We start from the raw sequence: 288,358 nt of genomic DNA on the forward strand, positions 1-288,358 counted from the left end.
TTCCTTCCAACTGGCAAAGATTTTTGTGGTGCTCACCATAAATGGAGAGACAGGTAACCTGGGGTAAGAATAGACTCTTGGTTGCGGACAGGTGACAAATGGCTGGTTGAAGTTCTCAATGTAAGAAGGTCTCAATGTGCAAATATATTTTTAAAACATATTAATGACAAGAACTTTTATTCTAAAAAAGGTACTACATGACCAAATACACAAAGTAGTTACTTGATATCCGCTATGTTTGGTCATTGGCCATCCTAATGCATCTGGAACTTAAGGAGAATCAGAGCTAGACATAATGAATGATGATTTATCAGTCCTTTCAATCTATCTGTTATATATCAATGCATTATATCTTAATTTCATCACTTTCCTTAGATCAACATTTCTTTGGATTCAACAAAATTGTCTGTACTTTGATTCCATCTCCTCAATAATTCATTACCACTCTAGTCCTTACAACAATTATTATAAAAATCCAGGCAAGATCTACCCAAGATTGGAAGGATGGAGAAGTTACAATGGATAAGGAATTTGATAAAGTTCTTATAATTATGTTTCCCAACTCTCTTACTGGGATCACTGTATATGCTCTTGCAACCATTGCCATACTTTGGGAGAATACAGTGCCCTGAACACTTACTTTGCTCTCCAGAATGTAGGACTGAAGAACTAATTATGGCACAGGCAATAGATCCAGAAACTAAGAACACAGGATTTAGGGTCAAAAAATATTTTTGAAATTAGTTACATTCTATATTAGCTGTGAATATGAACAAATTAGTTAGTCTTCTTGAATCTAAGTTTACTCATTTGTAAAATGGTTTAAATAAGGTAATTTAAAGAAATGTTAATACAGGGTCCTGAACATTTACATTCAATAAATGCTACTTAATAATATTAACATTTTCTATTTAAAATAGAATGTGGTCAGGATTAAATGAGATAAATATACTATTTTGGATTTAATGCACTAAATATTGTTATTTTTTAAAACTATCCCCTGGTTAGGTTATTAAAAGATGAATCTCACATTGTGATCACACTTTGTATTTTCTCAGTATTTACTTACACACATTTCTTTTTGTCTCTGCACAAAAAAAGTAACATTTTTAACTATACAAATGTAGAGTATTGTGAAACATATTAATTCAATCTCAGACTGACTGGGATTTTGTGATAACTCAGACAATGGCATGTTGAAATATACTTCATCATAGAACAAAAGTGTTTGAGAAAATGGATAATGTAAATACTACTGAAAAAAAGAAAGTTTAAGATGCTTAAGAGAACAAATCTTTGCAGTTCTTTAATTATTCCTACCAATAGAAATAGTATTGAGAAATTATGATGTATAGGCACTGTACTTTTTATTTAGTTTTTATTTTATCAAGGTTATGCATGCTTCTAGGTTTTGTTTTTTAATTATGATAAACATGAAGAGTTGTATCAAATTCATTATAAAAATTAGTTTCCTGATCTCACCTGTATCCTCACCTTTCTTGTTACCCAGAGAAAACTTTCTTTGGATCTTTTAATGGATTCATTTGCTACTTTTTTATACATTTCTAAATATATACTGAAATCCTTACTTTGCAGTTCTTTAGAAAGAGTTTTTCTTAATCTATCACATCCTTAAATACATCCACTCTTTGTATCTTCCCATTGTTCAAAAATGGTTATATCATAATTTAGGTTACATCTACACACATACATAACTTTTTCATTGTTTTCTCTGGTTAATAATTACCAAGTTGGGGGCTATCCAAGACGGCTGAGTAGAAGCAGCTCCCAGTGAGAGCACGGCGGGTGAGTGGTTGCCACATTTCCAGACAGATTTTTATTGCCCACAGACCAGGAGATTCCCGGGTGGAGGAGCACCATGGGCGCAGCTGTTTCAGCCTGTGTGGCAGGTCTCCATGCATCTACACACAAAAAACTCACAGGGTCCGGGCGCCATTTCAGCTGGTGACTGGAGTGCCTGGGAAACAGAGTCGCCCATTCAATTGATAAAAAGGGGACTGAAATAGGGAGCCAGGCCAGGAGATTCCCAGGTGAAAAAGCACCACGAGTCTCCAGCATGGCTATTTCAGCTGGCACAGTGGGTCTCCACACAAAATCTCACACAAATCCAGGTACCTTTTCAACAGGTGACTGGAATGCCTGGGAGACAGAGTCGCCCATTCAACTGATAAAAGGAGGACTGAAATAGGGAGCCAGGCCAGAAAATTCTGAGGCAGAAAAGTGTCTCCAGCATAGCTGTTTCAGCCAGTGCAGCTGGTCGCTGCACAAATCCGGGTGCCTTTTCAACTGGCGACTGGAACACCTGGGAGACGGCATCCCCCATTCAGCTGAAAAAATGGGGACTGAAACAGGGAGCCAGGCCAGGAGATTCCTGGGCAAAAAAGCACCATGAGTCCCCAGCATGGGTGTTTCAGCCAGCACAGAGGGTTTCTGCACAAGAACTCACACAAATCCGGGTGTCAACTGATGACTGAATGCCCGGGAGACAGAGTCGCCTGTTCGACTAAAAAAAAAGGGGTCTGAGGCAGGGAGACAGGTGAACAGGCATAGCAGGCCCTACCCCAACAAAGACCAGCAATCTGAAACACTCTGGATTGAGAGTTTCACAGCAAGCACAGCTGATCCTAGGATGATCCAGCTCTGTGGGGGAGAGGCGTCCACCATTACCACGCAGTCCACCACTACGGAGGCAGTCCACGGTTGCTGAGGTGTTTGAACAGAAGATAAAAACATTGCATATTCTCACTCATAGGTGGGTGTTGAACAATGAGAACACATGGACACAGGAAGGGGAGCATCACACACTGGGGTCTTTGGGGGGTGGAACTAAGGGAGGGACAGCAGGGTGTGGGGAGTTGGGGAGGGATAACATGGGGAGAAATGTCAGATATAGGTGATGGGGAGGAAGGCAGCAAACCACATTGCCATGTATGTACCTATGCAACAATCTTGCATGTTCTTCACATGTACCCCAAAACCTAAAACACAATAAAATATGTATTTTAAAAATTCCCAAGTTTCTTTTCTCTTTGTTAGTTTCTCGTTAGTTCTGATTTATTTTATGCCTTCCTTTTTGCTGAAATTTATTTCAATACATTAAAGTACTTCAAGTATTCTCTCTGTGTCATCTTGAAGCAGTCTTTCCAGGTGTGTTCTAGGATGTTTTAATCTGGGTTGAGTGATCTCTAGAGCTGCTGTCCAGCTGCCCTTTGGAATTTTTCTTTATCCAGGAAACTCCCTTTGGGTTAGAATCTACATTTCTATGATGCCATATTTTCTTTCTTTGCTTTACATGATTGTTTCAGCAAGGCATAGGAACTAGGCTGAGTAATTTATTGTTTAAAAAAGAGGCTTGGCCTGGAGTGGTGGCTCAGGCTTGCAATCCCAACACTTTGGAAGGCCAAGGTGAGTGGATCATGAGGTCAGGAGATCAAGACCATCCTGATGAAACCCCGTCTCTACTAAAGTTAAAAAGAAAAAATAGCCAGGACTAGGGGTGCGTGCCTGTAGTCCCAGCTGCATCAAAGGCTGAGACATGGAAGTCACTTGGACCCAGAAGGTGCAGGTTGCAGTGAGTCGAGATTGTGCCACTGCACTCCAGCCTGGCGACAGAGCAAGAGACTCCATCTCCCCCCCGGCAAAAAAAGACTTAATTAGCTTATGGTTCTCCAGTTCTGCAGGCCATACAGAAAGTATAGCATAGGCTTTTGCATATGGGATGAACTCAATAAGCTTACAATCATGACAGAAGGCAAATGGAGAGCAGGCATCTCACATAGTGGAAGCAGGAGCAAAAGAGAGAGACAGTTAGGATGGGGCAGTGACACACTTTACAACAAGCAGTTCCCCCAAGAACACACTCAATATCACAAGGACAGCATCAAGCCATTAGGGATCTACCCCAATGACCCAAATACTTCCCAACAAGCCCCATCTCCAACATTCAAAATAACAATTCAAACAGATTTGAGGGGAACATATTTTCAGTCCATATCAACATAGTATGCTGGCAATTTGTAAGAAATAAGATACAGGAATGAAAGTTTTGCTGTCTTACACATCTGAAATACCTTTGTGTTGTCTTCACTTTTGATGGTAGTGACTTGATACAGTATCACCAGTTGGAAATAATTTCGTTTTAGAATCTTGTAATTTTTTCTTCTTTGTTGTTTTTAAATTTTCAGCTTTTTTGTTTTTTTTTATATTAAAAAATGATGACATTTTGATTTTTCAATCCTTAGTATCCAGCCACTTTTTTTTTCTCTGGAAGCATGTAGTTAATCTGTTTGTCCACATTGCTTTCGAGTTCAAGATGTTGTGTTTTTGTATAGATGTAATTTCATACATTTTCTTGGCCTCTTTATTGGCTCTTTCATCCTGGTAACTCAACTTCTTCAGTTCTAGAATTGTCCTTGAGTTAGTTTTTACTCACTTCCTTTATGTTTTCTCAGGGTATTCTATTTTGAACTCTATCATTCATATGTTGGATTTTCTGTCCTGGTCCTTTAATCTGTATGTTGTTTCTGTATTCTTTCTCAGCCATTTCTTATCTCAGTCTTGCTGCTCCCCTTTCTGAGAGCTCTTTTTTAAAATTTATCTTTTAATCTTTATATTAAAATTTTCAATTGTCCTATTATAATTTTCATTTTCTTTATTTTATTGCATATTAGGTTTTGGGGTACATGTGAAGAACATGCAAGATTGTTGCATAGCTACACACCTGACAGTGTGATTTGCTGCCTTCCTCCCCTTCACCTATATCTGGCATTTCTCCCCATGCTATCTCTCCCCAACTCCCCACACCCTGCTGTCCCTCCCCTAGTTCCCCTCAACAGACCCCAGTGTGTAGTGCTCCCCTTCCTGTGTCCATGTGTTCTCATTGTTCAACACCCGCCTATGAGTGAGAACATGCGGTGTTTGATTTTCTGCTCTTGTGTCAGTTTGCTGAGAATGATGGTTTCCAGGTTTATCCATGTCCCTACAAAGGACTCGAGCTCATTGTTTTTGATGGCTGCATAATATTCCATGGTGTATATGTGCCACATTTTCCCTGTCCAGTCCATCAGCATTTGAGTTGGTTCCAGGTTTTTGCTATTGTAAACTGTGCTGCAATGAACATTCACGTGCATGTGTCCTTATAGTAGAATGATTTATAATTTTTATTTTCTATGTCTCACACTTGTTATATTAGTATTGATTTTTATTATCCTACTCTTACTTCACAGATTCTTTATCTCTCCAAGGGTGCTTGGTTACTGATTTTATTTTTCCTCTCTAAGGATATTTTCTCTCTCTCTCAAATATATATGTATTTGAAATTTTATTTTCCTACATAGTCTCTTCTTTCCCCCTATTTGTTCTTTGTTCTTTTTATTTATTTGTGCTGGTTTCTTTCCTGGTTATCATTTGTTGACCGCTTACATTTATGAGTGTGCACTAAGACACTTACTGGAGCCTCTGAATGCACCAGTGGGAAATCAACTGCAGTGTTCACTGAGGGTGATCTAGTGTGGCCATTCACTGATGAATCATTTATGTAAGCATATTTAGAAATTTTCCAAGGAACTGGTCATATTTTCCAGAGAAAGTGATTTCTCCTTCCTGCAGGGCAGCATCTTCGCTGGAAATCCGGTGGTTAGGTTGGAAAAGGTTAATAGCGTTAATGGTCACTGACCCCACTGTCTGCAATACAGAATGCTGTCCCACAACTGTACCTGACACTGTCCTCTTCCGAGACCACTGTTTAGCCTCTACAGAACATAAAATTATCATCTTCTGATGTGGTGAGAGGTGGTCATCACTACACAAAGTAGGAGAACAAATCAGAAAAGAGTATAATCAATGTATCTCGTTGAGAGAAAACGGGGCATTTTGGGTTGAACAATTATTTTTGTGTGTGTGAGAAATATAGCATCCCGGGTTCCAGCCAGCAAAATGCCAGAAGTACTCTGTAGTCACTCTGATACCCAACAATGTACCCCCATATTTCCAGCAGGTCTTGGAAAAGAGACTGCCTAGCTTGAGAAATGATTTCTAAGCACACTTTCATCCACTTTTCTTACCTTAAACCTTTTATAAACCGTTTCCCAGAGATATTACCAATTCTTGAGATTTGTGAGTTTTGAGCTAGAGTATCACTGATTCTTCAGGTATTTAGGGTTTCTGCAGTGGAAATTGAATTGCTTCTTCCATTTATTCATTCCAGTTATGAATGCAGCTTTTGGAGTTTCAATGAATGATTTAACATCCAACAACCTTCCAGTTACCAAATGTTATTACCATTGTTTCCATTTCTCTTTTCTCTTTGTGAGTTTGTACCTTTTTTAAAAAAAAAATTCATTTATTGTCATTTTAGTGGGGTTTCATCAGAGAATGGAGATTCATGAGCTCATTCAACCTTCTATCTTTTTCAGCTATAGTAAGTTCTTTGTGTGTAGTTTTTAATTTATGCCTACAAGGATCATCTGGGGAAAGAACTCACATTATCTCAATTTTTTAGCCCAGGAAACAGGCTTTATTCTCGATCTAAGTGGCCCAGATATTAATACATATAACATTATATTTTCAACCAATGTTCTGATATTCTGCTGCCTTCTCTGAAATATTGAGGCATTCTTTCTGTTTGCCTGTGGGTGCAAGTGAGGATAGTGGTAAAAAGAGTAACATGAGCATGAAGCAGTTTCAAGAATTACAGTACGGATTCTCTCCTGAGGCCTAACAAGGCCACAAATAGCTAGAGGCTTCATTTTATTTTGCTCCTTAAACCCTTCTAGCAGATACAGGCAGGGTTTCAGATCACCTCAAAAATCAAACCTGTTTTAGAAAATTTCTTCATTTTGTTCCATGTGAGTTACCCTATGATGTTGTTATACCCTGCTCAGATTTCTTAATCTCTATTTCTCATCATTGTATGTCAGATTTTAAGTATTATTCTTAAAGGGACCAAAAACTAGAAAATCTGATGAAAGTAATAAACCATCTCCTTTAAAAAAATCCTCTCATGCAAGAATTCCTGCTTATATTTTTTAGGGAATTCATAGACCCTTTGAGTCCAATCTAAGAGTCCCAGAAGATTATAAACTCTTCTACTTTAATAACGGTAGAAAAATATTCTGTAAAGCTCCCCCTCCAAATTTTTACTTTTTTGTGTATAAGAACTAGAAAGACTAACATTTTTTCCCAGGACTTTTAAAATATGCTTTTGAAAAAGATCCTTTGAAGCTACTGTAGGCAAAAGTTATTTTAAGTCACTGTTACCATGTTTTTTCCTTCTGTTCTAATGAACAAGTGAACTTCTAAAAATTTCAGCTTATAATAGAGTCTATGAGAAGAAACACAGATGTATAGCTGTGTGAAGGCTTACCCTTTTTCTCTGAACATTCCAGGGCATTCTCCATTGATTAAGTAGAATGAGTTCAACATTTACTGATTTTCCTCCTGATGCCTTCATAAGTATATCCTGATGGTTAATTTTATGCATCAACTTGGTGGGTCACTGGGTGACCCGAGTATTTGATCCAAAATTTTTCTGGATGTTTCTTTAAAGGAGCTTTTGGATGAAATTAATATTTAAATCTGTAGAATAAGTAAAGCAGATTTTCCTTCTCAATGGGAATAAACCTCATTCATCCATGGAATTGAATGACTCAAATGGACTCAAATGGAACAAAAGTTCTATACCCTCCCCTAAGTATGAGAAAATTATTCTCGTCTGGCTCCCTTTGACCTGGGACATTGGCTTTTTCTGAGTCTTCAGATACAAACAGAAACATTGGTTTACCCTGGTCTTGGGCCTGCTGGTCTTCATACTAGCTGCTTTCCTTGGTTCTCAGGCCTTCAGACTTAGACCGAAACTACACCTTGAGCTCTCCTAGGTCTCCAATTTGCCATCTTACCCTACAGATCTTGGGACTTCTCAGACTCCCCAACTGTATGAGCCGATTACTTGTATTTCTATTTATTGTATCTGTCTCCCATTGTTACTGCTTCTCTGGAGGACCCAAATAAATACATATAGATTAGAGAAGACTTTTAAAGAAAGAGATTTTTTAAATGGTTTAAAATATAAGTGATTTTTCTTTTTACGATAAAGATGTCTGGTGCCATGATACAAACTTCAGAGGAAAGCCCAGAAGAATGGTCTTCAAAGCAGAGTTCTGTAGATCCTCGTTATATATTTATTGTCTCCAGAATCAACCATTTCATTGGAATTTAACAAGCAAAATATTTAATCTATCTACATGTCAAATCAGTGTCCTGGCTTTTCTTGTCATTTGAAGGCTTTTTTTATTTTAAACTTGAATAAGAAGAAATAATATTTATTTTTCCCATATTATCAAAGTGATTTTGTAAGTTTATGGAAACAAAGGAGATGCTCTTCTAGTATATAATTGTTTAATTTTTCTGTTTTATTTTCTGCAGTATGATCAATTAGTATACAAGTTGATTGAAACTGCCCACTTTTTTTCTTTGAGCTATGCTCAAATGCTTTCAGCATGAAGAGAATACTAACTAATTTCCCAAACCTCTTGTAAGACTAAACAGCAATGGGATTATCTTAGAAAGTCTGAAAAAGATACAGTAAGATCATAAACCATTAGAGCTAGAAGAGATTATCCAGTAACAATCCTTCCATATTCCCATTTTGCAAACTCCCCAAATACACAGATAAATTTTGAATAATCTGCCCCAACTCATTTGGGTAGTCTGTGGGAGAACAAGTATTCCAACTCCTGTCTCACTTCCTATTCTTCCCTCGCAATCACTCTATACTACACTAATACTGGTTTTCATGTTTTTTAGGGGAGGCTTCAAGAATTTCTGCCTTTCGTATCCTTGAATTCCTTTCAACACAGCCAGCTTTGCACATGAAGGATTTGTTTGGTCTGAAGTTTATTTAACAACTATGTAGAGAGAAAGCACCTAAATTATTTGGTCCCTAAAGAGATATGATGACCAAACTGTTTTGGCTCCTTGAGAGAAGTGATGGTTTCAAGTTGGGGGATGATGTGCAGAGCTATAAATTACTTCTATTTTTGGAGAAGAGTCATATTCTTGGGAAAGTCACTTTCCAGGTCCCTTGTTAGGGTATTAAAGAAATGTTCTTTTATAAATAGGTATCTGGTTCCTCTTTTCACAAGGGGAGAGTCACTCTCTCTAAGGGTCAAAGCATCTAATTGTAAACAGAGTTTTTATGTGTGGTGTGGAAAGTGAGTGTCCCCAAGTGTCACTGAATCACACAGTAGCAACCTTAAGAAAAGTACTTCCCTGACTCTAATTTAACTTTTAGACACCCTCTGAAGGCTTATAAAACAGCAGTTATAAAATGAACATACATACGTCTTCATCAAGCATTTTTGAGAGGAAGACCATTGAAACTAGTCCTGGGTAAAAGTGGGGAGTTTATTTCCAGTGTCCTACTATTTCCTCTTTCTATTCTATTTTCCCCAATTTAACTATTTCTCTAAAACCTTGGGGTTGCTATGCTTCCTTAGGCGTTCTTTAAAGTGCAGGAAAAGGCTACTTCACTTCCCAAACTGTTTAGACACTCACACTATTTCTCTTTTAGGACTCTTTCCACTTTCAGCATGTTCCAGAAAGATAACATTGTTTCCTTTACAGAAATACCTCTTTACTGATGGTGTTTCCAATGGCTCTATCTGCACCTGTGGGAGTTGTACTGTTGTAAGGGTTTAAATTCTGATAAAGGAACAAGAAAATATTTTATTAACCCGGAGTCCTATATCACTCTTTTGCCATACTGTCACATTTAAAGGCTCATAGTGCACAGGAAAGTAGTACATTCCCTGGATAGCTTACAATTTTCTAAAACTTTGACTATCAGTTGAGTCTTGCCAGACTTTTTTGAATACTGCTGCATTCAAACCTACAATAACCATGATCAGCACCAGTAATAACGCACACGTATGAAGAATTTGGAACATTTGTAAAGGAAAGTCTAAGAAATTGCCCATTTTTCTTTATCTTCATAATTATTGGATTAATGTCCTAAATGGTGGGTTCAGGGGCTCAAATTTCTTCTGGATATGTCCTAGTTGTTATTACTCTTCTTTGGGTTGATTCCTGGGCCTGTGCTATATTTTGGATTTTTCCTTCAATGAGAAACATCTGAGATCTGAGTTTTTAATCCCCCATTCTGCAATTCCAACACCCTCTTCTATTTATTTTGAACTACTCAACATCCTAGTTAGTATCAGCTGGCAGGCAGTTCGGGATTGCCCTGGAAATTTATTTACCCAATCAAGTATTCTGGTGTCCTGAGATTAATTTGGCTTGCTGAGTGGAAAATATTAAATCTTACCTATATATCATACTTGGAGATTTTGTTTCCACAGTCTTCACATATTCTTTCACCTACCTTTTACATGCCTGTCACCAAAATAAAAATGTTGCTCCCTTGTTCATTTACCCTCTGGTAACATTTCCTATACTAGAAGCCTCTCAATAGATATTAGACAAGAATTATGGATTCATTCCTGATTTTGTAGTCATCTTCAAACAATTACTCCTAAATTGTTGTGCATTACAGGACTAAGATAAAAGCTTAGAAGAAAAATTGCAAATAAGAACAGCCTTGCTTCCCATTGCAGTATGTAAACCCTCCCCACAAAAAGAGACACCAAGCTATCTTTTACTAGAGCCAAATGTATTTCCTGCTCACATCTTGGAGGGATATTCGAAAACTAGAGCAGTGTACTTAATTGTTTTGTGTTGTGAAAGTCCTCTTATTTCTTCTTTCTTAATATGATCATATCTAACAGTTTCATTCTACTTCCTTTGAAGCTATCTTAACTTACTGCCTCATGACCTCAGACTTCATAAAGTCCCTCAATACTTACTTTTCTGTGTCAAATCCCTCCAGTTTTAGCTACAGGCTTTCCTTCTATCATGCTTACTATCCTAAAGCACAGATGGTTTATCTAGGTTCTCAGGACCCTGAAATGGCTTCTAATTGCCTAGAAAAGGATCTATGCATTTTTTAGTTCAGTGCCACTCATAAGTGCTTTTGTCTCTTCCTTTTCTCATGCTGCCCCACAATGTGAATCCTCTGTACCAGGCAGGCTGAGCAGTTCACTTTTCCCAAAAAAAAAAAAAAATTCTGATGGATTTTAAATTCTGTATGTAACTCATATCCACGCCAATTCTGTCTGCCTAGAACATTCTACTTTTTTTTCTACTTAGATCAAATGCATCATCCATGTCTTAACTTAAATTTTCAATGTTTAGTTTTTCGGTGAAGCCTTCCTTAGCAGTCTCAAAGAATGTCCCTCCTCTTATCTTCAGCCACATTTATTACTTGCATTAATCATGTTGGCACAACTTAATCATTAGTGATTCTAGTTATTTTTTCATATGCATCTCTTGTTTACTCAGCTGCATAGTAAGTCCCACAAAGCAGTCAGAGTAGGCTCCCTGTAAGACATATCCGATTATATTTTTCTCTTGTCTAAAACTCTCCAACAGCTCTTTGTCGTGGGTAGGAAAAAGCCTGAGTGCAGGCTTTTCACAACCTGACTACCTCTCTAGCTTAATCTATTCTCATGTTTACATTTTCTCTTCCTCCAAATGTTAAGTCAGCATAACTACTTTACTGCTTTTACATGCTTTTCTTCACTTCCACAAACAGCCATCAAATCGTGACATTTCTACCTGCTAAATATATTAAGAATCTACCTATTTGTTCCCTTTCTTATTGCCAGTAATCTAGTACATAGCAAAAGTCACTATCTTCTGAAATAGTGACTTATCCTTCTTTCATGCTGATTAATTTTCTAAAAGGGAGTGCTGAGTTTGAAGTGATTCTGAGTTATCCAAATAGATATTCAGAGTATTAATTCTGATGTGCATATTCTGGATGAAAAGATATAAAATTGGAATATTTGTCAAATTGTTACTCATAGGAATCATGATAGAAACAAGGACGAGAGCATAGAGGGAGTCAAAAAGAGGGTATAAGTCAGTATACCAAAGATACCTGACATTTAATAAATGGAATCTAAAAAGAAGCAGCCAGAGAAAGAAAGACAGAAACAACCCAGTGTGGTAGCATGAGAATCAAGAAAAGAAAGTAATATAGAAGTAGGCTTTACAGTGCCAAACCATGAAAACAGATCCAGAATAGATAAGGACTGAGATGAAATGTATTACAACATTGATGGAAAGGAACGGGCCACCCTTACGGTACATTGACTATGTGCCAAATGCTTAACTTGTAGTAATTTCTTTAAATATGTTAATTTAGTGAGATGATAGGTTTTTGCCTATAAAGAGTTATGGAATAAAGTGAGAAGCTTTGGACTTAAGCACACTTTAATGCTGACTGGTAGGTGCTAAGGTTTAAAGGTTTGTATCTTTCTAAAAGTTATATGTTGAAACTTAATTATCAATGAGATAATATTAAAAGGTGAGGCCATTGGTAGGTGACTAGCTCATCAGGGCAGAGCCCACATGAATGGGAACAATGCCATATAATAGAGGACCCAGAGAGTTGCCTTGCTCTTTCTACCATGTGAGGATACAGCAAGAAGATACCATCCTATGAACCAAAAACTTTGCCCTTAAAAAACCCCAAATCTGTCAGCACCTTGATCTTGGACTTCCCAGCTATGAGAACTGTGAGGAATACATTTCTGTTGCGTTTAGACTCCCCAGTTTATAATATTTTGTTACGTCATCTCAAGCAGATTAAGAAAATATTGATATCAAAGATTCGGTTGCAATAAGCAAATATCTAAAATGTAGAAGTGTCTTTGCAACTCTAATAGATCTTGGAAGAGTTGCTAGAAAAGTTCTAAATTTTCATGAATTTGACCATAAAGGATGAATATGTGAGGGCTCAGAAGAAGGAAAGAACTGTAGGGAATGCCTCTGTTTTCTTAGAGAATATTTATTAGTCATAAACAATGTTTGCAGCAATATGGATAGTGAAAGTCAGTCTGATGATGTTTCAGATGAAACAAACATGTTAATGAAAAGTAGAGGAAAGCTGATTATTGTTATAAAGTGGCAAATAATTTGACAGAATTTTATTTGTGTCCTAGTATTGTGTGGAAAGTAGAAATTGTGAGCAATATAATAGATATTTGTCTAAAGACATTTCTAAGTAAAGTAGTGAAGGTACAGCATGCCTTCTTTTGAATGTTTATATTAAGATGCACAAAGCTAGAAACACTTTTAAAATGGAATTCTGTTATCAAAAGGGAAGGAGACATTAAAGATGTAGAAATATCCAGCCTGTTCCTACTGTAAAAAGTGAGAATGTATGTTTGGGAGAGTGCACCAAGGATGTGGCCAAGTGACCATTGAATAAAAAAATTCATAGAGATTAGCCACATGTTATTCATCAAGACCAATGAAAGAGTAATATAGAAAGCACTTTTGAGGTCATCAGTGATGATCTTCCCATCACAGGCCCAGACTGAAAAGGGCTTGGTGTAAAACAATTTTAAAGGGAGGCACCTGTAGGACCTCAGTGCTCATCACCCAGTGACACCTCAAGGCTCTGCTTCCCGCATTCCAGTGCAATGTTCCTTAGCTGCCCTGAGTTAACTCCAGCATGCCCAAGTAAAGCATAAATTATGATGGTGGCCCTTCTACAGAACACAGGTAAGAAACAGTGGCAGCATCCCTGTGTCTTACAGCATGCATAAGGCTTGGGGACATGGCTATCTCTACTAGGATAGAATTTGAGTGATGGAGCCACCCAGATCCTGTGTATGAGACCCAGACAGAGAGTTGTTACAAAGACATGCCCATTGGACGAAGCCTCTACTAGAGCAAAGCCTAATGGAGTCATGGCGTGGGGCCATTTCCTCTTACTTTCCAATCTTAGATTGTTAGAGCCATCAGCTTGCAATTTCAGCTTGTGCAAACTGCAAGCACCTGACTACAACTCGTGTGGTGTGGGCTGTGTCTGCCAAAACTGTAGGGCCAGGGTCATCTGGAGTCTAGGGTGGCCAACCCCTATTTAGAAAAGTGGCAGAGGAGGCCCAACCTCTGCCCCAATGGGCTTGTGGGGCAGAGCCTCAAGTCAAGGATTATTCTCAAGCTGTACATTTTGGACCTACTCAAGACCTGTTACTCTCTTTATGTTTCCTCTTGCTCTCTCTTGGAATGGGAAAGTATATTATATGCCTGTCCTATCCTTGTACTTTTGAAGCTCATAATATGTCTAATTTTACTGGCTCACAGTTGGAAAGTAATTTGGAGGCCGAGGAGGGTGGATCACAAGGACAAGAGAATGAGACCATCCTGGTCATCATGGTGAAACCCTGTCTCTACTAAAAATACAAAAAATTAGCTGGGCCTGGTGGCACGTTTCTGTAATCCCAGCTACTCAGGAGGCTGAGGCAGGAGAATTGCCTGAACCCAGGAGGCAGAGGTTGTGGTGAGCCGAGATCGTGCCATTGCACTCCAGCCTGGGTAACAAGAGCGAAACTTTGCCTCGGAAAAAAAAAAAAATTATTCTTTAAATATCACCTTTTTTTTTTTTATCTGTATCTGATTTTGATTATACTTAGAGAAGACTCTGGACTTAAACTTTAAAGTTGATGCTGAAATAAGTAAAAACTTTGGGGCTATCAGGAGAGAATGAGTGTATTTTGCTTATGAGAGTGACTTTGTTTTGAGAGGACAGTAGTGGACTATTATGATCTGAAGGTGATGTTCCCTCAGAATGTGGTGCATGTTGAAACCTATTCATCAATGTGATCCTATTAAGAGGTGGGGTCTTTGAGAGGTAAGGTTGATCAGGCTGAGTTCTCATGAATAGGACTAGTGCCCTTATAAAAGACGTCCAAGAGAGCTGTCTTGTTCTTTCTACCATGTGAGAACACAGTGAGAAGTCACCATCTGTGAACTGGAAAATGGGTCTATACCAGATATGCTGATGCCTTGATTTTGGACTTCCCAACCTCCAGAACTAGGAGAAATACAGCCACCCTGTGGATAGTATTTTTTTATAGACATCCCAATAAACTAAGACTTGGGTCTTATAGAGAATCAGGGATTGCAGGGTAGACAGATGACACAGAGAGTTATTTTAGCTAAGAAGACAAAAGACAATGGATGCACAGCCCAAGTGGACCAATGAGGCTTAGAAAATAGAAAAAGGACCAAAATACCTTCCATTTTTACCTGACTTGTGACTGAATCAATGTATGGGGCTGAGTGGAAATTGAAAAATAGAGGGAAAAAAGTCATTTCTTTCTAATGGCTTCATTGAAATGTAGGGGGAAAGCTCATTTGTTGAAAGTCAAATAGAAGCTGATAAACTCAGGTGTGAGAGGTAGTGAAGAGATCACCAAATTTGGAATCTGACAATCTGAGTTCAATTTTTTTTTATCTCTGATGACTGTCTGACAATATCTGAGCTGTCCTCTATTATTTACTAAACCAGGTTCATATCTCCCAATTTTGGTGTCATCGTGGCAATGCCTAATGCAGAGCCTGCCACATGGTAGGCATTCCAAAAAATTATAGTTAAATCTGAATCTGCATTGCCCTGCACCTCACCCCTTTAGCTTATTGAATTAAAAGTCAGTAATGAGCTGTTTCAAAGCTTTATGCCAACAGTCATTGTAAGGATAAAAAGAAAAAGAAAAGAAAAGAAAAAGAAAAACCTTCAGTAACTAGACAGTGCTATTCTCTGTAGAGAGAAAGGGCGCTCTGACTTAGCACCCACCATGCCTGGGGCCATTAATGAATCCTGGCTTCTTTTTCTTATCATTGCAGCAATTCAAAAGGAGAAAGTTCTTCTTGGCAAGGAAGTGCTATTTTCAGAGACAAGATTAGGCTCATTTTGGGCAGGAGCCGTGCTTCTTCTGTCCCCGCACCTCTGAAGATTAGGTTAAAAGGTAAGAAGGAATGACTCAGAATAATTGCATTGCTTTACTGTGAACTTTAAGATCTTTTAGTGGAGGAGTTTTACAAGCAGTGATAGATAGTCATGGAGAGAGGAAAAGCACAAACCCAGGGGAAAAGAACTGTGATGCCCGACTGAATTTCTACAAAAAGAAGCTTGGCCAGCTTTGTTATTTTTTTCTACCTCCCCCAATTCCACAGGAATATTTTGAAGATATCCTCATATCTCAGTTTCTGAAAACAGATTTTTCTCCATCCACTTTCACTTTGTGATTGTGTATTTTCTATTAAGCAGATTTTAGAAATTTTATTTTGAGATCAGGTACATGAAGGTAAAGCTATCTATAGAGATGTTATATTCGATTGTTATTTTATAATTGGGGAAAATACACTCCATGGTGATATCTCTGAGCCAAACCTAAGTGTCTCACCTCTCAGCACTAATCATGCAGACTATTGAAAAACATGTATGAATCTATTGAGTTTTTAGCTCACTGCTTATCTGTTAAAAGAATACAGAAGAAATAAAATTAGTCCGTTCCTGGACTTATGAGTTTACAATCCACTTGAGGAGAAAAGATAGGGTTTAATTGTGCACTTTGTGATAAGAAGTAATATAAAATTGTAGATATTTAAGCACTATTTGTATGTATTATTCCCTTACTATTATGTCCCTGCTGCATCCATTCTCCTAGGTTCCATAGTCAGACAACTGACTTTTTCTGACTTCCCATGTCTGATCAATTGCCAGGTCACATGACTTCTACACCCAAGTATCTCTAGAATACGTTCATTTACCTCTAGTCCTTACTGCCGTCATCCTATTGAGCCATTATCCACTCTTACCTGGACTATGGGAACATTTTCATAACTGGTTTCCTGATTTCTAGCCACACCCTTTGCTAATCCATTCTCCATAATGAGCCAGAGTAACTTTTCAAAATACCAAGAATAGCAATGCCTTTAACTTATACATACATCCACCCTTTTATCTCTTTTTTAATGCCTTTTTTATGCCTCTTTTTAAAGTAATTCAGTGGTTCATTCTCACTCTTATAAAAGTCTGAGCTCTTCATCATGGTTTTAAGTCACGTGCTGCTCTAGCCCTGGCTTGAATACCAGCATTTTTCTTCAGCCACTCTCTAAAAAAATGTACAGTCTGAGGTACTGACTTCCTTTCTGCTTCTCCGTTACGTCCTTAACACCCTCTTCCATCACCATGGTTCATTTGTTATCCCTGCCTTTGGAAAGCTCTGCATTATTAATTTGTATTTCTATTGTGTTTTGTTCTCAGCCATAAAAATCACCAGTTTATGATAATTGCTTATTGTGCCCATTCTTTGTACTTCGATAGGGTTAGGGCTCAGTTTGGCATTCTTTATTTTGTTATCTGAGTATATAGATCAGTACTCAACATTAAGTAAATGGGTAACTAACAGTTAAGTGAATAAATGTGAAACTGGGCAAAACAAAAATAAAGTTTTGTAAGAGAATGGTAACTCTGATCTATAAAACAGCAGGAAAGAATTGAGATTGACTGGGATTTGAGAGATTCACAGAGAGTATTTCATTCTGGGAAATGATATGAGGAAAAAGAGTTATCAGTATAATAATGGAGAGACTATCTGCTTGATAGTAGCAGTAGGTGAATGTTGGATACAGTAGGAAACTGGGACTCTTACCTACATGTGGGGAGTTACAGTTATAAGAAAGTAGAAGGCCTTGATGATAGGGAAGCAATTTATATTTGACATGGTAATAAACATCAGATATATAAAATATTTGACCCAGTATCTGGAACCTGTCAGAGGAAGGTTTGTGAAAGAAGCTAAATATTGCTCTTTTCCTTATTCAGATACAAAAGCAGCAAGAGCCCGTCTTTGCACAATCTTCGAATTGGAAGATGACTTTTTAAAACTGTGATCAGCAGGTAGGATGCCAGAAAACATAAGCTGACAGGCTCTGTAGTTTGATGGCTAAATCTAAAGCAATGTGCTTCTATGCCCCAGCTGTACAATACTAATACAGTTATTTAACCTACTTAAACCTCAGTATTCTTCTCTGAAAATGGGGATAAAATAACTTACCCCATAAGGCTGTCATAAGGAAGAAATAATGTCATTTAGGTAAAGTGCTTGCCTCCTAGTAAACATTCAATGAAAGTACCTATTATTTTGATGACATATTGTGCTTATTTTATTACTTTGTATTCACAGTTTCTATTCTAAGGTAGAAAGGTTCAGCATGAGTTATGTATCCTTGTTAAATTAGTTTTCTGATTGTGGTTTTTGATTAAATGTCATGTAAGAGTCAAAGTAGAAATAAATAATCATACACCCAAGATGTTATACCACAAAACAACCATGGAACATAAAAGGGGGGGAGGATTTTACCACTTTTGACACTGTTTAATTCACTTGAAAAACCATGAAACGTTTAGAATAACTCGGTATTTTGTAAATTAGCGAGTTGACTCATTCGATCAAATATTCAAAAATGATAAATCAACAAATGTTATATATTCATTTATGACAACTATGATTTGCACAGTGAACAATAGCATTGATAATGGCATTCTTACATACAGACTCTGTTTAGACCTCAAAGTAGAGCCACATATGGGGCAGCATACAGATGAATTAACGCAACTATGCTCTGGGACAAGACACTGTAAAACTGGAGGTCTTCTCATGAGGAAGAGAAGGCTAGGACCTGAAAGGTGAAGGAAATTGAGTTGGCAGAAGATACTGGCTCTAACAAAGATGATATTTTTCCCAAGTAAAATTTCCAAAAGATGTATCTAGCTTGACCACAGGTCAGTGCAAATCAGGATAAGAAAGCCCAATGGTTATACAGAGCAGAATCCCTGAAACCAATATTTATTGTAATTAGGCACAATGGAATCTTGTTGTGGAAGAGCAATTCATTCACAGGAGATTCCCAGTCAATGGCAAAAGGTAGAGATAAGGACTTCAACACTTTGGAAATTAATCTTGCAGGATCTAGATAGGGAAATAATATGTCATTCAGGTTGACTGAGCTCGAGGGCCACAGGATAAGAAAGAGCTTAGTTTTCACTAAATTAGATAAAATAGAAGAGAAAGGTGTAAGGATTAAATATGAGTTGATGAAGGGCTATAACATAGTTCAGTAGAATGCCCTCATGGAAGCTAAAGCACATTCTATATCATCAGACATTCCAAATATTTGGTAGTAACAATAACAAGGGCCATGATACGTTACGTAGGAATGGCTAACCTCACAATTCCTAATTGATAAACTTCCTCCCATCTCTATCAAAATTGACTCAGAAGGTAGGGCCATGGACCTATGGTTCTACCCATAAGAAAGCTCTATTTGGGGAAGCTGAAAAATGGCACAACTAATAGAAACCAAAAAGCAACTAAAAACCTCCATTGCCTAAGTCAGTATCATCAGACCTATGCTCCATAAGACAATAGCATGTTATTCATTAAGAAAGAAATGATGGAAACGACCATATCTACCCTGTAGTGTCTTGGGTACCAGGAATATTTTTGGTAAACTGGCTATTTTGCTACAACAATATATGATTGTACATCAGCTTGAAAATGCAATGAGAGCTTCAACTGCTTCTGGTCGAACTACTGTAACTCAGGCACAGGTAGTTCATGAAAATATTATTTTAGTTATTTTGTAATTATATATAAGGTTTTAAAAAAGAAATAATGACCAGAAAAAAAAGTCCCCTGTTTTTTTGTTTGTTTCACTGCAAATCAATGAATATATTATTGGGATGGTAAATGTGTATTAAAAATCTAAGCTGGGCACAGTGGCTCACACCTATAATACTAGCACTTTGGGAGGCCGGCAAAACTCTGTCTCAAAAAAAAAAAAATCTAAGTATTATCTTTCCCTCATTTGTTTACAAACTTCTTTGGAGTGTCAATACTGCTTTTGATTTCTTTTCCTTTATTATTACACTTCTTGCAGCATTTTTGTATATGTGAGTTATCCAAATATGTTCCTAAATAGTAGATGACTGCTCTATATTTTCTACCATTTATGGGAAGATGTGTAACTAGAATATTTCCTGAATTTATTGGCTTAACATAGAACTGGAAATTAAAATAAAATGCTGTTGAATATTTGAAAGAAGCTAATAGGTGAAGCATCGTGCTTCTATAACAACAAAGACAAATTTTAATATGATCATTAGAAATTATCTTTAAAGGTCATCTGTTTTCCTTAAAGTCAAGGATAATGGACTAAAAGCCAAATTTAATATACATTTTTATCCTCTTAATATATGTTAACTTTTAAGATGGTTTGCAAGCTAAGATTGCACTTCGGTTTATGCTAAATGCTTTAACCACTTAAACACATAGCCGTATAAACTATAAAAACAAAGACATCTCTGAGAAAATTATCTGGATGCCATGTTCTTCGGACCAAATGTGTCCTTGTTAACCTATAGGAAGATCTTTTCCTCTATTAACTAGAGACTCTGTGTTACAGAAAAGAAAATGGACAGCTGAAAATCTTTTCTGTTGTTTTAAAGAACACAGTCTGAAACTCTATTTTTTTAAGCTGTTTTCAATAATCTCTACATTCAAAGTATAGGAGCTGAGACTGGCTTAAAGGAGGGAAAAGGGGATTATAAAAGCTCCACACAATTTGCCTTCTTTGGCACACCTACAGTTGAATGCTTTAGCTTCCTGCCAGGATGGTTAAGTTAACACTTAATTAGTATGTCTACCAAACAAAACGCACTTCTGGGCAGCACCCTTTTTTTTTTTTTTAATTTCCCCCACTTCCCCACAAATAAATAGACTGGTTTTCTGTCCAAAATAGTCAAGAAAAAGACTGTGCTTGCCTGGGGCAGAGGCCAGATGCCTTGACTTCCAGCTTTCTTCCATCAAAGCCGTGCAGTTTGGAAATTAAAATCTACAGCAATAATGAAACATATTAAAATGCATGCAAAGTCTTGAGGGCTTATAATATGCTAAAAACTGGCAATGCATGTTTACATCCATATATCAACTTGGATGTGCTGAAAAGATTTAAAGTGGAAAATATGCAAATATGTGTCATATTGTCACACTTGGTCTCTCTAATGGAACTCCCTTTCATCTCGAGTCGTCTTAATTTCATGAATATTACATGGCCCTCACACCTTTTACTCCTGCTGTTGCTAGGCTGAGAAGATTATGAAAATATGGTAATAGTAACTTTCATCAAATAAAAGTTGCAATATTCCAAATAAAGCATTTTTCCCTCCTCTTAAAATACAAATAGTGAAGGGTTTCAAGCTATTTTGTTTCCCTGTGGGAGACTAGATAACTATAGGCCAATTAAATTAATGAGAAAAGACCATGTGAATGGCAATATTTGTGCATAATCCTGGCTGGCTGCACATATACAGGTAAACAGTTGTATTTAAAACACCCTTGAAGGATGAAAATATTCCTATTTCCGTGGTATTGAGGATGTACAAAAATAATTTCTAAATTAGACTGAGCCGCACAAAAACCCGTGAATTTATATTTAATTGTCAAAACTATAGGAAGTAAAAGGACGAGGGAAAAGTTGAGAAAGTCATCTTCATTTGTGAAGGTGAAAAAACAATGATAACATTGGGATCTCAGATGACCACTATAAAGAAAAGGATAGATTCTGTCCATCTTGGACACACTGTCTCGGCATTTTCAGAACAACAGCTTTGTTTCTGTATGCTGATAACTAATCACGGGCTCATTCTGTCTTGCCTTATTGGCTACTTTAATAAAAAGTAGATGGCAAAAGCAATGAAAAGCATTCAATTCTGTATCCAATGTGCACAAATGGGGAAAAACTGTTGTCTGTGTAGAAATAATAACAAAGTGCCACGCTGGATTCAATAAAAAGAAAAAAAGGGAAGTGGAGGTTCAGTTAAAACTTTATTTCAGAGAGCCGCTAAAGATTATTGTGAACCCATGAACGCATATTCTATAAATGGGTAAAGGATGGTAAACTTAAAAAGTGACATTCTAACAAGTCTCTGCCAGCAATTAAAATAAAGGAATTAAATAAATAACACTTAGGCCGGGCGCGGTGGCTCAAGCCTGTAATTCCAGCACTTTGGGAGGCCGAGGCGGGTGGATCACGAGGTCAACAGATCGAGACCATCCTGGTCAACATGGTGAAACCCCGTCTCTACTAAAAAAATTACAAAAAATTAGCTGGGCACGGTGGCGCGTGCCTGTAATCCCAGCTACTCAGGAGGCTGAGGCAGGAGAATTGCCTGAACCCAGGGGGCGGAGGTTGCGGTGAGCCGAGATTGCGACCTTGCACTCCAGCCTGGGTAACAAGAGCGAAACTCCGTCTCAAAAAAAAAAAAAAAAAAAAATTAAATAACACTTAATAGGCGGCAGCTTTATGAACCAGGTAACTTTCTTTAGGCTCTGATTCCCAAAAGTATTTGCAAAGATGATGAGAGGAAGGGCACTCAACCAAGATTAGTAACAACAAGTTGCCTACACAACCGAAAGTCCTGGTGAGGAGGCTGCAGCACAAAGTGTGCTTGGTTCCCAAGATGGGCAAGATAGAAGGAGTATTTGAAACTAATTCTAAAAAGAAGACTGAAGGGGAGAATAAGCCATGGCTAAAGGCAAATGACAGAATGTTGGTAGATGACGAAGAGAAGACAGAACTTTATAACTGTTTTTTTTTTCCTGAATTGTTGCTGTTATTGCTACTTTTCTTCTTTTTTTTCTGTTTGTATTATTGCCATTTCCCCCCCCAAAATAATCTTAAGATTAGAATTATTAGACATGAAAGTCAAAAAAGAAAGTGCTGCCATTGCTATGTAAAGCCAGTGTAAATAAACACGCATGTATTTTCACTTGGTTTTACTTTGTTTACCAGGGATTCCTCTTTTTTCTTTTTCATGAGTAATTTACAGTTTAAATAGAAATTTTGGAAAATTTCCCAATTTAAAGAGAAAACAACATTCACTCTCTCTTTTACTCTGTTCCTCAAAGACAACTTATATGTATTGTTACACATCACTTAAATGATACTACTTAAATAATTTTACATGCTTCATTATTAAACTAAATATTATATCATGAATAACTCTGTATATCAGTAAGAATGCTCTATAAATGACAAACTACTATATGTTTTATATTATGTTTTCATCAATATTAGATACTCATTTTAAATTTTGTCAAATAATATAGATGAAATACAAAATAGTGTTGATAAGGTTTTGTCCATACTTAACATAAGTAAAATTAAAGATAAATTCCTTTAAGGTAATAGGGACATTGTTCAGCACAGTTTTTATCATAACCATTTTCACTAAGCTTAAGGGAACATAATAAAAGGAGATAAGAGAAATCATACTCTAAAATGCAGTATTTTCCTTTGTATAAATTATTTTTCCTTATTGGCTGAAATGCATACTCTAAAATACAGTACTTCCTTTTGTATAAATTATTTTTCCTTATTGGCTGAAATGTATCAACTAAATTTTAAAAGAAGAGAACATGCATGGAAGTATCCATACTGGCAATGATGAATTAATTTATTTCAAATAAACCATTGAAAAATAACAAAACAGACTGAAAACCAATAATGTGAATGACACCAAAACTTTTGAAATGGGTGTCCAGTATTTAGTTGAAAATAAAACTCACCCAAAAAGAGGAGCAACCTGAACAAGGAGTGAAAAATACAAATAGCAGAAAAAGAACAACTCATACTTTAAATACTGAAAATGTCTAATATGAATTACAAAATGACCACACTTACTATGTTTGAAGAAATAAACAGCTGATGCTAGCTGCAGAACCAATGATAGTATCTGAACACAGATGTGATGAGAACAAAATAAGACAACATAAGTATAAAATAGAATAAAGCAAATTATAAGCTCGGTGAAATATTTAACAGTAAAATTGACATAGCTGAAGTTTGAGTGAATATACCCATAGAAGATAAATAAGAAGATATTATTCATAATAAGCACATGAAAACCAAACATAACGTACAAAAGAGAGAATATAGTTTCAGAGAATAGAATGAATCAAAGTAAAATAGTGGAGAAAGAACTCGATAGAGGTAACATGCATAAAGATAAAGACTGTGAATTCTTCAGACTTGCTAATAAACCATTCCACAGATTCAGCCCAAAGCAAGATAATTATATAGAAATTCATCCTAGGACATCGCAGATAATTTTTTGAAAATGAAAGTCACTGCAAAATGAAAGTTCATCAGCAAGTGAAACCCAGATTTCCTTTAGAGAGTGACAGGTAGATGAACAACTGTCTTCAAAAGTGCAACAATGAATGTGAAGAAAAAGGTGAATGGATATCTCAAAGAACCAAAGAGAATTACTTGTGGATTTGTTCTATACCTATGAAAATATCTATAAATCTGCAAAAAGTGAAGCAAACAAAATGGCATTTTAAGACAAAAGCTTAGAGAATTATTCCATAGACATCCTAATTTAAGGACCATTAAAGGATGAATTACAGACAGAGATAATATGAATATTAATAAAGTTTCTCTGATATTTTACCTGTGATGTAAAAAGTATTGAAAGTAACAGACATGTGGACAATTAAATAGATACTGACTACATAAAACAATAGTAATAATGCCTAGTTTCATTTTAAAATAGAATTATACTACCAGAAAATAAAGAGACATAAATCTCATGTGGGCATAGAGGGTTAACCGTAATCCAGGCAGAAAACAAAAATTTTAATTAATTTTATACTTTTGCTAGTTAAGTATATATGTCATTTTTTCTGACAGTTAGAAAAAAAGGATGCATAAATGCAGGTGAAATAGATAAAAATTACAGAACAAGAGAATACATATAAGCCTACATTGCATTAAATATAAAAACTCAATTATTCAGGCAAACGAAAATCACAATCATGTTCAGATCAGAATAAAAAAATGATATTTACAGGAGCTATATATATAGCATAAAATTAAAAAGGTTACATTTTAAATACTACACGTAACATAAAATCAATTTTAAAGAGATGAACACACATTATTTTATAATGATACAAGTTTCAAATTGCCAAGAAGATGTAAATTTTAATATATATGCTATTAAAAATATAACCCCAAATATATAGAATAAATGTATCCATTTATAAAAATAGAAAGTTTACAATCACTGTAAAATATATATCCCAGAAATTGATATAACTATATAATTTGATATAACAAAATTTGCTAAGGAAGTAGAATTATCCAATGAACATATATAGAATGACCCCAGCTGATGCAGATCAGACTTCACTTATAAAAATTGATAAGAAATTTTGTTGTAAAACGTGCCTTAACAAATTTCAAGTGATTTCTATCATATGGAATACTTTTCCTGACTTCTGTGTAAATAAGATAGATAGATAGATAGATAGATAGATAGATAGATAGATAGATAGAGATAGATGACAGATATTCACATATATTTGGAAGTTAAGAAATATTTCTCAACAAGTCCTGGGTGAGAGAGATGGAAACAGGGTTAGAAAACTCTTTAAGCTAAATGATAATAAAAATAGAAAATTTTGAGTCACTGCCAATGTAGCACTCAGATGGACATTTATATAGCCTTGAAAAGAATATATATCTCTACCTATCTGTCTGTCTGAGAAGGATATATTTGTATTTATATTTGAGAAAAAGAAAAGCCAAAAATTAATGAGCTTTATAGCTTCTAAGAATCTTGAAACCCAGGAGCAGAAATAAGGCCAGAGATTATGAGAAAAAGGTAAATATAAAATAATGGTAGTCAATTTCAAAATAAAAAAATTATATATATTATATAAAAACATACATACCATAAATGCACTTAATAATGCTAAAAGTAATTTTTTAAACATCGGATACAGTTGATACATTTCTATCGCGATTATTCCAGGACAAAACACAAAGATGAGAAGAGATTTGTGGCACAGTAAGCAATAACAGGAATGTAAAAGGGCATCACAACAGATTTTCCAGATACTAATAAGGGAATATATTAAACAATTATATTCCTATTTATTTGAAAATAAATGAAATAGATAGAAAAATATAACTTACCAAAGCAAAGTAAAAAATATGTTCAAGACTTTCACAGGCTTATAACCAAAGAAATTAATTGAATCTATGATAAAAAACATTTCTACAAATGTTACAAGGCCAACATGGATTTGTAAAAAAGATTTACAAACTCAAAGTAGAAATATACTAATTTTTCAATTAATCTGCCAGAATTAGGAAATAGTCCACCAAATAACTCCTTGTAGCTAGCAGAACTTTCATACCAAACTATGACTAGAAAAGTCTGGAAAGGGGAATAGAGAAATTTAATTCCAGAATAGAGAAAAAAATGATCAACAAAATTATGCTGAACAAAAATTTGGCAATATATAAAAATGATAATTTATCATGATAATTTTGGATTGATTACAAGGATGCAAGATTGATTTACACTAAAAACAAAATGATTCAATGTAATTCACCACATTAAGAAATTAAGGAAGTTGTATTCTATACTGCAATCAAACAAGAAAATATTTTTGGAAAACATTCTACAACTACACATAATTAAAAATCAAATTTGTAAAAGTAAATTTTGTAGATATTTATAGATGATTATACCATCTAAAACAAATCCCATATTTAGTGATGAAACTTGAATGTTTTCCCTTTGACATTACAACTAATACAAAGGTATCTGCTATTACTACAACTCTCAAAATTGTACTCGTGGTCTCATGCAGTTCAATAAAGCGACATGTAAAAGAAAGCTATAACTATTGGGAACATTTTTGTATTATTCTCAAATAGTATGATTATGAATTTGAATATAGAACACCTGAAAAAAGTATTCGGACAATATTTTAGAATAATAAATAAATTGAGTTGGGGTGCTGAACACAATGCTGGCATAGAAACATCAACTACCTTTATATTATAATAATAGAAAATTAAAATGTGAAAGGTGACATTCACAGTACTATCAATAATGCTAGGTATATATGAATAAACCTAACCAAAGATGTGTAATTTATCTATGAAAATTTTTCTCTAGGAAAAATTAAAAAATTTTAATGAGAATATTACAAATAACACCAAATAAATAGAGATTTATCATAGGCATGAATTGGAAGAGCCAATGCAAAATGTCAGTACTTCAATCTTATTCCATTCTACCTTTCATTTTTCTTTAACCAGTAAGTTGATTATAAAATTTCTATGGAAAGGCAAAAGCCAAGTATAGTCAAGTCACTCTTAACAAAAAGGACAAAATTAAAGAACATGTCTATCAAATTTGAAGATTTTATATATATATCATTACTAATAAGCCACCGTGTAACTGGAAAATAAAACAAAGAAACCAGTGAAACAAAGTAGTTTAGAAACAGCCCCAGGAATATGAATATTTGATAAATTTGACTATTCAAATATCTAAGTTTCTTCAGCAAAAGACATTGCAGTAGTAAGAAACACAGCAGAGTCTGAAAAGTCTAACAAAGGATTATAATCTGTATGTAGAATACTGCTAATCAGTAAGAAGGGAGACACCAATTAGGGAAAAAAAAAAAAAAAAATTCATGCCGGGTGCGGTGGCTCACTCCTGTAATCCCATCACTTTGGGAGGCCGAGGCGGGTGGATCACAAGGTCAAGAGATCAAGACTATCCTGGTCAACATGATGAAACCCCGTCTCTACTTAAAAAGATACAAAAAATTAGCTGGGCATGGTGGCGCATGCCTGTAATCCCAGCTACTCAGGAGGCTGAGGCAGGAGAATTGCCTGAACCCAGGAGGCAGAGGTGGCGGTGAGCCGAGATCATGCCATTGCACTCCAGCCTGGGTAACAAGAGCAAAACTCCGTCTCAAAAAAAAAAAAAAATATATATAGATATTTTTGGAAAGAAAAATTTAAATAGCCAATCCCACATAAAAATGTGTTTAATCTGGAATAAGATAAGGATGCTCACCTTTATTACTTTTATTCAACATAATACCAAAAGTCCTAACCAGAGCAATTAGTCAAGAGAACAAAATAAAGGGCATCCAATTGGAAAAGAGAAAATCAAGTTATCCTTGTTTGAAGGCAAAATGATTTTATGTATAAAATACCTTATATATGCCACCAAAAAAAGTTAAAACTAAACAAATAAATTTAGTAAAGTTGCAAGATTCAAAATAAATATACAAAAATCAGTACCAGTACATATCAATAGCAATTTCTCTGAAAAAGAAATCAAGAAAACAATCCCATTTGCAAAAGCTCCAAAGAAAGATTCCTAGAAATAAGTTTAACTAAAGAGATAAAAGATCTCTACAATGAAAACTACAGGGCCAGACACCGTGGCTCACGCCTGTAATCCCGACACTTTAAGAGGCCGAGGTGGACGAATCAACTGAGGTCAGGGGTTCAGGACCAGCCTGGTCTACATGTTGAAACCCCCTCTCTACTAAAAATACACAAATTAGCTGAGTGTGGTGGTGCATGCCTGTAGTCCCAGCTACTAGGGAGTCTGAGGCAGGAGAATCAATTGAACCCAGGAGTTGGAGGTTGCAGGGAGCCAAGATTGCACCACTGCACTCCAGCCTGGATGACAGAGAGACAGAGTGAGACTACATCACAAACAAACAAAACCCAGAAAACTATAAAACACTGATTTTTAAAAAATTGAAGAGGACACAGATAAGTGAGATGTCTCATGGCTATGTATTGGAAGAATTAATATTGTTAACATATCCCTCACCCAAAGTGATCTATAGACTTAATGTAATCCCTTTTAAAATGCCAATAACATTGTTCCCAGAAAAGAAAATTCCTAAAATATGTGTGGAATCACAAACGGCCCTGAATAGCTAAAGCAATATTGAACAAAAAGAAAAGTGCTGAGGGCATCACACTACTTGATTTTGAAATATACTACAAAGCTATTGGTAACCAAAACAGCAGGGTACCAGTATGAAAATAGACACATAGACCAATGGGACAGAATAGAGACACAGAAATAAGTCCACACACTTACAGGCAACTGATTTTCAACAAAAGTTCCAAGAACACTTACTGGGAAAAGAGCAGCTTCTTAAATAAGTGGTTTTGGGAAAATTAGATATACAAACACAGAAGAAAAATACTAGGCCTCTATCTCTCACCACATAAAAATTAAGTCAAAGGGATTAAAGACTTAAATGTAATATCTAAAACTTTAAAATACTAGAAGCAAGCATGAGTAATGTTTTATGACATCGGCTTGAACAAGGTTTTCTGGTTAAAAACTCAAAACACAGGCAGCAGAAGCAAAACATAGACAAGTGAGATCACATCAAACAAGAAACTTCTGCATAACAATAAACAGTGAAAAGACAACCTACAGAATGGGACAAAATGTTTGCAAACTATGCATTTGACATGGGATTAATATCCATAATTTATAAGGAACTCAACCCAATAGCAAAAACAAAACAAAACAAAAAGCAACTCTAATATTCCAAATAAAAAATGGGCAAAAGACCTGAAAAGACATTCCTCAAAAAATTAATACAGTCAGATGTTCAATAGATATGTGAGAAAATATTCAACATCACTAATCATCATGAAAATACAAATAAAACACACAATGAGGTAACACCTCACCCCAATTAGAATAATTAGAATAGCTATTATCAAAAACAAATGCTGTTGTGGCTGTGAAGAAAGAGCAACGTTAATACACAGTTGGAGGGAATGTAAATTAGTATAGCCATTATGGAAAACAGAATGGAGACTTTTTCAGAAAAATTAAAAATAGAGCTACAATATGGTACAACAATTCTACTACTGAGTATATCTCCAAAGGAAGTGACATCAGTATGCTGAAGAGATAGCTAAACTCCCATGTTCATTGCAGCACTATGAAATCAACATAGTGCTTGGTATTCATCAATGGAAGATAGATACAGAAAATATTGTGTATATAAACAATGAAATATTACTTAGCTATAAAAAATAAAATGCTGTAATTTGTGTCAACATGGATGAACCTGGAAAGCATTATGTTATGTGAAGTAAGCCAGGCAGAGAAAGACAACACATGATCTCACTCATATGTGGAATCTTAAAAAGTTGATATAGAAATAGAAAGTAGAACAGTGGTTACCAGAGGCTAGAGAGATAAGAGAGGAAGTGATAAAGAGAGATTGTTCAATGGGTACAAAGTTAGATAAGAATAAGTTCTGGTATTCTATTGCACAGTCGAGTGACTGGTTAACAACATTGTATTGTAGATGTGAAAATAGCTAGGAGAGAGAATTTTGGATGTTCTTACCACAAAGAAATGATGAATTAACCACGTGATAAATTTGCTAAATGGCCTTACTTGATCATTACATAATGCTCTATGTGTTTTAAAATTGCACCTTGTACCTTCTAAATATAAAAATTCTAAATATAAACATTAAAATTAAAAACAAATTTGTTGTTTCATTTGGAATTTACCAAGTGGCCTGAAAACCTGCTAGTTTTGAGTGGGGCTCAAAATGGGTGAAGGCTTTGCAACAGGTTCAGGCTGCTATGGAAGTTGCTCTGGCAGGTAGACCGTATGATTCAGCAGATCCAATAGTGCTTTTAGTGTCAGTGGCAGATAAGGATGCTATTGTCAAAGCAATTCCTATAGGGAAATTGCTCTTATGGTTTTAGAGCAAAGCCCTACCATCCTTCAAAGACAACTGCTCTTCTTTTGATAAATAGTTATTGGGCTGCTATAGAGTTTTGGTAGATACTGAATATTTAATCATGAACCACCAAGCTGTCATGTACCTTGAACTGTCCATTCAAAACTAATGCTTTCTGTAATAGCTTTATGTTCTTATGACTTTATGCTCTGCTGACATAAAAATCTTAGTTGCAGAGATAAAAAGTTTTCACCACAAGATACAAACAATTATTCTATTGAACTGGAAGTTCAACATAAGTAAGGTAACTTTAGACTTCTCATGCATCTGGATCAACTGGTAAAGAAAGTAGTCACTGTGTTGACTGGGGTGATTGATCCTGACTACCAAGAGGAAATCGAACCACTATTCTACAATAGAAGTAAAAGAGAGTATGTTTGGAATACAAGAGATCCTTCAGTGTGTCTCTAAGTATTTCTGTACCCTATGATTAAGGTCAATGAAAGACTACAATAACCCAATCCAGGCAGAACTACTTATGGCCCAGACCTTTCAGGAATAAAAATTTGGATCACTTTGCCAGGTAAAGAACTACAATCAATTGAGGTGCTTTCTGAAAACGAAAGTAAACTAGAGGATAGAAGATGGTAGTTATAAATACTAACTATGACCAAGTGACTAGTTACAAAAGCAAGGATTATAGCTGTCTTGAGTGTTTTTCCTTAATTTGTTATGAATACATTTACGTGTGTATATATATCTTTGTTTTCTTTAGTCTATTTCCTTATCATATAACATAATATGTATTGACTTAATTTTACAGTATATATTATTAACTTTATATCATAGCATTTGTATTAGTCCTTTTTTGCATTGCTATAGAGAACTACCTGAGACTGGATAACATAAAGACAAGATATTTAGTTGGCTCAGTTTCACAGGCTGTACAGTGGGGGTACCACAGGAAACCTACAATCATGCTGGAAGGCCAAGAGGAAGAAGACACATCTTACAAGGCTGGAGAAGGAGGAAGAGAGTGAAAACGGAGGTGCTACACACTTTTAAACAACCAGATCTCATGAGAACTCATTGACTATCATGAGAATGGCAAGAATATGGGGGAATATCCACCCCCATGATCCAGTCACCTCCCACCTGGCCCTTCGCCCAACATTGGGAATTACAATTTGACATGAGATTTGGGTAGGGACACAAATCCAAATCATATAAGTACTTACGTTATAAAATATCAATGAAAAGAGTAAACATCATTCACAAACAGTGCATTTTAGGTGGTGAGCAGAATAGTTGTACCGTATTAGGCAGAATTATGACCTTGCTACTGTCTTTATTTGGAGATTAAATATGGTTTAAGGAAATGTTTATGAATGCCAAGTTGACAAAGGGTAGATTTGTGATGACAAATTTTACATGTCAGCTTAACTGGGCCAGGGGATGCCTAGATATCTGTAAGTTAAATGTTATTTCTGGATGTTGCCGAGAGGATATTTCTGGGAGAAACTAGTATTTGAATTTGTGGACTGAGTAAAGCAAATGGCCCATCTCCATATATATGGGCACCATCTAATCAATTGAGGGCCTGAATAGGATAAAAGGATGGGGAAAGGTTGACTAAACTCAGCCTGCCTGGTTGAGCTGAACATGGATCTTCTGCCCTTGGAAGTCCTAGTTCTTAGGCTTTCATACCTGTACTGAAATCTACGCCCTTGATTCTCTGGCTTTTAGGCCTTTGAACTAGCACCAGCTTTCCTGGGTCTCCAGCTTGCAAACAGCAGATTGTGGCTCTTCTCAGCCTCCATAATTTTGTGAGAAAATAGTTTATAATGAATCTCTTAGTAAATATATCTACATATATATGTAGATCTATTATGTTTCTCTGGAGAACCATGACTAATATGTGTGTGTGTGTGTATGTGTGTGTGTATATATATGTATATATGTGTATGTATATACACACACACATACACACAAATACACACACACATACATATATTTGTTCTTAAATGCTAATAAACATTATTTAAATATGAATAAAATTTCCATAATTTTAAATGTGAGATTTTGCTTATGTCGTTTTCATATGTTTGTGAAATTTTGATTTTGTTTTCTACTCCAAGGAATAAAACATGCCTGCTCAGCAACAGATCTTCCCCATGGCAGACACTCTTATCTCCTTTGAGTTATGGAACATGGGATTTCTTTCCTTCATAATGTCCCTGCATCTAGGCAGATATGGATTAGGGCCCAAGGTTGTTCTGATTTCTTGCTTATCCTCCTAGAGAGTCATTGAGAGAACAAAGTATTATTACATCAAAAAGCCTCAGCCAAATTCCCAGCTCTAATATTTCCTAAATATTTCTTCAGCCACTTATCATCTTGATAAATTTTCTCTTTCATTTTAAAAACAAAAGACTCTATTATCTGTTTATTCCATCTCAAGAGTCTATATGACAATCCAATAAGAAAATGTATGGAAATTAATTATAATATTATATGATAAGTACAAACTTTATTATGATGATGTTGATGATATGGTGATGCTGATAACCTTTACCCTAAGCACCACGGTTTTATTTTGCCCATATAAGAGCATTTCCTTATAAATCCTCAGATTATACTTGCTGGTGTTAGCAGAAAGACTCTATGCCTCAACACACAAAACTGGGTCAACCTTCAGAACATGATTTTAGCACCCTCTACCCTCCATATGTAACTGATGCTCCCATATGCAAAAGCACTCTAACACTCAAACAAACAGTTCAAACCCAAATCCCATATTCCACCAAGTTCCTGCAGCTGCATGTGGCTTAGTTATTATTCTCTGGTCAGCTCTTACTCCAGATTTCTTCTTCCTTCCCTTTTGGTGTGTGTGTGTGTCTACCACTGTCTAATGGCTGTCATAGTTTCATCCTAATTTATCCCAAGGATCAATACTAAGTCTGACATGTAAGATAGATATTTACAAAGCTTTTGTGAGTAGTGGGTATAATTATATCTTTTTGTAAAAAATAAAAAATAATTTCACATTCAGTGTCTGGCATCACTGTCCCCAGAAATGGATGATTTATTATTCACCATAGGAACTTTGTCATTGTTTCAGGTTCTCAGGTCCTCCTTAGTTCTTAGTGAGCAACTTGTGCTGGTCTCCTATTATCTTCTTATCACTGTCTTCTATATTCTCTCCTCTGCATTCGGGATTCCTCATCCTCTGACCTCCTCTGTCTTAGCCTTCACCCGAAAAGTCAAAACTTTTGTTTCTTTTTACTGGCATTACTTTTATCATCTACCTCAAACTAACCAGGTCTACTTTTGGAACTACTAAATACCCTTAATTCCCTTTCCATGAAAATGCTCTGTCAACCTCTTAATTTTCCCTTAAATATACAATAAACAAGCAGACTGAACTCTTTCTCTGGATAAACTGCATGTTGACACATAGCAAAAACCCCAACTCTGAGTTCTTATGCAACAAAGATTTATTTCTTTCTCATGCTACATACCTAGCTCGGATAAATCTTGATTATGGAATTCAGGCTGAAGAAGCAGCCATTATCCGGAACATTGCTAGCCTTCAGGTAAAGAGAAAAAGAAGATGGTAGAAGAACATGGAGCTCTTTAAACATTTTTCTCAAAGTATCATAGTCACTTCTCTCACATTTAACTTGCCGAAATAAGTTCCATGCCACTCTTAACGTTGATGGGGCAGGGAAATACAATAGACGTATGAGAACATGCAGCACATGTTTATTACATTTTTCCTTAATTGGTACAAACCAACTTCACTCCTCTCTGATACAGACAAACTCCCTCCTTTCTCTCCTGCTAAACTTTGTTTAAAGAGAAGGAGGCAACTAGACCATGTATTGTTTCTGTTTCCCAAGCAAGAACTTAGAGAAACTGTTTCTCTTCCCCTCAGGAATTAAGGTTGATATAATTTCTTAAAATGCATAGCTTTAAATGACCTGATAATTTCTCTATAATGATGGATGACATCTATATTTCTGCTCTAAATCTAGATATGTTACTTCGTACTTATAGAAGGACTCGGTTCCTACCACAATAGTGACCATTGACCAGGAGCCAAAAGCTGCTAAGTTGGGCCTCTCTGCATCCCCAGCATTTAGAGCCAACATTAAAAAACAAAATGAAAACAAAGGCAATTCTACTCCTTAACATGACCAAAGCACCTACTGAACCAATAAGCCCACAGGCCTAATTATTTAGCAGGGTTGTCCAGTGATGGTAGGGCAGACCTTTCATTATAATCATGCACTTTTTCAAAGTGTTCCATTTATTATCTGTCTTAAACCTCCGCTATTTTTAACTTCCTAGATTTATTATAAATGGAGTAGCAAAGCTTATCAGGTCATGCAACCTTTGATTACGACTGTAGTAAATCAACCTAGATTCATTTTAATGAGACTCATAATTTCTTGTTGGATTTACTTTTTTGTTCTTCTTTTAGTCTCTCTCTCTTTCTCTCTCATTTTGGTGAGGGTTCATATCAGGCCAAGCTTTACAAAACCCAAAGTTTTGTTTTTGGTTGGAAGATTTTTTTTTTTTTTTTTTGGTCTCCTGACTCAGCTCCTTCTAATTGCTACATGTAACCAAGTGAGAGCCATTCTAAGAAACTTGAACCATCAGATGTATAGTAAAAACCTAGAATTGAAAATGCACAAAGTGTCAGTAGAAAAAGCAGGTCATAGGTTCTCAACTTTCTTTTCCTCTTGAATCTCCCATCAACATAATGTACAAGCAAGAGTGTGGCTCCCAGTCAAGAGGTTTGCCACTCCTATGGAGAGGAACAATAACTTTGGATTAGGTAAGGGAGATGGCGCCACTGCCAGCAAAAAAGTGGAAATTTCGTTGATTATTTGTTTGTGTTTTACCAGTCTGCATGGTACCCAACAATTTTAAAACATTTTAAATCATGAAAGAGTTCTAAATAAACGAGTTATTTTCTATTGTATTAAGTCGAACAATTCATTTGACTGCTTTGTAGCACAGGCAATGTGAAAGACAAGATAAAAATTATTTACTTATTTACTGCATGTAATTTTCACATCCTCCAAATGCCAGGTAGATGTCTGAGTGAATGCACATGTAATCTTCAAAGCAGATTATATTAATTGATGTCTGAAACTCTTTTTACCACAACTGTATATGCATATGATTCCAAAGAATATTTGAACAAATAAATATGTGTTAATATATACAAATTAGCCATTGATGAAGGATTAGATTGTCCATATCTTTCTGATCACCATATCTCATGAAAAATATGTCAAGACACACTGGGGCTTACATCTTCATGAGGGCTTCCCAGGCATAGCTTTGCTGACAAGCCCTCATTTTAACACTATGCTATTTGTCACAAAGCCCATGTCTAAAGAATTTTTTGTCTTACAGAAAACTAAAGCAATTTAAAATAAAAAATAAATGCCTAGTCTTTCTTTTAAATACTATTTAACATATGCCATTAAAGCAAAGTTTGAATTTGTCTTTTATAATCTAAATAAATACCATCTTTTATAATATCATCTTTTATGTCTATTAAAACAGCAAGAAAATCCTATGTTCAATTTTACATTGATTACCACATTTTCTAAAATTGTTTTACATATTATTCACGTATTTGTAATTAGAAAACAATAGAATTTGAAATAATCTTAGAAATTAACAAGTGAAAACATTTTAAGATAGAGATAAAGAATCTAAGTCCCCAAGCAGTGACACTGATGGCAAGTTGAAAACTGAGACCCAAAATTGGAGTATGATTGTGGGATACACCTAGTAAGGGATAACATGTTTAAAATACACCAAAAGTGTGTATATGAAGGCAAAAACGAATGGGATCAGATAAAAATTGAAAATATACAGGTAGCACAGACAGGAATTTTTATTTTTCTACTCCATAATAAAATTATGTGCATGAAATTACTTTTAAAATATAAAATTACTCAATTAGAGGCAAACATTACCTAGAGACTAGTACACCTACGACTTCAATGAGTAGTAAAGGACATTCATATATAAGAATCTGTGAATCAGCGATAGAGGTTTGAGAATACAATGCACTTAGCACTATCATTACTTGTGTAATGAATATATGTTCACAGACTTACAGATTTGTGAAGCTAAACTAAAAATAAGATAAAATAAAACCAAGCAAAATTAATTAAACAAAAATTGTAAAACGTGAAAAAGTTCTAAATAATTGTCAATTCCCAGGACATAATTTTTTCAGAGCTACTGTAATTCTGAAATGCTTATTCATACAGCTAACATCAGCCTAACCAAAAGATAGAAGCAGAGCAGTTTTGATTGAGGATTGGGTAAAAAGATGCATGAAAGGAGCGAGGAGGATGCCCCAAGGAGGGAAAGAAAATGGGCAAAATTGTGGATGTAGAAATGCCTTGAGCAGCAGGAAATCTCAATGAAGGGACAGTTAAGTTCACAGCAGAAAATACTTGCTAAAGACATTCAGAGTGAGTAATAGAAAGATAGCTGGGCAGGCCATGGAATCTAGCTGGAGGTATTTGTATTTAACACATAAGATAAATAATATACTATTAATAGGGAGAAGTCAAATTTTTATAAAATATGAGTTAGTGAGCTCAAACTGTTGCTTGATGACTCTGTCAAAATCCTTAGCCACGTGGATTTTAACATTAAGTTTAATCTCAAAGACTCTGTGAGCACCTTTTATATCATACTATGAAATTACAGAATCTAATAGCTACTAGAGTTTTTCAATTATTAGACTATTTAAATATCTTGGAGGTACTCACTTTAAGTTGGTTAATACTATTATTGGTCTATATATCAATAATTAAGTGCATATATTTAATATACGCCAGAAGAAACCATGTTAATATCAGTGCAGACATTACAATAAAGTGAGGTAGTCATACTGACTGTCCAAAACTCAGAAAACTCAGATAATACTTTCCCATAGACTGTTTCATAGGATAAACGAGATTTTTAATTTACTTTAAAATCTCTAACTTATGTATTTGCCCAGTAATTTTATTTAAATATTTATTTAATGTAAATTAAAACATAAGTTATAATAATCATTGTATAACAAAATTCATAGCAGCTTCATTCACAAAAAACAAAAATAAAAAACAAATGAATGTCTATCAGTAGACATGAAAAATTCTTGGCATATTGATATAATGGAATACTACTCAGTAGTAAAAAGGGAAAGACTACTGGTACATTCAACAACATACATTCAAACATGTTATGTTCAGTAACTGGACACAAAATAATCAATACTGTACAATTCCATTTGAGCAATATTGTAGAATACGAAAACTAATCTAGGCTGTATAAAGCAGGTCAATGGCTGCTTCTAGGGTGAGGAGGTTGACTTAGAAGGATTATGGGATTCAGAAATGTGCTATGTCCATATATGTATTTGTTAGACATTAAACTTAACATCTGACAGTTCACCATATATAAATTATACCCTAATAAAAATTAATATTCATAGTAGTTTTTCTACCTGCAGTTGGCTTATATTAGAACCTATACTGGAAGACTTATTAGAGTTTCTGCCATCTACATTTTTTCTTCACTCTTTGGTTAATTGATGGTTTGAAAGAGTTCTCCCTTTTTTCTATGTATGTGTAATACTTTTTATTTCTAGAGTTTAAGGGGTCATAAAATACTGCTGTGGCTTTTCTATTGTAGAGAATGTGAAATTTTATCAGGTGTATTTTACAAAAGTTTTTAATTGCAACATGAGTTCGGTTTACTCCAAAACACAAGAGTAATATTAATGTTTTAATCATGAAGTGGAATAGAAACCGTGAAACTGTTACCTAGCAAGAGAGGCTTGTTGCCCAATGCACTGGAAGCCAATACTATGACACTAGGTTTTTGAGGCACAAAAAAACTCCAGCTCTTTGTTGCAAGTTCACTCACAAAGGGATAGGAATCAAGCTCAAATCTGTCTCCCTGTGTTGGCTTCAAGGCAATATTTTTTATTAGAAAAGTTTCTGGAGGTGGATTATGAGATTAGTAGGTGATTTGCGAAAGCAAAGTAGCGGTCTGGAAAGTCCACAGTTATCTCTTTATGCTACCTCATGGATTACATATGCAAATTCAGGAGGAGTTAGCATAACACATGCTGTGGCAATTCAGACTGTGATGTTAGTAAGCTCACTTTGCACAGGCTCCAGTCAGCCATATTGGTTTAACCTATTTCACCCAGTTTTATCTTGATCTCCTAAGTGGAGAGGATTTCAGTGTTTCCTCAAGTTGTTTCTTTTATCTATTATCCTGCAAACTCAAAATTATGTGTTAGTCAATTTTTCAGCAAGTTGTTTCAAGTATTATTTGGTATCTTTTTTTTAATGGATTTTAGGTTTTGGGGTACACGTGCAGAACATTCAAGATAGTTACATAGGTACACACCTGGCAGTGTGACTTGCTGTCTTCCACCCCTTCACCCACATCTGGCATTTCTCCCCAGGCTATCCCTCCCCAGCTCCCCCTGATGCTGCCCCTCCCCTATTCCCCACAATATACCCCAGTGTGTAGTGCTCCCCTCCCTGTGTCCATGTGTTCTCATTGTTCATCACCTGCCTATGAGTGAGAATATGTGGTATTTCATTTTCTGTTCTTGTGTCAGTTTGCTGAGAATGATGCTCTCCAGATTCATCCATGTCCCTACAAAGGACACAAACTCATCGTTTTTGATTGCTGCATAATATTCCATGGGGTATATGTGCCACATTTTCCCAGTCCAGTCAATCATACGTGGGCATTTGCGTTGGTTCCAGGTCTTTGCTATTGTAAACGGTGCTGCAATGAACATTCGTGTGCATGTGTCCTTATAGTAGAATGATTTATAGTCCTTTGGCTATATACCCAGTGATGGGATTGCTGGGTCAAATGGAATTTCTATTTCTAGGTCCTTGAGGAATTGCCACACTGTCTTCCACAATGGTTGAACTAATTTACACTCCCACCAACAGTGTAAAAGTGTTCCTATTACTCCACATCCTCTCCACCATCTGTTGTCTCCAGATTTTTTAATGATCACCATTCTAACTGGCATGAGATGGTATCTCAATGTAGTTTTGATTTGCATTTCTCTGATGACCAGTGATGATGAGCATTTTTTCATATGTTTGTTGGTCTCATGTATGTCTTCTTTGGTAAAGTTCATGTCCTTTGCCCATTTTTGAATGGGCTTGTTTGTTTTTTTTCTTGTAAATCTGTTTAAATTCTTTGTTAATTCTGGATATCAGCCCTTTGTCAGATGGGTAAACTGAAAAAATTTTTTCCCATTCTGTCGGTTGCCGATTCACTCTAATGACTGTTTCTTTTGCCGTGCAGAAGCTGTGGAGTTTGATTAGGTCCCATTTGTCTATTTTGGCTTTTGCTGCCAATGCTTTTGGTGTTTTGGTCATGAAGTCCTTGCCTACTCCTATGTCCTGAATGGTTTTGCCTAGATTTTCTTCCAGGGTTTTTATGGTGCCAGGTCTTACGTTTAAGTCTTTAATCCATCTGGAGTTAATTTTAGTGTAAGGTGTCAGAAAGGGGTCCAGTTTCTCCTTTTTGAACATGGCTAGCCAGTTTTCCCAACACCATTTATTAAACAGGGAATCCTTTCCCCATTGCTTGTTTTTGTCAGGTTTATCAAAGATTGCATGGTTGTAGATATGTTGTGTTGCCTCCGATGCCTCTGTTCTGTTCCATTGGTCTATATCTCTGTTTTGGTACCAGTACCTTGCTGCTTTGATTACTGTAGACTTGTAGTATAGTTTGAAGTCTGATAGTGTGATGCCTCCTGCTGTGTTCCTTCGGCTTAGAATTGACTTGGCTATGAGGGCTCTCTTTTGGTTCCATATGAAGTTCAAGGTGTTTTTTTCTAGTTCTGTGAAGAAAGTCAATGGTAGCTTGATGGAGATAGCATTGAGTCTGTAAATTACTTTGAGCAATATGGCCATTTTCACATTATTGATTCTTCCTAACCATGAACATGGAATGTTTCTCCATCTGTTTGTGTCCACTCTTATTTCATTGAGCAGTGGTTTGTAGTTCTTCTTGAAGAGGTCCCTTATGTTCCTTGTTAGTTGTATTCCTAAGTATTTTATTCCCTTTGCAGCAATTGCGAATGGCAGTTCGTTCTTGATTTGGCTCTCTTTCAGTCTGTTATTGGTGTATAGGAATGCTTGTGATTTTTGCACATTGATTTTATATCCTGAGACTTTGCTGAAGTTGCTTATCAGTTTCAGGAGTTTTTGGGCTGAGATGATGGGGTCTTTAGATATACTATCATGTCGTCTGCAAATAGAGACAATTTGGCTTCCTCTTTTCCTATTTGAGTACCCTTTATTTCTTTTTCTTGCCTGATTGCTCTGGCTAGAACTTCCAGTACTATATTGAATAGGAGTGGTGAGAGAGGGCATTCTTGTCTAGTGCCAGATTTCAAAGGGAATGCTTCCAGTTTTTGCCCATTCAGTATGATATTGGCTGTTGGTTTGTCGTAAATTGCTTTTATTATTTTGATATACATTCTATCAATACCGAGTTTATTGAGGGTTTTTAGCATAAAGGGCTGTTGAATTTTGTCAAATGCTTTCTCTGTATCAATTGAGATAATCATGTGTTTTTTGTTTTTGGTTCTGTTTATGTGGTGAATTACATTTATAGACTTGCATATGTTGAACCAGACTTGCATCCCCGGGATGAATCCTACTTGATCATGGTGGATAAGCTTTTTGATGTGCTGTTGCAATTGGCTTGCCAGTATTTTATTGAAGATTTTTGTGTCTATGTTCATCATGGATATTGGCCTGAAGTTTTCTTTTCTTGTTGAGTCGCTTCCAGGTTTTGGTATCAGGATGATGTTGGTCTCATAAAATGATTTGGGAAGGATTCCCTCTTTTTAGATTATTTGGAATAGTTTCAGAAGGAATGGTAACAGTTCCTCTTTGTGTGTCTGGTGGAATTCAGCCGTGAACTCATCTGGACCAGGGCTTTTTTTGTGTGTCGTAGGCTCTTAATTGCTGCCTCAACTTCAGACCTTGTTATTGGTCTATTCATATTGGGCAAACCTCCTGGTTTAGGCTTGGGAGGACACAAATGTCCAGGAATTTGTCCATTTCTTCCAGGTTTACTAGTTAATGTGCATAGAGTTGTTTGTAATATTCTCTGATGATGGTTTTAATTTCTGTGGAATCTGTGGTGATTTCCCATTTATCATTTTTTAATGCATCTATTTGGTTATTCTCTCTTTTCTTTTTTATCAATCTGGCTAGTGGTCTGTCTATTTTGTTGATCTTTTCAAAAAACCAGCTCTTGGATTTATTGATTTTTTGAATGGTTTTTTGTGTCTCTATCTCCTTCGGTTCTGCTCTGATCTTAGTTATTTCTGGTCTTCTCTTAGGTTTTGAGTTTTTTTGATCTTGCTCCTCCAGCTCTTTCAATTTTGACTATTGGGTGTCAAGTTTGGATCTCTCCACTCTTCTCATATGGGCACTTATTACTATATATTTTCCTCTAGAGACTGCTTTAAATTTGTCTCAGAGATTCTGGTATGTTGTGCCTTCATTCTCGTTGGTTTTGAAGAACTTCTTTATTTCTGCCTTCATTTCATTGTTTATCCAGTCAACATTCAAGAGTCAGTTGTTCAGTTTCCATGAAGCTGTGTGGTTCTGAGTTAGTTTCTAAATTCTGAGTTCTAACGTGATTGCACTATGGTCTGAGAGACTGTTGGTTGTGATATCAGTTGTTTTGCATTTGCTGAGGAGTGATTTACTTCCAATTATGTGGTCAATTTTCGAGTAGGTGTGATGTGGTGCTGAGAAGAATGTATATTCTGTGGATTTGGCGTGGAGAGTTCTGTAAATGTCTATCAGGTTTGCTTGTTCCAGGTCTGAGTTCAAGTCCTGGATATCCTTGTTAATTTTCTGTCTGGTTGATCTGTCTAATATTGACAGTGGAGTGTTAAAGTCTCCCATTATTATTGTGTGGGAGTCTAAGTCTCTTTGTAAGTCATTAAGAACTTGCCTTATATATCTGGGTGCTCCTGTATTAGGTCCATATATATTTAGAATTATTAGCTCTTCTTGTTGTATCGATCCTTTTACCATTATTTACTGTCCTTCTTTGTCTCTTGATCTTTGTTGCTTTAAAGCCTACTTCATCAGAGATGAGAATTGCAACTCCTGCTTTTTTTTGCTCTCCATTTGCTTGGTTAATCTTCCTCCATCCCTTTATTTTGAGCCTTTGTATATCCTTGCATGTGAGATGGGTTTCCTGGATACAGCACACCGATGGGTTTTGGCTTTTTATGCACTTTGCCAGTCTGTGCCTTTTTATTGGTGCATTTAGCCCGTTTACATTTAGGGTCAGTATTTCTATGTGTAAATTTGATACTGCCATTTTGATGCTAGCTTACTCGTTTGCCTGTTAGTTGATGCAGATTCTTTATTTTGTTGATGATCTTTAGCGTTTGGTATGTTTTTGGAATGGCTGTTACTGGTTGTTCCTTTCTATGTGTAGTGCCTCTTTCAGGAGTTCTTGTAAAGCAGGCTTGGTGGTGACAAAATCTCTGAGTACTTGCTTGTTTGCAAAGGATTTTATTTTTCCTTCACTTATGAAGCTCAGTTTGGCTGGATATGAAATTCTGGGTTGAAAGTTCTTTTCTTTAAGAATGTTGAATATTGGCCCCCACTCTCTTCTGGCTTGTAGAGTTTCTGCAGAGAGATCTGCTGTGAGTTTGATGGGCTTCCCTTTGTGGGTGATGCGACCTTTCTCTATGGCTGCCCTTAGCATTTTCTCCTTCATTTCAACCCTGGTGAATCTCACGATTATGTGCCTTGGGGTTGTTCTTCTTGAGGAATATCTTTGTGGTGTTCTCTGTATTTCCTGGATTTGAATATTGGCCTGCCTTGCTAGGTTGGGGAAATTTTCCTGGATAATATCCTGAAGAGTATTTTCCAGCTTGAATTCATTCTCTTCATCATATTCAGGTACACCTATCAAACGTAGATTAAGTCTCTTCACATAGTCCCACATTTTTGGAGATTTTGTTCATTTCTTTTTGTGTTTTTTTCTCTAATCTTGGCGTATCGTTTTATTTCATTGATTTGATCTTCGACTTCTGATATCCTTTCTTCTGCTTGGTCAATTCAGCTTTTGAAATTTGTTCATGCTTTGCAAAATTCTCGTGTTGTGTTTTTCAGCTCCTTCAATTCACTCATATTCCTCTCTAAGTTGACCATTCTTGTTATCATTTCCTCAAATATTTTTTCAAGGTTCTTAGTTTCTTTGCATTGAGTTAGAACATGTTCTTTTAGCTCACAGAAGTTTCTCATTAGCCACCTTCTGAAGTCTGATTCTGTCATTTCATCACATTCATTTCCCTGTCCAGCTTTGTTCCCTTGCTGGGAGGAGTTGTGGTCCCTTGTAGGAGGCAAGGTGTTCTGGTTTCAGGTGTTTTCCTCCTTTTTGTGCTGGTTTCTTTCCATCTTTGTGGATTTATCCACAAAGCAACTGTCATCTGAGTAGTTGCTGATTTTTCGATTGGGTCTCTGAGTGGACGTCCAGTTTGTTGATGATGAAGTATTTCTATTTCTTAGTTTTCCTTCTAACATTCTGGCCCCTCTGCTGTAGGACTGCTGAGGTCCATTCCAGGCCCTGCTTGACTGGGGTACACCTGTAGCAGCTGTGGAACTGTGAGGGTTGCTACCAATTTCTTCTTCTGCTCTCTTTGTTCCTGAATGATGCCTGCCAAATGTCAGTCTGATGAGTACTTTGTGAGGTGACTCTTTGGATATATGGGGGTCAGGGAGCTGCTTGAGGAGACTGTCTGTACTTTATACTTGAGGAGATAGTCTGTACTTTATACGAGCTCAAGTGCTGAGCTGTGAGCTCTGTTGTTCTTTCAGGGCTGCTAGACACGTACATTTAAGTCTGCTGCAGCAGAACTCATAAAGCCCCTTTTTTCCTCAGGTGCTCTGTCCCGGGGAATTAGGGCTTTATTTATGTGTATCCGTTGCACTGTCCTGCCCAGCAAGGAGGAAGTCTAATCACTGCCTGCCTGTAGTGGCTATGCTGAGCTGCCGTGGGCTCTGCCCTGCTGCCGTGGGCTCTGCCCTACTATCATGGGCCCTGCCCTGCTGCCGTGTGTAATTCCCTGTAGTCCTGTTTATATGGGTGGGGTTAGAGCTGCCGTGGTGATGGTGGCCTGCCTCTGTAGTGGCGAACACTCTCTGTCATGGTGGGTTGCCTTGGCAATGGCAGGCTGTGTCAGCAATGGCAGAGTACCTCTGTAGGGGTCGAATGCCTTGATAATGGCAGATGCCCCTCACCCACCGAGCTGCACCATCCTGGGTTCAGCTGTGCTTGCCATAAAACTCTCAACCCTGAGCGTTTCCAACTGCTGTTTTGTTTGTTTTTGTGGAGGTGGGACCTGCCGAGCCCAATCACCTGGCTTCCTGCCTCAGAGCCCTTTTTTTTTTGTTAAGTTGAACAGTTCACTTTCTCCCAGGTGTTCCAGTCGCCTGCTGAAAGGGTACCGGGATCTGTGTGATTTCTGGTGCAGTGACCCACTGTGCCGGCTGGAACAACGTTGCTGCCTGGGAATCTCCTGGCCTGGCTTTCTGTTTAAGTCCCATTTAATCAGATGAATGTGCTAGTCTGCCTTCCGAAATCTCCAATTGCCAGTTTAACAGGGCAACCAAACCAGTATATTTTGTATGGAGTGCTGCTGTGCTGCGGCCCCAGCCCAAACAGCCGTGCTGGCGGCCCATGGGGCTCCTACACCTTGGAATCTCCTGGTCTGTGGGCAATAAAGATTCGTCTGGAAATGCGGCATCCACTCACCCTCTGCGTTTTCACTGGGAGCTGCAATCCTGAGTTGGTCCTACAGTGCCATCTTCTCCCCTCTCTCACTATGACTCTCTATTTGCTATCTTTTAAGCCCCAAAATTTAGTCATTGATTGTTTTAACTCTTTAGGACACAGGTTCAAAACCTCCAAACTATCCTAAAACTATTCAGATGTATCCAAGGTTCTCATGAATATTAAGTGTAGCTTGCATGCTTTTCATTTATATCTCCTTCCATCTTCACCAAGATGTTTCTCCTGATGTTATCTGTAATTACATTTTCTCATCTTAATATTTTCATCAACTGCTTCAGTGTTTTAATCTATTCTTCCCTTGAAACTCTGTGAGTTTAGCTCAGAAGACACAACAGTTTGTAACTATTACTCAACTATCTATATTTGGAATATAAGTCCTACTATATATTTTTAACTTTCAGACATTCTAGATGTTCATGATATACTCTACAGAAGATTTCTTCTTCATTCAAAAATTCTGGTTATTAGGGAGAATGCAATGAAATGGTCTTTAGTGTATTCTCTAGAAGCTCAGGGAGAACAATGTCCTAGAAGTTAGGACATCATATAGTTCCTATTTATGTCACAAATTCACTAGTAGCCTCACAAATTTTAGTTATGTTACAAATTTTCTACCTAGTTACATCACAAATTCCCTATCCAGAAGTTCATTTGATCCATTTGTTCCTAGGAAGGAAAAATATTCTTCCTAGTTACATCACAAATTCCCTACCTAGAAGTTCATTCAATCCACCTAGAATATGGTTTGTTCATGTATGGAGAGAGGACTATTTTTAAAATGAATCTAGGGTCTTTTCCAGCTATAATTATAAGTGTGTGCTTACTATGGTTGGATTTCAGTATGAGATAAAGTAATCCGAACTTAAACCACCAAAAGTGTGCACTGTATATGAACACTTTGTGATTAAAAGTAAAACATATATTAACTAATAACTTTAATAAATTAGCCTTTTTTTAGTGATTCTACTACTGTCTGATAGAAAGCTTGTCAATCATTAAATATAAAGGCCTAAAACATAGTCACTAAAATTATCATTTTTCAAGAATCTTACAACTTGAAATGCCATAGATCAAGTACATTAGAAACACAAAACTGCTAATATTTTTTTTAACATCAACAAATCTGTCAGTATTAAATAAATACTGAGCAAGAGTAAGTGGAAGTAGTTAATTTTTTAGGTGATTTCAGAAAGGAGCAGGGAGCAAAGAAAGAATAGAAGTCAGTCATATATGCACAATTAGGCCAGTTATAACCATGACAAGTGGAGCTCTATTCTGTTGGGGAACTCAGTGACCCAGTGTAGAATGTGACTCTGAAATATCCCAACCAAGGTGCAAGGTAGCAGTGTATTTCTCCTTCTGCTTGCTTAAGTCATTGTTTGAGAGCAGATATCCAAGGCACTTACTCTTCATTAATTCCAGCTTCCCCTGTGCTTAGTCTGATCATGCTCTTGTGGCCAGAAAGCAGCCCCACAGACAGAGTTTGTCAGGGCTACCAAGTGCTTTGCCTTCTGTGGGTAGAGGTGACTGCTAAGATATGGGTGTACACCAACAGCTACATCAGTATAGGTTGAGTCTGTGGCAAAAATCTTGGATCAACAGAGATTTCAAACACATAAATTGATTTAAAAATAAAAGGTATAAGTTGACTTTTAGCAAAGAATTTATATCTAGTCATGGGTTAAGCTTGAAGTGTCTTAATTACCTAGTTACTACAAAATGCCAACTTCAGTACATTAGACTGTACTCCATTTAAATTTCTCCCCTCTCAGTTGAAAACATACTGATCAGAAAATCCAGTTCATTTTCTTGAAGCCACATGGCAAGATATTATCTGAGCTAAACCTAGAATCCAATTTTTTGACTCCTGGGTTAGAATTTTATATTTTATATCATAAACACAAGTAGTGTTCAAAGTGTGATATTCAAAGGGTAGCATTAGCATCACCACGAAACTTGTTAGAATAAGAATTCTGATCCCACTCCAGAACTACCAAATCAAAAACTCTTAGAATTTGTCCCACTTAGTGTTTTAATAAGTTTTCAAGGTAATTCTAATTCATGGTGAAGATTTAGAACCACAGATACCTGATATTAAGATTTTATCTATACCTAAATAGGATTTACCCCACTTTTTATTACAATGTCATAAAAATATGCTAAGTATGTTGAAGAATATTATATACTCTTTCCAGCTAAATATTAGTTGATTTATCTGTTTTTTTTAAGTATTAAATAAGTTACTTAAGTTGAACAATTGGCTTGACTACTTTTTGAAGCAATGGACATATGCATAATATATATTTTAACAATATATTTTTTATCCGAGTGTTTTCATTTTCAGGTCAAAATATTAAAGAAGTTCTTTTTTTTTTTTTTTTGAGACGGAGTTTCACTCTTGTTACCCAGGCTGGAGTGCAATGGCACGATCTCGGCTCACCGCAACCTCCGCCTCCTGGGCTCAGGCAATTCTCCTGACTCAGCCTCCTGAGTAGCTGGCATTACAGGCACGCGCCACCATGCCCAGCTAATTTTTTGTAATTTTTAGTAGAGATGGGGTTTCACCATATTGACCTGGATGGTCTCAATCACTTGACCTTGTGATCCACCCACCTTGGCCTCCCAAAGTGCTGGGATTACAGGCATGAGCCACCGCGCCCAGCCCTAAAGAAGTTCTTTTGTAAAATAATCTAATTTGGAAGCAACCCATCAAACTGTATTAAAAGATAGAGAAACTACATCAAAGTTTGTGTGACTTTCTAAAAGCTAATATTCCTCTCCAGGCCTTAGTTTCCTCAACTAAAAAAAAAAGAACTAGATTTTTAGGAATTTGGATCAGTTCCATATTTCTGTGCTGTAATGCCAAGTTATTGCTGAATGATGAAGCAGTTCTATGTAGATACAGCCCTCCATATCATATTTCTGGCTCTATGTTTTTAAAGAAAAATCCCCAGCAATTTATATAATCTGGAGTTTAAACAATAGAAAAATTTATCCTTCATAGAGAAACATGTGCAAAAGTCTTTCGTTGCAGCTGATCTTTTCTTTTTTTTTTAATGTTACTGTCCTCTGGTTCTGAGAAGGTAAAACATGTGACACTGGCACTCTCCAAGAATTTTTAGGGCCGAATTATCTTCTCAGAGCCAGGGCTTTCTGGCAGGCCAGGTGTAAGCATCAGGAAGCTGAAACGATAGAGGATTCTCTCAACCTACTATTTGTTAACTCTCTTCATTGCTGGCCTTAACAACTCCTTTTCTGGCCTATCAGAGCTTATCTTTGCATAGAAGTTTCTAATATTTTCCATGATGCATCTTCAGTACATTACACAATGTTCTCTTCCTAATAGTGTGAGTCACCCATACTGGCTTTAGGAGGTCCATTGCTTATAAATAAGCCATAATCAGCATAATTTCCAACTGATGCACTACAGCTCATTTCTCCCCCACAGTGAAGAAACATTGAAAAGGACAGAATCGCTCTTCTTCCCCTAATGTGTCATGCCTGCACAACTGCAGGGTAAGCCAGTAGTCAGTTCTGAGGCTTTGTATCAGCAATCAAACTCATTTGGTGACACATTAAGTATCGTCAGGACACTCGGAGATAAGAATGCATGGACGAACAAAAGAGAGGATGCACTGTGGCAACCTACCAATGTATCTAATTCCATATTTCAAGTAATTACTGTTTTGTGGACAAAACATGCTTACCAAATTGTAAGAATGCAATTCCAATAAGTGATCACCCTGATCAAAGCCTGAGTCTTTAATCTTGCTGAATGTCTGAGACACTTCCAAGAGTACCATCAGGATTTCACTGGAGAGAAGAACCTGTGAGGCCAGAGATGTTCTATCTCAGGTGGCAGGGCCATTTCAAGCCCACTCAGATCTTCTCTGACATATTTTAAGAGGCCACATAGAGTTGACAGGTAAAATATTTATTTTATTTTTACTTGCAAAATGTGATAACACTGATACAAGTCATTGTCTCCTTACTTGAACTGAGAGAAGAGAGATGGAGAAAGAAAGCAGCCACATCTTATCCAGAAAAAGTAATTGGTGTGAAAATAGAAATTTTATTTTCAAAAAGTTTCCAGATTATGTATTTTGCCCCCATATGAGGTAAACATTACCTCCATTTGACAGATGAAGAGAAAGAAGCACTGACTGATTTCACACAGGCTCATGTGCAGACACAGCAGAAATGGTGCTCCTGGTTCCTCATGCCAAGAAAGAGCACTGCATGCAGCATGACTCTCCAAAATCAGTTTAGAAGAGGTGGATGGGGCTCTAATCTGTCCAGAATCCAGTGTTTCTTCACCCAGAAAATAGGACCCCATATTATGGAAAGCCATCTTTATCTTACCATCGTGCTAAAAGTTTAAATGGGACTTACTTAACTACCAACTCCACAGTTGGTTGTTACCGGATTAATGTATCAACATATCCCATCACAGTGGTCACAATAAGTGAGGCAGAGGGTGCTCATGATAAAGCTGCTCCATACAGAGTAAACTTCACAAATTTTCCTGAACTAGAAACAAGAAAACATCTATCCCTGGAAGCTGTTGATAGTCATATTGAAACAACACAGAGAAAGCCCACAGAAGATAGAAGAGGAATTGGAGATGAGTAATGTGAAGAGGGAAACTAAGTACCGTTCTCACTGCTTGAGGACTCAGTTAGTCTTGGAAATGTTTGCCTTCCTTTTCTCTGGTCTACATTCTCACTTTCATCACAGTTTCCATCTATTGCATTCTTTTACTGTAAGCCTTTTAAAAATGTAATTTGCTATTCAGTCTCAGTTTACTTCCTTGTTTTCCATTTTTGTGATGATAACCCCAGAATACCTGAATACAAAAATCTAAAAGAAGCACAGAAAACAGTCTTGTTTAAAGAACACAGAAATGCAGGTTTTGTTTTAAGGGAAAGACAGCCACAGAGAGGCCAGCTCATTGACAATTCAAGATTACCTTACCATCTAGCACCATCTCCGTTTCAAAGTCCTTCTCCAGATTACTGTTTGTTCCTCTTCAAGGACTGATTCACGGTTGATGCCAGTTTCAGTGACCTCTTAGTCATACAGCCCCTATTATTGTGTGACCTAATATAGGAGGAGTTGACTTAAGGTCAAACTGATGATGTTTAACTGAAGAGGTTTCAGTCAGACACAGGAGGCTACTGCTGTTTTCCAAAATAACTGAATATGCAGCCATGACTGCTCCCACATTTCTGGCTAGTTGCAGTCAAATGTCCTTCTCTTTGACCAGATAAATGCCACGGCCAAAAACAAAAATTAGGCTAATCTTGATAGCAGAGTAAGATGGCATGCATATGAAAACATTGTGTTTATCTTCGTTTCTACTATGAAAGTAAATTTATTAAATAAATCAAAGACTTTTTATCCTGAATTATAGTGCTTAGATAAAAGGTACATTTGGATTTTAAGTGATCACACCTCTCTCCGAGCTCTTAAACATTGTCATTGGATACACATATTTTCTCTTGCAAGTTTGTATGACTGGCATTATTTAAACTTGCAAAGTTTATCAGTCCAGAGTTTTACCTATTTTACATTTTCCACAGGGTGTAGTATAGGCTATGCCTAGTACAGAGGGACAAAGACCATCAATCATTGTGGTTGAAAACCTGAATGTAAATTGTCTCCTTGAGCTCTTACCTTATTTACTCTGCTATCCATAAAATGGGGATAACAGTGATATTCTTATACCACACCTAGTAGCTGAGTGAGTTTTATACAATGATACATATGAGCTGCCAATCAGGGCCTATAGCACACGTTCATACACTCTCTGGTTGTGGCCCTGTTAATTTTCTTTGAGCTATTTTGTACCCCTTTGTAAAGTGTGGGTAACTGATAAATTGGAAAACTGTCTTTTCCAATACAGTTTTCATTGACTTCTTTCCTACTCCAGAAAAAAAAAAAACAGTTTTGCATCCATATGTAATTTAATATGCACCTATGCTTTCTTTGAATTTTTCTTTGAACAAGTTGTAGCATCTTCCTGATTTTCTCACATGAGAAACATCAAATATTTAACACGTTTGTTTTTCTATCTGTAAGAGAGTCATGATCACATCTTTTTGAAATTTATCTTTTAACAGTTTGGAGATCTTCCACCAATATGCCCAGTGAATTCTCCCACATGGCCAGGTAACCTTCCTCACCAAAAGTAGGCATCTTGAGAAAAAGTACATCCTTTCTCCTCTTCCAGAGGTGACTTCAAAGAGGTGAAAGAACTTTAATGACTCTCTTTATCTAATTTTAATTTTACTTTCTACTTATTTTGTGTTTTGTCTTTGGTTTTGGTTTGTTTTCAGCCAATAAATTATTCCCAATTGTTGGCAGCAATATTTGGGTATTTGGTTTTATTGACTGATTATTTGATAATATCTGTATGAGGATTAATTGTTTACACAGATCTGGTCCCTGTTCAGTAAGAGACAACAGATACCCTGGTTTATTGATTTTATTGATTAAGAGTTGTGTTTCATGGTCTGACAACTTGGTAATTTTTACTCTCTGTTAAACAACAGACACAGAGAATCTAGTTTGTTAGTCTTTTTCGATTACCTATTTTTAGCTCTAAACAATGAAGATTATTTCCAGTGAGAAGAGGATCAGGTTTCTGATGGACCAGTAAGATTCTGTGGTTCTTTATTTGCTCTGGATCCTTGACTAAACTTTAGAAGTGAAGTTGTCTATTTTTAGCTATATGTGTATCTTGTGTCTATAACTTGGAAAAGCCTTTACCACCTTTACCACAGATTGTATAGATTGTATGAATGTGTAGTGTTTTCCAATTTCCATATGATATTGATAGATTAGCCTAAAAAGTCTCCTAAAGGGACTTGTTCTGGTTTGCAGATAAATACACATAAATTGGATATTCCTAAAATTTCCAGAAAATTGAACTTTAATACTTTAAATGTATTACAAAAAAATGGTATCTTTATATAAACCAGCTTAAAAATACTTTAAGAAATCAAGGGAAAAGAGTATAGATAAGTCTTTGGCAAATGAGACCAGTTTAATATTTCTGGTTTAATGAAAACAGCTATGTGTAATCTGATTTATCAGTGTTAAATATAATACACGCATGCATTTATTATCCACCTCTTAGTTTTCTCTGTGAAATAGAAGTTACTTTAGTTAAAAATTATAGTTACTTAAGTGAATGAACATGTGCTAGGAACAATAGAGGCAGAGAACTATCACCTCGTAGGTGAAGTGATGTATTCTGCTTCTGTTCAGTAAGGGGAAAGATAATAACTTTGGTCTAAAGTGACTGCCTATTTCAAAAAAAAGAAAGAGGGTGGTGAAGGAAAAGATATCAAAAGCGGTAGAAACGTCATGGAAAGAAAATTGTATTTGCTTTCAATTACGATCATACCTCGGAGATCTTGCAGGTTAAGTTACAAAACCACTGCAATAAAGTGAATTTTGCAATAAAGCAAGTCACACAATTTTTGTTTGTTTCCCAATGTATATACAATTTATGTTCACACTATAGTCCATTAAGTGTGCGAAAGCATTAGGCCTAAAAAATAATGTACATGCCTTAATTAAAATACTTTATTGTTAAAAATTGCTACCAATCATCTGAGCCTTCAGTGAATCTCAATCGCTTTGCTACTGGAGTATCTTGATTTGATGTTGGTGGCTGCTGACTAATCAGGGGCGGTAGTCACTGAAGGTTAAAGTGGCTGTGGCAATTTCTTAAAATAAGATAACAATGAAGTTTTCCACATCAATCTACTCTTCCACCCACGAAAGATTTCTCTGTAGCATATGAGGCTGTTTATGTCATTTCATCCACTTCCTTCAAAATTGAAATAATTCCTCTCAAACCTTGCCAACTGCTTTACCAACTATGCTTAAGTAACGTTCTAAATCCTTTGTTGTCTTTTCAATAATGTTCATAGCCATCTTCACAGAAGTAGATTCCATCTCAAGAAACCACTTTCTTTGCTCATTCATAAGAAGCAATTCATCTGTTCAAGTTTTATCATGAGATTATAGCAATTCAGTCTTATCTTTAGGCACCCCTTCTAGTTCTAGTTTCTACTTCCATCACATCAGCAGTTATTTCCCCCTCTTAAGTCTTGAACTCCTCAAAGTCACCTGTGAGAGTTGAAATCAGCTTCTTTCAAACTCCTGCTAATGTGAATATTTTCACCTCATCCTGTGATTCATGAATGTTCTTAACGGCATCTGGAATTGTGAATCCTTTCCAGAAGGTGTTCAGTTTACTTTGCCTAGATCCATCAGGGGAATAACGAGCCATGGCACCTATCACATTATAAAATGTATTCCTTAAATAATAAGACTTCAAAGTTGAAATGGCTTCTTGATCCATGGTGGGCAGAATGGGGGTTGTGTTAGCAGGTGTGAAAACAGCATTAATCTTCTTGTACCTCTCCATCAGAGCTCTTAGGTGTCTGGGTACATAATGAAAAAGCAGCAATATTTTCAAAGAAATCTCTCTTTTTTTTTTTGTCTGAGTAGTAGATATAAATCGTGGGCTTTAAATATCTAGTAAATCATTATCTAAACAGGTGTGTTGTTATCCAGGCTTTGTTGTTCCAATTATAGAGCATAAGAAGAGTAGATTTAGCTTCATTCTTAAAGGCCCTAGGATTTGGAAAATGAAAAATGAACTTTGGCTTTAACTTAAAGTCATTAGCTGCATTATTTTCTAACAAGAGAGTCAGCTTGGCTTTGAAGTTTTGAAACCAGGCCTTGACTTGTCCGCCCAAGGTATGAGAATCTTAGATGGCATTTTCTTCCAATAGAAGTTGGTTTTGCCAACATTGAAAATCTGTTGTTTAGTGTGACCACCTTCTTCAATTATCTTCACTAGATCTTCTTGACAATTTGCTGCAGTTTCTAGAATCAATCTCAGCTTCAGATGTTTTCTTTTTTGCGGATGCCTCATCTCTCTCAGTGTTCATAGAACTGAGGAGAGTTAGGACCTGTGTGGCCCTGAATTAGACATTGGCTTAATTAGACCAGCTGTTGCGGCCAGTTTGATCTTCTATCCAGACCACTAAAACTTTTTCCACATCAGCAATGAGGCGATTTTGCCTTCTGATCATTTGCATGTTCACTGGAATAGCACTTTCAATTTCCTTCAAGAACTTGTCTTTTGCATTTGCAACCTGGCTAACAGTTTGGTGCAAGAATCTAAACCTCTGGCCTATCTCAGCTTCGAGCAGACCTTCCTCACTAAGATTAAACATTTATAGCTTTTTATTTGTTTATATTTAATTATTTCAGAGACAGAACCTCACTCTGTTATCCAGTCCGGAGTGCAATGGTATAACCATTGCTCAATGTAGCCTTGAACTCTTGTGCTCAAGCTACACTTCAATCTCAGCCTTATACGTAGCTGTGACTACAGGTGATTTTTTTTTTTTTTTTTTTTTTTTTAGTTTTGCAAAGATGAGGGCCTCCCTCTATTACCCAGGCGGGACTTGAATGCCTGGCCTCAAGCCTTCTTCTCACCTTGGCCTCCCAATGTGTAGCTTTTGATTTAAAATGAAAAATGTATGGCCTTTTTTGCTTAAACTTTTAGAGACAATTGTAGGGATCTTAATTGGCCTAATTTCAATACTATTGTATCTCAGAAAATAGGGAGTTCTGAAAAGAGGGAGAGAGACAAGGAAACAACAGCTCGGTGAAGTAGTCAGAACACACACAGTATTTGCGAGTCAATTAAGTTTGCTGTCTTATATAGGTATGGTTCCCGATGCCCCCAAACAATTAAAATAGTAACATCAAAGATCACTGATTACCGATCACCATAACAAATATAATTATAATAAAAGTGTTGGAAATACTGAAAGAATTACAATGTGACAAAAGGGCGCAAAGTGAACCCTAAAAGTCTGAAATATGTGAAAATCTTAACAAAGTCTGTTCAGCTTTAATGGGTTTGCTTTTTTTCTTTGTGTATTGCCTTAAGCTATGATATGTAATTCTGTGTAATCTGCACAGATTTTGTGTTCTAGCAAGATAATTTTCTGGGCTTTATGCTTATTTTATCATGTCCTTGATTATTTAAGAAAACAAAAACTCTTCACTTATGAAAGAGCCAAGGTTCTTTAAAATCATGTTACTTTCTATGTTTATTTTTAAATATTTTATTGTCACTTTTACATAGGTAGATCAGTATGATTTATATCTTGTTAGGTCAGATCTCCTGACAACTGTTTTTCTTTTTCTTCTTCTTAGAAATAAATTTTCAATGTAAAATTAAATTAAATTAAACTCCCATGATACTTTTTGCACCTGAAGTATCTTTGAGATCTTTTCAGAAGTCTCTTTTAAAAATCACAAAGATTTGTTTTATCTTATTTAAAAAAAACAAACAAACAGGTGCCAGAAATACGTAATTTTATTTGATAAGTTAGTATTGATTGAGTTTTACAAAAGGAGTTTTTCAAATCTGAAGAGGTGCTGTTTTGTTTCCCATTGCATGTAAGCATTATATTTACATTATACTGTAGTCTTTTAAGTGTCTATTACATCTAAAACAATAATGTATATAGCTTAATCAAAATTAATTTATTGTTAAAAATGCTAACACAGAGACACAAAGTAAGCATGTGATGTTGGAAAAATTATGTTTGTAGACTTGTTGGATGTAGGAGTACCAAAAACTTACAATTTGTAAAAAATCACAGTATCTGTGAATAAAGTACAGCACAATAAAATGAGATATGCCTGCATTTTGCACCTATTTATTAACTGTAAGGGACACATAGATAGGCAAACTCTCTCTTTTTCAAAAAGTGTCCATTGACTTTGTCGTTTCTGTATTTGAAAAAAAAAATTTAGTATTCATTTGTAACTCTTTTCCTTTATATGTATGTATGTGTGTGTGTGTGTTTATGTATGCATAATTACTTTTCCTTTGAGCTGATGATAACATCTTCCTTGTTCCCTCATATAAGTCAAAAGTTTAATGTGTATGAATTTTACATTTGTATGAAGGTTCTGACTTTGTCTTCTTCTGAATATTATGTCTAATAGTGCTACACAAATGTCAGCTGCTACTGATCGTTACTGATATTTCAGGTCTGCTTTTAATCTTTTTTCAAGGACTTTTAACAACAATCAATATTAATGGTAATGAAAATTTAAGTGTAAAAAAGCTATTATCGTGATTATTTGATGAAGTGTGGATAATATTTTTACATTAGATTAAATAACGTTTGTTGGTTTATGTGATTTGTAAAACATCATCTCTATTGGTAGGAAAAGTGGTTTGTATTTGTTAGATGTGTCTTGCATTCACCATTGTCTCTCTACCTAAACTCATGTTTGTCAAGTTGCATTTCTACAGTCCTTGGGCCTCATTTGTTCTCCATGAATTTTCTAAAACAAATCTCTCACAGTCTAACATTGTTCCTGATTTTTTTTTAATATCTGGAATGATTTTATTGAGCTTTACTTATTTAAATATGTTCACATTATCTTGCTATTTTTATCTTATGACCTCCTCTTTTTTTTGTAACCTCTTTTTTCTAACATTGGCAGCTTACAATTTTCTTACTGAGAATACCAGTCATAGTTATGTGTCTATGTCATTACTACTGAGAACACTTCAGAATTGCTCATGGAAAAGTAAGCATCCCTAAAATATAGAGAGGGATACTGTCATTATTTTAACTACACACACGCACACACACACACACACACACACATATGTGTGTCTTTACGTATATGTGTGTGTGTGTATATAGAGTTATTATTTAATACATGTTAGGTTTTGGAAATATATATATGTATATATCTCATATGTCAGTTGTTGTCCAATACGATGTGAAAGATGGATGTGAATAGTTTATAGTTTTGGTGATGAGACAGATTATAATGGTGAAGACAAGGAATAAACAACCTCATGATGATATGATTTGGCTGTGACCCCACCAAAATCTCAACTTGAATTGTACTCCCGTAATTCCCATGTGTTGTGGGAAGGCCATGGTTGAAGATAAATTGAGTCACAAGGGCAGTTTCTCCTGATACTGTTCTTGTAGTAGTGAATAAGTGTCATAAGATCTGACGGTTTTATTACGGATTTCTGCTTTTTTGTCCTTCTCATTTTTCTCTTGCCACCACCATGTGAGAAGTGCCTTTTGCCTCCTGCCATGATTCTGAGGCCTTCACAGTCATGTAGAACTGCAAGTCCAATTAAACCTCTTTTTCTTCTTAGTATTGGGTATGTCTTGATCAGCAGTATGAAAATGGACTAATACAAACAATATAGATATACATAGATATACAGATATGGATGTGAATGCTTATGTATGTGTGTGTGTGCATATATACAGTATAGGGCTTTGGTGAGGTAGTCTAGGATAGCTTGATGGTCCCTGGGGCATTTGAATAGGTTCTTGTTAGAATAATGGAAACACTGACTAAATGTGGCCATTTATTTTTTAAACTATCTTGTGGGTGGATCTGTAAATCACATACAATGGAAGTAAGGATGACTCAGTGTGAAGGTGCCAAGTGGGATGCAGATCTCTGTGCTGCGTGGAACAGGAGTTGCCTAAGTGGCACCGGGCTCAGCCATGTGCTAAAATCACAGCCTGAGCAGGCTCTCTGAGCTTTATTGTCAACTTTACATGATAAAGATAACAGCAGCTTCCTTGAAGACTGCTTTAAGAATTGCAGATTCATCATTGTAAGTATCTCATACCTAATTAGAACTTACCAAGTAGTTACAATTATTATCGTTGGAAACAGCTGTCTCCAGGCTTCAGTCATTTTTGAGGGTGTGTGCTGATGTCTGTATCTGTGTGTGTCTAGAAAAAGTCCTTTTCTACAAAACAGAGCATTTCATTCTTACTCTCTTGTAGAGTGAAGTTCATGTTACCCTCATTTCTGTTGCTTCATTCCTCTAACTGTGCTTTTCAGCTTTTGACCATTATTAGACTTCTCTGGCCACTTTATCAGATGTCACTTCTAAAGGTTGGGGCCGTCTGGGGAACTTCGTGAACTTTCATTTGGGCGGTGGACTTTCAAAACAGTTGCTCTCACGTTTTCTGTTCTGCTAAGAGGAAAAAAAAAACGTTTTAAGAGCATAAGAAATGCTGACGTATTGCAGTGTTTCTGTGGATTCACTGGCAAAAATGTGAGTAAAAGAGATTATGCTCGTGCTGGTATATTTATTAGGAGGAGAATATGTAGAAACCAAGAGACACTTGTTTTAACATATACATTTGTGACAAGAGTTAAATTTGAGTTATTTTTGTCTTCTCTTTCAAATAGGCGCAACTAGAATGAGCTAGGGAAGACCTTTTGTCTCAAATGCACAGGTTATAGCTTTCAAGGCAAGAACTCAGACTCAGGTGTACTCAGCTCTGGCCTAATGTAGTCTGCGTATCTGGCATTTAGCATGTCCCTGAGCTACATTTCCAAAACCTATTCCACTATATAATCACCTGTAATTTATTCCCTGTCTTAAAGAAACCAGAAACTACTGCTAAGTATCAGTTGACTAATGCTGGCTTGGCATCTGATCTGTTCACCATACTCTGCTGGGACACTGGGCCCCAGACCCAGAAGTATGAATATGTAAACTGATTTCAAGGTGTTTATAGCCAAGTTATGTAAAAGGGCATACACCTCGGAATATTGTTAGGTATAAAGTAATGTTAGCTAACATCATCGGATACTTAATGTTTGCTGTGTGCCGAGTTCTACCTTATGGGATCGTGTCACCACAACTCGAAGTCATATTATCATCCTCATTTTACAGATGAAAAAATTGAGAAACAAGCAGTTTCTGAAAAATGTCCAAGGTCACAAAGCTGGCGAATACGCTTCCTAGGGTGTAAGGGCAAGAGATTTGATTGACGAGTGTGTGCTCTAGCCACTTTATACCAGGAAGAGACAGTGCCTGCTTTAGGAGCCAGGAGTAGTAGGTCCCAAAACTTGGTCCTCCATAAATGGCTTTGAGAAGAAAATATGTATACTGGACTTTTAAGGATAAATAAGATATGTTGAGATTTGAACTGGCACAGTAGGCAGGAGATAAGAGTGATACTTAGCAGTCTTACTTGTATTAATCAGGAAAAAGACTTCCCCACATCATAACTCTGATTGGTGGCAGGGGCATAATTGGAATAATTTTTTTCTAAAAATATATTTTTTGCTATATAGAGAGCTCATATGACATCTAATCCTGCATTCCTAGCACAATAACCCTGATGCTTATTTTAAGCTGATGTTGTTACTGACAAGGTATAGTTTTCAGCTATCCTCTAAATTCCTATAAAGACTTTGCCCTTGTATGTTCATATCATGCAGCATCTAGCTGAGTCTCTGGAGCCCAGTGCATTTGTAAAACTGATTAATGGTGGTGGGGAATACAGGGTGTAGCCAAGTTACATGCCTTTGAAGAAGATGTGAAAATCGGCAGATTCTTAATCTTGGCTACTTTAAATCTGGAGGTTAGTGTATGGAAGAGAGTGAATGTGACCATAAACAAAAGACAATGAGTTTGAAACTTTAACCTTGACATCAAAATTAAATCTGTAGAAAATAAGGCTTCCTATTTAATGAAACTCAAAATAAGTAAATAAATAAATACAAAGTTGGCATGAATACCCTTGCTAAAAGAAGCTGCTGAATTTCCCACACCTCTTACAGAGATTAATCCATTCCTACAGGCCAAAACCGAATTATAAACCATTCTAATTAGTCAGGAAATAGGACTGCAATTCCTTTTTGAGAAAAAAGAAAAAAGTCTAGGAGGAAACACTACCACTGCATGAGAATTCCAGAATGAGGCAGGAGAAATTTAGGTGTTGACGCAAATCAGAGGTCTCAAGCCATGAAGCTGACTTCCTTGCCTCAGTTGACTACTGCCTATATATTTTTATGAGGCCTCTTCAGTTTATTTTGCTGCTTTAGGCTCATGATAGTGCCAGTTTCATTGTAGCAAGCCTTTAAACTTAAAATAAGTGTTATGTAAAAATATCATTTTGATTTTACATAAAATGAATCTTCAGAACTTTCAAGTGCTCTGGGGCTAAAAGAAGAAAATCTTCTAAGAACAAAATCTTAATATTCCAGATATAATGAATTTGTTTTACATTATCTTTCTGATTTTCCCCCCCTCTGGACTATTTTCACTTGGGTTCCTTTCATATCCCAGTTAGCAAAGGAATTGACCAGAACTAAGAACAGCCCTAGAGCAATAGCTAAAATTCTGCTGTGCTTGTCAGATACTGTCTGACCACTGATTACTGCCCGAGGGGAGTTTGTTTTCTTTATAAACTTTTCAGTGGGTTTTTATCTCCAGAAAAACAGCTTTTATTCCTCTCAGGAGAAACTTCAGCGTTGTGTTGAGGAAACTATGAGTTTTTGATATTTTATTATTATTTTAAATCATGGGTTTGTGTACTATATTAAAGGGTAAAAAATAAGCCTTTTCATTACATTGAAATAAGGAGAACATCATAACAATGGATGATACAAATGTGATTGACCTGGAAACTCATCTCAGGCGAAGGTCTACATGAATCATGATGGATAAATGCAACAGGAATCTGTTGTTTCCCTTACCTTTCACCTATGGAACGCATGCCAATTCATCCTTGGGTTTAAATAGGGTGTACCAGTCAGAGTCTCAGAAGAAAAGAGAATTCACCCAGGTTTAGGTGAAACTAAAGAAGAAAACTTTTATAGAAGTATGAATAGGTTTAGGGGAAAAAAGAGAGTGAGGCATTCAGATACTAGCAATAGTGAGAAGCCTCTGCTATCCTTAGGGCCAGAAGATTTCAGGGAGGCAGTAGTCCCAGTAGGACCAGTCCCACTGGGAACTGGAAGATGGAAGAATAGGCTTACTGTAGGAACACAAGGCAGGACAGACAAATATAGAGAAATATAAGGTGTGTGGGAGTGCCAGCAAAGAAAAATCAAGACCCAAGTAATTGATCTATGGATTTGTAGTAGTTCTGGATAGATTTCTTTTTGTCTATTTTATGCTTGAAAAAAAAAATAAATAAAAACCCTTTAAAAATATGCCATCTGGCTTTGATGACACCTTATTTTTTTATTTTTTATTTTTTTTTTGAAACTGAGTCTCACTCTCTTGCCCAGGCTGGAGTGTAGTGGCATGATCTCAGCTCACTGCAACCTCTGCCTCCTGGATTCAAGTGATTCTCCTGCCTCAACCTCCTGAGTAGCTGGGATTACAGGTGCATGCCATCACATCTGGCTAATTTTTGTATTTTTTAAATAGAGTTGGGCTTTCATCATGTTGACCAGGCTGGTCTCGAACTCCTTACCTCAGGTGATCCACCTGCCTCTACCACAGAAAATGCTGTGATTACAGGTATGTGCCACCACTCTCGGTCTAATGCTTCATTTGTAAGGAGGCATTTAGCCCTGGTTTTAGCTATGGCAATGTCAGCATCAGAAGAAAGTAATTCTTTAAATGTTATACCCTAAATTCCTCATTGGTCTCACTCTAGTTCCTTCCCAGTGGCATAGTAAGTGGCTAAGAGATCTGGTAGAGAAATGCCAAGTGAGAACTGCAGGATCACAGTTATTTAGCAGTTGGGAAGTGGAAATGTATGCATGAATGTGAATATAGAAGAGGTTTGAGGAGGAGAGAATTAGGTAGTCAAACTCTCCCAGTGTTTCTGATACTTACATTGTAGTGACATTGAACTTCCTATATCCTTCTTTCTAATCCCAGACATCTCATATTCTCCCAAGGCTCTGGAACTAGACCTCTGCTTTTTCTGCTCAAATCACCTAGCGCATTCCCCATCCCAGTCCCCATTCTGAGATTACTGCTTTTGCTTTCGAGGCCCAACTCAAATTCTGTGCCCAAACCTGTGGTTTCTTCCCTAAGGAGAATTACTTTCTTATCCAGAATATACATTCCTTTAAGAGTAAGAGGACTCAGTTGATGAGAACCCATTAGTGTGTGTATGAAGTAAAGTAACAAATACTCTGAATTGTCCTAGAATGCTGGTCATTATTTTACTAGTAACCAATATTCACGCACCTCCTTCTAAAGTCATGGTAGGATTGCACTCCTCTTCTCTTTAAAAGTTAGGGATGGATATATTATTGCTTTGTTCAGTGAAACAGGATAGTAAATAATGTCTGTCATGTGGACGTAGAAGCCTTTAAGAACCAGTGCACCATCCCCACCTTCCCTTCCAGATTCTGAGATATCCCAGAAGTCAGAACTCCATTAGTGTGCCTTCCTTAATGAGTAGCGTGTAGGACAAAGCCTCTCATTGATCCAAGATATACAAGTTGGGTAGATGATGGGGAAATTGTTTTGTTTGAAACCTCTGCAATTTTGGATTATTTATTATTGCAACCTAGACAATTATGATTAATCCAGAAGTTTAAAGAAATATCACTAGCTAGTTTAATGAAACACTTTAAATCCCATTGGTTAAAAATAAAAATAAGATCATATAAAACAAGGCTACCAAAAATAGTGAACAAAAGCAGCCTATAAGACATACTGTAAGGGCATCTTTCTAAGGAGATTAGTAGAAACAAATATATCACTATAAACATAAATATGGTTGCACTTCAGGGTGTGTGAATAGAAAGACATAGGTAGGGGACATGAGGGAATTTACTTGCTTGCAGTAGAAGTTTGAAATAGAAAACTGTTCTGGAAGTATACACGCATAAGTAAGACTGGCCTAGATTATCAAGTGAGCAGAGTTCATAAAATCCCAGTATCAAAGGATTGAGGACGATCTTGAAAGGTCACTTGGTTCATTCACCTCCTTTCAAGGAGGATCACACCAAAACCACTGGAAAAAAAAAAAAGGCAAAAAAAGTGCCTATTCTATTTTTAAGGCCATTTGTAGAAAGAGAGTTTCCCTGGTCAGAACTGTTTTTCAGCTAGTATCTAACTTTCTATTTTGAGTGAAACACCTCACTTACATTCAGAAGACTAAATGCACCACTCAACATCTGTATTCATTTCCTTGGGCTGCTCTAACAAATAATTACAAACTGTGTGTCTTTAGATGACAGAAATTTGTTCTCTCAACAGTTCTTCTAAGAGGCTAGAAGTTTAAAATCAAGATTTCAGTAAGGCCATGTTCCTTTAGAAGGCTCTAAGAAGCATCATACTCTCTCATCTTTCTAGCTTCTGATGACTCCTGGCAACCCTTGGCTTCCTTTGCTTGTAGCCATGTCTCTCCAAGCTCTGATTCCATTGTCACATGGTTCTTTCCTGTGTGTCTTTCAGTGTGTCCTCTTTATATAAGGTCATCAGCTATTGGATTTAGGGCCACATCGAATCCAGTTTGAACTCATCCTATCTTAAACAGTTACAACTGCAGAGACCCAGTTTCCAAATAAGGTCATATTCTCAAGTTTCTGTTTGATGTAACATTTTGGACAATAGTATGAAACCTACTACAGCATCCTTTGTGACTTGTCCCGAAGCAGAAAACATCAATTTTTTTAAACTGTACCCTAAGTGTTTTTTCTTACAGTCAATTCAAAATTTGTAGTGCATTTAATTGGGAATGACTTTCATTTTACTATTGTTTTGATAGATTAAATTAATGCAAAATTATTTTAAAATGTCATCATAAACATGATCATTATGCTGGTTTTTGGTGAGAAGAGAGAAACCAGCCTAAGATCTAGCACTGAACTTGAGAAAATAAGAATTTGTTGACTCTAGTTGATTAAATGAATGAGATGAACATACTTGATGCACACAACATGTCAAGCTGTATTTTGACACAGTGCACACTGTGGGGCTTCTTTAGCCTTAAATACGGCAAAAAATGTGGAGAGAGGCAATGCAGTATGCATGCAAGTTATCAGAAAAGATTTTGGGGAGGAGAAAGAAGACATAAAAAGTAGGTAGAATTTTATGAAAGATGTATGTTGTATCTAGTTAAGAGAACTATCATATAAGTCAGTAAAACAGGGTAAGAAGCAGCTGTTCATAGAATGGACTGGCCACAGAGATCTAGCCATAGAAGAACATTTTAAAATAGAAGAGGTGGACTTTGTTTTATAAAAATGAGCCAGGATCTGCATGTAAGACATTCAATGTCCAGCTAAATTCAAGTACTATTTTAACGGTGCTGGAGAGGCCCTACAAGTCTCTGAGCCCCAGAGAGACATGATATAGAGGATATTGGGAGAAAGTAACCTTGGTGACAGAGTGAAGGTTGTGTTTTAGAGATGGGACTTTAAAGATTGTTGAATGGTCTAGACAAGTTTTGAGGACTAGTTTCTTAATGAATAATGGTAAATAATAACGTGGCAGCAATCAAATGAGCATTCTTGCTTAGGAAAAGAAGGCTGCTCCATAGAGGATATTCCACTGTGAGGTTTATGTTGCTTTTCTAGCCATGATCTGTAGAGAAGCACATTTACCTTCCCCCTGAGCCCCTTCATTCCTCAGGACACAAGAAAACCCCCATCACTCTCAATGTGTGAAATTCACTGTTTTGACTCCTCTCCACTTATCCTGTTTCATTTAAAAGAATTTAAAAAAAAAAAAATAAAAAGAACATTCTCAGGCTTCACTGTTGGAAAAAATCTCCTTGTTCAGCAAAAGATAATGTAAGGTTGCCCTGTTAACTCAGCCTTGCAGAAAACATTCCTGTCAGTTGGCATGAGCTTTGTTCCTTTCACCTCAGGCAGGTGGTAAAGGCATTTTGCAAAAGAGGATTCCAAATTAGGTTAAGCACCAAAATAGGGAAATGGCCTGGCTCACCCTGGTGGGGAGAGATTGAACTGCTGAAGTACATCCAAGTTCACTTCTTTCAAGCCATGTTTCAGTGTGCATTTTGGGAGAATAAAAATGGAAAAATTGGTTGACCATGACAGCTTTCCAACTTTCTTTTAACAAGCCCTATCCTAATCTTCTGGGACTGGAACACCCCACTAAATGACAATTTCACTTGGTGGTTTCATTCCAACCAGGCAATTCTTACTTTGAGCCTGTCTTAATTCCACTTTCTTCTGAAGGTGTTGGATGCCCTTTATCCCAGGGGCATGTACACATAAACAATTCTTCTTGGAGGTCGAATCTTCTGTAAGATACACAAAGATGATACTATTTGCATGAAATACCAGATCTCAGGGCAGGTCATGGGAGAGTTATAATAGAAAGAAAGTTTCCATTATCACACTTCAAATTAGCCAATTATATAGAATCCTACCCAAACAGATTTTTAATGCAAGGAGACTCTGCCCTTAAGTTCATAGACCAGTCCTCTAATAGATTGTTGCCACATTTAGGGAAGCAAACCATTTATCTTATGGTTCTCTTGTGGCTGAGGTGCATTCATAGGTCTCACAGGGCCTGAGCGATAACCCTTTGTCCAAGGAATATTTATAAGAGTGGTGTGTCTTCCTTTGATTAAAATGTCTCTCATGTTTCCCAGATCTACACAGATCCTGTTGACTCTGTGTGATATTCTGTCTCCTGGATTTTTTCTCCTTCTCTGAAAATGTTCCCTGGCCACTCCAGCTTTTATCGAGAACTACTTGCCTCTAAATGTCTGCAGCCACATTTAGCATCTAACTATATGTATATTTACTGAGGTGGTCTTTGCAAAAATTTAATGTTTACTAAATTAATCAATGGAGTTCATGGAGATAAGTAATTCCTAGATAGGCTATTCAGAAAAAGATGAGTCTCTAAATATGAGGCTTGAATTTCTCTACTCATTTACGATATTGAAAGGCATCAAAAGTTTTGTCCCAATGTTTCTGATTTCCTTTGAGATGATGAAATCACCTTTATCTAGACATCTGTATAGAATGGGGGAAGAAGGATGTCTACTTCACAAAGATTGAAATAATTAATAAAAGTCTATGCTATGCTTATTTCAGTATTGACTTCTTCAGTGACACCTCTGGGGAATATAGAAACATTTCATTGTCTATTGGGATCAGGAAAACCTTTCCACTTCTCTTTCATATTAGATCAAATGAAGGCACAAACCCTTTTGTGAAGATGAAGGACAATTCTTCTCTATTTCTTGATAAGTCAAAGAATGAATAAATATTTTAGAAAGAATCTTCTTCTCCATTTTTGCCTCTGTATAGCATGACTAGCCAAAGTTCAGAGAGCTGAAATCTCATTATTGTAGGCCTGAAAAGACATATTATATTTTATTCTAATATAGCCTTTTACTATGCCCTTAGTTGCCAAGGTAGTATATGGGGAGTAGGGAGATTTCCTCTAACTTAGCATCACTTACTATTAAAATATTAAATCACTCTGATTTCAAAATTTTGTAAAATATATGTCAGAAGACATTTTCAAAGTAAGTGGCTTAAAATATTGGAAAATAGACAGCTTAAGTTCAGAAAAGTTTTAATTAGCTCTTATTCTGGGACTAGCCCTCTCACTTTAATCGAATTGCTTCAGTCCTTTTGAGTCTCAGTTTCCTTATCTATGACATAAACACTGGGACGTGGGAGTGTTTTAAAGCTCAAAGGAAAGAACATGTGTGAAAATTCTAAGAAAAATATAGGACATGGTGTAACAGCTTTTCCATTTCCATTGCATTGTTATTTTTAGCAATAGTCATGTGTAAGAAACTGAATTGTTGAAATGCTCTGTTTACAGCACTAATTTATAAAAAAAAAATCTATGTATTTATTCAATAATATGATGAATTTCTGTGACTCCCTGGCCAGCCCGGCAACTAGAACATTGAAAGTAACTCTGTCTTCCAGTGTCCCTCTTAACCACACCTGCCTGCTTCCACAACCCCAAAACACTAGGAACTGGAAATTTATATCTCTTTGTATACTATGCTTATGTAAAATGTGTTTGAAATATAAATTAATAAATATATGTATAAATATATATGCATGTTTATATATATAAATTTTGTTAATTACCTTCTGGTGAACATGTAAAAGGATTTTCTTCTAGGTATTTACCAAGACATCAAATTACTGTTATAATAGGTTATACAAATATTCACTCTTACATGATCATATCAAAGTGCTTTCCAAAGTGGTTGTACCAATTTATACTCAACAAAAGAGTTTAAAAGAGCCTATTTGTATTTCAACATTTGGTACTATAGACTTACCAATTTTTGCGAAGTACATTGCATTAAATATAACCTTACTTTGGGTTTTATTTACTTAATCCAGTATTGCTAAAGACGTTGAGCATCCCTTCATATATTTAATGATTCAATGTGTTTCTTTACATATATTTATTTTTAATGGTGTGCCAGGTTGTTTTGAGGCCTAGGACTATACCATAGTACATTCAATTTGAGTTACAAAGACCAGAAAGTCCTTTCTTTGGATTCTTTCAAATAGTATCCACAGAAGCGTTTTGCCAGCAGCAGTTTCCTCCATAGATGAATGGCTTTTATGACTTCCTGTGTCTTCTCAATTGGAAAGCCTATAGAAAGATTTAAAGTATATTTGGTGCTTTGCTGGGCAAAAAACAATGACAAATGCACATTACCTAATTCCTTCTTTTCAGAACTTGAAATCTTAAAGAGATGGTGACATTGATTTAAGCCCTCACCATTTTGTTTACCTCTTTTTTTGTTTATTTTTCTACTTCCAAGTTTTGTTTCATTCTGGCCAAGATGAAGGCATGGTGTAATTTATATTAATAACCCTCAAACATTTAAAACAACACTAACAAAAATTTTCAATATTTTAAAAATAACTAAAATTTTAATAGTAAAGAAAACGTAAAAAGTATTGATTTAGCATATCAAATGTGATTATCTCAGCAGGCAAACTTTTCAACTTCCTATTGAACTATGTGCCTTTCAGATGCAGTCTGTCTGACTTCTTTCAAATCAGTGACTGAAGATGTGTATCACATCCAGGATTCCTAAATTATACTTCAATTTGAGGCTTTACAGAATCTAACTTCAAAGCTACTCTGAAGAGCTTTGTGGGTTACCCAACTTCAAAGTGTACTTGAGATTATTTAACATCATTAAACAGAGCAATCTAAGAGACAAAGACACAGGCTAAAGTCAAAGCAATTTTGAAGCCATCACACATCATTGTCTTTGCTATTACCTTTCTTCTCAACTTACTTAAAACTGTCACCCTTTACCCATTCTGATGCATGTCCAAGGTTTATGTGTGTTTTTGGGGAAACTTTGTACTCAAAACTTGGCCTTATGATTTCCTCATATTTTCTCATTTTGTCTTAAATGTTCCTTGATATATCTGCCTCTAGGATATTGACTGAGCATGTGAATTCCTCTTTAAACAAATACAATAGCCTATTTCCAAAAGTCATACTATGAGACACAGCTGTCACAACATCTGACAAATATTCACAGCCAAGGATATGACCTAGCAAGTCTGAATGCACTTTCTCATTTTTCTCATATTTTCACATTTATCTCTCCTTCATTCAGAAGCATTTGTCAACCTGCCTCTATCCATGGCAACCCTTCTTATTTTAATGTTCTCACTCTTACTCACAAACTAAATTTACATTTCTTGCTGTTATAAATTTTATATTTTTGTGTGTGAAAAAACATTCCATCAAGAAGACTGAAGGCCAGTAAACTCCCAAAGACAAGACTTTCAGAAGGTGAAGCACTGGCTTCCTTTATAGACTAGCAAAGATGAGAACAGATAAAAATAAAAATAAATAAAAGGTTTTACATCAGTCTGTGAAGTTACTCTGTCTATTCTCACCTCTCTATCAAAGAGCCCTGGTAGAGGATTGAAGAGATCAATAAGCTCTATGGCTTCAGTCTAACTCTGCAAAGGTATTTTTGGTAATGTGAATTTATTGTGTGTAGAATATAAAAGCATAGGTACAGTATGACACTCAAATTATATAAACAAAATATAAAATTACACAATTATTATACACACATATGTATACATATTTAACTAGATCCCATTTTAGATGTGTTTTTCTCAATTAAAATCACAGAAATATACAACAGCAAAATATCTTAAAGATCATTTGCCCTGTCTTTGATTGATAAGTATGCTGTAACCAAGCAAGTACAGAATCACCACTGAGACAAAAGTAGGCCAATTCAGAGGGTCATTTATTGCTGGCAGCCACAGAAGACTCAGGTCTCTCTAACCCCTGGCCCCGAAAGGAGGATGTTAAGACCTTTTATGCCCGTAAACCACCTCCTGGGCAGGGGTTGGGTCGAGAGGCTTTGGACATTCCGAGGGCCAGTGAACTTTGGACGTTCTGTAAACCACCTACTGGGTGGGGGTGAGGGTGAGGGACTTCGAATATTCCGAGGGCCAGGGGACTTTGGACATTCTGATCGTTACTTAAGTGGTTCACGGAAGTCAAGATAAGCGTTAGTTTATGCATTGCCTGGGTAGAGTGGAAATTACAGACCTTAGTTACTTATTACAAGTGGCAGAGGTCAAGATGGCATGGGTTTGGACTGCTTGCCTGTCACATCACGGTTGCAGACAGCAGTTTCAACAGAAAGCCAAGGTATAGTTGAGGTATGCAGTTTTATGGGGCTTTTACCATGTCACAAGTAGATAAAATTTATTGTCCAAACATAGGTACTCTTGGAAATGAAAAAGGATACTACTAATAATTAGGTAGATACAACAGGTATAAGCAGGAACTATGACAGGCAATAAAGGGTAAATGGTCACCCTAGTCTTGAGGCAAAGAATATGTAAGTGGTTTGGGCTCATACCTTGAAAACACTACACAGCATCAGAAACCAGATTTTCTAGTGTCTCATTAAGAATACATTGTAACAGATGAGTTAGCTAGCTAAAGGTCTTTCTGTCTGAAATATGCACTGATCATTTTGCCCAAGGTCTGAAGACAAGTCACATCAAACCGCTGACCTAAGAAAAATGGAATTAATGTTGCAACTGCATTCTCCTAACTTCTCACTGGACTTGAGATGGTAAAGGATTCTGACAGCATGATTTCCCCTCGGGCAAACCAAACCAGGCTGACATGATCCACTTTGATTTGGCCAACTTGTCAATGAGAGGCATGATGACCTTCTGCACATATGTACTCATCTTACAAACTCCCTGGGTGCACAGGGGTTGTGTCCTGCATCTGGTTCAGGGAGGAATGACCATTTGAGGTGGTTTTTCATCAATAATTATCCTGGTTGCTCTATTGAGCACTCTGGTGTCTGCAAAACAAGTTTGCTATTCTTGGTTATTTTGTCTTTAGTACTTACTGAACACCTGTTGGATACAGATATATGCTGGGAGGTTTTACATCTATTACTATAATTTATTGTGTATTAAGATTTGAATAATTTCTCTTCCAAGTGAGTCAGACAAATTTGTTTTGTATCTCACAGGCTGCTTTCCTCACTATGGGTCTTGAGGTTACATAGGAAGCCTTCTGCTGAACACTTTCTGCCAAGTTTCTTTTGGTGAGAGAAAGATTTATTAAGATTGCTGCTTAAGAAATATTTCTGTAATATTTCCATCTTCACTCACAAAAAGAAAGCAAAAAATGAAATTCCTGCTATACTTCAGTCCTCCCATTTCAGAGCAGTGAGGACATTTCAATTTGTTCAAATATACTTTACCAAAGGAAATTTGTAGAGGAAGATTTCAGAGTGAGTTTGGTTCTTATTGACAAATATCTGTTGAAGAATTATATGGGTGGAGTCCTTCTCTAGGCCTTCTAGGTCTCCTTGCTCAAGAGAAGATTAAAATCTGTTAGAAGGAATAATTCAAGGACACAAATGACTTTGTTGTAAGGATGAGGCAAGTGGTAGCCTAATAAAATTCAAGAGATTATATTAGAAGTTTAAAGTAGTAAGAAAAAGACAGAAACTTTTCATGGGGAAAATCATATTTAAGGTGAGATTTGAAGAGATAAGTAAAGTTCTGACTTAGACAAATAGAAAGCAAACATTTTCCAGGTAGAAAAAAAAATAGTATAAGTTTCAGCATAAAAACAGGAAAATATCCAAAATATTATGATTAGGGAATATACAAAGTTCACCTTAGCTGGAATTTGGGGACAAAAAATAACTAACACAAGATTAATAATGGCTCAGATGATTCTAAATTTCTTTTCCAGAGAAATCAAAGAATATATTTTAGTATATTCAAAACCAATGCTAATCTTTAATAAGAGACAACTTCTAAGATATGAGACTTGGTTCTTTTTAAAGCTCTGTTATGAACATTATTTCACGTGATTTTCATAATGCGTCTGTGCTATAGATCAGGCAGTTCCTATTTCCATTTTATGGGTTGGATAACTGAAATAAACCAAAGTTTATTGCTAACCTGGTGGGCAGGTAGATACCTTCTCTTCCCTTTTCTCTCCCACTAGAAGCAAAGTGCTTGGTCAAAGACCAATGCCTTTCCACATGCAGGAGGTTTTCTTTCCTGTTGAGATTTTATTTGAGTTTTGAAAGTGGGACAATGTTTTTGTCAGGAAACTTCAGTGGATGAAACCACTGCTTCAACCCTGCTAATAAGGTTGCTGCACTCAAACTGTGAGCAAAACCTTGCCAACTCCAAACTGCTGCTGCTCTGCAATCTCATCAGTCCACCTGCCGTGCACCTTGTGCTTTAGTCCCAGCTCCTAGATCCAATCAGCTGAATATCTGCTTTGGCTTCGGACCTTGGCCTCTTATACACTGTCACTGCTGCCTACTGTCCCCATTGCCATCTCCAGGCCTAGCATCCAGACCCCTAATGCAACTGACCAGCTTCTGGGCTGGCAGACACCATTGTGCAGATGGGGTCAGTATGAATGTCCAAGTGGCAAATCAAAGTAAATGCAGATGGAAACACAAGATGTAGACCAGAGCCATGAATCCAAATAAGGTGGGGGTTTAAAGAGATTAAAACTGCTAATTAGTGACCTTGGAAACATTCTCATTGGCTAAATAATAAGCAAAAATTCATCTGAGTTGGTTTTACTAGTAAATTCAATTCAGAGACTATGCTGAGATGTAATGGATTCAGCTGGTTTTTATTCCTGAGGGTCATTTGCAGGTATATGAAACAGTAGGTCCATGCATTATTTGCATGTGATTAGCATGCAATTTACTCTCTTCTTCCTAGATTCCACAGTAGACTGTGGTTTATTCTCAGTCTCTTTTTAAGTAAAAATTTCTTTATTTTTCTTCTTTCAGGATGATCCTGTTTATCTCTTCCCCAATTTTTTTCTTTTATTCCACTGAAATCTTAAGGAAATACTCAGAGAGAAAAATATATCACAGAATCAGCATCCTACATAGCAAACATCCTAATTTAAATTAGTGAGAACTATGAATGTTCTGAGCTTTCCAAATTGCCTCTTCCCTGAATCTGTTCAGAGAACATCCATAAAAGGACATGCTAGTCTCCTGGAGCAGAAAATATACTACTTTTGAAGAGGAATAGCTAGGTTTGAGTTCTAGTTCCCTATTTCAAGCAAGTGAGTGAACTTCTCTGAGTTTCAACTGTCCTTGGTAATTAAATGAGAGTAACAATGATGGTCTTGTGGTCCTCCCATGGTGATTGTTAGGATCAAATGAGACAGGACAGACACATGGTGAATACTGATACTATATCTATCTATCTATTTATTTATTTATTTTTGGTATTTTGCTCATTTGAAATTTTGTCTTGATTTTTATTTTTAAAAATATTGCATTAAATATTCATATTGATTACTGAGTTTTCTCCCGCCCCTCAAATTTTTCTCTTGAGGTGAATGCCTCACTGGCATCACTTTAGTTCTCAGACTGGGCAAGTATTATATGATGGTGCCATAGTAGAGATGGCACCATCTCTTCTCCAGCCAGTCAGGTACTGCTGGAGAAGAACAGTTGAAGAGAGCGACCCAGTGCGTGGGATATCTCAGCCAGCTTAGAGGAATCACTGACACGCTTGGACATTTAGAAAGAAACATTGACCGTATACCATTGTTAAGTCTGAATCTCTCTGTGAGAAATTAGTGTTTCCATTGACCTTTCATTGCCTATGAGAATTCAGTGCCAACTCCTTAGCCTAACTTCAAGAATCCATTATATCTCTGCTGTTCACTTAGTTTTAATTCCTAAATCTACAACTGGTCTATCATTTCAGTCAATCATAACTACTATTTAGACAGCTTACTCTTATTTCAGTTTCCAGCTTTCCAACTCCCTTGTTCTGCCTTCCTAGAATTCCATTTTCTTATGAAGCAGAGAAAAATTTATCAGCCACAAACTTCAAATGAATCCTTACTTTTCTGCTAGGCTTTCCCAGTCAATTTCAGCCAGAGATGACCTCCTTTCACGTGATACACAGTGAGCACTGCTTCATTGTATAAACTCTAAGTATATCAAGTTTCTATCTCTGCTTAATCAATTTTTGTCTATATTCTGCTTTATTTATCTTTCTCCAACCCACTGGTAAAACTCAAAGGGTGAAGAACATACATTTCAATTCCCCCCAGTAAATTGTTACAAGTATTATACAATATTAAAATACTTAATAAGTATGGAAATGCACTTCCTCCCTCTATACATGCATTTAGTCACTCACACATACAACTTTTCTCTTTGCAAGGGTTCATAAAACTCATATATTTCAATCCTTATAATTCATTTCATATAATTTCTATCATTTAATTTAAGATATGGTAATTTCTTGTCCTAAAATACTTCTAGTAGTTCTTGCGAATAAGTTGATTTCACTAAGTGGATTATTAGCTTCTCTGTGCAGGAAGTCTGATGTCCTCTTCTTTTCTGTCATCTCTCAGGAATATCTACCGAAATATTGGAATTTCTGACAACTCAAACTTGTGACAGTTATGGCTGGCATAGAAAATATATTTAAAAGTATTTTATATACATTTATTTGTTTATATAACATATATATTTCACATATGCATAGAAAACAAATAGATAAAAGTTTATCAGCCCATTTCCTATTTGTTTTGGATTGGAGAAGCAGTCAGGTGTGGTCAAGAGGGACGCTGGAAGATGGAAGTTACTTTCTGTATTCTAGTTGCTGGGGTAGCCAGTATTTAACTATGACGCAGGATATTTCTAACCCCTCCTTGGGACTTGCAACAGGGCTGCTCGCAACAGGACTTGCAACTCAGCCTGCTGCTCTCAACTCCTTGTGGGAAGGAGTGCACCATCAAATAAGGTGGGAACTGGACTGCATGAGCATTGGAATTGCCTGGTTGTTTCAGTGTGCCTGCAGGATCAAACTCCACTCACTCAGACCCAATGTGTTCCACCCCTCATTGATGGAGAACGCCGGTTAGTGGGTGCAGGAACTGGAGCAAGCACTTTTGGGAGCCAGCAGACGTGAACATGCGGGCCTGTGAAAGTGCCTAGGTGGGGGTGCCTGTGACCTCCCAGAGGGAGTGATACAGTGCTCTTTTATCTCTGCCATCCACAGATGGATAAAAGTGTTAACAGCTCTGTTATCCCTCTGCCTTTTCACGTGAAGTGGTTGCTCTTTACCACCCAGAGCAAAGGGCCAGTGTGACAGCCTTTTGTATCCACACTGTGGCTCACAAGCTCTTGTCTGGGACTCAGGAAGAGGTCACACAAATGTATCGAAGGATGGTAAATGCATGGGATTTTATTGCTGATGAGAGTGGCTCTCAGTGGGAAGGGGAGCTGAAAAGGGGATGGAGTGGGTAATAATCTTCCGCTGAAGTCTGGCCATCTCCACCAGATTCTTCCCCGAAGTTATGCCATCAAGGTGTCCCTCTGAAGTCTAGTCACTTCTCTCCAACATCAAGCTATAGTCTCAATATACTGGCTGAGTCTGGGGTTTTCATAGGCACAGCATGGGGTGGGGCAGGATCATGGGTGGTTTAGGAAAAAGCAACATTTGAGCAGGAAAACGTGGATATAAGTTCTTACTTTGGGCCTTGGTTTCAGGCTTTTCCACTTGAGGGTTGGGTTTCACCAGAGACACACCCTTTTCTGCCTAGAATTTCTCTGCCCCTGTCCTGATAAACTATTGAATAAATACATAAATACTTTTATTATAGTTCTATAATTAGAGCATTTCAACAGTTCAGTTCATAACATGAAAATATCACTTAATACAGCAATACCACGGAAATGACAAGAGCTGTTACCCAATGTTTTATTTTTTTCCAGAATTTTCACATGTGGTTTCCTATGACCCTTGAAACATTGTCAGGACTCACTGTTTATCTTATAGATAAGGAAACTGAGACTCAAAAAGGACTGAAGTGACTAAATTAAAGTCAAAGGGCTAGTCCCAGAATAAGAGCTGATTAAAAGTTTTCTGAAATTTATTTTCCAACACCTTTAAGCCATCTCTGAGGAAAACATCCTACTAGGTATTTTTTTTTTTTTGTGAGACTTTGAATTAAGAAGGATTTAATATTTTGGTAACTATGGCTTATTAGAAAACAAATGTATCATTAACTTTTTCACAGCTATTATATGCAAAGTTCATCTATATGTGAGGAACTTACCTTTTAAACTTGATTAAATAGAAGTTAATCAACTTAAAAATGTAAAATTTTCTGAGAATTTTCTTGAACTATGTATACAGTTGCTCAATGAATATTGTCGGTTAAAATAATTTTCTGATATAGACAAGATATTGACTGGAAACCTTAGAAAGATATATCTTTCCTTTATATTTACTTCTTTTTAATGTTATATTTACAGGCTATAAACTCTCAGGAAATGTTTTGAAATTTTACAACACTCATAGTAAAAGCTATCTTATAAACTTGCTCACTTTTGTCCAGATTTTACCCAGAAGAAAAAGCATGGGCATAGTGGGCATTGGTAAAGTTCATCTGTAATTAAACTTCAAAAAATATATTACTTCCAACCCAGAAAATGATCTCAACAACACAGCAATTCAAGGGCTCTGGTGATGAGGGCCAATTTGTCAACCCTATCACTGTTGCCAGGCATCATTTGTGTCAGGTTTATCTCTGACTTCCTTACAAATCTTTTTTTTTTTTTTTTTTTTTGACTCCGTGAAATTACTCTTCCAGAAAAAAAAATATAATTTTCTAAAATTAGCTGATAACCTCAGTTTAACACCAAGCATGAAGAAGAAAGAGCTAAAAGAGAAATTCTCTTGAAAAAAACATTTCCACTGCATTATCTTAAAGTATGCAACTTTTAATTGAAGATTTCCTCCCCTAATGCATTCACCTTTCATATTAGAGTTCTCCCCTTTCTTTACCTTTTCAGGCAAACTATTAACTGAGCTAGTATCTGCTGGGTGTACTGACTTATGAGCTCCAATTTTTAAATTGTCAGGAATTTTGAAAGCCAGTTATTAAACAGAGCTATTTTTTAAAATAAAATTCCATATACTTATTTAAATGCATTATATTAACAAAAAAAATGGTTAACACATGTCTTCCTGTATATTTTACTATATTGACTATTATCTTTGCTTTTGAGGATATTCACATTTAGTCTGTCTGCAGAATGGAAGTATGGCATCATGATGGCTACTGCACATCTATTCCCAACCCCGCATTCAGTTGTTTTATGTTGTTGCTTGAAATTCATGGAAACTTGAAAACACTACAAATTAAGGCTTGATTTATTGTTTTGTTGATTAACTTAAGAAAGTGATAGACGATGTGTTATTAATACAGATTAAACTTAAAAATGTTTGCATCATTGACCATTATACTGTGAATACCACAAAAAAATGAGCAAATATTTTTCTAGTATTTGAAAAGTTTTCAGCAAATACTGTCACCTTTAAGTGAAAAAAGTGTGTGCATGCCTTCATTGCTTTAGTTTCTTATTACTTGTAAACACACACAAGTATAGCAACCTAACATTTATGCCCAAACTATACTCAGTAGTCAATTACAATCATAGATTGGCCTTGGCCGTAAGAGATCAGCAAATATCAACAAAGCATTTCAAGCATATGAATTAGCTACATTAAATATGCATTGTGCATTGTGTATTTTGTTATTATTTTAAAATTGCATTAAAGTTTTTAATTTTAAAACTTCCAACACAAACAAGTAAGTATATGTGTATATACACATGCACACATGCACACACACACACACACACAAACACACATACAATTGAGGGTTTTTAGACTAGGAGGAGACAAACCAGAGATTAAACTTTTGTCAGCATATCACTGCTGATAACTAAGCTGCTACTATATAACAAATACCTTTATTTAATAATATGGGCCCCACACACTGCCCATGTATTTTGATTTGTAATAGTGAATTCTTTACGTCACAAGAGACTTCATATTATAGAGGTTTCTGGGTGAAAACGTATTTTAAAAAGTGCCTATCCTTAATGGTAAGATTAGAGACCTTTTTAGATACTCTTAAATCAGACCTAATAAAATTTGATTATCCATGTTTTTTATCTAGTAACAGAGGATCGGCAACAAGTTTATAATTTTCTATAATTTCTTGGACAGCAAACAAAAGACAGTTTGAGTCTTTAGGTTAGTTTATATTTATATTTTAACTGTTGACAACTCATTTTACTTCTCTGCAAATGCAAAATATATATACTATTTTTCTAGTTCTCAAACATAACTGCATATCAAAATCACCTCTAAAACTATTCACCCAAGGGGTTCCTTTCCACTAATCAGATCTATGAAAGAGAATTTCTGTAAGTGGAACCAAGAAATTGGATCATAAGATGTTTATCCCAGATGTAGTACCCCTCTGCCTCCAAAAGCCTTGCATGTCATGAAGTTATAATGGTAAACTGGGAGTAAAGGTGTGGGTGCAACACATTTATGGGAATGGATGGTCAATAATTTTCCTATTTCCTGGTTCATATGTGTTTAGTTGCATATATACTTCTGGTACATATGCTATGACCTTTTACTGGATTTTATTTTCTAATATTCCCCATTACATAATCAATATTGTTATAAATAATTATTAGCTACTTTTAAATTTAAAAATATATATGTCAATATTTCTAAAATCTTATGCATAAAATTTTATGAGAAGTTGTGACAAATCTTTACTAAAACCAAGATTTGCTAAGGCTAAGACAATCACCTGATTCAACACATTGCTACTTATATGAATAAAAGAACACTAGTTTTAATACATTTGTTAGTATACTCTGGTTATTTCTTATTTTCTTTATTTATTTTTGGAATGTTCAGTACTCTAATCATTCTAATGATTTCTTAAAATATTATTAAAATTCTGAAAATATGTATTAATGTTCCCTTAGGTCTTACGCTATAATTTTTATAATTAATCTTAAGAACAAAGACTTATAAATTACTTTAAAATTCTCATATATATTTCACAAAAATTTTCATACATATTGACTAATTTTTATAACAGTATGTAGACAATGTTATTTCTTGTATATTTGATGAAAAGCAATTGAATCTTAGAAGATATTATAAACTATCAGTTATGGAGATAAACTCAAACATAGGTAGGTATCCATGTTCAATATCATGTGCATTTTCATAATTACAGGTTATGATTTTGGAATAAAAATATATAGGTGAAGTGATAATTATTTTATCTAATTGTTAACTGTTTCCTGTATGCTTAAATGTTCTCTTTAGAAAATTTTTGGACTTTTCCCATCAGACTGCAAGAATTTCTTTTCTATTTTTAAACGTGGGAATTCTTGGGTTTACATTTTTATTTTCGTATGGTTATCAAGAAACATGAGGAAAAAGACAGGTGCTATTGCATGTTGTTATTTCATTGGCTTAAATGTCTGGCACTTCTTACAAATTGCCTGAAATTCTTGCCATCTGCTGCTTCAAACTATATCTAAATATAAATTACAATAAATATAATTCTTAAAAAAAATTCAAACAACATAGACTTTGGCTTATTTTATTGTTGTTCTGCCATTTAAGTTTTCTGGCTGCCAAAGAGATGTCTAATGACATCAAGGAGGAGTTCTGTGGAGATGACTATGAAATCTAAGTTTTCATTCTTCTGAAAATAAGATTTAGTGGAGATATTCAAGTGTCTGCCATTCTAAGGGTCCTGCATTTGGATGTGGAGTAGGTTATAGTAGTTCATTCATTCATCAAACAGAAAAATGAACTTGCCTTGTTCCATTTAAAGTTTATGGTTAGCCCCGGCATAATCTTTCCAATTTTTCAATTACTCCTTCAGTGAATATATGAGTAACAGCGACTTTTGATGAAATTAAAAAGTTGGTTTATATGGTAGTTCTATACAGTAGTTTTAAGCAGAAGAAACCTGCTTTTTTCATGCAAGTCTTTGACTCCCTGTCACTGCTAGTGTGTAGTTTTTGATGCACATTATAGGAGGCTCAGGCTGTCATGCCTTGTAGCAAACATGATAACAAATAATGTATGAACAGGGTTAGTCGTGCCTCCTAAAACCTAGAATATGCTTTGTCCTGAAAGACTGGGGACTTCTTGGCTTCTGTAGCCTTTGCCACACTGACTCCTGCCCCTATTTTCTACGTACCTCAAAGATTTCCATTGGAGTTGCTGCCTTGTATTGAAACAGTGAACGTGGTTCTCTTCCTGACATCTGAGTTGCCTTCCTACAAGTCCTCCTCTTGTCTTAATTTAAACGTAGACTTATTACCCAGAACTCGAATTTTACCTATTTACCTGTTATTTTCTTCTATGAGTATGAATTACTTGCTTCATGATCTAAGGAAATCCAGATTGCCACACTGATGCTCTTTTCCCCTGGCTCTCTTAATAAGAAATGCAAGCGTGACAGCTATCTTTAATAGGAAAACCAGTGGGAACTGCATTTCTTTGTTTTGTTAATGTTGTTTGAGACAGAGTTTTGCTTTTGTTGCCCAGGTTGGAAGTGCAGTGGTGCCATCTTGGCTCACTGCAAACTCCACCTCCCAGGTTCAAGCGATTCTCCTGCTTCAGCCTCCTGAATAGCTGGGATTACAGGTGTCCACCACCATGCCCAGCTAAATTTGTTAAAATTTATTTTTAGTAGAGACGGAGTTTTATCATGCTGACCAGGATGGTCTCAAACTCTTGACCTCAGGTGATCCACCCACCTTGGTCGCCCAAAGTGTAGAGATTACAGGCATGAGCCACTGCACCCACCCAGGAACTACATTTCTTAAAATCTGTGAGTACAAAGGGCAAGGCAGAAAGGTATAAAATCTCAGTCTTTGGCAAAGAATTAAAATTGTAAAAACGGAAGAAGGAAGTAAAAGAAGGAAGGGGAGAGAAGAGGGGGGTGTGTGTGTTGGGGGGAAATAATTTCTGAAAACGAATTATTATTTTAAAGCCAAACTAAGAGTTTCATTTGCAGGAATAGATAAATAAGCATGTTATAGAATAGCCTTTCTCCACAGATGATAGCTATAAATTCTGGAGGCAAAGACATACTTATTTGAAGACACTAGATGGAAATGAAAAACGAGCAGATGCTAGAAGGAAGTCAAGACTGAAAAAAATACACTTGAAAGTATACTGGGTGAGGTTCTCATTTTTCCAGAATTCCATCCTTGGGACTGACTCAGTCTGTACTCTGTAGCAAAGCTAACACTTGGATAGGACACTCAAAATTTTACTGGCCTGAAGACCAGAAGATAGAGTTTGTGGTAACTACAGCCACTGGAAAGCAGGAAATATGAGAAAGGAGACAGCCAGAGTAGGAGAGATCTAAATTCTGTAAATGAACCATTGCTAAATCTCTATCTTTCTTCTGAACCACACACATGCTAATATGACTCCAGGTCACTCTTTGAGATTTGAATGCCACCCAAAAGATAGTTTTCAATTTAAATTCAACTGTAATAACAGTGGCAATTAAAAAAGAAATTATAATCATAAATACATATGAACCTAATAATAGACCTTCAAAATTCATGAAGCAAGAATGGATAGAATTCTATAGAGAAATAATCAATTTTGTAGCAACTCTGTCAGGAACTGATGAAACAACAAAAACAAAAAAAGTCAGTGTAGAAAAAAAGAGCTAAGCAATCCTTAATTGAGCATATGGAAGAAAATAAATGTATAAGAAGTGAAATAAAAAAGAAAATAAATATATAAGAATGAAATAAAAAAGCACAAATATATTGGTACTTAAACAGTTGATTATTGTAAAAGATTAATAAAATTAATTAAGGAAATTAAAAAAGAGAAAGAACACAAATTGCCAATATCAGTAATGAGAGCAAGAGCATATGTGCATATTCTACAGATCACGAAGGATAATAAAGCATCGTCAAGAACAACTCTCCACCAAGAAAACCAACAATTTTGACAAACAGAAACATTTCTAAAGAATGATAAAAGCTGATTCAAGATGAAACGGAAATTTTGAGTGTGCCTAAATCAATTTAAAGATTGCATTTAATTATCAAAGTTTGATAAAATTTAACACTATGTCATGATAAAAACTCCAAGTGAACTAGGAGTAAAATGTAACTTCCTCTACCTGATGAAAATAATCTATAGAAAAATCTATAGCTAACATCTTACTAATGGTGAAATATTAAATGCTTTTCTCCTAAGATCTGGAATAAGGCAAGGATGAGGAGAGGGTTCTCACTACCCCTAGTCTTCATTGCACTGAAAGTATTAAGCATTGCATTACAATAAAAATGTATAAAAGACACAAAGTTTTGAAAGGAAGAATTAAAACTATTTATTAATAACATGGTTATTGATACAGGCAATTCCAAGAGATCTACAAAAGAATCATTGCAACTAACCTATAACTGTATCATGGTTATAGGATACAAGGTAAATACACAAAAATCAAGATGAAGATATTTATCTTGGCAGTGAAAACATAAAAAATAAACTTGCAAAATGATCACATTTATAAGAACATCAAAATACTGGCCAGGCGTAGTGGCTCAAGCCTGTAATTCCAGCACTTTGGGAGGCCGAGGTGGGTGGATCACGAGGTCAAGAGATCGAGACCATCCTGGTCAACATGGTGAAACCCCATCTCTACTAAAAATTCAAAAAATTAGCTGGGTGTGGTGGTGCCTGCCTGTAATCCCAGCTACTCAGGAGGCTGAGGCAGGAGAATTGCCTGAACCCAGGAGGCGGAGGTTGCGGTGAGCCAAGATCGCGCCATTGCACTCCAGCCTGGGTAACATGAGCCAAAAAAAAAAAAAAAAAAAAAACATCAAAACACATCAAATGTGTTTAAATAAATTTAACAAAAGATCTACAAGGACCCTATACTGATGAACATAATATATTGCTAAAATAAAGGAGATCTGAATAAATGGAGGGATACACTGTGTTCATGGATCAAAACATTCAATATTTCTCATAAGTCAATTCTGTCCAAACTTAAATGAAGTTATCACAATCTTAATCACAATTCCAATTAAATAGCTCTTAGAAATTGGCAAGTTATTCTAAAATTGACATGGAAATGCAAGAAACTTGGAATTTCTAAAGCAACCTTGAAAAACTTAAAAGTAGGAGAATTTACACAGCTTGCTTCCCAGACTTGATGTAAAGCTGCAGCATCAAATCAAGACAGTGTGGTAATGCCAAAGAATTGGCAATTAGATAATAAACCACAGTAGGAAACTCAGTAATAGGTTCAGATTCATCAAAATTTAAATGTTCTGCTCATCCAAAGACAGTAATAAGAACATAAATCAGAAAGATACAATTTGTATTAAAATATCCGCAAGTCAGACATCTGACATGCTGCTGATATTAGGAATAGGTAAGCAATTTCTACTACCAAAAATAAAAAATAAAGAAATCAATTTTTAAATGGCAAATTACTTAAACAGAATGTTCGCTAAAGAAAACATGTGAGTTGAAAATAAGCAGGATATAATTAGTCATCAGATAAATTAAAATTAAAACAATAATGAGACACAAGTACCTATGCGCCAACATTAAAGCAATAGCAACAAATTTTGGCAAAGAAGTAGAATAGTCATAACTCATGTGGGTAATGATTTGGGTGGGAATAAAGGCAGAGATTTACAGGATTGGGGATGGGGAAGCTTTCTGGGGTTCAAGTGATTTTCTGTATTTTGATAGAGGCTTGGGCTACAGATATATATATATATTCATCAAAATTAAGTTAATGTATACTTAAGATTTATTTAAATGTAAATTTAACTCAAAAGGAAAAATACGTAAAAATATTGAGCTACACTTAATCATTAATATTTACAGAATTGTATTGATGTATGAAATTTGCTTTGAAATACATAAAAATTCCAGATAGCTGATATAAGGGATTCACCATAAAATTCTTTTGACTTTATGTTTAAAATTTTACATTTTTTTAGAAACTAAATATATGACTATAGCTAGCATTTATTCAGAGATTATTATGTACCTTTTATTATTCTAAATACTTTACATGTATAAGCATTTTTAATCTTCAGAAGGATTCTTTGGGATGGATTCTATTTTTATCCTCACCTTACAGATAAAGAAACTGAAACACAAATGGATTAAGTAAAAACTAAAAAACAATTCTGTCTTTACGTAGGTAATAAGAAATTCGCATGAAATGTGACAGGTTTTATAGAAGTGCGTGTGCATCGGAGAGGTGAAGATACTGAAGTGATGGAAACTTATAATCCATTTTCTGTTTCTTGTACATTGTAAAGAAGTAGCTTCAATGTGAATATTATGCTCCCATCTGAGGGCATAGTAATATGGGAATTCAGATAGCTCAGTATGTGTTAATGATATCACTTTGAAATATACATATTTTAGGTATATTTCGATGGCCTTCTTTTTAGGGGAACAAGCAGCCAATTAATCTCTTTAACAATTTTCTTCACCATTTCACTGTCTTGCTAGGTCACTAGTGGCTCAACCTAGCTTCTAAAAAGTTTACCAGGAGCAAGAGAAGCGTCAAAGCCCATCCTGGTAGAGGAGCCTGAAAAGAAGTCTTTTCCACAGGCCCCATTCCCCTGCACATATACCCATGTGTCTCTAATACCCCACTCATCAAAAGAACCACAGCAAGTAACAGCATGCATCTCAAAAGGTGGTCCCTACACCAACACCAGCAGTATATGGAGATTTTTAAAATAAATTCAGTTCTTAGGCCCCGTCCTGTACCTACTGGATCAGAAATTCTGGGGATGAGAAAGATGGAATAGTACTGAAATCTGTGCATAAACTGGGGATTCTGATGCGCACTAATGTTTGATAGCCACTGGTGTAAAGAAATCCATTAGCAACTTCCTGTGGTTTTAATTTTTATGTTATTCAGAGCTCTTCAGCTTTACCTTGGGAGAATTGTCTAAATTTGCAAGAAAATGATCACTAAGTAAACTAGCAAAACCTGGTCCAGTATAATTTTTCAGGTCCTTTTTACTTGTCCCTTAACCTCTGTAACTCAGGCTATTGACCATATCATATTTTCAGATGTCAGCTTCTCCTTTTCCTTTTTGATGACAAGGACATTGATAAGCTCTTTGACAATAAGGACATTGATAACTTTTCTGACAACAAGGACTGTGTCTGAATCACAATTGTCTACTTTAAATTATAACACAGTAGGTCATCAATAAATATCTGTCAAATGAATAATTTAGTGACTTAATAAATGAGAAGGTGAGTAAGTCTTCCTGTGAGTGACAAATTATCTTGGAACTTATCAAGATCTCAATAAATAAATAAATGCATTGGCATCTCAGGAAATAGAGGAAACATATTCCATTGACTAAACCTGACAGTCTGTATTTGAGGGTAGGTAAGGTGTGAATAACTGTTTGAAAACTGGTGCTCTTAGCTTAAGGGCCTTCTGCTATTGAGGCTAAATCAGAGAGCAGATGCCTGTGCTCCTGCTCCCACTTTTAACTCCACTCTGTCAACTGTGTGAGAGGAAGTGTGATCTGAAAACTCTCAAAGCTGGATTTGAGATCTCATCAAATACAGGCCTTATGCAGTGGTTCACACCTGTAATCCCAGCATTCTGGGAGACTGAGGCAGGCAGATAACCTGAGGTCAGGACCAGTCTGACCAACACAGTGAAATTCCATCTCTTTAAAAATACAAAACTTAGCTGGGCATGGTCGTGGGAGCCTGTAATCCCACCTAATCAAGAGGCTGAGGCAGGAGAATCACTTGAATCTGGGAGGCATAGGTTGCAGTGAGCCAAGAACGTGCCATGGCAGTTAGCCAAGATCACCCCACGGCCGGGGCCATAAAGCAAGATGCCATCTCAAAAACAAAACAAAACAAAGATCTCATCAAATACAGTCTGAGAGTCAAATGCTGTCACATTTTTGCAGAGCTCTATTGTCAGGACAGAGGTTCTGTAAAACTTCTTTTAGTAATACATTATAAAAGTTAAATGCATTATTTAATGTAATTTATTGTAGAGTCAAAACAACACTCTAAAAATCAAATGCATGCTTCCAATAAAACATATCTATTAGGATTTGAAAAATAATACATTCAATATTTATTATAATGACTATATTTGCTCACAAAAACAGAACAAAAATAAATATTACTAAAAGAAAATTTACCTCCCAACCATATTAGTATCTTAATCTGTTCACAACCGGCTTTTTTCACCAGCAGAAATAAACTAATTGAGTTGTCAGGTTGGGTAAGGAAAGGGAAAAGAATTACCTTATATTCCCCAACCAAATCATAGTTGGGTCCTTCAGTCAACATTTTTTTCACTTTCTCAAACACAAAAGGAATGCAGGGGCCTGGGAACAACATGATAGAATTAATATATAATAATTCTATAATAATAAATGCTAAGTTTCCTGTTCCCAATTTATCTTTCTCAGTATTTTTCAGACATGTTGATTATAAAATAGCTTGTATCACATTTGGTCCAGGAAAAGTAAAAGCAAGAGAAGGGCATATTATTTTTTAAAAAAGAAAAGCCCAACAAAATAAAATTTTATTTAATATAGAGGGTAATTTACTTTGTATAAATTCAATTTTTGAGTTGAATAACATTGTTATTGCATTGGTACTATTATATTTTTGCCTGATATCTATTGAAACTTACAGTTCTTTTGTTTGTATGTACCACATTTTCTTTATAATTTGTCAATTGACATTTAGGTTAATTCCAACTCTTGGCTATTGCGAATAGTGCTGCAAATACTACTACTACTAATAATAATAATAATGTGGAATCGCAGATATCTCTTTGACATACTGATTTCATTTCTTTGAAATGAAATCCCCAGTAGTGGGATTGTGGATAATGTGGTAGTTCTATTTTTTAGTATTTTGAGGAAGCTCTGTAATACTTTGTATAGTGGCTTTCCTAATTTGTGTTCCCACCCACAGTGTTTAAGAGCTCCCTTTTCTCCACCTGCTTGTCAACACTTACTCTTTTTTGTCTTTTTGATAATAGTCATGCTAAGAGGTGTAAGGTATTATCTCATTGTGGTTTTCATGTGATTTCGCTGATGAATACTGATGCAGAGCATTTTTTTTTTTTTTTTGAGACGGAGTTTCGCTCTTGTTACCCAGGCTGCAGTGCAATGGCGCCATCTTGGCTCACTGCAAGCTCCGCCTCCTGAGTTCAAGCAATTCTCCTACCTCAGCCTCCGGAGTAGCTGGGACTACAGGCGCGTGCCACCATGCCCAGCTAATTTTTGTATTTTTAGTAGAGACAGGGTTTCACCTTGTTGACCAGGATGGTCTCGATCACTTGACCTCGTGATCAGCCCGCCTCGGCCTCCCAAAGTGCTGGGATTGTAGGGGTGAGCCACTGCACCCGGCGCAGAGCATTTTATTATATATACTTATTGCTCATTTATATGTCTTTTGAGAAATGCTTATTCTGGTCTTTTGCCTGCTTTTTAGTAGGGTTATTTGTGATCTTGAGTTGTCTGAGTTCCTTATATATTTGGGAAATTAATTCCTTTTTAGATATAAAATTTGCAAATGTTTCATCCAATCCTCTTGTCATTTGTGACATCAATTGACCAGAAAGACATTTTAAGTAAAATGAGCCAGGTACTGAAAGAAAAATATCACATGATCTCACTTGTATGTGGATTCCAAAGAAGTTAGTCTCATAGAAGTAGAGTATAAAATGGTGCTTACCAGAGGCTTGGGTGGCTAGGGGAGAGGAGGAGAGGAAGAGGTTGGTCAAAGAATACATGATTATAGTTAGGTAGGAGGAATTATTTTAAAATATCAAGAATAGAGACATATAATATAGAAATGATTGCTTGGGTCTAGGGAGTGGGGAGGGGAGAGAAACGCGGAATGACTATTGCTGGTTGTACAACTTCTTTTTGGGGTGATGAAAATATTCCAAAATTAATTGTTACGATGATTTCACAACTCTGAGAAAGCTACAAACTACTGGATTTTACACTTTATGTGGGTGAATTGTATTTTAATATTTATACCTCAATAAATAAGAAAATATATAGTTCTATTTTTCTTCTCATTTAATTTTGAGAAAGAGCTTTCTGAAAGGTTGTTTCATAAAATTTATACTGCATACAGATGGTTCCAGAGTGTCTTCACCGGCTCACCAATATTTTTACCAAGTGCTTGTTCCTGCTTTCATTTTGTCACAATCAAAGAGTGAGTGATGTCTTCTCTTGGTCTTTAAGCGTAGCGGCTAGACAGATTCTACAGCAACTCTATGGTGGCCATGTCAAAAAGTCTAAAGAGAGTGGCATGGGCAAGAGCTCTGTTCTCAGGTTTTATACGGGAGAAAAACTTCCTCAGAAGCTTTCAACAGACTTGCCTCCATGTCTTATTGACCGAAATTGGGTAAATTGCCACCACTATAGAAAGAAACGCTGGGAATGTCATTCTTTGGCATTTTTAACCTTCCTCTGGGGAGGCAGACATTGAGGAGGAAAAGAAAAGACAAAGGGAATAGTATTTACAACAGTGGCTCATAGTAGAATAATGTCACATTCCTTAAACAAAAGGCATTAACTTATAAAAATGAAGTAATTATTGGTAGGATTTAAAGTTCTATGACTGGCAGGAATTTTTTTAAATACAGAGGACTTTCTAGTAACCCTACAAGTGTGTATTAGATTAGTCCTTCTATGAACCCTTTCATTTCTATTACTTATTTTCATGAATTGTTCTCAGAGCTTTTCTTAATCCCCACTATAAAAACTGAAAAGCCAAAGAGATGCAGTGTGATTGCTAAACTGCAGCAGGAAGTCATATGTAAATACAGACTTGAGATGATGGCAAAAGTTCACCCTTGCCCCACCTAATCAAACAGCCTCTGGATTAAGGCAAATTCCAGGTCAGGAAGTATAACTGATAAGTTTAACAAAAGAAACAGAATATGTGAATTTTCTTCCTTTGAATTGAGATGTTTCACTCCATTTTTGAAAATATTTAAGCATTCTAGTTTCCTGAGAAAAATAAGAAAATGTTTATCTATATGAATGCAATTATATGTGTATATATGTACATATCCATAGAGACATAGTCGTGTGTGTGTGTGTGTGTGTGTGTGTGAGTGTAGACCAACAAAACGTCACTCCCTTGATGACAAATCAGTGACTATTTCTTTCCTTTAGCAAAATTCTGATGAACCAACATTTCAGGTTCATGAAAACAAATTCCCCATAGAATGAATTTATTATTTGTATGATTATTAATATTACACTCAGCTCTGAGAAGGATGCCTTCAAAAGATTCCACTGCCCTTTGTTGTGTGCAAGTGTGTGATTTTGGTTAGCAAACCTGCACATCTCCTCTAAGTTTCCTTCTGAGCTTGTGCAGTTAAAATAATTATAATAAAATCTATTAACTGCTTGTTACTGCAGGGGGAAAAGGCACTGCATCCAAGCTTCCATCTGCAACCATTGATTCTGAAGTGGTGAGTGACAGTTCCCCACCGCCTAAGTAGGTTATAACAAGCTAGCTTCAGGCTGCAACAGCCAGTAGAGTGCAGAGGAGAAACGACTGGCCTCCAAACTAGTCTTAAGCCTCAAGAAAGAAAGAAAGGGGGGAATATCTCTGCCAATAACTGCAGTGCCTATTCTCACATTCAGCAGCAGGAGCTTTGTAATTGCCAACTCGCTTTAATTCCCACTCACACCTTGGGGGGACAAGGCAGAGCACTCTCTCTAACGGATAGTAATAAAACTATTATTCATCTAATCACCCACAAACACATGTGTTTCTTTTGTAATGACTCTGTTGCCCTCATCCCCATAAAACACACACACACATACATAAGTCAACTCATGCAAATGAAAACACAATAGTGAAGACAATGTAAACCAAAAGAACAGGCTGCTTTGCAGACATACAGAAATCCGGCTCACATTCATGCTTTATACATCTAATTCCAATGAATTTCTATCAATCCCACACACCATGGTTAAGACCTTGTATGTAGTGATAAGGAGAATTCACACTATTATTTATATTTTTCAAGTGAAATCATTCCTTCTGCTTCTGGTGATTGACCCGAACATATCAGGTAAAAGTGCATTTCAGATTGGAAGCTTGCCTCTTATCTGTCTTTGATTTTGTGTATGCCTACACAGGTGAGCTGTCAGAAACATATCATCACCACTCAATTACAATATTTCTGTTTGCATGTATGTATACATATTGACACAAACCTCAATAATCTAATTTCTCCCTGTCCATTTCTATCAACACACACACACACACACACACACACACACATACACATACACACACGACTTGGAAGATCCACATTGGCTCAAAGTTCTTAGTTTCTGAAAAAAATTTTAAATGCAGTATTGTTTACATTGCTGCTCTACTGTATTAGGTTAAGTATAATTTTACAATAGACTGGCAAACAAAATAAACTTATCAGAAGTGAGATTCTTCCTTTATTCTCCTGAATTCCAGAAAGTGCCATCAGTTTGAACATATTCTGACCTGTGAATCTGGGACAGTAAAATCCCCAGTGCACAAAGTTGCTTATGGACGTGCCAGTAGTTTTTGCTCATTTTTGACAATACCAGAATGGCAATTCCACTCTTCTCCAGAAGCATACGGAACTTTGCATCTTAAAGTTTATGGGACATTACAGTACTTGTTGCTTGCTAGGCAGCCTTGATGAAATAGATCACCTGCCGATACCATAAGCAGTGAAGTTGGGTGCATGTAGAAAAATTCTTATCTCAAACATGCCCATTGGACAGTGAGTATGTATAATATTTAAAACCTACAAAACCTGTCATTTTAAACAGGATAGCGATGTTTTATATTAGCATGTATATATTTTAAAGGCACTTCTGTATGACATACTAAATTTGCTGTACCCAATTTCTAATCATGAGAGAGATATAATAATAATTACCATTGACCTGACATTCCCTAAGCTTTAACCATGTATTTGCCATTCATTGTGTTAAGTGATTTAGAAGTGTTCTTTTACTAAATCCTCATCAAAAATCCATGAGGCAGGTATTATTGTTACTCCTAATTTAAACATAAGAAAATGGAGGCAAAAAGAGTGTAACTAACCATCCTTAGAGTTCACTTGCAATAAATGGCAAATGCAGGATGTCTTACTTTGACTTCCCACAGAAGGATACGCTAGTCAAAGATTTGAGTAAAAGTAGTTGATTGGGAAGTTCAGGAAGCGGCAATAGAAAGAAGGGAACTGAGAAGTTGAGAGAAAGTGGCCAGTATGAGGTGCATCATTAACTAGGCTATGACTGTGGCTTATTGGAGCTTTATCTCAAGTAGAAATTCTTGGAAACAGTGGACTACATCTCTCAAACATATCCCAATCTAAGTGGTATATACATCAGTTCTGCTCAGTCATTAATTATGCCGAAAGGAGTGGCATTTCCCCAGAACGCATAGCCAGAGTAACTTTCCTAAACTTCAGAAAAAGCCCTCGGGCAAATGATATAGATTATAGAAGTTGGCAATCAGCCTACAGGCACTGAAGTGGCAAGACTCCCAGGATATGGATGGGGCATTGGAGCTAATTAAGATGTAAGTTTCGCGGTGACTTCATGGTTTTATGTAGGACAGAGACAATTCGGTTAGAGTGCTATACTTGTGCATGTGTTAAAGCTTCATTGGAATCACAATTGTACTGATTTTACTAAGCATGTATATTTATTTTGGATTGTTTTATGAGAAAAAAACTGCTAACGACTTGGGAATTTTTTAAAGTCCTGAGCCACCCCTTGAACCATTGCTGCCTTTTTATGTACTCAGATCTGTCTACAAAGCTCATACACTTAACTACCGTGCAAATATCTCTGATAAAAGCACATCTGTGCCCTGGGGAAAGTTAACTCCAACATCTCCTTTCAGAGATTCTCAGGCTTCTGAGGGCGCCCATGTTCTTCAGTCTTCCCTGCATGCATTAAAGATTCTAACATGCTGTAGGCAGTGACTACAGTAGAAATGTTCTCTTGTGATTTGATCTGTTGGGGAAGGGGTCAATGACCTCAAAGGAACACACTTATAAGCAAAACTACCTCCCCCACTGATCTGATATACTACTTGAAATTTTACCAGATGGAACTAGGATCTTAGGGAAATCGTTGTTATTTGCGGACTTCGCTTCTGTCTGATTGGTAATATTTTGATTATAACCTCTTTTATGAAAATTTGCATTTTATTCCTTTATTATTCATTAGATATTTTAGGTTAGCAAGTTCTTAGAACTTTCCTCATGTCAAGAAATAAGATGTGGCAATATTATGAGGACTACTCAAGAGGGAAAAATGGAAGCTGTTCAGAAACAGTAAGCCCTTCTCTGGTGCTAACAGATGAATCCTTGGGCAGGATTAAATAGCAGGCAGGCATTGCTTCTATGACAATGATCTCAGAACAAAAGCCAGGGAAGGTGTCTTTAAAAATAAATTTTACCTAATTCTCTGGTGTCCCTAAGGGTGAATCCTTCTATAAGACCTATCATAGAACAAAGAGGTGGCTAAGACTCATTGTGCATTAGAGACAATATGACAGTAGATATTATGAAATTCAATTATAATTACAGAAGAACCTGAGACTGATTGAGTAAGTTAACTGTGTATGGGAGTGGTATAGATAATAATTCCAGAGAACAAGGGCCCTATTACTTATGGTTCTTCTATTCATCATTGTCCATTAATATATACAAGTCTTTCTTCTCCAATTATTTTTCTTTCCTATTTTCAACATAATGAAAGGGAAGTAATAGAGAGAAAGAAAAAATAAGAATAATTAGAAGCACCAAAAAGATGAGAGGTAGGAAAAGGAAAGAAAAAAGATTGGAAAGTAATGCATGATGGCTATTCTGTTTAGTAATTGGTTTCTAATACATTTGAAAGAGCATAAGATGAAAGGAACTCTGAGTGAGTCCTCTATGATCATGATATTAGAAATCAACTACTGATAACTTTCAAGAGCTTGCGCCTCACTTTAGCTTTCAGCTGCACTCAAGGTTGGAAGATAAGAGGCCACATAGAGAGGAGATGGAGATCATCAGAAAGGCATTAATAATTGGCATCCTATGAAAGGTCCTATCAAGTTAGTATCAGAGAAATGAAGGGACAAACTAGTGTCTTCTAAATTTCATATAGTGTTCAGACATTGGAGATAAATAATATTTTTCTATTCATTGTAAATCTTTTCTTATTTTATTATTCACTGGCAATGAATTTCTCTAGGGACGTTGATCTTGCGGTGAAAAAAATTTATTCAAAAATTATTCAAGGTATCAACTGGTAAGAAGATACTGTTACACATGTAAGAAGCATTATTATGCAAAAAATACAATCTGGAAAACACAACCCAAAAATATTTTGTGGAAAAATTTGTTAATACCTTGAAAAACATGTTTCCTTTCAGTTTTATTATTTTTCATTCATTTTTATTCAATCCAATTCCTAGGCTGGGCATGTTCCAACATGTAATTCTATCTACCTTAGGTCTGCATGGGGCACAGAGCAAAGTGTTCCATAATGCCTATTTTTGAGGGGTTCTGATTTATTTAGAGATCAGGCACAAACATATCAAGCAGTGGCCCAACAGTGTGAAGTCAATACCATCGGCGAAGAGAGAGGTGCCAAGAAGGGTGGGAAAGTAAGGGAGATAACATGGAGAAGGTGGACCTCATTCTGACTTTGAAGATAAATTTGATTTGAAAGATGAAGAGAAATCAGTCTGGATTGTGAGGAGAACATGACCAAAGGTGTATGACTCAGTAGCAGGAATAAGAAGGAGAAAGGAGGGAGGCAGTCAAAGTAAGTTTAAACACTGTAGCTTAGCAGGATTCCATGTGCCCTGAAAGCCAAAATGAACACTTTTTAAAAGATACACAAAAAGAATGTAAATACTTGAAAAGAAATTTGTAAGTTAAGAATACAATGATTCAATATGAAATGTTCTTTAGAATTGTACAATTAAACACGGAGTGTGAGAGTTGGATAATTATATTTTTTCAAATTGGGTCTAATGACGTGGAATCTTCTCAGAGGCTGGGAAAGTATTTCTTGTTTTTATTTTCAGATGCTACACAATAAACCATTGAGAACTGGAGCATTTTGATTTAAATTTTCAGAAACCTTAGTAATAATTTCCAAATCCCACAGCCTCTGCTAACAATGGATAAACATTAGTAAGATACAGATATCAGAATAAAAATGCCTTTCAGCACAATATCTACCTGTGTCAGAGGAAAATTAAACTTCTCATTGTTCTGTTGTATCTGGATTTCAGAATTGCTCAGCATTTCTGGGAGCCTGTTATCTAAGGCTATATCTATGCAGGAAAGTTGAAGCAAGTGCCCAGTATTTGAAACAAAACAAAAGGAAGGACACCAAAGTAAAAATAGAGTTTGAAACAAGCATTTCTGCGGCTGTCGTATCACCTTGGATGGTGAGGTTAAATAACTCCTCAATGGGAAAATAAGTTATCTTTCTCCAGAGAGGCACAAGCTAAAATTTGCCATTACTAGCTGGTGGGAGCACAGGGCCGTTAAAATCTATTGAGATAAGTCTTAGAGAAAGACTGTCTCCAAACATAACTTTATGAAAAATCTAAATGCAAAATTTATTGCTATAGACTTTTCTAATTCTATTTCTCCTAAATAGGATGGTTATTAGCTAGTAACACTTAACCCCTAAATCAGAAGAAGCCCACAGAGTTCAAGAACACTGGGATCTTGTTAATGTTGTTTATTTACTTTTCATTTCTTGTGACAAATAGTTTTGTTCTAATAGCAATAATGAAAATGAAATTGGACAATGTGATTGAAAAATAGTCTCCTGCCTTGAAAATAAATGTGTCCGCTTCACCTCAAAACTGATTTTCACTAACCATAGGAGATCATTATCAGAATGGAGCATTCAGTTCTGTCCATGCTACTCAAGTTATTTTGGTCTTCATCTTTAAGGGAAATTATTTGTCGGAAAATCTGTGCTGACCGGATCTCAAAAGACCAGACAGAGGATCAAACCCAGTGTGCTTAAGAACCAAGAGTTAAGCTTTAACCGGAGCCCATACTTTACAATTGTTTTCTGAATTCAATTAAACAGAGACTATGGAAGCCTCTCACCAGTAATAGACCTTTATATAATGGGATTAAACCTGTTGATTTTGTACTCTCTAAGTTTTTTCCATTAAATGTTATGTTTCTAACATTTTTTGCTATATTTGTGAGTTATTTCAGTCTGTATGCTTTTTCTGCTTTATAATAGGTATTGATTAAGTATATAATATTTATTTATTCTCTTGCTTACTTTATCAAAAAGAACCAGAGACAGATAGTAGATAAGTAGTATATAGAGATATAATTTAGAAACTGTTAAATTGGGGGAAAGGAGATCACAGTACAGAACTGAGCCTAATTACAAATACAGCAAGAACTGGTTGGAATTCATAGCCAGCAAGCAGAATGATAGGAGTCACTAGATGGACAATTACAAAAGGGAGACATTGGCATAGGAAAATTATTTTTAAACGAACTTAATTGGATTATTGCTGAAGGCAGGTCAGGGTGATCAGATATCAATGTGGGGAAAGGAAATTAATCAGATATCAAAATGTAAGGATTATACCTTAACTGACTTAACAAGATTTTTGCTTAAACTGGACTCAGCAGACTGAAGACAGGGCCCACGAGTGAGGCTGGTCAGAAGAGGCTCAAAGGAAACTCTCTAAAGTTTGCTCAAGGAGAGAGTCTTTGTCATCTTTACTTCTTTTTAATTGTTTTTATCATAGCTGCTATCATATTGTACTGAACATTTATGAGAAAAGTGTATAGTTGAAATGACTACTTGGGGAGAAAATATCTGTAAAGGTTGCACCTATCTGCTCCAAATACACTTCTAGAAGAACTATAACCAGAGGCCAATTTTCTATGTCAAAGGTGAATATTAGCTCTTTAAATTAAAACACCGACAGTATATTCAGCATAGCTGAGGCACACGCTTTCATCTCTTTGCTGCTGCTGCATGTAGCAGCTTCCTTTGTGTAGAAGGATGAGTGTCTGACTTCAAAGGATGAGGATTCAGTAGAACTTCAAAGGTGATGTGACAGATGGTACATGAGGAAGCATGGCCCAATGCCTATTCTCACATTAAAAGGTGTTTTTTTAAAACATGAACTCTGTTGACATTTACACATGATAATGAGTATGGCATTTCATCTGCCCATGCTTCTCTGTTGTAGTCCCACGTTAGTTATCCACTGAACACGAAAGAATGCTGGGAGCCATCTTGAATAAACGGAAAGTTAGACAAAATGGCATTCGGCAACCTTTCAACAAATATCAGACTTCATTCATGCTACTGTCTTCTTGTCAATAAAGCAGACAATTCCAGAGTCATAAAAGGCAATTATCTTTAACTGATCCAATTCAGTATCTCTTTACTAAATGTTATGCATGCAACATTATATTAACTGCTATGAGAGATTTAAAAGAAAGATATTACATAATTCCTGCTTAAGAAAATCAATGTGAGATTTTAAAGACACATAGATGCGAAGCAATCTAAGGACTATACAAAGTGCTGAAATCCATGATATATTCACAGAGATTTCACCAAGAAGGGGTACATGCAGTATATGTTTGTTAGAGCAATCTGAGAGGATGACTGCTAGAAATCTAGTGGCAGGCAGCTGCTGAGTTACACTCTATCCTAGGCAGGTAGGATTCATCAGGGAAAGAGACTGTGGAAGAACAGAGTAGAAGGGGAAAAAGGCAAATAATGACACTTTAGTTTGGCGCAAAACATAAAAAGACAACAATTTTAGCACCGTTGACCTGTGTTTATTTTACATGTTTCTGAAATTCTAGTTGAAGTTCCTCAAAAGGAATGAACAAAGAAAAAGACAACTTTGTTTAATTGTGATTTTAAACATTAGAAATTGCAATATATCTTCCAAATGTGTATTAATAACTTTTTGTTGGTTATGGTGAGTCTCATGAGACTCCTAGGGAAAGAGTAACTGTGAATCCTCAGTTTATAGTCATTTCTTCCTCCTTCTGTACACAAAAACACAGCAATAGTAACAAACAAATTCTTCATTTTCTTAAGCCATGAAATAAAAAGATCATTCATGTCACAGAGCTTATGCATAAAGACTATTTAAATTGTTTTCAGTTGATATAAAAATATCATTCTTAATTTGCTTGGCATTTTATTATTTTGATTCATCTAAATAAATGAATTCTGAAAGGTTACTGTGGAGATACCTATCAAGTATCTTATCTGGCAATGAACAGAAGAAAAAAATGGAGACTGTGTACATTGCACACTCTAATCTAAATGTGTCATTAGACTGAGAACAAGTTGTTAATGTCGCCCTTGATGTCGACCTTGTCAGAAAGAAATGTAGATGGTGCTTCACAATCTTCAGTCAGAGCTATCTTCCAGAGTTTCTGTTCATCTTTCTCCCAATGTGGAAATACATCACTGTTCTTAGATAATGATAAGAATATTTCAAGCACACACACAAGTTTTCATACCAATATAACCTCAATGGCTACAATGGCTAGGAGGTGACATTGTCTTTGAAGAAGTGTTTTGTTCAATGAGCAACACAAACAAATTTTCTTCAGCCATGAATAACTCTTTAAACTATATTGGAGAATTGTATTAGAGGCAAATAAACTCCAAATTTACACACAAAGCTAGACTAATTTTAAAAGGAAGAGTTTATTGCAAAAAATATATAATAATAATTAACAAAATGCCAATCACAATTGAACTGAACAAGAGCTAAGTAGAGCTGGGAAAGAAACAGAGTATATACGAACTTTTCATGATTTTTACTCAAGTATCCGGACAAAGAACATCCTTCTACATGCTAGAGGAAGCTGAATCTGAGGCATAATCTAAAGAAGTTTAAGACTAAGTCCTCTGTAAATAGAACTGGTGAATATTTTTTAATGTGTTATTTTTATGTCATTAATTTCTAAAGATCAATGCACATCTGAGTTTATTCATAATTCAGCCATTGAAATATCTTCAGGAATGCTGATAAAAAATTATCTAGAACATTGAATGAGTATAGTCTTCAGAACTGACTTTTATATTGCTTCTACTCATCAGAACTCTATAAAATGGGAAAGTAAAATATATCATGTTGCCAGTATTGTTATCTCCAAAGATGTGTGGTCATATTAAATCTCCTTAATTATTTTGATATAGGAGTTAAAAAGAAATTATTTAGGCAGATAATGAGTGTAAAGAAGTTCTCAGTAAGGTTTTCTTTTTAACAAAAAACAGCCTCAAAATTATTTTGTGTCAAAGAGCCGCCTATAAAATCGAACTGCAGACATAGACAAGCTGGAAGCTTACACAGTGAATGACAGCAGTTGTGCCCACAGGAAAAGGCTACTAGGCACGTTCAAAACGGTGGCTCTATCTTCACTTTTCCTTGCCAACCACGTGTGCAGTCAAGAGCAGACAACAGGGCACTGGCCAAATTGAAAGTCCATTTGCATAATAAGAAGATTAGGGTGGGATGGCCAGCTTCCTTGCGAGCTATGTAAATGTCACACCTGGTCCAATCAGTCTGTGGGCCCTATGTAAATCAGACATCACCCCTTAGCCTGTCCATAAAATTTGGTGCACTCCACAGCTGGCTGGAAGTCCCAATCAAGCACCCCTCTCTCTCTCAGGAAAGACAGCTATTCTTCTTTATTTTTCTTTTGCCTATTAAACGTCTACTCCTAAACCCACTCCTTGTGTGTCTCTGAGTCCTGGATTTCCTTGGCATGAGGCAATGAACCTTACGCATTACCCCAGACGATGACGCTGTTTCACTTTCTCTCATTTATTTAACAAATATTTTATTGAATACTAAGCACTGAGCATAATTACTAAACAAGTATACATAAAATTTGTGTTCATGGAGCTTATTTTCTAGTGATGGAGATACACATATATGCTATTGCAGAGACTGAAAAACTGTTGGCCAACTAGTTATCTATTCTTCCTGGGCAAACAGCCAGACTATGTTTTCCGTACTCCCTTGCAGTTGGGTGGCTAGCAAAACATAAGAAAGCAGTGTATGAAACTTCCAGGTCTTACCCAGTAAAGTCTTCCATGCATAATTATGACTTCTTAAATTATAAATTAACACGTTACAATTGTATAAATTTATGAGACACAAATTGATGTTATCATATATTAATACAATGTGGATTACTTAAAAGAAGTTAGTTAACTTACCTATACCCTCAAATACTTAACCTTTTTTGTGGTCATAATACTTGAAGTTTACTCTCTCAATTATGTAATTTTGAAATATGCAATTCTCAGTTATTGACTACATTCTCCATGCTGTAGAAAATAACTAAAATTTATCTATCTATCTATCTATCTATCTATCTATCTATCTATTATCTATCTATCTATCTATCTATCTATCTATCTATCTATCTCTATCCATCTATCTGTCTGTCTATCAATCCATCCCTCCTAGGTGAGATTTTGTACCCTTTGATAATTATTTTCCGTATTATCCCATTTCCCCTGTCCCCAGCCTCTGTAATCACCATGGTGATGTTTCACAAGCTTCCACGATTTAGCATATTAGTACAGATGAGAGTAGTGAGTGTGAATAGGATGTGTTCACAATAGCAGAGTTTGCAAACAGAACAAGCCTGGGTCCTTGAGTCATTGACTGGAGAAAAACCATTTGTGAATAGGAACATCTACTTTATACTTCACATTCTTGAGAAGTAAAGTGTTACTCTACATTTCTTAGTTAGCCTGATTGAAAGTTAATATTACCTGGCAAATATAGATGCTTATTTCTTCAAGTGAGGAGCTATACATTAAAAATAAGGATAATAAAATGGGTGATACTGGCTCAGCTGTTGAGTGGTTGAGTAGTGGACTGTGAAAGGATATGTATCATAAGCTAGAAAGATGGAGATCCATGCTGTGCAGTGGCAGATGCATTGTGTCTTCCTTCCAACTTGTTGCAAAGACAATTCCAATAAACAATTAATTAAATAAAATAAACAATTAAAGAAATTAAACAATTCCCTCCTGTGCCTCTGCAGAGTGTTTGATAGAGCTATTGTATCTGTAGCTCTAGGACAAGTGGTTTAAAGGAGAGCTCAGAGAACTAGTGTCGCATGGCTATTGTTGGTGCCTTTAGCAAGATGTTATAAGAAAGATGAGTTCAGGCAAAAACATATTGATTTTTCGAACAGAATTGGAAGGAAATACAGAAAACGCAGAGATTACAGTCCTTAAAGGGAAAACCCACTACTTCTGGACTCCCAAGTGAAAGAAGAAAGACTGAAAGTGAACATAGACTATTAAAACTTTTCAGCTGAAATAAATTAATCACTGTACATCAAAGATCAAGTTAAAAGTCTTATTTTCAAAATAAGTGTTTTATTTCAGATGATGCAAGTTACCATTAAACTGAGGGACAGAGTTATGGGGATGAGAAAACAAAGAAATTAATCAGACATGATAAATACATTACAGGCGAGTATTGAGCATACGTACTGTCAACACTATGAAGAATCTGAGGATTTACCTTACTTGGAAGCTAACATGTTAGCCTCTCACAGTTCCATGAATGCTAGCAGAAGACACAAGGGTCCTGGGTCAGAGAGAAAGAAATGTTTACTCACAGCATTTGCTTTGGCTTATATATTAGTGAAAGTAATAATGGCAGTTATTACTTTATAAACACAACTTTAAAATATATTATCCTAGTTCAAAATATCAAAATGTTTCATAATCAGGCTTTGTTAAAAATTATTTTTCCTCTTCTTCAGGGCTCTGATGCCTCATGCAGAAAGATAAATCTTTGTTCACTATTACCTTTCATAGCCATAGCAGAAGGCATTTTGTAACACTGTCTTCTTTGAGGATACACAGCTTTTATAACTACCAAGTTTGATAGTCTAAGGTTTGTTGTTGCTGCTATTTGTTTGTTTGGTTTAATTTTTTTTAATTACTTAAAGCACATTAGTTTTTAAATCTTCAGTACAGGTTTGTGGCTCCTTTGCTAATACAGTTCCCTAAAAAAACTTGGTTGGCCTCTCGAGTAGCTGGAACTACAGGCGCGTGCCACCATGCCCAGCTAATTTTTGTACTTTTAGTAGAGATGGGGTTTCGCCATGTTGACCAGGATGGTCTCGATCTCTTGACCTCGTGATCCACCTGCCTTGGCCTCCCAAAGTGCTGGGATTATAGGCGTGAGCCACCGTGCCGACGCAGGAGAATTGCTTGAACCCAGGAGGCGGAGGTTGTGGTGAGCTGAGATTGTGCCATTGCACTCCAGTCTGGGTAACAAAAGCGAAACTCCATCTCAAAAAAAAAAAAAAAAAAAAAAAAAAACTTGGTTGGATTTCACTTTATTTGCTTTTAGAGAGCTTTATGTGCCATTGCATGTCAGGAAACAATTCTCCATGAAGCTTTCACAATTCTGTGCATCCTGCAACCATAAGAATGGGCTACCTCTGCTTTTGAACTACCTGTTTGAGAATGTTGCAATAGCATAGTGCCTTGGAAGTCAGGCATATTGTCCCATTCTGGAGTAAAGAACACTTTTATTTAAAGCCCTAAGAAATAGGCTGCATCTACATCTGGGCAGAAGTCTGGCAAGCTTACGAATCATTGTTAAATATTTGGATTCCCAAAATTCAGGATTCCTCTGCTGTGCAACCCACTGTGTGTACAGATGTGCTCACATTGCCTTGTAGGCATTGGAACGTAGAGAGCTGGTGCCAAAATGTTTCAACTCCTCAGCTATTGTTGAGAAGAATAAAGATAACAATACTTGAGGTTCAGTAACAAGAGAGTTGTTTAAAATTAATAAAGTAAAATAAAAACAAGAGTACTCAAGATAATTAACTGTATTGTAATAGAAACAATCAAAAATAAAATAGAGACAAAATCAAAAACTTAAAAAGTGTGTGTGTGTGATGTGTGTATATGTGTGTGTATGTGATGTGTGTGCATGCATATGTGTGTGTGTATGTATTTAATTAGAGTTCCCTACGGGGAAATAAAATAAATATTTGAAATATAATGGTCAGATTTTTTTTCAATTTGTTAGAAATTATAAAGCCACATATTTAAGAAGCTCAAATGATCTCAAACAAAAGTAATATAAGGCAAACTACAAAACACATGATATTCAAATTGCTCTAAATTACTTATAAGGAGCAAATCTTTAGTAGCTAAATAAAAAGTTACTTCTTACACAGAGGAAAAGTGAAAGTGAAAGAGATTTCTCTTCTGAAAGTAAGCATATTTAAAGTAATGGCAGAAAATTGTCAATCTGGAATTCTATAATTAGCAAAGCATCTTTTAAAATGGGGAGAGTTTATAGCAACAAATGAGTATATTAGAGCAAAATATTGTCTCAAATCAATGAGCTCAGCTTTACCCTTAAGAAACAAAGAACAAATTAAAAGTGAAAAGAAGAAAGAAAATAGTACAAATCAGAACAGAGATATATAATTTTTAAAAAATAATAGAGAAAAATCAACAAAGCCAAAAGCTGATTATTTGAAAAGAATCAATAAATATGATATGCCTCCAGACAAACTAATCAGAAAAAAGTTTTAAAAGATGCAGATTTACTAATATCAAGAACAAGACTATGACATTCGATAATGATTCTACAGTTGCTAAAATAATGAAAAGAATATGTTGAGTAATATTAGGCCAATAAACAACAATGCAAATTAAATGAACAAATTTCTTGAAAAACATGATGGCAGAGCTTTCTTAAAAAGAAAAATGGGAGGTAACCTGATAGCTCTATTTTTATTAAAGAAATTAAATTTGTAGTTTAAAATTATTTCACAACACTTCAGGTCCAGATTTGATTAGTACGATCTACAACACATTTATGGGAAATGTAGTATCAATACTAACAAACTCATTCTGAAGAAATAAAAAGAACGAGAGAACTTTTAATTTATTCTACAAGGCTAGCATTACCCATCAGCACAACCAGGCAAAGACACTATCAGTGAAGTAATATATAAAGCGATATCCATCATAAACACGAGTGAAAAAATTGTAAACAATATTTTAGCAAATCAAAACAAAAAATATGTCACAATGATAATACAGCACGACTGAGTGGGGTTTATTCCAGGAATTCAGTTTGTTAAACATATAAAAAAACTCAATCAATATAATTCAGAAAATTAAACTGAAAACATTAAATTATGATTATTTCAATAGCTGCAGACAAGCATTTGATAAAATTTAACATCTATAAATGATAAGAACTCTCAACTTTCCAGAAAGAGAAAAGTTTCCTCTACTTGATAAGTTTCTGTAAAACGTACATCTAACATAATATTTAATGCTTAAAGACTAAAGCTTTTCTCCTGTGATCACACACACTCAAAAAGTCCACCACTTCTATTCAACATGTAGCCTAAGTTTTATTCCATGCAATAAGTCAAGAAAAATAAACAAAAGTCATCCAGAATAAGGGAAAAATGGGTAAAACTCCTTTTTTCCAGAAAACTGGTTATCTATGTAGAAGATCTGATGTTACTACATAAAAGTTACTAGAACTAACAAGTAAAATTAATAAGGTTATGGGAATCAAGATTATAATAAAAATTCATTTGCACTGCTACATACTATCAATGAAAAAGCAAATTGAAATTTAAAATACCATATAAAAGCATCAAAATATGAAATACTAGGGATAAATCTCATAAAAGATGTGCAAAACACTTTGGAACAGTTTGATGGTTTCTGAAAAAGGTAAACATATCCCATCATTTGATTTACCTTTTCCATTTCTAGATATTTACTCGTAAGAATAAGAAAATTTATACAAATATTTGTATATGGATCTTTAAGTAGCTTTTTTATTAATAGGGAAAACTAAAGAACAAAAGTAACAAATGTCTACCAAGAAATGAAAGGATAAATAAATTGTAACATATCTGTACAATGGGATACTATTCAGTAATAAAAAGAATTATCCCTTGATGTACACTATGACAGAATTTAATCTGAAAATAATTGTGAGTGAAAGAAATTAGACAAGAAATAATATATATTGCATAATGCCATTTCCATAAAATTTTAGAGAATGCAAACTAATCTAAACTGAAAACATGCAAATCAATAACTATCTTGGAGTGGAGAGGAACTGAATGAAATAATTACAAATTACTACAAGAAAATGTCTGAGGGTGATGTATGTGTTAATTATCTTAGTTGTGGTGATTGTTTCAAATGTGTATAATATGTTCAAAACTTACCAAATTGTATTTACTAAACGTGTATAGTTTAGTGTATGTCAACTATACTTCAATAAAGCTATATATAAAAAGAAAGAAATACACAAAGAAACAGTTGTTATGGTGAGAGAACAAGCCTACTTGAATTCCACAGTAGGATTTCTCCAAAGTGTTGGTAACAGAGTTTAGGTTGATGTTTATGAATTTTTATGTTGATGACAAATTATATAGTTGTCTACTTTTTCGAGTACAGACCAACAAATTGGAATAGCACAAGGATAAAGACAATGGTTTTATACATTCGCAGCTGAGGTTTTTAAGGTAAATCAGTAGCTTACAATAATAGGTACTAGATACTCTAATATCCAATCCAATGGAGCTGCTTTCCATTGAAAGTGTTTCCAGTCTTGGAACAGAAGCAAAAAAACACTGTGGTGAAATGTGCTTTTAAAACCTTCACTTCTATTCTCATATTATTTGCCAAAACATATAACATTGTTCAATCTGATATCAAGCAGAAGGATAAGGGCAAATATAATGTCACAGTGTGGAAAACGTTAAGTTGAATGTAACAAGTTCATGACAATGTGCGGAGACGTATATATACATATACCCACAGTGCATAGAAGAATGTGTGTTTAAAACAATCTTCTCTTTCAATACCAACTTTGCTTATTCAACTTGAAGGGAAAAAAAAACAACCAACAGCTTCATCCAATTATAGCAACATGTTCAAATCCATGATCTTACGATGATTTCTACATCAAACTCACATGCAGATCTTTTGACCAGAGATTTATGTCTCCAAAAATGAGATTATCTAGTCTCTTCAGATAGCAAATGCATTGTTGAGAAGAGGGCATGATACCTGCAATAAACATTCTCATTTGGAAAGGAAGCAGTGGAAGACCTATAGTTGTCACTGGTCTATAGTAGTGAGGGGCAGAATTATGAGGAAACTCTACCATGGGTTTTGGAGGTATCCTTAAATAGCTGTAATTACTCTCTGATAAACAGCTGCCCAATCCACAGCTCTCTGGAGATATGTCCTTATTGTTGGCTGAGAATCTCTTACCTTGCAGCTTGCATTTAAAAAGTCAGAGAGACCAATGGTCATTTTCAACCTCAAATATTTGGGATGTCTTCAAGTGGTGGCTCTTTTAAGAAATTTGCTCTGTTTTCTTATTGTTGGTTGAGAATCTCTCTTACCTTGAGGCTTACGTTTAAAAAGTTGGCAAGCTCCACAGTCATTTTCCACCTCAAATATTCAGGCTGTCTCTCAGTGGTGACTCTTTTCAAGGACTTGTTCTGTTTCTTAACTTTTTGATTCTAGACAATTCTGTTTACCAACAATCAACTATTTTTGAGATGTCTCTTTCTCTTTGCACTTAATCATGTGTACTTTCGTTTTCCAAAGCCCTGCTTAGCTTGTTCTTACTTTGGTGACATCCTGCAGCAGCATTCAATATTATAGTATTGTGAATTCTGGAAGTTTTCCAGTCCTTTTTTCTGCCCTTTATACAATTAGCACACAACCATGTTTTTTTTTTAGGTGGGACCTGACTCTATTTCTCAGGCTGGAGTGCAGTGGCATGAGTCTAGTGCACTGCATCCTCAAACTGCTGGACTCAAGAGATCCTTCTGCCTCAACCTCCCAAGTAGCTGAGACTACAGGAGTATGCCACCGAACTCAATAAATCATTTATTTATTTATTTATTTATTATTTATTTTTGCAAAGACGAGGGTCTCACTTTGTTGCTAGTCTTGAACACCTGGGTTCAAGCACTCCTCCTGCCTTACCTTCTGTAAGTGCTGGAATTACAGGCATGAGCCACCACACACAACCCACAACCATTTTTGTTGATGTGTTTGTTTGTTAAATCTCCTCTATCTTGCAGTCACTTGTCAAATAGAGCCCATAGCAAGCAAAGCATGCTTATAAAATTCCAGTTCCCAGAATTAACTTAGCTTAAATCCAAGTCCATCTGGTACATACCTTGTCATCCAAGTTATTGCAGGGGACAATTCTATCAAAAGTTTTACTATTACCTAACCATGTCTTCAATAATGGTTTCCATGCCTTACATGGAATGTTCATGTGTTACAACACACCATAAAAGATATGGAAAGCAATGCCATATCTTTTATGGTGTGTTGTAACACATGAACATTCCTTTCCTGGTATCAATTTATGTATCAGTAAGCATGGGCTAAGTTATGCCTCTCTAGTCAACAGCTCCCAAATGGTCAGGAGTCTACAATAACAAAAGTTTAGTTCTTGCCTTGTTTACATGCTCACTGTGGGTCAGAGGTGGCTGAATTTCAAAAGGTCTTCACTCAGTTGACAGAGCTATCTCTGTCTATGACATTGTTAGGTTCAAGACTGAGGAAAAAATTGAGTACAATGCAAAGCAGACATTGTGGTATTTTTCTTATTTTTATTTTTTAATCTTACTATGCTTCCATTAAGAAGTGCTACAGGCCACTTCAGTTTCCATTTCATTGACTGAAAGAAATCACAAAATTTAGCTGGACATCAATAAAACTTTATTCATCCTCTTATGAGAGTGGCAAATCTTTTCAACTATTACCCAATCTAGTGTATTATGGAACGAGAGAGCATCACGTGATTGTAGTGATAGTATGTAAATATAAGCAGATTAAAAAAATGTAAGGTAAACAGTGGAAGAGGTCTTAAGTCAAAATATGTGAGAAGTACATTGGTCTCTAAAATCAGCAGGTGTTTTATTATGGCTATTGAGCTAGAGAATATATGAGACTTTGATTAAAGGAAAAGATGATTAGCATTTTGGGAGAAAATGTTATCTGATTAAATCAATATTATAATATCACTTTTCTGGGGTTTGGCATTCTAATATTTGACTTCCCACTGTTACAGAAATTCTGGCACTTAGAAAATGTCAATATGAGTGCAATTAACACATATTGGCAGGCTGTTGTCTTTCCCTAGTGGTTTTCAGGAAGTCTTAGAGATCAATATAGATCGCCGAATATCTATTTGAATGGATTGATAGATATTAATTATAAGACGACTGAAATTATTGTATTGATTTGTAGATTTTTTTATCTTTAAAGGAGCTTTGGCATCCTGATCGGTTTGATCCTATACAAATCTCTAGAACAAGTTCAGTTTGAAAATGTTCTATTTCTTTCTCACTCAATTGCCAAATTCTTTTTCTAATAAAAATAAAACATAATGATAATACATCATAAATAACCCAATTACTAAATAAAAAACTGTAGAAATGTTCTTAGGATAAGAGGTTTTAAGTCTATTTGAGCAAGCATAATAGATGTTTGGTCTAAATTTGTACATCATTAAAAGTACTGGAAAGCTGCACTAGCTTAAAAAAACTAATCCATAAATGTCAGAATAAAGTCACAAAATAACTTTTTTTTTTTCAAAAAGAGAATTGTGCGGATGAATAAAATAACTGAGAGGAGTCTGCTGTATTTCATGGCCAAGCAGGCTTCAATTGTGCTATTTATTAGTTTACACTGTGGCAGCTCTGCCCCCATTTAAAAGGACATGGAACTCATTGTGTAGCACCCCAGAAACATGAGAACACCAAGAGAAAGAGGCAGCCATCATCAAGAAAACAAACACTGAAATGAATTGCTATTTGTCACCTTTCTCACTGTTCTGTTGACCCAGAGTCCCCATCTACTCTGAGTGGTTTCATGCACAATTCTTAATAGGGTACAAAAGAAAAAAGCAATGCCTGCATTTTTAGAATGAGAGAGTCATCCTCCAAAAGTTGCCCCTTAAAAATAAAGAATTGTAACTCTGCCATCTTTGTGGTCAAATTCCTTTTCCTCTCAGAAATAAAAGAATGTTCTTTGAGTGTGATTTTCTTTCTTTCTCATTAGCCATGAGTTATGAAAGACAGATAGCAGCAAATGAAATTAGACTCTCTGATTATCCTCAGATCAAAAACTCTAGAGGTAAGTCACTTTGTCAGTCATTTTCTCCCATTAGGAGACAGAACATAAGTTTGCATAATTGCTGGTAAGCTCCCACCCAATACAATTAGGAGTATGAAACACCAGCTGATCAACTGTGGACATGTTCCGTGGATCAGTGGAAAATGTTAGTAATACTGTACACATGCTATGGTCAATGCATTTATGTACTCCCTTTCAAGAAGATGAAGACATAGGAAATAACTGTCATGTTATCCTCTCCCAACAAAATAAAGGATGTTGAAAGGTCTCTCATGAGCCAAAACCTTTAACACCTGTATAATTCATCCATCATATTCAGGTAACATCTTTGAATTCTAATTATGGGCAGATCATGAGAAGTTGCATGGATGAATGAAACAATTATAGATACTTCTTTGATTCTACCAATTATGCTGCAGTGTCCGACCTATAAGGTAACAACTCTGTGGATTTAGAATGTGCAGGTTTCAAATACATTTCTACACCTGTAGTATGATTGTTAAATACCTACATATTCTAAAACGCATGGGAGGTGTTATCTTGAACAAGCAATCTCATCATATAGTACAAGCAGTGAGCTGCTTTTTTTTTCATTTTTATTTTGCTTTGCTTTGTTTTTAACAGCCTGTGGGTTTATGAAGCCACAACTTCTTTTTTGCTGACCAATAGCCATCTCTGAGATTTCAGATTCGTTTAGAGGCCATTTTTATGAGCACAAATTGTATTTAAGCTTAGAAATATTTTTGTGAAAACTAAATATAATTGCCTATAAAATTAATTACAATAACCCATACTGATATCAAACCTAAGATTCAGAACTCATTTATGATATACTATAACCAAACAACTCATGAGTCACAGGAATACACAGAAGATTTGTCAACTGACACAATGATCATTAAGGTAGTCTGATGTTTTGCTTTAGGGGATGTTTCTTCTTTCTCTTTTCTTTTCTTTTTGTTTGTTTTTATGATTGAGGTAAATAGCCATACCCTCAAGTTAAATAGTATTTACTTAATGTATCAATTTTTTTGATTTCCTTTTCTTTGATTAGTAACTCACCAATTGTTTTACGACATTAACTAAATCAAATTTAGTGGTATAACTAGGTTTTATTAATATCTGACCCATACAGAATATGGCATTATTAAGGGCTTGAAAAGGAGAAGAATCCTGAGATTGTATAGTAAAACCTTTCTGTAAAGAGGCAACTAAAGAAATAATTCAGACTCTCATTTTTCATATGAGATGCAACACTACTGAATTCTCAGTAACAGAATATATGTTTTAGTTTGTTTCCTTGTATTGATTCTGTTTTTAAAGTATGAGAAAGGGTTTATGTTAAGTAATTCATTCTGACTAAGGCATCTGTCTGGACTTAGGAATTATTCTGTGTGTAGGGAAATGGAAAAACAATAAATGTGATTACCCAGGAACCAAAGAGGAACTTGGACTCATAGCAGAGAATTGCTGATTAAAAATGGTGGGAAAAAAATGTATTAAGCAGCAAACCTATATCACTCTTATTATATTTCAGGGCAGTAATTCTCAATGTCAACTCCTACGAAAGAAGTAACCAGTAAAGGAGGCAAGTCAACTGACAGCCTTCTGCGAACTCTCAGAATATTTCATAAAGATACAGGATTTTCTTAATTTTAAGATTTTCTTCCATATTTCCCCCTTAAAGCATTAGAGCTGACTGGAACAAGTAGTCCACTAACAACAGTTGTTTCAATAAAAAAATAAGTTACAAATGACTATTTCAAGAAAAATGTAGAAAACACTTGAACAACCTCTTCAACACCCTGTATTCCCTCTTTTTGGGAAAGTATAAGTACCTGCTTAAGATTACGTAGTGTATAACTTATATAGGTATATAGATATTTTCAAAAGGTAAATATATTTTTACATTAAATTATTGATTTTTAAAAATTATAATCAATATAAAGCAATATGATTTTAAGGTATATACATCTAAGTTTTTGAAAGCTTATTTGATATCATACTATTTCTTAATACTCATATTGTAAATAATATTAGATTTATTCCAGCTTTCCAAGTGTTTAGATATCTAATCTTTGTTTTCTAAACATTGTTTCTTCAAATGAGTGGTCCAAGGTAAAACAATCTGGGTATTTTTTTTTTAATGGCGTTTTAATCAAAAGTACCACATATAACAGATAGGTACAGTGATACAACTTCTTCAAAAAAAATAAAATTTTCAGGATCAAACTGGTAGAAATAATATAGTCAAAATTAGCATACATTTTGAATATTTATGCTTACATTTTCTCTCATTAGAATAACATACTCTGAGCAGTTGTTGGCCACTGAAAAACTGGTTTCAAAGGAAAAAAGACAGAAAGAGAATGAAGAGAGCTATTTATAAGCATGGTTGATTTCTACTATCAATAAAATTTATTGCAATGATTAGCACTCATAGTCTATAATATTTTATCTTTTAAAAAAATTAGTAGCATATGTTAGTATAACTTTCATATATTATAGCTACTAAAATGTGAAAATATGTTATAATTACTCAAATATTAAAGTAAGTAGACACTGGCCAGCGTTTAAAATTGTTCTTCTTTTTCCTTATAATTCCAAATATCTTATTGTATGACATTCATTGTTTAAATATATATGTGTGTGTGTGTATATATATATATATATATATACACTCACACATATATACAGACAAACACATATGTGTGTGTGTATGTGTCTGTGTGTGTATTCAAGAATATTAATTACCTTTTTCTTCAAATGTTCAAAGGTAAAAATTAGACCCTTTCACTTTGCTTGGACAAGTTGGCAGAAATTGATCTACATTGTAAAAGAAAAAAAAATTCACTGGTTGGACTTGTCCAAAATTTGTACTGGTAGAACAACAATTTAACTCAGAATCTAGCTAGGAGCCCAAGGTCAAAAGAAAGATCAATTTATGTTTTGATTTCTTGTTAAAAGTTTGATTTGGCAATTTTCAATACATAGTAAGAAATAACAGAAAATGCTGACATGTCACTCTTGACTATATTATTTAACACAAAGCTAGTACATTAGTTTGTGATAACTATATTTTGTTATTACATTAGTAGTAAGTTTTGAAACTTGTTTCTATAGCACAAAAGCAAGGCAGCAATTAATAGGATATGTAGTATATAAGACACATATTTGCATATATATCACATACATTCCCACACAACCCTGAAGAACAAGGTTTTATACATTGATACACGTCATCTATGCATTTTTATCTTGACATGGAAAAAGACTGGGCCAAAGCTTTCAGAAATCAAATGTGAACTCATTTTGAAATAGCAGCAGTGTTTGAATTTTAAATTAACCTATTTACAATGAAACTATGCCTGCTGATTGCCATCATCTTCAGGAAAATTAACAGTAACGATCATTGGTGTCATAATGCAATTTCCCCGCAAAAATCACATAGGCTTCATTACTGTTTACATAAATTGTCATAAATACCAATTATGGTGGAACATAAAATGTAATGCTCTTTTTTTAATCATAATCAGACAATTGTTCTAATTCATATGCTAGGGGAATAAGGTTATGATTCAACCTTTGTTGTGAAGGAAGTGTTTTGATGGTAGTTAGTTTTGCTCTAAGTGCTGGTTGGCTTCTTGTCAAATCATTCAGCTCTCCGTTTGGATCGCATAGTCCTTGTCTCTGTTCAGTGTGCCCTCTAATATACTAAGAAGAACATGGAGGCGTGATAATGGCAGATGAGGGAGATATACACTGAAAGTGTCCTCTAGACATCAGCTGAGAGGTGGCTTCCGGTGGGATTTATAACAACATTTGGTGTAATTACGTTGAAGACCCCATAAAGAAATAATGCAATAACAGACCTGTTAGAGAAACACATTTGCAGTACCAATTCCAGCTCCCACCATAGGTCAGCAGAACAAATAGCTGGTAAAGGCAATGCCCTATTAAATGGCTAATTTTCAAAACAAATAAGAGTTAAGTTGCTGGCAGGGGAATGGCGGAAAAGGCCAGAAAGAAGAGATTCAGTATTCTTATCATTTTGGTCTCCAAGAAGGAGATAAATCAGCTAGAAAGGTTACTCAGACAGAACAGCATGAGACAATACCCTCTGAGGACAAAAGCCCTTCCACTGCTTTCTGTAATTTGCCAACCAAAGCCAAAAATCACACTGTTTGGGTCCTGCTTTATTGCATCATAGCACTCTTTGTACTTGTTCTTCCTTTGACCTTACTTCTTGACTTATTTACTCCTAAAACTTAAAAACAATGTCTGCGTAAATTTCCCACTGTTCTGATTCAGAACAGTCTTTAAACATTAAAATCAGAAGAAAATCACTCCCCTGATTCTTTGAACCATACTATCCATGTGTAATGGTGACCACATGCAGTTACCCATGTCTGGGAACTATGGTAGTTTGATCTGCAGACCCTCTCCACACTTCCAGATTGGGCATTCTGTGCTGTCTTAATGAACCCTGGCAATTTGTCCTAGTTCTACCCAGTTCTATCCTATTTGATTAAAGCAAGCTCTAGTGATAAGTCCAGTTAAGTTTAATGAAACAGTATTAGGCCTCTTGATGTAAGAAGAAAATAATAAAATGGGCAGGGATTTCATCTGCATGGGAAATCAAAGTAGAATAAACAGAAATGTAGTAAAATTAGCCACTGTTGTTTCATTGTGTAAGCTAGGGGAATGCTAAAGGTAAACAAATGGCATCAGCAGGGAGGAGAAAATGAAACTTTTACTTTTTTCCATCTTTCATAATATTATGCATTATCGGTAACAGAGTGAGACGTTTTAATAGGGTGTGATCATCATTAAAAGGCAGATATTTATCTTATCGCAGTGCATTAAACTCCCAGAAGGAAGTGGGAAAAAAGGGAGAGTGACTCTCATGAACTATTTAATGCAACACTAAGATTGCGTCTTTTCTTTTTTGTCTTTAAGAAACAAAACAATCTGATGTTGGACAAAACTAGTTCCAAACACACTCAGCTGTACCCGGCGCCTGTGCATTTTGAGAAGTCTCTTCTGTGTTCTGACTTTGTTTAATAATTTCTAATTATGTTCTACAACACAAAAATAAGTATTTCTATCTCCATTGTGTGTAATTATTCATGAGCTGGGCATTAATCGTAAGACAATGTATCTTGTTATTTATTTATACCAGATGTGAGTGTTTATGTTGCTCTGTTCAGGGTTTCCAGCTAGGTCTTTATTTGTATACTGAGCTGCCTGTTTTTGCATGAAAATGGTTTCTGAGCTCTGGAGTTTATCTCCACTCTTGTGATTAAAACAACAACAACAACTTTTTTTAAGAGAAAGAATTTATGAATAACTAAGAGATTTCTGCTGTGGCTCCCCTGGTCTCTCATCAGCAGGGCAGCCAGAATACATTTTGGGGACCAACAAAATTCAATTTGGGATTTGTTTCACAGTTTACAATGCTGGTTTCTATCAAACAAAAGCTGCCTGGGCCATGGAGAGCTTTGCTTCTGAAATATATTTGCATAGTGTTAATTTTCTACTTATTTATTAACTTTTTAAAATGTATGAATTTACTTGGGTGGTGGGGGGGGGTGGAAGTGATGCCAGTGTATCTTTCTATGTCTACCACCATGAACTCTGACTTAGTCAATGGCTGTAATAACCCACTGATAGTTATTTTCTTAAATGATATTTTATTAGCATAATTGGCATATAGAAAACTTAACCTAGGAGTAAATGTTTTCCTTCTATACTGTCTGTTTTCCTCCTATACTGTCTGTCTGTTTTCCTCCTAATTTCCCTCCTAGGGGAATTAAAACTAGGGGATAAAACTAGGCAACTAGTTTTATTAATTATCATCTGTTCATTAATGGAAATTTTATGTCCATAAACACACACACACACACACACACACACACACACACCCTTTTAAGGTAAATTTCAGTATAGTGTCCTGCACTTTATTTTTTATTTAATATTTTATCTTGGGATTGTTCCATATCAAGATATAGAGCATGTTCTCATTATTTTTTATAGTTATATAGCATATCACTATATGGATATACATAAAGTATTTAATAAATAACTGTATTTTATTTCTTATCTTAAATCAGCTGAACATAGCCCAGTTATTGCCTCATAAGACTTTTCCAGTAAGAATTTGCTGATGTACACAGAAGGAGCAATTGGTTAGTGCACAATGATCTAATGACATGGTTCTTTGTCAATGTGAGTTGGTGAACAGATAAACGTAACTTGTTCTTAAGTACCGTGCTTGAGTAAAGGATGACGAATTTAACTATTTTCAGCATGGAGTAATGTATTACTCCATGTTGTCTCTAAAGAGTATTTACTCTGATAGCACAGTAACTGCAAAGCTGGGTAAAGCACCTACATTTTTTGCTATAAGGCAGAGGATCCACCATAGGGAGCCCACCAGATGACTATAGCCTGCAGGCATGTTTTGTTTTAATCAATTAAAATGTCTTTGAAGTAGCTGACACCATCAGCTAATGTAGCAATTTAAAATTTAAAAAATACCTATAGCTGTAGCTTTTGTTGAAAAGCCTGACAGTCTAGCAAGAGTTGGCCTGTCTTTCCTTACAGCAACAGCTTCTGGGGCTGAATAGCACTGCCATCTTTAGACAAGAACATGAGTGTCAGGATAGGACTCTCCCAGATCTGCCTTGGCCGGTTTAGCTCATTACCTGCCTTGATCCAGTGGGCATTTAAGTTTGCCATAGTTGGGCTCACATATAAAAATCAGTACATAGCCTTATGTGATGGAACAGGGAGTCCCTTGCGGGGAGTCTGCATGCCCCCCACCTTCGCAGGCATGGAAAGAAAATAAAATCTTGAATTTCTTCAAGGGAAACTAGCCTGAGAGTAAATAAATAACTTGTTAAGCAAGAAGGTAATACCCTAAAAGAATGGCCAAGGAGTAGGGTCCAGAGATGTTTGGTTTTCCTATTGAAACTAAAAAGAATATCTTAACATATGTCTCTGAGTTATCTTTCAGAAACTGGATTTCCCTACCAAGTACCCCACCAAAGATACCCAGATCTGCTGGCACATAGACCTCAGAAAAAGAGGAATTGAAGACTGAACTCTGACCATTGTTCTTTGTTCTGAATTTCTTCCTGAGGGTCTTGGAGGGAATCATACCCTAGAGCCCGTCAACATTGTTTTTTTCTTCTGAGTCCACATTTTTAAACAAAGCTTCTCCTCCTTAACCAATTGCAAATCAGAAAATCTTTTAATCTACCTACAGCCTGTAAGTCCCTGCTTCAAGATATCCAGTCCTTAGGCCAAAACCAATGTGTAACAGGCATGTGTTGATTTATAATATTCCCTCCTGAATTTTACCCTTGCCTTTAAAAACCTTTGTCTGCAGGCCATCAGAGAGGTCAGGAGTTAAACAATAGCTTTCTGGTCCTGCTTGCTTGGCACTGTGTAACTTAATGCCTTCCTTTCTGTCACTGCAAAAACCTCAGTGTGGATATCTGGTATTACCATGCTGGGCAAGTAGACCCAGTTCGGTTCTGTAACCAGAGTAGCTGCAGCTGAAATTCCCTAGTTCCCCCACCAGGAGTCGAACCAGGGTCATCTCAGTGAAAACCAGGATCGCCTCATTGAGGAATCAGGAGTCTTAACCACTAGGCCACCACGGAAGCAACAGCAGCTGCAACCCAAACTTAGGCTTTTGGCTTCCCTAACCCAGAAGAATGGGGAAAGGGACCTAGGGGTTGTGGGGAGTGTTACAACTCAAATGAACTCATGGACTCAAAAAGTGTGCAGTAGTGCAATTTTTTAGGCAGAGCAAAAGGACAGCTTCCATGCTGTTGTGGAAGGGGAACCAGAGAGGGCGTTGCCTGGCTGGGGTGGCTAGAGCTTTTGCCCCTGAGTTATTCCCTCCCCATTCATGTTCTCATCCAGTGAGGGGGTTCTTTCAAACTTCCTCTGAATTAATCGATCTTTGAATCCTTTACCGGATTGGCTACTGTCTTACAACCCTGAGTCACAGAGCCCCCACCTCCAAGAGCCAGAGTCCAGCAAATCAGAGACAAAACCCCTACCTACCAGGCTAGAGTCAGAAAATGGAAACAAAGGGCCCTAGCAGGCCAGTGAGGGAAAGTAGAAACAAAGGCTCCTAGCCAGCCCTGGGAAGTCCCTCTAACAGTCTCTCAGTTCTATAACAGAGTTAACTGTCAATATCTAATCCCATATAGGAATAGTGCTCCAATAATGGTAATGATTATTATATTAGGCAAAGTAATGTAGGAATACTGAAGGATTTGTGGTACTAAACCAGTATGATTATTGAAATAAAATAGTGTACTTCTAGTTTCTGGTCCAGTATGAAAGAGCTTAGAAGTTTTTACCCTTTCCTAAAAACAAGTAAAATGCTGAACAAGGTTAAAATCAACAACCTTCTTAGATCTATCAGAGAATTGAGGTCAGAGAGCAAACTGCTGCTTCCAAAATTGGAGAGACCAACAGACAGATACAGAGAATCACAAATTATGAAAGCAGTAACCCAAAATCAGAACACTTTACAGGATGAGAGTTTAAAAGTCCAGATCCAGAAATGGGAGAGGAGGGGGCAACTTTTGTGAGTTTTATCTATAGAAGCTCTACTAGTTCTCACAGAGAAGATTAGAGAAAAGGCCCCTTGTTCTTTCTGCAGAAGGGCAAATGTAATCATTTTGAAATATGTCACAGCATTTTGTTCTTAATAAAACCTGTTCTCAAGATAAATTATTTACCAGAGCTTAACCTATTGGAGTTTTATCAGAGCCTAACTCACGTGGGAGAAAGGAAATATCAAACTCCAACCCCCTTTAGACATTCAGCCCCACCTAGGGGTGAGAAAAGAATCCAAACATATAAACAAATAACCGAGAAGCATTCATACAGTTCACAGTGCAGGGGCACAGTCTCGCTAAATGACTAAGACCTAGTCATAGGACTCTAGGATGTTTCTCGATACCTCACACTAAAGACCTATGTCCTGCAGTTCCTTTCACCAGTACATGATGTCCAGCTTACAACAAAAAATTATGAGACATACTCAAAGGCAAAAAACAGTTTGAAGAGACAGAACAAGCACTAGAACCAGACTCTGATATGGCAGAAATGTTGGAATTACCATTTTATGAACTTAAAATAAGTCTAACTAATAATGCTAAGGGCATTCCTGAAAAAGGATGTTGCTCCATAATCTGGAAATTTCTAAATTGAGTAGATAATCTGTATCCTATTATCTTATACACTGTGCATTTTTTATTGATTCTGGATATCAAAATATCTCACTCACTATAGAGGGAAAGGAAGATGCAAGAACAGGGAAGTTGAAGAGTTATTTAAGGCTGAACAAAGACAAGTATTATCCCAGAATGCCAGGGTCCTAAGGCAGGGCAGGCTTCATGAGGGCTCTTGACAAAATGATTCCATTAAATGCAAGGCACATCTACATGTGACACCTGCTATCTGAGGTCCAAACTAGGGCCTGATATCAGGCTTTCAGCCACAGGGATTGTAATGTACACTTCATCCCATTCGTCTGGTAATTCACTTCACTTTCCTTCACTTAAGCCTCATAGGTTTACATGAGGATCTATCACCTGGACTCCATGCTCTTTGGAATATCACAGAATACAGGGATTCTACATGCCAAGGGAAGGCTCTTTATATTTATTTACACAAAGCTTAAAAGCTGTGATTTGAATTTTCCAGATGACAAGTTCCCAAATTAAATGTCTTGTGATCCTTGCCCACTGCCAGTCAGCTCTCTAAAGAAAGGGCACCAAGCATTGCATATCTGCCATATCTGTGCTCTTATAGCTTCACTCTTCTGGGGAAGAGGTTGAGAAAAGAGCCCATCCTGGCACTCACCACTAATTTTACTTCAGAAATGGAACACAGCTGAGTAAAGACTAGCCACGTTTTAAAAGACAGATAAAATTATCTCAGGTGCTTTCAGTTCCAACATCTTTTACTAGCAATGACCTCAATAATAATCAGGCTGTGAGGACCAGGACTATCAAAAGCAACACCATCCACCCCTTCACAAGGAATCAACTTAGTTCTGGAAAGGAGACAGTGCCTAGAGGGGCTTTATTTTTGACAGAGTCTCTCTTGGTCACCCAGGCTGGAGTGTGATGTTAGGATCTCAGCTCACTGCAACCTCTGCCTCCTGGGATCAACTGATTCTTCCACCTCAGCCTCCTGAGTAGCTGGGATTATAGGCACCCACCATCATGCCCAGCTTATTTTTGTATTTTTGTAGAGACAGGGTTTTACCATGTTAGCCAGGCTGGTCTCGAACTCCTGACCTCAGGTGATCCACCCACATTGGCCTCCGAAAGTGCTGGGATTACAGGCATAAGCCACCTCACCCAGCCAAGCCACCACGCCCAGCCAAAGGGCTCTTACCTCCAAGTTTCTGGTTTGATTCCAGATATAACTAGACTGACCAAATGTCACTCTAATTAGAAGACAATAAAGTTCCATAGCAAAATGAATTCCACAGTTTGAACTCACTTCAAGGGGACATTTGTCTTCATTATGGGACATGTGTATTTGGGACTTGGCGGGCATCCCTGCTTTAAAGAAGCCCATGCTATAACAGGTATGAAGATGGAAACCTTTGCCCAGTGCTTAATGTCTGAAGCTTGTTCTGAACAAGGAGCCTCAGTCTCCAGGTGCAACTTGGCCAGACCCAGCCACCCTTCCAGACTGCTTTCCTGTAATTGTTTGAAGAGAAGATAGCAAAGAGAAATAACCCTGACAGACTGTAGAGGTGATAAAGTTCTTGAAAATTAGACCAGCTAATCGGGTAAAAGTATATTATTACTTAAAATCTCCCAAAGTTTTACATGTTTTCACCTTTCTCTCCCTTATCCTCTGTTTTAACTGAAATACACAGTTCTGTAGAGGATACAGTAAGTTGAGTCAATCACAAATCAAAAGCATAGGCATGAAGCTTATTTTGGTCATGCATAATAGATTTTTTTTTCACACCTGAAGTCCCTCAGGTTTCATCCCCTCCTTAGGATGATGGCTTTCATGGGGTGTGATATCTTGGCTTTCTAGAGAATTTTAGGGCCACTCAATCATTCATGTCCAACAGCTGCGTGCAGATAGACTCTGGAGTTTCCTTTCCCCCCTTCTTCTCCTATTCTGCCACTTTTTAGAATTTAGGTGAATGTATTTCCTATCCTTTTTCAGAAATGTAGGATGTTGGAAGGACCATGTAGGAGCCAGACATGGAGAGAGAAAGGAGAGTCAAAGGTATCTGAGATGGTGACATGTCCCAGCAGGCTGTGATTCAGCCAGCTTGCAGCGAATGAAAGACAAAAGAGAAGCAGAGAGTCAAGTTGTTACCATATGACCCTCAGACTGGGCACCAGAGACCCTCAGACTATCTCTGAAATAGAAATATTAGCTGATGTGCTGGTATCAGAGGATTCTAATAAGAAAGAATGCATTATAAATTATATATGTGCTGGGGAAATACTTTAAAAAGTCATCTGACCAACCACACCCTACAGCTAAAACAATGTAAGTATAGATGACTGAAATGTACAAATAAATTCACAAGGTAAAGGGAAGAATATGAAAACTGAGGTTATTTTCACCTGGATAGAGATAGAGATAGATAAATAGATATAGATGATATAGATCAGATATAGTGATAGATAGATCAATATAGATGTATTCTGCCTCACCAAAGTGATGGTGATGCCGTGTGGCATGGCCAGACCTGACAGTGTACAGGCTCTAAAGTCACACTTCAGAATTCAAACCCTTCCTCTGCTGTGAGATATTGAACAAGCTATTGTTTCTTAGATCATTATCAGTGAAAATGTGATTGTACTGGGAGGATTCAATAAATAATTCCAGGTAAAGCATTTGGAACAGTCCCTGGGCATACTAAAGACTCAATTGACATTAGACACTTTCTTTTCCTCAAGTAAGTTTCCTGAATTCCTGCCTCAGTATTTTTTATTACACTCCTTTCTGTTTCAAAACTTCCTCTGTCCTGTGTATTTGAAACAGATGCTTTGTTTCCAGTTTCATCTGACCTATCAAATTTATAGTGGTGTCTCTCCTCTATAAACTCTTAAGGATATTCATTGATGAATTGTTTATAATAAACGATTCTTGATGAATTACAAAATACTTTGGGAAATGATTTTATTATTGTTTATTATTTTCTAGGAAGCAGCATCAGTAGCAGAACTAACATAAACTTAAGAATCAACTGACAAGAGACTGAGTTGTTCATTCTTCACCCTCAGGAACCACATTTAACCTTTCTGGGCTTCATCGCCTTAACTTGTAAGTGAAGATAATAAGGATAGTATCTCCTATTTTACAATTTTGAGGCTCTATAGAAAGAAAGTCTGTGCAAGTTCTTGATAACCAGGAAAATTGATTTACTATTCTTGTATGTGTTCTGGTCTATCCAAATTAAATATAATGTCTTTAAGCAAAGAAGTGTCATATCTTTTAGAGTCCTAGAGCATATGGCAAAAATATTTTATACCTTAGATACTCAATTAATACCTACTGATTGTTAAGTTGAATAAATATGCTAGAGAGGAGAGATGAAAATTGAGTATGGCTTCATGGCATGGATAGGAATAATTAAAAGATACAAGGTACTCACTCAGTGCACATGAAAGGCATCCCAAAAGTCTTCTCAAGGAAAAGCCTTGTTTGGGCCTTGATTAAAACTAAAAATGTGGCTGGGCGTGGTGACTCACGCCTGTAATCCCAGCACTTTGGAGGCGGAGACAAGTGGATAACCTGAGGTCAGGAGTTCGAGACCAGCCTAACCAACATGGCAAAACCCCATCTCTACTAAAAATACAAAATTAGCTGGGTGTGATGTTACGTGCCTGTAATTCCAGCTATTTGGGAGGCTTGAGCCACCGCGCCTGGCCAGGAACTGGAAATTCTTTAGAGCGTTTGTTCTCAATGCTAACAGCTACAAATTCCCACAATATAACACTAGTATTGCTAGTGTAGTATCCTGAAATTCATGGATAATATAACTTACAAACATTTGGATTTAAAAAAAAAAATCTAACAACTTTAAGATTTAGAAAAAATAAAAATTATATATAAGACAACATGTATTTCAATATCTGAATGTATAGGCAGTGTTATACCAGGAAACATGATGAAATAGCTGGATGTTCTCACCTAAACATGAAATCTTCATGAACAAATGAACTACAAATCAGACTAATATAGAAGGTGAGATTGATAGTCAAAATACCGGAAGTGGTATTGTCACCAGTGACATAATTTACTAAAGTAACAAAACATTTTGATAAAGTTCTGAAAAGAAATGGTCTTCCTTTGATATGCACAACAGTTGCATCTATAGAAAAGCCAGCATATATTATAACTAACTCTATGCACAAAACAGATGTGAAGTCTAGGCTTACGTATGTGAAAGACTGGTGAGTCATTGAGAAGTTGGGTGGGGCTTGGGATAATTGTTTTCATGTGAGACTTTTCACCCATGGCAATAGATTTGTTTCTTGGTTTCCAATCCAGTACATTTCAGTAGCACCCTCCAATATTTTTAACAACACAGATGCAACTCCTCACACCGACAAGCCAAATTTCCAAAATGCCCTCAGAAATGCCGTATACTGCTGCTATTGACAATCATTGCTTTGGCGAGAAAGGATCAATCCAATAGGAATACAGTTTACCATAATTTCTATGAGGGTGGGACTCTTGCTGTGACTTCTATGGTCAGTAAAAAACCGAAGGGCTTCAGGGAATTGGAGAAATAAGAAGCAGGATAGGCAGATTCAACATGGCATGAAGGACATTTCCAAGACTCCTAGCCCTCTCTCTTACCATGCGCAGTGCTCACACTATTCTACAAAAGGGTTTATAAAAGCCTACATTCTCCCGCAGGGGATCTCAAACTAACACTTGTTTAATTCGAGCTGATCAACTGATCTAAATAAGTCAGGCCAAAAAGGAAGCAATTGGATCTGACATTTTTCTTAAGAACATAATTACATTTTTGGTTATTGCCTCAGCTCTGTGCTTCATGTTAACTGCACTGAACGCTAATCCTAAAACCACTCAGGTCAAACCAAGGTGAACCAAAAAATCAAGTGTTTCTTCAGGTCCCCTTTCCAATACATTTTTCCAAATTACATGGCCACCCAGCACAGGTTCTTTTAGAAAAGGGTGTGTGTTTTACCAATATTCCCAGCACATCTCAGTTTTAATACCTTCAAGAACAGAAAACTTACCACTTGATTCAGACCAGTACAACATATATATGAAAAAATAATTTACCCATCTAATGGTTCCATTTATTGGAGTTAGCTCTAGTCTCTTGCCTCAGGATTTTAGACATTAAAATTTTGCCACAAAACTTTGATTCTTTCTGAGAGTTCATAATATTGTATTTTGTTTTTTTTTACTCTAGTCATATCCTTCAAGTTTTTATTTTTGCACTATTCACGTAGGAATGAAGATCAAGGAGTCATATTCTCCTCTTCATTTACTAATGTTGCATGTCTGCAGAACAAGCAAAAAAAAAGTCTGTAGAGTCAAAACAAAACCACAACTTCTTCTCATTTTCTTTCTTTTCTTTTTTTTTTAAATTCTCTGTCAAATATAGACATTAAGTAGCTTAGGTGTTGGGTTAATAATGGCTGAAATCTTCATGGAGCCAACTTTGTATCTTTGGTGCTTATCTCAGTTGTAATCATACCTTTCTGTCCCCCAAAATTCTTTTTTAGTGACATGGAGAACAGTCAAGTAGGGCACCTTCATAAAGGTCACTTGGTTATTTGCCTTTAGCAGAAGTTTCTGGAAAATCCATTGCAGGGATGTCTTTTGCATGTTCCATATTTTTCTCAGCCTCCACAGAGCAGCAGGTGTTTGTTTATCTCTCCTGATTTATAGCATGTTTAGCAAAATTCAGTTGCTAGCAAAATAAATTTATATTTTATTAATCATGTATTTTACTACATTAAATACTATAGGCATTCAATACATCTAGCACATTATCTATCATCTGTCTATCTATCATCTATATATCTATATCTATAATTTCTTCAACCTATAGTCTCTGCTTATCCAACAAATGGATTGCCAGATTTTTTGCAATGATCTCCTAGGTTTCTATGGTTTTCCTTTCCTCGATTTCTCTTAAGATAACCGTGTAACAGGAGGGCCATTATGTTGTAATTTTTATAAAAACAAAGAAGGTTGAGCAGTAGCCACCAGGCAAATACTTTATACTATCTTTCCTCTTATGCACAGAAGGTTGGTTTGTAATCCATCATTCTCTGGTCTCAAGAAAGATTACAACTACCACAACCACAAATGTTTACTGCTATTTTGGCACTGTGCTAAATTATTTAAATAGACCTTTTAAATCCTCATAACAACCCTATTAGATAAGTTTCATTATTATTACCAATAAATAAGTTGAGGTGTAGAAAATATAAATAACTTCCCCAAGATCACACACCTAGTCACTGTAGGAGCCAAGACTTAAATGTGAATTAATGCCAGACTCTTTCTTGTACTTAACCTCTTTCTTCTGCTTATGAGATTCTCTAGCAAAGACAAAGATTCTAATTAATGTTAAAAACTCCATTGTGGCACCTCTGTAGAGTTTGTCACTGCTCTTTCATAATCCAGCCAAAAATAAGATGTTTCAAAAGATTGAATTTGGGTGACCTTCTTAGTCAGCAAAAGAAAATAGATGTGTAAAAGCTGTCAGGAGCAATGCAGCTTTATTAACTAATATCTGCTGCTACCATAGTTGCCTACCATTCTGGCAGGTCCTCAGAGAGAGGTTCCATCAGACTCTGACCAAAATGGAACCAAAATCTAGCTATTAAAGCTATGTTGAAAGCCTTATAATGTTGCTTGGTCAATAGGATAAGCCTTCTAGAACTCTGCCACAGGAAAGATAAAATCTCTAAGTTGGAAATCTGTGCATATAAGCAGTTCTACCTGAGAGAGAGCTGAAATACTGGACAGGACCTGATTTTACACCCATAATTTTGCAACCAAGAAAGTGATTTTTTAAAGTAACAACTGTGATGATAAAAAAAAATAACTTGCTGATTCCATGGTGTGATTCTTAGAGTTTCAGTGTTCGTTGCTCCCGTGTCAATCCCAATCCTCTGCTAATATCTAAAGTTTGACACTTTAAAATAAGACTAGATATACCCTATCTAACCTCCATGACAAAGCATAAATGATGAGTATCAGGCCAGGTATTCAGGTGAGCAGGGTCCTGCTATGGAAGGAAGACAGAAAGTTACTCTGTGGGGAGGTGAGACTGCATAGCTGAATTATTCCCATCAACTGCTTTTCACAGAGAATCCTATCACATCCATTGCTCTCTGTTACCTCATGTTTACTCACTGTATGATTTGAATTCATGAACAAGCTTTTAGTTATATATTTTCTGATTTCTGATTTCTCCACACATTAAAGGAAACAACGTTTTTAAAGAAAGTAAATGAATGCTTGCTGAATGATTTCCTGATGGAATCAATGCACTTAAAACTATGTGAAAACCAGAAGTGGATTTAGACACTAACCACAAACCCCAAACCACAACGCGCGCACACACACACACACAACACACACACACACACACACACACACACACACACCCCTTTTCAAAATTCAGAAAATATAAGCAACTTGCCAAAGGTTACACCAGTAGTCAACAGACATCAGGACAAGAACTCAGGCGTCCTAATTCCCATTCCAGTATCCTCCATTATATCATAAGCTGTCTCACAGAGCCTAACAAATGAGGCCTTAGAAATATTATATATTTTTTACTGTCTTCATTTCTCTTTTAAATTTGGCACACAATTTTTGTTCATTGTACCATCTAAACTTATACTTTTCATTGTTCAAGGGAATTGTCTCTAGAACTATCAACAAAAATGACAGGGATATATATCCAAATGCTCATTCATCCATCCCATACCCCAGTGCAGTTATTTACATAGCACGGTGACACTGAGCAAACACAGGAGGAGAAACAGAAAAAAAAGGAGAGGACAAAAAAGACATTGAAGATTTTTATGAGCCATTTTCCTAACAGTATGCAGTATTCAATAAGTATTATGCATACAGTAGGTGTATCTATCATGGTCTCTATAATGATTTGGTGATAGTGTATTAGCCATTAGCTATAGAGCTATTACAAAAGACACTAACTAATCCAACTTCTGCCGAAAGCCACACATTGGTACATTACTGTCCAGTTACATGTGATGTGGAAATCTGCAACAGTTTACTAGGCATTATTATGCTTACAGAAAACAGTAGAAGCTTCTTGCTAAATAGACAAATAAATTCCCAGGACCAGTGCCTCTTAATCTGATGTCTTGTCCCAAATTGTTAATAATGACAAACCTATATGTGGTTCTGCTTTTGGCAAATTATCAGCATTCCATATACATAAACACACTGGCATATAAGACATAAGCACACACAAACATACACAGAAATATAAACACATTCAAAATTTAGATGAGAGAATTTGAGACTACTACCTAGTATTGAACTCAAGACACAGCCCTCTGAAGGCCAGATCTTTTCTCTCTTGTATCCTCTCAGAACACCAAATAAGTGATTGAGCACATAATCAGTGTTCAACAAATTGATTGAAGTATTGATTGTTATTTTAAAAACTGTCATCAACTCTGCCGATTATTTTATATATAGCCAGGGAGAAATTCTATGGTTATCAAATGATGATAATTTCTTTAAAGAAGCGAGTTATATACTTAAAGAAAGGAAGGCAATTTGGCAGTTACAGGATTTTAGATTGCTATTCTTTTTTTCCCCCCAACAGTGTGTAAGTTGGTAGAATGGAAGGGAATGGAGCTTCCATTTCCTTAGTGGTAACTGTATTTCTGTTCCATAACTGAGAGTAAGTAAGCCAGCTTTCCCTGACGCTCCTCCTAATATCTGCTGCAATACATTCTTCCACATAAGTATATACATGCTGAGGTCCAAGCTGGACTTCGATCAGAGTGAACCAGAACAAAGACTTTCTAAATCTTCCAACCCTGGACTCATGGGTGAGGAAGAAAAACTGGTGCCTGTTTCTCCCTCCAATCTAACTAACAAATCTTTTTTTACTTTCTCAAAAACAGATTCTCTTTCCCATTTTGCTCCTCCTCTTGCTGAAAGGAGGGAGAAGGATAGAGAGAAAACAAATGCCATATGTAGCGAATCTGAAGCAGAAATTTCTATCGTTTAGAGCATGTGAGTTATTTTAAACAGCTATACAACGTGATTAGAGAGAAGAAGCATTTTATACAATTTTTCCATGAGTCATAAATTAGATTTCCTTTAATATCCCTCAACATGTAACTAAATGATAAAAATGCCCTTTTAATTTATTCTGGTAGCTAAGCTGCTTCTTGAGTACTATATTGCAAAAAGACTTTATCACATGATTCCTAAGTTCACCATATTTATACACAAAGACTTAGAGGTGAATCTTCAGAAGCCATCCACTCTTACCTCTCACACAGGACTGGAATCTCAACTGTATGATTACTTGAAGATGTTTAGTGGAATGCTACCAATGCTAACATTTTATGTTTAGCTGAAAAATTGTTTTGCTACAACTTCCATTTATTATTTGTAACAGTGTTCACAAAACAATCCCATTCCTTTGCTGTCTGTCACTAATCAACATCGTCTCTCAGTATATCCTCCTTCACTCTGAATATCACTGCTTCTTTCAGTAGCTCTTATGACATATTGCTAAGACTTTTAAAAATGACTTTTATTTCATTTGAGCATATTTTATGTTATCAATATCATACCTAAACTGACACATTGCTAAACATAAAACTACATGTGAAGTCTGGTAAGTGTGATTGCAAGGGCTCAACAGAATTAATATTTTAGATTCGTTTTTTCTGGGCATTGGATTGCATTTCTTCCCTTACATGCTGTTAGCTCTTTTCACATAACCTTTTGTGTCCTAAAATGAAGCAAGTATATGTACTCTAATCTGCATCCTTTCAGAGGCAGTATGCACAGTCAGTATGATAATTAACACTGGAGCCAGATCTAAATGGGTTTAGATTCTGGCTTGACCATTCACAGCTCAGAGACTTTGAGAGAGTTAATTAATCTTTTGACATCCATTTGTTTATTTGTGTTTTTTAACCAACTGAATGCTGCCTTATATAGTCTTCTTAATTAAATGTTATCTTTCCAGTTGGGCACTTGATTGCCAATATCATAATGTTCTCAAAATTTAGTTAATCCATTCAAAGTTTAATAATTGAAGTGGCCCAAGCATTCATTTTCTAACAGCTTCTTATCATTTGCCTATTAAATAAATATATAAATCTGCATCCCAGATACTTAAAAATTGGCTCATGGATCAGCAACGTCAGTATCACCAGGAAGCTTGCAAGAAATGCAGACTCTTAAGTCCTCAACTCAGAACTTCTGAGTAGATTCTCAGAAGGATGTTTGAGTATGTGTGCTATTTAACAAAATCTCCAGATGATGCATATTACAGTTTGAGACACTCTTTATTATTCACAGAGTTGAGAAAAGTATTAGCCAATGTAGCACATCAGAGAATTGCTTTGAAGTTAGTAATGACCAGTTAATAAAGTCTTTGTATATGACAGCTCAAGAAATAGGAGAACTCTAAAGCTATTGTAGTTTAAGTCTGTTGTATCACTGTCCCAGAGTAGAATGTAAGACTTTTTAAAAACAATGTCCCACTTTATACCTTCCCAGTTGTATTTCAGCTTTTAATATGTATAAATGTGGAGCAAGATCAAGGAGGCTGAATGCAATGTGTTCAAAAGGTAGATGCCTGGATTTCAATTTTGTCTTGACCACTTACTCTCAGTGTGACTTGAGCCATTTGCTTACCTCTCCATCTCAGTTTCTTTATTTGTAAAATGATAACGATAATGTTTCCTAGCTGTGTTAAAAGATTAAACAAGATAATCCATGGCATGCAAATTAACTTAGTACAATGCTTCATATGTAGCAATGTTCCCTTCCTTTTCTGATTCTTACTATGTCTATTAGAGTTTGCTTTGGTTCATAATAAACTCTTGCATGTTGTTTCCATATTTATATTTTAAGAATCTTGATGAATATTTGCTTATACTGGTGTTTTTAAAGCCACACATGGATCATTTGTCTGAAGTCTATAGTTGAGACAGTATGGCAGTTGGAATGCATAATTTTAGTAGAATCTTAACCTAATCCTCAAATGCATGTTCACGCAATGATTGAGCTTACACTTTTTATACTATGGTTAGTACTGCTCCTAGCAGTACTATTATAGTAGTCATACAATAGTAACTAACAATCTTTGGGGTAATAGGTCCATTGAAAAATGCATTTACTGTTATCTTTTGGACTCCTTCTGCTTCAATAGATTTAGTGTTTTTCTCTAGGGAGTTGGTAGGGAGTTGGGAAGTCAGAAGGTAGATGGAGGTAAGGATAGGGTTAGGTGCCCCATAAGTCAGGTCTATCAGGCCAGTATGGTTCCTTGTGTATATTGGTTACACCTAACATTTCCCAACCCCTCTGAGGATCAGGGTAATAGATACCTGTGTAGATAGATGCCCCACTCTTAGAACTAAAAGTCTTAGATTTGAGTCTCAGCTTTCACGTCTACTAAACTTAGAGCCTTATTTAATTTAAATTATCTGGGCCTTGACTTCCTTATTTATAAAATAGAAAGAAATACCAATATTCTAACCAGGTGACTCCACAAATAAATATTTTATTAGAGATATCTTTATAAAACCTTAACATTTAGAAAAATCATGAAGAAGAAATGAAAGTGATGTAGATGATAAAAGTATTTCCCCCCTTCGACTTTGGTGCCTTTTCTTCTCTTATGAAGATATTATGCAAAATCTATGCTTTGGGTGTGCTTTATGATTCTTCATGGAAATCCCTGAGAGAAGTATTAAAAGTAACTAGTGAAATTGATTTCTGTCAGCACTACAATTACTATTTATTTCCACCATTGATTCAATATGGAGACTTGCCACATGATACCGAGAATGTTAAAAGCTGTCCTTAAGTAGATCCCCCACTGGCTTCCTATGGGGTTAAGTCTCTGTAATGGCATTATTCCTTCAGGGTTTCTAGTGGAACTAGAATTCTTCTTTTTTTTTCTTTTTTTCCTTTCTGATCTGGGTCAAGGCTAATGTTTTATCCTAGGAGGGTTCATATATTAGCTAGTTAACATATTAGCAGGGGTTATTGTCTCTGATTAAATCATTACTACCCACTGTCTTATAGCAAAGAAAAGGACCCTGGGGGATTGGGGCACATGATGGACAAATGTTGATGAAAGGGAAGCAAAATCAAAAGAATGAGACAGTTTAGATCCAGTTAAAATTTTGGCACTATGGTTTTTAGGCACTAAATCACTGAGAGTAAGTATGTAGAAGAGGCTTCAAGAAAAAATAAATTCCCAGTATATTACCTTTTCCAAGAGCCAGGCTGTGTTTGCATCTTGGATTCCATATACAGTTCAATGTAGGATTTGCATTCAATTATTACAATTAAGACTTTTTAGATTCCATTGTGAGATAAAACTAGTGGTGAAACAACTTCATCAAAGAGGTTTCTCCCATTATCTTCAACACACAAAACATATTTCGGAAAATTTGCTTTAGTTTTCACTTAATTTCATATATGTACATTGGCATACAAATAAAAACATTTTAAATAATTTTTAATTTAAAATAAAACATCAATTCTTTATGTTTTCTAATATTTTGGGGCCCTGGAAAATTTTCATCTCATAGACCTAAAGCTGTAAGATGATAATATTTAAATGCAAGTCACAAGCTTCAATTAGGTACAATCAGAAATCATGCGGTGACTTCATTAAGTATCATTAAGAATGATCAAAATATTGCTCTTAGGAAAAATACATCAAAAGCATTGCATTTACACATTGATTAAACAGGATCTGCAATTTCTAAAATCTGGTATGAGAAAAAAGAATGGAGTAAATTAAGTGCTCATATCCCACTTAGCAACAAGGGAGTGCTTAGCAACTGGCAAAGGAAGAAATAAAGGGAGATGGTGGAAAACAAAATATGATCAGCCTCTGAAAAGGGTGAGAAATCAAGAAATGACAATGTAACTAATTGGGGATGGAGGAGAGGTTGCTGTCACAGAAGCAGAGGGCCACAAAGTCACTCTGCTTTTTGAAAGTTTGTAAAATTATTTTTATTTTCTTTTTAACCATATGAAATTAGGCTTATAATTAGGAATCGAGGACACAGGGAAGACTCTCTCCAAAACCGTGAATGTGATCAGAGTCATCTTTGGTGAGGTGCATGTAGCCCCTTATAAGCTTTTTTCTCTTTTCCTCATGCACTCAGATATTCAATCTAGCTCTCAGTTCTATAAGGTCTTAAGTATGAAGGAGGCTCAGGAGGATTTGGTATCACATCCATTTGATAACTCTTAAAGAGTACTGTTGTTCTAATCATGCCCCTGTCCCCCTTGCTTTCTGTTTGATTTGCCTTCCCTGGATATCCCAATTATCCCAGGGCTTTGGCTCCCAGAGTACAAGGAGTTTTCAACTCCTCTTATCCACCCAGAGATATCTTTTCCCTGTGTTTAAATCTGTCCCCATGAATTTCCCATAGGCCACTTAAACCTACCCTCAGACTTCAGCCTCCCCATTCTCTTACTACCTCCTTCATCATCACCTTAGGAAGACCCTTGTTCATGAAGGCAACAAATCCAGGAATCTCCCCATTTCTATTTCCTCACTTCAATATTTAGTTGGTTTCTTGATTCTATCTCTGAAATATATCTCAAACTCACTCTTCTTTACAATCAATCTGAGGTCAAAAATTCATGACCTCTTATCATGAGAAAAATCTAAATTCTTACATCATATGAAGGGACTTAAGAATCTGGCCAAATTAATGTTTCTTTTTAAATTTGATTCTGCTACATCTTACTTGCACTTACACCAGTACTCCTTCCCAGGATGTGAGTTTTCTGATAACTCTTGTCCAAAACTCATGGTGTGAACTCCTTTTACAACAATGTTTCCTTTTTATTATTTATTATTATTATTTGAGCCAGAAAAAAACTGTCACAGCATCTTAATGTTGACCTCTTTATTTTAATCTTTGTACTGGGCTTATGGTAACTTCTCAAGAAATTCCAAAGGAATAGACATTTACAATGCAATTTCATAAATTACAGAAAGTATCACTGAAAATAGTAGACATTCAATTTATATCTGTTTAATTGAATAAATATATGGACAAGAACCCAATTTCTGCAAAATCAGAGCCTACAGATCAAGAGTTGAAAACTTTTCTGTAAAGAACTAGATAGTAGATATTTTGGGCTGTACAGGCCATATGGTCTCTGTTGCAACAATTAAACTATTTCATGTAGCATGAAAGCAGCCATAGACAAAAAATAAAAAGCTTGGCTGTGTACCAATTAAACTTTATTTATGGACACTGAAATTCAAATTTCATATAAATTATAGGTGTCATCAAATAGTGTTATTCTTCTTTTGTAACCATTTTAAAATGTTGAAACAATTAGCTCAAGAGTCATAAAATAACAATCAGGCAGCTGGACTTTACCCACATTGACTATAGTTGTTGATCTATGCTATAGCCCATAACCTGTTTTAGTTCCTTCTTCTTTATGTAGACCACATTTGATTTTATTCCCTTCTACTGATTGCCTAGCATATTTGTTAATTGACATAATTCATATTAATAGCACTGTCTTATTCTAGCAGTCATTTTAGACATACCCTTACCAGAAAATCTTCCAGGTCACTGATTTACACCCTATATCTTTTACTATTAGTTTGTTAAACTTTTGACCTCTAAAACTTGTTAAGATTGTGTCTATTATAGGCAAAGATCCTGGCCCATGTTTTCTAAAGAATTTAAAATTAACACAGAACATTTGTGTGATCCACCATTTGACAACCATTTTCTTCTTGAGTATATTCCCAAACATCAATGTTAAATTTTTCAGTAACTCTCAACTTGCTTCCTGAGAATCTAAACCTTTTTTTTTTTTTGTATGGATTGTGATCTTCTCATCTGTCAAAGCAATTTCTTCTCATATTTAAAGCTTTTTAATTTTTTTAATGGAGCATAACTTCTGATCTCGCTAATCTTAATAAATTGATCTTCCTAACCTTTTTTTCTCCTTTCCCCCTATGTAAAATTGTGAACTACCGTGACCTTCTATGGTAACTCCCTTTCTCACATCCCCAGTATGCCATACTTATGAAGATATATCTTAACAACTACAATTGTATTCAACATAAGAATGATGACAGGAGAAAAGAAGAACAGAAAAGAAAATAAAAAGGTATGAAAGGAGGATGAAAAAAACAAGAAGTGGAAATTGAGCCTTTAAAGAAAAATAATGAACAAATAAATAGGAGGGTTATTTAAAATAGTGTATATTTAAAAAGTGGATTCTCTAAAAATCTTTTCACAAATATTATCTCTTATACACTGAAAACCTTGAGACATTACTTTTTGGATGACCTGGATAATCTCATCAGTTAAAAAAAGAGAAAGAAGATTCAAATTGGATTTTTTAACCCTTTTGTCTGAATCAGCCCCTGTTTAAAACTCTGATAGGAGGTATTTCAGGCTGACAGCTTTTCTTTCTCAAGTTCTATCGGTGTTCAGGCTCTGGGCATCTTGGATCTTTTTATCTGAACAGAAAGCAAATCCTAGTGCAGCGTCAGAATGTTCTAGCCCCTTACAATGGCATTTAGATTTCTCTGCTGCTATTTTCAAAGATCCCCAAACCTATAAATATTAAGCTATATTTTGGGCCCTAACCTTGAGGGAGGGCAGCTACCATTTAATTTTGCCAAGGAAAGAGAAAAGGTGCAGGGGTAAGCAAAGGAAAGAAACAGAAAAACACAAATGTCGAATCTGATTGATTAAAAACTAGGTAGGCAAATCAGCAAGGGCTGGTCCAGGATCATTGCAGAGTGAGGTCAGAAAAGGCTGTTTCAAAATTATTTGGTATTTTCAGAAATTGATTACTGAGGGAGACCATTAGGTAGTAACTGTGAACATTCATTTAATGGGCCAGTGCCTCTTGTATAGGGCTGGAGTCGTCACATTCGGTCTCATCTACTCCTTGTTAAGTTGTGCTTCTTCTGGAGCATGTTTATTTATTACTGACACTATACACATAAACTAAAAACTAGAATAATAAATAATTCTCTAAATAAGATTTTGCTAGCACCACCTCTGTCTCTGCCTATCTTTTCACTTTCAAGCCCCAGAATGACAAACACCGTGGTTACAGGCCTGCGAATATCTGCAGGCCTACTGAGCAAGTCCTTTCCTGTCCTAGGGTATGTTTCAGTGAGTTGACAAGAAACAACTTCTTTAGAGTAAAGTGAGGGACACTCGGATGTCCTCCTGTTCTCAAACTCCTCAGTTACCTGCTCCTTGGAGAGGTATTTCCCTGGCTCCTTGGGTTAGGCATACCCTTTGCAAATACATGCAGTTTGGAAGAAGTATCATGTGTTACAGCAGTCACATAGATAACTTGGGGCCAGATCATTTTGTTAGTCACTCCCCTACCATGTGAGCTGGAAACAGGCCACAAAGGGAAAGATTGCCATGATGAAGAAAGACAGGGATATCTTGGAGTATACTTCACGGGTCAATGGGTTGTATCTGCTTATGGCACCACATGGAAATCTGTGGTGTGAGACAACAGCAAGGGGTTTTCTGAATGTACGCACACAGGCATGCATGTGTGAGCACACATACCACACTCCTCTCACCTAAAGCCAACCTTCATCTTTAATTTCCCATCTGATAACTGCCTAAAATCGAGTCTCCATTTACCCAAGGATCATTTCAAAACTCTTTCACATGGTGAAAGTTCCCACTAGAATTTCTGCTGGTTTATGCATATCATAATATTTTCTCGTTTAATTCATCAAAACTAAGAACACATTATCTGTATCCTTCCTTTTCTAACTCTATACAAGCTGGAAGGTTTATATTTAGCTGTCATTCCATGGACCCTGTTACCTATTTCTTTGACTAAAAGTTTCTTACTCTTATTTTTCATTGACCTTGTTTTAATGCTTAATTCTATTTTTTTGCAATGACTTTCACAGATAATTTTATTATTTTTCACATAGATTTCAAACCCTTTTATGTCAATAACTACCCTAGTTTTTTTGAATTTCCCACATTTGGTTGCATCCAACACACAATATCAAGTATAACATCAAGAAATTACTTACCCTCTAATTGTTAATAGCACCCCACTATGGAAGCTGGTAAGACACAGGCAGAGGAATCACTGACATATTCCACACATATGGAAAGAGGAGGACTGACCTCTCTCCTCCCAAGACTATGGCTTTGTGGATTCACATATTTATCCAAAGTGAATATTTCAGGTGTCTTTCTAACAGGGCCAGATAATTCCTTTAGGATATTTATTTCATAAGAATAAATAAATGAAATGTGTCAATGCGTGTAGTCTGCAATGGTGAAAATACAATATTTTCCAGGCTTGCATTTTTCAGTCATCACGCAGTGCATTTACTGTCGTCTAATTAAACATTCTAAAAACTTAAAGTGCCCTTGTGTTTATCCTGCAACAATTGTAATCCAGTGTGCCTGGTACTACAGTATTTATCCCCAGAAATAATTACTCCATGGTGAAGGCACCAGTGTGAGTACATCCCAGGACCAAACAGGGAGTAATGACAGAGGCCCTAAAGGCAATACTTCATATTCTGATACAAATGGGGTTCACAATTAATACACGAGGCATCACCAATTTTAATAAAGCTGATGAAAGGCAGGTAGATTCGATATGAAAGTCAAATATACTTGAGATTCTCCCCTTCTCTAAGAGTCCCTCTTTAAATTAAGACTTTGCCAGGTGATTAACAAGAACGCCAGCGCTTCAAAGGAAAGCAAAGCCTTGTTCTTTGCTGCTCCACGGGCGACCAGCTCTCTTTCCCTTTGGTCCAGATGGAGGCTTTGTTCTCCCGAAGTTGGTCAGGTGCTGTGCCTGTCCAAAAAAGGGAAGCAAGCGCAGCGTTAGGAGCCCGCACCTGTTTAAAAAGCAATGTCGCTCCCTGAGCTCCAAAGCCTGAACATCAAATGCCTCCCTTTGCCAGGCAGCTTGGCTATTCCCCAGGCGTTTTCAATCTAGTTAGGTAAAACAAAAATTGCATAATTTGTCATTATTTTCAAGGAATGAGATGTTCCTTCTACAATCCCTTTCGAGTTAAATACAATAATGCTGAGCTTCCTCTGAATGCCAATGCCTTCTTTCTCAGAAAGAATAGAAATAAAGAATAGGAAAAGAAACACCCAATTGATTGCCTGTAATTTGCTCGGGTATTTGTTATTGATGTATTCTTTGTATGCATTTTACGGACAGGTAGCAGCAAAACTCTTTTCCCAGTTCTTCAGTAAAGACAAGTCAAACACTCTCAGAAAAGCTGGAACTGGGCACCAGGACTTCTGAGTCAGCTCCAAGATTTAAAATAAATAAATCACATCAACTCAGGTAAACCACAAGTCATATAATCTTTCAATTTCTTCATTTTAAAAATGTAGGTCAAAGTTACGTTCCCTAAATATATTACATTTAATTGTGAAGCTAAAATGTATTTTTAAATAAAGTATAGGAAATTGCTTTACAATTTTAAACATTTACTATAAATATAGTTTGAATGAGAAATAAGGGGTGGGATGGGATTCTTATACAGGAGTCTTATCAGTATTTCTAAGGTGAAAGCCTTAAAATCCAGACAAACAGTGATGTGGAAAGCAAAGCAAACTCAGGAACAATCATCAGAAAGCAAGGGCATCCTAAATCTCATCTATTAAGAGTACAGAAAAGCACCTAAAAGCCCCCACCATATTTTCTTGTATAGAGGGCCTTCTGCTGCCACTTGGTTACAACAATAGTGGAGAAAAGTAGGCCCATAAAGCAAGACTGATTGCTGGGAAGATGATCAATTGCTGCTGTGAAAGGGGAAAAAAAACGAATAAATGTCTTTTTTTCCCCCTCTCTTCACAACCTTTTGCTAAAGCTGTGCAAAATGTGTCATGCATAAAAAGTATGCAATTTTCATGTAATTAGAGGAACACAAGATGAAAATGAGTTCCATCAGAGCAATCAAGGATGGTAATGTGGTATGTATTTGTCAGTGCCTATTTGTCATGAAAGCAAAACCCAACAAGTTATATATTTTATTTCATTTTAACTCTGAAAAACATAAATGCCATTTTGCCATGGCCAAATCTATAAATTTCAATAATCCTGTCTTTTTTTTTTTTTTTAAAAGTGACGTTTTGGAACTGCAAATTAGATCATTTTACTCTTTTAAAGAATAGAATACTAGTTTATGAAAAACACTGAGATTATAGGACAGATTTATTCCATGGAGGGTCAGATTTACAGCAGGGGGTAATAGGTTTACAGTTTTCTATACAAGAAACACACTATAATTTATTTTCTCTGAAAATACACTGTGTCTCTGAAAATACACAGTAGCATGTGCCTCTGATCCCATCTTCATGCCCCCCAAAACAACTATATTTTTCTATTCTTCTTAGGCAAGAGGGCATACATTTTTCTTTATTACTTTCTTCCTCTTTTTCTTTTATCCTTCTTTTCATCCATTTATTTATTCATTTTCTCTGTTATTGGAGACAGTTCATTGAGCATCAAAATTGTGCCAGGCAGGTTAAACTCTAATGATAGAAAAATGAAGAAACCATGATCTATTTTCTCAAGCTAATTCCACTTATTTGGGGACAGAGAAAAGTAACCAATTAATATAGTGGGATAGTGTCATAATAAGGATGGATTCAGGAGTTTATGAGAAAAATGGAGGGTGCTTCCATAGGTAAGACCTAAGGGAAGTTACCCATCTAGCTCAGTCTTACCATTTGAGGATTGAGACAGGATTGAGGAAAGACAGTCCAGGAAGAGGAATGGTTAAGGGCAAAAGCTGGGAGGATGTTGAGAACTTAGCCAATTGATGAAAGAGCAATTAGTCAATTACTCTTATTGTAGGAAGCATAAAAAGTCAAGGGTTGAGACTAATGATATGAAATGCAGAAGGAAAGATACGAAACACACTTATAGACCAGACTAAGAGACCTAAGCCTTGTTCATCCTGCAGTATAAAGGCTTTTAACAGTTTTAGGTATAATCAAGCCTGTGTGTAGAAGAAAGACTCTGACAGAATTGTAGAGAATTGATGTGAATAGACAAAACCAATTACGAATCTAATAATTAATTTGGGAGATGGTTTGAGCCAAGGTGGGCATTGGGGATGGAAAGAAGTGAATGGGTTTGAGCACCACATAAAAGAAATTACCTAATTTGAAAATTGTTTTTAGATAGGGAATGAGGCATTTCTTTATTTCAACACTTACTCATTCCTTTAAAAGAAAGCTTCAATTTTTTTTTTAAGTTGCTTTTTTTTTAAGTTGTATTTTCTTTTACTTCTACAAACTAGGACAAGGGTCTCATATTTCTATTATGATGCACTATCTTGAAACTAAGATTTTAGTGTTCCCCTCTCTCTTCTTCTTCAGAATTAATGTCAGATTATTTGTCAAATGAGTTAACAGTTTTATCAGCTACTTATAAAGTAATATACATGGCATTTTTATTTTGTTTTGTTAGTTGTTTGTCCATTTTGTATAGCCACTTAAAATATGCTTACATGACACTTTTCAATGTTCATATCCTTTAACCTGGGGGTTAACAAACTTTTTTTTTTTGGTCAATGGTCAAATAAAAAATAATTTAGGCACTGCAGGCCACATCACAACTTCTCAGCTCTGCAACTATAGCACAAAAAGAGCCAGGGACAATACATGAAAGAATTAGCTTGGATGTGTCCCAGTAATATTTCATTAACTAAAGCAGGCTATGGGCTAGATTGGGTCAATAGGCAATGATTTGCTAACTCCTGTAAATCTCATCTATTTGTTTCTGTGTTCTGGGTATACAGAGCAGGTCTCTGAGATCCCTAGGTGATTTCAGCATGAGAGGCTTTGCAGTTCTAACAGTTTGGAAGGATGATTTTGAAGCTCTAAGGAACCTCTATTGTGACATCTACATTGTCTACAATGTTCCTAATGTCAGACAACATCCCTGGAACACAAGCTTGACAAGGGTCATGGTTTAAACTTTTATGTTTTTTTAATCAAAAATTTAAAATATAGGCTGGGTGCGGTGGCTCACACCTGTAATCTCAGCACTTTGGGAGGTCGAGGTGAGCAGATTACTTGAGGTGAAATCCTGTCTCTACTAAAAATACGAAAATTAGCCAGACGTGGTGATGCACGCCTGTAATCCCAGCTACTTGGGGGATTGGGGTAGAAGAATCGCTTGAACCCAGGAGGCAGAGGTTGGAGTGAGCCAAAAGAGCAACAGTGCAATCCAGCCTGGGCAAAAGAGTAAGACTCCATCTCAAAAAATCAATAAATAAATAAAATATAGGATGCAATTTCAAACTATATGTGTGCAATTACCTTTTAGTTTCATTTTATAGTTGAATCTGAGATTTCTTCTCCCCACTCCCACCACCGCAGGTATATGGAAGTCATGGCATCAGGTTATAACTAGGTTCCTGGCTGTCCTCTGTAAAATAGAAAAACGTCACCAAAGGGGCCACTGAGCAGAATCCATGCAGAATAAAGTGATGAGTACAGATGAACATGCTGCACATGACTTCATTCTTCTACTTCAATTGTAGATTTAGAGCAGAGGAAAAGTGACTAGATCATTCCTATAGCTAACAATTTGCATAAACCAAGAAACTACCAGAGATTTGATAGCCCTGACAATAGGCCTTTGTTACAAACCTCACAGAAAGTTAATGAGATCCCAGCTCTGACCTCTTTACTTTCACTGACACAGAATAGGATCTTGATTACTTCTTGATCAACACAAGACCTCTTGCCCTTTAGCAGCCTATCTGCTCATACTGTTTATGGCCATTGGCTCTTCCTGCTTCTCCTAACTTTTTCTGAGTTACCTTGATTTCCTTGCTCATCCCTCTTCCAAAGCTCTAGCAAAGAAGAATTTCCTAAACATCAGCTTATAGGCATATAACTCTCAATTCATTGAAGCTCAACTCTTATATGGAATTATCTTGCTGATGTTACTCCAGACCCAATGTGTGGAGAATAGTTTGCATTTGAACTGTTCATGTTTCACCTCTAATCTGGAAAGAGAAAGTGTCAATACAATGGAAGAAGCTTTAAAAACCTGGAGGAGCATTCAACCAAGAGTGACCAGAAGTGAAGAATAGACATTGTATGTGTGGGGAGTGTGTGTTTGGTTACAGGCACGCAGGAATTTATTGAACTTGAATTTTCAGGGTTAGAAGCTCAGTGAATGTAACAATTGTAGTCATTATGGTGAATAATTTATCTTAATGTGTCTTAGATAATCTCATCTTCCTAAAAGGGAAAAGTGAGAGATTTGGCAGAAATTGGAAACTAAGAAAAAAGGTGGTGAGATTTAAGCTTCTGTCAACAAATTTTGACCAGGATAAGCACATCTCATTCAGTGCAAATGACTGTCATTCATCTTTTAACGATTAGATTAAACTGGTGAAGTTCAGTTTGACTTGGAGAAGAAATTGCATGGAATAATGTAAAGTGTAAGGTGGGATTTTAGAGGCTGTAGATGCTGCTAGATATAGGCAAAATTATTAGAGGGCTGGTACTGGGATCGATACCCAAGCTCTGGTCTCTTATCAATGCAAAAGTTTTTGGGCCACCGTAAACACATTTTTAAGGGAAGTATTCTAATCTCAAGTTAGCAGGGGGTTTTGCCCAAGATGCAGATGGAAGTTGTCAAGAAAATAAACTTGTCCCCCACCTTTATCCTTACCCCCTGTTGATAAACAAACCTATACCACTGGGTTTGTTTATTCTAAAGTGGATAAGCATGTGCTCACCACCAAGGAAACATTGCCTGCTTCACACTCCAATGACTCTCGGGCCATCTGTCCAGGTATTAAGCATTTTTAATTCTTTTCTCTGCCCACATAAAATGATGATCAAGGATGATCTCTTGGAGTCTTGAATCACAAAGCCTCCTGACTAAGGTATGAAGAAAGGCTCAAGGTTCTATGCAGAAGGACTGAAAAACCAGGAATGATGTTGAAGCTTTAATACTAGTTAAAGGAGGGTGATTGAACACATGTAAATGGAGTCCCTAATTCTTTAGTGCATTATGCTAGGTGTCACAATAAATAAAGATGAGAAAAATTAGCCACTCATTGTGGGGAGGTTCCAATAGAATTGGAAGATATGAGACAAATACACAGAATGGAATATAAACCAAGCTAACACAGAAAGAGTGACTATTCAGAAGGGGTGAAAGAAGGAGTATGGAAAAATCTCACATTTGTCAGAAGAGGCTGGAATGCCAATTACACTTAACTAAGTAGATCCTGGATTCTCAAGCTTTTGTCAGGACTCATAAAAATTTCTTTTCTTTTCTTTCCTTTTTTTTTTTTTTTTTTTTTTTTTTTTTTTGTTGACACGGAGTCTCACTCTGTCACCTGCAGTGGCATGATCTCTGCTCACTGCAACCTCCACCTCCTGAGTTAAAGCAATTCTCCTGCCTCGGCATTTAAGTAGCTGGGACTACAGGCATGCACCACCATGCCCAGCTAATTTTTTTGACTTTTAATACAGATGGTGTTTCACCATGTTGAACTCCTAACCTCAAATGATCCTTCCACCTCGATCTCCCAAAATGCTGGGATTACAGGTGTGAGCCATCACACTTGGCCAAGGATTCCTGTAAAATTCAAATGGTTTCTGCAAGCCATGATGTAAGTACGGAGACTTTGAATTTTATATGGCAAATAATAGTAACTCTATTCCCTTCTATTCTACTGATATGAATACATCATATGAGAATTTCTAATGATCAGAAATCACATAGTAATCTTAAATCTGCTCAAACATATTTACAACGAGGTAAATAATTTAAAAATTTGAAGATGCAGGCATTATTATTTATTACTTGTGGCACACCTCAAAGTTAAATAATCTCACTAATTAAAACAATTGAAACAGAAATTTGAGACCCAGGATTTTTTAGAATTTAAGAATAAAAATCAGAATTGAAAAGAGTAAAACACTGAATAATTGCAAGATAACACGACTAGCAGTTTTATTTTAAAAGTGGGTAGAAGACATAATCAGCAATAATATTCAGAAATTATCAAAAATGTGTATTTTGTTCCTGGATATCATGTGAAGTGTAGTTCTAACTATTCATACACAATTGGACTTTATGTAATGGAATAAGCAGTTTGCAATCTAACTGAAGTGATTACATATCAATATTTATTCTCTCACCTGTCTCCTTTACCTTAGTGTCATCGTTACAGCTAAGCATTAGAGAAATAGAAAACAAACACATTCTAGGTCACTGCTGGCAACTAGAGGCAACTTGAATATACAGAGACATACTTGTACATTTGGACATATCTGAAATTTTCTCTGCAGAATCCAACCCATCAACCCCAATTTGGCCTCAGTGCCGAGGAGGCAACTTGGGGTAATAAAAAGAGCAAAAAATTGTGAGAAAGATGGTTCTGAATGAAACTGTGTTTCAAACCTCAGTTAATTACACTCTCTGAGTTTCACTTTTTACTTAAGTGAGTAAGAGTGCCTACCTTTTGCTGAGTATTACACATTTGTCTTATATTTGTCTTCTGGAACTTTATACCTGCTAAGTCATGGCGTTGTGGCATTATTTGGAAGTTAAATAAGAATATCTACTCATTCACATAGTAGGCATTTCATATATGTTACTTACCTTAATTTTACACTCATCTAAAACTAACTCATCAGTATCTGCCCCAATTAGAGAGCTATGTTAGTTAATGTAGAAGAAAAACTCATTTGCAGGACTGGGCATAGTAACTTCACCTGACGATCAATGTATTTATGGGGCAATAGCCAATGTTTACATCCACTTCTCCTTTACTTTCCTTAATTCATTTAATACTCTCTTCACCTATACTTTCTATGACAAATAGGCTTAGAGCACCCGTTTGCAGATAGATAGCTAGATAAATAAATAAATAAATAAATAAATAAATAAATAAATAAATAAATAAATAAATAGAGTACCAGAGCCAGCTTGGAAGAACGGTTGATAATCTGAACCATTACGGAGGTGAAATTTCATTACACAGATGGTGACATCCCGATGTCTATCATCAAAACACAGCAGGTAGAAACCATCAGCCAGGGCCATTCCCTTCTATAAAATTACACTTATATTAATGTCACTCCGGATTTCATTATGCGGAAAATGATATTGCACAGGTCTCCAGCACTATGGGGACGGCGGGGGGTGGGGGTGCTGGGGTGGTGAGGAAAGCATAAGGGGCTGGGGTGGGAAAAACAACCATCTGTGGAGAGACCACGGAAGCTAATTCAGAGGAGAGCTGCCTAGGAATGGCAGATAGCAAAAAAAAAAAAAAAAAAAAAAAAAAAAAGAGTATATACACGTATATATAAATACATATTTTAAAATTCCTCGTAGATTCTGCTGCCAGTTCATGCTGCTTCTTGATTGACTCGCCGCCAGACATCCTCCGCAGGCCCCTGATGGAATGTTTAAAAGGCCCTCCTGTGGGAAGCAGGGAGATTTACAGTTAATTTTTATTAATGAAGGATGACAGGCATCTCCATTTAGCCAACAAGATATTACACCAGTCCAAGAAAACGCCCCTGTATTTGGAACAAGCATCCTTACCCCAACTCACCTCTCTCTCTCTCATAGACACACAGTCACAGGCACACACACACACACACACACACACACACTCTTAAACATACATATGGGCACCAGGAAATTAAGAATACAACAAATTAAGAAACAAAGGAAATTTTTACTTTTTAATATTCTAGTACTTCCCTATCAAAAGAGGAAGGAATAACCTTTCAGTCTGAGGGTGGGTGAGTGGTGAGGGTCTGACAGTAAATGCTGCTCATTCCTGTTGCTAATTCCGGTTACTGGTCTCCATTCCTACATCTTAACCCCACCCCATATTCATTCCCACTCTAGAGAAATCGCTGCCATTTCTGAAATGAATTAGGATGCCACATTAGTTTTGTAACTGGCCCAGTTACCAACACTTCTACTTCTTTGATTTGCTTCTCACCTTGTAGCAAGAATTTTTTTTTTTTTTTCCCATAATCTGTTGCATTTGTTCCCTGATGGAAAACCTTCAGGGCTTCTTCACGCTTTCCAGATAAATGAAAATTCCTCAATATGACCACCAGGATATCTTATGGTAGGGGTCCTACCAATATCTTCAGAAATTGGTTTATTTAAATATTCAAATATCTCTTCTTTTAATCCATCAAATTTTTGGTAGGTTATCTCCCTCCCAACTCACATAAGTTACTCATTCTTCTAGGCTCAGTCCCACTATTATTAATTTCAGGTTTATCCCCCTATGGTGATTTTCTTCCTTCTTAAAATGGTCACTGACTATTCACCAATGTTGGTGATGTATATGACTTATGTCCCCAATAAATTAAAATGTCTGGCAATTAAGCTTCATGTCTTATTTTCAACCCAATATGCCAACCCATTGAGATAAGCCACCCTTCAACCCTCTAAGCCTACTGAGAAAGTACCCTATTCTACAGTCTGTGACTTGCTTATATCATCCCTTCCCAAGTGATAGCCATGACAAAAAGCCCAGTTTGAATTCTATTCAACCTTGAATCAACTTAAAGAACAGGTCTTATCATCTTATCTTCCCTATGAAACGTTCTTATCCAATATTTTGACCTCCACCCATCTCTTCTTTGTCTAATATTTATATAGTGTTCCATAGACTTTTAGATAAAATGTATATTATTTATAAGAGACGTATATTGGTCTGAGCTCATTAAATGGAAAATAACCTTCATCGGCTATAGCAGTTTTTAATCCCTCAGAACACTAATCTCAGAGTAGGCAGTAAATATGTGAGGAATTGCTGAAGCAAGGACTGAGTTACCCAATAATTGTGTTCCATAAGTAATAGTTGTTTTTTTTAAAATTTTTAATGAACATATAGACACATATGTATATGTTATATGCATGTTATAAACCTCGTTTCCCATTCATATCGTTTTGCAGTTTGGGGAACCATAATTCTTCTTGTTACCGCTTTTCTGAGGCCATTTCATGCCTCTAGATTAAACAATTATAATATCATTCTTTAACCATATGGGCTCCTCAGGTGTTTTTCATGGGGTTCCTTCATCTCTTTTTCACACTTCTTTGATAGAAAATGGGATGAACTAAATGACCAAAAATAGGACCTAACTTTCATAATATAGACTATAAAACTTTACAAAATCCTATTTGTATTTAAATAGATGGGATCTTGGCCGGGCGCGGTGGCTCAAGCCTGTAATCCCAGCACTTTGGGAGGCCAAGACGGGTGGATCACGAGGTCAAGAGATCGAGACCATCCTGGTCAACATGGTGAAACCCCGTCTCTACTAAAATTACAAAAAATTAGCTGGGTATGGTGGCACGTGCCTGTAATCCCAGCTACTCAGGAGGCTGAGGCAGGAGAATTGCCTGAACCCAGGAGGTGGAGGTTGTGGTGAGCCGAGATCGCGCCATTGCACTCCAGCCTGGGTAACGAGCAAAACACCGTCTCAAAAAAAAAAAAAGATGCAATCTTAACTGAAGTTTTCAAACTTCAGGGTACCCACAAATTAATTAACCTGGGTGTTTGTTGTCTCTCCGATAGAAAACTCACAAATATTTTATTTCAGTGTGCTTGGAGGCATCTCTGGAATCCCAATTTTAACATGCATGTGATTCTCTGCAGGTGCTGTGCAAAGCGCACTTTGAGAAAAAATAGTTAGAGATCAATTAAATAGAAAGGCATGGGTATGTAAGAGAAATTATTAATCAACAATGCTAAACACCCACAAGTTTATGTTCAAGTTTCCTCTACTACTGTCTATGGGTCTCTTTTTCCTTCACTTACAAGAAATTCTTAGTTTTAAAGTTTGTCTTATTCATATCTGCATTTCACATCAAAAATCAAGGTTACAAAATTAACCAATATCCTGATGGGAATGTTAATTTGCTAAGTCATATGACATCATGGATTTAATTCCATTAGTTATATTTGATAATACAGTCCAAATGGTTGCAGATGGGTAGAACTGCTATCTTCAAATTGTGCTCCTCAATCCAAGTTAATCTTCAACTGGTGGAGTATATGTGCATTTTTGTCACTGTATTTTTTAGCATTAGACCTCTTCTATTTTGTAAAGCTCATATCCCCCTTTCATCACCCAACTCTTAAAACACTTAGTAGAGCCATGCGGTTTCATTTATCAGTAGTTTGTTGTGTTAAGGCTGAGTAGTATTCCATTATATAGATGACATTTTGTTTACCTGTTTACCTGTTTACCTGTTGATGCACAGTTGGGTTGGGAGCTACTTATAAATAAAAAATAATATAAACATTTAAGAACAAATGTTTGGAGATTTTTAAAAATTTCTCTTAGGGAGATATCTAACAGTGAAATTTCTAGGTCATATACTGTGTATATTTAACTTTCTGGAAAATTGCTAAATTTTCTAAATGGTTGTGCCATTTTACATTCCCACCAACAAATATCGACGATCTATTTGTTCCACACTCTGGCCATCCTATAGCCATTCTTTTTAATTTTAGCAATTCTAGTGGCTGTCCAGTGGCATTCATGATTGTTTTAATTTATATCCTTCTCTAATGACTAAAGATGATGAGATCTTAGTGCTTATTTGTCATCCACACATCTTCTCTTGTAAAGCATGTGCTTTTTCACACCACACATCTTTTGCCCAAATTTCTATGGGTTTGTCTTCTTATTTGGGGGTTGAAAACTATTACTGATACAATTCTACAGCTTGTTCTTTCATTTTAAATAATTGAATTATTTGAAAAAAATAAGTATTTAATTTGAATGCAGTTCAATTTATTATTCACTTTTTAAAATGGTTCCTGGTTTTGTTTTCTAAGACATCTTTGGCTATCCAAATGTTTATATAATTTTCTCTTATGTTCAATTTGATAAATTTTATACCTTTAACATTTACATTTAGAACTTTTATCTATTTCAAAAGAAATTGTGTATACCATGTGAGGTAGGAGTTAAGGTTTACTTTCTTATGGATATCCAATGTTCTACCATCATTTGTTGAAAAATATATCATTTTCCTATTGAATTGCTCTGTCAGTTCTGTCACAAATACATCTTATCATATATGTGTTGGTCTACTTCTGGACTCCCAGTTTGGTTCTTCTTGATCCATATGTCTACCTTTTTAAGCCCTATATGAATACTGTTCTGTCAATCATACCATCATTGATGGTTTGCTTGATCAAGATCCAACCTAGGTCAGCAATTACATTGAGTTGTTACATCTTTTTAAGTGTATTTTATAAAGCTTTTCTTCTGTTGAATTTGTTTCTCTATTCCAAATATTTTCAGTAAACTAACAGTTATACATAGAATACTTATTGAAATCAGGTTCAACATTTTAGACAATAATACCAGATCATGCTGTAAGTGTGGACAACTGATTTTCAAAAGAGAAAGTTGGAAATTTTTTAAATGTCTGGTTTCTGTATTTGTATAATCCTGTATTTGCTAATTTATGTTAAAGAGTTTACATTTATTTTGATTTTAGAAGTCATGGAAATAAATTTTACTGAAAGTCTCAAAGCAGATGTAAATAATTATTAGTCCAATCACTGGTATAAGAAAGTCATTCTGAAGGCAGGGACTAGTCAGAAGCCTTAACCCTGGGCCCGAGGACTTGAACCACAGATGAATGGGGAGGCTCTCCTCAGAAAAGCTACCTCTGCCACCTAGTCATATTGGAGAACTCTTGGGTTGAATATTTATTTCAGCATTTTACCAATCCACCATTCATAAACCAGTGTTTCAAAGCAGGGCTGACTCCAACTCTTTTAAGTTAGAATAGGAAGACATGCAAGAATAATAAAAAGAATAACAACTAAATATGCATCAATGAAAATTCAATGTTACCTATCTCGACACATATTAAGACTAAATACTTTCTTTGCAAGGCCCAGAGCAAATTCAAATGCAAGATTCCTTTCTTAAAAATTACAATGAGCCTGAAGACAGCAAAGCTGACCATTAATTAGGTGTAGACCCTTGTAAGTTTGGGGTTCTATGTGACTGTGCAGGTTTCACACCCATGAAGTTAGCCCTAAATTCATATGACAACCTAAATTATCTCCACTTTTTAATGAAAAAACTGAGAACAGAAGTGCAAATTGGCTTGCATGTGGTTATGAAACTAAGATTGTGAAGCTGCAGAGGAAGGTTTTCTGACTCTAAGGAATAACGGATAGTAAAGCTGAGTTCTACACTCCATACCATGTGAGATAATGTAAATTGAGGAAAGTAAAGAGGGCACAGGAAAGAAAGATAGGGTGGGAAAATCATTCTGAATACCCTTTGGTGTACTTTGAAATTCTGAGAACTAACCATGCATTAGACAGATGATGGTGAGGAAGCTTGGATGACTCACTAAGGAATTTGAGCATGATCGTCTAGACCAGCTTCTTGTTCACTTATATCAGCATCACTTAAGAGTACATGTCGAAAATCAGATTCCTGAGCTGCAAAACAGGCATATAGGATCAGAATCCCAGGACCTTGCCCTGAGAGCATGTACACTTAACAAAATTCTTGAATGACAATCATGCAGTTTACTCCTCATTGTCAAGTCTGGACTCAAAGTTTATCTCAACTACTATAGACAGTTAGATATCTACAGCATAGGTACAATCTCTTTATAGATCATGTGAGAAGTCTCATAGCACAGAAAATGGTAATCACCTTGACATTTCTACAATGGCTAATATTTCAAATGCATAGGAAACAAGTACATATGGAAGGGATAGTGATGATAGAAAAATAAAAAGAGAAATAAATTAGTAAAAGACAACTCCATACTGCCTAAGGCTGTACTAGTCAAAGGTACTGATAGGATAGCCAGGCATGGCAAAGCCAGGCTTTGTCATAATTATTTATAAAGAAATGAGAGGAACAAGATGCTACTAAAAGTGGTATTAAGAGGGGCAAATTGTACTCCACTGAATTTTGCAGAATTTCCTCTACCATGTTGCTCCAAGCTCCGAATTAATTTTTTATCATTTTCTTCAAAACATATCTGTTTTATATTAAATATTTTTATTAAAAAATAAAGAGAAAAAAACAAAATTGGGAAATAAAATCACAACAGAGCCTTTTGCTTCATTCCTGCAGAATCTTTTACTCCATCACCGTGTCTGTCTAGAGTTTCCTGCACTCACTGGGGAGAACACAGGGGAGTGTGTTTGTCTGCCCAATGTGGAATCAAACACTCAGCCTCTCCTTGGAGAGGCTTTGTTGGCAGTCACACATGGATCTGCTCCAGGACAGGCAGATTTCAGGCCCCTGGAGAGATGCAAGATTTGCAAAGGGCAGGGAAGATTGGCAAAAATATTGACTTTGATATTTCATCACTTCACATTTCCAAAGAGTAGAAATGCACTGACAACTGCACCTTTCTAATCAGATGTTACCAGAGGTTCCCAGCATAGCACACACTCTAGAGACTGTAATACCAACAAAGCCCCAAACAGAATGATTTATATTAGAGCAAAGTAATCAGCAGCCTTTCTGCTTCTCTCTGCTTGATTTCTCTTGTTCATCTGTTTGGGTAGCACTTTACAGCTTCCTATTATGGAACTTAACTTCTGGCTATTTTCAGATGTTATTTTGACCTCATTTGTCTTTTCAGGGTATATATAGCTTCCCTGACTATTAAGATCTGAATGGTGACAAGCAGCACCCCATTTTTTCCCTATCACCTGAGGAGAAATATTAAGTATTATTCAGTGCTTGGGAGGATGTATTTATCTTGGAATTGTATCACCTTGCTCGGGGTTGTGTAATATGAGAGAAGTGGGTTGTGAAGAACAAGAAGAAGGACGTTCGAGATGTAGTTAGAGGAAAGAAATCAAAGAAATCAAACTTCCTTTGCATCTAAGTCTTAATTTTTTTTTCTTTTTAAGTTTGAGAGGGTTTGGCTCATAGAATACTGTATCTGATAGACTAAAAAATAATATGTTATTCTTCTAAAAAGTTAGTTTGCCAATTATATATGTACAACAGTTTCCTTTGTATGTTTCCTAATGTAAGTTACTTCATGTCCTATGTAAGTCACTCTTTTCTGTTTTACTTAGGTATTATAAAAGCTTGTTGATTTGTGTGGCTTGCTCTGCCAATCATTTCTGCAACATTTCTTCTAAGATATGTGGCTATTATCCTATGCCCCTTAAAATGTAGACCCATCATTGCCTCCTCTGCAAAGCTATTCCCTATCGCCATGTGCTGAGTTACTTAGTCCTTCCCTTGATATTGCACATGCTTCTATTGGACAACGATCACACCAAATTTGAATTTATGTTTGAATATCTGCCTCTCATGAGAATCGTCAATTATGTTCATTTCATATTTTAACTGAGGTGGTTTGGCTGTGACCCCACCCAAATCTCACCTTAAACAGTAATTATTCCCATCTGTCAAGAGCAGGACCAGCTTGGGATAATTGAATCATGGGGGTGGTTTCCCCCATACAGTTCTCATAACAGTGAATAAGTTTCATGAGAGCTGATGATTTCATAAAGGGGAGTTCCCCTACACAAACTCTCTCTTGTCTGCTGACAGGTAAGGCATGACTTAACTCCTCACTTGCTTTCTGCCATGATTGTGAGGCCTCCTTAGTCATGCGGAACTGTGAGTCCATTAAAACTTTTTTTTTTTAATAAATACTCAGTCTTGGGCATGTCTTATTAGCAGCATGAGAAGAGACTAATACATTGACCTTCTGTAGAGGCTCTAATATATATTAGGTGCTCAATGTTTTTGTTTTTATTTTTATTGAATATATAACTTGTGGCTGGAGCTGAAACAACAAGTTTTGTCTTTGGTAGTATTGTCAGATCCCTTTAGTTAGTGGTGTTTCCTGTTGCATCATGCCTTTACTGTGATTACCAGTCCAACACAAACTCATCCCCCTACCCCCACACACAATGTTAGTAGCCTAGTTATATATTTATGTACAAAACGTTTTATTTTATAGAACTCCCTTCAAACTCATTATTATCCGAGTTTCAAAAACAGGATAAAAAAATAAAAATATAAAGAAAAGAAAAGAAAAAACACAGGTAAAACCAACGAAAAATGCCTCAAGAATAAGATTTGTCAGGAAATATCTCTATCCGAGAGACAAAAAATATCATGGACAGAGTTGTTTTTATAAGGCTTAAAACCTGTCAGTGCCAGGGTAAAGTAGTCCTGTCCCCTCTGTTCTACTTTCTTGTGAATTTGAGAAAAACACTGGACCAGGCCCATAGAAGACGTGAGAAAAATGCACTTGGAATCTGAAGTTCAGAAATGATGATCTGATGCAACTGAACTTGATGAAGCTTTGGGAGCCATCACCTCTGCAAATACGCCACGTTGTGTACGGTCTCTCAGTGGGTTCCCTTTCTCATTCCTTCTTCTCTGTAGTTTCCCCTGAGTCTTTCTCGGACCCACCCAGCCATTATCTGTTTTCATAGCTTTTCTATATTCCACTTATTAAAACATATTCTCTAAAACTACCATCTGGAAAGAATTTGGATATGCCAGTACCACAGAAATGATACCCTCAGGTGCATTTACGTTTGAACAAGGAACAATGATGGTAGGATTTCAGCTGTAGCAACTTAGCTATAGAGGAACATCTTAGAACAAGAAAGCTGCCCACAACCCAGCAAATCATTCTTCTTCACTTGCTACTTCCTACCACAGGTGATTCCTGAAGCAACAGTACAAATGGAGACCTACATAACATATGTTACATATTTACTTTTTTAAAAAAACAAAATGAAACAAAATAAACCATCAAATTATATTTCATCCTGCTAGTTTGAAAAATATTCCATCATGGGAACCTGAAAGAATACATTTGAATTTAGAATTATTTAACTTTTCAGTGTTCTGTACTAGGAGTATGGCACCCTGAAAATCAAGCTGAGAGTCTGAATGTCAAACTCCATCACTATCTGTTGCAAAGAGTTACCCTATGATCATCCCTTTCCCAAGGGTGAGTACAATAGCCATTTCCTCAAAAGCAAGACTTAGTGATGAGATCCATACAGTGTGGAAACGAGGCTGGGATTGTTTTGGCTAAAAATCCTGAGGTAGCAGATACCTGGAGCATAAACCAGATGAGGACTACTGGCACTAATTGAGCACATCTGTACAGCTTTATGGACATCTCCCACTTGCCATGCCAGAGGAGGGTTGGAAAGGTGCTGTCTAAAGTCTGGGTCCAGGGCCAGGGCTCCTCTTACCTCAGCCTAATGTGCTATGGCTAATCAAAGCCTGCTAGTATAGTCTGTGTCGAGAGCAAAGTTCATGCAAAGTTAAGAGGAGTGAAGATATAATGATCATTTTGAGAATTTAAAAGAGTGAGTTATGCCAAACTTCAAAGAAATATTTACATGATAAGAAAGTATTTTCCATCTACCTAGCCTAAGTCTTACCTACGTTTTAGAGAGTGAGACCAAAAAGGTTGGGGGAAGAATTTGAGATTCTCTCAAAGACTCTATTGGGCAATTTAGAAGCAACACGTACTGCCAGAGAGGGAGAAAAATGTGTTAGCAGTCTTCAGGGAAGGCGGCACTTCTGCAACAGATGGGCTGACTGAATTTTTTTTTATATGATGATTTTATGCCTTTGGCAGAAGTTTTCAATGTAATTTAGGAAAGAGGAAAAACAAGATAAAGGCAATTGGTGCTATTCTTTAAGAATGGAGAAAGAACATCAAAAATTAGAGTTGTTAGTTATCCTAGGTTGAAAACATTAAATATTTGTGAGCATTTTATAAAAAGACTTGCCATAGAAATTGGCAGAAATGAAACCAGGTTTCAAATCCACATGGTATTGTATCAGCCGCAGGGCATAAAATTTTATAAAAAGCAAGAGTTAATTAAGTGAAACCAATTTCTTCTGTTAGTACCCTCACTTTTCTCCTATTTTACTATTTTAACTGCCTGCTCATGGTTTTCCCATCTACATTGTCCTCCTCATTCTTTCAAGAGATTTTCTAGCAGTGAATCTGAATATGTTTAATCTTGAAGCATTTTCAACTGGTCCTCATCAGTTGTATTTGAATTTCATACCCTTTAAAGCAACTCCTAATATGACCCCCCAGGATCTGGTCTTGATCAACTTTTCTAGCTTTATTTTCTGACCCATTCTCTCCTAAATAATCCACTGAAAAATTTTCTCTACTTTGACATACTCTTTTAAGCTTCTTCACCTCTACATATTCTATTTCTTCTACTCAAGAATCACTTTTTCCTGCCATACTTGTCCTTGATGAACGAATATTTAATTTTCATTTGAAAAAGTAACCTTCTCTGAGACATTTTACAGCTCTTCAAGGGAAGGTTGGTTTTATCTCCCTCTGAGTTTTCTCATACTTTGGGCTAGTTTCCCAGTAGGACGGAAATGTTCCCTGCAGGGCTGGGAGCTTGCCCTCCAGAATTACCTCTAAGTGAAACCCCCACCTCCCTTTCATTTTCAAAGGACTGCTGAAGTTACATACAATGGCAACAAAGCAACATGTAGCAGAAGTCATTTTCTTGTCGCTTTTTTCAGAATGAGGAATATCTCATGTATATATTTGTTGTTTGATTTTCTTGTTTTTCAGAAGCTCTTCAACACAGCTACCTTTTATGTTATATGTTCACCCTGAAACCAATTACTGGTAAGTGTAATGGAATTACTACACTTTTTTTTTTCACTCTGCCTTCCAGGCAGGAGTGCAGTGGCGTGATCTAGGCTCACTGCAACCTCTTCCTCCCAGGTTCAAGCGATTCTCCTGTCTTAGCCCCAGTAGCTGGGATTACAGGCACCCACCACCATGCCTGGCTAAATTTTGTATTTTTAGTAAAGAAAAGGTTTCAACATGTTGACCAGGTGGGTTAAATCCTGACCTCAGGTGATCCACCCACCTTGGCTTCTCAGAGTACTGGAATTACAGTATACTTATTTTAAGAACTTGGGATAGGCTGGGTACAGTGGCTCACACCTGTAATCTCAGTACTTCGGGAGGCCGAGGTCAGAGGATTGCTTGAGCCCAGGAGTTTGAAACTAGCCTGGGTGACACAGTGAGACCTCATTCTACAAATAATAATAATAGTAATAATAAAAAAGAAAGCCACATTTAGTGGTACATACCTGTGGTCCCAGCTTACTTGGGATGCTGAGGTGGGAGGATTGATTGAGCCCAGGAGACCAAGGTTGTAGTTAGCTGTGATTGCACCACTGTGTGTACTCCAGCCTGGGTAATACAGTGAGACCTGGTCTCAAAAAAAGAAAGAACTTAGAATAGTGTTAGCTTCCCTGAGGCATGGGTAGTTGAATACAAGTTAAATTCTTTCAATAAAGTGGGATAGAAAAATGAATATTGGGATTGGCAACCAACACTGACTGCTCTAAAAGTGAAGTGTCTTTATTAAAATGGGATTCATGAGGTTTTCCTGATGAATTTGTCTTCTTAGATGTGGTCTGCAGTCTGAAACATCATCTCTTTTTTTTTCTTTGCAACATTTGAATCTTGAGACTGTGTTTTGGAGCAGCTGGATTTAATCTCTCATGATTATTCTTAATGGATAAATTTCAAAATCTTTGCTTCCTGCTCCTCTACAGTGATAAAAGACAAAAGAAGTATCATTCAACCTAGAGAAAAAAGCATACATTTCATTAAGTTGGAAACTAAAACTGCACATTAACAATGTCAAAACTCCTTAATTTTAGAGAAACAAGTGAACAACGGCGTTATCATGCTATACAGAAATCTTAGGTGTGAATTTTCACAGAAGGTGAATTTGGGACTTGATGGATCTCTGTTCTGTTCTTGTATGACCATGATCAGTGGTAAAAGTTAACAACAGTCTACTACTGCATTGCACAGGCAAGACCACAAAAGCCTTGGATTCGGAACAACCAGTGATTTGTCTCATGCCATTTTATTAAGAGTTATGGCCAAATGGGATTATGGATGAAAGCCAAAGACTATAAAAATATGCCTTGGAGAAAAAAATTTAAAAAAACCTGCTAAAGTGTTGTGAAATAGAAAAAGGACTACAGCTTTTATCTGTGCCCAGTTACTATTGCCATCGTTCGTTATGTGTTTGCATGTGTTCTAATTATCCTCTCTTCACTAACTGTATTGGTAACTCAATTTACTATGTGGTCCATAGCTTATAGAAGATCTGGTAACATCTGGGTGGAATTATGATGGAATTAGAGTAAAAATATACAACATATGGAGACTGTGGATTCCAAGACAAACAGCATTTAAAGGACCCTGTGATATTCTCTGTGGATATAATAACCAGAGATGGCTTTGAATCGCATACCTATTGGAAGGCAATAATTGTGTTTAGGTTTGATCATTTCAGATAGAAGCATCCTTGAAACCGTATGTAGGATGATGACAACCAATGACACAAAGGACAGTGCATCTACATTACCACTTGAGAAAGGATTGGTGAGTTAGATGGCTGGGAGAGCTAAACAGCAGGCGCTGTTTTAAGCAAATTAGCACCTATGGTTAGTCAAGCTATACCCAATATCTCTTTCTTTGTGAACCTGCCCTATCCACAGACCGATGCTTGTAAAATAAGTAGTGAGGTTTCCTACAGGCAGAGTTGGCCACTGATTATATCAGGATTAGATGCTTTTCTTATTGAAAGGTAACCAAGCCATAGTTTTCATGATGAACAATGGCATGTTCAGTCATAAATGACTCTACTCAATAAGGTTAACAGTAGTTATATACGCCAATCAGACTAGCTTCTTCTGCCATTTGGACTGAAAATTATGAGAATTTTGAATAGTCAGGAAGTAAGCATAAATACAAATGAAGGCATAAGGAGAAAATTCATTTGCCCACCTCACTCAGGGGATGGAGATTGTGTTGGAGATAGGATCAAGAATGGGCTGATAATCATGACTTCACTTACGTATTCTCCCTGATAAGGAAAAGCAAAGAAATGCAATGAGTTCATGTTTTAATGGGACCAAATTTAGAAAAATTCTACAAACAACTCCCTGGATAAAAGTGATGGCATCAAAATAGCTGCATGGAGTTGAATATATCAACATGCCCCAAAACTTTATTCTATAGTTTAGCAGGAGACTCCTTGGGATAAGTGACTCAATTCAGGATAAGAGACAAAATACTGCTGAGATATTGACCCAACGTTTAGAAAGTACATGTATTTATGAATCTCTGTTTATATGACTATGTGCCTATATACACCGATTTTATTTAGCCAGTAGCCATGGAGAGAAAACTACCGGCTTTCACAGCATGCTTCCTGGAGTTTCAGAGACTATTCACAGAGAAATTATGTCCTCTGACCTCTCTTCTTAGGGCTGTTTGGAAAGAGATCACGCACATCATAAAGAAGAGTTCAAGGCAAACCTAAGCCAGTGAATGGATTTGAAGCCATCATACTATACAATTAGAGAATCTTAGATTTTGAGTGAAATTTGAAGATACATTTCAAATAAATAATTGGAAGAGTGAATGAACAAACTAATGAATCTAACAGAAACGTGACTGTGTACATGCTATGATTGCCTTGAATTGTTATTTACTTTTTATGTATATTAGTTAACACATCTGTACCATTCTGTCAGTGTGTGTGTAATATCTTGTGTATAGGATGCAGCAAAAAGTTCTCAGTATACCTTTATTAAATTTACATCCTCAAAAAATGTCTGCCAAATGGGGAGAAATGTGTATCCATTTGGTTTTCACCAACCAACTAGTAAAGACTTGTTGAATGTTCCATGAATGATAAAAGTGTAAGATAATATAGGATGAAATGTATACCAGACATAAACACTTAATGTATTCCAAAAAAAATCTGTAAATTAAAAAAAAGTCATCTGTACAATAAGCATCTTTTAGAGAGTCACGATGTCTCATGGAGAGCTACGTTTGTTATTGATAGAGTCCTTCTAGGATAGACAAATAATTGTGTTTTCACAAAATGAAATGTGTATTTCTAATTTCATTTACTTTGATATCTTCCTTTTAATATTTACCTTCCTAAAACACTCTACGAAAGTGAATACAGTTGAAAAACTGCTTATTCATCACACCGCCTTTCAGGAATTCCATATTACATTGTTGTTGTTATTGTTTTAAGTCCCTCTGACTGTCTCCTTTCCATCTGAAATGTACACACACTGCTTACTATTTTCTTTTCCATGGTAGCAGACCTCAACTCTCTGAGATCAAGAACACTTTGTTGTTGTTGTTCACACCATGTTCTCAGGGCGCACTGCATGGTGGCCTTCATACAGGGCCTGATGATCACGTTGTAGAAGCCTGTGCTCCAGTTTGGATTTCTCTCTTAAGCTCTAGACTTGCTGATGCACAGATCAATGCTCAGTGTAGATAGCTCCAGGCTCATCAGCCGGATTTCCAAAGTACAGATAAACAAACAAACAAACATAAATCATCTTCCACTCAGAATAAACCCAAACATCTTCCATTACTGCAAATATATCGATACTGCCTCAACAGCAGCCCACCATGTCAGAGTAAAACTGTGCAAGTAGAACTCCCAGTGGCCTATCTGAACACCACAGAGTTTCCTAACAAAGGACAATGAGCATTACTTAGAGAGTCAACGTATTCAGATGATCTACCTTGGCTGTTGGTAGTTCTTGCTTCCATTTTGTAATAGCCTTCTAGAATGTGTTGTTTTTGCATATTCTAGAATTTCTGTCTCTGTCTCTGCCTCTGTCTCTCTCTGTCTCTCTCTCTCTCTCTCTCTCTCTCTCTCTCTCTCTCTCTCTCCCTCTCTCTCTCTCCTCACAGTCTGTTGCTACTTAATTCAGTGTTTGTTGGCCTGAGATTGGACATTATTTAAAAGAAATTTAGAGAGTTTTCTCCATTTCAGGCAAGAAAACATGCACCATTTTTCTGATATGACATGGGACATCAAAAATAGTTTTGAACAAAATTTTGAATTTTTTTGGCCCAAAGAAAGCAAACACCCCTGCAACAAATAAGATGTGTCATAGTAACTCATGATTTACAATCGTTTTCAGGACTGCCTGTTGCCCTTAGCAATCCCTAAAGCAAAAACAAACAAAACAAATCCATTCAGCATATCTTCATGAAACTGTCTGGGATGTGACAAAACTTTGAGAAACAGTTTTGTGATAATGGTTTTGCACTTTATTGGTACTTCTCCAGAGGAGGTGGTGAATGGCTGCTTTCAAATACATAGAGCTATCAAAGGCCAAAGTCAATAAAAACCTCCATAGAATAATTGGGGAGGGAAGAAACAGGAAAAAAAGAACATAAAAGGAATGAAAAGGAAAGTAGGACCTATAAATATAAAAGCCTAAGGAGTATATTTTGGGGAACAGATGATGCAAAACAAAATTGGGAATAGTTATTGGAGGACCAAGGAAGGCAAATAAAACAATAAGATATATGATGCCTGTCTTCCTGCCTCAAGTCTAGCTCATCACACAGTTTTTCATTCCATTTTGTATATATGAGTTTCATCTGACTACTGCCAAAGGAAAGTGCTTGGATTTTCTGACTTTTTTCACTGTCAAAAGAAATAATAGCCTGATGAGATTCAAAGGCAACTAATATAACATCCTTTCCTTGAATGAAAAAAATACAAATTGAGTTGTAGGTTAATAAATAAGGAATTTCTATTTTTCATGTTCTTCAAAATAATAACAACATGAATGAAAATTAATTATAAAAGATAGTATTATGCACCCAAATAACTTATCTAGAAACTAGAAGGCTAGAATTTGTTAACAAACTTTGTACTCAATTTTACCGCTCAAAATCCCATGTATTGTAAGTATGCAATTAAAATAACTAATCTTCCATCTCTAGAAATACCTGAATGATAACTCACCAAAATTATCTCAGAGAATGGGGAAGGGCTGAGGACATGAGCTGATTTTGGCAGTTGTGGACTGTACAGCAGAAAAGTCATCTGTGCTGTTTAAATGCCCAAACAGCTGGGGGGCACCGTCTGTCTGGAAGAATTACTGAAAGTGCAGAGTCAGGTTATTGAATAAGCAAAGTCAAGATACTCATTTATGATTTTCAGGGCAATTTGGCTTAGTATAGAGAGACCAGAAGAAGAAGGTGCTAGCCAGCATGACTAGCCTCCCAGGGACCTGGCTGAGATACCAGTTTCAAGTCAAACCCTAAAAGCCTAGAATCACTGAAGGTAGAAAGATTTTTCACAAATTCCAATGATAGTGTTTCTGACCTCTTCAAAGACTCAGAACAAACTAATCATGTGCCACAGAAAGTGAGCACTGGAGATGGGAGGAGAGAAATGATTTAATAATCAGGAGAGATCAGGTGAGCTGGATAGCTGGGAGTAGAATTTTAAAAGGAATAGAAATGGGTGATTTAATTCTTGTGTTTTTTCTGTGCTGTGGCATCAACCAATTCTGTGACTTTGAACAAGTTCTGTAACCTTCTAGTATCCAGTATACTCATCACTAACGTAAGAGGACTGGGCTAAATGTTTTCAAAGTGCTGCCCTACTCAAAGACTCTATTATTTTCTACTCATGATAGTGTTCGCAATTATATGGTGCTCTGCACCTCCAAAATGTATTTATGTGATAGTGTTTGTTCCTTCGAAAATTCCTGTGTGGTAGCTCATATAGAAAACACTATAGCTCATTTTAAAGATAAGAAAATGAAGGCCTAGAAAGGAAAGATGACTTTCTCAAGGTTGCTCAGCTAATTAGTATCAGAGCAAAGACTAGAAACATAGGCCTACTGTACTTCTAACTACATCATCTTATTCCTTTCAGCAACAATTTTTTTAAGATTTATATAAAGAAAATATTTTTTTGTGTGCATTTTCTTCAATTGCCTATGTCAATGAAATTTCCTAAAAAAAATTTTTTAAGGTCAGGACTGGAAAAAGACAAAGATTGTACATGTGTATACTGAAAGAAAGTATAAACAAATTAAAACAAGCAATTATTTAGCAAACTTATATTTAGGATGGTAAATGTGCAAGACCCTCTCCGAAGTGCTGTGAGCAATCCAGAGATTTTAAAAAGGGAATGTAGTTGTCCAAATAGGTCTCCTATGATCTAATAGAAATATCAGACACATCCAAAGAAAATCCTGTTAAAAAACATATAATGACTGTTTCAAGAAATATGCAGGCTAAGTGCAGTAGCTTATAGTCTGTAATCCAGCACTTTGGGAGGCCAAGGTGGAAAGATTCCTTGAGGCCAGGAGTTCAAGATCAGCCTAACCGATATGGCAAAACCCTATTTCTACCTACGAAAAATACAAAAATTAGCTTGGCGTGGTGGCACATGTCTATAATCCCCGCTATTCAGAGACTGAGGTAGAATCACTTGAGCCCAGGAGGCAGAGGTTGCAGTGAGCTGTGATTATGCCACTGCACTCCAACCTGTGCAACAAAGTGAGCACCTGTCTCAGAAAATAGTAAATAAATAAATAAATAAATATTTAAGAGCTACGTCAATATGCTGCTTAGACATTTCAAAAAAAGATCAAATCAATTCCCTTCCAATAGGTCAGAGAAAATTTGAAACTTTGGTAGCTGAGTTTGGAATAAAAGTGGATCATGTGGAGATCTTACTAAAAATTAGAAATTTGAAACATTAAGCAATATATGTTGGTAAAATGTAGAAAAGTAGAAATAAATAAAAAAAGGTTAGAAACCTTTGCAACTCATTGCAGAGTGGTAGCCACAAAACAGCACATCACATCACAATGTTCACCTCTTTGCTTACCTCCTTTTCTCTTTTTTCTCACCTTTAATCCTTAAGTTCTTCTTTCAGTGGACCCAGGGTAAGACTCTAACAATCTGTTTCATAATTCAGAACATCACAAAGAACAAAAATGTGAGAATAAGTATTTTTGTGAAATAAGGTGCACTCTGCTACAAAATAATTCCAACGAATTCGTTTTTTTTTTTTTTTTTGAGACGGAGTTTCGCTCTTGTTACCCAGGCTGCAGTGAAATGGTGCGATCTCGGCTCACTGCAACCTCCGCCTCCTGGGTTCAGGCAATTCTCCTGCCTCAGACTCCTGAGTAGCTGGGATTACAGGCATGCGCCACCGTGCCCAGCTAAATTTTTGTACTTTTAGTAGAGACAGGGTTTCACCATGTTAACCAGGTTGGTCTCGAACTCTGACCTCGTGATCCACCCGCCTCAGCCTCCCAAAGTGCTGGGATTACAAGCGTGAGCCACCGCACCCAGCCACAAATTTTTATATGAATGTAAAATATTATTGGTTCATAGAACTAGGTAAATCCAATCAACTTAAGTATAATTTTTTTTCAGCTTATAATGTTTAGGAAAATCTTAACACAACTATTGCTGGTTTAGCCATGCATAAATAAGATAACAAACACTTGTAAACCTAGTTGTAAACCGAAATATTGCATGAGAATAAGTACATAAAGAGGGCATCATATGATACACCAGTTTATAGTTATTCTTATATCAATGTGTGAGTACTTAAATTTTAAAGAAAAAATTCAATTAAGTGGAAATGCTTACAGTATCAGAATGCACTACTGGTATGAATACTTTCTTTTGTCACCAACATGTATTGAAAAGAACAGTGGATTAGAGTCAACACTCTTACATTAAGATCCCCTGCCTGGAAAAACTTGGACATGTAAGCTGGAATGGGTCCTTTCACTTCCTGGGTCTCAGTCAAATGAGCAAGTTAGATGAGTCATAACTTGCAAAGTTGCATACTACAGAGGAAGAGTCCAGAAAGATGATCTTTTTTAAAAATAATCTTTTTGAGATGGAATATATTTAAGGAAGATTCATATATCATCTTTTACTTGTGTATTCTCAAGACATAATAGCATACTAAAAGCACAGAAAAGTCCTTTGGTAAAGAAATTTGTCTAATTTCATCATAATATTTTCCAAATGTAAGATACTTGAAATTTATTTTATTAAATATAAACATCTCAATGACATAGTTTCTGTGGATTTATTTTTTGGAAATGCAAGGTTATCATTAAATCCTTAAAATTATAGAATTCTTATGTATAATTTAGTTTTAATGATATGGTTTGGCTGTGTCCCCACCCAAATATCATCTTGAATTATAGTTCCCATAATCCCCATATGTCATGGGAGGGGCCTGGTGGGAGGTAATTGAATCATGAGGGTGATTATCCTTATGCTGCTGTTCTTGTGATAGTAATTGAGTTCTCATGAGATCTGACGGTTTTACAATCGGCTTTTTCTCTTTTTGCTCAGTACTACTTCCTGTCACCATGTGAAGAAGGATGTGTTTGCTTCACCTTCTGCCATAATTGTAATTTTCCTGAGGCCTCCCCAACCTTGCAGAACTGTGAGTCAATTAAACCTCCTTCCTTTACAAATTACTCAGTCTCGTATGTGTCTTTATCATCAATGTGAAAATGGGCTAATACACTTACTAAAAGGACTGGACTAAAATGTGAAGCCCCATTTTTGACCTTTGCCCATGAATGTTACCATCCTCTACCCAGAGATAGAGAGAACAGACAGAAACTACCAGGGAGCACTTTGAGACAGGGTACTCAAGAAGGAAAAAACAAGAAAGTGTGACTCTTTGCTGTGGAAGAAAGGAAATGAAGTTTTGTTGATTTATATGGTTTGGATTTGTGTCCCCACCCAAATTTCACATTCAAATGTAATCCATAGTGTTGGAGGCTGAACCTGGTAGGAGGTGATTAAATCAAGTGGGTGATTTTTCACGGATGGTTTAGTGCCATCCTTTTTGTGCTATGCTCATGACAGCAAATTAGTTCTCATGAAGTAGGTTACTAATCCCAGCAACTCGGAAGGCTGAGGCAGGAGAATCAATTGAACCCAGGAGGTGGAGGTTGCAGTGAGCCAAGATCGCACCACTGAGCTCCAGGCTAGGCAACAAAGTGAGACTGTGTCTCAAAAAAAAAAAAAAAAAAAAAATGTAGCACCCCTGACAACTCTTTTCTTGCTCCTGCTCTTATCATGTGAGATACTTCCCTCCCCCTTTGCCTTCCACTATGATTGTAAGTTTCCTGAGACCTTCTTAGAAGTCCAGTAGATGCCAGTATCATGCTTTCTGTACACCTTGTGAAACTGTTAGTCGATTAACCCTTTTTACTTTATAAACTAACAAGTCTCAGGTATTTCTTTTTAGTAATGTGAGAACAAACTAAAACACTGACCCAAGAGATTTGAAGTGTGGCAACGAGTTCCAGATCAAACCTGATATTGAAGAGTTGGGAATAAGTATATACATACTTTGGAACAGTGCTTCTTCACCTAAGCACCACTGATATTTGAAGCTGAATGATTATTGTGATAGAAAGGTTGTCCTGAACATTGTGAGATATTTAGTACACTGCTGGCTTCTAACACCAGATACAAGTGGCATCCCCTTCCCTCCATTATGACAAGCAAAATTTCTCCATATATTTCCAAATGTACCCTGGGAAACAACTTCTTCCATTTGAGATTACAGAACACCCTACTGGGACAATACTAAAAAAAATAGGTGTGTTGCAATGGATATTGCAGGTATAAACTAGCAAGAATTCCAACTTTGTTCCACCTTTGTTATAATTTATTTCTGAATTTGGTGTTAAATTGTTAGGAAATGACTTAATGTGTCATTTCATGGTATTGTTCTGATGGAAGTTATTGAGATGAGTTATTTAGAGCAGACCGCAGGGTTGCTGACTCTATTTTCTTCTGGTCATCTAATACTGAAAGGAGTCTGAACATTTGGATAGGTCCTAATACTGCAGGCATCTGTGTGAAGAGACTTGAGAGGAGACTTCTGCAAGAAGAATACAAATTTTATCTTCTAATTGACCAAATGTTTATCAAAATCCACTCATGGTGAAGACAAAACAAAGAGGCATTCTTTTCCATCAGATCCTATCTTAGGCTGTAAATGGATTTTTCCACATCTTACAAAGAAGGAAAAAAAAAAAAGAGATGGCTCTTGGGAGGGGCCTAAGGAATTCTGCTTCCCTTGATTATTTTACTTCTCTCAGATCTCGATTCTTCAAGTATTGCTTACAAGAATCATATTATAATAACAAGAGCTACTGTTTATTATAGAAGTACAATATTCCAGATGTTATTGCATTTAATCATGATGGGAATCTTTGAGTTGTATTTTATTACCATTTTATAGATGAAAAACTGAAGACTCAAAGATAAGGTAACTTGAGCACATCTGACAGATGGCTCAATCAGGATTTTAACCTAAGCCTGTCTAATTCTAAAACTTTTGCTCAGATCAACCATACAGTCATTCCTGTAAAAATAATGATTTTGAATCTTCACAATATTTATTATTGATATGCTTTAAATATTCTTATGTTGCCAAACTGTAATAGTAGATCATAGAAACGATTTTCCTTTTTTCAAAAAAGAATTTGGAGAGCATGGACCTGAGAATCTGGTAGATAAATGAGTCATGTGACCTGAAGCAGAAAAAGTTGAGTCAGCACTTGGCAAAGCATATGCAAGTTATTTTTTGTTGTTGAATAAAAACATTGAGGCCATTTTAGACTAGAAAAAGACCTATCTTGCTGAGTTCACTGGGAGTCTTGGAAAGGACACAGGTGTCTTAGTCCATTTTCTGCTGCTATAGCAAAATATCACAAACTAGGTAATTTATTTTAAAAAGAAATTTATTTCTCACAGTTCTACAGAATGAAAAGTCCAAGATCGAGGACCTTGCAAGATTGGCTATTTAGTGAAGGCTGCATCCTCCAGAAGAAAGGAATGCTGTGTCCTCACGTGGCAGGAGACAAAAGGGCAAGAAACCAAATGCTGCATGAAGCCTCTTTATAAGGGTCTAAATCCTATTCTTGAGGAAGATGCTTCATGTCCTAATTACCCCTAAAGCCTTCAGCTCTCAATGCTATCACATTGGCAACACCTGAATTTTGAATGGCACACATTTAAACCACAGGAATAGGCTTCCAGTTGCTAGTGCCCTCTTCAAGAAGCTAATGAGATTTTCATACAAAATTAACTTAGGAAAATAGGAAAGAAGCCAGCCCCTTTAAAGTGCACTGAGAAAATCTACTCGGCTTGGAATAATTAATTAATGACTACTTAGTAAATATATTGTCAACCTTGGTTTTGAAAAAGAGACACTTTGTGGAGAAAAGAGAATTTTGAGGAAGTGAGGTGGGTCGAAACTAAAGTCACCTCAAAAATAGAAGACAGTCTGGAATGAACTATAGTCAAGGGAGGGAACAACCTTCAAGTATAACTTTAGTTCACCTTATCGATCTGTTACTGAGGGCCACCAATGTCCCAGAGGAAGAGCTAGGCACATGGATGGCAATGTGAAGATCTTGATGTTCACTGTAAACAAACTCACAGTTTTGTAGGGCAAAATAGAGGAACACTCAATTTCAATATTATCTGGCAAATATTAGCAAATATTACTGTGACACATTGTGGATTTTAAAAAATGGCTTTCTTGAGCTGGGTGCGGTGGCTCATGCCTGTAATCCCAGCACTTTGGGAGGCCAAGGCAGGCAGATCATTTGAGGTCAGGAGTTCAAGACCAGCCTGGCCAACATGGTGAGACCCCTGTCTCTACGAAAAATAAAAAAATTAGCTGGGTGTGGTGGCATGTGCCTGTAATCCAAGCTACTCGGAGGCTTGAGTCCAGGAGATGGAGGCTGCAGTCAGCTGAGATCATGTCACTGCACTCCAGCCTGGGAGACAGAGGGAGACTTGGTCTAAAAAAAAAAAAAAGTAGGGGGAAGGCATTCTCTCTAACCAGTCTGAATCATGGATTCCAAAAAGAATCCACAATTATTAATGAAGTTCTTGAGTGGAATTGTAGAACATTGTAAGAATGGAGAAAGTTTCTAATCACCAATTTTATAAAAAGAAATAAAGGAGTTACATAAGGACTGTAATTCCATAACTCAAATTTGGCCTTAACTCTGGTGATCTTTATATAGTGTTATGCCAATTTAGCACAGGAAGAGCTGATTCTCTTGAGGGAAGGCAAAACATCTCAGAATCCAACCTAACTGACTAATGAGAAAATTCTAGAAGACAGTGAAAAGAAAACCATAAAATTTTTATCACTACTTTTATACTATCTTTCAACACTAATTTCTTTATTGCTGTCTTTCAAAATTTCTTTTTGCTTTTTCCTAGTTGTAGGCATTAACATGGTTCTTGACAATATTAGGAGATTATGTTCAACTTTGCAGTTAGCCAAGCGTAAAAAGAACCAAGATGAAAAAAAAAATAATATAATGGCATAAATTATTTGGCTAAGAGTTAGTGTCCAATTCTGTCAGGTGGTAATAGCTAGAAAGAAAATCACACAAAACAACAAAAAGAAAAACAGGGTTCAAGAGGGGAGATTAAAGAATTACTAAAAATACAAAAATTAGCCGGGTGTGGTGGCATGCACCTGTAGTGCCAGCTACTTGGGAGGCTGAGGCAGGAGAATCACTTGAACCCAGGAGGCAGAGGTTGCAGTGAGCCGAGATTGTGCCACTGCACTCCAGCCTAGGCGAAAAGAGAAAAACTCCATCTCAAAAAAAAAAAAAAAAAAAAAAAAATTATTTCCTTCAAGGAATGGCAATGGGAAGACAACATTGAGGAAAAGTCCACACCTCTTACTCTTACGTGGGCAGGAAGAAAATGCACAATAAATATCTGGATAGAATGAGAAGGTAGAAAGTAGGAGAAAATGATGGGAGGGAAATTTTAAGAAAATTTTAAGAAATTATAGGTGAGAGAAAAGGGAGAGAGGAGGAAAAAGTAGAAATGGGAAAGAAAAGAAAAGGGAAGAAAGAACAGAGCCTTGAAGTGTGAGTAATTTTCAGAAGCCCTTTTCAGACTATATTAGGAGCAGTGTGAGCTTTGGAAACAGAAAAGACTGGGATTTTTTCATAGTTCTCTATCTTCTTACATTATTGGAAGTAGTTCCCCTAACCTCCCTGAGCTTCTGTTTCTCATCTATAAAACATAGATTGCTATTTTGTGGGTTTGTTTTGAGCACTCAAAAAAATGTATGCAATGAGCTGAGTACCTTCCTAAACACTTAAAAAATGGCAGCTCTTTTCATTATTGCTATTTTTTATTGAAACTTAATCGTGCACTATATATTTCTTGACAATTAACTTCATATGTCTATTATTATTGATCTTACCTTCTATTAGACAGCCCATTCTACATTGTGTTGCTACCAATAAACAACTTAAAAATTGGAGAGGCTTAAATTACATTCTACTTTGTGACTATTTTATATCAGCAATGTCCCTGCTCTAATTCATTCAGGGTAGCAGGAAAGTTGTACACTACCTCTTGAACACTTTCCCAAGAAGTGACACACATCACTGCTGCTCACATATCTTTGACTAAAGCCAGACAAATGGCCACACCCAACTGCAAAGTGACAGTGAAACGCCATCTGTCATATGCCCAGAAAGAGAAAATTACAAAAACTATTTCAAAAGCAAAAATGACTCTTCTACCTCACCAACCAGGTTTCCTCATTGATAAAATAAGGAAATAGGAACACCTGTTTTAGAATGTTGCTATGAATGTTAAGGCAGTAAACACATATAGAACATTTAGAACAATGTCTGTCTTATGTTGATCGTGTGATTGTTGCTAGATATTGGGACCTATTGTTATCAAAAACCTTTCTAAGACTGGAGCCATGGTTTGTGCTGACTTGCCGCTTCGTGAGCACTTTGCCTGGTGCTTTGCACAATCTAGTCACTCAATAAATATTTGCTGAATTGAATTGAATAGTGTTCCAGCAGCATGGCTGGGACCACCCACCAGCTGGCAGACCAAGCACATGTAGGATTATCAGTTCCATTTCCCCTGCCAAACACCAATGCACTCCACTAAGCATCCCTCAGCTGCGATTCTCTATTTTGGCAACCTAATTGACCTTAATGTAAATGTTCCCAGCCACATAAAACATGTTGTGAAGTGCACAACAGCAGTCGCAGTTGACTGCCAGCTGCCATCACACTATGTGTATGCAATTTATTCCTCCACAAACCCTCTTGAACATAATAAATAACAAAGTCTTTCTTAGAAACCTCCCAACAGTCAGCACACAGGGTACCAGTGGCACATTTTAATGACTGCAACAAAAGAAAAAATAGAAAGAAAGAAAAGAAAAAAATATATGCCAGGCTTTTAAAACAAGAGCCTACCTTCTAAGATAAAGACACTCTTTGATGTGAGCCTAAAAGAAGGTCTCCCGCCTACCTGGAGTCTATTTGGATTGTGTTCCTTTACATTATCTGCACAGTTTAATATGAGACAACCAGAGGGGAAAAAACCGCATTATGAAAAGGGAACAGAGTTTTAGTTTTCTCTCTGCCTTCCTTATGCTGAGGCTCCTTGAACACCCCACTTACTTTCTGGATGTTAGTTTATACATTTGTTAAATGGAGAATATAATGCTTGCATGATGTCTTTCCAAAAGCTGAGAGAAATTGACAGAATTAGTAATATGCAAATTCTCTGAGTAGGTTTAAATAATTGTGCAAATATCAGAGAATAGCAGTAAAAATATTTTCTTTCGGATCTTGGTATCCTCTTTCTTTCTTTATTTTTTACCTTTGATCTGAGTCAATAATTTGCTGTTGGGTCACCCATATTTTCCTAAAGGTCATGTTTAATGAGTAACAAATCAGGCACAAAAAAAAAAACACCCAGATCTCAAACATGTCCTACAGAGAGGCTCTTCACCCAAGTTTGTGCTTAAACTCAACATCTTGACAATCCTAGTCAGGTGAGAACATCTTAATCCATTCAAAATTTTTTAACCTAAAATTTATTAAGATAATTGAAAAATTGATTGAGAACCACTGGACTCAAGAGCCAACAACTAAATGGAATGTCTTAGGTGTTAAGAGGTGTGCACATCTACATGCAAAGACACTGCAGAATTCCCAGGGCGGGGGGGCGGGGTGCTAGTTATGCTTTACTAGGAACTTCGGAAGAAACCATAAACCTGTGGAAGGTGAAAAACAATATTTTCCTTAAGCCATCCAGGATCCCTTTGTCATTGACCTTTGACTCTTTTATGTCTACCCATCCTATTTTTATCTTATGCTGTTCTATACCTTGAAGCTAATCTCTAGTCAAGGTCTTTGCTACTCCTTAGTTATTATTTAAATTGTGATCCACTTGTTTGGAGCTCCCACATTTATGTGTGGGTGCATGCTCTACTCAATTTCTTTATAAGAAAGTATGTTCTCCTATACTTTTGCAAAATGCTGGCTACCTGTTTCATTTCTTCTGTGGGATACCTTTCCTCCTTCAAAAGGTGCACAACCTAAATTGTAAATTAGAGTCATTCGGGTTCTCAACCTTAGTAAAAACAAGTATTCTCATGTTGATAACGGTCATTTGCCTCCAAACAGACCAAGAGTTTCTGGTGGTTTTAGTTACATGGCCAGTTTCTTTGATCACCTTTCCTGTGGATTCAAACAGAAAGTGAAAACTTCATGTACAAATCAACTACTTAAAGCTCTCTTCCAACTCCTGTCAAGCACGAAACACTACGTTTTAAACAAAGTCACTAAGTCATGTTGACTATACCCAGAGAAAATGCATTGAGAAAACGAACGTCGGGACGGGCGCGGTAGCTCATGTCTGTTATCCCAGCACTTTGGGATGCCGAGATGGGTGGATCACGAGGACAGGAGTTCAAGACCAGCCTGGACAATATGGTGAAACTCTGTCTCTACTAAACACACACACAAAAAATAGCTGGGCATGGTGGCAGGCCCCTGTAATCCCAGCTACTTTGAGGCTGAGGCAGAGAATTGCTTGAACCTGGGAAGCGGAGGTTGCAGTGAGCTGAGATCACGTCACTGTACTGCAGCCTGAACAACAGAGCCAGATGCCATCTCAAAAAATAATAATAATAATAAAATAAAACAAACAAACAAGCAAATAAATAAAAAGAAGTATAATTGAAAAGAAAATAAATATAAAATACAAAACAAAGGGAAGAAAGAAGTAACACATTGGGGTGAGGAGAATATAAAGAAACAACAAGATAAAACAGCCCCTGGTGGATGTGTCTTCTTCCCAAGTAGCTGTGAAGCAGGAAGGCCTGGGAAAGGAGGAGGATGGATGGGAGAGCTGCGAGTTTTCATGGTTCTATTTGAGTCACATCTTCATAGAGGCCTTCGTTCCTTCATTTGAACAAATAAGTTTCTAAACATTGACAATTAAGCTTTGCTAACATTTGTTAAGCATATCAAAATTAAAAATGTAAACTATATGCAATTATTCCCTCATTTTGTTTTCCTTCTCTATGACATTTCACTGTCTAATCCTATTCTTCCAGGTCCAATGACAATCATTTTTCTCTCAAGAAGTATTTGGATAATTTTTCTTTTTATCAAATTTTAATACTGTAAATATTAAAAGAACAACAAGAGAAATAAGTACAGTTTATTTATTTAATATTATTTTTTTTGAGACAGAGTCTTTCTGTGTAAGCCAGGCTGGAGTACAATAGCACAATCTTGGTGCACTGTAACCTCCTGCTCCCAGGTTCAAGCAATTCTCCTGCCTCAGCCTCCCAAGTAGCTGGGATTACAGGTGCCTGTCACCACGTGCAGCTAATTTTTGTGTTTTTAATAGAGACGGGGTTTCACTGTGTTGGCCAGGCTGGTCTTAACTCCTGATCTCAAGTTATTAACCCTCCTTGGCCTCCCAAAGTGCTGGGATTACAAGCACGAGCCACCACGACTGGCCTGTGCAGTTCACGTTGACTGTATTTTATTATTTCCTAAATGTTGCCTGCGGATTAGGATAGATTGTGAGAACCTTCATATAAAATTTTGATTTAGAACAAAGTACATGATGAAGTAACAGGTTAGCAATATCCCTTTTTGGATATGGGGCAATATATTGAGGATACTATATATATGCTACTTTTCTTGGTTCTTCTTCCCTATCTAAAAGATGAAGGAAAGAAAAGAGAAAATAAAAAATTAGAAAGGGGAAAATAAAAGACATTGATTAAAAATTACTTTTTTTCAGACAAGAGGCCCAATAATTTAAATACATTATGCTTTTAATTATCCACCAATATGAGAAGAACCATTATTGTTGGCCCTAAGAAATAAGTGGCTTCATACAGGTTAACTTGTATAGAGTCAGGTTTCTATTTGATTCAGACTGTCATTTGTTTATTGATATAGTAACAACATGAATAATTTGAAATATGCTGTTTAGTGTGGTAGCCACTAGCCTCATGTGGCTATTTAAACTAGTTAAAATTAAATAAAAGTAAGAATATACTCTGACACTTGTGTTAGCCACAATTTAAGTGTTCAATTATCATATCTGTCAAGTAGTTACAGTAATGAATAGGAGATATATAGACTATTCCTATCACTGCAAAAAAAATTCCACTAGAAAGAGCAGTTGTTCAACGTAGGCTTTTCGTGGGTCAGAAACAATCTATCTCCATTGATTTCTGTGAGGCTTATCGCTGCACATACATTGTTATTTCCTATTCTTCTTTGAGGAAAATATTTTACCAGACAAATAAAAATTGCTGATCAAGTTTTGATTTTTTTAATGCTGAGGAAAATAGTTATAAAATATTCAGGTCCAAATTCTTGGTAGACTTTTGTAAAGTGATTGGTGACATTTATGGGCGCAGCTGGTTTGCAGTTGTAAAACCTTATATTTTTAATGCAAAATAGCATCTGTGCCTGCTAATTGGATACTTAGGCATACAAACATAAATTGCCTGGGAATTAGAAAGGTGTATTTCTTAAGTCTGCCCATATCTTGCCATTTTGAGAATCACTGCTTGGATTCACTTTTCCTCCATGTTATTCTTGTAGAGTGGGTGGGAAAAAGCCTTCTTCTTGTTATAAATATTGCCCGTTGGGAAAACATGCTTCCTCCTCCTAACCCAGTTTTTATCCTTTCAAGCTCTGAACTCAGAAACCACTGTGTGTGTTGTAGCTACTATTCGAAATAAGTTTGAGCTTTGTGATCACTGCCACACGTCTGGTGAGAAAGGAAGAATCAAATTTGTAAATGCCACTGGCAACCCTGTCTTAGGGGTTGGATTCAAACTTAGCTATGAGGCCACAGAAAAGCAGTCAGGACAAAACCTTGCTTAGCCTGTCTTCGAACACTTTAGTTCTCTGCTGGTATTGTCTAGTTTGCAGTGCAATGGCAACAGAATTGAGGGGTATTCTGTTACACATTTCATGCAAAAGTTTATTAAATCTTCCCTCATAATTTTTGAAAGCCCTAGAAAAGATGACTTGGACTCCAGAGATTATACTTCTTCTTCCATCCATGATGGTTGCTTTGTCATTCTTCCGTGCACTGGCAATTTCCATTAGAAAGCTTGCTAACCTGGTATTGAAAATTATAAACCATGATCAAAAGGTGAAAAGGGCCCCCCCACACTGATCTGCAGTAAAGCCTATACCAGCTATCTGGGAAGAAAAGAAAGACAAGATGGTAAACACCAAAGTGTGGTTATATCTGCCCTTTTTATGTTAGCATTACAAAGTGTGAAACATGAATGCAAAGAAAGAGAATAATTTTCAGAGATTTAAGCCCTTCCGAATAGAAAGCTTTGGTTGCAGTTTAAGGAGCCTTTTCACCTCAAGGTCATAGCTCGAATTTCATCTGGATTTATGTATAGTGTTCACCTTCAATTATTTTTTTAGCTCTTACTGCAGTAGTGCTTCCTTCCTTGCATTGCATATACTGTTTATGCCCTTTGGGCCTTTTGCACGTTTGTCCTGGATATTTTGTCTGCTTCTGTGGCTAATACAGACTGATTTTTAAAATCAGCTGATTGCGTTATAATGGATGGATTTATCTTCTTTCTTCCTTTTTTCATCCACATATAATCATGTTGGAATCAGACTTCCTGTTCCTTGATGCTCAAGAGAGGGAGAAACAAAGACAAGATAAGTCTATAGTGGACCTTGGCACTTGGAAATGTAAGTTCTGTCTTTTACCTATTTTCAGAAAGTGTAGATATACCAAAGTGAGAAAAATCAACTTTTTAAAAAATCCTTTTATTGAATATCTAAAATATACATATATGGAGAAAAATTACTTAGGCACATGTACACAAACATATTTTTTAAGCAGATGGTCTCTATATGCTCAGCTAAAGAATAGCAGTAATTTTTATTAGCAAATATTAATTATGAACTTACTATGTAAAAGGCACTGCCAGGAACTGTAGGTGATAAAGATTCTAAACCTTCTCTTAATTAACTTGTTTAATTGGAAGAAACATATATTTCGGCAAAACGTAATTAAAGTGCAGAGGAACATGATGACAAACAGGTAATATATAACACCTTTTTCAGAAACTTACAGTGACAGAAGGATATTATAGGCTGGTTGATTAGGGAAGACTTCAGGCAGGGCAAATAAATACAGCACAGGAATGAGATAGGCAGAGAAAGTAAATGGTAGAACATTGTGGAATGTTAAAGTTGAAAATGTGCATGGGGTGGGCTGTGAAAAAACTAAAATGATTGGCATGAAGCATGATCCCTTATATGAGAGATTTGAGAAATTTCAAGCAAAATTGAGACAGCACTTCTTTACCTTCATATACATATACATACACATATACATATACATATACATATACATCATACATCATATACATATACATATACATATACATATACATATACATATACATATACATATACATATACATATACATGTCAAGTCCTCCCGACTTCTTGCCAACTAATAAAAGGCTGCAGGTGTAGGGTTTGTAGCCCTATTCTGCAGAATCTACCACCCTTGTCCCTAAAATGCTGAGATGGTCTTTGAAGGCTGTAAGATGCAGAGTCCCGCTGAGGATCCCAGCAAAGGACGAGAACCAAGCCTAACAGTGCTCAAATTATGGTTTGGGGCTTTAACATTTTTCTTTCCTTTTCTGTTAGAGCCATCAATTGCCTTCTACAGACATTGAATTCACTTACGAAGTTTAAACAGAAATAAAGTGGAATGCAATGATCAGGAAATTCCATTTGGCTTTTTTCTCCCTTTCATCATTTTGTTGAACGTGTGCAGAACTATATGAGGTTATTCATTTGTACCCAAACAGGAATATAGGATTTGCCATATTGGATTAGTCCATTGGTCCATCAATGTTGTATCGTCACTGCCTCTGGCACCAGATGATACATGAAGCACCAGAGGAGAGCGAACTCCCCCCATCCCCACAAGGCAGCAAGTCAATTGTGCAGTGCAATATATGGGGTGAAAGTCTCCACTGCTCAGGGTGGGACTACATAAATGAAATCTGGATTTGCAGATGTTTAACAGGGCAGAGGCTGCATCCATTGAAGACAGACTTAGGCAGTTCTTACCTTTAGAAAGTGTGTCCAGTGTCTCTGTGTTCACTTGTGTTAGAGTTTCTCTCTTCTTTTTCCATTGGAAGAACTAGTATTTATCTTACAATAATAAACTGAAACAGTGGAATCAAACAGCCCCATTCCTGAGAGATAGAGACAACACTCTATAATAACTGACACATTGCTGCTTTCTTTCTGGTGAAAGCATAAATGTAGTCAAAACCAGAACTTAATGTAATATCTCAGGATGTGATGCCCTCCTTCCCATTGTAATTATTACAAAAATCTATAGTCTGTTCAACTTCTTGGCCTATTCACTCATTCAGTCACCAGGGAAAAACTAGACGATACTGTGTGAAGGTCTGACCAACATAAAGGATGCAACAAGGATGCCCCAAGACTCAGGATGTTGGGAAGTTAAGGCACCAGGAGTAACCAGAATGCAGGTAAGAACAAGCTCTCTGCCACAAGTGCAGTCCAACTGGAAAAATGTATCACTCGGAGACATGAGAGGCCAATTCTAGCTGGAATGATATGAAACACAATGCTGCCACTTTCTTCATGAGGGGAATGTGAACGAAATATAAAATAATTAATCTGACATTCCTCAGAATCCAATATTTGTGCAATTTAAGAAATATTCTTAGTTTTAGCAACAAATTACAGGGTGAGAATTGTGTTGACGTGTAGATAAGGTACAGTTTCCTGATCTGAATAGTAATATTGTAAGATTATTTCTAGTTTTCCTAGTGATTTTTAACTACGAAGCTTCAGCCCAGACCTGTTGATAATGATTATAATAACGATGGGAGGTCTGGCTATATAATCTCTGAGGCTTAATGCAAAATGGAGCTGCAGGGTCTCAGTTTAAAAAGCAGGAAAAATGTGACCATAACTTAGTGTAATATAAAGTTTTCCCTTTATTGCAGGTCTGTTGATTGACTTACCATGTTTTTTTTATTTGCTATTTAATGCCATTCTTGAAACATTGAATTTAAATAATTAGCATGAATTTTACTATTCATCTTTATATTGTACAATGCCAGTTTTAAATTCAAATGTAAGAACATTTAAATTGTATGTGGAATCACCAGAATTGCACAATATGTATTTCAAGGACATATATTCATATGTATTTGGTTCTAACCAAAACAATGGAGACACTGCACAAAACTAACTCAACTGTTTGTTGATAGCTTGTACTTTTCGATACTCTTACATTCCACCAATACTCTCTATGTGTTGCCCTAACTTTCTCTTTCCAACTAAGGCAGTATTTTCAGTGTAAGTTGTTGGCTGAAATACAAGGAAGTGACTTGTGTAAGGAAAGATACGACAGGCATCCTCAAGTGTTCATCACTCTTAGACTGCCCACGTCTTAATTCTGCATTCAAAGCAAATTGTGGTTCAAATGGAAAGTGTGGCCTCTTGGGAACAGTGTGGCCCCACTCAGTAGTAGATGTTACACACTTACCTTGTACTTCTGAGTCTCATTGCACTCCAGTTCACTTCAGGTCCTTTGGAATTCTGTGCTCTTGGTACCTTGTAAATTTTAAATGCAAATAGTTAGCAAGGAAGGTAATCCCACATGTTGAGAGAATCTCCTCTGCACACATGCTTGCTCCATTTTCCCATTGAACGTCACAAATAAAACTCAAGTTCAAAGACAAAATGTATTATGAATTCCAAACAGTGACAATAGGACATTAAACCAAATATGAACCGCTTTTAAGACAGAACTGTGTTTGACGGCACAGGTTGTAAGCCTAGGGAGCTGGCTCTGAGTCATGACACAAGTGAAATGCCTCATACTATTGAATAGTCAGTTTATACCTGGCTGTTTGATATAAGCCATCTTCTATGCATTTTATCTTTAATTTTCACAGTGGCTTAGATTTGAATCCAGGACATTTGGGTCCAGAGTCAGGGTATACTAATCCAGGTTTCATCTAATCCATATTCACAAATTATTTTCATTATGAGGTAAAATAAATTTAAAAGTGCATGATGGGACCAGGGAGAGGTTTGGTGCAAAATTTTTTAAAGATAGGCTGAAAACCTACTGTTTCAGGAAAAACTGAAACCGTTTTTCCTCTGTTCTCATATTACATAATAATCATCACAGAAGAAAAACAACACAGAAGTCTTCTGTGATCAAATGGGAGAGTTCCCCCTACATGCCAAGCAGCAGACACCAGCAGGGTGCCTTCCAATTTAGTTTTGACACTACCTGGAGATAGAGTCAGGTCCCACATGTTGAGGGCTCAGTACCGACAGCTCTCCCCGCACCCCAAACAACAGTTACAAGTTTGGCCCTTTGGAACATCTGTACAACCTGCTCTAGGTTGGGGTTTCCAGGACCCCTTATTTGGGGGGTTTGATTAATGTGCTGGAGGAGCTTACAGAACTCAGGGAAATACATTTACCAGTTTATCATAAAGGATATTACAAAGCTTACAGATAAAGATAGGATGTGGCCTGGAGAAAGGCGTAAGGAACTTCCAAGCCCTGCCTGCGTGCACCACCCTCTATGAACCTCCAGATGTTTAGCTACCCAGATTCTTCCTAAACCTACTGCTCTTAGGGTTTTATGGAGACTTCATTACACAGGCATGATGAAAACTTATATAGAAATGTGATTGCACAAAAAGGGTATGATCTCAACCCAGCAAGGCCTGTCTGTTCAGACTTTTCTTGGCATCTCAATCTAGCATTCTTTCCTAGAGGGCAAGTTGGTCCAACTCATGGCCCGCAGGCCGTGTGCAGTAAGGATGACTTTGAATGAAACCCAACACAAACTTGTAGGCTTTCTCGAAACCATATGAGGGTTTTTTTTTTTTAAATAGCTTATCAGCTATCTTTAGTGTTAGTGTATTTTATGTGTGGCCCAAGACAAGTCTTCCTTTTCCAGTGTGGCCCAAGGAAGCCAAAGATTGGACACCCCTATTATGGGGTATGCAATAAGGATCTTTCAAACTACAATAGATTAAGGTCCTGCCTTTGGCAGATGAAAGAAAGAGAGCAGAAGGTCAGAGAGAGACAGAGACACTGTTTCATGAGACCTGCTCCTGGAGCCCAAAGTTCTCCAAGCTTACATCAAATTACTGTAACAAGTGCTCCCTCTTTCTCTTCTCTCTCTGTCTATCACACCTGCTATGACAAGAATCAGAGATACTTGAGGACTAGAGAGTGGGTAAGTTTGCCTTCTAAATAGATATGAGATTATGCAATGTGAATATCAAACATTTTCTTCTGACCAGATGAAAGTGGTTGAGACTACAGGGAGGCCCCTGTCTCTTTGTCTGTATATATGTGTATGTGTGTGTTGTAATATCTATGCCTTTTAAACTTAAACACCAGATAGAACATTTTTAACATTAATGCCTTATTTTTAAACTCATGGGCCCTGAAAATCCATGTAAGCCTCCTTGTTGTGTAGAAAAGTAAAATATATACTACACAGATGGAGGAATAAAGTATTCAATAATAACATCTTGTTTAAGCTTACTTTTCAGGTAAGTAGCAGGACCCATATTTACTCTCTGTTGTGGCTGAATAATGTCCTGGAAAACTGATGTCCACCTAAAATCTCATATTATGATATTATTTGGAAATAGGATATTTGCAGATGTAACTATTTAAGATGAGATCATACTGGGTTAGAGTGGCCCTAAATTCAATGTGATTAGTGTCCTTATAAGAAGACTTACAAGTGTCTCTTTAGACAGAGACACACAGAGAGGAGGATATCATGTGAATATGGAGACAAAAATTGGAGTGATGCCTCTACAAGCCAGAGAGTGTCAGGGAGTGCCAGCAACCATCAGAAGCTGGGGGAGAGGCATGGGATGGATTCTCCCTTTGAGGCCCCAAGAAGAAATACATTCTGATGACACCTTGGATTCAAATGTCTAGCCTCCAGAATTGTGAAAGAATAAATTTACATTGTTTTAATCCAGCCCAAGTTAGTGGTGATTTATTATAGCAGTCCTAAGAAATTAATCCAGTATCTCTTAGCTGGACAACATTACGCATTGGTAATAGTTTAGGTCACACATAATTAAATTTGTATTTGACTCACTGTCTAAACAGGATATGTTTCATGAAGACAGTGGCTGATTTTACACTCTGGTCTATTTCATATAGAAAAATGTATAGTGCCTGGTTGGAATGTAAAATTTTTGTTTACAAGTAAACAAAAAATAAACCCAAAATTCTAAATGTTGAACTGATTCATTAATTAAACTGTAGAACCCAACAGTAAGGAAATATATAGAGAAAGTCAAAGCGATTATATTAGGACTGAGATCTACTTTATAAAAATGTTATGCAAGAGTATCTAGCTGCATGGATGGATGGATTTCAGAGCGTCTTATAAAATGCATGCTAGAGAGAGCTTGATCATACATAAAATCCTGAAAGGTTTGTAACTTCTTCTAGTTTATTATTGTTATTACATGTCTCTTTTTCTGTCATGATTAGCACTGAAAGTCTCAAAATGTAAAACATGTATATGCTTGTTTCAAGAAGAGTAGGGCAGGGGAGTGGAGGGAAGCAGGAAGCTGGGGAGACTGCTGCCCATCTCTGAGTTATTCAAGGAGAAGGAGCTTGAGAGGGTGAGTACTCCCAATCACCGAGACAGGACAGTCAAAGTCTCTGCAGTTCATGGTACAGAAAGAAGCAGTATGTGTATGTGCATTTGTATGTATCTGTTGTGGGCCTCACAATAGACCCAATATCTTAATATTAACTGCCATTAGCTTTCTCTCATATCCAAGGGACCAGATGGCATATTGCTAATCTAGCAGAAATGAGCTATTTCTCTACTTCTGTCTTCACTTCCTTTCTTATTTGCAATCCTATTTCTAAAATATATACTTTCTTTTTATCTGTTCTGTCTAGCATTGCTCGACTCCTGGTACGTTCATGAATCTTATCCTTGACCACATAAATACATACAGATAGATCAGATTGCCCAGGACTCAAGACTATGTCAATTGCTAAATTAAGAAGGAAAAATCAAGGCTTTATTAGTAGATATACAGAGAGCTTACAACGAAATATGTGTGTGTGTGTGTTGACAGAGCAAAAGAGGAAGAGAAAGAGAGAGATAGAGAGAGGATCAGAGGCTGGGGGAAAGTTAGTGTCAAAGGTATAGAAGGTATACAATGAGCCATTCATGCTCAGAGCCAAACAATAGATCTAAACTGCTCAAGAGTCATCATTTTAGATACCTTTGTAAATGCATAGAGATTTCCATTCTTTAAAATGGTCTACTGATTTAAAAAAAAATTTATTCCTACAAAAAACAAGATAAAACTTAATCATAGACTGTCTTGAGTTTTTTAGCAAAAATAATGTTTAAGGCATAACAAAAGTATCTAACTATTCTGGAAAAATCATAAAACCTCAGCACACAACAGAAAATTTGCCTGTGAAAACAATGGTCTTCTCTCCTCTTGTTACACAGAGTCCTGCAGTCAGCTTCCCAGCTGTAATTCTCTCCGACACCGGGGATATTAAGAATGTGAAGAAAATGCTTGAGTAGATTATAAATAATAGTGCGAGACACAGTGAATTATATTTTCTAATAATTGGCATTACATTATAAGACTGAGGGGGAGAAAAGGATGAAAGCAACGAGAACGTGAATGCAGGCAGTCACAGATTTTTTTCTCTGTTCTTGGGGGTGTGTGTAATGAAAGTAGAAGAGGAGACAGAGAAAGAGAAGGGAAAAAGGGAGCATGGAAAGGAAAGTGGGAAGAAAGGGAAAGAAGATAGGGAGAGATGAAAAAGAGAAAGAAAGATGTAAAGAAGCAGAAATGCTCAGGTTTTATTTATTTATTGTTTGTTTGTTTACGGAGTTTCGTTCTTGTTGCCCAGGCTAGAATACCATGGCATGATCTCGGCTCATCCACAACCTCTGCCTCTGGAGCTCAAGTTATTCTCCTGCCTCAGCCTCCCACGTAGCTGGGATTACAGGCATGCGCGACCACGCCCAGCTGATTTTGTATTTTTAGTAGAGACAGGGTTTCTCCAGGTTGGTCAGGCTGGTTTTGAACTTCCAGCCTCAGGTGATCCTCCCGACCTGGACTCCCAAAGTGCTGGGATTACAGGTGTGAGCCACCACACCTGGCCAAATGCTCAGTTTGTGACCAGTACTGATGTCACATCACACAGCTGAGTAAAATGGAGTAAAGGACAGAGAAACACAGCTGGTTCTGTAGAGATAAGGGTGTGTCTGTCACCCAGAGGAAGCAATTCCAGTTACTATAGCATGAGCAACTGCAACATTACTTCCCCTTGAAAATGAAGAGGAAGAAAAACACATGTTTGTTTGTTGTATATTCACCATCTTTATGTCTACTCATTCCATATAAAATTACTTTAATGCAAACTCATAGGAGACAGTATTATGAAGACTGAGAGATATCTAATTCTGCCCTCAATTAGTTTGTAATATAATTGCCCTGACTTCTCTGAAGCAGTTTTATCTCCCTGCTTACTTTACATGATTTTGCGTAGTATCTAACAGGATAAAACCTCAGAAAGCTTTTTTTTTTTTAATGTAAAACTCTATTCCTCTTGGGATTTCAACACATCTTGAGAGATAGCTGCTTTGGAAGATATTCCTCTCTTAACAAAAGAGAAAAAGACATTACTTTTTTTATGGAGGCATCGTGAAGTGAAGTGTTAAAGCAGAAGCATAAAAAATTTAAGGCCTGAAAACACAGTCCAAAGGAGGGAAAAGGTGGTTTTTCTGAGTGGAGATTGGGAATTATTTATCTACATTGCCTACATAGGTAAATTTCACTAAACATGGGCTCTGCTCATTGCAGTTTACCTTGATACTGTGAAGATTTGAGGTGCAGGGTGGACCCCTCATAGTGTCCAATATGTAAAAACATTCACTCCAGTTGACACCTAAGGTTAAATAAATCAGAGAGAAAGAAGAAAAGGAAAAAGCAGAAATCAAAAAGGAGGGGATGGAGGAGCAAAAAGAAATAGGAAGAAATATAAGGAGAGGCAGAGGCTAAGAGTGAGGGGCAAGATGAGGTGATGCCAGAATAATAACAGATAATATACAATGAGAATAACAACAGTTAATATACAATAACAGATGATAACAATACTATACAACAAGAGGAAAAATTAGAGCTTGATTCAGCCATCTTGTATAAACATGTTCTAGGAATATTTTATCACCAAAGCTGCAAGTTCACTTCTAACAGAAAATACTATTCAATATGAGATTCCTCTTGAAGTTTCCAGTAGTCCATACTATCACTGAAAAATCAAGATAGCTTCTTAGCCTAAAGGAGCATAGGGATGAGTAGAGATCTCTCCCTATACTTTGTCAAAATCATTCCTTCATAGTCGCAGCACTGTGTAATGCAAAAGGACTATGATTTAGAGTAATGCAGGATGCTCTTTCAGCCCTGAATTCCAACCTGATCCTTTGTTCTCATTTCTTCTATTTCTGGGCTAGTAGACCTATGGCTATTTAAATGGTAGATTTCCCAACATGTGGAAGAAGCAGTCAAGTGTTATAAATGATTAAGAATTCTGTTCAGTAACCTAGTCATAAATTTATAACTTTTATTGAATTTTCTCCACTCTTTTCACTTCCCCTGGCATATCTACAAACATACAGACACCAATATATGCTTACTTTATTTTTAATCCTAATGTCAATTGACAAAAAGTAACAAATACCAAATTACAAAATACCCTGATGGAGCTAAGGCTGTGTATACAGCAGAACAAAACCATAACCAACAATGATGCTCAGGCCTGGCACACTGATTAAGGAACACTGATGTGTAGCTTAAAGAACATTTCAGGCTGGGTGTGGTGGCTCACACCTGTAATCCCAGCACTTTGGCAGGCCAAGGCAGGCAGATCACCTGCAATCAGGAGTTCAAGACCAGCCTGGCCAACATGGTGAAACCCCATCTCTACTAAAAATACAAAAGGTAGCCCACTCCTGTAATCCCGGCTACTTGGGAGGCTGCAGCAGGAGAATGGCTTGAACTTGTGCAGCAGAGGTTACAGTGAGCCAAGATTGGGCTACTGAATGCTAGCCTGGGCAACAGAGTGAGATTCTGTCTCAAAATAAACAAACCAAAACCCCCCAAAACACATGTATTTTGCCACTGCCTCTGGTGTGGTTTCTTCCTTGCTGATAAAACTATGATTTACTTAGGGCATCAAGTGCCATAGGTGTTAGGGGACCTGGGCCCTTTTTCAGTTTTAGGGGATGAGTCTTGCATAGTGGTTATCATGGACAACATGAGGAGACTTTAGGAGAAATATGCTGTTGGGCTTCTGTGAAAGTTTTCCATATGAGATACAGAAATACCTGTGTCCTATTCTCCACTGCAAGCTTTTGAATGTAACTATCTGAAGCTGTGCTCTCTGGAGGTGTAACAGTCATTTTGTAACCAAGAGGACAAAGCTAGGGATGAAAGCTGACTTCTGGAAAATGGAAGACGGGATATGACACCTTGGTAATTAGCTCTGAAAAATTGAACTTCCAGAATTCTTAGAATACAAGATTTAAAAAATTCTTATGTTTCGATTCCAGTTCTAATTTGGTTTCTGTTACTTTAGCTGAGAATAGCCTAATTGATATAAATATCTACCATATAATATACATATATGTGACATATTCATATTTAGTCTCTGGCAGTATTTTACATGCACATGAACACATATATATTGTTTTCATTGATGCGTTGAGTGAACTTAACAGATAATTAGACAAAAAACATGGAGTCAAAGGCAGAATGAAGATAAGATACTCTTGAACTGAAATATAGTTGGGAAAGATTTAGGGCGATGGGAGAGAGGTAAATTTTTTATTATTTCCTTAGAGAATGTCAGGATGAGATTGAGTACAGAGATGGAGGAATTGGTATTGAAGAAGTGGAATGATATTTTATCTTCTGCAGTGGTAAGAAAGAAGGTTAAACATTATGACTGAGCTATATTCACAGTTGTGGAAGCAAGAAATTAATGTTTTTTTTTTCAATAATCAACTGAATTTTTCACTAAAATATAAAGTAAAATTGTTTTTGGAAGGGATTTAGGTCTGCTTCGGAGGTTCATGAACTGCTACCCGTGATTTTTCTGAAACATTGCAGTACTGGTGATTTTTTTTTTCAAGAAAATTTCAGTAAGAAATGAGAAATTGATCACAAAAATTGGAAGAATGGAGCCAAAGTTGTTGTTAGGAACCATTGCTTATTGGGGGCCCTAACAGTTACAGTTGTTGGATTTCTTAAAAGTCATTCAGTAGCCCGAGTGGAGGAGCTGAGAAGATGAACTCTTTGAATTAGCTTGGCGGTTTCCTTTTACCTTGACAGGAAGGTACAATCAGACAGCAAGACTTATCAGCCCAGCTTGTGTAAATCTGATAGATCTTGGGCTAAGATAGGTAAGTTGAGACTAGGTCTTTAGGAGTCACTAAATTTGTATATCTATTTATAAAGAACATTAAGAACTCTCTCATACATGATCCTTTGTAGTGTTTTCTCTAAGTAAATATCCCTCATACTGCAAAGAGAAAAGCCTTTTTAAGGAAGGAAAATAGTATGTAAAAATATTATTACCGAAAACAAATGAAAGTGAAGCTACATTAAATAAAGAAGAGTCACAATACCCCCTCATTCCACCTGAAGGCCATTTACATTTCTTCTCTTTGTCTCTGTGTTGGTCCTCAGCCACTTTCATTGAACACTAGTGCTCTAAGGAACGCAGTTTTAAATGAAACTAAGCTAAATAAACTTAAATTTATGTACTTAGGTTACCAATACCATTTAAGATAATTTGTAATAAGATCAAGCTTATCACTAGAATTGCTAATTGCTTATGTATTATCAATCAGGAACCACTGTCTATTCTGTCTATCTAACCCCACATGCTATTCCGTCATTCAACGTTATTTCTAAACTAGGAATGGCAGGTCCCATGGATCGCAACTTCACTGGAACCTTTAGCACCTAAGCCAATATGTATTTCAATTCATCTCAATATTATCCAGAGTGACCTCAGTATGAGCAATCAACATGCATCATCTTAGCTTCATCTTCTAAGGAGCTTGACCTAAGCTTCAAATAAATTCATTGCATCTACGTGCACATATAGTACTATTCTCATCTGGCATTTTCTGCATCAGAAAATACAAATACCAATGCCTGCTTTTAAAATCTAGTCTTCAATAAAAGACTGAAATTCTTAGGCTGCTTCATGAAAAACCTGGAGAAGGAGAGAAAGGGTTCTTGCCTGATATCCTGGAAACAGAACATGTATCATGGAAAGTTATTCTTGTTCCCTAAGGACAAAAGGAAGGAATATATTTTGCAAGTTCTGCCAATAAGCTCAATAAAGGAAGCAGTGATGGTGCATCACTAGAGGTGGGCAGATGACAAAAGCCACGCCTTCTCTTCTGATTGCAGAGACTTCAGTGGTATTTAAATGTTTCCAGTCTCAGGGACAGCTGTACCCAGAGAGTGGCTGTGGTTGTGGAGAACATATTTTCATGAAGTGTGGGGATCAGGCTCAACCTGACAATAGATTTTTATAGTCAATAAAATACACCAGTATTCTCAGATGGAAGGAATTTTAGCTTCCTCATCTGACAGGATGTGACAGCTACCTTTCTCTAGTGATAATTTGGAAGAAATATCTGTCAGTGGTTTTCTTTCTGCCCCAGATGCCATAAACTGGGATTGAAACTGTTTGTGTTACAGTCCTGTGTTGTCTAATGACAGAAACATGTTCTGAGAAATGCCACAGGTGATTTTTGTCATTGTGCAAACATTATAGAGTGTACCTAAGCAAACCTCACTGGTATACCCTACTGCACACCTAGGCTGTATAGCACAGCCTTGGCTACAAAACCGGCCCAGCATATTATTGTCCTGAATAACATAGAGAATTGTAACACAATGGTAAGTGTTTGGGCAACTAAAACATAAAAAAGTTACAGTAACAATATGGTGTTATAATCACATCAGACCTCCGTCATATATGTTGCTATGCAGTGGCGCATGACTACATTGATCTCTAACTTTTAGCCCTTTTGTAGCTTTGTATTGGGGTCAATGTCTCCATCTACTTCATCTCAGGCTCTGGAATTGATCCAGCCTTTGGGTTGAGGAAATATAGAAAGCCTAAAGTCAGTAACTTAAGATCTTGGACTTTCACAACCAAGTACATCTCAGTAGTAATCCTTCCTGCCTGTAAAAATGAAATTCTCATAATATTATACCCTAGTTTCACTAGGAGAATCTCTTGTTTACTTTCTTAGAGAAGAATACTGTTTGTGAACCACAAGCTTCCTAACTGGGACAGGTTATTTGAAACTCACTTTTCCTACAGGTAAATGCTAGTCTGCTTAGGCATCCTCCTATTGTCTATTGTCTGTATTCATTCATTTTTTTTATTCAACAATATCTATTACCACTATTTGCCAGAGACTCTGTTAGGGCTGGGGACAAGATGAGAGCAAAACAGAAATGGGACAGTTGCTGCTCTACCTTCTCATAGAGCCTCCGTCTTCTCTCCTGACCCTTTCTAGCTCTACACACCACTGACACTCGCAGGCCAGGCTGTTTTTGGAAGGTCAGCTGAGATGCCTCTGAAGACAAACTTCCCTGGAGTCTCTGACCCAATTTCACACAACACTGCCCTCAACCTACTGGATCATAAAATGAACGTAGTCTCACCTATGCTCCTGCTGGTCTCACTGTATCCTCACTGATTTTTTTCAGCCCACAGAGCTATTTCCTCTTCTGCTTCTTGCCTATACACATTTGGTTTGTTTTTGTTTTCAATCCTGACAAAGCTACCGTCAAGCCGCTGCCTTACTCAAAACAAATCATTTGTGAGGAAGCTGATGCTAAAGCGGTGTTCTATCATTTTCCTTACAGATTCCGGCATTTAACAGAGAGGGTAAAAATAAAAACTTTGTTACTAGGCAGTAAAACTCTCCACAACTGAATATTCACATTGTTCATGGATCAGCAAACACCCCAGTTTGTCTGTAATTGAAAAAAACATTTGGCACATTTCTATTAAAAAACCTTCTCCTTCATGAATGTTTAAACAAATTAACTCGAACAAGAAGCAGTGATATGCATATCAAAAACAATTCTTAAACCTGAAGTCAACTAAAGCATGGGGAAATCAGCGTGCTGGCAGGTACTCTTTCTTCATTTCACATGAACGATTTCCATTGCACCATTTTCCTCCTTTCAAGTAAGTGTTTTTGCTTTTATCTCAGATGCTTTTTAGAGCTCTGGTCATTGCAAAAACATTCTTGGTTTTCTAAAACTAGGGGTGACTTTGAATACCCATAGTAAGTTTGAACTGGGCCATTCTGTTGGACTAATGAGCCTAGGGTCCTCTCACTGGTAATAAATGCTGTTCTATAAATGCCTGTTAAGGGAATAATCTGAAGTGTACATCCAGTGAGATGAGTTCTGCTTTCATAATGACAGTGTTACTCATTCTGGTCTGTAGACAGAAAGATTCTAGTGTCAGTTCTGCCTCCAACGAGTTGTGGCTTTGTGCAAGTTGGCTCGCTTTTCACAGCCTTAGTTTCCTCATCTGTAAATGGGCAGAAAGGCAACTAAATCCAATGATCCTACGAAGTAGCTGAGTCTTTTGTTTTCATCTCCACTAGCTAAATTGGCAGGTGTGGACACAGTCTCAAAAGCTTTGCAGTCATATACATCAAGGTAAGATATGTGTGCCAGGTATAGACTTTCACCAGATGCTGTACTAATGAGAAAACTCTCTGTATTCTCAGGTCCAGGGCAAGCACATCTTCTGGGAGCATGGTTAGCATCTTTCCATTCAGATTTTCTTTAAAAAACAGGAAAGATTGTGGCAACCTTTTATTCCTACAGTCCCCTGGGATTTGGATGCTTGGAGCAAACAGTTTCCCTTCTCCAGACTTTGTCTCATTAGTGTGGGACCTCCATACCCAGAGGGGTCTTCTTTCTAGGAAACGTATGCTGAGGTCACCAGGCTTTAGTGGGTCTCCTTAAACCCAGCTGAAATAAAGGAAAAGAAAAGAAACAAAGGAAGAAAGGAAAGAAATAAGGTAAGAAGGACAGAGAGAGAGACTGAGACTGAGACACACACAGAGAGAAAAGAGAATAAAAAAGATCATAAACAGAGACTTTTGAGACTTTTGGAAATGTGTATGTAAAAAAATGATCTGCACCACTCAAAAATAAACCATTTTTGATACTCTCTAACTTCCTCTATTTCAGCCTCTTGTCCTGATTTACTATTAGTCATGACTTTTATTTTGTTATAAATTAAAATTATTTTTCCCTAATACTTTTTGAGTACCTTCTTACTTAAAGGAGAGTCACTTCTGACTTATTTTGACCTACCTAATAATCCTTAGGGATGACTGAGTCTGACTTACAATGGACAGAGGAGGAAAGCAGCATAGAAGCTATCTGCGAGAGACAGAATTCATATTTCTTCCCTTCCCTACCTACACTGCTACTCCCACCCTGCAACAATGGCCTGTGGTCTCATTTTGTCATATTTGCTGTTTTCCCATAAATTGTAGAGAAAAACCAAGTCATAGAGTCAGAGGGGAAGAATGTGTTCCAAGTGAACACAGGAACTAATCAGTCCTACATTAGCTTTGAGTCAGAGGAAAAGAATGAGAATTATATTGAAAAGTTACAGGAGAGTCAATAGAATGGAGAAGGTACGGAGCATAGACATTTGAAATCTATAGGAAATGAACTACAGGTGTTTTTATTTTTTCAAAGTATCACAAACTCAATGCCTTTAAGGTCAGCTGAACACAGCATCTTTTGTATTAATACAGAAATTTTTGGATGAACTTGCTTTGTCTCTATAAAATTTACTTCTACTTTGAGCTTTCCTTCTCTTTCTATCCTTTCCTTCCTTCCTCCTTTACTCCTTCCCTTCACCAACCATTCCTTATATTATATAATTTCAGAAAGTACAATTAACGCAACTAATATGATATTAAAATATGATGAAGTAGGGCAAATTCTCACTTTTAACCTAAAAAACTTATTGAAATTGATTTTTTATTTTCTCTTCATTTTTGTTTGATTACTTGCCTCACAGATATATGTATAAATTATATCTCCAGAATCCACCACCAAGTGGAAATATGTACTTCAGGTAAACAGAAGAAAAAATGGACATAAAAAATAATCTCTCTGCCCATCAAACCTTTATTTCCAAGCAGAAATAATTACAGTGATGGTCAGTGGGGAGATTTGAACAATTTATAGAGGTATAACAGTGGTTCCTATCAACACAGTTTTATATTCAGGGCAAGGCATAGAACTCAAGGTCCTGAAGCTTTGCCTATAATCTTTATTTCATTTTTAGATGTTATGCTGTAATAAAATGTAAAAAGGGAATACATAAAAAGTTATAGAGGTGGGAAAAAACATGGTTTGAAGTTGTATGGCATTTCTTGACAGGGCATGTTCCTAAGGATATGCAGAGAATAACAAATACCATTTGAAATAAGTACACTAGAGATCTAAAACTAGATTGAAAACCCAAGTCAATTTTCCTGAGTGTCATTTGATTAGCTTTCTTATACAGAATGGTGGTTTAAACAATGCTGGGATTCTGAGTGCAGAAGTGCTCCAGAACACAGTAAGAAAGGGGCTCCTCCCACCAATTTCATTCCCGTGGCTTTACAACATTATCTTTTCACATTCTGTTTGTGTTTTTGCAATAATCCATAAATGAAGCAATGTCAGAAAAAAATGTGATTGATTGTGGTGAAGCACACATGCATACTCACGTGCAGTAAGCTATTTTTCTATTCCCATTCCAATTTGTCCCATGTTTGCTCCAGGCAAACACCTGTATCCTATTGCCAGTTTTTTGTAGGAAAATAGAAACAAAGTTCTCAGGCTTGAGGGGGAAACTGCACATGTAACAAAAAGCTCAATTGTGTCTAGTGGCTATTTTCATATAGAAAGAAAATTCTCCCACTTTTGCCTCAATGTTTCTTCTGGTTTCTTGTGACAGATTAGAAAGGAGGTCCCAATGCATCTAAGAATTATATTTAGGAGAGATTGGAATCATTTTCCATCCTTTCCATTCCCTTTGCTTTGTCCATACAGAGCAGAACAGAAAATCTGTGTATTCTAATGATTGCACTAACTTGTAATTTAGGTGTAAACTGTTGACTTGATCACTAATTTATAGGTTCTACCATCTATAGTATATGTTCTTTCACCTTTTATAAAAAATTGTATCTGCATTTGATTTATTTGCTTCAGACCCTAGAAATCTTATTCTGAAGTCTAACACAATTCTGTTAGACTGGTCTTGGTTTACTAACCTCACAGAAGGCACAGGTTGATGGTGTGTCCAACTCAATACTTAAGTTCTGACAGTCTAGGGATATGAAACGTAGACCAAATTCAGCTGTTTAATGAACAAACGCCTATCTACTCTGTTAGCCTTCTATAAGACATTTCAGCTGCTAAGCTGACAGTAGTGGACTGACACTTATTTAGACAAGATAGTTTCTGAATTGTCTAGTTTTAGACCAATGAATACTTGGATGTGTTTTCTATGCTATAGGAATTTCATTTTTGTTCTACTCCTACTGCCCCTAAGAAGCATCTTGTAAAGGCTGACAATGCCATGCATGTGTTTAGAACCTCTGGGTGTATCGTAGACTATGCTGGATAGTAGACACTCTCTTGCCCTCCCTTCTCTTTGTTGCATTAGCTATGGTAGATAATCTTCAACTCTGACTATGAATAATCCTCTTGACCAGAATACAACACCTCACTAACATGGAATAGACATTTCAGAGGGATGCAGAATGACTGCTTTAGGCCAATATGTGGAGGAAAAGCCAATGATATAAGTATGAATAGGTATATTTGAAAATAACTTTGTTATGAGCTTTGAAGACTTGGGAGGAAGCGTGGAATTCTGAGGCTAAAGTGGCAAATTGAAGTAAGTGAATAATAGGGTATTTTGATTATCCTGGAGAAAAAGCTCCATAGAAAAAGTAATTTATTTGATGAATTTCGCTACTTCTACTAAATAGACTCTAAAATAATTTTTCAATTTTCTATTTTACTTTAATTACATATAAAACCAAAGTATAATGAGAAGGCATTTATCCAGCTATCCAATAACCTTGCCATAAATATTCTTTATGACTATCACAGCCTGGTATTCATGTGGACCATGCCATGATTCCATATCAAACCCTAAAGATAACAAAATCTAGTGTCCATATTCCTTGCTTAGGGATGCTTAAGTGTATTGATATTTCTTTTAAATACAGCATCTGCATTCCTTGTTTTCTTTCTTGTGATACTTAAAATGTATTTTATTGATACAATTCCTAATCTCTTTATTGTCACCATCAGATTATACTTCAGGACTCCCTGGAGGGAAAATAAATATGCATAGACACACATACGCCCAGTACTCCAAGATCGATGGAGAGAATTTCAGACAGGGAGAACTTTTTAAAGAAAATCAGCCTTCTGTTGCTGTTCCTAAGCTACCCTACAGACAACACCTCTCAGTCCATTGTCCAGTATAGATTGCAGGACTCTGGGGAAGTGAATGTTGCTGAGTTCATGAGATTTCTGGAGTTTAATTAAGCTGTAGACTAACTCTTCATAGATTACCTCTAGCCCATAGACAATCCCTTTTGCTTTTTTTGTTTTTGTTTATAACAAAATAATGCCACTTCACTCTCACCCTAGAAAGTAAAGACAAACATTATTAATGATTTCTTTGCTAATCTTTCTGTCTTTTGGCAGAATGAAGAATAGTTCTTCTGCTGTGAGGATCCACTGGGTTGCCACTGACCCATTGCCTGAGGGTACGCAATGAAACCGGAATCAGTGACTGTAGATGGCAGCTCAGACGGGGAAACGACACGTCTAATAACCAACAGGAATGGGTATTAATTAGGTGGAATGACAATAATTAACAGAAATGACAAGTCTAATAAATTTTCACTTAAGTGTTGTCATATGGCACTTTGAGTTTTTAGCTTTCCATTTTAAATATTAATCTCGGTAGCATTTGCTTTACATGAAGAGTCACATCAAGTATAACTATGGAAATAATTCTGTACACACACTCCATCAAATTATGTTTTATCCATTTCACTTATGCTATGATCAGTAGAGAGTGTATTAAAAGCACACAATGTCCCCCTAAAAATATGTTCTTTTTGTGTGTAATTTATGCAGCTCAGAAACATTCAGCCACAGGGATCAGAGGGAAAGTGGTTGTTTTTAATTTTCTTTGATATCTTCAAAGGTAGGAAGGTCTCACCCCTCTGCTCTTTCCCTCTCTTGAGCAACAGACAAAGAAGGTTAAATCTTATTAGCATGTCCTATATAGCTAGTTGTAACCTAAGTGACCTGTCATGGCACTAAATGCCTACGAGAACTTTCTCTGTACTTGCAAGATGGAAATTTTATGCATCAATGCTTTTATGTATGCATCTGATTTGGGAAGTTCACTGCTTTATGGATATGAACATTGTGATCATGTAAATTGATCTACATAATGGGATTTTGTGTGTGTGCATGCATATATCTATATGGATATGGATGTATGCAAGTGTATTCTAAAAGGAAATATAATACATGAAATGTTAACTTTAATGATATGAAATGCATTAAATTCAAACTACCTTGCATGTGTATGCAGATGCATTATGTCTCTATCATTGTGCTCTGCAGGGATTTAAGGGAGAAAAAAATTCATCATAGACTCTGATGTGCCATGCTAAATAAGAGTGCAACATGATACTATTGTAAACAATAAATAATATTCACAGAGACCAAGACTTATGAAGCTTTTAAGGACATCCCTTAGCAAAACAGTGATAAAGATGAAATTTCAATCAGGGACATAGAGCTCTTTCCTTCACGTACCTTGACTAAGCTCCTTTGTCTCTAAACTATCATTTACTGATAACCAAGATTTCTAAATAACTGAATTCTAATAACCAAAAAGAACATTATATTCACACCTGTCTTCCCTCCAAAATTCATTCACCATTGAGTCTCATTACTTCAGGATCTAAGTCAAATAAGCTATTGGAGCTAACGCACTATTTTTTTTTTCCTGAAACGAAGTCTTGCTCTGTCACCCAGGCTGGAGTGCAGAGACATTATCTTGGCTCATTGCAACCTCCACCTCCCCAGTTCCAGCGATTCTTCTGCCTCAGTCTCCTGAGTAGATGGGACTACAGGTGTCTGCCACCACACCTGACCCAACTAATTTTTGTATTTTGTATTTTTAGTAGAGATTGGGTTTCGCCATGTTGCCCAGAGTGGTCTCAAATTCCTGACCTCAGGTGATTGCCTGCCTCAGCCTCCCAAAGTGCGAGGATTACAGGCATGAGCCACCTCATCTGGCCAGCATTAAGTTTTTTGAACTTACCTTTTTCAGACAATTCAATACATTAATGCAGGTACTAATTAGTTATCTGTAATTATAATTAAGCTTGTTTGGTAATGCTAAACCTATACATTAATTTCAGAACAAAGATAATCTAAATAGGCTATATTCTGTGCATCTATCACCTTCAAAACTATGTCTGTGTGCTTCTAAATGACCTAAAGCAACCTGGTTGTTAATTTCTGAAAATGGATTCGAATTATTCACTTTCTGATTTATCATCATGGACACAAAGTAGATACTCAATTTCTATATTATTATGATGCTGATGCAGTGGATATTCATAATCCTCAAAACAGGGTTTTTTAGACTCTCCTGAACTACATGCCTACTTGCCACAAAAAAGAAAAACAATATGACATACATGGTAAAATACAAAATGAAACTAAAATAAACAGCCTTGGGTTCTATTTACAAGCATGCCAATCATCTGGACAGCAGCAGAGTTATATTAAAAAAATTATGGATTCAGTCTTAGCTAGTTGCCACTTGAGAATAAAAAATATATTTAATCAGTTTCCTCATTTAGCAAACATGTATTTCATATTATTTCATATCTAACTATGGAGAAGCCAAAGATTAATAAAAATTTGTCTTTTTTCTTTATTTTTTCTAAGCTATAGAGATTATTAGCAATAAAAAAGAGCAGAAGCTAAACCTGATGACATAATTGTCTGATATTTGTGACATTGATCACATTATTATATAGAGCACATTTGCAACAGAAAACAGTATACAAGGCATCGCTGGCTTGGATACTGTCCCCCACTAAAAAATTCATGTCCACTTGGAACCTCAGAATGTGGTTCACCCTAAATTCGATGACTTTCACCCTTGTAAGAAGGTGACATAAAGGTGTGAAGAAAAGAAGCTTATATATAGATGCAAGTGGAGATTGGAGTTATGCATCTACAAGCCAGGAAACACAAAGTATTACGAAGACAATGGAAGCTGGAAAGAAACAAGGAAGGATTTTCTCTAGAATGTTAAGAGTGATTATGACCTTGCTGATACCTCAATTTTGGACTGCTAGCCTCCATAACTGTGAAAGAATAAATTTCTGTTGCCTGAAGCTACTCAGTTGGTGGTAATTTGTTATGATGGCACTAGGACACGAATAGTGTTGATATGTTTTATTATTTCTGGTAATTTATAAAAATATACTCTTACCAGATGTCTGGCCCAGAAAACCTGAAAAGCACAGGGTTTTAGTTTAAGTTTAATTTATGTTTAGCATAGTAAACAAAATTTCAAGGTGTGTGTATGTGTGTGTGTCTGTGTGTGTGTGTATGTAATAAATCTATTATAAGTACAAGTAATGGCTTTCTGCTTAGAGATGTCTAGATGTTGATCATGTCTGTTAGTCAACAGAGACCAAGTTATTCTACAGTAACAAACATCTCCACGTTTTGAAACAACACAACCTGTTTTTTGCTCTTAATCTACCTTCATTCAATAAGAGTAAAATGCTCTTTCTCTGCTTTGTCCACATTCTGGTACCCTGTCTAAGAGATCAGCTACTATCTACAATATTGCCACTGCCATTATAGAAGGAAAGGGAGAGAAGACTGCAGAGTCTAAAATGAGCAATCAAACATCTCACTTCCACTGACAGGCTCTCAAGCAGAACTAGACACATGACTACACCTGACAAAGTCTCAAGAAGAACAATTCCACCATGAGCCCAGGAGGAGAGAGAACAATAAGAACATGAAGAAAAGCATACAAGGCCCCAGAATCATGTTCTGTCCTCACAGATTCTGAGAAAAATCTCTTATACTTCTCATTTTTATCCTGTAGAAGAGTGTGGTACTCCATACATTTTCTTGGTTGATGAATGGATGGATCATGTTAGCCAAGCTAACTAATCAAGAAGCACATTTAAACTCTCTGGATGAGATTGTTTTCTCTTGCACAGTTGTCTTGTGATTCCAGTTCCCCTGAATATGAATTCTATTTGAAAATATAGTGCCATTATAGGAAATATCAATATAAATTTAGAATATCATAAAACGAAAAAATTGCGTTCTTTTTTTTAGATAGGGTCTTGCTTTGTCACTCAGGTTGTGCAGTGAGTGGCGTAATCCACGACTCACTGTAGCCTTAACCTCCTGGGTTCAAGCAATGAATCCACTCACCTCAGCCTCCTGTGTAGCTGGGATCACAGGTATGTGCCACCATGCCAGGCTAAGTTTATTTTTATTTTTTGTAAAGATGGGGTGTCCCTATATTGCCCAGGGTGGTCTTGAACTTATGGCTCAAAGGATTCTCCTGCTTCAGCCTTTCAGAGTGGTGGAATTCAAGGCATAAACCTGCATGCCTGGCCCAAACTGAGCTCTTATAGCCAAGAAAAAGCAAACATGTGTCTTGGTTGGCATCTTGAATCTATGACTGTCTCTGAATAGGGCTTTATTGAAGATGCTATTTAGTGGAGTTTTTTTCATTGTTTTGTGTTATTTTGTTATATTTTTAACTCTAGGATACAATATGGAGAAGTACCTTTAAGTGAATACTTGCAAGTAAATGCTAAGACAGCCTGTCATCATTCAGGGTAAGATCCTAATAAGAAAACTGCAGCACCACTAGAACAGAGCCCTTCAGAGAGTGGGTAAGTTGGCTGATAGAAATCTCACCAGTTTCCACAGGAAATCCACACCTCTACTTGCTGACTTGTGTGCAAAAATCTTCACTTGCTAGTGTTTTTCCAATGAGATATATCAGTTCTTTTTCTATCCCTACAGCCCATTCTATCAGATGAACTATTATGAGGTGAGTTCAAATCAGACAGGCACCTTTCCCTAAGAACGAATTTATGTCAAATTCTGTGTTTTGATTGGCTAATAATTTCCTAGTTAAGGTGATAAGTATTATATAAAAATGACACTTCTAAGTTTAAGGTGTAATCTGTTTTAGGAAAAAAAACCCTACTCTTAAATGGAGATTTAAGACTTGAAAGGAATAGAAGTATAACATGGAAATGATAAGCAGAGAGGTAGGCAGATTTATGTGCACTTTCCTCTTGCATCATACCATATGACTGTCATCTTTCCCGTATCTGGGTAACATCTGGATTTTCATTTGTCTTACATAATATGTTTTGAGCACCTGACAGACTCATCATATAGTAAGATAAAGTTGAAAATGCTTTTAATCTTGATAGTTTCTGTTTGGCAATAAATGGTCAGAACAGTTGAGAGCTAAAAATATTTTTGACTGTATATATTGGATATTGACACTGTAATTCTGTGGCCCTAACTGAAGAAAGAAAATAAGTATCTCCCTCTTCCCTTTTCTTCTTTCTTTTCTTCCTTATTTTCTTTTTTTATGGTCCAGTGCATGGCTAATTATTTATAAAAATCAGGTGATAAGTTAATTCTCATAATTATTTTTAATATTCTAATGACACTGTCTTACACATAGTAGGTGCTCAAAAACATTTTCTGTATTTAACAGATCTGTTATATAGATATGTATAATTGCACTTTAGGTTCTGGGGTACATGTGCAGAACATAGAGGATTGTCGCATAGGTACCAACATGGCAATGTGGTTTGCTGCCTCCATCCCCCTGTCACATATATCTGGCATTTCTCCCATTGTTATCCCTCCTCAACTTCCCTATCCCCCACTGTCCCTCCCCTATTGCCCCCCAACAGACCCCAGTGTGTGATGATCCCCTCCCTGTGTCCATATGTTCTTGTTGTTGAACACCCACGCATGAGTGAGAGCATGCAGTATTTGATTTTCTGGTCTTGTGTCAGTTTGCTCAGAATGATGGTTTCTAGATTCATCCATGTCCCTACAAAGGACATAAACTCATAGTTTTTGTTGGCTGTGCAGTATTCCATGGTGTATATGTGCCACTTTTTCCTTGTCCAGTCTATCATCAATGGGCATTTGGGTTGGTTCCAGGTCTTTGTAAACAGTGCCACAATGAACATACATGTGCATATGTCTTTATAATAGAAAAATTTATAATCCTTTGGATAAATATCCAGTAATGGGATTGCTAGGGCAAATCCCATTAACTACAGATGGATTAAAGACTTAAACATAAGACCTAACACAATAAAAACCCTAGAAGGAAACCTAGGCAAAGCCATTCAGGACATAGGCATAGGCAAGGACTTCATGACTAAAACACCAAAAGCATTGGCAACCAACGCCAAAATAGACAAATAGGATCTAATTAAACTCCAGAGCTTCTGTACAGCAAAAGAAACAATCATTAGAGTGAACCAGCAACCAACAGAAGGTGAAAAAATTTTTGCAATCTGCCCATCTGACAAAGGGCTAATATTCAGAATCTACAAAGAACTAAAACAGATTAACAAGAAAAAAAAAAAAAAGCAAACCCATTCAAAAGTGGGTGAAGGATATGAACAGACACTTTTCAAAAGAAGACATTTATGAGGCCAATAAACATATGAAAAAATGCTCATCATCACAGGTCATTAGAGAAATGCTAATCAAAACCACATTGAGATACCATCTCATGCCAGTTAGAACAGTGATCGCCAAAAAATCTGGAGACAATAGATGCTGGAGAGGATGTGGAGAAATAGGAACACTTTTACACTGTTGGTGGGAGTGTATATTAGTTTAACCATTGTGGAAGACAGTGTGACAATTCCTCAAGGACCTAGAAATAGAAATTGCATCTTCCTTATTTTCTTTCTTCTTTTTAAATTTCCTTCCTTCTTTCCTTCCTTCCTTCCTTCCTTCCTTCCTTCCTTCCTTCCTTCCTTCCCTCCTTCCTTCCTCCAGCTCGCTTGCTTTCTTTCTTTCTCTTTCTTTCTTTCTTTCTTTCTTTCTTTCTTTCTTTCTTTCTTTCTTTCTTTCTTTCTTTTCTTTCTTTCTTTCTTCCTTTCTTTCCTTCCTTCTTTCTTTCTCTCTCTTCTTTCTTTCTTGCTTTCTCTCTTTCCTTTCTGTCATCCTTTTCCACTTTTCCTCTCTATTCCTCTCCTCTTTTCTTTCTTTCTCCTCTCCTTATTCACTATGGGATTAAAACCTATCTCTACAATCTTAATAAGATCAAAGAAGCAAAACACTAGGTTAAGTAGGGCAAACCGAATGCACAAATTTTTAGGCCTGTATGTGTGTATCTATTAGGAAATATTGACTTCATTAATACTAGTATTTATTGGAAATAGGCAATCCATTTGAGAAAGGAACAATACTTTTTAAAAGATAAAGTAAGAAGTGTTGCTGTTGTTTTGTCTTCATTAAAATAACATAAGCATTTATGGCAGTATCAGGGGAAAGTAGAATGGTAGAGAATGATGAGGCAGGATTGAGAGTTCAGGTCTCTGGGAACCACTCTTTTCTATGTCATTTACTGCTAAAGTGACCTTTGTCAAGTCATTAAATGTCCCTAGGGCTCAGTTTTTTCCTTTTTCAATGACTAGATGTAATGAAACCACTATGAAAATAACTTAACTGAGTATCACTTACAGGATACTTTATCCTCTTCATTCATTCCCATATAGAAAGCAGAGATAACAGAGAAAATATATTACACTAAAAAAATGCAGTTTTTTTCTAAACAGTTTACCAGTTTAGATGCTTAGATATATGCAGCTTCTATACTGGGAACTCCTGACCCTCACCTCTATGTTAGTTTTGTGATAATACTGTTGTTTTTATTAGATCTTCTGATCAATTGGTAAAGGCACATATTTATGAAAGTATAAATTTAAATTTCCATCAGCTTCATAACATTTAAGCATAGTAGTGAATTCAAAAAGGAGAGGAAGCAAAATAAGAGGAGAAGGGGAAAGGACAAGGAAATGGAGAAAGAAAATAGCAACAGCAAAAGAAACAGCAATGTGATGTCTCATCAGCATCCAAAACCTTCATGTCACAGCTAAACAATGATTACATTTTTTAAATCTACAGGCGAAAATCCCACAAACTCTGGGAGTACCATTTAACTTTGCAAAAATTCTAAGAAATGTTAGTTACCTGCTTTTTTAGTTCAGAGGAAATTAAAACCAGGCAATAATAAGAAAGTTTCCAGGAATTTTGAATGAGACATGACTAAGTTCAATTCAAGGGAAAAATGAGGGGCAAGGAGGCTGAAGTTTTTCTAAATGCAGCCAGGGAGGTCAGTTTTAATAAAGTGCAATTTTGTTGTGTGAATCTATCTAATAGATTTATATAAATGAATTCGCCACTATATCCAAATCATGTGCAAGTCATTATGAAATGATACAAATAGTAATAAGACACTATTCATTTACACAAATAAATTTATTTTGAAGATATTCCTGGACACAACAAAAGTGCAGTACTGCATTTGAGGATATGCTAAGTGTGGACATATATTTTGGACTACTGATGCAATCGGACGTGGGGCTCCTATTTCAAACACAACTGTTATTCTTGGGCAATTTTTATAATCAGGGCCAGTGAGTGGGTTTTACCTTGAACTAGTAAGCAAGAAAGTTAACAATAAGTAGGGAATAGGATATGAAGGTGTCAGGGTTCTGTTGGTCTTAGTAACAAGGACTACTCAAATATGACATACAGGCTCAATACTAGCACAGCAGGGGCTGAGGCAATTGTTCTTAGTATTGTGCCAGACTCTTCAGAGATTACTGCTCACTATTCTGTACAAATAAATAGAAGAGGGTTAAGGATGCCAGTTTGAGGTAGTTCCTTAAGTGAAAGGGCTTCTGGGGACTTATCTCTGTGCATCAGTGAGCAGAGTTGTTCTTTGTAGACTTCCTGCCTCTGTATGGGAAGAATCCATGTATGACTGGCATGTGAAACAGAGGAATAGGAATTGTGAGTTAACTATGCAAATATTGAGTGACCCAGTTAACCAAGTAAAGTTTTTTTGCAGAAAAATGTTTCTTTCGGTGTCATTTATCTCATCATATTGAATACAGTTGGAACCATAACTTGAATCTTAAATTCATGAGCATGAGAAGAGAATCAAAATAGCATTGAGAAAAAGACTTTGTCAAAAACGGGGGCAGCTATGAAGAGGCTTACACTGATTGAGGTACCTACTTACCTGGCTCTGTGAGGGGTGCATAAGCTTTATGGCATAAAAGAATGTCTAGTATAAAAGAAAGAAAAGTAAGAAAATATGAACAGTTTATTCTCACTTCTATAGCCTCCCCATGATGCAAAGATAAACAGAAGTTCCAGGTAAAAGTCTTTGTATGAATGATTGATAATGGGAAAAATGAGCCATTGGCTAAATGTGAGCCCTTTTAGAAAGTGTGAACTGAATATTTAGTAAGGGGCCTCTGGTGGATAGAAGATAAGATTTGAATTCATTAAAAACAAACAAGAAAAAAGAAAATTAAGACTCTCTTATTAAAACAGTTATGAGTCTCTGCCTCTAGATATTATATTGTTACTAAATCTAATAAGTGTTAGTATCTACTAAAGTAATATCTTAATAATACCTACTGAAATAGACAGTATAGCTCAGACCCTTTACAGCCCATGGGCAGTGAGTGTCTCAAGGTACTAAGGACCAACAATAATAGAGGAGACATCTAAGAGACAAACATCTAATTTGGGATGAGGAAAAAATCAGTGGCTGTCATGGTTGTGAGTCACTGCAATTCTAGAAGGAACTGTTTTAATACAAATAAAATTTTAAAATTTGTTTTCTTGCATTTTGCTTGTATGCATATGTACACACATTAGCATGCACATTAATGGCATAAAATTCCAAATGCTTCTTTCCTTGTTTAGAATGTTCACTATTGAACTAATCTGTAACCAGTCTTGGCATGATGATGATATATCCTGTACTGAATAAGGCCAGTGAAATCTATCATTTAGCTAGTCAGGCAAACTCGTCTCATTTTTGCAGTAATTTAGAATCCTAAGGGATCTGGAAATAGATAAGAGGAAAACAGGTAAGAGAAGATTGCTTAATTAGAATCCATTTTACCAATCCCCCTACTGTTGGGTTTTCTTAGACTTCTTCACAACCTCTTCCTTTATATCTGAGACATGAGTAACAGTTTATTTCTGTTCAGCCAGTTTTCACAAAGAAGAGAAAGTAAAGTGTTTTGGTTTGCTTTTGTTTGTTTGCTTTTTTCAAATGTGTGTTTTTTTTTTTTTTTTTCATAAGAGTCAGTGTGTATACAAACTTAAATAGAGGAAAACCAGGCTGTCCAGAGGTGTAGAAGCTGATTGGCAGGCTGATCTCCTTCACCAACAGAATCACTCACTCCAAGCACAAGTGATTCAATTTTGTGCCTCAGCAAAACTGCAGATTACTACATGCTATAGACCAGTGGCTTGCAACTCTGGCTGCAAATTAGAATTCCATTGGGAGCTAATTTTTATACCAGTGTCTGGGCCCCCACGTATGGTATGAAACCAGATTCTTTAAAGTTGTGCCCCCAGAGTGTGTGTGTGTGTCTGTGTCTGTGTTTGTGAGTGCATGTACATATGTGAGATGGGTGCTTGGCATCCTAAGTAATTCTACTGTGCATGAAAGAATCAAGGTTGAGACTCATAGAGCCATGAATCCATATGTCTTCAGAAGTACTTACCAAATATAAATCTGAGCTGTCAAACTTATGGATAAGGGGTGTACTGTAACTTAACTAGTAAGAAGTGAAGAATGTGAGCATAGTACTCTCTAGGAAAATAAAGTTGCACATGAAGTATTCTTTCATAAATAAATGGTTCCTTTATTTCTGTAGAGAAACCAAGACAAAATTTAAAGCAAGACTAAAATTTTTTCTTAAAATGCTGATCTGTGTCTATCCCAAATATAAAAGAGTGATTAATCACCAGGGATTATGCCACAAATAATTGTATCCTGTAAAGTTTTCAAAATTGGAATTATAAAGTAGTCACATTAGCCGGAGCAGCCTTTTAGTAATATATCCAAAATCATATACATTTTAAACATTTTTCATATAACACATTTTATAACAATTTATCTTATAGATACACTTATTCACACATCATATGAGATACAAGAGGCTTCTGATAATTTTGTTTTCTTATTCAGTAAACTGCAGAGAGTGAACCTTTACCCACATGGCAAAAGAAGAGAATCCGCCCTGCATAAATCTGGATATCTAGTCTTCCAGGGTCTTCTAATTCTCCCTATGTGCTACATAGCTTCTGCTCTATGAGGTTTTTCTTGGGCAACTCAGCTAGCACCTTGCTTCAAGATAATTCCCTGCTCTCCTGGATTATACTCAGTATCAGCTTCCAGGACTGTGTTATGCACCTCAAAATTCATCCCAATTTGTTTTTTTAGGTACAGCTACTCTCTAACCCCAGAGTGCTTGTGTGAGTGTGCTTTGTTATGTCTGATATTCTCTGCTGTACTATAAGCATGGAAAAAATTATATTTGTTGAAGAAAATACTCTTCTGATTCTGCCCCAGCTGAGCATTGATTCCCCTCACAGCATACACCATATCATTTACTTTGCAAATACAATTTTATATTTCTCTGAAACAGTATTTCACTTGCCTGCTGTGGAGACAGCAAACCTTCCAGTTTCACATGGAAGTCACATCAACCCATTTCAAGATCATCAAGTGACCAACCAATTATTCTAATATTTTAGAAGAATCAATAAATAGTTTGCAAATTACTCCTTTAGTTGCTTTGCCATAAATACAAATAATCTTGTATATCCAGACTTTATTTAGTAGGAAAGTCACCTCTACCTCTCTCATCTCTATCACCATGCCTCCAAAAGAACAAATTTGAGACAAGGTGCAGGTTGCCAGATGGTTGCGTCCATTACTGTCTCTTCAGGCTGCAGGTACAATATTTCTATGCAACCAGTTCACGTGTTTGTATAAACACTTCAAAACACCCAATCAATTACTTCTTTCTAGCCAGGACTTTTCTTAAGGAAGTATATGTCTCTGACCTGGGAGAGACTAAATGTAATGTTCTTTCTTTCATGAACTCAGGGTTTAATGGGCCAGACACAACAATGGCACAGGCAAGCAATTTCAAGGCATTTTCATTATAACAAGGATCTGTGTTACAGAGAGTCGGAGGACACATGTACTGCCTTTAAAGATATGTTGTCTTATACAAAGCACTACAAACAATCAGGCACAGCAGGCTGACAGCTCTCTCTAAAGGTCAATAAAGGTTATGTGAGCCTCCTAACTGTAAAACTCTGTGAGCAGAAATTTATAAGTTTCTCTCTTCCAGAAGTTAACTTCAGTCATTCATAGAATGTTCCATTAAAATCTATGCAATAAGCTAGACCATTCTCTGTGTTCTGGTAGAAGAAGATCAAAGACTTTCTGGGCATTAATATCCTTTTAACTAAATTGTCATCTAAGTAATATTTCATAAGAGATATTGCATTTTGAGTACTTTGATTTCTCACTTGCTCTCTGTTTATATGCCACCATCTTCTCTTCTCCTAATTTCTTACAGATTCTTTTATAATTAGTTTCCTTATTTTATACTGAACACCACAAATGGAGCTAGGGTTATTGAAGTGTGCTTAAGAACAAGAGGCTCTATCAGGAAACGCAATCTGTCTTCTGTAGACACAGTATCTGCAGAGATGAAACAAAGCATTGTTTACTGAATTCACACTAACGGTTGCATAGCCGGCATGGGGGACACACATACACATTCCAACAAAGGCTAAGAAGCATAAAACCACTGATCCCGCCGTTGCAGGGTCATAAAATCCTGTTTTCTATTTGAAAAGCATTTAATAGTGGACATTGTGAATACCTTGACTTAGAAAAAGTCTGGGTACAAGGGAATGAATAATTACAGCCTGCAAAATATGGGGACTCATCATGTTAGAAAGAGCAGATGGTTTCCCCATCACTCAATACCCCAACTTCAGACAAGCTCAGTGTGTTTTAACAATTTGGCAGTTGATAGAGAAAAGGACAATTCACTTGCAATTCTAAACAGAAACAGAAATCTTAAGGCGAACACAGGACTCTTTTATGAACCTAAATGTAAATTCCCATCAGCTGACTTCCACTGGGGTTGAGGGGATAGGACCAGACTGGTCACCTAGTGTGTCCTGTATCTGTTGGTAATAAATAGAGCTTAATGAAAATTCTAATTGAATCACAAGGTTCAGGCTAATTAGACGTAGTGTGTCACTTTCATAAAGAGAGTAGATGGGTAATAATATTTAGAATACCTATGAATTTTTTGGTGAATGGGAAAAGGTATCCTAATATATCTCTAGAATTATGACCTGGAATATGCATCAAAGCCAAGATATGATTCTGTATTTAAGCTTGTTAAAAACATAGTGAGGGCCTACATGATATCATCATCATTATGTAGATTTAGATTAAAAAAGGCATTTCTCCCTTTAACAATCTACTTTTTAGAGGTATTGCTCTACATTTTAAGTAGACAGTTTAGGTTAAATTCTATTATTCAGAGAATTTAGGTTAAATGTTTGTCTTGATGCAGGGAATAAAGTTAGAAATTAACTGGTCTATAATAGAAAAGACATTGGACTAAGAAACATGATTCTGGATTTCTCCTTCTGGATATGCCACTTAGATTTAAACACTATCTACCTCCATTTCCTAATAGATAAAGGGAATAACATTATCTGTTATACCCAGCCAGGGGCAGTGACTCATGCATGAAATCCCATCACTTTGGGAGGCTGAGGCACGATAATCTCTTGAGCCCAGGAGCTGGAGACTGGCATGGGTAACACAGTGAGCCTTTGTTTCTGAAAAATTAGCCAAATGTGGTGGCACCTTCCTGTAGTCCTCAATACTTGGGAGGATGAGTTAGAAGGATGTTTTGTGCTCAGGAGTTTGAGGTTGCAGTGAGCTATAATTATGCAGTTGCACATCAGCCAGAGTGACTGAAGGAGAAACTTTTGTCTCTGGGTGACAGAGAGAGAAACTGTCTTTATAAAAACAAGTTAAATTAATAATTTAAAAATAGAATTTCAAAAATATCTATCTTACCTCTATATATTAGAATAATAAAAATAAAACGAGAAAACAGCTTTTAGCAAAAGGACAAAAGTACCGTTTAGTGTGAAATTTACTTAAACAGAATTCCTAGGCTCCTTTTTAAATTCTACATCTGCTTCCCAGGCAAAATCATTCACATCCATGACTTCAGCCACCACAAATACAGTTAGAACTCCAAAGATTCCTTTCAAGAGATGCCTCTCTCTGGACATAAATATCCCACTCCCTAATCCAGAGCTCTGTCTCAATTTCAGGGTGCTCAGCACTGTACCTAACCAGATCTTTAAACCTGCCAGGTCTCTGCGACTCCCACTCATGGTAAGAGCAAGATGAGGTTGAGGAGGAATGTTATCATTGTATACACTAAGAAGAATTTCACTTTGTTTTGGTTCACTTTATTTTATTATTCTCTAGAGACAAAAGTTTGACATCACCTTTCATGAGAATGTCATTCCTGGTGTTGGAGTGGAATAAGGACATTTTTTATTACATTAAGGAAAAGCAAGCATTCTATTCACAAATGAAGAATCAAGAACAATTTGTTCTGTGTTTATTGTAAAAATAATGCCTTCCTTTTAGGCTGACTTGCATTGCTGATATATATATATATATTTTGTCTTAGAAGAATTGCTTATTCTCTAGGCCCAGGTGTACTCAAAACCCTATGCATCTTGAGAAATGTAATTGAATTCAAAACTACAGACACAGGCTGACAGAAAGTGGTATGGAGTTTTGGCTGGGGACCCCATATGCAATTCATTCTAATGTATTCACAAAGGAATTTCACTCCACTGGGGTATAAGATGGATGATATTATTTATTCTAATCACTGCCCTAACCTGTGCTGTTTTGAAGCCCCTCCTCCTTTCTCCTATCTTTTAGCAACATTTTGGGATGATTCTATAACATCTTAGCTATTTTAGATATTAAAATTGGTGAGTCCACATGAAAAGCTCTATCTCCCATCTGATTCTAAATCCTCTTCTCTGCTATTGCTGATGTAAGAATTGTCTGGCCCCTTTCACTCCCTTGCAGTGGTCTTTCTCTTAAGCTCTGTCTCCTCAAGAACTAGGACAGGGCAAAGGGATTAAAATAATCCCAAATTAGGCAAAAAGAAAAATGTCCCTTAACCTTATTGGGCATAATTTTTTTTATCATACTTTAAGTTTTGGGGTACATGTGCATATCTTGCAGGATTGTTACACAGGTATACACATGTCATGGTGGTTTGCTGCGTCCATCCCTCTCACCTACGTTAGGTATTTCTCCTAATATTACCCCTGCCTAGTCTCCCCACCCCCTACTTTCCCTCCCCTAGAACCCCTAATCCCCAACAGGCCCCAGTTTGTGATGCTCCCTTCTCTGTGTCCATGTGTTCTCATTGTTCAACACCCACTTATGAGCTACAACATGCAATGTCTGGTTTTCTGTTCTTGTGTCAGTTTGCTGAGAATGATGGTTTCCAGCTTCATCCATGTCACTGCAAAGGGCATGAACTCATCCTTTTTATGGCTGCATAGTATTCCATGGTGTACATATGCCACATCTTCATTATCCAGTCTATCATTGATGGGGATTTGGGTTGGGTCCAAGTCTTTGCTATTGTAAACAGTGCCACAAATGAACATACATGTCCATGTGTCTTATAATAGAACGATTTATAATCCTTTGGGTATATGCCCAGTATTGGGATTACTGGGTCAAATGGTATTTCTATTTCTAGATGCTTGAGGAATCACCACACTGTCTCCCATAATTGTTGAACTAATTTACACTCCCACCAACAGTGTAAAAGCATTTCTATTTCTCCACATCCCCTCCAGCATTCTGTTGTCTCCAGATTTTTTAATGATCGCCATTCTAAATGGCATGAGATGGTATCTCAATGTGGTTTTAATTTGCATTTCTCTAATTACCAGTGATGAGAATTTTTTCATACATTTGTTGGCTGCATAAATGTTTTCTTTTGAAAAGTGTCTGTTTGTATCCTTCACCCACTTTTTGATGGGGTTGTTAGTTTTTTCCTGTAAATTTGTTTTAGTTCTTTGTAGGTTCTGGATATTAGCTCTTTGTCAGATAGGTAGCTTGCAAAAATGTTTTCCCATTCTGTTGGTTGCTGGTTCACTCTAACGATTGTTTCTTTTGCTGTGGAGAAGCTCTTAAGTTTGATTAGATCCCATTTGTCTATTTGGACTCTTGTTGCCATTGCTTTTGGTGTTTTAGTCATGAAGTCCTTGCCTATGCCTATGTCCTGAATGATTTTGCCTAGGTTTTCTTCTAGGGTTTTTATGGTGTTAGGTCTTATGATTAAATCTTTAATCCATCTGGAGCTAATTTTTGTATAAGGTGTAAGGAAGGGGTCAGTTTCAGCTTTCTGCACATGGCTAGCCAGTTTTCCCAACACCACTTATTAAACAGGGAATCCTTTCCCTGTTGCTTGCTTTTGTCTGGCTTGTCAAAGATCAGATGGTTGTAGATGTGTGGCATTACTTCCAACGCCTCCATTCTGTTCCTTGGTCTATATCTCTGTTTGGCACCAGTCCCATGATGTTTTGATTACTGTAGCTCTATAGTATTGTTTGAAGTCAGGTAGCGTGATTCTTCCAGCTGTTCTTTTTGCTTTGGATTGTGTTGACTACGCAGGCTCTTTTTTGGTTCCATATGAAGTTTAAAGTGTTTTTTATCAGTTCTGTGAAGAAGGTCGATAGTAGTTTGATGGGGATATCATTGGATCTATAAATTACTTCAGGCAATATGGCCATTTTCACAATATTGATTCTTCCTAACCATGAGCATGGAACTTTTTTCCATCTGTTTGTGTCCTCTCTTATTTCCTTGAGCAGTGGTTTGAAGTTCTTCTTGAAGAGGTCCTTCACATTCTTTGTTAGTTGTATTTCAAGGTATTTCATTCTCTTTGCAGTAATTGTGAGTGGGAGTTCACTCATGATTTGTCTCTCTGTTAGTCTGTTATTGGTGTATAGGAATGCTTGTGATTTCTGCACATTGATTTTGTATCCTGAGACTTTACTGAAGTTTCTTATCATCTTAAGGAAAATTTGGGCTGAGACAATGGGGTCTTCTAAATATACAATTATGTCATCTGTAAATAGAGACAATTTAACTTCCCATTTTCCTAACTGAATACCCATTATTTCTTTTTCTTGCTTGATTGTTCTGGCTAGAACTTCCAATACTATGTTGAATAGGAATGGTGAGAGAGTGGGCAACCTTGTCTAGTGTCAGTTATCAAAGGGAATGCTTCAGTTTTTTCCCATTCAGTGTGATATTGGCTGTGGGTTTGTCTTAAATTGCTTTCATTATTTTGAGATACATTCCATCAATACATAGTTTATTGAGAGTTTTTAGTATAAAGGGCTGTTGAATTTTGTCAAAGGCCTTCTCTGCATCTATTGAAATAATTGGGGTGTTCATCTTTGGTTCTTTTATGTGATGGATTACGTTTATATTTGTGTATGTTGAACCAGACTTGCATCCTCGGGATGAAGCCAATTTGATCTTAATGGATAAGCTTTTTAATGTGCTGTTGCATTTGGTTTGCCAGTATTTTATTGAGGATTTTTGCATCAATGTTCATCATGGATATTGGCCTGAAATTTTCTTTTTTAGTTGTGTCTCTGCCAGGTTTTGGTATCAGGATGATGTTGGTCTCATAAAATGAGTTAGAGAAGATTCCCTCTTTTTTTATTGTTTGGGGTAGTCTCATAAGTAATGGTACCAGCTCCTCTTTGTACATCTGGTAGAATTCGGCTGTGAACCTGTCTAGACCTGGACTTTTTTCTGGTTGTTAGGCTATAAATTGCTGCCTCTAACTTCAGACCTTGTTCTATTCGGGGATTCAACTTCTTCCTAGTCTAGTCTTGGGATGGTGTAAGTGTCCAAGAATCTATCCATTTCTTCTAGATTTGCTGCTTTATGTGCATAGAGTTCAATCTCTGATTGTAGTTTGTATTTCTGTAGAATAAATGATGATATCCACTTAAACATTTTTTTATTGCATCCATTCAAGTCTCTCTTTTCTTTTTTATTGGTCTGGCTAGTGGTCTATCTATTTTGTTGGTCTTTTCAAAAAACCAGCACCTGGATTTATTAATTTTTTGAAGGGTATTTTTTGTCTCTGTCTTCTTCAGTTCTGCTCTGATCTTTCTTGTCTTCTGCTAGCTTTTGAATTTGTTTAATCTCCCTCCTCTAGTTTTTTAATTGTGATGATAGGGTGTCTATTTTAGATATTTCCTTGCTTCTCATGTTGGCATTTATTGCTATAAATTTCCCTCTAGATATGCTTTAAATGTATCCCAGAGATTCTGACATGTTGCGTCTTCATTCTCACTGGTTTTGCAGAACATCTTTGTTTCTGCCTCCATTTCATTATTTACCCAGTAGTCATTCAGGAGCAGGTGGCTCAGTTTCCATGTAGTTCTGTGATTAATGGGCATAATTTTAATCCCTTTACTAACTTCTTGCAACTTGGAAGCATTTACTTCATGGGCAGGTTTGCTGTGCAAGCTTCAGGTAGGATGTCCTAAGCCTAGCTTCCTAGTGTTCCACGGTGTCCACTTGACCAGAGGTAGCTTATTTTGCCCTGACAACTGGTGGAATGTTTGCTCCTTCCTTTATCCATTTGCCTCTTTGATCCATTTTGCTGCTCTTCTACCACTAGCATAATCAGATTATCCATTTCATCACCTGTGCATATATACAACCTGGAAATGAGATCCAGTCTCTTCTTCTCATCAGCACCTCACATATTCACTGGAGATTTTCTTGGACCTCTATGTACGTAATTGAACAAGGCACTTGTTACAAAATCATTGGCTTTTTCCCAGCACAGTGCTTACTTCTATAGCCTAAGTGAGATAAATATATGTAGATGCACATTGAGCTGTGGCCACTTGTGCTTTTAATGAACTCTAGAGTTCTTAGTACATTTTTGTTTTTAGATGTTGCATTAGCTGTTCTCTCATTGCTATAAAGGACTACTTGAGACTGGGGAATTTATAAAGAAAAGAGGTTTACTTAACTCACAGTTCAGCAGGCATAACAGGAAGCATGACTGGGAGGCCTCAGGAAACTTACAATCATGGCAGAGGACAAATGGGAAGCAAGACATGTCTTACATGAAGGCAGGAGAGAGAGAGAGCAAGGGACAAAGTGCCATACACTTTTAAACCATCAGGTCTTGTGAGAACTCACTCATTATCATGAGAACAGCATGGGGAAAGCCACCCCCATGATCTAATCACATCCCGCCAGGTCCCTTCCTTGACACACGGGGATTACAATGAGATTTGTGTGTGGACATAGAGCCAAGCCATAGCAGATGTATGAAGTACTTGCCTCTCACATTAATTCTTTGTATTCTACATTCTAAGATCCCTTGCTTCCTCATTAATCAATCCACAATTTCCACAAAGCTGGGAAAAGCCCATACATTAGAGGTGGGTAGAGTCCTCAAGTCTTGCAAAACTGAGGGCTCCTCCCATGTCTCTGGGGAATGTTAGTTTAGTCATTAGTCTTTTTCTTTTATATTCTCTAATGAGAGAGAGAGAGAGAAAGAGAGAGGTATGTTTAAAAGCATATTTATCCTATGCTGTATGCATTCTTGATTATGTTCTTCCTCCTCACTTGTGCTGTTCTCAGGCATCTTCCCCTACCATTATTATTATTTTACCTTAGCCATAGCCTCCAGCTGCTGCCAAGGTGAGGCATTCACAGGCAGGTAGCCATTACTGACAGATGACTGTCTTACTCCTCCCCATCTGTAAGTTTCAGGTTAAAGGACATTTGTAACAGAACATTTGTTAAGGTGCTTCTCTGTCTTTGTGATTAAGTTAGTTTGCCCTTTTTTCCCCTTTCATAACTCTCATTATACTCAAAATTACTTCCTCACTGACTGTATTCTCTGTTAAATTATGTAGTTCTTGAGGACAGGGGTCAATCTCATGGATGTATCTTGTTCACTCATATATCCTTAGTATCTAATGCATTTTCCTAACAGCTACTTATTTATTAAGTGAATTGATAAATGTACAGAGAATGGAAATACTGTCATTAATTTTTATTAGATTTAGCAAACGATTGTTCAACTCTTCATTTGAATCTGTCCTTGGGGCTATCAAGAACCTTATTGACTCTATCCTTCTCCACCTCTATTGATTTGTCTGCATATTCTTGGTTTCTATATATGTCAGACTTGTTTCAGATTGCCACTGTTATCTTCAATTCTATCTTTACTGCAGAGGCTGGTGAAAAACGTATATCTTAAATATAAACAAAAAGTGATTTTTACATGGTTTTAAATGGAATCTTTGAAGTCAAAAATTTAAAAATAAAATCTTTGAACTTCTAATGTGTTAATTTTCACATTTCCTACAGTGTGCTCTTAAGTGGTCAACTCAAGACAATTTAAATGGCCAAACCTAATATCAGTCAAGGCTACCAAGAAAAATCCTGTGTCTTAGGATTGCTTCATATGTATGCTTGTTCAGCTTTTACTGTTTACTTACAACGAAGTAGTTTATTTTTCTAATTGCTTCTAGCTTAAAACAATGAGGTTGTGGAGGAATGAGTGCAAGGCCTAGCATATTTGTGCAAGAGAATACATGGAAGCTAATTAAACTGTTAACGGTAAAGATCAAACCCTATTACTGAGGAGTCTTTCAAATGCCAAATACATCGGCCCCCTTATTTTATAGAGCAAAGACTCAGATCTTCAGGGCAATGTGATTAACTCATACTTATAACTGGTTGGGGAAGAGGCAATGCTAGAATATGGGGTTGCTCCCATCCAGTCCAGAACTCTTTCTTTCTATTATAAAACATGTGCACATTGAGTCCAGCATTCTGGAAGGAATCTGTTGTATTTGGTATTTTACTAAATTATAGATTATGATGAAAGGATTTGGATCACTTCAGGATGGATACTCAAATCCCAATAAGTGGTCAATTTTATCAGTGCATTTATGTAAGTAAACTGAGTACCAAAAATAGGAAAATGCCCAATTTTGAAAATCTTTGTAGACAATGCATTTATCTACATTTGCAGAGAATATAGATAATTTCAGGTAAACTTGGAAAAAAAATAAAGTCAATTTTTCATCCTTCTCGAGTTATGGGTTTTTTTTTTTAGTTGTTTGTTTGTTGCATTTTGGGTTGATTTGGCTTTAAGCCATTAATTCTTTGCCCCTGCATGTTCTTCAGAAAAACCTTCAGAATGCAGCTGCAGTCTTCCCTTGTCTCCCTTGCAGCTATGCAGTCTCACAAAAGGAGGGAATCATTCCCAAACCATCAGAGAAATCCCTCCTCTTAGAAATGGTAGTTGGGTGTATTTCTTTGAAGACTTATGGAAGTGGTCAACTGCTGTCACTAAGGATTATCTGGACTCTGAATAACCAGGGGCATAAATCAAAGTGGGAGCAGGAAAGACTGATCCTACCCAACAAGCCTGCTCAGGAAAGGGAACTATGTCCTGCAGCCTTCTTTCATCTTCTCAGCCACACCCACATGTGGAGAGTCAGCTGCATTAGCACAGCCATCTTCAAAGGCAGAGGACAGAAAAGCAAGAGGAGGGAAAAAGTAAAAAATCTTAATTGCGAACTGGCAAACCATCTGTCTAAATGTGTTATCTCTCTATGTTACTACCTTCACTATTTTCCTTTTTAAGTTCTCATTGATTTAAGCCTGAAGACATTAATGTGTATAATATATTTTAGTCTGCTCCTCAGCAAAGCCCTCCTAGTGTACCCTATGGGGTACCCTATGGTGTACCTAGCTAAGAGTACCCCACACTCTTAGCTTGTCAGTAATGACAACCATGGAGGCCCACAAGGTTAGGCAACTTGGCCAAGATCCTGTGGCTCCTAAGAAACAGAGCCAGTGCTAGAAACTCAATATTTCGACTTCTTTCTCATTCAGCATTCTTGCTCAGATAATATCTTATTTAAAAAATTATCTTCCTTTTACAGTATGCTATTTTATGCCTTTTATAGCTTCTTTTCTCACTTTCCTAAGTTTAGATCAGGAGCCTTGGTTTTTATCCTTTTCTATCAAAACTTGCAATTGGAAAATGTTTTATATCTGTCTTTTTCCACTTAAGATGAATGAGAATCCCTGCACCACCTTCCCTGAGGGTGTATTCATGTTCAGCCATACATTCTGAATTGCGGAATGGAAGATGTGTGTCCCTGTTAAAAGATCTGGCATCAGGGAAAATTGAGGGTAGAACTGGAATAGTTTTTAACACTCTAGTCTCTGAGATACTATCTATTATTAGTGATACAAAATGTACACATCACCTCATCTTCCAGAAAGCTGTGTGAGAAAATGGTGAATAACTAAGATGAGGAAGTTTCGTAAGGTGGTAAACTCCTAGAAAATTCCAACCTATTCAGAAAAGCATTTACGAGTCCCAATGTAGAGTATTTCTACTTTTCCAGAGGATACAGTAAAAGATTTCTTTCTTTTCCTTTTTCCTTTTCTTTTTTTTTTCTTAAAAAAATAGTGAATAAATGTATCTTGAGTGTCATTGCTGCTGTATCCATTTTGGGGTCTTTCTACTTTGCCTCAGACCTCCTGGGGACTCAGAAGAGGGAACATCTGTTTGTCTGTTTTGCTCCCTTTCACAGAACTTGCTAAATAGGGAAGAAGCTAAATTTTTAATGTTCCCGAAGCTCTGTGTGTGAAACGATGATATTGGGTTGCAATTGAAGAAGAGTTTTAAGACAGGCAATTTTATACAAACTTACATAATGCATGCCAAAGTGTGAGGCTGTTATGGAATCGCATCTGCAATTGTGAGCCGCATAATACAGCAATAGTATTTGAATATTATCAGATTGTAAATCGTAGAAATGCGGTATTAAGTGTTTGTGAGGAATGAGTTATGCTCTCTTATATTGCAGAGACCCTAGGAGCAGTGGAAACAGCCGGTGAATGGCGGATTTCTCTGATTTATTGACAGGGCTAGTTGACTGGGTTTATGCTTATTTTTATGTGTGGCACCATTATCAGTTCTGAGGCTCTACGCTAAAGAGGGCACACACAGCGTAGAGAGATAATGGCTGCACACCTCCCTTCCTGCATCCCACAGCACCTGGAACATCCGGTATTATTTGGTTTTGTTTGGAAGGAAACAACAACTCTAGAGAAATATATAAAGAATAGACACAAATCTCCAGAGATGAGCAGGAGAGTTTGGGAAAGCTGCAGATGTAGAAAAGGAAGAGTAAACAAGGACGTGACTAAGGTCTGTAAATACCTTGAAGGTAGCATTATAAAAGAAGAGTGGAAATTATTCACAGTCTCAGATGATGACAGAATTAGGTAAAGTAGGTAGAGGTAAAGTGGCCTATAGGTAAGGAAGAAAAAGCTCGGTCCATATAATAAAAGCAGTTTATAGCAATAAGTATGGCAAGACAGAGAATTAGGTTGCCAGGGGTCATTGAAGATATAAAAAGAATAGGTTTGATAAAACATTAGCAGGACTGATGTCGAGGATAACAGAATGGGTGCAACAAGCAAGCAGCATTTGGTGCTCCTGTTTCTGGAGATTCTGATGGTCAGCGCAAACATTTTTCCCACTGAACGCAGTTTTGCCAATATTCATGACAAAAATCTTTACTCTCATGTGATAACATCCGGGTTTAGAATCAAAATCTTCAGTTAGACTGGGAGCTAGAAGGTAGCAATCAACATGCAGGATGGCCTTTCCTTCTCCCTGAGAAACATCCTTATTGTGACTTTGAAACCCTGACAAGAGAGTGTATGAGTTCAATTAGGCTAATGGGTGAGAAAGCTTTTTGAATGGGATAAGTACTAAAGGACAATGGATATGGGGCATATTTAAAATTATTTGTTTATTTATTTACTTATTTTTATTGAGACAGCACTTTGTCACCTAGGTTGGAATACAGTGGCAGGAACATGACTCACTGCAGCCTCTGCCTCCTGCGTTCAAGTAATCCTCCTGCCTCAGCCCTCTCCGTAGCTTGGACTACAGGCACACATCACAATGCCCAGCTAATTGTTGTATTTTTTGTAAAGATGAGGTTTTGCCATGTTACCCAAGCTAGTCTCGAACGCCTGAGCCCAAGGGATCTGCCTGCCTTGGCCTCCCGAAGTGCTGGGTTTATAGGCACGAGCCACTGTACTTAGTCTACTCATTCTTTATTGCATAATTATTCTAAAAGGAAAGTGGTTAAGTACTTTAGGATTTAAATATGGAGAAGAAAGGAAGATGACTGTTTCAGTTGGGCATGCCTCATAAATGTTTTCAAATGTTTTCCAACTGGATTCAGCAGTAAGAGTGGCAATATCTATAGCCCAGCAGTTCTCAGGTTAGAGGGTTGAGGTATCAAGCTTCTAAGTGTTGATGATTGTTCTCAACTCACAATTAGGTGCAACTATACATCAAGTGATATAAACGTGAAAGTATCAGAGATATGCCCACATTCTTCTGCAGCGGGTGACATCTAATTCCCACTCTACACATTCAAAAGAAAAGACAGCACACACAAAACAACATCCTTTGCATCCTCACTGTATAGTATCAATGTATCAATAGAAAATATGTTATATGAAAATGAATGCATGGTCACATCAAAGGAACACCTCCATTGGATGGGGAACCATGAATAATACTTAAAGTATGGAGGGCTGCTTGAGTGAGTCCACAGACTGCTAAAAAAAGTCAAAGTGATTCTACAAATATTGTGGTTTAGAACATTTTCAAATGTTCTAAAAGAAACACAATGTGGCTTTGGAAATGGCAAGGGAATTAGTTTGAGTGGCACAGTTGGGAACTATTACATCTTGCCTCATTGTCAAATCTTTGGCCAAGCAGTAAACAATAATGACTATTGGGGCAGATAATAATAATGAATGTGAGCACTTAGAGTGAAGAGCAAGGTGATAACTTGGATGGCTGCTAAAGCTCAGGGAAAAGAGGGTAACCCTACACCCGGAACATACACCAGCTGAATACTCCAGAAAGCTAAAATGCCATTTCTTTTCCCTTAAAACTCTACTCAGAAATCAATGTAAACCACAGTGGTGTGACCTGGCTCACAGTCCACAAAATCTGTGCAAACAGACTCAGCATTACCAGAGAGGTAACGGTGGATCTCATATACAAAGATAAATCCACAACCAAGTATAACCAAATATCTAGGGAAGGCCATACGGAAAAGGAGAGGCAGAAAACTTGGCAAATAGAAGAACATATACTCACAGAAACAGCAAAGAGAACAAGCAATGCAGTAGAGTAAATAATATGCTTATCTTCTGAGAGACACAAAGACTATTATGATTATTTTAGAAAAAAGATTTGAGTTTCAGGCTGGTGAAGTGGTCTAAAAAAGATTCAACTTGCAAACTGAAAAGTTAATCTTGAAATAAAGTGAATAAAAAAGTTGAATAATAGACTATTAAAATGCGAAAGAGTAAAAATATGTTTAACTGCAAGTGAAATTGAGGAGATGATCCTACTCTACAAGGTACATTTACAAAAAAAGAAAAGAAGACAAGAAAACACATGTGCAGAAATTTGGAAATTGTAAGCCAAATAATGCCAAACAATGTTCTAGAAAGACATCATAGAGAAATGGAAAGGAAAATAGGCAAAGACATAAAACGTCAAAATTCTCAGGACTGAAGGAGGATATAAGCTTCTACTATGCAAGAGGTAAGCTGGATGTGGTGGCTCACCCCTGGAATCTCAGCTACTTGGGAGGCTGAGGCAGGAGGGCAAAACAAGCCCAGGAGTTCAAGGCCAGCTTAGGTAACATAGAGATGTCCCAACTCAAAAGAAAAGAAAACACATATAAATAGAATAAAAAGCTCATGAAATATTAAGTGTGACTTTAGAAAACTGTGCTACATATAGAAATATCATGGTGAAATTCACGAACTTCAGTGATAAAGAGAACAGAGAATCTTAAAAAATTTCAAAATGTTCCAGTTTGACCTCAAATTCTCATCAGTTATACTGAATGAAAATAGCCTATTTCCCTCAAGTTTCTTAGAGAAAATTATGTTGAATTCTATTATTAATTTTTGAGGGCAAAATAAAGACATTTTTAATTTTTTTTGGACATAGATACTTTATCATCCATAATTCAAGTCTGAAAGAATTACTAGAGCATACATTCCAGGAAGTAAAATAAATTAATCTTAGAGAAAATAATAGAGTTTAAGAAACAGCACTGAGCAACAAAATCAATAAAACATATTGCTAAGTCTAAATGAGCATTGATTACAAAATATCAACCTGAAACTAAAATCACATATGATATTGATGCTAGGTAACGTCACCAAACATGTAACAGAGAACGGCTTACTAATGAACATTTGCTTACAGTTGTATTTCTTTTTCTTTATGCATGATCTTAAACATTGTCTCATTTTCTCTTGCTCTGGGCATGGAGTGATATAGGAACATACCTACTTCCCTGAAATCTTGCCTGTATCATCCTGTTATAATTTTTACTTATTTCATTTATGGTTCTTTGTGTTGTAACACCAAATAGGCTAAACTCCTTCATAGAAGTAGTTTATTAATTTAATTTAATGTGGTAATAACCAACATTTCTAAGATGCTAGCTGTATATTTAGAGAAAATAATGTAGTTTTCTGTGCTGGCTGGTGTAATAGACATCAAGGAACTAGGTAAGAAGCAGGGATGATAGAGCTTACCTCCAAACACACAAATAAGTCATTTTTAAATAAAATAATTTGCCTATGTGATGTTGAAGAAAAAGGATCCCTTAAAATACCAAAACAAAAAACCTCTTCTATCTGGCACAAAATAAATTAAACTTTTTCAGTTAAAGTACTAAAAATAAACACAGGTGTCACAGGACATTATAAGGAAAAAGGAAAAGGAATACTACCCGAGAAAATGTTGCCAAAATGTAGATAACTATCCAAACCAATTATATCATTATCATTGAAAAAAGACAGCATATTCAGCTTTCCTGTGAAGCAAAAACATAAAAGAAAATACATTAAAGAAAGTGAAAGTGGGGTAGGAGTAGGATGTGGAGCATGAGCTGAAATAGCTCAAGAAAAAATAGCATACACCATAAATTAATAACTGAAAAGAAGGTGAAATAGAAATAAATAAAATAAAATATAACTAGGTCCATATGGCATGAAAATGGAAAAGCAAAATAAAATATAACTGAAGAAAGGAATCTATAGGGAAAAAAAGAGAGGAGATAAACATTCAACTTACACATAATCAGAGTCCTTAAAGAAAAAATAAAAAAAAAAAAAAGAAAGAAAATGAGTCAAATATTTAAAGATTTAAAGTTAAAAAAAATTGAATACAACTTAAAATATAATTTCTACATATTATAAGATACCTGTGTCAGGGAACACTCACGATGATAAAGTCTAAAATGCATGATAATAATGAAAATAAAGGCACTAAGCTCAAATAATTTTTTTTTAAAGTTTTCAGGACATCAATGAGAAATAATCAATTCTCTTGTATCATGGGAATAAAACGAATAAGCAAGGCTGCCTGAGACTTCTCCACATCAACCATCAACATTAGAAGACAGTAGGGCAACGTCTACACATTTTCTGAAGATAGAAAGTGACCTAAGGATTTTGTGTGTAGACCAAGTGCCAATCAATTATATCATCAAGTGACAAATGATTTTTAACATGCAAGAACTCAGGAAAGATTTTCTCATATGAAATTGTTAAGAATTATAGTTCAAGATCACAATCAATCATAGTATGACTAGGGAAACTACCATAAAAGCCTTGGCAGTGCCCAACTTCTGCATATATCTGTAGACCTATGATGAAGGCAAATGTTGGGAGCAGGTGTTGGAACAGAATGCAAAAGCTATATGTCTAAGAAATCAAACGAACACTAAAATTGGGAAAAGAAAAAGTTAAGAAGTTGGGAGATAAAATCAATCAAAGTAATTAAAGTATAAACCCATGAAAGTATAAAGGTAGATATTAGTCAATAAAATGTCGTTAAATTAGAGAGATTTGTAGATAAGAGGAGAAATGACTGTAGTGGCCACTTAATAGAAATTGTCTAAAACTTTGAGACTAGTATTATAAAAAAAGAAAAAAGATACAACATTTCTTCAATATTAGAAACATGAACATGTAAAGCAAACCAAAGTGTACAGTAAACTATTTCAAAGGGCCATACAAAAATAAACTAAGTCTATATATGTATGCCATGTATCAATAAATTTAAACTGGCTGAACTCATCTTTCAAAAGAGAATGGCTTTGAGATGTGATCTGAAGTGAAAGAAAAATTCTAACTACAGTAAATCCATGAGAGATAAGCCATACACACATATATAAAAGTAACTCCAAAATATAAAAACATTTAAAAACTGGCAAAAACTTTCTAGAAAAAATTAAATAAAATAAAAGCAAGATTCATAATCTTAGTATCAGACATGATTAAATTATGGCCAACAGACAAAAAGTCACTTTCAACTGCCAAAGTGTAAAATTCACCACAGAAATATGACTAATATAAATATCTGTACTACAAAGAACACAATGCTAACTCTTAAAACAGCAGAATATACTGGAATAAATAAGTAAAAGTACATAAAGAATATATTTTGTTATCTCATTCAAAACATTTAAATAAGGTAATATGGGGAAAGTTTAATAAAGGGGTATTTATTTACAGAGGTCATCAAGGTGTAGAAAACTCACTAGAATTGACTTTCAGGGCGAATAACAAGAAGTTTTGACCAACTCCCGGCCTACCTGAGAAAGTATAAATTATTATAAAAAAGCCTACATGGTAGGAATTACCATGTAGTTAAAATACTATCAGTAGCTCAGAAAGGTAAAGTAAATCAACACAGAAATGACACCATTATTGTAACAGATTTTTCAAACTTCAAAATAACTATGAGTAAAAAAAAATAATCGGGGCCGAGCGCGGTGGCTCAAGCCTGTAATCCCAGCACTTTGGGAGGCTGAAGCGGGTGGATCACGAGGTCAAGAGATCGAGACCATCCTGGTCGACATGGTGAAACCCTGTCTCTACTAAAAATACAAAAAATTAGCTGGGCATGGTGGCGCGTGCCTGTAATCCCAGCTACTCAGGAGGCTGAGGCAAGAGAATTGCCTGAACCCAGGAGGCAGAGGTTGCAGTGAGCCGAGATCTCGCCATTGCACTCCAGCCTGGGTAACATGAGCGAAACTCCTTCTCAAAAAAAAAAAAAAAAAAAATCAAATACCAGCTCAAATCTTAAGGCCCTACCCCGTACAAAGGCAGACCCAGAAAAACTATGGGAAATGCGGAATGTGGAATCTGTTCAGAAGCCTGAATTTTATATTAAAGTTTTGCCCCAAAAGACTGTTAGTGTAAATAAGTCTGAAAATAATAAAAATGGGTCTGAGTGAATTAGAGCACTATCTATAGCGAGGAAACAACAAGGTACATTCAACTCAAAGGGAGCACATATGATTTAAAAGGGCAGGGGAACAAAATAGAGAGAGAATGGGAAAGAATCACCCTTTGACAATTGGGTAGTAGAAGGGAAAGGAAGAAAATGGTGGAAAATCTAAGGATAGAAGGTGTTGTAGGATAAAACAAACCATAAAACCCAAGGACTCACTGTAACTATTACTCCTAAACATTCAAAAAACAAGCAAACAACTCCACCGAAGCACCTAGAATTTGCTTCACTGAAAGATGTCACTGACACATCCAAATTGTACCAAAATGGACAAGCAGAAAATTAAGCTCATGTAGAACTACTCCAGAAATTCAAAAATAGCATTTCATACATATCTTTATGCATATCAACTGAAGATGAATTGTTCCCCAAAAGTAACCCTGGAGCAGAGGAAAACTGTGATAAAGTTAACTCTATTAATTTTATCAATCTCAGCTGAACCAAATAGTCTCACGCTAACACTTGAGAGTATAAAAAAATCAGCTTGAATCTGAAAATCAACAAAATAAACAAAAATGGAAAAATGTGGAAATGAAAAGAGAGTTCATTGAACTTAGTAAATAAATGAAAGAAAAAAAATTATTCCTAAATAAGAAAAAGAATTGCAAACATTCAGGAAAATAGATTCAAATTAAAATGTAAAGAAATGCATTGAAGAAAACACAGAAAAACAACTAAGAGAGTGAAAATGATATAAATAACATAAAAATGGCCAGAGAGTAGAAAGTAAACTAATATTTATACTATTAAATTTCCTAAAGTAGAAAAATAAAACATGGAACAGAGCTAATATTTAAAATTGTAATTCAGCCTAGCACAGTGGCTCACACCTACAATCCTGCACTTTGGGAAGCCGAGGAGGGCAGATCATCTGAGGTCAGGAGTTCAAGACCTGTCTGGCCAACATGGTGAAATTGATCTCTACTAAAAATAGAAAAATTAGGTGGGCATAATAGCAGGTGGCTGTAACCCAAGCTAGTTGGAGGCTGAGGCAGGAGAATCACTTGAATCCAGGAGGCAGAGGTTGTAGTCAGTCGATATCCGGCCATTGCACTCCAGCCTGGGTGAGAGAGCAAGACTCCATCTCAAAAATTAATAAATTAATTAATAAATTAATTAAAATTGTAATTCAAAAAAAACCTGCCAGAAATAGAAAAAGATTTGAATCTACACTAAATACCAGGGTTGGGCAGAGGGGTAGACTGCAGAATGATAAACTCTGAGACTGATTCTAGTGGAATTATTCAATGTCAAAGATAAAGACGAAATCCTCAAGGACTGCCAAAGAAAAAGACCAGAACTGACAAAGGAATTAGACTGGTATCAAACTTTTGTTAAAACAACATGCAAATTAGGGCAACAATAGAGCAGAATTATAAAACATTCAATGGAAAAGAGTGTGAAATAAGAATTGTATTACCAGATGGGTTCAGTGGCCCACAGCCACTGTAATCCCAGCACTTTGTGAGGCTGAAGAAAGCAGATCATGAGGTCAAAAGATTGAGATCATCCTGGCCAACATGGTGAAACCCTGTCTCTGTTAAAATTATAAAAATTAGCTGGACATGGTGGTGCATGCCTGTAGTCCCAGCTACTTGGGAGGCTGAGGCAAGAGAATTGCTTGAACATGGGAAGCAGAGGTTGCAGTGAGCCAAGACCTTGCCACTGCATTCCAGCCTGTCAACAGCAGAGACTCTCTCTAAAAAAAAAAAGAAAAAAAAAATTGTATTACCATAGACAAAGAGTTTAATACTTATGAGAACATAAGGACTTCTGCAGCCATTAGCCCTGCTTATAGAATCTACTAAACGATAAAGATTCATCCAACAAAGTAATGACTGGAAAATAGTCATCAGATAGACCAATGGTGAATATTTATAAATATATAAATATGTATCTAAGACTTAAAGACAGGGGATGATGGTTGCAAACTAATGTATGTATGTTACACATTAAGAAAAAAATGTTTGTATCAATGTAAAAATTTTGTTAGAAAGTAGAAATAATGCAGTTAAGGGAAAAATATAGGAAATGAGAACAAAAAATAGAATAAGTGCACTATTGTATAAGCAACAGGTAGGCACTAAAGACACTAAAAAAATCAATACATCAGCTAGTAAAATGGCAAATAAGAAAACAAGTAATGAAGAACACTTAATTAAAAATAAAAATGCAAAGATTATCACTAGAACAAAAATACAAACCTTTGTAAATACAACATAAAATATTTTAAAATAAAAAATACATATCATAAAGAAATGTAGCAAATATAAAACAATGTGTAATAATAAATATTATGACAGAATATAGTTCAAGTCACTCAAGTGAGTGGATTCCTGAATGTGAATGAATTTCAGTCAAGTAATAGACCATAACAACTTGCTATTGGTTCACAAAATGAGACCTAACTATGTACTTTATAACAGAAAGTTGCTTAAACGACACATACTCATAAATATTACCTATAAAGGATTAGAAAGAGTTGTACCATGAAAATGGAAACAGAGAGAAAGTAGAAGTAGCAATTCTGATATCAAAGTAGAATTTAAAACCAAAACCATTAAATATTAAAGCAAGGAATATTTTTAGTGCTAGAAACCACAATTCACAATGAATGTATTATATTTATGTATATTTATACAACAAGTAGCATGGTGAACACCCATAGGAAAAAATGTATAAAATAAACACATTAATAATATAATACATTTATTTATCACTCCAAAATACAACAAAGTGGACAAAAAATCAATAAGGAGACAGAAGATCAAAACGACATAATCAATAAGATCCTATAGTATGCAGTGACCTTCCTATAATGATGATAGGTAGCACAGTTCCTTCTCATGCTCCCATGATACATTCCCAAATAATCATCATAAACTGGGTTATAAAGAAAGCATTACTAATTTCCACAAAGTAGAAATATAAACAGCGTTCTGATTAAAATGCAGTAAACTAGAAGTTATAAACAATGACACAAATAAGCAAACAAAAATACCCTTCCATGTGGAAAGTTAAAAACAGTTGTATAAACTCTTTAACATAAAGGGAGATACACACTGAAATTTTAAATTTTTGTGGAAAAATAATAACAATAGAAACACTACAAATCATAACATAGGAGATGCATTTAGAGCAGTGGTCAGAGGAAAATTCACAGCATTTTTAAACCCTGTTATCAGCAAATATGAAAGAACAGAAAAAGTGGCAAAGTCTCAGCTCAAAAACTAGAAAAGGAAAATCAGAACAAATACAAAGAAAGTACAAAGAATGGAAGAATAAAAAAGAATAAAGAGGAGAACAGAGAAACAGTCTTAAGGAATAAATTATACTCTATCTTATTTTTTTTGAAAAATTTAACAAAATAGATGATATGGTTTGGTGGTGTCCCACTCAAATCTCACCTTGTAATAATCCCCATGTGTTAAAAGTGTGGCCAGGTGGAGATAATTGAATCATGAGGGTAGTTCCCCCATACTGTTCTCATGGTTGTGAATAAGTCTCAGGAGATCTGAGGGTTTTACAAATGTAAGTTCCCCTGCATAAGCTCTCTTGCCTGCCACCATGTAAGATATGACTTTGCTCCTCTTTTGTCTTCCTCCCCGATTGTGAGGCCTCCCCAGCAATGGGGAACTATGAGTCAATTAAACTTCTTTCCTTTATAAATTACCCAGTTTCAGGTATGTCTTTATTAGCAGCATGAGAGCAGACCAATACAATAGACAAATTACTAGCTAACTTAAGAAATAAAGAGAGAAAGCAAAAACACACAAAACACGAGAAAAGGGAAATGGCCATTAAAAAAAATTTTTAAGAATCACAAATGGCCATATTATATATGTTTATGCAATAAATTTGAAGACCTAGATATTATACTGCTCAGGAAAAACACATGGTGTGTCTAATATAAGGGAGCGTTGTTGTGAAGAAGGTGGTATTAAATACAGCAAACACATATCAGGAAAGGAAGCAGACTGCTCTCCTTTACATATTTCTCGAAATATAATTGTATCAGTATATATTATTTATAATATAATTTTATAAGACTATATTATAATGTATAAAGTATTTTTTCTGAAATATACATTTGTAAGTTTATAAATGTGTATTAATCAGGGAACCAGTCACCACACACCTATGTAATACCCCCCACTGTCCCCCACCCTACACAAACACTGCAATGGACATCAGCCTACAATCCAATCTGGGTTCTGAATATCTATTTGACCGTTTGCAAGCTGCATAGTAGGCTTACATTTTCTTACATTTCACCTTTTGTACTGTGAGATGAATGAATGAGCGCACAAGCAATTGTGGTGAAGACCTATTGAAGAATGAGATAGAGTCACCTTGCAAATATGCAGGGCATTAATGACCACTTATCTGGAATTCCCCAAAGGCTGTTCATTAAGCCTAAATTAGGCTTCCTGCTGTGGCTCCTCTGAAAGAGATGACAGGCCACTGTGTCCTAGAAATGGGACTCCCACTGGGAGCGAAGGACATTCAAACTGTGTCCTCAGGGTAGGTGTCCCATGAACGGCCCTATGAGGGAGCATGACTTTCACATCTGAACGCTGTGAATAAATCTGCCTGTCATCTCCATGTTAGTCAGCCTACAGCAGTCCAATTTCCACTTTCTAAAGCCACCGTATTATACAGTAAGTCATTAATATTTGATAAAATCCGTTGGCCAAAATAAAGTGCATTCTTGAATGCAACTAATAATTATTAAACCATTACTAATATTTACGGAACACATTGTACATCAGACCCTTTAAATGCTTTGATTGTATTATCTCATTCAATCTTCATATTTGTTTTTTTTTTTTTGAGAACACTGAAATACAATTTGCATTCATCCATTTCATGTTTTTTAAGTTGTTTACACATTGTTATTTTTAACACTATTCAGAACTACCCCAAGTTTCATTAGTGATTCTACCATCTTGATGATGATTTTTTCCCCAGCATCTCACATAATCATAAATTAATGGTGTTCTATGGATTTGGAAAGAGGTTTCAGAGACTTGTGTTTAAACAGCACAAATTACCTGTCATAGAGCCACTGATACATATTTCCAAAAGGGTGAATATTTGGCAAGGTGCAACCCTTGTTCAACAGAATGATGATGACTGTTTTATCTTGTCCTGATATTAAAATTTCCATGCTTTACAAAAGACAAATGCTCATTGAACAAAAAGAATGGACAAGAAGGTCTTCCAAACTCTACAAACAGGAGAATTAAGCCTTTTTATCCACTAACTTGTTTCATAATTCAGGATAATAGGTTTTCATAATTTTCATAATTCAGGGTAAAAGGTGAAATAGTGAGGGGATCCATTATACCTAGTATGTGTAAGAAAGGTACAAGAGATATGTTGAAACTTTTAGCCCTTCTAGTGCTGAAAAAAACTTGTTTTATTACTGCTCTTTTAAGTTTTTACCACCCATACAGGTTAACATCGCATATGAAGGTACTTTGTGTTAGTGAAAAGTTACAACACATTAAGCCTTATATTTGGTGAACATTTTGTTTGTACTTTCACCCAATATTCAACAGACCTCTAATTTGAAGCTCGTACATTGTTATACATATTTTGTAGCGAAGGGTCTCTGCTTATTGTCTAGAGAGTGGAGAAAAACGGTGCACATCAATCTTAAGTATGCACAAGTAGGGCAGACAAAACTTCTGTTGGAAATGGGTTTATAACGTTGGGAAAAAGCTACACAGAGATAGTGGGTCACTCTGCAAGGCTAGTTTACTTCCTGCAGGAAGGATGCAACTGGCCAGCAGTCTTGCCATGAAAGCACACCTGAACAAAGGAGACAGGGACATATGTAACTTTCATAACCAGATGCAATCGCCCTACTGCTGTGTCCAGTTTTCATTGGCTGGAACAGGATCTCACATTTTATGCTTGAACCACTTGGCTAAAATCTTGGAAATTTTCTAAATACATAAGGGGGAAAGAAGACAAGGAAGAGTAGGATGCTAGTCAGGAGAAGGTTAGGAGGGTTTTCAAATAAGGAATGTCGTGCACCAGGGTTTGGAGCGTGCCCAGTTCTTTTCAGACGTGCTGGAGAAAGTCAAGTAGCTGATTTAAGACGTAGGTGATTTAGAGAATATATATACATGGGTATATGTTTATGCTAATAGTGTAAAATGGCCATAGAGCAAGGGATTGTAACTTCTTATAATGTAGCATAAGATATAAACTTTGAAGAACTTTCCTGTCTCTCACAGCTTCCCACTGTTGTTTTGATGTTATGAGCTTATCTCATAGCTTATCTCATGTTATCTCACAGCTTCCCACTGTTGCTTTGATGTTATGTTCCGGTTAGCTCTAAAGTAATAATGGTACTTAGAACATTCATAAGGCTAAGACTTTGTGCAAATTAATTAGAAACGATGGAATATTGAGGTCTTCTTGATATTTAAGTGAAATCTCTGGTCAGAGATCCAACACTTTTGACAATATAATGAGGTGGAAATAGTATGGGGTTAAAGTCTGGCATTTCTTATAACATCATATGACTTGAGCAAGTTATTGAATCCTTTACTACCTCTCTGTAATAGAGAAAGGGATGCCCAGCTTACCAGGCATTGGGTTGTAGGAATTAAATGAGCTAATGTCTGTAATTTATTCAGCACTGTGTTCAATGTAAGTGTGAATTTAAGTAGGTCTATATTCACAAGTCAATAGCAAGATGTTACTCGATTATTTCTAAAGCATTAGTGAAGGCTGAGGAAAAACTCAGAAGTCCTTATCACAGAGAGAATTTGCTCTTATTGTTATGATTTACCTCAGACTTGTGGTGACATTTTTGGCTCTGCCAAATTAAGGAGTTCACATATGTTTTATTGCATGGATTTGTTCACCCCAGCAGCAAAGACATGAGTTTTGAGTCTCTATGCCTTTGTGCAAACTCCTTTCTCATGTATGACAGCTGTCAGTCCATGTGTATTTACAGCTGTCTCCCTTGGTTTTGTTGTTTTCTGACCACTCGTGTCTAGAGTTTCAGTTATAGAAAGAGAAGATTGCATTTCGTTTTTAAATCCTTTTTATGATTACAGCTAATAAAGATGGCTTTTCACTTTTCTTTTCACACATGGTATACAAAGTAGGACGGATTGTGGGAACTGTCAAATTTACCACAGGGTGTGTGTGTGTGTGCATGTGTGTGTGCGCATGTGTGTATGCATGTGTGTTTGTGTGTGCATGTGTGCATGTGTGTGTGCATGTGTGCATGTGTGCTTGTGTGTATGTGTGCATGTGTGTGCATGTGTGTGTGCATGTGTGCATGTGTGCATGTGTGTTTGTGTATGTGTGCATGTGTGTGCATGTGTGTTTGTGTGTGTGCATGTGTGCATGTGTGTTTGTGTGTGCATGTGTTTGTGTGTGTGTGCATGCGTGCATGTGTGTTTGTGTGTGTATGTGTGCATGTGTGTGTGCATGTGTGTATGTGTGCATGTGTGCGTGTGTGTGTGTGTGTGTGTGTGTGTGTGTTGGGGCTGGAGAAAGCGTTAAGATACAAAGACAACAATAAGAGAATTTTGTGGCAACATAAAACTCAGTGGAGTCTACATAATACTAACTCTCAAACAGACTCTTTGACATGCCCAAACTGAGGATACTTGGCTAACAGAATTCAGACACTTCTCGTCAGTTATATTTCAGCAAATTGATACCCTAGTACCCAGGTGACCTCGTGGAATCTTATTTCAGTGAAGGAACTTCCCGAAAGACAAAAATCTTGGGTTGGAGAAATCATACCAACCTTGGTATCTGCTTTGCATGCTGTGTATTTTTAGTTTAATCCGTAAACTTTTTCTTGAGCAAAAAATGACTGTGGATCTATATTTATTTTCAGGAACCATGGAAACTATTAGCTTGTGTGGTCTCGGTCTAAAGACTCAGTTCTCTTCCTCTCTTATTCTTTAGCCAGTTAAAGCTAGGGGGAGCATGTATCTCTTCAAGGTCTTTATGTCCCAGCACATGATTCCAGAACTTTACTGTACATAAGAATTAATGATGAAACTCACTAAGATGCAAAGTCTTATTTGGGAGAGATAGAATTGTAACCAAGATTCTACATTTCTAACAATCATCCATGTGGTACCAACGCTATTGGTTTTAGGGTCACACATGAAGTTATAAGACATAACCAGGGTTGACAAGCTTTTTGTGAAGGGCAGGATAGTAGCTACTTTAGGCTTTGATTGACTACTCAACTCTGCTGTTTTAGCACAAGGTATCCATCACAGTACATCAAACAAATGGGTGTGGCTGTGTTTTAATAAGACTTTGACACTGAAACTTAAATTTCAGATAATTTTTACATGTCAATAAGTGATTTTAATTTTTTCCTAATCACTTAAAAATGTAAGAACCATTCAGCTTGTGAAACATACAAATGTGGGCAGTGGATCAGATATGACCTGTGAGCTGTTTGTCAATACCAAGTCTTGACAGAAGTCTTGCTCTGTAACTAAGATTTGACAGCTCATCTGTTACTTCTGGTTTAGAAAGTAACACATTTGTAGGAAGTGTATGTTCTTTTTGAAAGTGTACCCTTTAAATTTCAACTCCTAATCTGAATCTGCCACCCTAAACCTGGGATTCTTTTCATCACAATTTCAGAGGCAGAGTGAGCAGGGACCCCTCTTTTTTCAGGCACTTTGGGTTTATTAGTGGTTTCATAGCTCACACCAAGGTTAGGACTTACTTTGCCATTCATTTGGAGATAAGTGAGAATGTCATACCTTTTGCTAAGTCTCATAATATTTCAGCTTGAAATTATTAGAAATCTCACTAATTAGACTGTCCATCTCAATGGTAACACTTAATTCCCCTCCTCCAAATGTGAGCAGACTCAGAAAGAGTCCACCAAACAAACCTATTTTAAGAAAAAGCTTCTTCAATTTTTTTCAATGATTTATCCCTATTAGCACAGAGAAAATGATATGTGTGCCTACGGGCTCTGGGATCTAGACTGAAATGGCCCATAGCAAGTGTGAAATTTCTTTGAAGTCTCACGTTTTATGTTAATAAATCCATGCATATCTTGCATTTTATTGCATAATATATTGGTGGTGGTTGTAATAAGAGAATGTTTAAAATTACTTCTCAGTTCATTTTCTTAAATTTTTATGCTAAAAATGGAAATCCCTAGGAAGTTGGCCCATGTGTATTCTACTGGTTCACATATCCACTCTGACATAGCTTTGTGTGTACACCGGTTTGAGAAGTTTAAACTTAATGGGAATCACCAATTCTCCCAGGCAGAGAGTATCTGGTAGCTAAACTAGACCCTATGTGTCTAACAATTTCAAGCTCTGCCTATTTACGTATACAATCCCCCTTCTGTATGGTGTAAGGGCGCATACATCACAAAGTTCACTGAAGGACTTTGTAGTTGATACTGTACGAGGCTGCCTTGGGATAACTGCTACTTAAACTTCTTTTTTTCTGTTCATATTAGGCATGGGCTGATTCTATGTCTTCAAATCAAATTAGCAATGAGTACGGTTAATAAGCCTACATGTATAATATAATGGATCAGAATAACCTCATTGTGTCAATAATCCTAGCCCTAGTCTGTATTCTGATGCCATACATTTTACATTTCTCTTGTGCTATATTTCACTGGAAATGTATGCTCAAAGCTAGATAGATTGCTTTTAATACCTAAAGTCTATGTTAGTTAATGCATTTTATTAAGTAGCTAAAGGTGAAATAAGTGGTCCGATGATGTTTTCATCGTTAGCCTCTCCTCAGTTTTTTTTTTTTCTAAAATCCTCCATTCAAACCACTGAAGTCCTGTAAATGTGAAAATCAAGTGCAAGTCCATCCTTGTGACTAGCTTTCAAGTTTTATTTTCCTAAAGCAATGAGGTATAGAAGGCATGGAAAGCTGGCTTCCAACAGGTAGCAATTTAAAGCAATTTCTATGATTTTTTTAGCATTCCTAATTGGTTGTATATTTACTCTACTGGCCTAGCAGTGTTTAAAGAATGCCCTTTTGAATGACTATCAGAAACAATAACAAGAGAACAAAGAGAGGAACAGAAGATTATAATTCATTGTTAATGATGATGATCTCCCCAAATTATGTGATTAAGAAAGTATCAGCTGGGTGGATTAGGCAGAAGTAATAATTCCCATCTCACTCTTTTAAGATAAACATCATTCTGATTGATGGATTATTAATCACAAGTTAAATGTGAAAGAAAGGAAAGACAACATTGGTCTTTTCAGTGGTGCCAAGGGAGTGAGAGGTATTTACAGATTTTCGTGCCACGTTGTTGAGTCTAGAAATGAGTGCCTCCTTAAATTGTATATCGAACGTGGCTTACTTGCCTCACTCTAGTTCTGATCTTGATCTCATGAAACTTGCCAACTGGGGAAAAATGTTCGCATTTTAAGACAGACTAAATATTTCAAACTGCTTAGTCTGGCTTCACATAGGCCTTTGAGAATAGATATGAGTATTCTCAACTTATACAACTGCAATATATGTGTCTCATTATGATTCTACCAAATGAATGAACCATTTGCCATCTGTTTTCTACAATTTTTTTCTTTCTTGTCCCTTGACTTTATCACCCTAACCTTTGAAACCCTATGCATTCACAAGGCAAAGATCCTCCTCATAACTGCCTCTTCCATAATAACACCCCTGTAGTAGACACTGTGTTGTGCCTTCCAGCTTCCGTCCTTCACTCTGACTTTTAGGACTTACTGTCCCAGCTACTAGAAAAATTGATGGCTGATTACTAGCTCCCTCCCAGAAACTACCTGTTGCCAAAGACCCAAATTACTCAAAGTCTCATTCTCTTCCAAGGGACATGGTCAGCGTAGAAGCTTAACAGTCTGGCCCTCTACCTCTAATTCAGGACAACCGTTAACATGCAAATTTCTATCTCAGAGTCAGCTTCCTAAGGAATTCCTAGCTGCAATGGTTCGTGTAAAAGCTTTCCATGAAAATAAGGAATAAGATGGAATTTTATAGTAGAATTCGCCACTAACCAGCTGGAAATGAGGATATGACCACTGATGGAAGGTTGAGCATTGATAGTCACTGTCATGTGGTAGCAGTACAGTTGTCAAATCTTTTATGGACACTAAAATAGAATGGCAAAGTGGTGGAAGCAAATGCATAGCCTAGGGTAATGTTAAATGCCTTTGATAATTTGAGCGAAAGTAACCATTCTAAGTACAATTTTAGTGCTCTTGTTGGGCAATGGATACGTTGGTGAAAATCAACAGGTGGTAGAAGATGATTAATTATCCATTAATGACTAAGGGTGAAAATCAGAGAGTACGACATAAAATAACACTTATCTCTTGCAAATGGAGGGCAAAGAAGGAAGAGAAGCAGGCCCAGGTCTAAAGCAAAATTGTAACAGAGCTCCAGAGGAGAATAAATTTGCAGACCATTAAAGTCTTATGTGCCCTGATTGGGAAAGAGACATGGGAAGAGGACATCTGTGTATCTGTGTTAATGCAAACATAAAATTATAAATCTCCAGATTTTTCTGAATCCTACAAAAGTGGTCTAGTCTTCCCTATTAATGGTAAGTATCCTCCCCTCGTCCCCACTCCCATACACACACACCACTTTTTCTTGAAAAAAACATATGAAGCACACAAACTCGCAGGATTTACCTCCCTCCCAATCTTGGTCACTAGATGAGGAATTAAAAACTGCATCCGAAGGGCTATATCCAGTCTGATAAATAGAATTTATATTGGAATTTGGAGAAAGATGTAAATTGTTCTCTGCCCCATATGAATGCCAAATATTTGTGATCCTCTCTTCTGACAGGAATGGAAAAGAATGCTTACACCAGTTAAATGATACCAAACCATGTACCTGAGCAAAAATACTACATAAGCACATCAGCTGCATTTCGGAATACCACTTTATCGAGGTTGAAGAATCTAATATTCCCCTTTAGTATCTCTCTGTCTTTTGCAATAGCCAGATTTTACACCCACGTACTTTAGGTCTTTATATGTACCATCTCTCCCAAAATTAAGTAATATTATTTTTTATTTACCATGTGGTCCCTGAGAAAAACAGTATTAGAGATTTTCACATGAACTTCAGAACTCTTATGATAAGTTTTATTCCACAAGACAAAGAAATAATATAGGAGTTCTTCCAAAAGCTATGTATATTTCAATTACATATTTAAGGACAAGAGAAATGACCATTGGGTAGATCCATGGACCCAGTGGAATTATTGTGAGCCAAACCTATTCCAGCATTCATTCCACTTGTTATGTGGCCCCCAACTGACCCAACCATAATGATGTCTTAAGGGCATTACAACGTTTCAAGTATCTGGGTATTGATGACAGATTATATCTTATAATCAATAATCTTAAAAATGTTTGGGCTTTCCCCTCCATCAGTGTACGTATGGTTACTTGCATAAATGTTCATGGATCTTTTTTTTTTTGGTAATAATTAAGAGTATCACTGCCACATATACTTCTTCTTGTGATAATACAGTGTTCTTTCTCATGGGAATTCTGCTTTTGTCTCAATCAATAGGTTTCAAGCCTGAAAACTGAGTCAAGTTCAGAAATTGACATGCAAGTAGATTTTTTTTTTTTTTTTTGTGACAGAGTCTTGCTCAGTCACCCAGGCTGAATGCAGTGGCATGATCTTGGCTCACTGCAGCCTCCATCTCCCATTCAAGCAATTCTCCTGTCTCATCCTCCCAAGTAGTTGGGATTACAGGCATGCACCACCACAGCCAGCTAATTTTTGTATTTTTAGTGGAGACAGGTTTTCTCCATGTTGGCCTGGCTGGTCTCGAACTCCTGATCTCAGGTGATCTGCCTGCCTCAGCCTCTGAAAGTGATAGGATTATAGGCATGATCCACTCCACCCAGTCATACAATTATTATTTTTTTTCTTGAGTTTCTCCCTTCACTTTCCTGACTATCCATTCTTAATTTCTTTATTTATGTAAATTGAGAAATATACTTTTTAGTAGCCTGTCTATCATACTCCTAGGGAAGCCATTTTCAGTTAATCAACTATGAGCTTCTTGCTGATCTGCAGCCCTTCCCCCAGTTGCTACACCTACCTTGTTATTTATTACAATGATTGTGCCCACATGAATCTGGTTTCTTTGTTCTTCAGAAATAGCACAACTACTGGAGAATGCCTCAAATTCATTTATGAGGCAACTTTGAGCAATGTTCCATCAATTTTATCAAATTATGCATCCATTTACATGTTTTGCAAAAATTAACTTTTATGATAATATTGGTATTATTCCTTTGATTTACTTTAGACCAAAATTGCTCTTTTTTACCTACTACTGATATGGAAATTATATGGTAATTTTATTCTTGCCTTTAGATCTGACACTGAGAGTTTGAATGTTTTATGGTCTGTTTTTTGTTCTTCAGAATGCCCATCTGTACCTATACAGGTTTTTCATAACAGGTGAAGCAATAGCCTCAGAATTAGGCATTTATAACAAATAATTTATCAAACAGAACTTGATCATCTTGGCCATTGTCCTAATTACACTCATTTTTCTGACAGTTTATAGCCGTTTGTAAAAATCATAATTTCTTTCAATAGTTACTTGTTACTTTCAGAAATGCATATAAGTATTTCTGCTTCATTGATAAAGATTTCCCATGTCTATGACTTTCAGATTTTTAACTTCACAATCAATCAAAATGTATGGACAATAAGAAAATATTTTAAATTTTATAAAGCACCACTTGATGAACAATGTATGTATTATATACATTAAAAGTTAAAATACTCATTAGTTACATCTAGCACAAACATCATTGCAAATAGTTAACATGAAACTATATTAATTCTCTTTATTATTCCCTGCAGTTGGAGGCATGGTAGTTGGAAGCTTAGCCAACCCTTCAAAACTCAAATAATTGGAAGATATAACATTCTCTATCTTCTAGTGAGAGAGGTTTTTCAAATTAACCTTCATAACTAAGTACCAATGATGCGGTGGAGTCAGCTCATACCAGCTTACAAGGATCAATTATGTTTTCAGAAATTTTCTGAGCAGTCTTTTTAACCTGCTATTATTAAAAATTAAATCATAGAAGTATACACTTGAATAAACAATACTAAAAGCAAAAGTAATCAATACTCAAAATGTATGACTTTACAATTACCTTTTATATTATCTATGTTGTTATGTGTACTGGCTCTTGTATCTGTAGGTGAGATTACTATGCAGTGGTGACTTAATGCTCATCTCTTCCATCTCCACTTTCAGAAATGTCACATTGATAGCATTAAATAAATAAACCGTGCATGGGAGTGTTTACACCACAAAAATTAGCAAATGCTGCAAATCAGGAGTCTTTGTTTTTTTTCTTTTAGTTGAATGCTAATTGCTGACCATTTGCCAGCATACCCCTGACTAAACTTAAAATCAAGAATTAGGAAGCAATTTCATAATTTAGTGAAGGGGAGAAAAAACAGAGATTACCCAAGGATAGATAGATTCATTGATACTATTTATGCTCATTGACAGACTAATGAGGGAAGACATGAAGAAGCACCTAGAAAGGCCATATATTATTAGATCATAAATGATGAAACTGCAAAGAACCTGAGAGAACTTCTTCTTCAAAGTTTCAATTTAACATGTGAGGAAACAGAAGATTTCCTAGTTACTCAATGGTTGAGTCAAACAAGATTTCACATTTAAATAGCAGAAGTGATCTTTTTTCTTCCTCTTTCACTTTTAATTGCATTTATTTTTTGCTGAATTGATTCCCATGCCATAAGGTTTTGTTTCTTCAATTTCTTCTGGGTTGTATTTTCTTCTGTGCAATCTCCTCTTCTGATTTAAGAACAATTTGTTCCCTTTCAGTAGGGATCATCCAGATGTGGCAGGGTGAGCTCATGTATGAGTTCATCCAACCATGGGATCTGTAAGTCTGGCAGAGCATCGTAGGTGCTTTATTCATCTGGATATGCTCAATGAACAGAGACTCTATTATACATTGAAACTCAAGTTCAGCATTACTCTCTGCATTATTTGAGTATTTGCATCTAAAATTCTGCAAATCTTTTTGTGCCACCAACCGTGTGTCCAGCCCCACTGCGTGGCCTGGGCACAACTACCAATTCCATCATTATAAGGCTGGTAATTGTGGTAATGGCATTATTTTTAATGGCAAAACCCACAATTACTTTTGCATCACCCTAATAACATCTTTCAGATACTTGGTGGCTTTTCATAAAAACATACCCTTGATATCCTGGGCAGTTTCACAAGTGTTCTTAAAGTGAACATGAAGATTTGAACTTTTGGATTTGCATAATTTTGTAGGGATTTCCAGATCAAGTATATAGATAAGTATATAAATATACTTAAAAGTAAATTGACTCTCTAAGTAATAAGATACAAATGTATTGAAGATCTGTTATGTGTTAGGTTGAACAACTTGGTGAGTATACATCATTATACTCATTTTTATAGAGTGGCCTAAAGCTCAGATAATTAATATAACTTATCCAAGGTGATATAATTAGTAAGTAGCAGTTCTGGGTTCAAAACCAGTATTTCCTCACCCCAAAGCCTGTTTATTTCCTTCCATCTTCCTCCCATGACATTTTCTCTCTTAAAACTCCAGCTTTAGAAAAAAAAAAAAAAAAAAAGAGTAAAAATGTTGCCAGAGTTCTATGAAATTTCTAGATCATGTTTGTGCCTTTTGGCGTTTTAGATCATCCAAGCAAAATTAAAATGTCAGTCATTTTCGAGGTCACCCATCATTGTAGATATTTGTCATTGTCATAAACTATTTATCCTGGAGGAGGTCCAGAGCAGACTTTAAAGTTGTCTTCCAAGTGGCAGATATCCTGAACTAAAATACAAGAACTTGGGATGGTGTGAGAGAACACTCAAGATAATGAAATGCGACATCATTAGCTCTCTAGCAAACTAACAAGCAAACTGACAGCACAGAAGAACAGAAAATTCACATATATTCCATTCTATTATACTTTGATACAGCAAGAAAGAAAAAGGAACTAGAGGCAATGTAGAAAGGCTGGGAAATTTGAAACAAATTAAAGGCAATAACCTTAAATATAGTGATAATAGGTCTGTGGGTTTCACTACTGTAGGACATCTTTAAATCAAATAACAATGTGGGACTATGGAGTGGATAATTTAATGACCAATAACCTTGCTGGTATTTTGGCTGAAGAAGATACACAACATCTCATGAGCCTGATCTGATCAGCCCAAGGGCAAGGAAAATTTAATTTTCTCATGAACCAGATAAAGTATTCATCAGAGTAACTAGAGCTTGCTTCTTCATATTACTAGGACCTACTTTTGGACTGAATTCCTAGCTCAGGTATTAAACATTACTGTGCAATGGGCCCCAAAGGAAAGTGATAGAATGGTGTTAGGGTAAAAGATAACTTTAATTTCTTTCTCTACTAATGGGAGTAAATTGTATTGAACCATTCTAATACCGTCTTCTAGTTGACAAAATTTACTAAATAACTTCCTCAAGTGTTGAATTCCAGTCAGTGACCTTAGGAAGCTAAAGAACATTAACCAACATGATTGTTATGTATAATACTAAAAACTTATAAATGTACAGGCATGCGTATACAAAAGTTGTCCTTCACTTTCCTCACCTATTGTGTCCCATGGCTCCTTCCATCTTACTGCATAAAAATTCACATTATTTTTAGTCTGCTTACTATTTTATAATATGAATGAAAAGTTTATATTAGGAAATATAGATAACTATAAAGAGCTCCTCTGTGAAAGTATAAAGTATTTTTGCCCCTTTTAAACCATTGATAACAAACATTATTTATGTATATTTCCATTAGTATGTGCAAATATATTTTGTATATTAAATCTCTTTGAATAAAATTACTAGGTCAATGGGTACATATACTTTCATTACTGATAGATGCTGCCAAATTGCCTAGAACAGTTACACCAAATGACATTCCCACCAGCATAAATGAGAATGTAAGTTTCCCTCTCCCTAGACCAACTTTTTGATATTTTTTTATCCTGTTTAATGAAAATAGTAATTATTTTTCTCTTTGATGATGTTTAATAGTATGTGAAACTGAACACCATTCTGTGTTACTTCATCATTCAAATCTTTTAAATTTTTGTCTATTTTGTAATGGCATTTTCCTTAGGGATTTGTAATTACTCTTTAAATATTTAGTATATTTGTACTCACTTAGACTTTCCAGGCATTAATTTTTGTCTACCTATTTTCCAGATATTTTATATCATGACATCCAATAAATTAACCTGCCCACAAAGTACTAAGATATTAAAGGGTTAAAAATAAACATTATTTGGCTAATGTGTGTCTTTTTTGTTATTTTGCTCTCAGTAATAATGGAGATGAGACGCAAGGGTGTCAGTGCCAAATATTTGGAAAAAGAAAGATGAAATTTATCACACTGGGACAAAATAAATGTTATTGATTTATTTACTTATTTATTTATTTTAGAGACAGGGTCTTGCTCTGTCACTCAGGCTGGAGTTGAGTGGTCTGATCATAGCTCACTGTAACCTTAAACTCCTGAGCTCAAATGATCCTCTCGCCTTACTTACCCAAGGAGTTAGCCATACAAGTGTGTGCCACCACCATGCCTGGCTAATTTATTTATTTATTTATTTTGGAGAGACAGGGTCTCGCTATTTTGCCCAGTCTGATGTCAAACTCCTGGCCTCAATTGATCCTCTCACTTTGGTGTCTCAAAGTACTAAGGGTACAAATATTAGCCACTACTCCCAGCCCCTGGCAAATTTGTTGCTTTAAATTCACCTATCTGCAAATGTATTCAACGAACATTTTCTGAATACTTGCTGAGTGTCGTTGTTTACTAGGTCTAGGGACAAAATCATTTTTACTAACCATAGTTAACGTATTTCTAATTATTTCCTAATCACAGGAAATACAGTCAAGAAAAGCTTTACATCTTCAAGATGTCGGTGGTTAATTAATATTTCTTTCTCTTTGTGTCAATTAGGAATGAATTGAGATTCTGATCAGCACTCAAAATAAAAGCAGAGATTTATTTTCCTTCCTTCCTTCTTTTCGTTCTCTTTCTCTTTCCCTTTCTTTCTCTCTTTCTCTCTTTCTTTCTTTCTGACAGAGCCTTGCACTGCTGCCAGGCAGGAGTGCAGTGGTGCAGTCTGGACTCACTGCCTCATGGGTTCAAGTAATTCTCCTGCCTCAGTCTCCTAAGCTGGGACTACAAGCACATGCTGCCACACCCAGCGAATTTTTTTGTATTATTAGTAGAGACGAGGTTTCACCATATTGGCTAGGATGGTCTTGATATCTTGACCTTATGATCCGCCAGCCTCAGCCTCCCGAAGTGCTGGAATTACAGGGGTAAGCCATTGTGCCCAGCCCAGAGATTAATTTTTTTTGGATGGAGACTCCCACATAAAGTCTAGAGGTAGGCAGCACAGATAGACATGGTGTGTTTGGAGTCATGCCATTTTCCTCTGGCATCTTTGTCGATGACTTTCATTTTTTATTCCCTTATGGTCAAAATGTGGCCGCTAGACCTCAAGTCATCATAACTGTGTTTCAGACAGCAAGCAGGAGAAAGTAGCTATGCAGAAAAAAGAAATCACCTTCTGTCAAGGAAGTCAACTCCTCTAGGAGATTTTTTGAACTTCGCACCCACTGCTTGTCATTTTAATCTCACTGATCTCTTTTTTACCAAAGAAACTTAAGAAAATAAGTTGTCATTATTAATGTTGTTTTTACTTTTTGCTTTACAAAAGGAAGACGATAGTGAAGAATAAGATAATGGAAGTTATGTAGCCAACTCTGTCACTACTACAGAATAAATTATTTTCTAGGACAGCAGTCCCCAGCATTTTTGGCAACAGGGATCAGTTTCACAGACGACAAATTTTTCTGTGGACCTGGATTGGGGAGGATGGTTTTGGGATGATTCCCATCTGGGGTTGAGGGGAGACACAGACAAATCATCAGTCATTAGACTCTCATAAGTAGCACATACCTTAGATCTCTCGCATGTGCAGTACAGATAGAGTTCAGGCTCCTACGAGAATCTAATGCTTCCACTGATCTAACAGGAGGCAGAGCTCAGGGGTAATTCGAGCAATGGGGAGTGGCTGTAAATGCAGATGAAGCTTGGCTAGCTCACCTCACCTGCTACCCACCTCCTGCTGTGTGGCCTGGTGCCTAATAGCCCATGGAGGGATACCAGTCCCTGTCCATGGCCCTGTGCGTTGGAGACCCATGCTCTAGGAGATAATCTTCCATTTTTCCTCTCCTTCAAAACACAAAAAAGAGGATGCACATGCTACCCCTAACTTTGATGCCTGTGTTGAGGTTGCCAGGCAGAAAAGACCTATAGCCTGAAGTTCAAGACAGAAGAGCCTCAGCTTAAAGCCAGGGACGTTAGGGCACCATGTCCTTCAGTGTTTTCTTATCTCATCTACTAGTTCTCTTCATCCATTCTCCCATTCTTCACACAAAATAAGTCATTGAGTCCAAGCTGTTTTTCCCTCCTTTCTCTTTTTCTGATAACCACAAAGTTTAGACCTTATTAACTGAAGTAGTTTCCCGCTTCCTCTATTCTAGCCTTAAAATAATTCTTTCTAGTCCCTAAAACCAGATCTGTCTTTTAAAACATTATTTTCAGTAGGGTGCAGTGGCTTACACCTGTAATCTCAGCACTTTGGGAGGCCAAGGAGGGCAGATCATGAGGTCAGGAGACCTTGACCATCCTAACCAACGTGCTGAAACCCCATCACTACTAAAAATACAAAAAATTAACTAGGCATGGTGGCATGCACCTGTAATCCCAGCTACTCTGGAAGCTGAGGCAGGAGAATGGCTTGAACCCAGGAGTGAGAGGTTGCAGTGAGCTGAGATCACATCACTGCACTTTAGCCTGGCGATAGAGCAAGACTCCATCTCAAAAAAAAAAAAAAATAATAATAATAATAATTGAACTTCTATTCTATTTAAAAAAAAGCCTTCATTAACTATTTAAATACTATTTGAAAAAAAAATGATAAGCCTTAACCTGGCATATGAGACTATCCATCATTTTTCCATCTGGGCTTGCTACTATGGTCCTCTAGAAATGCCTTGCTTATCCTATCCTCACTCTGTAACTCTCTTCATACAGGTCCCCGGTCTCTCCTTGCCAAGTCTTCCAGGGCCTAGTTCAAATTTCCCCTGCTGTGCAAAGGAAAAATCATGTCAGGGAGCTCTGCATGGCATCTTTTCCACAGGAACATAAGCCCTTCTGTCCCTGGGCACTTATCTGCAGCGCACATTGACACATTCTGGTTTCCAGCCATATCTTTTATGTTTGCATTGTTACACATTGTTCACAACATTTATGGCTGCCTGCTGAAGAAGCTTTCATCAGCTTTTTGGACACATAGTAGGCTCTTAAAAATAACTGCTGGTTGAATTTATCTTGTCGCTTTTTTCCCTTCCATATGTTTATTACATGATCGAAATTTCCCTTCTTATTTTGCCTGCCTCTCAATTTCTAGCCAAAATTGTGTCTAGGCCCAAACTCCCAATGTGATGTTCCACAGAGCCAGAATGCAACTCCCATGGAGGTCACAGTGTTCCACAATTGGCTGACTATTAGCCTGGGATGGAACTGAATTATCAGCTCCTTTATAACTGGATGATTTCCACTGGGTTTTATTTTCTGTTTGCTTGTTAATAGAAATGCCCATCGGCAGTGGCCCCAGATCAAAAGTATGGTCTTAATAGAATCTAAAAGTTCATGTTTAATTTTAAAATCACACTCCCTTTAGATTCCCAGTATCGCCAAAATTCATCTGAAAAGCAGAAAATGTCATTTTCCTTCCACCTTCAAAAGCAGCTGAACAAAATTTAAATACATCTGGTTATAACAAACAAGCTAGAAAGTGCACCACAATTGGGACAAGCTTGTGCCCAGATCCAATTTTTATGACTGAGTTAGAAAGCCCTTGAAAAATGGGGCTCACTGTGCAATCCCTGCAGGGGCGTTAGCTGGAACCTCTTTGGCAAGAAAGGCAGCAATAATAAGCATGAGTGACATTTTCCCAAAGTAGGTTAAATATCCCAATAGAAACTTAGAAAAAATTACACTTAAAGGTTCTCCCAGGCAGCTTGAGTTTACTTGACACCTCCTCTTTGCACATGAATTCCCTGTGTGACAAACTGCATGATACAATTTGTGGGCTAAATTAGATGCTTTTATGAGTGTCAGTGCCACAGTTTGGAGCTAAGTCAATGTGACAACAATAATGGAATTTTATTTATTTCCTTGTTTGTTTAAAATTTCCCTCTAAACTATAAGCTGAGATTATTCAAAGGGCAATTCCTCATTGGTCATTCTCTTCGTTCTGACTACAACTTGGTAATAGCTAATCAAAGATTATCTGTACCATTTTTCAGCTGAGTGCTTGATCAAGATTTATTTTTATTTTTAGGGCAGAATGCTCGCCTTAGGGTAATGAGATGAGTTGAGTTTACCTTTTAACCTTTCAGAAGTTTCACTATTGCTTGCTCTGAATCTCAGAACACAGTTAGCAGACTGACAGGATGAATAAGGTTATTCGCAGAAAGAATGTTTGTTTATTGATCACAAGTAGTTTTTACTGTATTCAAATAGGTCTGAAAAGGTCGTTACAGGTTAACTGTGAACTTAACACCCTACCTATTTAATATGGAGATTAAGTAAAATACAGTAGTTACGAGATAAATTTTGGAGCCACTTTATAGTCAATTTCGAGTTTCACTAGCTACATTATCTCAAGCAAGTTCAACAAGCAAGCAAGTTTAAGTTCTTTGTGTCTTAGTTTTTTCATCTATAATATGAGCTTAGAATAATATCTTGCTTATACTACCATCTTGCCGCATTTTCTAACAATATTCTTCTGCGTATCAGTGAGGTCTTCTACTTGACTTCCGAGGTGTCCACATTTGGAATATACTTATTTTGGAGTGTAAACCTCTACTGTATTTATGGTGAGCATTTTGCCTAAAGTATCTTCCTCTTTCCTTCCCTCTCCCTATACCACCATTTTATTTACAATGTTTATGCTTTAGGATGAGGCCTTATAATAGATTTTTTTTTCTCCAACATTCTCTGCCTATATTTTGATATCTCTTTTTTAGAATGTCTGCCTACTTTTCCTTTTTATTCCAGCTACCTATTGTATAATGCATTCCTAGGTGGTGGTGAATATTTAGATAATAATTCCTTAGAGCAAGGTACCTTTTTTTTTTTAACTTTATTCTATACCTGATTTAGCAGCTAGCAATTAAAACTGTGCCTCAATTAAACCTGTGAAGAAGTTCTCAATGATCATTCCAACATATTTAAGATGTAGCGTTCTTGCCTGCAACCGTGAAGAGACCATTTGGAAAAACTATCGGAAGCCCTATTTTTATATGGCCATGAACATTAGATACTGTCTGAGGGCAAGTATCTTAAGAATTCCTAATTCAAATTTTGTTATCTCTCACAGAGAAAAGCTGGAGTGTACCATTTTTGTGGTCTCTTCATACTTGCCCTTTTTCTATTTTACCTCCATCAATTTGACATCCATAATTGACAAACTGGTCCCATTATTTTTACTTCAGCGACAACCTGGAGACTGTTGACCTGAATCAGTCTTGTCAGTCCATTTGACAGATCAATCAATATTTAAGCTCTTCCCCACCTTGCATTGGACAAAATTTTCTTAGATGACCTTGCACTGCTCTTTTTGCCTCCATGATTACCCAATACTTGGAAATTTTGCTTTGTTTTGGTTTCTTTGATTGAATACGTCTTTGTATTTCTATGCTTATTTATTATATACTTGACCAATGTTCATTGACTTTTTACTGAGGACGATTATTTTTCAAGTAATAATTTCTCTTTTCCTGAAATGCTTTCACCCATTTGATTCCCTTTATTTTGTTGCTGTTTTTGTGTGGCCATCTCTACATGGGTAAGGGTTCAGTTCCTCTCCTAGAACTAACATCACTTAGCACAGTTCCACGAATATCTCGAAACGCATTATGTCCTTGGTGAGAAAATAAATGGAGCAAATTCTCAGTTGCTGGACATTCTATTAACTGTAACTGTTTATTAAGTGGCACTTTGCACTTCTCCAGAAAATTATATTTAAAGTTCTTAGTGATATTTTGTCATTGAAATGGCAATATATGCATTTGGAATCAGTAAAGAGAAGCAATTATTTTCAGAACAATTTTAATTATAGTTGCTGTATACTAATTCTCAGTGAATTACTATTCTGTGTATGTATTGTACAATAAATAGTCTCAATCTGAATATTGAAAAACTAAAATCCTATAGGAGCAAGCTCTGTTCAAGGCCGTGTGGTATATACTTGTAGCTTGCCTTGAATGTTTTGTGTCTCAAGTCTATACATTACATTGAAACATATATTTACAAGATAAGGTAGGTATGGTTTGAGATAAAAATTAAATCATGGAGTTCATTGAAATTGTAAAAAGATGCCACCTTTAAATTATATATCATATTTTACTTATTATAAACTTATATAAATTTGTCTTTAATGTCTCCACATCTCCACATGGGGTTCAAATTATGCAGAAAAATCTTAAGGGGGAAGAGCAGGCATGATTTAGTTTAAAAGTGCCATGCTAGTTATAGCTTTTTAATAGTTATATTAGACTGTTTAGGTGACCTTGACTGAGTCATGGGCCTTCTTTCAGTGTTATAGCTTCTCTTTATTCTTCACATTCTCTCTCATTTCCTCTTTATTTCTTTTTTCTCCTCTTCTGTCTTTTGATTTCTTTTTGTTTTCCCAATGGACATGTAAAAATTCAAAAAAGAATGAACTATAAATGATGAAAAGATGCATTCATAGGACTTATGTAAAAATAAGGGCTTTGGAGTGCAACACAATAGTTGTTTCAAATGAACAAAAATGTGAACAACTATAAGGATATTTGAGTAACAGAGTGGTAAGAAATCATAACTAAAACTGGGCAAAGAGTATGATTTGGAGAATAATAGCAATCAGAAATTTTTATCCTGATTACTGAAAGAGTTCATTTCAGATTGAAAATTTAAATAGAAGAAGGAAGGGGAAGAGTGTCTTCATGCATTCAGATCAAGAAACAAGGGGAGGTAAAAATTTGGAGTAAAGTTCCCTAAAAGTTCAGGTGGCAGTGAGTCATCCTGCACAGTCACAATGAGTCTTTGTACTTACCAAGTAGCTTTTGCACAAAGATTTCACAAGGCAAAGAGCTGCAAAAAAAAATGTCTGCTCTCATTTCGGATGGATGACATGTAAATCAGAAAGAAGGTAAGTTTTTGAATACTTCATTACTGGGCCTCAGTAACTTTTTCTTTTACATTCTTTTTTTTCTACATTAAATGCAAAGATTTCCAATGTATAAGTCAATGAATTTTGAAAAATTATAAAATCCATGTAACTTTCATTCCTATCAAGATAGAGAACATTTTTATCACTCCAGAAACTCTCTTGAATATAGTCAATCTATACTCCTCTTCCCAAGAGGCAACCACTGCTCTGATTCCTCCTTTCATCATGTATTATTGTAATCTGTTTTAGAACATATTACAAGTTAAATTGTGCAGTATGTACACCTGTGTGTCTAGCTTTTTATTCATCATAGTATTTTTAAAAGATAATCTTTACTTTTAAAAATATAAGACTTAAAGAAAAATATTGAGATAACACAGAGTTCTCATATGCCCCTAACTCAGTTTTCATTATTATTAAAGTCTCACATTAGAAGGATGCATTTGTCGCAATTAATGAACCAATTCCAATACACTATTATTAAGTAAAGCCCGTTCTTTATTCATATTTCTTTACTGTTTGCCTAATGTCCTTTTGCTGGTTCTAGGATAAGACATTACATTTAGTCATTATATGCTCTGAGTTATGGAAGTTCTTGGGATTTCCTTGGTTTTTGACAAACTTGATAAGTTTGAAAATTATTGATATGATAGTTTGTAGAATTTCCTCAGTTGGGATTTGCCTGACATTTTTCTCATAATTAGAATAGAGTTGGCCGGGCGCGGTGGCTCAAGCCTGTAATCCCAGCACTTTGGGAGGCCAAGGCGGGTGGATCATGAGGTCAAGAGATCGAGACCATCCTGGTCAACATGGTGAAACCCCGTCTCTACTAAAAATACAAAAAATTAGCTGGGCATGGTGGCGCGCGCCTGTAATCCCAGCTACTCGGGAGGCTGAGGCAGGAGAATTGCCTGAACCCAGGAGGCGGAGATTGCGGTGAGCCGAGATCGCGCCATTGCACTCCAGCCTGGGTAACAAGAGCGAAACTCCGTCTCAAAAAAAGAAAAAAAAAAAAAAAGAATAGAGTTGTGGGTTTTGGGATGGAAAGACGAGAGAGGAAAAGGAAAAGTGTCATTTTCATTATATCATACCAAGGGTGCAAACTATCAAATTACTCACTATTATTGATGTTGACCTTGATCACCTAAGATACCATTTTTAAGATTTTTCTACACTAAAGTTAGTCTTTTCCTCTCTTCGGTGTACTAACTTGAAGTTCATTCATTTATTGCACATACTACAAGTTTGTCCCTTTGTGTTGCAGAGCAGTATTCAATTACATGATCATATTACAATTTTTCTGTTAGTCACTGTTGTACGTATTTTTGTGTATACGTCTTTATTTCTCTTTTGTAAATGTGTAGAAGTAGAATGATTAGACTATAGATTTAATATATAACTAACTTTATGAGGTGTTGCCTAATATGCAAAATGGTTGTCCTATTCTACACTCTAACCACCCAGCTATAAGAATTCCAATTGTTTTGCATCTTACTAATTCTTAATATTGTAAGCTACTTTAATTTTAGTCATTCTTGTGGATATATAGCAGTATCTAACTGTGGTTCCATTTTTATTACCCTTGTGACCAGTAGCATTGAGGATTGTCCATGTACTTATTGGGGATTTATATTTCTTGCTTTATAACTGCTCTAGTTCCATGGTGTTGACTTTTCTCTTCTCCATTGCACTGTATTGACATCCTTGTCAAAAATTATTTCATTATCTAATATTATATCAATTTCTATACCCTTTATTTTATTCCATTAAAAATTATCTGAAAGAACTTGTGTAAAAAGTTATTTCTTCCTTAGAGGCTGGGCATGGTGGCTCACATCTATAATCCCAGCACTTTGGAAAACTGAGGCAGAAGGCTCAGTTGAGGCCAGGAGTTTGAGAATGGCCATGGTGGTACAGACCTGTAATCCCAGCTACTTAGGAAGCTGAAGTGAAAGGATCCCTTGAGCCCAGAAAGTTGAGGCTGCAGTGAGCCAAAAATCATTGCATTCTAGCCTAAGTTACAGAGTGGGAGACCTTATCTCTAAAAAATACATAAAAAAATAAAAATTTTCTTCCTCGGATGTATGTTAGAATTCAACAATCTATTGAGAATCTATATTTGCAGTATAATTCTATTTATTTTTTTGTTTTTGTATGTGTTTGTTTTCTGTGTTAGTAAAATCTATTCCTTTTAAAGTTCATTTATTTCTATCTTCTATTTGGCCTTCTTTTCTAGCTTCTTAATGTAGAAGATGACATCATTGATTTCAATTCTTTATTATGTTAAATAAATATTTGAGAAACAAATATTATGCTATACAGGGTTTTAGCTGCATCACGAAGATTGTGAAATTTTAGTATCATTATTTTAGAATTTTTCTATTTTATTTTGTGTTTCTTCTTTGGCTTAGATTTTTTTTTTCTCAAACATTCAAGATTTTCTAAATACAGTTAAATTTATTTATAGTTAATTATGTTTGGTTAGAAAAAAACTTTATTTTTTGTTTTTTGAAACTTGTTCTGTTGAACTAAGAATATAGCTTATTTTGCAGAACATTCTATGTATATCTGAAAATTCTAACTTCTGATATATATTTTTGTCTATAGTTCCTGTAAGTATTCATTTAATCAAATTTGGTCAAAATTTTTCAATTCATTCATATTTTTACTGATTTTCTATTTTCTTACTAATTACTGAGAGAAGGATATTAAAATTTTCAGCTGTAATTATGTACTTTCGTATTTTTCTTTTCAGTTTTTTTTATTCATTGGTTCTGAAGTTCTGTTACTAGATATACAGACATTTAAGATTGTTATGATTAATTGATTTTTTATATATACATATTTAATTCATGTTTCCTGTCCTGAAGATTATATATTAATAGAACCAGTATGGATTTCTGATGATTTGATTTACTTGGCATATTTAATTTCATAATTTTAGTTTTGAGCTAGCTATGACTTCAAATTTAAATATTTATCTCCTGAAAATAGCATGTATTTCAGCCGTACATTTTATCCAGTCTGAAAATCTTTGTTTTCATTTTGATTTTTAGTCTAATTGTATATAATTATTAATATTAATTTATTTAAATCTGCCATCTTGCTGTTAGTTTTGTATTTGTTTCATTATAGCCCTACTTTCAGTTAATTTTATGCACTGTGAAAATTCAGAGTGCTAAACGCACAATGGATGTTGCTTGTTTTACTTAATCAAAAATTATTTGCCAAACAATTTCTTTAATATACAGAAGAATAAACTGACAACTTAACTATTATGCCTCAGTTATTTTGACTGATTCTTAACTTTATTCTAACCAGTGTTAGAATGTTACTTATATTATTTATAGAATATTATTTATTCTGATGTTTTAGAAAGTACACAAAAATTCAGTGAGTGGAATGTTACATATGTTTATCACTTCTCACTCCTCTTCCTTCTATCCCTGGTTTTAGCTTCACTTATTAATTAATGACACAAAGAAGTGTATCTTCTAAAACAAAAACTGTTTTCTTGACTGCTTGGTAGTTATCCTACTGATATTTCCTCCCACACAGTTATAGTTTATTTTATGTATGTCTGTACTAAATATATTTCAAAATAATGTTGATACTCTCATATCATAAATGTTTATATGCTAATAAATATAATTTTTAATGAAACGATTTTGAAAATGCTAAGATTTTGTTTAATGTTTAGAATTTGATTGAATTAACTGATTTAACATTCTTCTACCAGTGATATTGATAGACTTCTTTTAATCTTAGAATTTGAGGTGTGAAATACACTTTTATTGTTTCACTGCAAATTGGCATTTATAATTTGTGTCAACCTACAGCTGGCTAAAATGCTATTTATATAAACTCTAATTTTAAAATTCTGTTTTATGACAACTATTGTCTGTATACAAATTGTTACAACTTAGAAGATAAAAGTATCAAATGCTATGCTGTGTCTCAAATATAATGTGTCCAGGAAGTCAATTTTTTATAATATCTAATTGTGTGATAGCTAAACTAAAAGCTAGACTTCACAGTTACGCAGTATGTCCACATATCGAAACTGTGCTTCTATCCCCTAAATTTATATCGAGAGCCATATAAACATGTCAACCATATCATATTATCGTCATGTGTTATGTTCCTTGTGTTTTAAGATGAGCATCTTAACTTGTGCTCTCTATAAAGCGTGCATCAATCAAGAACCTTTGTTCAAGTGGTTCATTTAGTAGATAACCTAGGGAGTGAGAGTAAAGAATCAGGGACCATCAGTCAAGGAAAGTGGGAAAGCCAATGTAAGTGTATTAGTGCTTTTGAGTTGACCATACTAACCACAGGGGCTGGGACCACCTGTAAAACATGCAGTATAGTTCCTAAACTTTTGCCCCTTGAATGGTAGGAAGTGGGAGTTTTAAAATAGCCATTAGTGATGGTTACCCTGGAAGAGGTACCCTTGCCCTTACAGGCTGAATGGGCTCCCATATCATAGAAAAAAATTGGAGGCAAGGGGCATCCTTGGGTCTAAACCTTCATAGCAGAATGTGAATCTAAGCTTGCACAGTTTCAGTGGAAATCAACAGTAGGTTAAGAGCAATAGTATTACTAATTTTAAGTTGACATACAATTTTGAATCAAAAACTTGGAAAAATAAATTATTTGTTCAAAAGTAGACAAATAATTAAATAAGCCAATATTAGATTATCCTAAACTAATAAAATTAGAAAGGTTTTTTCTTTTTTTTTTTTAATTTTTTATTGGATTTTAGGTTTTGGGGTACATGAGCAGAGCATGTAAGACAGTTGCGTAGGAACACACATGGCAGTGTGCTTTTCTTTCCTTCTCCCCTTCACCCACATTTGGCATTTCTCCAGAAAGGTTTTTTTTTGAAAAAAAACAAAAAAAAAAAAAACAAAAAAAAAAAACAGAGGTTAGAATTGGAAAAAAAAAAAAAAAAAAAGAAACCTTCCATAGAGGACTTGCTCTTAAGGCAGATAGAGTGTACCTCTGAATGTGAGCAAATTTACCCTGGCCAGGACCAGCTGAACTTAGTAAATTTGATTTTAGAAAAGCAAGAGGAGGATGACGTGATTATAGTCTGGAAGAAATTGATGTGAATAGCCAAAGAAAAAAGAGATAAAAGATAAATGAAAAAAAAAGAAAAGAAAAACATACATATGACAAGGAAATTTGGAAGCATTTAGAGACCAGAAGTAGAGATCTTGATCATATAGGTATTGCCATCTAAAAGAAAAAGGAAAATAGTTTGGAAATGTAATGGAAAGTCACTGGAAGAGAGAAAAGATGATTAAAACAGGAGAGAACAACAGGAATTCATTCAGAGGAATGTGAAATAAGAGTATGTTGTTACAGATATCCTTATTAAAAGTTAGAGGTTGTGTCCAAATAAATATTATGGTGTGGTATACAGGTTTTAATCAATCACAAATAACGCTGATTTGATCATACAGTAGGGTAAAAGCATTAAAATATTTCATGACTTTTTCATTGAATATTGGGTACAAAACATTCTATAGGTCTATCATAGAATTAATAAGGCCTTTATGAAAATTAGAATACCTAGAATGTGTGATATATTGACCATTACTATCCACCAATAGTACACATACATACATATATTAAACACATCCATGTATTTTGGCTTATATTAAATTTAAATGTGATCAATTTAGAGATCAACAAGCTAATATATTTTACATTTAGGGGAAATTAGGCATTTTCTAACATATGTACAAATAATTTAGTTAATAAGTTTTAAAGCATAATGTTCACCATTACACTTAGTTACAAAGTAATGTTTACTATGATGATAAAACAGGCAACTTGTAAGTGAAAGTAATTTTTTTCCTGAAAGTGCCTTTTTCAAAGTACAGTTTATAAATTAAATTTTCCAATGTAAAAGTGGCTCAGTTCTTATGAAATTACCATTAATCATGGACTATATAAACCAGTCTTTTGGACTACAATTGGATATTAACTGAATATTGAGTGTGAATCCTAAAGCTGACACCATGAATACACGTTTCATTTCCTGTGGTTTGAGTCATAGCCACTTGTCAATATACATTGCAACCTTTTGCATTCTGAATAAATTTTCAGGTAAATATTTTAACTAGAAAATACATAATAAAGTACACCTCTCTGACTCTAAATGCAAATACAATTTTAATAGAAAAAAAGGTATCCTCGAGTAATTTAGCTGCTCTTTTGTCCTGCTCTCCAGTGAGTGCCAAAGGACAGAAAAATGAGCAGTTCTCAATTCAACCCTTATGGAGGGTAAAACCAATGTAACATTTCACTGCCCTCTGCAGGATGCAAATATAAGCTGTTTGGATGGAACTTCCCTTCTTGTGTGTATATTTAAGTTTAAAATGAAACTCTCAAGAAAGGATCCAGAATTTAACACAGCAGTGATGGAGCAAAGGGAGGGGGATGCAAATTGAGTTTTCTGTAAAATTAATGAATTTGTGAAGACATACAGTACCCAGCAAGCTTTCCCCAAACAGAAAATAAGGAGCAATAAAAATGCCACACTACGATAAGGTGGCAATCATACATGAGATATTTTATGAAATGTTCAAATGAGAAAAAGAGAGAGAAAAAAAGAGAAGAGGGAGGGAAATTGTTATTGGAGATGAATGGTTGTTATTGTTTGATCCCATTTTTTATATCATTTTGTTTTTATAATTGCACTTGATTGCTAAAATGAAAGCTGTCTGCAAAATGATGGATTAATTAAAAGAATATGCAACCACTTTTCCTTTCTTACAGAGAAAAAAAAAGGGAGTTTTATCCTTATAAGATCCCATCCATAGCCTTCACTCTGAACTATAGCAGGTTTTAAAAGTCATTTACATAATAGCAAACAAAAATGTACTCAGCAAAACACCGCGCTTTCTAAACACAGGAGATAATTACGTTGGAAGAATGATATTCCATTGCCATCTCCATTTTCAAGATACATTTATTCTTCCTGTACACAGTGAAGAACAACCAAACACATATTAACATATATTGTGTAGGTGTGTGCCCTTAGAGTGACAAGATACAGGGAGTTGGATTTGATGGGGCTAAGGCAGAGCAAAAACCAGGAAGGAAAGAAATACTGCATTCTATTCCTGGCATATATGTACCACCTGAATGGTATTTTTCATTATCTCTAGCACTGGGAACATTCTACTATTCCACTGGGAAGTCATAGCAGAAGAGATATAATTATCAGCAGAGTAATGGGGACGCTCTTGCTAATGGCCAGCTATTCAAATATCTCAATATAATCGTCTTGCCCAATCTCTCCCCATTGCATACTCTTCTGTAGAAACTCATCATTTTTTCCACTTACTCCAGCATAATGAATTCATTTTGCATTTTCTTTGTGAGAAATTAAGAGGAATCACATTATAATGTGTTGACATTTGAAATTCTGCACAGAAAATTTTAGGCTGGCAATTTAGTTTAATCACAAGCTAGCAGGGAGAAGTTGTTTATTAAATTAGTTCCCAGTGTACAGAATGAGTATTTTCTTTGTAAACCTTTGTCTTTGTACCTTGGTTTGGATTACTTTTTTTCCTATTTTTTTTATAAGTCTCAGTTTCCTCAAAAAAAAAAAAAAAAAAAAAAAAGATAATGTTCCCCCAGCTGAAGCCCTGTGTTCTCTGAGCCTTTTTTATGGCCAAAATTCTTAACATTAAATATGAGCATTGAGTGAGAAACCCTTGAGAGAAGGTAAAAAACAAAATAAAGTAAGTGAGAGGTTGCCTTTAAGAAAGGCCACTAAAATGTGTTTTATTTTTCTATATTATGCCACTGAGTTGGCCACCGATATAGAAAAGTTCTTCCTTATTATTAGACTAAAGCTATTCTGTTTATTTATTCAAATCTAGTTTAGGTAACCATTTCCACATTTTCTGCCCCTTATATTTTTGTTTTTTGTAGAATTTGTACTAAATTCCTCTAATAAGACTTGTAAACAACTAATAAAACAGCCTTTCCACTTTCTCTAGGGAATATTACATTGCTGGGCAGATGAGAAGATGAACAAGTTATAAAAAACTGCTATTGAAATCATTGACTTGGAAGATGATTTAGCTTTGCTTTTACATTAGAAACTTTACTAAGATTCAACATTGGTGAGAAGTTGGAGGAGAACAAGTCTGAGTGTGAAGCCTGTGTCATCAGTTGATGAAGAACAATAAGATGAAAAAAGGGTAGCACATTTTAATGGCCTTTCTAGCATGTCTCATATTCTTGCTTTGCTTGATTCTTCTAAATTATTTTCATATTCAAACAAACATTGTGCTAACATAGCCCCTAAAGTTTTTTGAAGAAAACATTTGGGAAAATATTATTCAGAAGTCATACTCCAATTTTCTCCTCTAAATTTCTCCAGTTGGCTCCTCTAATTTTCTCCAGTTGATTTTGACCAGAGCCCAGATTAGAACTGTTCCATCCCTCCCTAAGTTTACGTGAGGTTTCTGGTAAGGGAAGTGAGGAAAAGACAACTTGACCTCCACTTTACTAAAGGCAGTCCGAGTCAGCTTTAGAAACTAGCATGCATTCAGCAGGTATACTCTGGATTCTATAGGGCCAGAGTTCTGCCACCTACTGAGTCTAGTCTACCCCTACTTGATGTATTTCGGTTGGTACTGAAATTCCTCCACTTCTTGCACTATACTTGATTGCTATGGGTATGCCTGGCCACTCCAAGTTCTTGGTTAAAATTAGTCTAGAATTTTACACTTTCATTTGAAGCACATTCTCTTTCAATCTTTTTACATTAGCATTCCTTTGAATGTCATCTTTCTTTTTTTCTATTCACTCTGTATATTATCATCAATAATAAAAAAAACACTCCAATTATTTCTTTTCTTTTTTTTTATTTTGAGATGGAATTTCACTTTTGTCATCCACGCTGGAATTCAATGGCTCAATCTCAGCTCACTGCAGCCTCCGCCTGCAGAGTTCAAGTGATTCTCCTGCCTCAGCCTCCCAGGTAGCTGGAACTACAGGCACTAGCCACCACACCCAGCTAATTTTTGTATTTTCAGTAGAGACAAGGTTTCACCATGTTGCCCAGGCTGGTCTTAAACTCCTGACCTCAGGTGACCCACCCGCCTCAGCTTCCCAAAGTGTTGGGATTACAGGTGTGAGCCATCATGCTCGGCCAATTATTTCAACTATTAAATAATTTTACTGCCATAAACATTACAATATGGAATTTGTCACTTCGTTTTGATGCTGCTCTCTTGGTCTAAAATACAGTGTTTTCTGTAAGAAACATGGTTATATCTTTCAAAGTAAAGATCTTATACAAAAAGATAGTGTCTCAGTTTGTTATTAAAGATCTTCTACCAGCTAAAGGAAAGTTAAAAGGGAATAAGGAGAAACCTACCACAACTCTCCCAAGTTGTGACTGTAAAATTGTTCTGTAAGTGTTATATTAATAACATTGTGACGCATTGGTGTTTTCAAACTCCAATCAATAGCCTACTTTTTATTACTCACAGAGAAGCAAAAGGAAGCCGGGAATAAGTGAGTGATTGCAAAGTGTATATATATGTTTAAGAGCATGCTCATAAAAAAAAAAACAAAAAAACAAAAAACGAAGCTCTGGCTTACAGTCTGAAAGGTATTATGTTATTAAACCAAGAACACTTGATCAGAAATCCGGAGCCTGAGTTCTAGTCTTAAACCTATTTCTAACTAACTTACTGTGTGGTTGGGAATTTGAATCAAAAAAGCCGTTAAGGGCACTAGACTTGATTTTGTGCCACACCACTTTCAATTTGAAGCAATTATAATTACATTATTTAAACCTAAAATAGCTTTCTGAAAACCAGGCTATCAATGAACAGTAGACAGGAATTATTATCTATAGTAATTTTATTTGAAATAATTTGTCTTTAATAAGTTTTTGGTAGCATGCAAAGGGGAAATGTTATAATTACTTAGGACTAGGTTCAGGGAAGAAATAAGGCCAATATGATCAAGAGCCCACTATGAAGAAGTTGTGGAATGTCTACTGCCTTAAATATTATGAAAGATAGAAAACACTTCAAAAAATCTGAAATAGTCTCTTATATATGCAGTCTCTTCTTTAGGGGGAGGCTCAAGTGTAACCCTTTATAAAAGTATGGTGCAATGAAGTAGCATACAGTGCAGTTCTATGAAGAACTATGATAGAATTTCAGATAATGACATGAATGAAGCAGACTTATAGGAACAGTTGGGCTCTGACAAAAGTTTTAGAATGATTGATGGTTTGAACACAAAAGAGGGAATTCCTCAATTAAGGTAGAGAAGTTAGACAGGGCATTCTGTGCTAGACATGTTTGAGAGGTTATAGGCAGCTTCTCTGATGGTTCAGTAACAATGTGTTTGTGAAGAACAAATCCAACACACAATTGGGAATCCTAAAGGGTTTCAATACATTTTTAAAGAATTTAATGACAATAAATACCAAAAGACACTAAATTTATGGCTTACCAAAAATAGAGTATCTATCAAGACAACCAAACCTGTAGACTTTCTTTTCCTAAAGACATCTATGGAGCTCCTCTTTGGCATACCATAGAATACACTTTCTTACATTAATTTACAGGTACAGGTCTCTGACCAGGGCAATTATAGAGAAAATAGAGATTTATCTTAACATGCAGTTCCTTTGCAGTAGCACTATAATAGTTTCATTTTGTATTTAACTTTAGCAACTTTTTAAAATGAAAATATGTTGATGTTATTTAAACACACGTATAAAGGTTCAGTTTTATAGAATAAAGTCGAAAAGATGTTTTCTAAGAGTTTTATGTATTCTTTCAGAATTCTAGTAAACAATTTATGGCAGGTGTCCACAAATGTCTTTGTTCATGTAACACAAAAAGACTTTTGAAACATTAGTTACCATCTAACATATTTTTAACTTGACATCTAAAACTTTTTATCATAATCTTATGCTTATGGCACAAGGATACAAAATAAATGCATTATAAATGTTGACATTTAAATAGAAAATTGTTAAATCATCCTATTAACTCTATACAAGGGAAGCTAAGTACTATGATTTGAAAGTGACTATCATTATTAAAACAGTAGATGACATGAAATTCCTTCATAATTTATTTTTATACTATATCATATTTTTGTTGAAAGAATTTAACTTTATGAATTTAAATAAATATGTTCATATATATCTCAATCTCATAATACTTCATTCTGAATTTAATTGAGGTAGATTAATTAACAGACAGATGGAAAATGTTATAGATAGATAGGATAGATAGATAGATAGAAAGTAAAGTTGGTGACTCATGCCTATAATCCCAGCAATTTGGTCAGGAGTTCGAGACCAGCCTGGCCAACATGGTGAAACCCAATCTCTACTAAAAATACAAAAGTTAGCAGGACGTGGTGGCACATGTCTGTAATCCTAGCTACTTGGAGAACTAAGGCAGGAGAATCACTTGAACCCAGGAAGTGGAAGTTGTGATGAGCCTAGATCATGCCACTCCACTCCAGTTGGGGTGACAGAGCAAGACTCCGTTTCAACAATTTAAAAAAAAAAGAAAAGAAAGTTAATGCACCATGGGGAAGATCATTCTCTGGGAAGAGAAGGACAGTTGGCAAATAAGAGTTGCAAAAGGAAAATTGGACTCAGAATTTTTGTGGGGATGATATCAATTTTGCAGTAACATATATTTCAGGGAATACATGGTCAGATCTTCAACTATATAGTTGTATAGTATAGTATAGTATAGTATAGTATAGTATAGTATAGTATAGTATAGTATAGTATAGTATAGTATAGTACAGTATAGTATAGTATGTGTTCCCTGAAATTTTTCATGCCCGGTTGTCTCTAGGAAATACATTGTGTATTCCCATTAAAACATGCTCCAGTATGAAATCTGCTCTGGAAAAGCGGACCTCCACATCCCTCCTCCCAAGAATAGATTCTGCTTTCATGATCAAAATTTTTGTTTCCTCATTTCAGCATGATCACATTTCCCATTACAGATCCCAGCTATGTGCCACATGCTCTCAATCTATTGTATAATTTAATCCTTTCAGAAAATCTGTGATCTGTGCTCTTTTTCCTTTTTTTACAATTATAGTCATGCAAAACTGAGACTCAAGAAAATTAAGCAAATTGTTCACAGTTTCATTAAAAAGAAAAGGCAAGTCTGGAATGCAACCAAATCTGCCTAGTTTCAACAATATGCATCCCAAGCCCTCTGCCAGCTTAATCAATGAAGAGGTTTTGTGCTACAGCTTTGGAGGAATCTACAGCTCTAATATTTTAAGATCTAAGATAGTGGCTGAAACAGAGTTTTTAGAGATACTAGAATTTTGGTCTGAATATAAAGCCAATATTAGACTCTATTTGAAAATGTTAGCTTTTTTTTCTGAATTTTATTTCAACATGACCATCAAATTTGGAATAACATAGAATTTCTTTAACTTTAGGAAGTTAGAAAATAATCACATTGTCTCCAGATTTCTTCCACATGGCCCTCTTCAGTTATATGTGTCAGTACAACTTTTTTTCTTCAAGTGAAATGTCAAGATCTACCATCATATAATTCCCATGACTATTGATTTCCTAGAATAATAATTTGTTCTTCCAATTGTGTGTGGGTGTGTGTGAGTATAGATGTGTGATGGAATTTGGAAAGTGAGATGGAGAATAAAACGTTTGTTTAACTTTTGTCCTCTCGTCTAAACAACGTATTTTTGCCTTGAGAGATTCTTATAATGTAGCAGTCAGTTCTGTGCTCTGCTCTTTTCAGAAAGAATGACACACTAATTTTCGCTTCAAAGCCTGACAGTTTGTAAACTTGTCTTACACCATTAATTTTGGAAGCCATCTTCCAATGTCTTTCAGGGAGAAATTAGCAGTCAACTGTGTTTGGTTTATGAAAATAGAAAAGCACTTCTGAAAAAATAGAAAATAAAAAGAAAATGGAGCTTTAAGTGGTTAAAAATCAAAACCCTCAATTCTAGTGCATGTCAACAAAAAGTAAAAGAACAATGCCCAACTTGGTGAAAAACAGAAAAGTAATACCATTTAATTCAAAAGTTTTTTGTAGACAAACACTATAACATGTAGTCGCATTTAAAAACATGGAATTGTTCCAGACATACCCCCAGCACGTGTACACACACACACACACACACACACACACACACACACAGTGGATGTCTACCACTTTGTTCCAGAATTGAAAGCAACCTAACTTTTAGTAGCTATTTTTAACAGATTCTATTTTAAATTTTGGCACAGCTATAACCTTAATAATTATGCCATTTTCTAAACATAAGTATAAACACATTTTAAAAAGGAAGTCTAAAACTAAAATTTTAGCATATAAAAACTTCCTGCTGTTGTGTGTAACTCTTCACAGTTCCGTCCTTATGCTATCCCATACATGTTGCTCTTCAGTTTAAGCCAGTATTGGACTTCCAACATTGGCCACGTACTCCAAAGCACAGACCAGGCAGAAAGTTACTTCAATATTCAAATCACCTCCACTCCCAGTTTGCTTCATTTTCTCCCACAGCCTTCTCTGAAGCTTTCCATTTGTCTCCTCTCTCCCTACCTTTGATTGGCCCCTTCTATGTGTCCATGTTCGTTTTATATGGAATATGTTGTATAAAACCCAAACAAATCCTATAAAATACAGTTACTAACAAATAGGCTAGATATGTTATATAAACTATACAGCCGTATTCCTGTAATAGCATTGTGGTCAATGATAGATCGCATATGGAGCTGAAGATGTCATAACACAATGCGTTACTCACTTGCTTGGGTTGATGCTGGTAGAAACAAACCTACCATGCTGCCAGTTGTATAAAAGTCTAGCATGCAGAATTATATGCAGTACAAAATACTTGATGATGGTAATATATGATTATGTTACTGGTTCATGTATTTGCTATACTATTCATTGTATTCTTATTTGAGAGTGTTCTCTCTCTCTCTCTAATTATATATATATATAAATTTATATATATATATTTATATAAATTTATATATATATATAAATAAGTTAAATACAAAACAGCCTCAGGCAGGTCCTTCAGGAGATTTCCCAAAAGAAGGCACTGTTATCATAGAAGACAGCCCATACCTGTTATATTGCCTTTGAAGACCTGTCCATAGGACAAGATATGGTGGTGAAAGATAGTGATATTGATAATTCTGACCCTGTGAAAACCTAGGCTAATGTGTATGTTATTGTCTTGGTTTTTAACAATAACAACAAAAAAATGTTTAGGGAAGAAAGGAAAAAAAAAGAAAGAAAAAACTTATAGATTCAGGACATAAAAAAATTGTATAGTTGTACAGTGTGTTTGTATATTAAGCTAAGTATTATTATCAAAGAGTAAAATAGTTAAAAAAAAACAAAAAAATTGATTAAAAAGTAAAGGTAAGCTTAGGCTAATATAGTATTGAATAAATAAAAATATTCTTAACTAAATTTAGTGTAGCCTAAATGTACAGGGCTTATAAAGTCTGCGACAGTGTCCAATTATGTCCTAGACCTTCACATTTACTCATCACTCACACACTGATTCAACCAAGTCAGCTTCCAAAACTGCAAGCTCCATTTGTGGTACATTCCCTGTACAAGTGTACCATTTTTAAAAACCCAAAAAACTTGATACTATATTTTTCCTATATCTTGTCAGTGTTGAGGTATGTTTACATGTACAAATACTTAAAATAATGTTATAAGTGCCTACAATATTCAGTAGAGTAACATGGTGTATACATTTGTAGCCTAGGAGCAATAGCTGTCATACAGCCTAGATATGTAGTAGGCTATCCCATCTAGGTTTGTGTAAGCACACTCGATAATGTTTGCAAACAGCAAAATTTCTTAATGCACTTCTCAGAATTTATTATATTTATATATATATATTGCATTTTCAGTTCTGTGGTACATGTGAAGAATATGCAGGATTGTTGCATAGGTACATACATTGCAATGTGGTTTGCTGCCTCCAACCCCATCACCTATATCTGGCATATCTCCCCATGTTATCCCTCCCCAACTACCTACCCCCAACTGTCCCTCCCCTAGTGCCCCCCACAACAGACCTCAGGGTGTGATGCTGCCCTCCCTGTGTCCATGTGTTCTCATTGTTCAACACCTGTCTATGAGTGAGAACATGCAGTGTTTGATATTCTTTTCTGTGTCAGTTTGCTGAGAATGATGGTTTCCAGATTCATCCATGTCCATACAAAGGACACAAACTCATCAATTTTTATGGCTGCATAGTATTCCGTGGTGTATATGTGTCACATTTTCCCTGTCCAGTCTATCATTGATGGGCATTTGGGTTGGTTCCAAGTCTTTGTTATTGTAAACAGTGCTGCAATGAACATACATGTGCATGTGTCCTTATAATAGAATGATTAATAATCCTTTGGATATATATGCAGTAATGGGATTGTTGAGTCAAATGAAATTTCTGTTTCCAGATCCTTGAGGATTTGCCACACTGTCTTCCACAATGGTTGAAGTTGATAGGGTCTTCTAAATATATCATGTCGTCTGCAAATAGAGACAATTTGACTTCCTCCTTTCCTAATTGAATACCCTTTATTTCTTTTCCTTGCCTGATTGCTCTGGCTAGAACTCCCAATACTATATTGTATCAGAGTGGTGAGAGAGGGCATCCTTGTCTAGTGCCAGATTTCAAATGGAATGCTTCCAGTTTTTGCTCATTCAGTATGATATTGGCTGTGCATTTGTTGTAAATAGCTTTTATTAATTTCAGATACGTTCTGTTGATAACTAGTTTATGAAGAATTTTTAGCATAAAGGGCTATTGAATTTTGTCAAAGGCCTTCTCTGCATCTACTGAGATCATTATGTGGTTTTTGTTTTGGTTCTATTTATGTGGTGAATTATGTTTATAGACTTGCATATGTTGAACCAGGCTTGCATCTCCGGGATGAAGCCTTCTTGATCATGGTGGATAACCTTTTTGATGTGTTGTTGCAATCAGTTTGCCAGTATTTTGTTGAAGATTTTTGCATCTATGTTCATCATGGATATTGGCCTGAAGTTTTCTTTTCTTGTTGAGGCTCTGTTGGGTTTTGGTATCAGGATGATGTCAGTCTCATAAAATGATTTGGGAAGGATTCCCTCTTTTTGGATTATTTGGAATAGTTTCAGAAGGAGTGGTACCAGCTCCTCTTTGAATGTCTTGTAGAATTTGGCTGTGAACCCATCTGGACCTGGGCTTTTGTATGTCTTGTAGAATTTGGCTGTGAACCCATCTGGACCTGGGCTTTTTTTTTTTTTTATTAGTAGGCTATTAATATCTGCCTTAATTTTAGCGCTTGTTATTGGTCTATTGAGGGTTTAAACTTCTTCCTGGTTTATGCTTGGGAGGGTGCAAGTGTCCAGGAATTTATAAATTTCTTCCAGGTTTACTGGTTTATGTGCATAGAGTTGTTTGTAGTAATTGCTGATGATGGTTTTTATTTCTGTAGAATCTGTGGTGACATCCCCTTTATCATTTTTTATTACATCCATTTGATTATTCTCTTTTTTCTTTTTTATTAATCTGGCTAGTGGTCTATTTTGTTGATCTTTCAAAAAAACCAGCTCCTGGATTTATTAATTTTTTGAAGGGTTTTTTTTGTGTTTCTATCTCCTTCAGTTCTGCTTTGATCTTAGTTACTTCTTGTCTTCTGCTAGCTTTTGAGATTTTTTGATCTTGTTCCTCTAGCTCTTTCAATTTTGATGATAGGGTGTCGATTATAGATCTTTCCTTGCTTCTCATGTGGGCCTTAATTGCTACATATTTTCTTTTAGACACTGCTTTAAATTTGTTCCAGACATTCCAGTACATTGTGTCTTCATCCTTGTTGGTTTCAAAGAACATCTTTATTTCTGCCTTCATTTCATTGTTTATCCAGTCAACATTCAAGAGCCAGTTGTTCAGTTTCCATGAAGTTGTGCAGTTCTGAGTTCGTTTCTGAATTCTGAGTTCTAATTTGATTGCACTGTGGTCTAAGAGACTGTTTGTTATGATTTCCATTCTTTTGCATTTGCTGAGGAGTGATTTACTTCCAATTATGTGGTCAGTGTTAGAGTAGGTGTGAGGTGATACTGAGAAGAATGTATATTCTGTAGATTTGGGGTGGAGAGTTCTGTAAATGTCTTTTAGGTTTGCTTCGTCCAGGTCTGAGTTCAAGTCCTGGAAATCCTTGTTAATTTTCTGTCTCATTGATCTAATATTGACAGTGGAGTGTTAAAGTCTTCCACTATTATTGTGAAGGAGTCCAAGTCTCCTTGTAAGTCATTAAGAACTTGCTCTATGTAGCTAAGTGCTCCTGTATTTGGTGCTTATATATTTAATATAGTTATCTCTTCTTGTTGCATTGATCCTTTTATCATTATATAATGTCCTTCTTTGTCTTTTTTTATTTTTGTTGGTTTAAAGTCTATTTTACCAGAGACTAGGATTGCAACTCCTGCTTTTTTTTTTTTTTCTCTCCATTTGCTTGGTAGATCTTCCTCCATCCCTTTATTTTGAGCCTATGTGTATCCCTGCATATGAGATGGGTTCTCTGAATACAGCACAATGATGGGTTTTGACTTTTTAATTTGTCAGTCTGTGTCTTTTGATTGGGGCATTTAGCCCATTTACATTTAAGATTAATATTGTTATGTGTGAATTTGATTCTGCCAGTTTGATGCTAGCTGATAGTTTTGCCCATTAGTTGATACAGTTTCTTAATTGTGTCAATGGTCTTTACCATTTGGTGCATTTTTGGAGTGGTTGGTACTGGTTGTTCCTTTCTGTGTTTAGTGTTTCAGGAGCTCTTGTAAAGCAGGCCTGGTGGTGATGAAGTCTTTGAACAATTGCTTGTTCATAAAGGATTTTATTTCTCCTTGGCTTGTGAAGCTTAGTTTGTCTGGATACGAAATTCTAGGTTGAAAGTTCTTTTCTTTAAGGATGTTGAATATTAGCCCCCACTCTCTTCTAGCTTGTAGGGTTTCTGCTGAGAGATCTGCTGTGAGTCTGACGGGCTTCCCTTTGAGGGTGACCCGACCTTTCTCTCTGGCTGCACTTAGCATTTTTTCCTCCATTTCAACCCTGGTGAATCTGATGATTATGTGTCTTGGGTTGCCCTTCTTGAGTAATATCTTTGTGGTGTTCTCTGTGTTTCCTGGACTTGAATGTGTTTGCCTGCCTTGCTAGGTTGGGGAAATTCTCCTGGATAATATCCTGAAGAGCATTTTCCAGCTTGGATTCATTCTCTCTGTCACATTTAGGCACACTTATCAAACGCAGATTAGGTCTTTTCACATAATCCCGTATTTCTTGGAGGCTTTGTTCATTTCTTTTTACTCTTTTTTCTCTAATCTTGTCTTCTGGTTTTATTTCATTGAGTTAGTCTTTAATCTCTGATATCCTTTCTTCTGCTTTATCGATTCAGCTATTGAAGCTTATGTATGCTTTAAGTCTGCGGAACTCATAACTGCCTTTTTCTTCCCCAGGTGCTCTGTCCCGGGAAGGTCGGGCTTTATTTGTAAGTTTCTGTCATTCTGCTGCTTTTGTTCAGAGATGCCCTGCCCAGTGAGGAGGTAGCCTAGTCACAGTCTGCCAGGTGAGTCACTGAGCTGCCCTGGGCTTTGCCCGGCTTCTGTGTAAACTTCCTTGCAGTTTTGTTTATAGGGGTACAGTTAGAACTGCCTCAGTAATGGCCATCTGCCTCAGTAATGGCGGACTGTCTCTGTAATGGTGGACTGCTTTGGTAATAGTGGACTGCCTCGGTAATGGAGGACAGCTTTAGTAATTGTGGACTGCCTTGGTAATGGTGGACTGCTTTGTAATGGCAAATGCCCTTCCCTACACAAAGCTGGACTGTCCCAGCTTCAGCTGTGCTTGCTGTGAAACTCTCAATCCAGAGTGTTTCAGATTGCTGGTCTTCGTTGGGGTGGGACCAGCACAGCCAGATCACCTGGATCCCTCTTTCAGTCGCCTTTTTTTCAGTTGAACCAGTGACTGTCTCCCAGGTATTCCAGTTGCCTGTTGAAATAGTACCAGGATTTGTATGAGTTTTTGCGCAGAGATGTGCTGTGTTGGCTGAAACAGCCATGTTGGAGACTTGTGGTACTTTTCGGCCCGGGAATCTCCTGGTCTGTGGGCACTAAAAATTCATTTGGAAATGCAGTGATCAGGCACCCTCTGCGTTTTAGCTGAGAACTGCAATCCAGAGCTGTACCTATTCAGCCATCTTAGATTGTCCAGAATTTATTCTTATTGTTAGGTGAGGCATGACTATATGTGGTTACATTATCTAGACATTTTTATATAGAATTAAAATGCATAAATCTCAGACTCCAAATGCTGTGTTTCATCCATTGTGTGACACTGCTTCTCAAATTGGTGATTAACTGCCTAAGTGAACACCTCCAAATGAAAGGTTTGAATGTATCAAGTCTAGTTTTAGTTCTGCTACTACCTTTGGTCTTGTTTTCTGATATTGTGAGCCTCAAGATCCTTTGTTAAAAAATATGCCCAATGATATTTTCTTCCATTTATTCCTATTTTCCTATGTATCATTACTAATGGGATGATAACTGTTTACATTTGCTGTGGACTGAATGTATATGGTCTTCTAATCTCTAATATGATGATAGCAGGAGATGGAGGTGTTGGGGAAGTGATTATATTCTACCCTCATGAATGAATTGATTGCTTTAAAAAGAGATTCCAGAGAGGTTTTTCACTCGTTTTGCCATTTGCAAACATCGCGAGAGAACAACTTATGAGCCAGGAAGCCGGCCCTCACCAGACACTGAATCAGCCAGTGCCTTGATTCTGACCTCCCCAACCTTCAGAACTATGAGAAATAAATGTTTGTTGTTTAAACCACTTATTTTATATTTTTATTATAGCAGCCCAATTGGACTAAGATAAATTGCATTGGTTTAAAGTGAGGTAGTATGCAAATAGTTTTGCAAACAGTATCTGATTTACTCTTTATAAGATTACTTTGAGTAATTATTCATTTTGTAGATAGGAATCTGATATATTACTTATCTATGTGGCACAATTCTGAGAGTTAGTCAGGATTCAAGCTGAGATTTGTCTGAATAATGTAACTGGATTCTTACTAGTACCTTCCCCCTGCCTTGTTCCATCATTCCTAGAAAAATGAGAGTTCAGAAAGAGGAAAAGTTTTGAAATATTCTGAAAGGCCTATAGAGAAGTAGAAATTGCTTAGTGCCTCATTGGTAAGTTGTTTCATTAACCAGGAGAAAAAAAGGACAGTTTGGGTAATGGCTTGTTCTCAGGAACAAGTACACCTGTAAAAGAGCAAATTTAAAGAGTTCAGAATAGAGATTAAAAAGCATAAAGCAACACAGTTTAAAATGTTTAATGTAAACATCTTCTCCTCCCCTATTCAAAATGCTTGCAACAAAGGGTAACTTCCCTACCTAAGATTTCATGCACATTAGAAATTACAGCAGAAATTTGTGCAGTATTTATGGAACCAGGAGGTAACACTGAAATCCAGAGGAAAAAAAAATAAAGAGTATGCTGAGTAGGAAGCCAGTCTTGAGAATGATGTAGTCTAATCTTGCTCAGAGAATGTTAACTTTATGATCTGCAAGTTTTCATCAGAAGGGAAAACTAAAAATAGAAAGTGTGGGATAAGTGAGTGGGATATACAGCTTAAAAAAAAAAAAGAAAGAAAACTACTCACAGCTTAAAGGTTTAGAAAACTCTCTCTGCCACAGGTCTGAAAGAATAAATTACATCAAGAGCTGTTTTACTGTTTTCTTTATTTTGGGGGAGTACAATGTGGATTGATTTGGAGTGACCTGTATTTAAAAGCCTTGACATTCTTGGAAACTGAACAGTTCTATTGCAGTGTGCACAGTGACATCGCTTGTCTCCTCCTCCTCCTTGCCGCAGCACAAAGCAGTAAGTTTTATACAATCTGACTTCTCAACTCCTGTCTTCTTGTTTTCTCAACACAACAGGGCAGTCATCTATCCTATTCTTGCTCCTTATGACCTTCTCTGGGTTTCGTTTTTCTGGCTTTTTTTTTTTTTACTTTGAGCATTTAAATGTATAGAGGTGGTGCTGGGAAAGCAGAAACCTTGGCTGAAAAGAAACATAAATCCTGCAGTACCACCAATTGTTAATTACTGATATCCATGCCTATGACATGACCCAGTAGAAACACAGCTAGCACGATTCTGAAGTACACATTGCAGTGTTTTTTTGTTTTGTTTTGTTTTTGAGATGGAGTCTCACTCTGTTGCCCAGGCTGAAGTGCAGTGGTGCAATCTCAGCTCACCACAACATCCACCTCCTGGGTTCAAGTGATTCTCCTCCCTCAGTCTCAGGAGTAGCTGGGATTACAGCTCTGCACCACCATGCCTGGCTAATTTTTGTATTTTTAGTACAGAGGGGTTTTCACCATGTTGGTCTCCAACTCTGAGGCCCTGATCCGCCCATCTCGGGATTACAGACGTGAGCCACTGTGCCTGGCCTTGCAGTATTTGTTGAAATACACACACATACACGTAGTCACTCACACTAAAAAACTGTTCAATGCACATGTAAGCAACATTTTCTTGGATTGTGAAAAGGCAGTTGTTGAATTCTAAGAACACTGACTAGCAAGGATGTTTACCAGAGGAAGGAGAAGAAAAACGATGGAGAGAGGATAAAATGCTCACTTAGATGCCCACTCCACATTTGAGGTAAGGACTACTCAGAGGAACGCTGGCAGAGTTAACTCAAATCATGACTGGGTAATGTGTCTCAGGCACTGCTTCATGATGTCCTAGAAAGCTCTCAGCAGATAGAACGCCATGTTCTCATTCCACTCAGTCAACAACCTTGTCTCATATTGCAGGAAGAAAATATAACTTTTTCTAAATCATGGTGATATGGTCTCATGGAGAAATCTACTCTACTCTCATCTGCATCCTTCTCTCTCTCTTTGCTGCTATATTCAAGAAAGTGTCACTCCTCCAAATACCACTACCACTTTATGTCCTAGATCTAAACCTTATGAAATATTTTTACTCCTCAGAAAAATAACAGATTTTCAGATGAAATTTTTTCTTCATCCTACGTTGCTCTCTCTAGCAGATTATTCATGCAAAATTTTCCAGCTACATGATGTCCAACACAATAGCCCCAAAATACATGGGGCTATATAGAACTTTAAATCTGGTTAGTTTGAATTGACATAGACTGAACTGTAAAATTCACAACATGAATCAAAGACTTAGTGACAAAGTAAAATATCTGATTAATACTTATTTTATGTTGTCACATTTATACATGCTAATATTTTGAATATATTTGGTCAATAAAGTATATTTTAGAAATCAATTTTATTGGTTTCTATTGCTTTCTAAATGTACCTATTAAAACATTTAAAAGTGTACATGTGTCTTTCTTTTCTTTTTGTTTACTTTTTTGATTCCTTTTTATTGGCCTTTAATTTAATAGAAAATATCCTCTAAAAGACTCCTAAGGACACTTGGAAAATTTTCTGATTCTTTGTATGTCTAGCCATGTGTGTCCTCATGTGTTGACTATCTGTTCTAGTCTCTATTTCTCTGGCTATCTAAAAATCTTCTCCAAGAGATATACTCTGTTCCTTCTGCATGTTGAGAATGGTGTGTATCCTACGGACTTCCACAGTTAACTATTTAAGCAATAACTCTTCATGTAATTTGAGACCACTGTACTGTATCCAGATTCTTAATTGACATAGTTACTTGAAAGGTATTTTATGACATTTTAACTATAACTAGAATTATTGATACACACCTGAGCCCACATATGTAAACATGCAAAGAATTGTTTGTCCCTGTGCCTTCTCTTACTAAATGATACTATGAAACATGAGGGGTTTAGAGAGTGGTTTTCACCATGTTGATCAGAAAACTAAGATTTCTTTCCTTGATTCCTTTCTGAAGACAATATATCTGAAAGCTCTGGTTTTTCTGCCTCCAAACTATATGTATTTCCAATCTGACCATTTATCTCTATTTCTAGAGGAATCAGTTTTGTACAGGTAATGATGCCCAGGACTGCTTTCTAACTAGAATTCCTGTTTTTACTCTTGTTCCTCTTCAATCTATTCCCTACAGCCAGGAAAGAAAGTAGATGATTTACCTTGTAGCCTAATATTAAAAATCTTTAACTTCACTTAAATTAAATACAAACTCCTAAATGTGACTTACATGACTTTTCATGATATGACATCATTCAGCCTCTCCAATTTTTGCTCTTATCACTTCCCGCCTTCCACACTGTAATCCCTCCTGGAAATCCGTCACTCTTCAGCCCCTGCTCAAAGCCACCAAGCTCTTTCCTGCCTCTGCAATTTCTACTTCTGCTGTGCTCTAGGCTCTGCCCTAAATCTTGGCATGACTAACTGTTTAACAATTTCAGGACTTTGCTTGGATGTCCCCTATTCAAAGAGATCTTACTTAGCTCATTGGTAGCCTAAGATAACTCAAGCTACTGTGACATTACTTTCTACCAGAGAACTCTGTTATTTTCTTTATAGTAGTTCTCACAAATAACTTCTTTATTTATATATACTTATTAATTGCATGACATCTTTCCTATAATGTTAGAGCTGAAATGGCAAAGATGGTATTTTCTTGTAAGCCACTGTCTCCTGATTCAGACAGAAAGCTTTATACATAAAAAGTGTTCATTAAATATGGACTGAATAAATGAATCAATGTTTATGGGCTTCCAGGAGCCTATTTATCATAAAACTCCAAAATTTTATAATTATTGGTGAAATATGTTAGACGACATCATTTTTTGAAGTTTCTTTTGAAGAGCAGGAAAACTGGAGGAGACACTGATCATTTTGCATTTATCATTATGTTCATAGAAGTAGAGAAGGCCTGGACAAAGGGGTAAGCAGATAAGTTTGGAACATCGAGGGATTTTTATAAATGTAGAAATAGTTTTTTCAATAATAAAACCACAAATCCACTGTCGCTGGCAATTATCATTAAGACTCCAGGGCATCATGTGAGAGATATGGAGGAAATTGTGGGTATCTCATTTAACCTATCCCTACGTCACTACAGAAGCTACTCATAGTATGATCATCAGTCATTTATTTTTGTACTACCTCTTATCCAGTCAGAAATACACACACACTCACTCACAGAAACAATGAAGACGGCATGAGAGAGGATTTTGAATAAAAAAAGAATGTAATGCTTGTTATTCAAGCACTCTTTAGAGATTCAGTATAAAGAAATGACTAAGCAACTTGAAGAATTTGGTTAGACAAGAGAAAAGAGGAGGAAAATGGGTCTTTGGTGGCATATGGAAGCTATATGTCATAGCTTCCACTCATATCAAAGACAAGAAAGCAATTAATAAAGAATGTGTTATAAAAATAAGATTGAATGTGTGCTCAATAAATGTCAGTTTTCCTTGATGGTACTGTCCATTGAGAAATAGAAATTGGAAATCCTATATTATAAATCTCGTGGAATATCTCTATTTTTATATAAAATTTCAACCAGCAAGTTTTACTCAGAAGTTGATCTTTTCTATAGCTAATCTAAGGAAATCACTGAATTCAATGAATTGCTAAAGTGTTAGTGCAGCTATTGTTAAAATGTGTAAAATGTCTTCGAACTATAGATTTTCCTGTTTGAGTTTAATTCTAAGCTCCTTTAAAAATGTTCTTTCTTTCCTCTAAGTTGGAACTTGAATGGAGGTGGGTGGAGAAAGACATGTCAGGTATTGGGATTCTGATTTTGCAAAATTTCTTTAAGAATTGTGATATGGTTGTTCACGAAAATCAGCACAAATGAGGTAATTTCTTTAAAATAAAAGTTATACGGCAGCAATTTGCATTTCATGAATCTGGTCTTTAAAAGTTACCTTCCCCCCTCTTTCCAAACTGTCATATCACACCATCATGGCTTAAAAATGTTATGTCTTATTAAGTATTGCTGAACTTTACAGTTAGAAGAGAAAGTAGAGCTACTTTTGTCAAATACTCTCTTTTGCCAAATGTGAATCTAGAGGCTTGAAAGCTTAAATGGGTTGCAAAGACTCCACTTGCTCAGTGTTAGTGCCAGGCCTAATCTGCAGTTATACCCAGGAGTAACCTCACAAGCCATAAAGGATTCCAGTGGAATGGGTACAGGACAATAAGGAGTATTAGAATCAATAGAAAGTGCAGGCCTATATTAGTGAATTGACCAAGTAAACAAATATATTATGTCTGCAGAAAGTTTGGTGCCCAACTTTGAAACCTGTGAACATGATATACCATATTGACTCTCTACATTAGGTCCTATGGCATCTATGCAAAAAACTATCAGAAGATGTTTTTCATTCAATTACTGCTAAGTTGCTTATTTATATTTCTTTGGTGCCAACTTATTTTAGCTCAGAGAAAATATACCTCTATATCATGAACTAAAGTAAGAAGTTAAGGACACTAGTGAACAGACATGTTCCTTTGGAAACTTCCAGAAACTTACTTGGTTCGTAGCAAAGTTTTTTTTAATTATACACTCTATTATCATTTAAATAGAATGATAATTAAAATTGTGTTACTCTTATATGTTAATCAACAGCCAGAATAATTTTTGTAAATACTGTTTTTCAAAATATTCTCAAGTCTAACATATTTTCTTTCTCTTCCCTAAGACTTGACCGCCTGTCTTTTTGGGTTATCAATAATTTCTCTCTACCTAAGAAAGCAATTTTTATTGCTCCTCATTAACTGGTCTTCACTTCTGTCTGGTTGATCTCTTTCCTGCATGCTCCCCTCAGTAGGTTTATTATCAATCTTGAGCCATACTTTCAATGTTTCCTTCAGCTTAGAGAACTACCGGGGGTATCATGATAAAGACAGCTTCTTCATGAAGGCTTATTCCAACACCTATCCTATTTTAGTTTGTTCAGGCTTCTATAATAAAATACTATAAACTGGACAGCTTATAAATGGCAGAAATTTGTTTATCATAGTTCTTATGTATGTGAAGTCCAAAATCAAGACAGATTCAATGTCTGGTGAAGGCCTGCTTTCTGACTTATAAACAATGGTTTCTTGCTGTGTTCTCACATAGTGGGATCTATTTTGAATGTCTTTTATGTGGCCACTATCCCATTTCTGAGAGCTTCACTTTCATGACCTAATAATCTCCCAAATTCTCTGCCTCCTAATACCATCACGTTGGGGTTAGGATCTGAACATATGAAATTTGGTAGGACACGAAAATTCAAAACATGATATTCTTTATGAAGTCTACAGGTGCTCTCTGGGCTACTGCATTTGCATGGTAACTTCTGCAGAATGGCCTTTTCACCCATCTATATCACAGTATTTAGAATTTCTATTGTTTTAGTTTTTGGTAAAATTATTGAAGACAGAAAACATGTCTTCTGTTCTCTGTGTTTTCCATATTGCCTCATCCATTTTTCACACGTGGTCAAGTTTCAATAAAGAAAACTAATCAATCTTACAAAAACACACACACACACACACACACAAAACAAACAAAAAAAAAACTTAGAGCTCAAAGACATTCAAAAGGGAAACACATACAACCTCATTCTTTTTAGCTTGGAAAGCAGCAAAGGCCATACAGATGGGGTAACTGGCACAAGCTGACACTACTGGATGTACAGTCAGAATTAGAAACAAGTCTCCTGAATAGTAGACCAACACTCATTTCACTATCTACTACCACACTCACAATACTCAGTGATCATTAAGAAGAGAAGAAAGAGTAAAATGCCTTTAAGAGTTGATGCACATTTCTGCCAGATACAAGACACCCAGGCTATACATCCAGAATGTCAGCTCTTAGCTAGTTCAAAACAAAACCACCTGAAACAAAGCAACAGGAGGCGAAGAAAGCTGTCAAGTCCCAATTTGCAGTTTCTAGCAAAGATCACAGGAAAAAATAGACTCCAGATTCAACTTGTCTTTATTTCAACTCCTCAAGGGCTCAGCACCAGCTAACTGCTGGAATTCTACACAAGCCTGTTGACCAGCTTTATGCTTGCTTCTCCTCCTGCCTGGTTACCCAATTAGTTCCTTGTTAACCACACACCTGCAGTGTCTTTCCCCTCAGGCTCTGCTCCTCTCTGTGTAGCTTTTAACCCCTTCTGTACACATTGTTTAAAACACTATTAAGGTGCCCCCATGGATGCCTGACAGAATTGTTGGTGCCCTCTTGGTTGCCAAAGTAATTAGCTTACAGGGACATCTCATCTAATATAACTGCAAAATCTGAAAAAGATCAAACTCCCCTGCCTGTGCAAGCTGCTGGGGCACCGGGAATGCAAACGCTATTCATCCAGGTAATCAGGTAACATGGCAACACAGAGAATGTCAGAAGCAGGATATCCAGAAATTTTAGTCCAAGGGAAGAAAAGAAGAACAATTGTCTTATCAAACCTTTCTGAGCCCCAGAAAGAAAATCCCCTGGGAAGCCAAAAAGAGACTGATGAGTGAAGGGAAAAGATCATGGTGTTATGCTGAAGACTTTTTCTCAGCTGCTTATGCCTTGGTGAATTCCCAAAGCTTGGAAAGGACATATGTTTTCAGGAGGACTGTGTGAGGTTGTGCAATGAGAAAGCTAAAGGAACGTAGAGTAAGGAGAATAAGCTCTTTTAGGAGTACCAATTGGTCATCAAGCCATGTGTCTGTCACAGAAAAACTCCTAATTTAAACAACAAAACTAATTAGCATTGGTCCTCTTTATTCGGATCTTCTAAAAAGTAAAAAGACTCCAGTTAACCTCCATTAGTGACACAGTCTATGATCTGAAAATCTTCACCCACGAAAAATACATATCTTTCCGTCTTCATTATTAAAAAGGAAAACATACTCAAACTGTAAAAGGCAAAACCATCAGATTTAATAAAACATTATAGTCTCATAAAGGCAGAAAATTTTAAAAAGAAAGCATGGTTATTTTAAATAAGAAAATATTGCATATACAATTTCAGAGTCATGCAGCCATTATAAAATAATTGGGGGAATGGAAGAGTAAAGTGCTAGAAAAGAAATGCAAAAGTCTCATATCAATTGTCCATAAGGAGAGAAAGGTAGATTCTGAAAATTATAGCTTAAGGACCTGACATTCATAACAACTAGAATTGTACAAGTGATTACTAAATAATCTATTGTCCATATTTGAAAAAGGAAAAACTGATAATGTACAATAAATGCATTTTCACTAAAAAACAAATAATATGTTAAACTAATCTTCTGTTCCTATTTCTGATACTGTTTCAGCCTGGAAATGCGAAAAGTTTCAGTAACAATGCTTCTAGATGTCAGCAAAGTTTTTCTAATAAAATATGTCTGAAAAAAATGAAAGAAAATATGTTGACGTTTTGATAAAATCATGGTTAGTTGGACTATGTTTCTTAAAGGAAGAACGTCAATCCAAAGAGATGTCTCAGAATTGTGTTGCTTCTTTGCACATATATGTGTCACATGCCTGCTGTGTTTCTAGAATTTGGAAAAACGCAGTAAGCAAGATCAAGATTTGCTTGACCCCTCCTGCCTCCATCAAGGTTATATAAATTTGACTTATTTTATTTGAAAAGTAGATGTAGAAATAGAAGTTAATATAATGTCCTAGATTTTTTTTTTTTTTTTTTTTACGAAATCAGATGAATAACTAAATGATCATGTTAGAGACTTTTAGTGGAAAAAGTTTGGCTAGAATGATGCATCACAGGTGAGAACAAAGATAGTAAGGATAAAGGTTAATTTGAATATCTGTTTTAAAGTTTAAATCAAGAGATATTTCTTATAGTCTTGAAATGATGGGTGACTCCAAGATCTGAGCAGGCTAGAAAGTAATTTAACTTTCAAAATAGCTAATTAATCCCTAAATCATAAAAACAAAAGCAAAATTCTGTGTTTAAATAAGGTGAGATTAGCTAAATTGGTTAGAAGACTTTAGAAGTTCTTACTACATTTGGGGTCCCAGAATTTAACAGGTCAGCTGGGTGCGGTGGCTCAAGCCTGTAATCCCAGCACCTTGGGAGACCAAGGCGGACAGATCACGAGGTCAAGAGATCGAGACTATCCTGGCCAATATGGTGAAACCCCATCTCTACTAAAAATACAAAAGTTAGCTGGGCATGGTGGCATGCACCTGTAGTGCCAGCTACTTGGGAGGCTGAGGCAGGAGAATTGCTTGAACCTGGGAGGCAGAGGTTGCAGTGAACTGAGATTGTGCCACTGCACTCCAGCTTGGCGCCTGGCGAAAGAAAAGAAAAAAAAAAGAAAAGAAAAAAACAGGTCAAAATGAATTCAGGGAAGGTAAAGCAGGGTAATAAAATATTTGGAAATTCTGTAATATTAGAACTAGTCAAATGATTTGGAATATTAGGTTAGAAAATAAAAAAGCATGGTATATGTTCACTACAAGAGTGATATCATTGTTTTAAATAAGTCCTCAGTATAAAACTGATTAAGTGACAAAAATTCCAAAGATACAAATGTTGTCTCATAAAAAATATATATATACATCCAACAAACACGTAAGAAGGCATGATGTTTAATATGGAGGATACTAAAATGACCAAGTATACTCTGAATAGCAAGCAATCAGGAATATTTTTTTTTAAAGATATCTTGATTAAGTAGAATTTTAGCCTGAATGATATCTAAGATGCCTTCTAATTTTCTAAATCTAAGTTTATGAGATTATAAAGGAGATATTTTCTTTTGCACATTTGACTTCAGATGAATGTTTCCTCCTGAATTACTATTCAATAACAACCAGATATGAACAGTTATTAAGTAGAAATGTTTTCTCCAATTCCTGTTGCCTTGATCTATGGAAGTTATCATCATAGAGCTCAAATTCAATAATAAGTAAGCCTAGCATCTCAATCAAGCCACATTTTACCTCTTTTACTGTACTTCGCTAAACTAAAAATATTAACTTTTTCCTCATATTATGAATCTTGGTACAGATTTTTTTTTTTTCTGTGAAGTAAGAGAAATCATTTCCTTCTAGTCACATTTTAGTTTTTTGGTCAATTAAGTTTGCAATTTATTTTATTCTTCATTTTATGTTATACTCAGAATAATTCTAAAGATGTCATGTTTTGTTAGATACTAGTGTAGCCAAGGATGTCAAGACACTAATTCTCAGCTTTGCTGATGTCCAAATTCCAGAGCATCTCTGAATTAGTTTCTCCAGAGACTGGCTTTGTGTTTCCTTTTGCAAGATAGGAGTGTCTGATTATAACAATGCTGGGTGGTGTAAGAGATCCTTCTGGCCTGCTCCACTCCCTATAGAACTTACCTCGTTGCCTTTAATGAATAAGTTTCTCCAGACTTGTGAAGTACAAATAGGCTTCCTTTAAAATTCTTTTTTTCAATAGGATTGCAAGTTTCACTTTTCCCCTGCTCTGCTCAGTCAAATACTATTGTCACTCTGTATTTTCCAACCTTTTTCTGACATCACTTATCTGGAGTAATTTCCCATATTGTTCTTATTTTCCTCATAAGATTATACCTTTTTTAAAAATTGTGGTATAGTTTTAGAAAGAAACAGATAAAAACATTTGATCTGACAAGTTAAAACGTAAGTCTCATTTTGTTTTCAGTTTATTTTTGATTTGCTGTTGTTATTGTTCATTCAACCACATGGTGCCACATATTTAAACACATAATTAAGTTAAAAAATTTTTTTAACATTGAAACCAAGGAAATGACAGGAAAATAAGTCAAAATTAAGTGTCTCTCTGTTCAGGAGAAATTATACGTAATATTTCTTCTTTTTTTTATCTTTTAACATTTCCTGCATGTCACAAATGTACTGATTCCATAAGAAAATTTAATTAGCATGAACAAAATAATTTTATTCAATTTTCTTTCTTCTTGTGCATTATAAAAATAGTTTAAATAAAATATTTTAAAGATTCTAGGAAGAATCCAGAGCATGAGGAAGCTGTCTCCCACCTAGACCACAATTGTACTAATTGATAGAATCAATCCAAAGCAACCATTTTAGAAGTCTGGAGTGTATTGAAGGTTTGTAACATTCAGGGGAAGTCTTGGGCTGCAAATCGTAGTTAATTTAAGTCAATTTAAGATCTTAGCACAGTACCAGCTACTCATTCCCCATTCCCCAGCAGCGGTCCCTGTGGTCTTGGAACAGCTTGCAAGCAGCTTCTGGGAGGCACAATAAGCAAAAAGGACTCTGTCCTCCACACACTGGGAATTTGTGCTCTGGTTACTGATTGTTGCTCTTATTAAAGAGATATAGACAGAGATGGATGGCCATTGTTGTAGCACCTCTTACCATTGTTGCAACAATTTCCTTTCTGGCTGAACTAACTTCTAGAGAACTTAAAGGGCTGGTGCCTTTCAATCCCCTCACTTTTTTCTTCTATAGCTTCACATTAAAGATTAAAGTATTCAAAAGCATTTGCATATATAGGGAAAATTAGAAAGTGATGTGCGTGCCCAGGAAAAGGTGTGGACTCTCAAAGAACCTAAGACCTTAAGTTTACCCATAAGGCTAAATCCTGGTACATAGGTAGCTTGCAACAACAACAACAAAAGTCAAAAAAAAAAAAAATGCAAGAAAAAAAAAAAGTGAGCCCTAGTTAAGAAGGAGAATCTGATTTCCAGATTTACCATATTATTTGATTCAAGTTTATAGCTTTACCAACAAAAAATAAGGTATACAAGGAAAAAGGAAAGTATGACCCATTCAAAGGAACATATAAATAAATATAAACTGATCATAAAAAAGATCTGAAGAGAGACCTATTAGACAAATACTTTAAAACGTGCACAAAAATTAAAGGAAGACATGGAGAAAGTCAGCATACAATGTATGAACAAACTGGAAATATCAGTAAAGAGAGAGAAAACTTACAAGGAGACCAAAACAAAAATTCCATAACTGAAAAGTACAATAACTTAAGTAAAAGAATTATTAGCTGAATTCTAAGGAAGATTTGAGAAGGCAGTATAAATGAAGCAGCAAACTTGGAGATAAGACAATGGAAACTTGAGTATGAGAAAAAGAAAAAAGAAAAGATTGAATAAGTTAATAGAGCCTAAGAAACCTGGGGGACACTATCAAGCAGATTTATCTCACAATAAATATTGTGAGAGTTCAAGAAGAAAAAGAGAAAGGGGCAGAGAGAATATTTGAAGAAATAATGACTGAACATTTATAAATGTGATTAAAGTCATAAATACAAACATCTAAAAAGCTCAGAAATTCTAGGATAAATTCAAGGAGACCCACCCTGAGGCAAATTATAATCAAGCTTTCAAAAGACAACAACAAGCTAGTCACTGGGCTCAGGCCTATAATACCAATATTTTGGGAAACACAGGGGTTCAGACCACTTGTGGTCAGGTGTTTGAGACCAGCTTGGTCAACATGGTGAAACCTCATCTCTACTAAAAATACAAAAATTAGCCAGGGATGGTGGTGCATGTTATAATCTCAGCTACTTGGGAGGCTGAGCCAGGAGGATTGTTTGAACCAGGAGATGGAGCTTGCAGTGAACCCAGATCATGCTGCTTTGCTCTAGCCTGGGTGACAGAGCAAGACTCCGTCTCAAGGAAATACATAAATAAATAAATAAAGACAAAGAATCTTGAAAGCAGCAAGATACAAGTGACTCTTATGCATAAGGGATCCTCAAAAGATTATCAGCAGATTTCTTATCAGAAATTTTAGTCTTGAAGGCAATTATTCACAATACTAAAACGAAGCAACAACAACAAAAGTAACTGTTAACCAAGGATTCCATACCGGAAAAACTGTCCTCTAATATTAGGGAGAGAAGTTAAGAGATTCCCAGATAAATAAAAGATGAAGAAATTTGGTATCACTAGACATGCTCTGCATAAAATTTTCAGAGTCCTGAAGAGTATAATGAAAGGACCCTAGACAGAAACTGAAAGCTGTGTGAAGAAAGAAATATTCCAATAGGTAAATAAATTAAAAATTCTGAAAGCTAGTATTAATGCAACTGGTTTGTAACTCTAGTTTTTGGTTTTTGGATGACTTAAGAGACTAAAACTTTTTTTAAAAAACGCAATTATTAGGTTGAAAACTAATATTATTGTAACTTTGATTTGAAAATATACATCTTTTTCTACATAATGTAAAAGCCTATTAAATATTTAAAAATAGAAAAAGGAGATTAGCACATATGATAGAATTATTAGTACTTTTGAGGGGCACATGGTGTGTAAGATGTAATTTTGTCATATCAACAACTGAAAGAGTGAGGATGAAACCGTAAAGAAGCAGAGTTTTTACATGTTATTGAATTTAATCTCTGATAAATAAATATACTATTATAACTTTAAGATGCTAAATATAATCTCCATGGTAACCACAAAAAATAGATATAGAATATATACAAAAGAAAATTAGAAAATAATTTAAACATCATTTTAAGTTTACACACTCACACAAGAGGAGAATATGGCAGGAAATGAGGGATAAGAAAGCTATAAGGCATATAAAAAACAAAAGACAAATTCATCCTTATCAATAATTACTTTAAATGTAAATGGATTAAATTTTTCAATAAAAAGAAAAAATTGGCAGAATGGATTAAAAATAGATGACGCATATATGTGCTGTCTATAAGAGACCCACTTTAAGTTAGAGACAAATGGATTGAAACTGAAAGGATGAAAAAATATATTCTATGCAAATAGTAATTAAAAGAGAGCAAGAATGGCTATCCTAATACTAAATAATATAGACTTTAAGTAAAAAATGATTTAAAAAGCCAAAAAAGAAAATTATATATTAATAAACATTTTAACACAGCAAGCAGATATAGCAATTATAAACATTTAGATACCTATAATAGACCATCAAAATACATGAAGCAAAAACTGACAGAATTGAAGAAATAAATAGTTCTAAAATAACAGTTGGTAAATTTCATAGCCCACTCTCAGTAATGGAAAGAAACAAAGAGAAAACAAATAAAGGAATAGAAGATTTAAAAATTATCATAAGCTAAGTAGATCTAGCAGACTATATACAGAACATTCTTCTCAAAAATAGTAGATAGACACTGTGGAAAACAATATGTTAGGTACCTCCTAAAATTGGATATAGAATTTCCATATGATCCAGTAATTCTACTTTGGGGTATATTCTCCCCAAAATTGAAAGCAAGGTGTCAAGGAGATATGTATATACCCATATTTATAGCAGCATTATTCAAAATAGCTAAAATTTGGAAGCCACTCAAGTGTTCATGGATGGATAAATAAATAAATGTGGTATATGCATACAATAGAGTATAATTCAGCCTTTTTTTAAAAAAATGAAGAAAGTCTTGGCATATGCTATAACATTGATGAACCTTGGGAACATTATGCCAAGTAAAATAATACAAGTCACATAAAGACAAATACTATATGAGTTCACTTATATGAGCTAGTTAATATAGTCAAAAATCATAGAGGCAGAACATAGAATGGTATTTTCTAGGGACTGGAGGCAGAGGTATTGAGGAATTGTTTAGTAGGTATAGAGTTTCAGTTTTATAAAAAGAGTTTTTTTTACCAGAAAAAAAAAACAAAACTCTGAAAGAGTTACAGAGTTGGATGGTGCCACATTATGAATGTATTTAATATCATTGAAATGTACAGCTAAACTGATCATGATAGTAAATTTTGTGTTATATGTGTTTTACCGCAAATAGGAAAGAAAATATTTTTAAAAACCTAACAAAATTAATTGTCATAATTTTTATATAAAAGAAATCAGAGTACACTTTTAAGTTGAAAGTGTTAAGAAAAATGACTTGTGAAATAAAACGGTGTATTATGGAGTGAAAATATATTGAGAATAAGATGTCTAAACAAAATAAATTAAAATGGCTAATATCTAGGATTGAATGCCATGAGGTTTATTTCTTTTAAGAAAATTTGCTATAAGCTTTAGGGCTAGAATACTGCCTTCAAGGTCGTAGAGCTATGAAGGTAAGGCCTTGCAAGCTCTGCTCAATGACTTGGAGTTGAAAGAGCTAACATTCACACCCTAACTTCCAGACTTTGGTGTGAGGGTCCCCCTTGAGGGTTGTGAACACCATGATCCACATGTGTTTAAATGTTCATCATAATAATCCCTGGAGTTGTCCTTGGTGGGGGCTGGAGGCAGTGGAGTCCCAGGGGAAGATTATTGTTAGCATTACCTTTTAAAAACAGAGTACACAAATAACAAAGAATTCACTATAGGGAATGCACTACCTTGAGCTTTGAGATAGGGGGATTCAAATGGGATTTTCAAAATTATATCGCTGGCTTGCTAACAGAATAGATGTGCATTTAAAAAGAAAGAAACGTACAGATTGCTGAACGATGTTCCCTAAAGCAGCTTCCCCTGCCCACCACATTCACCAAAAGTGAGTAGTTCAATACACAGAATACATTTTTATGATTTTTACCATTTTTGCCAGTTCAAGTGCATTTCATCTTATTTGATCCCAATTATTTTGTTTCACTTTTTTTTTTTTTTTTTTTTTTTTGAGACGGAGTTTCACTCTTGTTACCCAGGCTGGAGTGCAATGGTGCGATCTCGGCTCACCGCAACCTCCGCCTCCTGGGTTCAGGCAATTCTTCTGCCTCAGCCTCCGGAGTAGCTGAGGTTACAGGCACGCGCCACCATGCCCAGCTAATTTTTTGTATTTTTAGTAGAGACGGGGTTTCACCATGTTGACCAGGATGGTCTCGATCTGTTGACCTCATGATCCACCCGCTTCGGCCTCCTAAAGTGCTGGGATTACAGGCTTGAGCCACAGCGCCCGTCCTATTTTGTTTCACTTTATCTCATTACAAACCCCTTAGATTTTCCTTGAGCTTAAGTAATTAACCCTTTCGATATACATTTTTAGTATGCACTAGCAATATTTAATGTATTTAAAAAGGTGATTTGAATTTCTGCAACTAAATTTACCACCCACTATACATATATGCAGTTATGTACTGTATAGACTTAAACTTTCTCTCTTCCGAACTTCCACTAAGAGATTGATAGGTCATTAAGCAGTTTTCCAAAGCCATTTGTAGATTTTAAAAATCCTGTTTATAAAACAAATTCATAGTAACAGCAGATAATTTAGAAAACGCAGTTAATTAAATAAAAATAAAAACTGTATAATCCTACCACTTTCAAAAATTCAGTTACTATATTCAGTAATTTATTGACCTTTCTTCTTCCATAAGTAGACAACTTATTATTGCTATTGTTCTAAAAATTTGGACTCTCATCCTATGAAATTTTGCATCTTGATTTTTTTTTTTTTTTTTTTTTTTTGAGACAGAGTTTCCCTCTTGTTACCCAGGCTGGAGTGCAATGGCGCGATCTCGGCTCATCGCAACCTCCGCCTCCTGGGTTCAGGCAATTCTCCTGCCTCAGTCTCCTGAGTAGCTGGGATTACAGGCACGCGCCACTGTGCCCAGCTAATTTTTTGTATCTTTAGTAGAGACGGGGTTTCACCATGTTAACCAGGATGGTCTCGATATCTTGACCTCATGATCCACCCACCTTGGCCTCCCAAAGTGCTGGGATTACAAGCTTGAGCCACCGCGCCCGGCTTACATCTTGATTTTTAAAAATATAGATACTGTCCTTTATTTTAAAAGTGTTTTACAATATATTGAGGTTCATGGTTAACCTCATGTTTGAGCAGCATAATTTTTAATGTAAATAATTAATTCTTCTTTATGTAGATGATTCATAATATATTTAATTGCCTTCCCATTTCTGAGCATTTAGATCATTTCTTTTCACTGTGTTCATGTTTAGGTATTCATGTTTGCATGTGTGTTTTTATAGAGACAGAGAGGCATACAGAGACATGGAAAAAATTCAAACAAAATATCATGAAAATAAATGAAGACCAACCAAATGAGAAAAGCAAATGCGCTATTTATTGAGAGCTTGCTATAGCAAGAGAGTCAACCACGATTTATTCTGTTTTGGAAGAGATTGAAAGGCAGGCAAAGGAGCGGTAAAGCTTTATAGTGAACAAAAGGGAAGCTTCGAGTCTGCTCTAATAGAGATGCTTCGTATGGGGAAGCTGTAGGTTGGCTTAGTAGAAGCAGCAGATGGTATATAATTGGTCAGGGGGTACATATTTGGCTTTCTCTGACTGGTCCTAAGTTGGAAGTGAAGATGAAAAATTAGGAAAGTAGTTATTGATTAATCAAATCCTGGCCATTTCAGACTGATAGTTAAAGAAGTTATTGTTTGGCTTACTGGATTGGTACTGAAATAACAGTATGATTTTCTACAATCGTTACTTCCTGGTCAGTTATTGTTCGATAAGGGGTTCCTGCAGGTTGTGGGTCAGAGTTCTATTTTTATATATGATTGGGCTATTCACTGTCGAGATATTCAGCCTCTCAATATACACAATCTTTTAAAATACTTCTAATATACATGGTATATTTACATAAATTGCCTACAATTTAGTCCAAAAAGGATGTCTCAATACTTTTTAATTGATATTATACAGACCTCATCAAGTGATCACAATGCAGTAAATTAGAAATCCACATAGAAACAACAAAAAATTGCAAAGAAGAAAAGAAGAAGAGTAGGGACATGTTTGTTCAAAAAAGAAATAAATAACAAAGCAAACAAAATCCATAACAACAACCACAAATTCTCCACACCTTTAAAAGTGTTTACATTCTTCTTAAAAAATTAAATTAAATTGTTATTACTTAGATAGAATGGAAGTGATATATATTAAAACTCATAGAATCTAGATAAAGCAGTACTTGGAGAAAATTTTGTGGTCTTTAACATATACATTAAATAGCGTTTCCACAAACACCCATGCACCTGAACACCTGTGATATTTCTCAAATGTATTTGGATATCAAATGTCCAGATAAATTTCAAGAAGAGTTTCAAGAACAATATAAACAATTATTGAATATCCCTTATTGAGATTCACAATTCTTTAAAAACTTGCCACATTTATTTTATTATTCTTTCTCATATATATAGACATAGATACAAGATATAGTGCTTTCTGTTTGTTTTATTTTCTTTCAGACAGAGTCTTACTCTGTTGCCCAGACTGGAGTGCAGTGGCATGATCTCGGCTCACTTTAACCTCCATATCCAGGGTTCAAGCGATTCTCCTGCCTCAGTCACCCAAGTCGCTAAGATTACAGGGATATGCCACCATGCCCTGGTAATTTTTGTATTTTTGGTAGAGAAGGAGTTTCACCATATTGGCCAGGCTGGTCTCGAACTCTTGGCCTCAAGTTCTCTTCCTGTGTCCACCTCCCAAACTGTTGGGATTATAGGTGTGAACCATAGTGACCAGCCAAGATAAACATTTATTGATTGATTTTTTTACACCCTTTCAGTGACAATTGGATACACTATACTTTTAACCATAAATTCTTCAGAGGACGTTTTCTACAAACAAGTAAATGACCATAGTGCAGTTAATAAATCCAGGAATTTTAATTTTATCTAATCTATAACACATATTCCAATTTCACAAACTGTTTCGGTAGTATTTTCATGCCAACTTTTTCCACAAGATCCAATTCGTATTGCATATTGCATCAAGAAAGCATAATGACTCACTGGGACTTTTAACTGGAACAGTTTTTCAATCTTTCTTTGTCTTTCATGAGATAGACAGTTTTGAAAAGCATAAACAGCCTACTTAGTTTGTAGACTCCCTCATTTGTGTTCCCTCACAATTAAATTCAGTTTATTTATTCTTGGCACAAATATTACCTAAGGTTATGCTGTCTCAGTTCATCAATCAGGGATGTTGGTGTGTCCCATTTTCAGTCACATTAACTTTGATAATTTGTTTAAGGTGTTCATTTTAAAGTTACTGCTTTTCTCTTTGAATGAATGCATCTTTTGAGCCTCTCTAAATATCATGTTCATCATCAAATATTTGCATTTATTAATAACTTTCATTGGAATCATTATGTCTGTGATGATTATAAAGTGGTGATGTTCCAACCCTATTTTTTCTTCCTCATTTATTAATAAGCATTCCACTATAGAGTTCTTTTCATACCATTTATTTATTTACTTATTTATTTAAGCATTTCTTATCTGTAAGGACTCACAAGTTTTTATTTAATATACATATATAAAAGTTTGATAACGTATTTCAAGCATTCTTTGGGTAACCTTGGAAGTAGGGATTCTTGAAGTAAGTTTCTGACATTCAGCCAAGTTTATTCTAAAAAAGCAAAATTTGGAACTCCCTCCATGAGTGTATTAAAATGCTTAACTAATCACTAGCTGTATTTTCTGGTGTTTGAACTTTGTCAATATGATGGGTGAAATGTGGAAACCCACCCCTGATTTCACAATTTGTGTTGATTAATGAGCTTTTGAGTTTATTTCGTGTTTGTATTGGTTGGCTCTACTGTTTTGATTTTTGTTGTTGCTTTGTTTGCAATGTTGATATTTTTCTTACTGAATTTTTAAAGGATACGTACTTTGACATACAATTCTCATTAAAATGTCTTCCCTGCCAGTTATAATTGTGCTGCAAATTTTTACAAAAGCCCCTGTAGCTCTGCCGCTCTACTTCACCAGTGCAGGAAGATTCTCTCATCTTACTTTCTTAAAATTATCAGGGGGAAGGTCAGCCTCTCCAACATCTATCTGAAACCTAAGCCCCTGGCCTCTTATTTATTTCTGTAGCCTGATGTCCTCTGCAGACCAATACCCCTGTAGGACTGACATATGGCTGCTTATTTCTGTTCTATCCATGAATACTGTACATCAAATTAGCTTTAACTCTATGTTCTGGCCTTATGGTAAGTCCTGTTTTAAGCCTCATATTCCTTATAGATACAATAGCCTTGGGTTCTACTTGTTTTGGAGGAAAATTTTGACAAGCAGAAGGTACATTTGAAAGAATATAGATTGCAAAGGCCTTTAAATTCCAAACATGTATGTATTCCATCTAGCTTAGCAGTCCTCAGGATGTGGTCCAGGAACTTTCAGGGATTCCAAAGACCTTTTCAGAAAGTCAACAAGTTCAAAGCAATTTTCACAATAAAACTAAGACATCATGCGTCTTTTTCACTAAGGTTTTCTGATGAGCCTGTTGTGGAGTCTTCCAAAGGCTGTTACTGCATCAGATTGAAGGCAGAAACCCACATGAGAATCTAGCTATCTTCTATTCATCAGCCATAAAATAGATTTTCAAAAATTCAAAGCAATAATACTATTTGATATAGTTTAGATATTTGTCCCTGCCCAAATCTCATTTTGAATTGTAATCCCAAAGGTTAAAGGGGTCTAGTAGGAGATATTTGGATTATGGGAGCAGATCCTGCAGGACTTGGTCCTGTCTTTGTAACAGTGAGTTATCCTGAGGACTGGTCACTTAGAAGTGTGTGGCACCTCCCCACAACTCTTTCTTGCTTACTCCTGCGTTTGCCATGTAATTTGCATGATCCCCGTTTACCTTCTGACATGATTGTAAGATTCCTGAGGCCTCTCTGGAAGCAGAGCAGATGCCACGACTGTGCTCTCTATAACTTGCAGAACCATGAGCTAATTAAACCTCTTTTCTTTATAAATTACCCAGTCTCAGGTATTTCTTTATAGAAAAGCAAGAATGGCCTAAAAAACTATTTCTTCTAACATTTTAAAAATATTTTCAGAAAAATATGCTACTGACATTAACATTTAATTTGGTATTTTACATTTTTCATTAAAATAAATTAATGGCTGACTGCCATGGCTCACACCTGTATTACAAAACTTAGGGAAGCTGAGGAGGGAGCAGAGCTTCAGCCCAGGAATTCAAGACCGGCCTGGGCAACATGGCAAGACCCCACTCTCCACAAAAAGGAAAAAAGAGACCAAAATAAAATAAATTAACAAATATTTATTTTTTCTCAATATTAGTTTCTGTTTCGATAAATATTGATAGATCAAACCCACATGAACAAAAGCAGCAGAAAGTCATAATTTTAAAACTAACAACAACCATAAAAAAATTATGCCACCTCTCTGGCAAAAAGCCATTAATGACTATATTTTATATAGAAATTCATTTAATTAGTCAGAACTCAATACTATATGTGTCTGACTCATAACTGCATGGCCAACCTCTACCCAACCTACTTTCTTTCACTCCAAAGGTGTTATTGACATGGCCTTTTTTCAGTTGCTCTAAGGTATCAATTTTTTTCCAACAATAAGTCTTCACAGATATTTTTCCCTTAAATCACATTAATGCCTGTCAGACTGTGTGTTATCTTACCTCTTAGGTCTCCTTGAAAAACACTTCCTTGGAGATACCTTTCCTGTATTATGGCTTGTCAAATCTTTAATAACTCTCTCATTCTCTTTTTTAGCATATTGTCTTTTTTCCATATAGAACTGTTAATATAATAAGCATAGCAGAGAACAAAAGGGTATGAACTAAATAAGCTCCTGGCCATGGCAGGCAGATACTCCCCAGTGAGAGTCAGCTGTAGAGCTCACTTCACTTTCTGGTTTCCCATTCTCTGTCCAAACACTTAAGAACACTAATTTTCTTGTCAGTTCCATGACAGATTCCAAACTTCACATTTTAAATAAAATTTCCAAAATTTTATTTATTTTTAATGGAAGAGTTATGAAATTCTGCCAGAGTTAATGCCTTCTATAGAGTCTTTTAAAAGTACATTTACAGAGATTTGTATATTAGATGATAAGCATCTAAAGACAGGTGAAAAGCATTATAACACACGCACACATACAATGCATCATATTTAGCCCAAAAAAATACTGAGTAAAAAAAAAAATACTGAGTTATTTGATCCTATATATGATATGATGATTTGTGATTATTTTTACATAAAAATCCAAATATTTATATTTTCTAGACTTATTTAGTCCATTTTGCATTGCTATAAGGGAATATCTGAGGCTTGGTAATTTACAAAGAGAAAAGATGCCTTTGCCTCAATGTTTTGCAGGATGCACAAGAAGCATGGCACTAGCATGTGCTTCTGATGAGGGCCTCTGGGAGCTTCCAAACATAGCAGAAGGGACAAGGGGTCTTGCATGTCCCATGTCGAGGGGAAGGGAGAGTGATGCCAGGCTCTTTTAAACCACTGGTTTTCACATGAAAAAATAGAACAAGAATCATCGCAGGTAGGGCACTGATTCATTACTGAGAAATCCACCCTCATGACTCAAACACCTTCAAGGAGGCCCTACCTCCAACACTGGGGATCATAGTTCAACATGAGATTTTGAGGGGCAAAAATCCAAATTATATAAGCTGTCTTCAACACCATCATCACATAGCATTTGCTAATTGTCAAGTGAACTTGATTAAACTTTGGTAGAATATGGGCTTATGTTGTTTTAAAGAAAGGGTTGTCAGATGTGATGCCATTTTTTTCTGAATCTTGTAGACTTCTGAGACAGAGGTTGGTTTGAATAACAGAAGGGTTGGCTTAGATGATTGAAGGGAAGTAGAATATCCATTCAACAAAAAAATTTGAAGGCACAACTAACAACGCAGTGATATCCTTGATTTGTTTGTAGGTTGTTGAATTACTCAGGATGCTTAGAATATGTTAGGATTTCTATAACTCAAAAGAACATGGTGTTATCAGAAAAAGTATGTATCACCAGAGTGGGGCACGGACCTACTTTGAGAAGAGAATGTCTATATTCTACTCTCACTCCTTTTGTATATTTCTTAGTTTTCCATTCAAGAAAGCACATAATAATGGAATGCCAATGCTTTTATGCCACCTGAAATTATGCTAGTTCTAGAGAAAAGTAAAAGTTATTATTAAAAAATATAGATTTGGGCCAGGCATGGTGGCTCATTCCTGTAATTCCAGCACTTTGGGAGGCCAAGGAGGGTGGATCACATGATCAAGAGATCAAGACCATCCTGGTCAACATGGTGAAACGCCATCTCTATGAAAAATACAAAAATTAGCTGGGCACAGTGGTGTCCACCTGGAGTCCCAGCTACTCAGGAGGCTAAGGCAGAAGAATTGCTTGAACCCGGGAGGTGGAGGTTGTGGTGAGCTGAGATTACACCATTGCACTCCAGCCTGGGCAACTAGAGCAAAACTCTGTCTCAAAAAAAAAAAAAAAAAAAAAAATATATATATATATATATATATATATATATATATATATATATATATATATATTAGACTTGATGCAGGAAATGCAGAAAAAGGGATGCATTTAGAAGAAAGGGACTGCCATGGTTCTCTCAGATGGCACAAACTACCTGCTGCTTCTTCTTCATCTTTGGCTTTCTACTGTACAAAATTCTAGTTCTTTCTTCTGCAAGCATACTGTAAGAGTTAAAGAAAGAGGAAAGAAACACGAAAAACAGCTCAACAGTCAAAGATAGGTTTATTTTGGAGAATAAACCTGAGAGGGTCTTCAAGCCGAGTTAGGTTAGAGGCTTTCTCTCTTACAGACTAAGAGTATTTAAGAATTTAGGGTGGGAGAGCTTATCAGAGGTTGGACTATTTCTGTGTCTCTTTGTTTTGCTTATCTGGAAGGGAGAGTCTGTGTCTATTCCCATATACCGTCCTGCAGCTGCAGGCATACCTCCTGAGTCTGCTTTCAGCTTCTCCTTTTTAGTACACCTAAAAGGAAAGAAATGTACTTATTAAGGCCCACTGTTTTACTGGGGACCACTGTATGAGTGTGAAGTTTGGTGATTACCCAAGACACTTTCCTTCCTCCCTCTGTGCCTGAACTGTCTTATCTGTGTTTTACTATCTCTGCTCTTTCTGGCTGCTTATTTTTAGATGAGAAGTGATTTCCTTGAAATGCATGAAATTAGAAAGGGAGCTGGAACTCAAAGTGGCAGTGTTTGTCCCAGATGACAGTGCTCCTGCTCTGTCACATACTACTCATGAACTGAGCACAATTCACATAATTCTTTCAATGTTTTTGTCGAAAAGGGTTCCTCTATGTTGCAGATCTATATGAATAGCATGGCAATGGGAAAAAGTCTAGTTTTTTTTTTTTTCAATCACCACAGAAGTGAAAATGAACCTGCCATATTCTCTTCCTGTCTGTCCCTGAGCAATCACACTCTCACTGATACTGTTTTCTCTTCCAGGAATGAGAATAATACACATAGTTTTGAAACTTAGAGATGATATGAGTACACACAGTGGGCTCTCCAATAGTAGTCGTCTTGATAGATGTTACAATTATTACAATACATATTACACTTACTAGATGTGACCAATTGAGAGATATGGATTTTATATACATAATCCAAGTCTTCCTCTGTATAGAAACTATTGGATATGATATATGCCAATACATGTA

At 36.1% G+C, this 288,358-nt stretch overlaps 2 long non-coding RNA genes across 2 annotated transcripts; one reads left to right on the forward strand and one right to left on the reverse strand.

The window, feature by feature from the left end:
* The first annotated feature begins 58,115 nt into the window (after positions 1-58,115).
* On the forward strand, positions 58,116-193,240 carry LOC118146876 (uncharacterized). The gene is made up of 7 exons (XR_008476049.2): positions 58,116-58,188; positions 61,756-61,848; positions 152,912-152,968; positions 161,555-161,648; positions 172,216-172,293; positions 174,006-174,125; positions 190,509-193,240. It is a non-coding gene; the product is annotated as an uncharacterized LOC118146876 (long non-coding RNA).
* LOC144578875 (uncharacterized) lies at positions 153,468-156,885 on the reverse strand. The gene is made up of 3 exons (XR_013525332.1): positions 156,325-156,885; positions 155,162-155,240; positions 153,468-153,942 (listed from the first exon to the last, which is right to left on the reverse strand). It is a non-coding gene; the product is annotated as an uncharacterized LOC144578875 (long non-coding RNA).
* Positions 193,241-288,358: the final 95,118 nt, after the last annotated feature.

This window comes from Callithrix jacchus, chromosome 13, assembly GCF_049354715.1.
Source record: "Callithrix jacchus isolate 240 chromosome 13, calJac240_pri, whole genome shotgun sequence".
Lineage (NCBI taxonomy): Eukaryota > Metazoa > Chordata > Mammalia > Primates > Cebidae > Callithrix > Callithrix jacchus.